The sequence below is a fragment of the Dermochelys coriacea genome, chromosome 2 (assembly GCF_009764565.3).
Source record: "Dermochelys coriacea isolate rDerCor1 chromosome 2, rDerCor1.pri.v4, whole genome shotgun sequence".
Lineage (NCBI taxonomy): Eukaryota > Metazoa > Chordata > Testudines > Dermochelyidae > Dermochelys > Dermochelys coriacea.
Window position 1 is genome coordinate 75,120,944 of NC_050069.1, and position 243,793 is coordinate 75,364,736.

At 42.1% G+C, this 243,793-nt stretch overlaps 3 protein-coding genes, 2 long non-coding RNA genes and 1 other non-coding gene across 13 annotated transcripts; 3 read left to right on the forward strand and 3 right to left on the reverse strand.

Annotated features, from left to right (window-relative positions):
* Positions 1 to 15,468: 15,468 nt before the first annotated feature.
* Positions 15,469 to 35,057, reverse strand: LOC122458480. Its single transcript, XM_043507111.1, has 8 exons — positions 34,932 to 35,057; positions 29,015 to 29,206; positions 26,914 to 27,206; positions 24,355 to 24,440; positions 23,700 to 23,840; positions 22,914 to 22,985; positions 19,358 to 19,478; positions 15,469 to 15,496 (listed from the first exon to the last, which is right to left on the reverse strand). Exons 1-8 carry the CDS (start codon positions 35,055 to 35,057, stop codon positions 15,469 to 15,471), a joined length of 1,059 nt encoding a protein of 352 aa, XP_043363046.1.
* A 4,692-nt stretch (positions 35,058 to 39,749) lies between these two features.
* Positions 39,750 to 39,822, forward strand: TRNAA-AGC. Its single transcript has one exon. It is a non-coding gene; the product is annotated as a tRNA-Ala (tRNA).
* An 18,045-nt stretch (positions 39,823 to 57,867) lies between these two features.
* LOC122458697 lies at positions 57,868 to 67,169 on the forward strand. The gene is made up of 3 exons (XR_006278857.1): positions 57,868 to 58,087; positions 58,770 to 58,890; positions 66,515 to 67,169. It is a non-coding gene; the product is annotated as an uncharacterized LOC122458697 (long non-coding RNA).
* Positions 60,925 to 83,984, reverse strand: LOC119850476 (DNA replication licensing factor mcm4). Of its 3 annotated transcripts, none has more exons than XM_043507892.1 (17): positions 83,765 to 83,984; positions 82,742 to 82,840; positions 81,106 to 81,270; positions 80,431 to 80,594; positions 80,246 to 80,344; positions 77,975 to 78,070; positions 77,794 to 77,889; positions 76,043 to 76,181; positions 75,341 to 75,561; positions 74,541 to 74,661; positions 72,966 to 73,225; positions 68,506 to 68,871; positions 67,918 to 68,045; positions 66,116 to 66,323; positions 64,672 to 64,900; positions 64,140 to 64,273; positions 60,925 to 63,059 (listed from the first exon to the last, which is right to left on the reverse strand). In XM_043507892.1, the coding sequence occupies exons 2-17, from the start codon at positions 82,809 to 82,811 to the stop codon at positions 62,967 to 62,969; spliced, it is 2,589 nt and encodes an 862-aa protein (XP_043363827.1). In that variant the 5' UTR covers positions 82,812 to 82,840; positions 83,765 to 83,984; the 3' UTR covers positions 60,925 to 62,966. The 3 variants fall into 3 exon arrangements, with proteins under 3 accessions (XP_043363827.1, XP_038244449.1, XP_043363826.1); XM_038388521.2 differs by lacking the exon at positions 83,765 to 83,984 and adding an exon at positions 83,559 to 83,693; XM_043507891.1 differs by lacking the exon at positions 83,765 to 83,984 and adding an exon at positions 83,126 to 83,249.
* On the forward strand, positions 83,900 to 243,568 carry PRKDC (protein kinase, DNA-activated, catalytic subunit). Of its 6 annotated transcripts, none has more exons than XM_038388511.2 (86): positions 83,900 to 84,071; positions 94,612 to 94,688; positions 94,806 to 94,898; positions 96,140 to 96,214; positions 97,272 to 97,380; positions 98,751 to 98,863; positions 99,333 to 99,432; positions 100,019 to 100,074; positions 100,171 to 100,201; positions 102,818 to 102,975; positions 103,170 to 103,316; positions 104,371 to 104,535; positions 105,776 to 105,944; positions 107,024 to 107,073; positions 113,414 to 113,551; positions 114,053 to 114,202; positions 114,676 to 114,791; positions 115,747 to 115,906; positions 117,186 to 117,272; positions 119,139 to 119,258; positions 119,689 to 119,848; positions 120,757 to 120,863; positions 121,197 to 121,287; positions 122,520 to 122,683; positions 123,527 to 123,679; positions 125,216 to 125,323; positions 126,936 to 127,162; positions 127,726 to 127,820; positions 140,040 to 140,139; positions 140,483 to 140,616; positions 141,065 to 141,319; positions 142,398 to 142,624; positions 143,570 to 143,778; positions 143,965 to 144,097; positions 146,179 to 146,337; positions 146,814 to 147,017; positions 149,069 to 149,254; positions 152,259 to 152,363; positions 153,888 to 154,055; positions 154,963 to 155,090; positions 157,647 to 157,854; positions 159,584 to 159,762; positions 160,545 to 160,713; positions 161,772 to 161,837; positions 162,414 to 162,486; positions 163,237 to 163,385; positions 164,997 to 165,134; positions 165,496 to 165,615; positions 166,696 to 166,839; positions 172,853 to 173,004; positions 173,712 to 173,843; positions 174,404 to 174,515; positions 175,584 to 175,708; positions 176,124 to 176,273; positions 176,776 to 176,949; positions 182,829 to 182,927; positions 184,958 to 185,168; positions 185,787 to 185,976; positions 187,465 to 187,680; positions 193,434 to 193,546; positions 195,718 to 195,849; positions 197,214 to 197,393; positions 208,615 to 208,823; positions 209,311 to 209,449; positions 210,165 to 210,353; positions 210,980 to 211,204; positions 211,696 to 211,804; positions 213,928 to 214,039; positions 216,313 to 216,502; positions 218,104 to 218,278; positions 218,400 to 218,590; positions 221,225 to 221,405; positions 222,110 to 222,270; positions 225,399 to 225,610; positions 226,889 to 226,976; positions 227,646 to 227,789; positions 229,956 to 230,157; positions 230,757 to 230,824; positions 231,237 to 231,457; positions 231,977 to 232,069; positions 236,693 to 236,782; positions 237,741 to 237,812; positions 237,897 to 238,098; positions 238,619 to 238,807; positions 239,716 to 239,855; positions 241,659 to 243,568. In XM_038388511.2, exons 1-86 carry the CDS (start codon positions 83,900 to 83,902, stop codon positions 241,861 to 241,863), a joined length of 12,438 nt encoding a protein of 4,145 aa, XP_038244439.1. In that variant the 3' UTR covers positions 241,864 to 243,568. The 6 variants fall into 6 exon arrangements, with proteins under 6 accessions (XP_038244439.1, XP_038244440.1, XP_043363818.1 ...); XM_038388512.2 differs by having other exon boundaries at positions 221,225 to 221,396; XM_043507883.1 differs by having other exon boundaries at positions 157,653 to 157,854.
* Positions 209,545 to 231,331, reverse strand: LOC119850478. The gene is made up of 2 exons (XR_005290878.2): positions 231,198 to 231,331; positions 209,545 to 210,769 (listed from the first exon to the last, which is right to left on the reverse strand). It is a non-coding gene; the product is annotated as an uncharacterized LOC119850478 (long non-coding RNA).
* Positions 243,569 to 243,793: the final 225 nt, after the last annotated feature.

The following is a 243,793-nucleotide window of genomic DNA, read 5'->3' on the forward strand; positions in this document are numbered from 1 at the left end:
AGGTAATCAGTAGAGTGTTCTTCTATATTTAATATGTGGAGGAAATAAAGGACAATAAGGCGGGGAATACCAAGGATGGAGGAAATAGAGAGGGGGTGGGGAGGAACCCTCAGGGGTACTGCATAAATCCTCCTTGTAACTCAAAAGATCAGATAGTAATCTATCCATAAGGGCGAGGGTTGAAGATTGTACCTCCATTGGATTGCAAGAGAAGCAGTCCAAGTGTTCATGACAGCATAATACAAGGGTTTAGGGTTCAGAAAAGCAACGTTATCCGAGGGCTGTTTTACATGTTATGTTGGTATTTTATTTATGAAATTAGAGTAAAGGTAATGCAGGAGAGGAGAGAGGATTAATAAAAGAAATAGATATGAAACTTTATGAACAAAAAACATATCATCAAACAGCTGAAGAATCACAATAATTTCAAGTTTTTCAGTACACTAAATAGTTACTCTTACAATGGTTCTTCCTTTTAAAAATGATATCTTTGAATGTCAAAGGGCTAAATAATGTCATTAAAAGACAAAGTCCTGATAGAACTTAAAACAAACCCTCAGATTATTCTACTTCAAGAAACTCCTGTTTAGGAGTGGCAAATAATGGGCAGGAAAGATACTGATTTCAACAGACCTTTTGCTTCAGCTTAAAAATAAAAAAAAAAATATTTGCATACATGGCTGATGAATGCACTGATGCAAATGGGCATCAAGTATTAAGTCATTGTGTACGTTATCTTTATGTCAGTGGTAGGCCAGCAGATGCATTTCTAGATGTCCAAGTTATAGAAGACACATCGGTTGCATCTGTGACAACTCACAACTTGAAGAGTTAAATGCTTGTCAATTGGACCCCAAACAGATGGCTGCTTGTACATTTGATGGAGCTGCAAACTTCTCTGAAAGACATGGTGGAGTACAAGCTTTGCTCAGAGAAAAGTGTAACCCTAATCTCTCCTATTCACACTGCAGAGGCTATCTACTCCAACTAGCGCTAGTTCAAGCTGTATACTCTTCAAAAGACTTTTAAAAAGCTATAAATGTAATGTCTTCATTATATTCTTTTTTCAGCTAGAGTCCAAAAAGACTGAATATCCTGGAAAATATAGAAGGTGCACTGGGACTGAAGTTCAAATTAGTTCAACCTGAGAAAACCCTCTGGCTTTCTCATGCCTTGGCAGTTGTTTTAAAATTACTCCAGCTGTTATTACTGGCTTTGGAAAGTATCTACCAAGATGGGATGGATCTAAGTAGTGAGGCTGGTGGACTACTTTGCCTGCTATGTTCAGAGAAGACTATTGCCATTCTCTCTCTTGTAAGTCTACTGTTGAAACCACTTGGGTCATTAAACAATGCCATCCAGGCATCTGCTATAACTGTAGTAGATCTTTGTCCAGCAATAGAAGCTACATTTGGATCAATCAGAGAGCTATCCATTGAAAAAGTACTGGAAGAAGCAAAGAAGTTGAAGATGACGAATGAAGGCATTTATATTGAATCCTTAAGTGAAGAGGACAAGAAGTGTTTGTTAAGACAACTGAAAAGTATACAGACTTGATTCTCAAAAATCTACAACAGCGACCTCTAGATTCTACTCAACCTCTATGTAGCTTTTACAGATCCCTGTCTTATAAAACACCGACAGTTGAGTAAGTACCAGTAATGGGGCTGCCACGTGCTCAGGACAGAATAGAGAATTTGAACACAGAGTGGAATGTCATACGACGAATGAATGAAGATTTGACTTCAGCTTCTTTTTTTATCATCACTAGTGGCTCGACATGATCTTTGTGCTATGTTTCCTGGGATGAAAGAAGTAGAAATTCATCTCTTGCTTCTCCCAGTCACAACAGCTACAGTTGAGCATTCTTTTTCATCACTGAATATAATTCTGTGTTCTGAAAGAAGTTGACTTCTGCCTAATCATGTGAATGAACTAATGAGCATATCAATTGAAGGACTGGAAGTACCGGACACATGAGAAGCTGTGTGAAAGATGAATGTATTGCATTCAAGAAGTTCATTAACAGAGTTGTGCAAAATTCTAACAAGAAACCAAGAAGGATGGAGATGTAGTGCTTCATAGAAGCCTTGAGTAGCCAACTTTAATTTGTGTGATGATTTTAAAAATGAGTTAAATCTAATAAAATGGTCATGAAACATTTTTCAGTTTTTAATATGGTGCCATACAGTCCACCTTCACTCTCATCCCTCATCAGCCCTGACCACCAGCCCCCCAGTAAATTTGAACACCCCCCTTAATTTCAATTCCTGGGGAAAACAGTGGACAGATCTGATAAAACAGACTAGGGAGATAGGGAAGCAGGTAGGTACATCACTGGCGTTCTCGGTGCCAACAATTCAGTCTCCCAGATTGCTGGAGAGAATTGCACCCAGGGGAAGAGATTACATATTTTATTCACACCTCAGTTATATACTAGAACAGAGTTAATATTAATCTCCAGATCCTTAATGAAGCAGGCAAGAGCTACAGAAATTGGCAGCATTAAGATCATGTACCAGTGGAAATAACATTGGATCACTTGAATGGGTCTCAAAAGGTCACTTTTTTGAAAAATGAACTGCTTGCTTCTCCAAGAAAAAGATCAGGTTGCAGCAACTAAATGGGACAATGTTCAAAATTTTCAAATAAATGACACAGACAATATAAAAAGAGGCCTTCTCTGCGTGGCAGGGAAAGCAGTATTTAGGCCTTCAGTTGATAAGCAGACTCTTTCAATTGAAAGAAAAAAAAAAAAAAGCTCAAGAACAAACAGAACTAGGAGATAAAAATCTTACAAGACATTCTTAAAAACACAGGTTAAAAAAACCATATCAACCATTAACTAATATTAGGGGGAAATTGAACATATTGATAACAAATTCCACTGAAAAAACCCATAAGTATACAAAGCACAACTTTTATGAAAAAGGAAATAAAGAGTAATAGACTATTAGCTGAAAAGCTTAAAGGGTTTCAAGAGCAATTATTCCACCAATTAAAAACAATCAGCAAAAAACAGTTACAAACTAATAAAATATGTGCTACATTTGCTTTTTATTATAAAAATTTCTATACCTCAGTTACTCCAAGCTCTGAACTCATATATTTAAACATATATGGAAGTAGAAGCTTGCCAAAGATAAGCAAAATTGATAAAGAAACTTTAGATAATGAAATAACAGAAGAAGAAATCCTATAGGCAATAGCAAGTATGAAAAATGGTAAAACTCCAGGTCCTGATAGCTTTCTAGATGAATTTCACAAGGTTTAGGAGGTATTAGTCAGTTCCTTGAGAGGTACCTTCAACACTATTCTGTTAGGGGAGGAACTTCCACAACGTATTAAAGAAGCTACTGAGGCTGTTCTCCATAAAAATGGAGAAGACCTCGTATAAGCTCATATCGCTGTTGAACCATTACAAAGATTTTAGCAAAACAATTTGCTCGGCAAATGCAGTCCATGCTCTCAGCTTATATAAATCCAGATCAAACTGGCTTAATTAAGGATAGACAAATGTCAGACAATATGCAGAGAGTACCTGAAATCATCCATAATGCCAGATTAAAAAAAAATGAATATCTTTTGTTATCACTAAGGCTAAGATTTTGTCACAAATATTTTAGTAAAAGTCATGGACAGGTCACGGGCAATAAACAAAAATTCACAGATGCCCCTGACTAGTCCCTGACTTTCATTAAAAATATCCCTGACAAAATGGTGAGGCGGGTCAGCTCAGCACCCACTGCTGCTGGGGCTCCTAGGTCCCCTACCATTGCAGTGAGTGGGAGCTCCGGGGTCCCCACCACAGGGCAGCTGAGCAGCTCTGTAGGGTGAGTGACAGCTGAGCAGCTCTGCAGGGCCCTCGCCACCCACAGCAGCATGGAGCTCGAGGTGATTCCCCACCCGGGGCAAGTGGGAGCTCCAGGATCCCTGCCACCCATGAGTGCCCCCGCCACTGGAGAGTCCTCCCGCTGTTCCCACTCTGCCCCATGGAGAACAGAAAATGTCACAGAGATCAATGGATTCCATGACTTCCATGACATAATTGTAGCTTAATTATCACCAGGCACAGAGAAAGTCTTTGATAGAGTAAAATGGACCTTTCTGTTTAAAACTTCCTTCCCATGGACTTTGGCCCTCAGTTCATTAAATGGATAACTGCTGTTTACTCCAGCTCAAAAGCAGTTATTACACAGACGGACTAGGCAGGCATATCCAATGTTTTCTCTACTGTTTGCACTGGCCATGGAGCCTTTTCTGCAGAGGATAAGAACAACAAATCCATCGTAGGAATAAAATTTGCAGGTACACATCAGAAAAAACAGTATTTTAGTACTGCTTATCTTAGTAACTGTTGTTCTTTGAGATTTGTTGTGCACATATACATTCTACTAACGGTGTATATGCGCCCAGTGCACTCAAGTCAGTACCGCTAGGCAGCACATGTACCCCGCTCTCCTCATGCTCTTACATGAGGATATAAAAGGGGTATGTCCCCAGCCTCTTCCTCTGTTTTCACACCACTGTTCGTAGTATCCAAAGTGGCGGGAAGTGGGGAGGATTGTGGAATGTACATGTGCACAACACATCTCAAAAAACAACAGTTACTGTAAGGTAAGTAACCAGTATTTCTCCTCTGAGTGACTGTGTACATATACGTATTAGGGCTGCACAGCAATTAAAAAAAATTAATCGTGCTTAATTGCGCTGTTAAATAATAATAAAAATACCATTTATTTAAATATTTTTGATGTTTTTACATTTTTCAAATATATTGATTTAAATTACAACACAAAACACAAAGTGTACAGTGCGCACTTAATATTTTTATTACAAATATTTGAAAACAAAAGAAATAGTATTTTTCAATACACCTAATACAAGTACTGTAGTGCAATCTCTATATCATGAAAGTTAAACATATAAATGTAGAATTATGTACAAAAAAATAACAAATAAAAAAATAAAACAATGTAAAACTTTAGAGCCTACATGTCCACTAAGTCCTACTTCTTGTTCAGCCAATCGCTCAGACAAACAAGCTTGGTTTCAATTTGCAGAAGATAATTGTGACATTCTGTACCTCGGGGTAACACCCAGCAGTCCCCCCAGAATCACAAACCAGCTCCAGAATGGACCAAAAGGGAGACACTGGATCTGATTGCTGTATGGGGAGAAGAAACTGTGCAGGCAGAACTCGGATCAAAAAGAAGAAATGCTAATATATATATGCCAAAATCGCACAGGGCATGATGGACAGAAGCTACAACAGGGACACACAGCAGTGCCGCGTGAAAGTCAAGGAGCTCAGGCAAGCCTACCAAAAGACAAAGGAGGCAAATGGTCACTCCGGGTCAGAGCCCCATACATGCCGCTTCTATGATCAGCTGCATGCCATTCTTGGGGGGGACCCCACCACTACCCCACCACTGTCCGTGGACACCTGCAAGGGGGGAGTCTCATGCAACAGGGAGGAGGATTTTGTGGATGAGGAAGAGGAGAATTTGCAGCAGGAAAGCAGTGAATCTGTTCTCCCCGGCAGCCAGGACCTTTTTATTACCCTGGAGCCAATACCCTCCCAAGGCGGGATCCCCGACCCTGAAGCTGGAGAAGGGACCTCTGGTGAGTGCACATTTGTAACTACAGTACAGGGTTTAAAAGCAATAGTGTTTAATGTTTGACTTGTCCTGAAGAATTGGGATGCATTCGCGGCCAGTACAACTACTGGAAAAGTCTGTTAACATATCTGGGGATGGAACGGGAATCCTCCAGGGACATCTCCATGAAGCTCTCCTGGAGGTACTCTGAAAGTCTTTGCAGAAGGTTTCTGGGGAGCGCTGCCTTATTTCGTCCTCCATGGTAGGACACTTTACCATGCCAAGCCAGTACCAAGTAGTCTGGAATCATTGCAGCACAAAGCATGGCAGTAAATGGTCCTGGGTTTTGGTTGCATTCAAGCAACATTTGGTCTTTATTTTTCTGTGTTAGCCTCAGGAGAGTGATATCATTCATGGTCACCTGGTTGAAATGGGGTAATTTTTGTAAGGGAACAGTACAAGGACCCGGTTCATGCTGGGTTGTTTGCGCTTGGCTAAAAGGGATCATCCCAGAGAATAGCCACGCGGAGTGGGAGGGGTGAAGGGATCATCCTAGAGAATAGCCATGCAGTGGGGTGGGGGGAGGTGCGTGTTGCATATCCACCCGAAAACCACAGCCCTTCCTTTTAAATGTGAAACCCAACCGGCATTGCTTGCCGAATTGGAAAGGATGGTGCCGAATGGGAAAGGATGGTGCTGCAGTTTGAAACCATTCCAACATGTTATGAAGGCGGAAGAAGCCAACCCCACGTACCAAAAGGCTTACCATGGCTGCCTGGAAACTGAATTCTGTTGTCCAGCTGTTTGTGATGTGTCACCATACCGGCAGGCACTCAATATAAAGGGCAAAATGCAATCTTGTACCTAAAGCACACATGCTGTCTGCTGTGAATTGCTTGATTCACTGTGAAAGAGTCTCCCTTTTGTTCTCAGAAATGTATCATCTTAAATTTTACCCTCCCTTTTTATCTCCCCCCAGGTGCATATGTTTCTATGCTCCCCCTATCATCTCTGTCCCTGATGTTATCGCAGATTAGGAGGCGAAAAAAAACGTACTCGCAATGACATGTTTTCCGAGCTCATGCAGTCCTCCCACACTGATAGGGCACAGCTTAATGCATGGAGGCATTCAGTGACAGAGGCCAGGAAAGCTTTAAGTGAGCACAAAGAGCGGAGGCAGGAGGCGATGCTGAGGCTAATGGGGGAGCAAACTGACATGATGAAGCATCTGTTGGAGCTGCAGGAAAACCAACAAGAGCACAAACCCCCGCTGCATCCATTGTATAACCGCATGCCCTCCTCCCCACGTTCCATATCCTCCTCACCCAGTCACCCAAGAACGCAGGGTACGGGGAGGCTCCAGGCATCAAGCCACTCTATTCCAGAGGATGGCCCAAGCAACGGAAGGCTGTCATTCAAACAGTTTTGATTTATAGTGTGGCTACAATAAGCAATGTGGCCTTGTCCTTCCCTCCTCCCGCACCCCACCTCACCTGGGCTACCTTGTCAGTTATCTCACTTTTTTATTAATTAATAAAGAAAGAATGCATGGTTTCAAAACACTAGTGACTTTATTTCCTTTGCCAGCTGTGATCAAAGGGGGAAGGGTGGCTGTCTTTCAGGGAATTAAAATCAACGAAGGGGGTGGGTTTGCAGCAAGGAGAAGCAACTGTCACACCATAGCCTGGCCAGTCATGAAACTGGTTTTCAAAGCCTCTCTGATGCACAGCATGCCTAGCTGTGGTCTTCTAATCGCCCTGGTGTCTGGCTGCTAAAAATCGTCCACCAGGCGATTTGCCTCAACCTCCCACCCCACCATAAATATCTCCCCCTTACTCTCACAGATATTATGGAGCACACAGCAAGCAGCAATAACAATGGGAATGTTGGTTGCGCTGAGGTCTAACCGAGTCAGCAAACAGCACCAGCGAGCAAGGGATAGGCTGGGTCCCCAAGGATAACTATTGGCATTTCAACATCCCCAATGGTAATTTTCTGGTCTGGGAAGTAAGTCCCATCTTGCAACTGCTCCAACAGCCCTGAGTTCTAAAGATGTGAGCATCATGCACCTTTCCCGGCCATCCCATGGTGAAACGTCCCTTGTGATCCACCAGTGCTTGCAGCACCATTGAGAAGTACCCCTTGCAGTTAACGTACAGGTAGGCAAGGTGGTCCAGTGCCAAGATAGGGATACGTCTATCACCCCACCACAGTTCGGGAACCCCATTGCAGCAAAGCCATCCAATATGACCTGCACATTTCCCAGAGTCACTACCCTTGATAGCAGAACATCAGTGATTGCATTGGCTACTTGGATCACAGCAGTCCCCACAGTAGACTTGCCCACTCCAAATTGATTCCTGACTGACCGGTAGCACTCAGGTGTTGCAAGCTTCCACAGGACTATCACTTCTCATCTGTCAGGGCAGCTCTCATCTTGGTATTCTTGTGCTTCAGGGCAGGGGAAAGCAACTCACAAAGTTCAAGGAAAGTGGCCTTACGCATGCGAAAGTTTTGCAGCCACTGTGAATCATCCCATACCTGCAACACACATGTCCCACCAGTCTGTGCTTGTTTGCCGGGCCCAGAATCAGTGATCCACTGTATCAACCAGTCCCACTGCTGCCATGATGTCCCAACTGCCACAGTCCATGCTTCCAGGAACGTCTGTGTCCATCTCCTCATCACAATCGTCCTCGTTCTGGCGTCTCTTTAGCCCGGTTCTGCACATACTCCAGGATAATGTGTGAGGTGTTTACAATGCTCACAACAGCAGCAGTGAGCTGAGCGGGCTCCATGCTTGCCGTGGTATGGCATCTGCACAAGTAACCCAGGAAAAAAGGTGTGAAACGATTGCCTGCCGTTGCTTTCTCAGAGGGAGAGAGGGAGGAAAGCCTGATGACATGTACCCAAAACCACCTGCAACAATGTTTTTGCCCCATTAGGCATTGGGAGCTTAACCCAGAATTCCAGTGGGCAGTGGAGACTACGGAAACTGTGGGATAGCTACCCACAGGTCACTGCTCCATAAGTGGATGCTAGTCACGGTATTGAGGACATACTCCACCAACTTAATGCGCTTAGTGCGGACATACGCAATCGACTATATAAAATCAATTTCTAAAAATTGACTTCTATAAAATCAACCTAATTTCGTAGTGTAGGCATATCCTAAATTTGTAAGGGCACTGAAAGTGTTAAGATCATCTTAGAATGCATTTTGCTTTTATTTCATTTGACCAAATCTGACTTGTTATGCTTTGACTTATAATCACTTAAAATCTGTATTTGTAGTTAATAAATCTATTTGTTTATTCTACCTGAAGCAGTGCATTTGGTTTGAAGCGCGTCAGAGACTCCCCTTGGGATAACAAGCCTGGTACATATCTATTTCTTTGATAAATTGACTAACTTCATACAAGCTTGCAGTGATTAAGAAGAAGCAGAAAGCATACAGGGAGTGGAAGATGGGAGGGATCAGCAAGGAAAGCTACCTAATTGAGGTCAGAACATGTAGGGATAAAGTGAGACAGGCTAAAAGTCGAGTAAAGTTGGACCTTGCAAAGGGAATTAAAACCAATAGTAAAAGGTTCTATAGCGATATAAATAAGAAGAAAACTAAGAAAGAAGAAGTGGGGCCGCTTAACACTGAGGATGGAGTGGAGGTTAAAGATAATCTAGGCATGGCCCAATATCTAAACAAATACTTTGCCTCAGTCTTTAATAAGGCTAAAGAGGATCTTAGGGATAATGGTAGCATGACAAATGGGAATGAGGATATGGAGGTAGATATTACCATACCTGAGGTAGAAGCAAAACTGAAACAGCTTAATGGGACTAAATCGGGGGGCCCAGATAATCTTCATCCAAGAATATTAAAGGAATTGGCACCTGAAATTGCAAGCCCATTAGCAAGAATTTTTAATGAATCTGTAAACTCAGGAGTAGTACCGAATGATTGGAGAATTGCTAATACAGTTCCTATTTTTAAGAAAGGAAAAAAAAGTGATCCAGGTAACTACAGGCCAGTTAGTTTGACATCTCTGGTATGCAAGGTCCTGGAAAAAATTTTGAAGGAGAAATTAATTAAGGACATTGAAGTCAATGGTAAATGGGACAAAATACAACATGGTTTTACAAAAGGTAGATCGTGCCAAACCAACCTAATCTCCTTTTTTGAAAAAGTAACAGATTTTTTAGATAAAGGAAATGCAGTGGATCTAATTTACCTAGATTTCAGTAAGGCATTTGATACCGTGCCACATGGGGAATTATTAGTTAAATTGGAGAAGATGGGGATCAATATGAACATCAAAAGGTGGATAAGGAATTGGTTAAAGGGGAGACTGCAATGGGTCCTACTGAAAGGCGAACTGTCAGGTTGGAGGGAGGTTACCAGTGGAGTTCCTCAGGGATCGGTTTTGGGACCAATCTTATTTAATCTTTTTATTACTGACCTTGGCACAAAAAGTGGGAGTGTGCTAAAAAAGTTTGCAGATGATACAAAGTTGGGAGGTATTGCCAATTCGGAGAAGGATCGGGACATTATATAGGAGGATCTGGATGACCTTGTATACTGGAGTAATAGTAATAGGATGAAATTTAATAGTGAGAAGTGTAAGGTTATGCATTTAGGGATTAATAACAAGAATTTTAGTTATAAGTTGGGGACGCATCAATTAGAAGTAACGGAAGAGGAGAAGGACCTTGGAGTATTGGTTGATCATAGGATGACTATGAGCTGCCAATGTGATATGGCTGTGAAAAAAGCTAATGACAGGTTTCAGAGTAGCAGCCGTGTTAGTCTGTATTCGCAAAAAGAAAAGGAGTACTTGTGGCACCTTAGAGACTAACAAATTTATTAGCGCATAAGCTTTCGTGAGCTACAGCTCACTTCCACCAAATGCATCCGATGAAGTGAGCTGTAGCTCACGAAAGCTTATGCTCTAATAAATTTGTTAGTGTCTAAGGTGCCACAAGTACTCCTTTTCTTTTTGAAAAAAGCTAATGTGGTTTTGGGATGCATCAGCAGAGGCATTTCCAGTAGGGATAAGGAGGTTTTAGTACCATTATACAAGGCACTAGTGAGACCTCACCTAGAATACTGTGTGCAGTTCTAGTCTCCCATGTTTAAAAAGGATGAATTCAAACTGGAGCAGGTACAGAGAAGGGCTACTAGGATGATCCGAGGAATGGAAAACTTGTCTTATGAAAGGAGACTTAAGGAGCTTCGCTTGTTTAGCCTAACTAAAAGAAGGTTGAGGGGAGATATGATTGCTCTCTATAAATATATCAGAGGGATAAATACAGGAGAGGGAGAGGAATTATTTAAGCTCAGCACCAATGTGGACACAAGAACAAAAGGGTATAAACTGGCCACCAGGAAGTTTAGACTTGAAATCAGACGAAGGTTTTTAACCATCAGAAGAGTGAAGTTTTGGAATAGCCTTCCAAGGGAAGCAGTGGGGGCAAAAGATCTATCTGGTTTTAAGATTCTACTTGATAAGTTTATGGAGGAGATGGTATGATGGGATAACGGAATTTTGGTAAGTAATTGATCTTTAAATATTCAGGGTAAATAGGACTAATCCCCTGAGATGGGATATTAGATGGATGGGATCTGAGTTACCCAGGAAAGAATTTTCTGTAGTATCTGTCTGGTGAATCTTGCCCATATGCTCAGGGTTTAGCCGATTGCCATATTTGGGGTCAGGAAGGAATTTTCCTCCAGGGCAGATTGGAGAGGCCCTGGAGGTTTTTCGCCTTCCTCTGTAGCATGGGGCATGGTTGACTTGAGGGAGGCTTCTCTCTGCTCTTTGAAGTCTTTAAACCATGATTTAAGGACTTCAATAGCTCAGACATAGGTGAGGTTTTTCATAGGAGTGGGTGGGTGAGATTCTGTGGCCTGCGCTGTGCAGGAGGTCGGACTAGATGATCAGAATGGTCCCTTCTGACCTTAGTATCTATGAATCTATAAGACGGAGGTTCCTAGGGTTGCGTCTGGGATCAGAGATATTGGCTAGTGTCATTCAGTTGAACAATCCAAGGAGCAGCTTACATGCCAGAGGCTGTGCATGAACAGCCCAGGAGTGGGGGCCTTTCAGAGCAAAGCAGGGTCAGGCTGCCTCCCAGAGTCAAGGATTGGAATGACCTAGCAGATCACCAGTCCAGCCAACACCACAGGGGAACATCACAGTGGCGCAGCAAGCAGGGTGTATGTGCAGCTTGTTACTCTAAGTGGAGTTCACACTTTAAGCACTGGTATTTGTGATTTTAAGTGCAGTGGCTAAGAACAGTCGGGAGGAGGTCACAGTTTTGTTATTTTCTCTTTGCTTATTTCGGGAAAGGGAAGTAGGATCAGAAAAACAGGAAAATGAGTGAAAGCAGTGAAGCGAAGTTGGAGCTTTTTAGGCTGCAGGTTCCAGTTAAGGAGAGGGAGCACCAGAGATTACTGCAAATGAAAGAACTGGAGATAAAGGAAAAAGAGGGAGAGAGAGAAGAAAAAGAGGCAGCCAGAGAGGCAGCATACTGAAGAAAAAGAGAGAGAGAGAGAGAGAGAGAGAGTGCGAAAACATCAACTGGACCTGCAAGAGAAGCAGAACCAGAACCCAAACAACTCACATCACTCCAAAAATCCACAAATAGGAACACTTATGTCCTGCATACAGTGAAGAGGATGATATTGCTGAATATTTGACTACCTTCAAAAGGCTGTGTGTAATGCATGAAATCCCTGATAAGAGAGTTCCTACCCTGATTGTGAAATTAACTGGTAAAGCTTGAAATATATTCAATGTAATGCCAATTGAAGATGCTTTAGACTACTGTAAATGTAAAGATATTGTTTTGCAAAGTTTTCAGATTACTCATGAAACGTATAGAGTTAAATTTAGGAATCTTAAGAAGGATATTGGTATGAGTAATGGGGAATATGTAAACAAAATGAAAGATTTGTTGGGAAAATGGGTGAAGGGTAAAGAGGTGGCAAGTTTTGAGGGAATTTTGGATCTTGTTGCTCAAGAGCATTTTTTAAGCATATGTAAGGAGGATGTAAAGCAGTGTCTGTGGGACAAAGATGTAAAGTCTGTGGATGAGATGGCTTTTTTAGCTGATGCCTTCGAACAGAATCAGGCATCTATTGAGGGCAAGCCGCAGAAAGAGGGGTTTAAAACTGGTGGAAAGGGAGGATCCCATTTTGCCCCTGGGAAGAGAAAAGGGGACTGGGAGCCTAAACATTCTCTTACCCAAAAACATTCCTCTAACCCTCATCCCAAATCTCCTGTAAAAGCAGAAGAGCCCAAAAGGTGCTATCAGTGTAATTCCACTGATCACCTGAGGAATAAATGCCCTATGCTAGGAAGAAGCAGGCAACCAATAGCTCATGTCTGCAAAGGAGTCCCGTTTTTGTTCCCACAGCTGACTGTGACTCTGGTGCCAGATGCCTCTACCAAAGGTTGGGGGGGCACATTTTCATGAACTTCAGACTCAATCCTCTGGTCACCTCAGGTTTCCTTCCATATAAATGTGTTAGAACTCAGAGCTATTTCTTGGACCTGTGAGACACACAAGCCCTCAATCAAAAACTAGGTGGTACAAGTTCACATACAACACCATGACCATGTACAATCTGAACAAACAGGTTCACGGTCATCTCCATTGTGCCAAGAAATTGTTTTCCTATGGAATGTATGCCTTCATCACAATGTTTCTTTTCCTGAAAGCTTTTCACCTTGCAGGAGTGAGAAATACCCTAATAGGTTCTCTCAGCAGAGTTTTCACAGACCATCATAAGTGGTCAATCAAGAAAGACAATCTCCACTGGGTTTTCACCTCTGGGAGTATCCAGTAATAAACTTATTTGCAAGCTACTTCAATAACAAATGTCAGAGGTTTTGTTCCAGGTCTGCTCACAGACTGGCTCCATCACAAGCGCTTTGTGGTCTGGTATATCTCCTCTATGCGTTTCCTCCAATTCCTCTCATCCTGGTTGGTCAGGAAATTTCAACAGGAACAGGTACCCCTGATCCTCATTGCAACAACATGGCCACATCAGTATTAATTCACTGATCTTCATTGTCTGTGCACCAATATCCATGCACTGATAACTCTTTGACTAGTTTCAGCTCTTCTGTCTCAGAGTCAAGGCAAGTCTCTGCATCTGAACCTCAAGTCTCTCCACCTGACTGTGTGGATGATCTGTGGTTGAAAACTCCTGAGAAATCATGTTCCCATGAGGTCCAGGCCATCCTGATGAGCAATGGAAAGGTCTCCACTAGAACCACATATGCTGTGTTGCCTCTAGACAGAATCCTTCTAGCTGCATTTGTACTGATAGTGCCAAAATGCTTGTGTTAGGATTAGGATTCCATCCTACTAAGCAGTGTACAAGCTCAAGGCAAAATTCACAGTTTCACTGTTTCCCTTGTACAATTGGTCAGTCAGTCGGCCTGTTTATGTTGGTCATTCACACGGCAACAAGGAAGAGAAATTTTTTTAAAATGTATGAAAATATGATTGTAAAACAATCATTTTCAGAGCAACTCAGAAAAAAAGTTAAACTACTTATAACTCATTTTCTGAAATAGTCTAGATTCCTAATTGTTTGAGAGTTTTGTCATTAAAGTGAAAAAACATGGGTCCCTCAAGTTACGCCTTTAAGTACCTTTTAGGCACTGAAGTCAATGAGACCCAATTGCTCTGAAAATACATCCCCTTATTTAGGGGCTTAAATATAGACTTGGGCAACAAAATTAGGAACCCAAATTTGAAAATTTTGTGCTCACTGAGACTTGTCAAAAAGCCCCAAAAAACACCACCATAAGAAGTCTGTCACCACCAAGAAGAGAAGCCAGACATTCTAACTCCCAGGCTTGCTGGTCTTTAACTACAGTACTATATCTTTTCATTTTGCTGGGGGAATTCTCCGCCAAAAAAATAAACATTCTGCAAAATTGTGCATATTTTGTCAAAATAATGCAATATAATCACACCAGTTTCACTTATTTTGGTAATCTATTTAATCTACCATACAGGGAAAAAAATCACAACTGTTCATCATTTCCTAAACACATGAAAGTTTAGTTACAAATACTTGATAACCAATACCCTGCATTCCAGTTATAGTCCTGGATTTTCATTTAAATTAAATTACAGAACACCAAACACCAAAATAAAAGTAAAGTAGAATATAAATCATATAGTTTTGCTAATCATTGTCCTGCATTTTTTTAATGGGCAAACAAAATAGATCCTGAGCTGTAATCTAACCTCATTGCGATGCTCTGGCACAGGAAAAAAGCAAGAAAGCACATAGATCTTCCTAGAAGGCTCCTTTACACCACTCTGGCAATGTAAAGGAACCTTAAACCTTTTTTTCTTTTTAGGCTCCTATTGACTAAGGATGGGAACAATTAACTGACAATGGGAACATTAGCAGCCTGCCTACTTAGTTGTTATATTTCTGCTCTGCCTCAGGGGACAGAGCCTGCCTCACAAAGCCCTACCCCTCCAAGTGGAAGGGTGGGGGGAGGGGCACTCGCTCTTTTGCACACAAGCATGTGCCCAGCCCCACCTCCTTAACGCCAAGCCCCTCTACCCCTGGGTGATTTAAGTCTCTGCTGGTTGCTCCAGACAGATGTGCCCCAGGCTGCCAGAGGACAGGCTTGTGTTCCTCACAGATTTCTTTGCTCCCGCATTTTTCTTCGGGGGAGAAAAGAAATCTATGGATGGTATAAATTCTAAGCCCCTACCGGGGCACAGAATTCCCCCAGGAGTACTTTTCATAATGACCATTCTGAGAGGAGAAATCTTACTGACTGACAAAGAGTTCATTGTGCGGTGATACTATATGGGGAGTCAGCAACTATTTCTAGATGCAGTGATCAGTCATTTCACACCTGGATCAAAGACAAATACAGTACATGTAAAAGGAATTGGCAATTTTCACTGTCATTAGAAAATGGCCACCACTGACACTATTTAGCTTATTTAGGGAAAATCTATTATACTCCACACAGGTGCCGAATTTCCAAGTGCTGGGGGGTGCTCAACCCCCGGCTCTGCCCCAGACCCCACCCCACTGCACCCCTTCCCCCAAAGCCCCAGCCCGCCCTGCCCTTCCTCTTCCCGCCCCTGCTTCACCCATGCGCACCCTGCCTCTTCCCACCCAGTTCCGCCCCCTCTCCCGAGTTCCCCGCAAACTTGCTCCTCTCCCCTCCCTCCCAGCCTCATACACACCGGAAACAACTGTCCATGGTGGGTGAGAGGCACTGGAAGGGAATGGGAGGTGCTGATCCATGGGGCCCGCTGGTGGGCAGGAGGCACTAGGGGGGTAAGGAGGAGCTGATACGGGGGCACCCTTTTTTTCCCCTGGGTGCTCCAGTCCCAGAGTACCCAGGGAGTCTGAGCCTATGGTACTCCACCTGCAAAGCAGTGTAATAGGCAGTACTCCCAGCCCCACCTATTATTAAGGTTGCCCAACACTTCCCATGGTAAGACCCCGTTTTCAGTTGCTTATAACTTTACCAAACTTCAACTGTTCAGGCTGTTCACAATTTCCATGTTAAGTGTCTCACTACACTGACTCTGGGGAAATTTTCAGCCAAAACAATTCATCTGTTTCAGAGAACAAGGTTAGGGGAAAATATATGATCTCTGAACATAACAAAAAAATCTTGTGACCTGTTCTTTGGAAAGTTCTACTGCTTCCATACTTTGGAGCAGGGACATGAAGTTTGGCAGGGGGTGGCTTTTGTTTCAGGGATGTGCTATTCACCAACCCCATGAAATTCTGTCCAACTTACGTGAAGTTATAAGCCTTTGGAAAAAAAAATCACAGTTCCCCCATGCTCAGTAAAGGCTTGCTAGAGCTTAACAGCTAAAATCATCAGATTCCATCCTCACTGAGCATCCTTAAGCCTCTGACAGTTCTCAGGTCTGACTAGACTGCAAATGTACCATCCCCTCTCACCTCCAACATGTGCCGGGACTGCACATGTGCCATCCCTAGGTACCTAGCTATTCTGGCGCCCGATGCAGCTCCCCCCATGGGGGGGGGAAGAGGCCCAGGCCTCCGCAGGGAGTGGGGGGCTGGCGTGGGGGAAAGGGGGGAACTTCCCTCCAGCTCTCACCAGCAGCGCAGCTGGGGCCAGGTCGCTGCACTTCCCGCTGCCAGTGAGTGCAGGCCCGGCCCTGCTGCAGTCCTAAGGGGCGGGAAGAGGGGGGGCTGGGGTGGAGCAGGGCAGGGGCTTTGGGGAAAGGGTGGAGTGGGGGTAGGGCTGGAGAGGAGCAGGAGTGGGAAGAAGCAGGGCTGGGGTGGGGGCTATGGGGAAGAGGCGGAGCAAGGGCTGAAGCAGAATGCAGCTGCATACGGAACAAGGAAATTTGGTGCCCCTAATTTCCTGGTGCCCTATGCAGCTGCGTACTTTGCGTATGGGTAGGGACGGCCCTGGCCATCCCCATAGAACAACTGATCATGCTTTCCAGCCCTGGGTTATAGGGATGAAGCCAGACTTCCTTGTATTGGCTCCTCCAGGCTGGGATAGGGCCAGACATAGGAAGTGAATGCAGGGAGCTTTTCTGGCACCCTGGCAGCGGGGGAAAAGTAGCCATCTGATTGTAATGCAGAGGGAACAATAGTTGAACCTAGGGCATTGCAGGACACCATGAGGGGAGTAGATTGGGACAAGGAGTCTGAGGGCAGAGCATGGTATTACAGCAGAGGTAGGCAAACTACAGCCCGCGGCACCATCCTGCCTGGCCCCTGAGCTCCTGGCCCGGGAGGCTCGCCCCCGGCTCCTCCCCTGCTGTTCCCCCTCCCACGCAGCCATGCGGGCAGCAACTGAGAGTTCCTGCCGCGCTGAGCAGCATGGTAAGGGGGTGGCGGCGGTGGCAGCGCACATGGCAGTGAAAAATTTGGGTAGGAGGTTCTGGGGGGCAGTCAGGGGACAGGGAGTGGTTGGGGCGGGCGATTCCAGGGGGCAGTCAGGGGACAGGGGGCGGTCAGGGGTCAGGGAATGGGGGGTTGGATAGGGTGTGGGAGTCCCGGGGGCCTGTCAGGGGGCGGGGGTGTGGATAGGTCGGGGCAGTCAGGGGACAGGGGGGGTTAGATAGGGGGTGGGATCCCGGGGGCAGGGGGGGGTTGGATGGGTCGGGAGTTCTGAGGGGGACAGTCAGGGGGCAGGAAGTGGGAGGGGGCAAATAGGGGACAGGGGACAGGCTTTTTTGGGGGCACAGCCTTCTCTACCCAGCCCTCCATACAGTTTTGCACTTCGATGTGGCCCTCGGGCCAAAAAGTTTGCCCACCCCTGGATTAGAGGCTGGCACAGGAGCAGGGATTGGGACTGACTGGGCAAGGAGACTAGATCTGGGAGCGGGGTTGGGGTAAGGGTAGGCTAAGAATGACTGCATAAGGAGACTGGGAGTGTCGGGAGACTAGGACTTGAATGAGGAGCCAGTGGTGGGGTAGAGACAGGAATGGGACAGAGAAGGTTGGAGTGAGGGGGGCAGAAGAGGTCAAGCTTGAAGGGAGAAGGTAGAAGAGTCTATGACGAACAAAGCACACTTGTCTCCAGAGGCTGGAATAGAACCCAAGATCCTTGAGTTTCACCATTCCTCTACTGTCAGCAAATACCTGTGAAAGCCACTGGCTAAGTGTCCCATTCCCATCTAGTGCTGGTCCACACAGAAGATAACAATCTTACTGTCATCAGCTATTCTGTTAATTCACATGGCAGAGGTCTATGCAGTGTATCTAAAAGTTCCAACCCTGCTGGTGACACATGATGGGATTTCTGTTTTTTCAGTTTGCCTTTTTAAAAAACCTGGATGATTACATGCAAAAAGCCACTTTAAAAATTATCATATCTTAATTTAAAAGATTATCAAAGTCGAGAACTCAAAAAGGTAATAAATGCCAAAATTAAGGTTGCCTGTGAAATCCCTCATGCATATGCATGATGATATAGTCTTTATTTACACAATCACATACCAATTTTTCCAACCTTTTGAGAGGATGAAGGTGTTCCCACAATCTTACAATCCCCACCTTATTTGTTTCAGAAGTTGGAAGGTATACAGAGAATCGGGCAGGGGATTGCAGGAAGAGAGAGTACATTTACATGGTTATGATAATTGAATGCCACCCTGGAGAACTGGGTCCCACAGCAACCAGTTAATGGCTCTATGCTACTTAATATTTTTATCAATGATCTGAAAGAAAACAAAATGACACAAAGATTGGGGGAGTGGTAAATAACAAAGAGAACAGATCAGTTAGTAAATTGGACACAAGCAAACGATATGCATTTTAATACAGCCAAATGTAAAGTTATACATGTAAGAACAAAGAATATAGACCACACTTACAGGATGGGAGACTATGAAAAAGACCTAAGGGTTATGATGGATAATCAGCTGAACATGAGCTCCCAGTGCAATGCTGTAGCCAAAAGGCCTAATGCAATCCTTGGAGAACCACCAGAGAAACACAAAATGGACCTAGGATGAACTCTAATCTAAACAGCTACTTTAACAGTATAACCTCAATACTGCACTTCAATTTTAGCACCTCTTGGTTTAAAACCCAAGACCTGGGGCAGAAATGAGCTTGTACTGTTACCAATTGAGTAATCCCAACACTGGTACAAGAAAATGTACAGATGACAGTGTACAGCAAAGGATAATTAGAATGCTTTAAGTTAATACTAACTTTATATTTGTGTACCATTTATTAAGAATGGGTTGGCACTGCCACTCACCTTACAACTTCCCTCTCTGATTTCATCGGCAGAGCTGACGTCTCCACTAGCTTTGTAAGAACTTCAAAGAAGAGAGTCTCTACGCTAGAAGGGTCATGTATTATGCTCTCTTTGGGCCGAACTGAGGAGAAAATACAGAAGATCAGTTTAAAGGGCATTCCACAGACTATCTCCACCGTAAACATTTCACCCAAAGAGGTATATTAAAACAAAATTTAATATTACCCAGCAGTGTAATTAACATAATGTTAATTAACAAAGAATGTTACACTGCCTAGGTGCCAACTGCCAAAGAAGATGCAAATTCTAGAAATTTTCCTGAAAGGAAAAAGAAAAATTACTTTGGCAGTCTGGTTGAATTGCTGGCTTGGAAGTCTTAGACTTGTCTGATGAACTAAAAAACTGTATGTTTACAGTATTTAAGTTTTCCCTTCCAAGGTCTAAACAGAAGGTCATGTCCGGGTGTGACACTGCATCCCATATTCTTCACAGTGATGTGATTATGATAGGATTATGACATAATTATGATGTATTTTATGCAAGGTAAGTCATGTGAGGTGTCATTGGAAAAGTTAATTTGATTAATATGATTATCCTATTTGTATGCATGTATCATTTTTGTATCTGAAGCTATGAATATTGACTATGTACCTGTATTTCAAATGTAGTTACACCTGTAAGCAGGTCCCTAGGGGGGTGCAGGACCAGGGACAACCCACCACCCCCATCCAGCCCAGACCCCACCTCACTCCACCCCTTCCCCAGAGCTCCGCCCTGCCTCTTCCCGCCCCTGCTCCACCCCCAATTCCACCCCTCCCCCAAGCCCTCTCCCTTGAGTGATGCCAGGAGCAAGCAGAGCAGAGTGGGCTGGGCCCCCTGCTGCTGCTGGTGCCAGGCCCCCCGCTAACTCCCCAGGCTGCCCAGGACCCCACTTCCCAAGTTGCAGGGCCTCCCAAAGTGCAGGGCCTGGGACGGTTGCCCGGTCTGTCCTATGGACAGGACAGCTCTGCCTGTAACACCCACTAGACAAGATGCTTACAGTCTAGATAGTGGGTGGGGGAGGGCCTATTCATGGCAATGGGCCATTAGAGAAAAAGAAAAAAAAAGAGGCTTTAGGACGGGGTGGCCAACTTGTGGCTCCGGAGCCACATGAGGCTCTTCAGAAGTTAATATGTAGTTCCTTGTATAGGCACCGACTCTGGGGCTGGAGCTACAGGCACCAACTTTCCAATGTGCCAGAAGTTGCTCACTGCTCAACCCCTGGCTCTGCCACAGGCTCTGCCCCCACCCCACCCCTTCCCAGAGCCTAATATGCCCTTGCTCCTCCCCATCCCCCTCTGAGCCTCCTGCATGCCTCAAAACAGCTGATCAGGAGGTCGCGGGGACAGATGGGGAGGTGCTGATTGGTGGGGCTGCTGGTGGGCAGGAGGCACTGGGAGAGAAGGGGAGCTGATGGGGCTGCTGACGTATCACTGTGGCTCTTTGGCAATGTATATTGGTAAATTCTGGCTCCTTCTCTGGCTCAGGTTGGCCACCCCTGCCTTAGGAGAAGCTTATCTCCCACCTGGAAAGCCTTCCTGAGAACACTACAGACAGCCTCCAAGTAATGGTTGCTATGATGCTACAAGGACATGATGAGAAAAACCCATTTTTGTTATGGAAAAGGTTATTGTTTACAATTCCAAATAATTTATGTGCAGCATTCCTGTATACACACAAGTTCCGTTATAGTAATTTCTCTTTTTGCTGTTATTTCTTGAAGCCTGGTTCAATTTCCCTTTCTTATTGTTGTAAATTTGTATGTAGTCCATTACTAGCATTAGACTCAGTAAATAAATATTATATTTTAATCTGTTTTCTCCTGCCTTGTGAGGGCTTCTTTATTTTAAATAACAGTAAAGATACACAGAGAGGGAAAGAGTACCGCATGACTACCTTTGAAGCATGCTACTCAGTATTCAAAGAGTCATCCAATGAGAATACCATTCTTAGTTAAATTGAACACTTAAAATACATACTAATTTGGTAACAGCAAAATCCTAGGCAATATAGAAGTGGAAAGGAATGCACAAGTATCTCCCCTTAACTTCTTATTTCCATTCTTTTAAGGTTTGGTGGATGAAGTGTATCCTGCCATAATCTTAACGGACACTAAATGTAGTTTTCATCTGATAACCTCCTGGGTTTTTTATATAGTTTTAGTGTTCCTTAAAGCATAGCTTCCCAGTGTCAGGGAGAAGAGCTGTCCCTGCCTGGGAATCAGACAGAAACTACACTGCTGAAGCTGCTCCTTACTATGTTGACTCTTCTGAAGAGTGTGGGAGGCTGTGATATGCCTCAAAATCTTTGTCTACACTGCATTTTATCCTCACTTAAAAAGTTACAGAAAGTACACCAAGAGCTACTCTCCACATTTTGGCAAGTGGTGACAAACTGTCGTCTGGAGGGAACTTCCATGAAGTAGTCTGTAACACCACCCACTTCTCCAAACACTCAGTAGATTCTCATGGACTTCTGGAAATTGGATACAGTCAGGAGCAGGGTGTTTGCCAGCATCACATCAGCGGGTCTGTGTGTTGTGCTCCCCCCTTCTTTCTCATCAGTATGAAGGATGCATCTCAACCTACAACTATGTCAAATGTGGGACATCTGCAAGTGCAACAGACACCATCAGGGTTAATATTGGGGGACCGAAACAGTGACCTCTCAGCTAAAAGACTGAGTCTTTATAGCTTGTGCTAAAGAGTCAGGCTCTCAAGCTGAGAGTTGTCACACACTCACATCCTCTGCAGACTGGGCACAAAAAGGGGACACTTAACACACAATGACAGGTGAATTATACAAACAAGTGGGTGACAAATGACTGAAATGTGAAACTATTTTGGAAATTCACACCAGAATTTTCCAGATCACAATTTTTAAGTACAAAACTTGTTCTAAAAAAAGGTCTTTTCACTGTGGGAATCACATGCAACCGTAACATCTCCCCACACAGGTGAATAACAAGGTATGAATCCCTTGACCTCCTGACATTAGCTGTTCATAGGTTTTCTCCTTGACATGCTAAGGTAGTCTCTCGCTGTATCTCACTCCTCCTTTCAGATTCTTGGGTTGGAGCTATTAGGAACCACTTGGTCTGGCTCCCAAGAACTTGAAACCAAGATGAGCCAGCAGAATAGTTCTCTCTCTCTGTGCAGGGCCCTAGAACTCAACGTTCTGTCAAACTTACCTTACAACAATTAAAAGTTTTCAAGCTATGAACTGTATTCTCTGAATCCTAACCTATATCACTGGATTGTCAAGATGCCAGTTTCCTATTTGACTGCTGACTAAAATTTTATATTCTTTTAAAGACATTTTCCAAAGTTTTTTTATATTACTGACTTATTAGTATTTAGAATATTCTTTATATTACTCTGAAGATTTCCTTTTATATCAATATCAGTTTCTCTAATCCACAATCTCAATTCTTCTCCCATTATCAATGAGAGTTTTGCCAGTAGAAAAAAGGAAGAAGGATCAGATTTTTTCCTTTCTTTCACTGTACAGTTCTTACCCATAGATTGAGCAAAGTGCTGGTCATCTCTCAGAAAGGTTACAAAGTCTGTGAAATTCACCTGCCCATCACCTGCCAGATAAAGAACAGTTCAGCCACGGAGAAAATAAAAGACATGATAGACTATATAAAGTAATAAAACCATCAATTAGAAAATATTATCATCTATATTAATATGGATTTATTTTAGTTTTCTTTCATGGTTACAATGGATTTTAGCATCTTTAATTTGAATAAAAATCAAAGTATTTAACCAGGTGCCTAGTTATAGAGACACAACCAATCTGATATTCCATAAACAGAGAAAATAATATCAGCAGACACTCCAGAAAAAATAGAAAAAAAGATAATGGGGACAGGAAAAATGAAAGCCAAATAGATATAGAATGGGTTCTACTCAGTTTGGGATTAAGTTTAGTATCATATATGCAAATCTGGGGCCTGATCCTTACAAGTGCTCAGCACGTCTCCAGACCAGGCCTATTATTATTATTATTAATTATTTGAATGACTGTAGTGCCTAGAAGTCTTAGTTATGGACCAGGACCCCATTATGCCTTGTACAATCACAGAACAAAAAGACAGTCCCTGCCCCGCAAGGGGCATACAATCTACAATCTCTATTCTCACATGCACAAACCCATGCCATCCCAAGTATCTCGCACTGACACATGCACACATGTATTCACATGCATACAAGCACATGCTCTGCCACGTTGTGCACAATACTAACCATGTACACACATGCTCTACCAATAAATATGTATTGCTATTCTGAAAACATACCATCAATATCAGCACGATTCAGTGCCTCACAGATTTCTTGATGGGTTACATTAATCCCCACACTGTGCAAAATCAGCTTCAGGATACACATCTTAATGCTACCCTCTGTGCTGCTGAAAACCTTGAAGACAACTTTGAATGCTACAAACATATGTAAAGCACAGCAAGTTAGTCAGATTTTTCATGTGTCCACTGCAATGAAACAAGAAGTTTATGTACTGTACTTTTTGAAACAAATGGCTACTATTAACATTGTCTTTATCTACTCTCTTCATCCTATCTAGCACCAGCCACCTGTTTGTCCCTTTCCAAAAATCTATTTAGGGTGCAAGGGTCTTCTCCACTATAGTCATCTGGGCCTGCCCTTCTGCATCTATCTGCATAATTGATTCTCCTTCTCACTTTAAACTAAAACTTCTTTCCTTTCTTGACTATATCTCAATTCCTTTCTTACTCTATTATTTTTTATTTTAAAATATTTTAAAAGCCTTTTATTTTTATTTGTAAAGCAATGTGTAATACACTTGCTCATTTTCATTCCATTACTACTAGTAACAGCCCCTTTAAATCACCAATGCAAAACAATTTTTAAAACTACGAATTTACATGACTGAAGACTGAGTTGAAGAAATGAGTCAAGGAGGTTCTACATTACCTGCTATTTGCTTTTGAGTCAAGGGTTCCTCACGCGCTGCTGGAATATCCAGAAGACTGAAGAGAACAGATAGATTTCTGCTCCTGCTGCAAGGATACACATTTAACAACATGACTACTCCTCGCTGTCTTCCCATCCATGGACAGACTTAGCCCTACCCAGCTTATTAGATCTAATAAGATCACAGTCCAAGATGACAATAATAATTCAGTATGTTAATTAGAATAGTTCTAATTTGGTATCATTATTTTTAAATCTGTCTCTTTGACACAGAGCTTTCAGAACTTCCATAGTGGTGCTAGAGCCATGAAAGAGACATGGAGTCTTAAGGGGGAACCACATATCCTAGCATTAGTCACAATGTATTTGTGTGGCTGCCCACATATACGTAAGCAGAGTCCGAATGAGCTCTCCCCTGATATCTAGCGGTGAGCTATGGAAAAAGATGTCAGAAACTAATCTCAATTGCACGGACACACCCACCCAGCCTAGGTGCTCAGCATGATGGGATTGCTTGCCCAAATGATCACTTGTGGCTGGTGTTGAATCCCCAGTCTCCTTGTTATTGGGGCAGGAGTAATAAAGGGTTGTTATCCTTTTAGTGTGAACTGAGGGTCGCAGAACTGTACCTGGCATACCCCAATGAAGCAATTTAGCCTCAACTGAATGGCACTCACTAGGCAGGGGACATGGGTTCCAAAGCCCAATGAGTTGAGAGCTGGGGGGGGGACAGGTACCTGTTATTGTGGGCCCTGTTTAAGGGTACTAGACACCATTTGATCCTTCCTCTCTCCACAGCATAATAAAAGAGCTAATTTAGACTCATTGGATAGTCTTGTTACACACTGCAGAGCTTAAATCACGGATACCTAGGTCTAAGGCCTTGGCTACACTTGTGAGTTACAGTGCAATAAAGGAGCCCCGGGTGCACTAGCTGACTACCCATCCACACTGGCAAGGCACGTAGAGTGCTCTGACTCTACAGCTACAGCACTGCTGTTACTTCACCTTGGCAAGTGGAATAACGTTTGCTGCGCCCCGCTGGAGGGCCGCAGTGCCAGTGTGAATGAGGTGTTGCATTACTGCACTCTGATTGAACTTCAGAAACATCCCATAATCCCCTTAAGTGGCTAATCTTGTCATTGTTTTGAACTCACTGTAGGAATGCAGATATGCCTTTTCAAAGCTCCGTTTCTGACAGCTGGCTGCTTATCTGCTCCAGGACAAAGGAACCATTACTGAGGAATGCTGCTTGCTTTGAGTGAGTGAGAGAGAGGCGGGGGAGGGGAGGGGGATCTGCTGCCGTCTGAACTTACAAGACAGCATGCTGACACACTCTCAGCCCCCAAAAACCCATTCTCTCTCCCCCCACATACACACAACACGCTCCCTGTCACACTCCACCCCCCCCCGCATTTGAAAAGCATGTTGCAGCCACTTGAATGCTGGGATAGCTATCACAATGCACTGCTCTTTGTGGTGTAGCAAGAGCTGCTAATGTGGCCATGCCAGTGCACTTCCAGCTGAGTGTGTAAACACTTGGCAGCATTTTCCCTGCTGCGGTCTCCGAAGGATGGTTTAACTCCCAGCGCTCTACAACTGCAAGTGTAGCCATGCCCTTGGTATTAGACTTATTTTGGGAGAGTGTCTTTATTGCAAGAGACTGCCCAGTGTGCACCAGCAGTGAGGCTCCCCCACTAACAGCTGAAATCACTGAGAGCTGTGTTAAGTGTGTGTATGGGGGGCCCTGATGACCTCTTGGCGAGTGTCAATTGGGCAGCTGGCGGAGAGGCGTGGCAATCGGCCATTGGAGCAACGACCAAGTGCCCGAGCAGTGCAGCATGTAGGGTGCCTCCTTAATTCCCCACCCTCGCCTTCCACACAGGGTGGGAAATAAACTCTGCAGATAAACCTCTGAACTCTGGGGCTGCACTGGCCAAGGACAGCAACTGTGAGTGGGGTACAGAGAAGGGACAGGCACGTTAAAGGGACTTTTCGGTTGCTGGACTTAAGACCCTGAGGGGAAAAGGACATTGCCCAACTTACTTGGGGGTGGGTCTTTTGCTCATGGTTTGTGTTTCTGAACACAACTTGGGGTGTTTTCCCAAATTAATGCTAAGTTAATTCCCTCCTTTTATTATAAGTTTTCGCTACACTCAGACTCTGTGCTTGCAAGAGGGGAAGTATTGCCTCTTAGAAGCGCCCAGGGGTGGTGTGTAATTGTCCCAGGTCACTGGATGGGGGCTCAAGCCGGTTTTGTGTTGTATTGTTGAAAAGGAACTCCTAGATACTGAACCCGGCCCTTGTTGCTGCTGGCTCCACCTGGCAGAAGGGTTTTATATAAAGGATTGGTCCTAAATAATTTAAAACAGAACAAATAAATGGCTAACAAATGTTTTTCTACATAGCTGGATAAATGGTAAAAGTATGTCACAACTAGAAACATCAAAACTGGCCAGAGATATATTAAACTCTACATATCTGATTAAAAAAAATACAGAGGAAGCTCATCTGCTAAAACAAGAAATCTATATAGCAGGTCAGGCTTTTTCTATTCACTTCTTTGTTGGTACATTCAACCCAGTATCTATCGAGAGTGAAGTTTTCTCTGCATCTCTTATGTTCAGATCTGAGATGTGAACCTCAGTTTCGGTATTCAATAGGGATGGAAGCTTCTGTTCCCCTAGTATTTCAAGATTTGAGGATTGCACTAGTGCCTCAGTTTTTAAGAATGTCAGAGGCTCTTCCACTGATGTTTCAAGATGTGAAGATTGCTCCTGAATCTCAAAATGTAACAGAGACAAAAATACGAGTTCCCCTTCTTCCACCAGTTCCTCCACCTCCTCCTCCTCCTATAGTATGTCAGGATTTGAGCTTTGTAAATGGGCTTCAGTTTTTAATGAGGACAGAGGATCATTCTCCACTGTTAGTATTTCAAGATTTGGGGTTTGCACATGATCCTTAGTATGTACTGGAAATTTAGGATCCTCCACCTCTTGAAGAGACAGCAGAGCAACAGACACTTGAATCTCCACTTACTCCTTTGCTGTTTGTCTGCTTTTTCATAGTGCTGTAATAAAGAACAAAAACTCACCATAATTATGGCCATCTACTCTCCAAAATTAAAATTATACTCCTCAGCCAAGAAAACTGCTGTCTCAACACAGCACCCAGTGTAAACCTTCATCACGAGCCAAGTAACACTCTCCTTAAGCAGACTGCTCACTCAGCTGCTGCTACTTTATGTGGGCAACAGCTTGCCCCTGGCAAGAGTAAGGCCAAGAATATCCCAGAAGCAAAGATGTGGTTATGACCTAACGACACAGGTTGGTGCAGAACATTTGCTGACTAATCTTAATATAACAGACATAGAATGAACCACTTATGGCCCTCCTTACAAAAAGATGCAGAACAATGACAGAAACAGGACTAGATGCAACTAGTATATTTTGTGCATACATTCCACTTGCATACAGTTACTACTGCACATAAGCTGTTCAACTGCACTCCTGCAACACAATCTAAAAGGACATTTGGAAAAATAGTAGTCCTATTGGAGGTCCGAGAGTCATAGCCAAGGCATGATAATATATAGAAATTATACATATATATATAGTTTTAAACTATAAAATTAGACTGTGAAGCATTATTAAATTATGTGACTTGTGCGCATGGTTCTTTTCCACCAACCAAAAAGGGTCTCTGTCCTGAGAAGTTTTACAACAGCCATCACAAATACATCATCAGTATATCTATGATGAATTAAGTACATTAATTCAACTAAAGAGACAGTCACCTAAAAAAAAAATCACATTTGTCTGAATTGTTTTTCAAGTTAACACCAAAGATGAATATCCAATCTAATAAATCCAGGGCAGGGGAAAGCAACTCACAAAGTTCCATGAAAGTGCCCTTATGCATGCGAAAGTTTCGCAGCCACTGGGAATCATCCCAGACCTGCAACAGCTATGCGTCTCACCAGTCTGTGCTTGTTTGCCGGGCCCAGAATCGGCGTTCCACCGCATGAACCTGCCCCATTAGCACCATGATGCCCACATTGCCAGGGCCCGTGCTTTGAGAGAAGTCTGTGTCCATGTCCTGATCACTCTTGTCACCGCGCTGACGTCGCCTACTTGCCGGTTTCACTTTGCCAGGTTCTGGTGCTGCATATACTGCTGGATAAGCGCATGGTGTTTAATGTGCTCCTAATTGCCAAAGTGATCTGAGGGGGCTCCATGCTTGCCAGGGTATGGTGTCTGCACAGAAAAAAAGTGCAGAATGATTGTCTGCCGTTACTCTGACGGCGGGAGGGCGACTGACTACATGGCTGGCTTACAGGGAATTAAAATCAACAAAGCGAGTGGCTTTACATAAAGGAGAAACAAACACAACTAGAAAAGGAGTACTTGTGGCACCTTAGAGACTAACAAATTTATTAGAGCATAAGCTTTCGTGAGCTACAGCTCACTCAGAATGGCCCCCTCAAGGACTGAACTCAAAACCCTGGGTTTAGCAGGCCAATGCGCAACCCACTGCTCAACCCACTGATTAAGCTGCATATCTCTCTCTCTCTCTCTGTGTGTTCCATCAGTGCTCTGTGGCTCTGCAGCACTGTTTTTCTCTCACTTGCTTCTCTGAGGCCAGTCTCTAGCATAGTGACCTGCTCTTCCAAGCCTGCAACTTTCCGCTTTACTGCAAGAAGTTGGGTCATCAGATCATCTCTTATGGCCTTAAACTCAGAGATCATCTCCAGAACATCTGTTTTGGTTGCCATTTGAGTTTCCTCAGCCCTGGCATTTTTGTCTGATCTAGCTGCAAAGTCTTCACGTGGAGTCTGAGAAGTCTCTCCATGCTGTGAGCCAGAAACACTCTTTTCAGTGAAGTGGAGGCAGATTCCTTTGCTATCTCCTCAAAGCTCAGGCTTCAGGCAGCCATGTTATTCTGCTCCTCTGCTGATCTTCTCAACACAGATATTTTTAATACAATCTTTCTATTGTTTTCATACAAAAAACGCCTGAACGGGGGGAGAATTAAGGGGGAAAATATCTGTTCACATTTATTTACCACTACATCTTAGTAACGGTTACAATTCATGATCTATGAGGGTATACAGAAATATTTAAGACTCAGGAAGGGAAAGTTAATTGCTATGAAGTCGTTAACACAAGATCCAGTATTTTATATACATTTGAAAGAAAATTGTGCACCCTGCCTGTGGCAGATCTGGATGTTTCCCATTTATATAGTTGGGTGCCAATAGCCAAAGGAGCCTAAGTGATTTTTAGAAATTAGATTTAGGAGCCCAAGTCATTTTGGCACTTTTGAAAAAATTGCATTTGGTCCATGGTGCTCTGATAGTTTCATCCTCAGGGCATAGTGACTGAGTTTTATTTTCCTACTTATTATGAGATAAAGCAAAGAAACTTCTGGAGGAGCTTTCAGTGGAAGAGTCCCACTGACTACCCAAAGACCTCAACGAATAGAAAGTGCAATGGTCTTACTTATTTTTGCCAGGCTTCTTGGGTAATGGGCTTCCCACCAGCCAACTGTTGAAATCACTACACTGTCTGAGTGATACTGCCATCTGTAAGAACGATTATTTTCTCGCATAATCACTTTAATTTGCTTCTTTCCTTAGCTGAACATGTTGTGATATGAAAAATGAGAACACCTTTCTTCTAGGGGCACAGCTGCAGGGTGTGGAAAAAGTAGGTCAGATTGAGAATGAGGTTTGCTAATGGGAGGAAGGAGTATGGAAGTTGGAAGTTTGGAAGTTGGAGTACTTGTCAGTGCTGGCCACAAGGAAAAGGGGATTTGGAAGTGCTTGGCATTGCAGGAGGATTTGCAGACATGCCATCTCTCATGAATTTATTTGCTCGAGATGTAATTCAGACTCTGAAGTGTGTCAGATTCTCCGGCAACAAGATTCGGAGGGTCCCAAATTCCAGTGCATGGCAGAGTGTAGAAAAATATAATAGAGAGAGGGTTGGGTACGATGTTTCTTACTGTGGATGTGTGACAAGAAAAGGAGAAAGGGATGGATTTGTGTTGTTTAAACTGTGGCCCCTGCTTGTCTCACGAGAAGAGCAATGATTGAGATGGAACTGCACTGGAACAAAGGAGCCCTGATACTGTGAAGCATGTTACAGAGAAACTGGTGAGGAATGGGGTGCTCTTTTTGGAGGGCCAGAAATAAGTATTCAGACTGTCTTGAACCCTCCAATCCCATTGCCACATTAATATCATAAAAATGTAGGACTGGAAGGCACATCTAGTCCAATTCCCTGCACAGAAGCAGAACTATGTATTATCTAGAGTGACCATCCCTGTCAGATGTTTGGCTAACCTGCTCTTAAAAACCTCAAATGACAGGGATTCCACAACCTAGGTAAAAAGAAAAGGAGTACTTGTGGCACCTTAGAGACTAACAAATTTATTTGAGCATAAGCTTTCATGAGCTACAGCTCACTTCATCCGATGCATTTGGTGGAAAATAAAGTGGGGGGAAGAAATAACATGGGGAAATAGTTTTACTTTGTGTAATGACTCATCCATTCCCAGTCTCTATTCAAGCCTAAGTTAATTGTATCCAGTTTGAAAATTAATTCCAATTCAGCAGTGTCTCGTTGGAGTCTGTTTTTGAAGTTTTTTTGTTGAAGGATAGCTACCCTAAGGTCTGTAATCGAGTGACCGGAGAGATTGAAGTGTTCTCCGACTGGTTTTTGAATGTTATAATTCTTGACGTCTGATTTGTGTCCATTTATTCTTTTATGTAGAGACTGTCCAGTTTGACCAATGTACATGGCAGAGGGGCATTGCTGGCACATGATGGCATATATCACATTGGTAGATGCGCAGGTGAACGAGCCTCTGATAACGTGGCTGATGTGATTAGGCCCTATGATGGTGTCCCCTGAATAGATATGTGGACAGAGTTGGCAACGGGCTTTGTTGCAAAGATAGGTTCCTGGGTTAGTGGTTCTGTTGTGTGGTGTGTGGTTGCTGGTGAGTATTTGCTTCAGGTTGGGGGGCTGTCTGTAAGCAAGGACTGGCCTGTCTCCCAAGATCTGTGAGAGCGATGGGTCATCCTTCAGGATAGGTTGTAGATCCTTGATGATGCGTTGGAGGGGTTTTAGTTGGGGGCTGAAGGTGATGGCTAGTGGCATTCTGTTATTTCCTTTGTTGGGCCTGTCCTGTAGTAGGTGACTTCTGGGTACTCTTCTGGCTCTGTCAATCTGTTTCTTCACTTCAGCAGGTGGATATTGTAGTTGTAAGAATTCATGATAGAGATCTTGTAGGTGTTTGTCTCTGTCTGAGGGGTTGGAGCAAATGCGGTTATATCGTAGAGCTTGGCTATAGACAATGGGTCGTGTGGTATGATCCGGATGAAAGCTAGAGGCATGTAGGTAGGAATAACGATCAGTAGGTTTCTGATATAGGGTGGTGTTTATGTGACCATCGCGTATTAACACCGTAGTGTCCAGGAAATGGATCTCTTGTGTGGACTGGTCCAGGCTGAGGTTGATGGTGGGATGGAAATTGTTGAAATCATGGTGGAATTCCTGAAAGGCTTCTTTTCCATGGGTCCAGATGATGAAGATGTCATCAATGTAGCGCAAGTAGAGTAGGGGCATTAGGGGACGAGAGCTGAGGAAGCATTGTTCTAAGTCAGTCATAAAAATGTTGGCATACTGTGGGGCCATGCGGGTACCCATTACAGTGCCGCTGATTTGAAGATATACATTGTCCCCCAAATGTGAAATAGTTATGGGTGAGGACAAAGTCACAAAGTTCAGCCACCAGGTTAGCCGTGACATTATCGGGGATACTGTTCCTGACGGCTTGTAGTCCATCTTTGTGTGGAATGTTGGTGTAGAGGGCTTCTACATCCATAGTGGCTAGGATGGTGTTTTTAGGAAGATCACCAATGGATTGTAGTTTCCTCAGGAAGTCAGTGGTGTCTCGAAGATAGCTGGGAGTGCTGGTAACGTAGGGCCTGAGGAGGGAGTCTACATAGCCAGACAATCCTGCTGTCAGGGTGCCAATGCCTGAGATGATGGGGTGTCCAGGATTTCCAGGTTTATGGATCTTGGGTTGCAGATAGAATACCCCAGGTCGTGGTTCTAGGGGTGTGTCTGTGCGGATTTGTTCTTGTGCTTTTTCAGGGAGTTTCTTGAGCAAATGCTGTAGTTTCTTTTGGTAACCCTCAGTGGGATCAGAGGGTAATGGCTTGTAGAAAGTAGTGTTGGAGAGCTGCCTAGTAGCCTCTTGTTCATATTCCGACCTATTCATGATGACGATAGCACCTCCTTTGTCAGCCTTTTTGATTATGATGTCAGAGTTGTTTCTGAGGCTGTGGATGGCATTGTGTTCTGCACGGCTGAGGTTATGGGGCAAGTGATGCTGCTTTTCCACAATTTCAGCCCGTGCACGTCGGAGGAAGCACTCTATGTAGAAGTCCAGTCTGCTGTTTCAACCTTCAGGAGGAGTCCACCCAGAATCCTTCTTTTTGTAGTGTTGGTAGGAAGGTTTCTGTGGGTTAATATGTTGGTCAGTGGTGTGTTGAAAATATTCCTTGAGTCGGAGACGTCGAAAATAGGATTCTAGGTCACCACAGAACTGTATCATTTTCGTGGGGGTGGAGGGGCAAAAGGAGAGGCCCCGAGATAGGACAGATTCTTCTGCTGGGTTAAGAATACAGTTGGATAGTCATCATACCAAAAGGACTGAAGGTAAAAAATCCATTACAATCTACATACCACACAGACTATGCTGACAGCTTGTGCCACACACTCTCAAAGAAACTGCGGAACCACCTGATCAACATCCTCTGCAGCGAACAGGGAAAGATTAAGAATGAGCTCTCAAAACTGGATACTCTCATAAAGAACCAACCTCCCACACAAACTTCCTTGTGGCTGGACTTTACAAAAACTAGACAAGCCATTTACAACACACACTTCACTTCTCTACAAAAGAAAAAGGACACTAAACTATCTAAACTACTACATGCCACAAGGGGCCACAACAGCGGTTCCCGTAACCCACCCAGCAATATTGTTAATCTATACAACTATACTCTTAACCCAGCAGAAGAATCTGTCCTATCTCGGGGCCTCTCCTTTTGCCCCTCCACCCCCACAAACTCCCCATTGTATTTTCCACCAAATGCATCCGATGAAGTGAGCTGTAGCTCACGAAAGCTTATGCTCAAATAAATTTGTTAGTCTCTAAGGTGCCACAAGTACTCCTTTTCTTTTTGCGAATACAGACTAACACGGTTGCTACTCTGAAACAACCTAGGAAATTTGTTTCAGTGCTTAACTATGCTTAGAGGTTTGAAGTTTTTCGTAATGTCTAACCTAAATTTCTCGCAATGGGACACATGCACCCACATATTACATGTGCATTTCAGATTTCCAGTCAAACCCCCTCTGTCCCTTGCTAATTCCTTTTGTATTTTTTCCCTTTGCTAGTGTGTAATAGCCCTTATGCCACAATACCACTCAAGTTGCAAACCTGCCAGGACAGAAAAGTGAGACTGAAGCCTCAGAGACACAGACCTATGCTGGGGGAAAAGAGCAATAAGGAGTCCAACCCTAATTCTGAGGACAGACAGGTGAGAATAGGGACTTCTTTCTGGGAAAACTACTGTAAAAGTTTGCAGCTGTCTTGGTGGTAAAACTAGGCTGGGTCAAAGCACTGAAGAATATACTGCCGGTAGGGTACAATCCATCAACCTCAATTAGTGCAGGATTAGGTGTTTAATAGGCCTCCATCTTTAACATCTGTTTCTTTGATGATGGCAAAGATCGGAGTTAGTGTGTAAGGCTCCCTCCCCGATATAGAAAAGAGTTAAAATCTACAATGTCATGCCATGAATTCTATGTCTCGTGGGAAGTGGAGGAGTTGAGTTTTATTTAAGTATTTGGTTGTACAGAATCTATTTTAAATCGGTGTCCTAGGGGTAATTTCAGAGTATTACAATAGAACAAAGATTATCCCACTTATAAGGAGAAATATATATTTCTGGGCTCTATCCCAGCTATCCTGCAAAGACTGGAGTTCAGTTAATGTGCTCACTGGTAGTATTCTGAATATTGGAGAGGCAGTGGGAAAAGAGGGGGAATATATGGAATGTCCCTACATGTGAGTGGTCCTTCTGCCATAAAGAATCTCAGTCAAATCAAGAAAGGAAACTGAAACAAGAAGTGTTTTCTTTAGGACATGTAATAAATATAGTCCTAAAGTTCCCCCTCTCCAGGGTCAGAGAAACAGTGGAGTTCATAGATTCCTTTTGTCTCAGGATTAAGCAAAATTCCTTAATTCCCTCTTTCTTCTGGGTCAAAGCAAACAAATAAAATCACCCTAAACTCTTTCCCATATCTGAATTCCTCCTTTATTCGGGACAGAAACAAAATTCCCAAGTTTCCCTTTTTTTGGGGGGGAAGGGTTAAACAAACAAGCTCACAGCTATTTGGCTCTCCAGCTACTTCTTTCTCCTTGTACGTGTTAAGTGAACACACCATAGTTTTTCTATAAATAAGTAATAATAGATACTTTGAATTAGCAAATACCTGTCCAAGTGCTTTAGGTTGAGCCTGGACAATCCCAAATGTGTAAACATAGAGGATAGATGGCACAGAGGAGTAGGTAGAGGAGTGAAGCAGAGAAGGAGCTGGACATTTGATTTTTGTGGACATCGGTGTCACATGTGTCATGCAAAGTAGCCTGGCAAAGTTCCCATTCCCATACAAACTCTGAATGTGAAATAAGTAAAAATCCAGGATCCCATCCCACAATACACACCCCTTCCATCCTTGCTTCATCCCATCACAGCCTCCTTTAGTCTGTTTTAGTGTCCCATTTATCTTGATGGCAAAGAAAGGCTAATGATCTGAGATACATCAGTATGAGATTAGAATCTGAAGTAACAAAATTGATGTAAAGAGTTATTCTTTTTTGCCAATGTGAGAATAGTCATGCCTTATAATTGTAAACAAAACTGACCTCTGACTCTTTTTTTTCAGGGAGCTGGAACACCAAGTCAATGAGCAGAACTGCATGTGCAATCTCACCCAGTTCTGAATGTATAAATTCTTTCTTCATTTTCAATAATGAATACTTAAACTCTAGCCAAAAACTATCCAAGCACAATACTGTACAACAAGAAAGGCATATGTAACAAATTTAATTTTGTCTCATCCACTACTTTATGTTTCAGTATATTTCTATAATGCTTACTTCTGTAGCTGGGCACTGTGGGTGTAGGGTGTATGAGTGTCTGGGCGGAGGGGGGCACAGCTGGACTGTCGGGGGAAGGGTGCAAGTGTCTGGGCCTTGGGGGCACCATGCAGCTGGGCTCTGGGGAGGAAGTGTGAGTGTCTGGGCTGGGGTGCAGGGCGCAGCTGGGCTGCGAGGGGTAGGGGAGAGTGTCTGGACTAGGGGCACCCTGCGGCTTGGCTCTGGGGGGAGGGTTGTGTGCATCTGGCTCTCTGGCTGGGCTCTGCGGGGGAGGGAGCAGAGATACAGGCACTAGGTTGTTGTAGGGGTTTCTTTAACTCTCTTCTGCTGGGGTTTTTTTTTTTTGTCTGTATTGTTACAGATATAGTTACTGACAGGCATTTTGAAATAAATTACCAAAATAATTGAAACTGGTATGATTATGTAGTGTTATTTTGAGAAATAAAATATGCAGAATTTAAAATATGTGCAGAATTTTTAATTTTTTGGTGCAGAATTCCCCCAGGAGTAAACACTGGTAATACTTGATCAGGAATTTCTAATACTAATATATTACCAAATAATATGACAAATTACCATCCTGTTTCCCATATTACCAGCACCCTTCATTGTCCAGCTGAACATATTTAAACTATTTCCCCATGATAATTTCCCCCCCCCCACACACACTGTTACTCTCACCTCCTTGTCAACTGTTGAAAATGGGCCATCCTGATTATCACTACAAAAGGTTTTTTTCTCCTGCTGATAATAGCTCACCTTAATTGATCACTCTCATTATAGTGTGTATGGCAACACCCATTTTTTCATGTTCTCTGTGTAGATATATATATATCTTCTTACTGTATTTTCCACTGCATGCATCCGATGAAGTGGGTTTTAGCCCATGAAAGCTTATGCTCAAATAAATAAGGTGCCACAGTACTTCTCATTCTTTTTACACTTAAACAAGTATCCAGGAGTGCAATATGAAAATGAAATGTTTGCTATATGAGGATTTATCAGTAAATAGGACTACAAAAATCTTTTCAAGATGAATTGCAATTATCTTGGGTTATGCAAGAGAATGATATTTCAGGCTTGGAGAACCTTTCGAATCCTAATTTTAAGAGATTGGTATGTTGATATGACAGAAATTACTTCCAAAGAGCTCAATAATTAGAAGATGAATGATAACACTGATGAATGTAATATATGAGAGGAATTTGTTTCATCTAAAGGAAAACATAGATATACAAGAAGCCACAACATCTCTAAGGGGAATAGATGTGGAACAGTTCAGGATTTAGCTTTTGTAAATCTTTGCTTTTTACTTGCCTGTAGTTTTTGAAATGTTGATGTATAATTTTGTATTGTTTTAAATCCCATGAAGACATAATACAAATAGTTCAGTACATTTATTGTATTTCTAAGTCCAAGCGTAATGTGAACACTTGTCCAAAAATCATTTCACAAATATGAACACCTTTGCTGGCAGACTCAACAGGGAGACTAAGGACTGAATGGGGTTGGGAGACTTAACTACCCTTTTACTCCAGAGGTGGTCTCAAAGCTAGGGCTGAGTCAGATTGGTGGGACAACATGAAGAAGCATGCACTGTCCATGATGTACTAGTTCTTTGGAAAGATAGGGACTTATTCCTCATATGTACTGTTGCATGTTATTGCACCTTACACAATTGTTATAGTGAAATAAGTTATTTGTTACACCCATTTTTCACTGCTGGCCGGGATGATATATTTGGAAAGTGTGTATTGAAGTGACTAATAATTTAACTACTTCCCTTGTTTGTTAAATAGCCATAATTCCTTTTCTTTCTGCATTGCATGGAGTATTTTTAATTTAAAAATTAATAAAGTTTTTTTAAAAAGGGGACCATGAAAAAGTACAGAAAAATAGGAGCAGAGGTTAATGGGAATATAGTCTTGAGATTCTCCAATAACCAGTGGCCTCAATTTTTGGGTCCAGGCAAGCCTTGAGAAGTGCAGGAGCCAAGGGAAAAACGAAGGTACCTTTTGCAGCTCCCAGTTTTGGGACTGGCTGGGAGCCGATTTTACCCCTTGTATAATTTATACCTGACTGCCCACAGCCCCAAAGGGTCACTGAAGTGGGCAGGAAATCTTCAGGAACAGTACAGCCCTGCCTGTTTTTCCCAGCCACACCTACGATATTGGTGGCTGTGGAGGGTATTATAGTGATTTGCTGGCTGGTTGCTACCCAGGGATTACTGTTATGCTGGGGAAAATTTCTGTGTAGCCTGTTAATAACTTGTCATTCAAATCTGTTGAGATAATTATATAGGTTTTTTTAAGAGCAACATGATACAGCTTAAGTGTCATAACTGTTCAGTTGTGCAGATGAGTCTACAACTTGCTTGGCTACGCAGACCTCTTTGAAAAAGCGTGTGATCCAGTAACTGCTCAGCTGGATAATTTGTAAACAGTCAGATGCTGAGATCTTGACTCATATTTTACACAAGCAAAACTCAGATGAACAAAATCCAAAGCAGTTTGTTTTTGCTTGCTTGTAAAGATCTCAGGACTTGTCCTAAAATAAACAATTTCTGCAGTCTCAGGAAGAATATGGGTTTTAGTCCCACTACCAATCAGATAGCAATTTGAGCTATGTATTCCTTTACTCTTGGCTGCAAAGCAGGATGTTTCATTCTGAAATAACTTGTGCTGGAAACTCAGGATTTATAGGTTTCAGAGTAGCAGCCATGTTAGTCTGTATTCGCAAAAAGAAAAGGAGTACTTGTGGCACCTTAGAGACTAACAAATTTATTAGAGCATAAGCTTTCGTGAGCTACAGCTCACTTCATCGGATGCATTTGGTGGAAAAAACAGAGGAGAGATTTATATACACACACACACAGAGAACATGAAACAATGGGTTTATCATACACACACTGTAAGGAGAGTGATCACTTAAGATAAGCCATCACCAGCAGCAGGGGGGGGAAAGGAGGAAAACCTTTCATGGTGACAAGCAAGGTAGGCTAATTCCAGCAGTTAACAAGAATATCAGAAAAAAGAAAGGAGTACTTGTGGCACCTTAGAGACTAACAAATTTATTAGAGCATAAGCTTTCGTGAGCTACAGCTCACTTCATCGGATGCATTTGGTGGAAAAAACAGAGGAGAGATTTATATACACACACACACACATGTTCTGTGTGTGTGTGTGTGTATATAAATCTCTCCTCTGTTTTTCCACCAAATGCATCCGATGAAGTGAGCTGTAGCTCACGAAAGCTTATGCTCTAATAAATTTGTTAGTCTCTAAGGTGCCACAAGTACTCCTTTTCTTTTTGCGAATACAGACTAACACGGCTGCTACTCTGAAACCTAAGAATATCAGAGGAACAGTGGGGGGTGGGGTGGGAGGGAGAAATACCATGGGGAAATAGTTTTACTTTGTGTAATGACTCATCCATTCCCAGTCTCTATTCAAGCCTAAGTCTCTACGTAAAAGAATGAATGGACACAAATCAGACGTCAAGAATTATAACATTCAAAAACCAGTTGGAGAACATTTCAATCTCTCTGGTCACCCGATCACAGACCTAAGAGTGGCTATCCTTCAACAAAAAAGCTTCAAAAACAGACTCCAACGAGAGACTGCTGAATTGGAATTGCAAACTGGATACAATTAACTTAGGCTTGAATAGAGACTGGGAATGGATGAGTCATTACACAAAGTAAAACTATTTCCCCATGGTATTTCTCCCTCCCACCCCACCCCCCACTGTTCCTCTGATATTCTTGTTAACTGCTAGAATTAGCCTACCTTGCTTGTCACCATGAAAGGTTTTCCTCCTTTCCCCCCCCTGCTGCTGGTGATGGCTTATCTTAAGTGATCACTCTCCTTACAGTGTGTGTATGATAAACCCATTGTTTCATGTTCTCTGTGTGTGTGTGTATATAAATCTCTCCTCTGTTTTTTCCACCAAATGCATCCGATGAAGTGAGCTGTAGCTCACGAAAGCTTATGCTCTAATAAATTTGTTAGTCTCTAAGGTGCCACAAGTACTCCTTTTCTTTCAGGATTTATAGTCTCTGACAAAATCACAGTGTCATTTCCACTGTCAGTCTGGCAAAGCAGAGCTAGAAAACAATGACCCACATCTGGCTAGACTATTTTCTATGCACAGGGGAATTAGCTCAAATGGTAGAGCGCTCGCTTAGCATGCGAGAGGTAGCGGGATCGATGCCCGCATTCTCCAGGGGAGTGTTTTATCTAAACCAGAGAACATTTGTTTCAAAATGACCCGTTTTCTCAATTCTGCAGAATATGCGTATTTTAAGTTACTTCGTGAGGCTTTTCAATTTTAGAAAGTGATTTTTGGGGGGTTTAGTTTCCTGGGAAGGTCGGTTTGTGATCTGTTTTCTTGAAGGTTATCACAGCTGCATGCATAGAAGAGAAAGGTAATTGTTGACAGCTGAAAAAATGAAACAAAAGGGCTGCAAGAGTTTCCACTTGTTGCTTGTGATTTTTGTCTTTGATATTTCACCCCTCTAAACACTTGTCCTTATTTTTTTTGTAAATTCTAGATGCATCCTGCTCTTAACAGTTTTGTAAGGGATCAAAATAAGTGTACATATTAAATTAATCCACCACATTTGAAGAAAGGGATGTTCACAATATGCTTGAATTATATTTTTAACTGGTTATGGAAGATAAACATAATTTTGACAGTACACATTATTTTCTTTCGTAGGTATTGAAAGAATGTGCAGAATGCAAAGGATAAAGCAATTCAGCAGAGGTTGAGTTATAGTAGGTATAAATATTATTTTTGTAAAAGCTAAGTCAGGGATGATTTTTTAATCAGGTCATCCCATTTGCAAATATGGTTAGAGCAGAGGGTTGTATCATATTTCTGTTTTTATAGCATGGAAAAAGCAAGGTGACCAGGAGGCAAGTGGCAATTCCAAGAGAAATTGTCCATAAAAACAAATTTAACATTATATTAAAGAGGCAAAATGAGTGAGGTAATCTCTTATTGTGCTTTCTTCTTTTGGTGAAAGAGAGACAAGCTTTTGATCTTACATAGAGCTGTTCTTCAGATCTGGGAAAGGTACTCAATGTTACAGCTAACTACGAGGTGGAACAGATTAGCATTACTTTACTCTTCTATAAACTGTGTTCAATTGTCCTGGAATGTGAGCATTTTTATATCTAATACTGAGCTCTCATGTTCAGCTGATTATCCACCACAATCTCTAATCCTTTTCAGAGTCTCTGCTTTCCAGGATAGAGTCTCCCATCCTGTAAGCATGGCCTACCTTCTTTGTTCCTCGAAGAATACATTTACATTTAGCTGTATTAAAATGTATATTTTTTGCCCCCAATTTAGAAAATCAGCGCATATTGCTCACAACGCATTGACCTGTCCTTTTCATTATTAACCACGCCCCCAGTTTTTGTCTCATCTGCAAACTTTGGGTGATGATTTTGTTTTCTTCCAGGTCATTGATAAAATTTTAAATAGTGTAGATCCAAGAACTGATCCCTACTGGAAACATACCTGCTCAATTAAGATCTCATTTACAATTACATTTAGCCAATACATTAACTGTGTGCTCATAGTAATCTCTATCTTAAATATATAGAATGTCTTGCAGACTGGCATGTCTTTTTAAAAATAGAAGAAACTTTTCTTGTGCAACCACTGTAATTGAGATGTTTCAGAGTAGCAGTGCATCCGATGAAGTGAGCTGTAGCTCATGAAAGCTTATGCTCAAATAAATTTGTTAGTCTCAAGTACTCCTTTTCATTTTGTAATTGAGTTGTTAATTACCAAAAAGAGACCCCTCCTGTGGTCTTGTGATAGGCGTGGCTGGGGAGACTGACTGAGAGTGGTTGCAGATTTTGCTGCTATTGATCAAAGAATATTAAGCCAGTGACACTAACTGTTACATTGTGTTTTATTCTGAGAATAAGATGCATGTTGGTAAACCTCAGTGGTCAAGAGACAAGTGAAAGCAATGCTGTGAAGATTTCTAGGGTCAAAATATAGCCTGCAATGAGAGTAATCAGATGTGCTTGCTTTTAAAGAAGAGAACACTTACTTTTGAATGTGGAAAAACGAATTGAACAGACAAAAGGATGAGAGCAGGTGAAGATGACAGTTGGTGATCTTGATGACAGCCTCTCAGAGGTGACAGAAACATTGTAGTCTTTGAAAGCCTTGTAGTTCCTGAGTAGGCTGAGCAACTATCTGAGAGTCCTTGGTAGTGCTAAATGGTGAATCATCAGACACCATTTTATTCTCTGATTGAAGAGCTTGCAGTGTTTGAGGACAACTGCTCGAAAAAGTTTTGTGAACAACCTACTCTGTGGAACATCCAGGGGGGAATTAGCTCAAATGGTAGAGCGCTCGCTTAGCATGTGAGAGGTAGCGGGATCGATGCCTGTATTCTCCATGAAATTTTTTTTTGGCTGTGTCAGGGAAGGGGGCAAATAGCAATTAATTGCAAAACGTTTTTTCTTTACTCTTCCATATTCTTGTATGTGATGTTTTTTGTTTTAATTTGCATTTCTTATTTCTCAAAACTTGTCTGTGCAACAAACAGAAGAAAATGCAATTAACATTTATTTATCTGAAGAAGACTCATACACAAACAAAGCTATTAAAACACAATTGATTACTTGATTTTTGTTACTGAAAAATCAGTTAATACAAAATGATTTGTCCCATTGATTATTTAATAAAAATAACTCTAAAACTTAATCAGAACTCTTTAAATGATTACACATATCCCAAAAACCTTTTATTCTGATGTTCTCATCTTTCCCCCATGGCTTAATTCCAAAATGAAATACTAAACATTGCAGTTGTAAAGAAATAAGTGAATAATATTTGTGGTAAACTCAGGATAAACAGCTACAAAAAGGGGGGTTGTAATTAGTCCCAGGGGATTAAAAGGCCCTCCCATCCACTGAGGAGAAAGAACCAGGGGTCAATAAGGTTCAGCTGGAAAAGGGGTTGCTAGGGAACCAATTAGGTTCAGCTGACTCAACTACTTGGGACCTTTTTAAACCCTCCCCTGAGTGGTAGGAGGAGGAGAGTGAGGGAGTGAGAGGAGCAGGGAAGTTGCCAGTAGACTGTTTGCAGCAAGACACCAGACCTTCCCAGTAGGGAGGCTGCACTCGCTCCCCAGAAGGGAAGGAAAACAAGCACAAGGGACAGAGAGGAGTAGCAGAATCCTGTGCCACCTATAAGGATTCGCCTTGCCCAAAACCTGAGTCTCCAAGGCTAAAAAGGACTGAGCCTACTGAGGCGAACAAGGTATTTGCCACACGTGGTGTCAGATGTGGGATGTAGTGAGTGAGTAAGGCTCTGTGGCAAGCCATCTCAGGGCAGGGTAAATCACACACACACACACACACACACACACACACACACACAAAATGGAGGATGTAGTGAAGGCATTGGTACAGGCCACTGTGGCCCAACAAGAGGCTACCAGGGTGCAGATGCTTGCCCAGCAAGAGTCAGTACGCGTCCAACAGGAGACGAACCAATTACTGATGAACCAGGCGGTCCAAGATTAGGCCACCCTGAATGAAGTAGTGAACCAGTTAAAAGCCCTGATCATGCTGACACACGGGCCCCAGGGCATCCGGCCGCTGTGGGCAAGCAACTATTTACAGAAGATGACTACGGATGACGATATAAAGGCATATCTCCTCACCTTCGAGAGGACGCCACTGTGGGAGGCCTGGCCCCAAGACCAGTGGGCAGATATCCTGGCTCCCTTTCTGTGTGGGGAGCTCCAGAAGGCCTATTTCGACATGACCACAGAGACGGCTATGGATTACCCCCAACTGAAGGCGGAAATCCTGGCAAGGTCAGGTGTGACGTCAGCCATATGGGCCCAGCGCTTCCATGAGTGGAAATACCGGGACAGCAAACCGCCGAGGTCCCAGCTATTTAATTTAATCCACTTTGCCCAGAAGTGGCTCCGCCCCGAGACCCAGGGGCCAGAGAAGATAGTGGAAATCCTCGTGTTGGACAGGTACATGACGGGGTTGCCGCTGGACATATGGGGGTGGGTCCACCAAAACGATCCCTTCTCCTATGATGAACTAGTTGTCCTCGTAGAGAGACACCTAGCAGCCCAAGAACTTTTAGAAGTTAGACGCTAGAATTGGAGACTAGTCTCTGCACCAAGGCCCCGGTTTGCCCTAGCAACAGGCCGGACTATGCAGGGGAGGAAGGAGGCCGAAGAACAGCCAGAGGTCCCGGAGACACTTGAGGACGGGGGGAGAAAAGCTCAGGGGATAAAGCCCAGTAGCCTGAAAAATCGGGGGCTGCCCTGAGCAGGGTACCGATGTTATGCATGTGGCCAATTGGGGCATATAGCTGCCCAATGCCCAAATCTAGACGAGCCCATGCAATGCGAACTGGGAGATATAGGGGGATGTGATCTAATAAGTCTAGTAGGGGTTGTGATGGTCCCTCAGAGATACACTAGACCTGTTAAGATGAATGGTATAGAGATCACCGCTTTAGTAGACTCGGGAAGTGCAATCATGCTGGTCTCGGGAAAGCTGGTCGGGCAGGACCAACTATCCCGGGCCAAACGCTCAGGAATATCCTGTGTGCATGGGGATGTCAGTTACTACCCGACCATCCCCGTAAAAATAGAAGTTCTCGGAAACCCCACTAAGGTGACGGTGGGAGTAGTTCCGAAACTCCCCTACCCAGTCCTCATCGGACGAGACTTTCCGGGGTTTGATAGCCTACTCCCTGGGGAGAAGGTGGAAGAAAATAATGAACCCGGGACCCAGGGGGTTGCCCAGATAGATAACTCCCCCCGACTTTCCACGAATTTGGCCAGGATTTGTTCTCCCCACCGGGAAAGCCCCGGAAGACTCGGAGGGAACAGAGGGCAGATAAAAGGAGGGGAAAGAGGATCTTGACCCACTACCAGAAATCTACGCTTATAGGGGAAAGAGGTGGCTCAACAGACAGCGGGGCGGGGCGGGAGATCAATGACCCAATAGCCGGACCTTGTTCCCCGGGCGTCTTCCCCGAGGGGGAAATAGCGGTAGATCCCCCTGAGTTTGGACAAATGGGGACCTCACTCGGAAATTTTGGTCAGGATCAGGCCAATGATCCAATATACAGCAATATTCATAAAGAAGTAGTTGAGGTAAATGGGGTCCCCGTGGAGGGGAGAGTCAAGGGCCCAGGGCCATATTATGTGATTAAAGGTGATCTGCTATACAGAGTAGTCCAGGTCCAAGAGCAAGTCGTAGAACAACTCTTGGTCCCACAGAAGCATCAGAGGGGCGTGATGGATCTGGCTCACAGCCATCTGTTTGGGGGCCATCTAGGGGTAGATAAGACCCTTGATCAGATTCTGCAGAGGTTTTTTTGGCTCGGCATTTATGCGGCTGTCTGGCGATATTGTACCTCCTGTCCAGAATGTCAGTTACATGGGCCCCAACCACACCAAAGGGCCCCTTTGGTACCTCTACCAATTATTGAAATCCCATTCGAGCGAATAGCTATGGATCTAGTAGGACCACTGGAGAAGTCAGCCCAGGGTCATCAGTACATTCTGGTAGTACTAGATTATGTCATCCGATATCCTGCGGCCATACCCCTATGGAACACCATGTCCAAGACCATAGCCAAAGAATTAGTCCGGATTTTTTCCAGAGTAGGGATACCTAAAGAGATCCTGATGGACCAAGGGACCGCCTTTGTGTCTAAGTTAATGAAGGACCTATGTACAATGCTCCATATACAGACCCTCAGGACATCAGTCTATCATCCCCAGACTGATGGTCTTGTCGAACGCTTCAATAGAATATTGAAGAACAAGCTACAGAAAGTGGTTAGTCACGACGGGAAGGACTGGGATGCCCTGCTGCCTTACTTGCTGTTTGCTGTATGGGAGGTTCCCCAAGCTTCCACTGGATTCTCCCCATTCAAGCTGTTATATGGTTGCCACCCCAGGGGCATATTGGACCTGGCCAAAGAGGGCTGGGAAGAACAGCTGAACACGGGGAGAAACATCGTTGAACATGTATTGCAAATGAAAGGATAGCCCAAGTCACCCCCCCTTGTGTGCAAACACCTGGAGAAGGCCCAAGGGGCCCAACGGACATACTACAATCGCCAAGCAATGACGCGGAAGTTCCAGGTGGGAGACCGAGTAATGGTGCTCATACCCACAGCAGAGAGCAAGTTCCTGGCCAGGTGGCAGGGGCCATATGAGATAATAGAAGCCATAGGAGAAGTTGACTATAAGGTGTGACAGCTGGGTCGCCGGAAGCTGGAGCAGATCTACCATATAACCTGCTGAAACCATGGCAGGATAGAGAAGCGCATGTGGTTGCGCTAGGGGCACCATCCCCTAAAATTCCGACCAAGTGGGAATATCCCCGGAGTTGACTCCGGAGCAATGATCTGAAGTGATCAGCCTGATAAAATGTAACCAGGATGTGTTCTCAGAAAAGCCAGGCAGGACTACTGAGATTCACTATCACATCCTTACAGACCCTGGAGTGAAGGTGAACGTCAAGCCATACCGGATCCCGGAGGCCAAAAGAGAGGAGATCAGGACAGAGGTCAGGAAAATGTTGGTCTTAGGAGTCATTGAAGAATCTCATAGCCAATGGTCAAGTCCAGTGGTTTTAGTGCCTAAGCCGGATGGCAGCGTGAGGTTCTGCAACGATTTCCGAAAGCTGAATAAGGTGTCCTAGTTTGATGCGTACCCTATACCCCAGATAAATGAGCTAATTGACAGATTGGTAAAAGCACGGTTTATGTCTACCCTTGACCTGACCAAGGGCTATTGGCATATCCCCCTGGCCAAAGCCGACAAAAAGAAGACAGCCTTTGCAACTCCAGAGGGACTATATCAGTACACTGTCCTCCCCTTTGGGTTGCATGGGGCACCCGCTACATTCCAAAGGCTCATGGACAAACTTTTGCGACCACATGGCAAGTACGCAGCAGCCTATCTCGACGACGTTATCATATATAGCCCCGACTGGGAGACACATTTTGAGAAGGTGGAGGCAATGCTGGATACCCTGAGGAAAGTGGGGCTGACAGCAAACCCTTCCAAGTGTTCGTTCGGGCTAGCTGAAACCAAATATCTTGGGTATATAGTGGGGAGGGGCGTGGGGAGGCCCCAACTCAACAAGTTAGAAGCTATACACAAGTGGCCCCGACCACTCCGAAAAAAACAGGTCAGGGCATTCCTGGGACTAGTGGGGTACTATAGACGGTTCATTCCCCACTTTGCCACCAGGGCATGCCCATTAACGGACCTAACGAAAGCTTGGAGGGCCCAGACTTAGTAAGATGGACGACTGCGGCTGAAGATGCTTTTTCAGATCTACAGACGGCCGTCTGCACTGACCCTGTACTCGTGGCCCCAGACTGGGGGAAGGAGTTTATCCTACAAACCGACGCCTCTGATGTAGGGTTGGGGGCGGTACTTTCACAAATGGTCGGGAACGATGAACACCCGGTCCTCTTCCTCAGTAGGAAGCTCCTGCCTAGGAAATGGAAATACGCCATTGTCGAAAAAGAATGCCTGGCGGTAAAATGAGCCGTAGAAAGCCTCCGCTACTATCTACTGGGACAGAGATTTACCCTTGTCACAGTCCATGCCCCTCTGCCATGGATGTACCAAAATAAAGACAAAAATGCCAGAGTGACGAGATGGTTCCTGTCGCTTCAACCCTTCCACTTCAGAGTACAACATAGGTCTGGAATCCAATATGGCAATGCGGATGGCCTGTCAAGAGTGCACTGTTTGCCAACCCAAGTAGCCCAACCCCGTAGTGTTGAGCGGGGGGTGGGGGGGAATGTGGTAAACCCAGGACAAACAGCTACAAAAGGGGGGGGTAGTAATTAGTCCGGGGGGGGGATAGTAATTAGTCCCTATCCACTGAGGAGAGAGAACCACAGGGCAATAAGGTTCAGCTGGAAAAGGGATTGCTAGGGAGCCAGTTAGGTTTAGCTGACTCCAACTACCACACAGACTATGCTGACAGCTTGTGCCACAAGAAAAGGAGTACTTGTGGCACCTTAGAGACTAACAAATGTACTCCTTTTCTTTTTGCGAATACAGACTAACACGGCTGCTACTCTGAAGCTTGTGCCACACACTCTCAATGAAACTGCGGAACCACCTGATCAACATCCTCTACAGCAAACAGGGAAAGATTAAGAATGAGCTCTCAAAACTGGATACTCTCATAAAGAACCAACCTTCCACACAAACTTCCTCGTGGCTGGACTTTACAAAAACTAGACAAGCCATCTACAACACACACTTTGCTTCTCTACAAAAGAAAAAGGACACTAAACTCTTGAAACTACTACATGCCACAAGGGACCACAATAGTGGTTCCCTTAACCTACCCAGCAATATTATTAATATGTCCAACTATACTCTTAGCCCACCAGAAGAATCTGTCCTATGTTGGGGCCTCTCCTTTTGTCCCTCCACCCCCACGAACATGATACAGTTTGTGGTGACCTAGAATCCTATTTTTGACGTCTCCGACTCAAGAAATATTTGCAACACATCTCTAACCAACGTATTAACCCACAGGGACCTTCCTACCAACACTACAAAAAGAAAGATTCTGGGTGGACCCCTCCTGAAGGTCGAAATAACAGACTGGACTTCTACATAGAGTGCTTCCGCCCATGTGCACAGCCTGAAATTGTGGAAAAGTAGCATCACTTGCCCCATAACCTCAGCCATGCAGAACACAATGCCATCCACAGCCTCAGAAACAACTCAGACATCATAATCAAAAAGGCTGACAAAGGAGGTGCTGTCGTCATCATGAATAGGTCGGAGTATGAACAAGAGGCTACTAGGCAGCTCTCCAACATCACTTTCTACAAGCCATTACCCTCTGATCCCACTGAGGGTTACCAAAAGAAACTGCATTTGCTCAAGAAACTCCCTGAAAAAGCACAAAAACGAATCCGCACAGACACACCCCTGGAACCCCGACCTGGGGTATTCTATCTGCTACCCAAGATCCATAAACCGGGAAATCCTGGACGCCCCATCATCTCAGGCAGTGGCACCCTGACAGCAGGATTGTCTGGCTATGTAGACTGCCTCCTCAGGCCCTTCGCTACCAGCACTCCCAGCTATCTTTGAGACACCACTGACTTCCTGAGGAAACTACAATCCATCGGTGATCTTCCTAAAAACACCATCCTAGCCACTATGGATGTAGAAGCTCTCTACACCAACATTCCACACAAAGATGGAACATCAGGAACAGTATCCCCGATAATGTCACGGCTAACCTGGTGGCTGAACTTTGTGACTTTGTCCTCACCCATAACCATTTCACATTTGGGGACAATGTATACCTTCAAATCAGCGACACTGCGATGTGTACCCGCATGGCCCCACAGTATGCCAACATTTTTATGGCTGACTTAGGACAACGCTTCCTCAGCTCTCGTCCCCTAATGCCCCTACTCTACTTGCACTACATTGATGACATCTTCATCATCTGGACCCATGGAAAAGACGCCCTTGAGGAATTCCACCATGTTTTCAACAATTTCCATCCCACCATCAACCTCAGCCTGGACCAGTCCACACAAGAGATCCACTTCCTGGACACTACGGTGCTAATAAGCGATGGTCACATAAACACCACCCTATATCGGAAACCTACTGACCGCTATTCCTACCTACATGCCTCTAGCTTTCATCCAGATCACACCACACGATCCATTGTCTACAGCCAAGCTCTACGATATAACCTCATTTGCTCCAACCCCTCAGACACAGACAAACACCTACAAGATCTCTTATCATGCATTCTTACAACTACAATACCCACCTACTGAAGTGAAGAAACAGATTGACAGAGCCAGAAGAGTACCCAGAAGTCACCTACTACAGGACAGGCCCAACAAAAAAAAATAACAGAACGCCACTAGCCATCCCCTTCAGCCCCCAACTAAAACCTCTCCAACGCATCATCAAGGATCTACAACCTAGCCTGAAGGACGACCCATCACTCTCACAGATCTTGGGAGACAGGCCAGTCCTTGCTTAAAGACTGCCCCCCAACCTGAAGCAAATACTCACCAACAACCACACACCACACGACAGAACCACTAACCCAGGAACCTATCCTTGCAACAAAGCCCGTTGCCAATTCTGTCCACATATCTATTCAGGTGACACCATCATAGCGCCTAATCATGTCAGCCACACTATCAGAGGCTCGTTCACCTGCGCATCTACCAATGTGATATATGCCATCATGTGCCAGCAATGCCCCTCTGCCATGTACATTGGTCAAACTGGATAGTCTCTACGTAAAAGAATAAATGGACACAAATCAGACGTCAAGAATTATAACATTCAAATACCAGTCGGAAAACACAAATACCAGTCAGAAACCAGGCTCTCCTGTCACTCGATTACAGACCTGAGAGTGGCTATCCTTCAACAAAAAAACTTCAAAAACAGACTCCAACAAGAGACTGCTGAATTGGAATTAATTTGCAAATAGGATACAATTAACTTAGGCTTGAATAGAGACTGGGAGTGGATGGGTCATTACATAAAGTAAAACTATTTCCCCATGGTATTTCTCCCCCCACTGTTCCTCAGATGTTCTTGTTAACTGCTGGCCCACCTTGATTATCACCACAAAAGGTTTTCCTCCTTCCCCCCCCTCCTTCCTGCTGGTAATAGCTCATCTTAAGAGATCACTCTCCTTACAGTGTGTATGATAAAACCCATTGTTTCATGTTCTCTGTGTGTGTGTGTGTGTGTGTGTGTGTGTGTGTGTGTGTATATAAATCTCCCCACTGTATTTTCCACTGAATGCATCCGATGAAGTGAGCTGTAGCTCACGAAAACTTATGCTCAAATAAATTTGTTAGTCCCTAACGTGCCACAAGTACTCCGCTTCCTTTTTTCCAACTACTTGGGACCTTTTTAAACCCTTCCCTGTGGGAGGGGGAGAGTGAGAGGAGCAGGAAAGTTGCCAGTAGGCTGTTTGCAGCAAGACACCAAACCTTCCCAGTAGGGAGGCTGCACTCCTCCCCAGAAAGGAAGGAAAACAAGCACAAGGGACAGACTGAGGAGAGGAGTAGCAGGATCCTGTGCCACCTATAAGGATTTGCCTTGCCCAAAACCTGAGTCTCCAAGGCTAAAAAGCTGAGCCTACTGAGGCGAACAAGGTATTTTGCCACATATTAAAAACCTTTACTGTCTACTGTTGGAAGCTAGATAAAAGGTACATTTTTTTCTGTTTTGAGTAGAAAGACTAACACAACAGCAATAACACTGAAGTTATGTACAGCTGAAATATGAACTGTTAGAGTAGAATATCATACACTGGATTAGCACACAGTTTTCTGTTACAAACTGATTTGGAATACTTCTGAGAAAAGGGGAATTAGCTCATAGGGTAGCATGTTTTCTTAGCATGTTTGCTGAGGAAGTGGGATTGATGCTCATGTTCTCCAGTATGCATTTTGACTAGATTATTTATTCTAAAACCGAAAATCAGAAACACTATAAACACATTTAATATTAGCTTTATTCAAAGCTAAAACTTTCTTTTTTGATAATGACATAGTCATATGCAACAAGCAGAATTTCTATATTTCTTCCAGGAACAAATACGTATCTTTGATATCTTTGATCAGGAACAGTCAGCATGGATTCACCAAGGGAAGGTCATGCCTGACTAATCTAATCGCCTTTTATGATGAGATTACTGGTTCTGTGGATGAAGGGAAAGCAGTGGATGTATTGTTTCTTGACTTTAGCAAAGCTTTTGACACGGTCTCCCACAGCATTCTTGTCAGCAAGTTAAGGAAGTATGGGCTGGATGAATGCACTATAAGGTGGGTAGAAAGCTGGCTAGATTGTCGGGCTCAACGGGTAGTGATCAATGGCTCCATGTCTAGTTGGCAGCCGGTGTCAAGTGGAGTGCCCCAGGGGTCGGTCCTGGGGCCCGTTTTGTTCAATATCTTCATAAATGATCTGGAGGATGGTGTGGATTCCACTCTCAGCAAATTTGCGGATGATACTAAACTGGGAGGAGTGGTAGATACGCTGGAGGGGAGGGATAGGATACAGAAGGACCTAGACAAATTGGAAGATTGGGCCAAAAGAAATCTAATGAGGTTCAATAAGGATAAGTGCAGGGTCCTGCACTTAGGATGGAAGAATCCAATGCACCGCTACAGACTAGGGACCGAATGGCTCGGCAGCAGTTCTGCGGAAAAGGACCTAGGGGTGACAGTGGACGAGAAGCTGGATATGAGTCAGCAGTGTGCCCTTGTTGCCAAGAAGGCCAATGGCATTTTGGGATGTATAAGTAGGGGCATAGCGAGCAGATCGAGGGACGTGATCATTCCCCTCTATTCGACACTGGTGAGGCCTCATCTGGAGTACTGTGTCCAGTTTTGGGCCCCACACTACAAGAAGGATGTGGATAAATTGGAAAGAGTACAGCGAAGGGCAACAAAAATGATTAGGGGTCTAGAGCACATGACTTATGAGGAGAGGCTGAGGGAGCTGGGATTGTTTAGTCTGCAGAAGAGAAGAATGAGGGGGGATTTGATAGCTGCTTTCAACTACCTGAAAGGGGGTTTCAAAGAGGATGGCTCTAGACTGTTCTCAATGGTAGCAGATGACAGAACGAGGAGTAATGGTCTCAAGTTGCAATGGGGGAGGTTTAGATTGGATATTAGGAAAAACTTTTTCACTAAGAGGGTGGTGAAACACTGGAATGCGTTACCTAGGGAGGTGGTAGAATCTCCTTCCTTAGAGGTTTTTAAGGTCAGGCTTGACAAAGCCCTGGCTAGGATGATTTAACTGGGACTTGGTCCTGCTTTGAGCAGGGGGTTGGACTAGATGACCTTCTGGGGTCCCTTCCAACCCTGATATTCTATGATTCTATGATATATACCCTAAATTAAGACTAAATCATTAACAGGAACAAAGAAGCTGTTTGAATTTTTTTCAGTCCAGATGTGAAGGATTTGTATCTACACTGTACTCTGATTTCTCTTTGACTGTCTGATTTTTATATGTCATAACATGCTCCTGTAAAATTATTCGAGTGCCAGCTCAAAAAATAATTTATGCATATAGACACTATCACTAATATTGTGATAGATTAGACCATTTAAATTAAATTCTGCTAAACTAAATAGTTAGCTTTTGAGTTTTTATTTGGCCTATAAACTCCACAGTTTCATCAAACAACTTGGGAATGTTAACCCCCTACAACTTTAGTCCTGCTAATCTGCTCCTGTTTAAATGTACTTCACAGTATCCTAATTCTCAGCACTTTCAATTTTGGGAAAGTGACCATTTCAGGAATGGTAACTTCATTTACATGCTTGTTTTATCCCTCACTGTATAAAACTACAGAGAATTTTTGTTAAGATTTTATATTCTAAGGCTGTCTACATTACAAAATTAAGTCAACTTAAGTCACATCAATGTACAGCCGCTACTGTAATTAAACTGCTGTTGCATGTCCACACTATGCTTCTTGTGTCAGCGAAGCGCATCCACAGTACACAAAACTGTATAGTGTAGACATGGTCTAAGATTCACTTACAGCCAGAGACTTTTCAGTATTAGTTTACCCCCCCAAATCCAACAATAATGGAAGATCAGAGAGTGATAAAGACAGTCATACCTGATCTCTTTTTGAATGAAGCATCTGTCTTTACTTGCCTCACTAAGACCATGTCTACATAAGGCAGTGTATATTGACCTAACTATAGAGATGAACACATTGCAATGCTCGTCCCGCCATTTTAATTCGCTTTCTGTGCTGACATAATAAAACCGCCTCGATGAGAGGCGTGGAGCTTAGGTTGATGTAGTTCGAGCGAACACAGTGTCAGTGTAAACACTGCGTTGCTTACGTTGCCCTAAGTGGCCTCCACGAGGTATCCCAGAGTTCCCACCATGGCCATTCTGGTTACCGTTTTGCACTCTGCTGCCCTGAATCCAGATAGACAGGTGAAAACCTCTCCCGTGTTAAAGCCCCAGTTTTGAACTTGCTTTTCCTGTCTGCTTCCTCCCATAGCAACTGCCCAAATGAGCAGGCCGGCTCCACACAGCAAACTCGCTCCTACCTGGAGTACACAAGAGGTTGTGGAACTGTGAGGAGAGGAGACCGCAGTAATGGCTCCACTCCAGCCACAGGAACTTGCTTGGGTATGGAGAAGAAGGGCTACGATAGGGACATGCATCTGTGCCATGTAAAAAAGAGCTGCAACAGTAATAGCAGAAGGTAAGGGAGGCAAATAGTTGCCTTTGGTGCGGAGCTACAGACGTGCTGCTTCTACAAGGACAAGGGGTGTCAGGGTAGTAGTGAATAGCCTCCACGTTGAGCTCCTCTTGTAGCCTTATGTTAATAATGCACAGCCCAAGACTGAAGTGGGTTGGAGTAGATGATCTCCTGAGGTCCCTTCCAACCCTGAGATTCTATGATTCTATGAAGAGCAGTGCAGGAACCATACTTTCTGACACAGATCGCTGGCTAGCAGATTACCAGGGCAGTTGAAAAGCGGCTAGTAGGATGCCCATGGAATGATGGGATTAAGAAATGTGCATCATGATGCTGAACCTGCCCCCATGAGGCACTGCAAACCCTTCCCAAAAAACCCTGCGGCCAGTTACACAATGGTATAGCTATCTACGGCGCACTGCTCGTTGTCAATGGAAGAGCTGCTACTGTGGGTGCACTCTGCCGACACACGGAGCATAGCATGGACATGCAACAGCAGTTTAATTACAGTCATGACTGTATGTCAATGTAACTTAAATTGACTTGACTTAACAGCCTAAAACAAAGTCCAATACTACCTCCAATCCTACCCAAGGACAGATAGTCCCCACAGGATACTCTGTCACAAGCAGGATAGACTCTAGAATGCACTAGAGGAGGGAGAAAGAGGAGGTGGCATAGAAGTCCTGTTTTCCTCCAACTTCAGATGCAGAAGCCATTCCATTCCACCTCAGAAACAAAAATGGTTGACTATGTCCATATAATCTATGAGGTGACAGACAAGTGAAACTAACGATTCTTGCTTGTATACAGACCTCTAGATGGAAACCCTGTCAACTTCATGGAGGAACTTAGAGCTACTGCCCATTGTGGCACTACAATTCCACAGCTTCCTAGTCCTCTGTGACCTCATGCTTCAAATAGGTAATGCAAATGATACAATAGTATTTCATCTCATGGTCAATGGGGACATCAGGGGGTTCTCACAGTTAATCTAGACTCATGAATGCAGCTGGACATATTGGATCCTATCTTAGGTCTAGGAGTGGATATTGGAGACCGCTAACATATTGCTCTCCTGATCTGAATACAACCTTCTCCAGACAAAGATCAGAGCCTTCTCAAAATCCCTACACTTTCAGCTTGCCCAAGGAGAATGAGCCACCCAGATACAAGACCGAACTGTCAGTCGTTTGATGTCCATAACCATCAGTGTTTTTGCCACAAGTTGCTCACTCCTCCCACACCGATCAAGGTGATCACCAGAGTTAGCAGATGAATTACGACAGATGAATCAAAGAGGGTTAAAGCTAGAATGCCAATGTCACCGACCCCCCCCCACCGCAAAAAAACACCCCATACTGAATTCACTCATCAATCTTCTAAAGGAGATCAGGCAAAATCCAGAGACTGACCATATTTAGGAATGCTGCATAGTAAACAAAAACACCTTACAAAATCTCAAAAACAAACAAAAATAGGAAATTAACAAAATCTAAATAATCATACAAAAACTTCAGCCCAAAGTTTTTATCCTGAAAAGGAACATGTGCCAGAGACTCCATTAAGTCCTATTGGATGAAAAAGAAGTTCCACTTCCATTTAGACTTTAACAGTTTCTTTTAGCCTTTATGTTGTACATTTTAAGAAAATGCTGTTACTACGTATGAATTATATATACATGGTGAGAAAGACAATTGATCAAGTTACCTCTTCTGGGTGATTTTTTTCAAATTTCTTGTCTCTGAGTTTGGCCCATGTCTTTTCGACTCTCTTGTTGTCAATCACCTATTTTTTATCTCCTATTCCATTACTTTGCAGACTGAGTTTATTAAATTACCTCATCTGTGTACCTATCTATTCTAATCCCTTAATTAAAACTTTTCACGTATAAATCACAATAACTAACATAAACTAATACATTTTTGTTTATCCTGCTAAAACTTACCTTTGTCTATTTGTGACATCTAGTCTGTGCTGTCAACCACACTGGCTCCATTGTGTTTTTTTTTCTTACTAGTCTGTTTTTGTGGCCTTGGGTTTTATTTATTAGCTTGTCTTGATAGGAGGGATGTGAACAGCTGGAGCTTACAGTTCCCTTATGAAACTCTGCTTCACCCTACTGTTTGCACAGACCAAGGAATGTATAGATAAGACACACAAGTGAGGTTTCATGATTTACACAACTGTGAAACTGTTTCAGCTACGTTCTGAAATGCTGCATCAGTAGAGAGACCTACAAAAATAAAAAATTCCTTTATATTTTCTTATAAAACTATATATAATATTCATTTCTCCAACATTGTTTAGTATATATATTTGACTAACACCATTTATTACACAGTTTTCTAACAGTCCCTAAGGGTCTTTGCTATGGGTCTTTATGTGGATGGCACTTAGATACTATGGTGGTGGGTAGCAGGATAAAACTCTAAGAAAGAAAATCACAAGAATGATGCATTTTATTTGTTAACAGACCTTCCTTTGAGGCTTCTGACAATAGCTTCTGAGCTTCTCAAATGTGTATCCTTATAGCACTCCAAATAGGTAGAGAAATGTATTCCCAAGTAATTTCCAATTAAGGTGGATATGTCTGATATGTAACTCAATATGATAATCAATTCCATTTTCTTTGGAAGTCTGGCTACTTGCTACCTACCCCAGGAATGCTGGGGCATCTAAGTTATGAGAGAGTGTGAGGGGGTGGACTAGGCCCTGAGGCCTCCTGCTGGAGGCCTCACAGCCCTGCCATATTCTGCCCCGGAAAAGGGCAGTGGAGAGGTCCTACAAGCGGCCTAGAGTGGCTGTGTGGGATGCAACCAATCAGCAAAGAGGCTGCAGGGAGAAGCCAATCAGGGCCCATCAGACTGGTATAAAAGAGCTGCAGGCCTAGAGTGAATTCAGTTTGCTGCTGGCAGTAGTACTTTCATAGAATATCAGGGTTGGAAGGGACCTCAGGAGGTCATCTAGTCCAACCCTCTGCTCAAAGCAGGACCAATCCCCAATTTTTACCCCAGATCCCTAAATGGCCCTGTCAAAGATTGAACTCACAACCCTGGGTTTAGCAGACCAATGCTCAAACCACTGAGTGGGGGAAACTAGAGCAGCTGGCTGGCTGGCTGTGGGGAAGCCTGAGCATGGCTCCTGGCTGGCTACTGGGACTAAGCATGTAGTTACTGGCAGGGACCAGGGAAGTGAGGAAGGACCTTCTGGATGGTTGCTGGATTCAACTAAGACAGGCTATGGGGAAGTGGCCCAGGGAAATGTAGAGCAGCAATTGGTAAAGGGATGCAGCTCAAGGCTGCTGTACTTAAAGAGTAACTGGGTTGGGACCTGGAGCAGTGAGCAGGATTGGGTCCCCCACCAGCCCCTGGGTGGAAGTGGCTATGGTTTTAGGAAGGGAATTAGGAGTGTGGCACCCCAGGGAAAGGAGTTGCACTACCAGGACTGAGTCAGTGGGGAGCTATGGTCAGCGAACTGAGTTCAAGAGGAGTGGTTCAGCTGAGGTCACTGAGGACTCAAATGAAGGCAAAGAGTCTCCAGGGAGGAGGCCTTGGGGGCGCTGCTCCACTCAGAGCAGGAACCTTTGCAGGACTGAGCCCAGGAAAGGCTACAGAGAAGGACACGCCCAACTGAGGGTGCTATGATGGGCTATTTTAGAAGACTGAGCCAAGCGAGGGCTGCAGAACTTTCTGGATTGCGTACCCTGGACGGGGGGTTTTATTTTGCACATGGACAGAGAATGACTTGGCCGAAGGGCTGAGTGATCAGAGACCAACCTGACAAGTACAGTGGCCAATAGGGGGGTACTGTGAGTAGAGGAAAAACTGCAGGCATGCACACAGTCAACCAGGGTGCTTGCAAGAGATGAATGCACCCATTACAGAGATTAGATGTTTATATAAACAAGAATATCCAGGTTATAATAGTTACAAAACAAAGAGTTTAGAAAGGATGTAAACCCTCATGCCTCAGTGCTAGCTGGTATCAACAGGAGGGTTAGCAGAAACTTTTCCTGTGAACAGGTTAACTCTCTACTGCAGGTTTTCTTGCACCACATATGAAGCATCTGGTGCTGGCCATGAGTGGTAACAGGATTCTTGATAAGATGGCCCATTGTTTTTGATCAAGGATGGTAATTCCTGTGAGTAAACTGTACAGCGTATCTGTGTTCAGGAGCTTGCACTGAGGTAGTTACGCTGATGTAAATTGCACTAGTAGTTTCATTGACCTTAGTTCTGTTACGCACTGATGATTCAAGGAATTTACTCTAAAGATGTGACATTCTTCACAAAGCAGGTTACAAATGTATTAAGATATCTACAAGTGTGACCCTCCCTGACAGCAAAGCTTTAAAATGGTTGTAAAATTCCCCAATGCCTTATATTAGGAAAGTTTCTCTGTATTATACAGCATGTATTTTTTCCTTTGGACATTTCTCAACCATCTGTTACTTGGGAATAACCATGGGCAGTTTGTGAGATGTGACTGGATCACAACTATTGATGTGGCACATCTCAGAGCCATGTGAATCATAGTTGATTCTAGTGGATTAGCATCTGTGGAAATATAGTCTGGCCAGAGACAGTATTTTTTAGAACAATATTAGCACAGCATCATTAAATAAAGGGGATCCTGTCACAGATTTTTAGTACTGGCCTAACTTTTCCTGAAACACTGTGCATTGTGCCAGAAATAACCCCCTACTATTGATTTTTGTCATAGGAGAGCTCAGAGACCCCAAACAGCATAAGGGACTATATTGTACTGGCCATACAAACATCTACTGAAGGAAATGCAGGGGCTGATAAAGCAATCTTACAATCTGTGTGTATTTAACCATTCCTTTTGTGTGTTGTTGTTGTGTGTGAGATGAATCAAAGTTAGCAACAGGCTTGGTATAAGTTGTATCTTACACCATACATTCTGTAAAGTAATAATCCTTAATGAGAGCTGGTGAGCACCTCCATATTTACAGCAGTTTGTACTATAGGTGAATACATTATTTCTTTAATCATAAGTAAACCACTTACAATGTGTTATGAACTAGTTCTATTTTAGGATGACTTATCTATGTGGTCTTTACTCTTGCAAAGTCAGAAACATCTGCAAAATGGTTTTTTAATCCATGCTGCTGTATACAGGTGGCAAACCCCTTGAATTACCGGCCACCATGGCAGCTGTGGGATTATGAAAACACCTGTTTTGACTGACTACATGACAAGATAAGAAAGCAAAAATACTGTGGAATGTATGGTCAAATCTCCCTGCACAGCTAATTTGTATGCAGTGCCTCTTTTCAGCACTAACCTTAAGTGTCACAAGGCCTTCTGAGAAGTTAATGTGGAATCCCACATGATTTCCACAGCCATGCATCTGGGGGCTTTGTGAAGATGGTTTGCCTGGGACCTTAATCTTTATATTAGTTTTGTTATGGGGGATATGGGGAGTAAGGCACTTGGCTCTCACTTAAGATCTAGTCCTATTACTAGTGAAGTCAGTAACAAAACTACCATTGACTTCAGTAGTGCAGGAGCAAGTCGGTGCCTATTGTAGATCTAATATAGTTGTACAGTGGAACAAATACTACAGGCATCAAAATTAGAAACTAGCAATGAACTGAAGTCATTTTTTTTCACCTAAACTACTTTGTTGTTCCATCCCTCCTGACTTTTCTGATCTTATGATACAATGCTTATTTGCATTAGTTCCCCATTTATCCCCTTTTGTGAAAGCATTACATTCCAGGAGAGTGGAAATTTGTGCTGTCCCATTCCACTTTAACTGCAGCTTTTCTCCCTTTAGTACTAAGGCAATGTAACTGCCAATCCTACGTCCTCTAATGGACATGTGGAAAGTATCTTTAACATTTGTCTTCTATCCTTACTACTTTATACATAAAGGAGCCTGAATAAGGGTTTCTTGCTTATTATTGATATTAGGAATGTCAGATCTTGGACACAAAGAGACTGCTCTCATTGCTGTGCATTGCATTCCATTCCCCATTTACAGATAGGTTTAATCACGCACATGGAAGGGTAGCATAAAGACATCTTAATAAATTGGAGTGAACATTGGATTAATTGAAAACATAAACACTATTCCTTTATGGAGACTTCACATGAACAGGTTTCAGAATGGTAGCCGTGTTAGTCTGTATTAGCAAAAACAACAAGGAGTCTTTGTGGCACCTAATTCCCAAATAAATTTGTTAGGCTCCAAGGTGCCACAACAACTCCATGTTGTTTTCACATGAACAGAAATTCTCAATCTGTTTGAGCAAGCATTTGTGAAGATATTTATGCCTTTCTCTTCCCAGTTTTTCCCTTTCTACTGTATATTTTAAGATTGATGTTTGTGATGGGAAAGTATTAATTCATATAGGGAAGGATCTAATCCTATAATCAGAACCTTCAGTTATGAACAGATTTCAAATACAATTCTAAAATGTTTCCATAATTGACCTAGTTACTACTGTGGGATTTGGGAGATGCTCACCCATCTGTTTGTGTTCACATTCGAATAAATCTGGTACTTATGTGTATGACCACGTAGAAACTGTAAGAACCACCTCATAGTAGCATGCAGTGATCTGGAAATTTATTGCCCCACTCAAGAGAATTTTCAATTTGCTTCCTTCACAGAACAGTCACTTGAGCAAAAGCGTAAGAGTCAAATGAGCGGGAAGCTGCTACCTCTAAAGATATTCTCTGCAACAGTAAGGCTTAGAGAGGAATTATTTTTAGGATAATACATTGATTCTGAATGTTGTGAAGATGAAAGCATAGGCTGAAGATCTAGAAAAGGTTTCTGACAGCTGGATTAGGCTCCAGCTTAATTTCCCAAAGGAAGTACTATAAGCTTTACTTGTTACTTTTGTCCCGTTTCAAAAATATCAGAAAATAGAGAGTGGGGAAATGCTGCTGAAGTGAAAGGGAGCTGAAGTCTAAGAGCAGGAAAACACCACATGATTAACTGGTGTTTTGTATTTATTTCAGGGAAAGAAACTTGCCTGGCAGAGTGTTTTAGAGGCAAGTTTCAACATGCATTTTAAATTTGCTGTAGGTAAAAAGTAGCTTTAGATTGTAAGCAGATGGAGCCTGTTATTTCTGTATAATTCTTTCTGTCCTTGAAGACTGATCTTTACTTTAGGGATTTCTCCTCCTATAGCAGTAACTGGGTGTGTTCTGTTTTAATTCAAGTTTTATACAAAACAGCTTTTCATTATTCCTCCTTCCTGGAGAAACCTTATAGAGGAATTGCCATTGGACCAGTCATCAATTTAGTTCTACATCCTCTCTGATCAAGACCAGTACCAGCTGCTTAAAGGAAAAGAGCAAGAAAACACGTTGTGGACAACGTGAAATAAACATAGAAGTTTCTTCTCAACACTTATGAATCACAGGTTGGTTTGTGGTCTGAAGAATAAAGTTTAACATCTTTATGCCCCCACCCCTTTTTAAAATTTTTTTTATGCATATTACTATCTTATCTTAGTAAGCTCTTGGCCTCTGCCCTCATAAAATATTCGACAAGTTAGTAACACCCATTTCTGAATCCTCTCTATGCTGTATTGTTTGAGAGGGTGAACCAGAACTGAACTCAGTATTCCAAATATGGTGTACGATGACTTCAATGAGTTGACATTTTTGGTAGTATTTTCTATTCTATTTCTTATGCAGCCTATCCCCTTGTTCAGTTTGACTGCTGCTCCACAGAAACCAGAATTTTTTCATTGAACTAGCCCTAAAGATGCCCACAGTTTTCTTCAGTGGTTAATTTAGAACCCAGCTGCCTGCATAAATTTCACATTATTCCTTCTAACACATTCCCAGGCATATGTCAGCATTAGTTTGTGTGTGCCTGGCTTAAGTGTTACTGCTGACTAACAGTTGTCCTTTACAAGTTCTGTCCTCCTTGCTATTTACCCCCTTTTCAATAACTTAGTACTGCAGAACACTAGAATACCCTGCTTAAATTTTTTTACTGTACTGAATGTTGACAAATTCAGTACAGTAGGATTAAATGATCAGTTTCTAAAGTATTGAACTTTATTCATATTTAGCTTGTTTTCAGTTTTCTAGAGAAACTTTCGTGTTCAAATACTCCTGATCTCATTTACATGTAGGGAAGCTGTGCATAATCTGAAACAGTGAGAACTGACCTTGTGCTCTGAGAGTAAATGAGGAGCATAATTAAATAGCTAAAGGCTTTCTACATCTATAAAATGTCTGTAGTAATAGCGTTATGCCTACATGCTGCATCCTCTGATTTACATTCCCACCGCAATAGAAGAGAGAAAATGACCCAGAAGACAGTCTGAGTTGTCCTATGAATTATAAATCTTACAGTAATATAGGTTTACTATAGGAAAATGACCTAATGTGAAGCTTGGATTTCATTGTAGCTTGTTATGATAAAAGTTTAAGTTCCAAGCAGAAAGACATCTTCGAACAGCAATTACAAACATTGATAGGAGGAAGAGAGAGAGCAGTAATCTGAGGGAAAAGGAAAAATGGTTACTTTGTTCTTTTAAACTGCAAGAAAATAAAATGAAGTCTGTTTGCAGTTGCTGAACACTGGGTTGAAGCGTTCACCAAGATTTAGCTTCACTTTTTGTAATGCATAGAAAGGAAATAAATTATAATGCCAATGGATTTTAATTTCCAAAAGTCACAAGCACTAATCTCTCTGTAGTAAAAATACTAAAGCATAATATGCACTGATTTAAGCTGCATTTATGTCAAAAAGCAGTGGTTCAAGATGAATTTTGACATTTGGGCTTTAAAATGCATAAAATTTGTTAGCTTGTTCTACCAAGCACTTTATTGAAAATACACATCACACTGAAATGTTAGTAACCCATTTTGTTCAAACAAATATTGCTGTTCAATTGCAGCTTTTTGCAGTCCTTCAGAATCTAGTTATTTACAGTGCTGACAGTGGTGTTCATCAACAGGTCACCATCATGAGTTTTGCCACAGTGAACAATATTCTTAAACATGATGCAGATCTCAAGGGACGTACTTGGAAAAAACAGTAAAACTCTGCTGTTAAGCTAGCATTTCATTAAAGCAATCTAACAGTCTTTCCAGTAACAGTCAAGAAGTCATCATCAGCCAAGGCACGAAGTGCTTCTTCAAACATTTCTTTAGTGACAGCCTTAAAGAAAAGAGAAAAGCTTGAGAACATATACAAAAGGCTACGTTACAAAGCCCCTAAACAAAAAATCATGGGATTCTGCTAGTCTCACCAAACTTCCATGTCAAGTTTGCCAGGTTTTAGGTAAAAGTTGTCTTTTTAAGCTGTGAAATTCATCCTAGAATGCAACATTTAAAGTGGGTTCTTTCTGGCTTGTGCATCCTCAATGGTAATAAGAGATTCTGCGATCATGGCTTATGATTTTGTTGAGGTGCAAACCAGAATAGACACCTACAGCTGACAAGAATCATCAGCTTATTTTTGTCAGCAAGACAAGCATGTAAGTAATCAAGATCTCTTCTATTCCACAGGTGGCACTTATAGCTATGAAAGAAACAACTGAAACCAGAATTAAGCTAATTAAGCTAGTTAATCAGTAACACCTGATGACCAACTGACTAACAGGCTAATCTTATGCCTACTGATATATCAAGTGGACAGCAAGTAAATAGATTCATAGATTCCAAGGCCAGAAGGATCCACTGTAAACACTGATTACCTGTATAACAAATGGCATACATACAATTTCTAGAGTGTATCTTTTAGAAAAACATCCAACCTTGATTTAAAAATTGTTCAGCTTCCATTAGATCGTATTATAGCTTTCTCTGCTAGATTGAAGAGCCCATACTTAGTATTTATTCCCCATGTAGATACTTAGACTACAATTAACTTACCCCTTAGCCTTTTCTTTGTTAAGCTTAATAGACTGAAGTCCAAGTATCACTTTAAGGCGTGTTTTCTAATCCTTTAATCATTCTCAGGGGTCTTCTCTGAACCCTCTTTAATTTATCAACATCCTTCTTGAACTGTGGGCACCAGAACTGGACAAGTATTCCAGCAGCAGTTGCACCAGTGCCAAATACAGAGATAAAATAACCTCTCCACTGTTACTCGAGATTTCCATTTAGTTTTCCTATTCAACTGAGATTACAACTATAATCGGTTCTGAGGACCCTGCTGAGTACACAGAAGATCCCCCAGGAGATGGAAAAGTTTTTTTTAAAATCAAAGTAGTATACATAGAAAGCAGAAACTTACTGCATCAGACTGTGCACGGAGATCATCAAAAAGCTGTTGGTATTTTAGAGCTGGTGTTTTACCCTTTGCCTGGATAAGCTTCTTCAAGGCTTGAGCCAGCTCCTCCTTACGTTTACGGGCTGTGGCACTTATCCCTTGGAAAAAAAATACAGAAAAGTTACAAAAGGATATAATATTGACTGTGATTTCTGCTTTAAATATGAGAATGTCAACATTAGAAACTAAATTTCTTTGTAGCCGAAAGAGGGCTAACAATATAGGCTGCTGTATCAACTGTTCACTTTAGGTATTAGCCATGTTTGGGGAAAGTTTTGCAGATTTCAAACATAGTTTCAATTCAAAATCAGATTGCATTGTAAAATGAATATACTAACTTTGAAACTACATCCAGGTTTGACATTACTCAATATCCAATATGAAGCATTTACAAATCCACAAACCAATCACTGAAGATATCACCAAATTGAAATAGCATACAGTTTGCTCAAGCCAGACCCATTAGATACTAATTTATCCTTATGTGAACACAAACCTGTAGTGAGAATGGATATGTCCACAATGCCAGTTCTTGGATCAGTAGCAGACTGTTTCAGAGCTTCCCGATGGAGTCGTTTTGCTTCTTCAACATCAATTGTTTCAACCTTGTTGGAAAAACGTACTTTAGCATGAGCTTCTGCCAGACGGATCAAAGACTCAAGCTGTCTGGGATATGCAGAAACCATTCCTCTACCACTGCCAATCTTTCTCATGTCCACATAAGCCTGAAGGAGAAGGAAGAGGGGAATGTTTTATTTATGAATAATTCACAGATGTATTATGTAGGAAGTATCCAGACTCCTCCTTTCAGAGGATTATCAGCCTGGGGGGAAAAAAAATCCCAATAGCGTGTAGCCCCTTAAATATAAATGCCATATACATCTTCACTATTTCCCTTGCCATGACTGACATCCACCACAGCTAGTAGGTCTCTCCTTGTGCTTGATCCTGTAACAAAGCCATAATAAATTGGCCAGATTATTCCTGCAACCTTACACAGTATCTTTGGGTATCACTGTATTAAATTCATGAATGTTAAACTCTTCCAGAGAAGTTTCACTCCCAGTGGTGATTTACATAGATTGAGTCAGGCTCTGTTATCCAGAAAACAAAGAAAGGGCTTTGGTATAAAAGGATGAGCACGACTCATGACCTTCGTTTTGATTCAGCAAATGGACATAACTAGCTGCCCAAGGGAGGCCCCACCGCTTTGTGGAAAGGTGGAAAGGAGGTGGGCCCCATCAGCCTCCTCATTTGGAAAATTAGTGACCTTTAGTGGCGATTTAAATCTGTTCATTGTTTCTGTTTTCTCTATAATGCTTTTGCCCTGTGGATAAATGTTTGCTTGGAAGAGCTGTGGGATGACTGGTAAAAATCACTATTATTGTCCTCAGAGAAAGCAATGCACATGGGCTGGCCTTTAAGTAGATTGGCTTGCTGGGGATATCACAGTGGATGGCAGGGAGCTGTGCAGCCTTAATATCCCTTGTCAGAAGGGTCCCTATACAGAGACAGGTGATGGCTGGAGACTTGACTGGGCATTTCCAGAGTGAATCATGGAGGGGGGAAATACAGGTGCAGTTGCCATGAAACGGAGTTATTAATGTTAAATCTGGTCTCAAACCACAAAAGAATATGTGGAATGCTAAAGCCTATCACTACTATCTATACAGGTATATCTACACAAAAGCATGAAAAAGTTCTACTGAAATTATGGGATGGCCCTGTAAAAGTATGGGAAACCTGCTCAGGGACAGACTGGTTAGCACAGGATGACCTCTATGCAGGATTAAAAGGAAGGAGAGTAGTCAATACAGAATATAGATTTTAAAAAGATTTCAAGAGCTAATAAAGGAAATGGTGTACACAGTTCTGGTACATCTTATCCCCCCCTTCTTTTTAAATCACGTACTTTAAATTTCACATCCACAACTTTTTACCTCAATAAGGGCCTGACTTGCTTCTTCACTTAGTCTAGGATTAACATAGCTACGAGCATATGCAATGTAATCCCTCAATACTGCCATGTCCATGTACTCTTCTTCCACCTGCTCTTCACTTTGGTAGTACAGCGCAACCAAGTGGTGAGCAAGACGTCTGTCGTAGGCTTCATCTCGCGGGTCCAACATTAGAAAGATCAGATCAAATCTGCAAGGAATAAAGATTCAATATTTAGTGCATAAACTTTTTCCACTATTTACATTACTTGGTTTCATAATTTTGATCAACCAAGTGGAAGCTGTGTGAAATCTAAAATCTGACATTTTATTAGTTACATCACGAGTACCGGATACTCTCAGGATGTAAAAAAGGAGGAAAAAAAATGATTTAGCTTTCAGTCTATAGAGTTGAGTATTTGAAGGCAGAATGTTTTCAGAGGGCTTCCAACCAGGGAATTTTCTCCCATCATTCGCCTAAGAATGTCTGAAGGCTGGGACCTACAAGGCATAGCGTAAACTTCATTTATACAAGCTTCTGCCTGATGAGGTGATAGAGTCTACATACGCTTCCAGTTTGATCTTGAGGGGGAATGTATTTACATGTATTACATGAAGTTTGTCTACTTATTGTATTGAATAATTCCTGGGTGCAACTGTATTCTGAGGAGGATGCGATGGGCATATTTTTAGTCAGATTTCAAAAGACGACAACTACCTGTAATTTATTAAATTAATGGAATTAGACACTCAATCATCCATAGTTACTTATTTTCTACACTGCCTAAGAGAGTTCTAGGTGCCTCATGGTATGAGGTATGGTACATATTTTGAGAGGTTAAAAATCTTAATTTATCATCAATAGGCTCAGGCCTATAAAAGACAGAAAACAGGGTGACACTTGACATAAGAATACAAACCATACACTTGTATACCATTACATTTGGCTTCCTGATTTGTAAAGCATGCAATGGCTGAAAGGCTAATATTTATACTCTTCTGAAGTTGTGATCCCTCTATCATTGTTCATTAAACACTTACTCCAGCTACTAATACAGCTTGATAGGAAGAAAAGGCAAGTCAGGATATGTCTACACTGGAGCTGAGGTGTAACCTCCAACTTGGGTAGACATACCTAGGTTAGCTCCGAGTTAGTGCTATAAAAAAAGGCAGTGTTGCTGCCTTGGCAGAACTGGCTAGCTGCCCGAGTATGCACTTAAGAGTTTCAGATGGGATCATGCTTGGAGCACCTATCCTGTTCCACTGATGTGGCTACACTTCTATTTTTAGCATTGTGGCTTGATGACCATTACAGCAGGTGTATCTACTTGAGTTCGAAATTACACTACACCTCCAGAGTAGACATGTCCTTTGAACTAAATGTAAAATACTCGAGATTTGAAAATCCCAGTGCCTGTGCAGTGACAGAATCTTGAAGCAAGCAAAACAATGGACACAACAAAACCTTAGAGACACTGCCGAATCCCATTATTCAATACCAAGCAATATACGCTAGAAACGGTCAGCCATTTACAGTCCTCTGCTACAGTATTAGTGAAGAACATTACTTTTAAAGTAAATTTAGAAAAAAACCTTTCGCTTTCTACATTGCAAATGTCACCCCCAATCAACATGTTCCTGCACATGCATGCACGCGCACACACAAACACTCTCTCTCTCTATACACCCCCCCCATACCATATACATACATACACACACACACACACACACACACACACAGGGGTAGAAAGTTGTTTTGTAAAAACTAAGCATGCAGCATGAAAACATAAGTCTAATTGTAATACCTGGATAACAATGTATGAGGAAGTTGGATGTTTTCAATAGTAGTTTTCTTTGGATTCCACTGCGACTCTATAGGGTTAGCAGCTGCTAGGACAGAGGTGCGAGCATTCAGTTGGCAAATAATTCCAGCCTGTCAAAAGGAAACACATTTGAGAGCAAACAATCTTTCCTAGTGGAAGGAAGATTCCAGCAGCTATGTTAAGAGTCCAAAAACTTGCTTATTCTAACAAGAAAGCCTTTAAAGAATTAACTCTTGCTGGGTTCACCAAAAATGCTTTATAAAAAGGGTTCTCTAGATCAAGAGAAACCACCTCATTACAAAAGCTTGGGTACAAAATAGAACAAGGTTATCTGGAAGGAGTATTACATGCAGTGTGCAGCCATATATGCTGAGTCTGCAACACGTTGAATGTTGTCACTGAAATACAGCTCCAACATCTATACTGTCATTCAACTCTGAGGTTTTAAGTGACCCAGTTCTGTGAATAGTCTTATCTCCAATTTCTATGTTACCTGTTCAATTATCTCATTTAATCATCTAACAGATATTAACCTGGGTAGCATGGTACAATGCTGAGCTAGGGTCTTACCTTGGCAATAGAAAGAGTCTGTTGTTCCATTACTTCATGCAGTACTGATCTTGTGCTTTCATTCATTTTATCAAATTCATCAATGCAGCAAATGCCATTATCACTGAGAACCAGAGCACCTGTCTGCAGAACCAGCTGCCTTGTCTCTGGGTCTTTCATTACATATGCAGTGAGGCCAACTGCACTAGAGCCCTTCCCAGATGTGTACTGGCCTCTAGGAACCAGGTTGTAGACATATTGAAGCAGCTGTGATTTACTAGTGCCAGGATCACCACATAGAAGAATGTTGATCTCAGCACGAAAATTGCCTCTTCCGGTATGACTGAAATCTTTTCTTGATCCCCCAAACAGCTGAAGCAGAATGCCCTATAAAAATAAGAATTTTTCCAAATCAGACACCAAAGATCTTGATAATTACATGAGCCAATCTCTGATCGAATGAACTGAAATGTCAAATGAAAATGTGTTCTGTTAATAATTTCAGATAATGTAAAGCTGGAGTACTGGTTTCTGTCAAGTATCACTAGAAAGGGTCAGGAGTTCTAGCTTTATCACTACAATGATTTCCAGGTCGTATCTGCTTAATTAAATTAAAATTTTTAAATTCAACTCTGCGAAGTCAATTTTGAATTTAAACATTGAGCTAGGTTCTTTCTGGATCTCTTATCATCAAAGACCCTACTGTTGGTGTGATGCTGTGTAAAAGAAAGGTGACCAAGTTTACACTAAGGTACTGTCACTGATGTATCACACCTGTTGCACAATTGTGATAAATCTTGTACATACGTCATGGTAAGGTATCATTGGAAAAGTTATAGTCTGCTAACTAGGATTATCCTGTGTATATGCATGTATCATCATTGTATATGAAGTTATGAAACTTAACTGTGTGTTTCAGAGTAGCAGCCGTGTTAGTCTGTATTCGCAAAAAGAAAAGGAGTACTTGTGGCACCTTAGAGACTAACAAATTTATTAGAGCATAAGCTTTCGTGAGCTACAGCTCACTTCATCGGATGCATTTGGTGGAAAAAACAGAGGAGAGATTTATATACACACACACAGAGAACATGAAACAATGGGTTTATCATACACACTGTAAGGAGAGTGATCACTTAAGATAAGCCATCACCAACAGCGGGGGGGGGGGGGGGGGGAGAGTTTGTATCTCAGACCTGTTGTGTTTCTGGGTAACACCCCCTAGACAGATTTACATCAAGGCTAGCCAGCCTGCTTGATGGCCCATTAAGGAGAATCAGCTCTGCAGCACCTAGGCAATGAATGCCTCATGACTCAGCAAGGCACATGTGACCCAGGACTCCCTGTTTGTACTAGTAACATTCCATGCACATGTAGAGTTACCATATTTAAAGTTCCCAAAAAGAGGACAGGGGGAGAGAAGAGCTGGAGGTACTCATGGGGGGGGAGGGAGGGAGATGTTACTCCCTGTCATGGTGGCTGGCACTAGCGCAGGACTAAAGGACAGCCATCAGTCATGACCTCCCTGAGGGACTCCCTTCCCAGTGCCAGGGCCTGGGTGGGTGGGATCCAGCAGCTATGGCTGCAAGGAGATGGACCAATCAATCAGGAAGCAGACCAATCGGGGCTCTTTCTGAGCTACAGCATCTGCTCTGCAAAAATCCAGGACATATAGTAATCCTATTTGTGACCCAGGGCTCCACATCTGTGCCAGTAACTTTCCATGCACGTGTGCTGTGGGTATAAATTGCAGACTGTGACATCAATCTTGGTCTTCATTCCTGCTCCACATATCTGGGCTATGATTTCTAAGAAAGGGAAGCTTTGAATAAGAGGACTGATGACCCTCAATCCTTTTGGGTGATCTAGAGAGACTTACTGCAAAACTAACAGATTTAACATCACTGCTAATATCTTGATCTACAAACTCTGAAATCAACTGTAATGTATAACAGTAGTTTTCAACCAGGAGTCCAGGGCCCCCATAAGGGGCCTCGAGCAGGTTTCAGGAGGGCCTCCAAGCAGGGCCAGTATTAGACTCGCTGGGAACCAGGGCAGAACACCTTAGCCCCACTGCATGGGATTGAAGCCTAGGGTCCTGAGTCCCGTCAGCCGGGATGAAGCCTGTGTAATGTTGCTTCATGGGAACCTCTGTGGCATGGGCCCCAGGCAGTTGCCCTGCTTGCTACTCACTAACGCCAGCCCTGGCTTTTATATGCAGAAGACCAGTTATTGTGACACAAGTGGGCCATGGAGTTTTTATAGCATGTTGGGGGGGGGGGGGCGCCTCGGAAAGAAAAAGGTTGAGAACCCCTGATGTACAAGATTCATTTTAACCGTTTAATAACTCTTCCTTTTTTATATTAATAAACCTTTAGTTTTTAGTTACTAAAGGATTGGCTACAAGCATAGTTTTGGGATAAGATCTGAACTATATATTGACCTGGGGTGTGTGGCTGGTTCTTTGGAACAGGGAAAACTTTAAATGTGGTGGTTTTGGTTTAATAACCTTTCATCCCTAAGTCCAATTGTAGTAACCAGGGGCTGGAGGGCCTAGGGGACTGTTGTGTGGCTCTCTGTGAACTAGTGTAGTGATACAAGAGCTCACTTTTGTTACTGGCTTGGTGATCTCTAATCATAGAATAAACCACCAGTTTTGGGTTATGTCTACCCTGAATTTGGCACACTTAGCTGTGACTCAAACTAGGTAGTTGAACAGTTGGAACTTAATTTGGTTGATGATGCACAAGTCAAAATAAAATACCATGCACTCCCTCTCCCACTAACAGAACAACAATGATTTTCATACAGCTACAGCTTCCGTCTTATTTCAAGTTTACCATTATATGTTATCAAGTATATAAAATATTACACTGATTCCCATTGTGACCCCAGCCATCGAGCAAAAGGCAGGTTGACAGCACTAATGTGCACAAAATGCTAAATTCCATGGGGAAGGATTTGAATTTATTTCCATTTTGTTGAAAGTGCAAATCTGGTTACTTTAAACCACCATGACATTATGTTACTCTGAGTGTCATTCACCAACATGTTTAAGAAAATAGTTGCTCTGACAAGTGTAAACTTTCTGTAACCAGAGATGCTAAAACTTTGAGTGCTATAAACTTTGAACTATTTCTAAACTTGTCCTTGGTACCATTCAACAGCTGATCTCAGGAGCAGTCCCTGCTGTTTCATGACGGTCAGAGCCTTAGATTCACCTTAGCTTTACATCAAAAAAAGTTGCACAAATCTGGAAAAAACAAAAAGTTACAGCCTGCTTATTTTAGGCGGGCCTGTATATCACAAAGCTTTTGACCAAATGTCCCTAAATTTCCACTACAAACTCTAACCTCAGTCCCTCTTATAGCATTTCCATGCACTTGGGTTTTAGACTAATTGAAAAATTAAAAATCAACTCCTTACTAGAGGGCTGTATCCAAGGAATCCCTAGATCAAATGACTCCAAACTTGCACTACTAACTGTGCCTCTGGTCCCGATGACATTAATTTTCAGCACAACTGGACCATGCATATGGATTTTAGAGCACTTTGAGATGGTGGCTCAAACTAGCAGCTTTGCCCTGAGAGCAAGCCTTCCAAAAAGGAGCTCCTTCAGAATGCGAGAATAATTAAAGTGAAAAACACATGTTCTCAAAAAGCTACTGAGGGCAGGAATTGAATGCATAGTAGTACCGGGGCACTGCTCGGGTTCAGTGGCCACAGCATGTCACCTGAGCCATCCAATTACTCTGACATCAGGGTAGCTGCAGAACACTCTAGCTTGTAACAGCTCCATTCTCGCTACATATACACAAATGACTTTTCTCTGGCTTGCCAGCATGGGCTCAAGCCACATTATAGATCCAATTTGTATCCTGAATAGTTTAAAATACTATTTCCCCAAAGGGGCAATGTGTGCCAGACCCTAGCTGAGATCAATGCCAAATGTGTTATATTCAATAGCAAAAACACCAAACTTAATTTTAGAAGTAACTTCCAAGAGGAGGATGCTTAGAGCTAAGAACTGGAAACATAAGTCCACCCAAAGCAAACTGAATAGCTTTCCATGCAAGTGCCTGTGTAGAATATTCAAAGTAAAATGAAGAAATCCTTGAATGAGCACAATTATCTATAACAATACAAATAGTACTGAAGAACAGATAGACTTATTTGGGATAGCTGATAAAAGGCTACTTACACGAGCATTTTTTTGGCTACCTGTTTACCTGAACCCCTGTCCCATTATCTAAAGATTTTTGATTTCCGAGACCCTCTGATAACTGAAACTTACTGTAAATAAAACTCAAAGTTTATTAGGGATGTACCAAACCCAATTTCAAATACACAAAGGCCTCTTATTTTTCTATATTTGAAAGACTCAATATAGAGTATCATTTCCAAAAGAACGCGTATATTTTAAATGGAGATGTGCATTTATACTATCTAGTCATGTTCCGGTAGACTTGTAAAATTTTGTTTACCTTTTTGATATCTTCATGTTCATAAATGCTTGGAGCCAGAGCCAAAGAAAGTCTTTCATAAATATCTGGTTTTCTGGAGAGCTCTTTCAGCATTTCCACACGTTCCTCTGCAAACATTTTCTGCTCAGTTTCTTCATCAACACCATGCAAACGTTTTGAATCGGTTTTACGGTAATGAATGACGTCAATGTGGGTTTTATAGACCGATTTTACATTGCTCACTCTTGGATTAACTCGAATAGGAACTGCTCTGTAGATACCTAAAAAACCCCCCCATAGAATTACAATGCAGATATAAAATCAAAAATAAGCTCAGCCCAAACGCTGGAAGTTGAAAGGACTTATCTACATTTTTACTTTTCACTTCAATTTTCAGATTGGTTCTACAGAATTAGCCACATCATGGAGCAGCAATTCTCTAGAAAGCTTTCCAAAAGTTGAAATGCTTTGACCAAGCTATGCTCCTCCTGATATCAATGTTACTTGTGCCCCTAACATTGAGGCCCTGATCCTGCAAATGCTTAAGCATGTGTTTACCTTTACTACCATGTCCAATGATTTCAGATGGGCTACTCATGGTAGTAAAGTTATGGCCTTAAGTGTTTGCAGGATCATGACCTAAAGTGCATTAGAAAATCCTAAAAGAGCCTAACTTTAGCTAGCTCTTGTAAAAAAAATAAAAATAAAAAAAATGTTGACCTGCACATATAAAACGTTGACAATTTTGTTTGTACACTGAAGGTCTAAATAACTTTTCAGTATTAAAATTGAAGCAATCTTGTTCTGAAGCAGCAATTATGCTAGTAAGAGAAAGTTTTTAATAAACTATTTTAATCTGACACTGCGAACAAGCACATGTAAATTTAAACATGAGTAGTACTATTTAAGTCTATGGGACTGTCCACATGAGCAAAGTTAGGTACCTGGTTAGGTGACTGCAGTATCAGGATCATAATTTTCCGTGTTTGGTCTATAGCAGTTTTGTAAAATTTAAATTAGACTAGTGACATTAAAGAAAGCACTTTTAGTTAATTCATTATAAATTCTAACCTAATGTTTCAAAAGTACAATTTTTAAATTAGTTTCAAAAAGCCTCAACCTAATTTAAATTGAGTTAATTTAAATCATTTCAACATGCTTCCTCATCTGTTCAAGAAATCAAAACCTGTCAGTACATGTAAGCTTTTGAAAAGCTGTTTCATGATAAAAATGCTTCTTTCCCTTTGAAGTATAGGTTAAGAGCTGTAATCATTAATTTTTAGAAATTTTATCATACAAACATATGGCAAAAAACACATGCACCCTTCTGTCTACACAGATAGTACCTATTGGCAGCTGTAGTTACACTATTGCTGATCTAAGAAAGGGGGAAATATTCAGAACTCTAACGGTATTTTACACCAAAACTAAGATATCACTATATAAATCAGATGGTGATTGAAAACTGTAGTGGGAATACTAATTATGATGTACTCAATTAATATTCAACAGACTCTATTCCAGACTGGACCACTTGGTTCAATGAAAAGAAGGGCACATATATTAGCCAGATGAAGTTAAGAAACTGCATTTTACCTGTAACATTAACTCTGTCGCCTGGCTGAACCTTATCAACAAGGTCGTTGTGAGCAAACAGCACCACAGTATGAGGTGTCTGACCAGCCGGCATATCTTCAGGAGACTCCTGTAGTTTGATCTGACAAAACAGATATTAAGGTTACTATTTCTAAACAGCAGAAACTTAATAAATTTAACTCATTTGTAAGAAAAGATTTTACAACTAAAGAAGTTGGGTATCTTCAAATGGATACTGTTACATATTAGAGTACACTAAAACACAAAACTTTTGAAGATTTCACAACATGGTGGAAAACCACTACTAATTTAGAATTCCCCAGTTAGAATACGCAATCAGAATTATGTAATCTAGTTGTAGAAATGAGAGAGTGCATCTAGTGATTATTATCTCACATTGGCTGAAGTATAACAAGCAAGATTTACAGACAGGGCTAACCTATCCCATATATGTCATATGACATTAGAACAGTCTCTGTATGGCAACCTTTATTCGGTAAGTGAACAAAAAACACTAATTGGCTTGATTAGCTTTTGGCACAAAAAACCACTCAACTCCCCTTCCAAATGGAGGATGGATAATCCTTCAATTTCTTTTCCCCCCCGAAATATTAAGTATTATTGCAAGCCTGTATTGCTTCATATGCTTACTTAAAGAGCTGTGAATTGTTTTGAAGTTCAATATAGTAAGTCCTAAGAAACAGACATTTTAATATGGTTAAGTTACTTTTTAAAGAAAAAGGCAACTATTAAGCAAGCAAAACTTTTCTATTTTACAACACCAAAACGAAGCAACATACCATCTGTTTGTCTGAAAACATGGACCGATTGTGAATTAGTGCCATACTGTGTGTTGTGTTACAGTTCTTGCATGTTGACGGTTCAGCAATCCGGCCGCGGTCAATTTCTACTCTTGTGGTGAAGGCACAAACCTGGCACTTGAAGAATGCTTCTTGCATCTCAGGAATCAACTGGGAGCTTCTGATCACCATACCACTGATGGTGATAAGTTGGTCAATGTCTACAGCATAGAAAGGGATACATGTGATTGGGTCATGCTTTTCATTTGCCATGTCTCAAAAGTTCACCCTAGACTTTAGTTTTTACAACTAAATGGAGATTTACAGTGCCCACACATGAGGTAGAGAATATTTTGTCTGAGACACAAAGAAAATAAAATTATATGAATAAAAATAAGCCATAGTTACATCAGAATTTTGACACAAGGGATATTATAAACCCTTACATTTCCAGGTACAAGACAGTCATTTACCAATAGAAGTTTGGAAAAAACCTACTTTGTGGGCAGGTTATTCAACGGTTGTCCATTACAGTGTTTTTTTGCACTTTCTTCTGCAACACATGTAGTGACTATGAGACTGAAAATACTGGCATAGATGGACCCGAAGTCTGATCTTTTTTAATCTGTGTTTTCCTAGTTGTTGAACAAATTTCATGCATCCTCAAGTTTCTTTTTACACATGGCAATCAAAATATCTTACCTTCAGGGTTCAGACTCCTCATATTCCTGGTCTTCAATGCATTATATGGTCTGACTTGAATCTGGTGTTCTAATATTGAGTCAGGGTAACGATCAAAAAAGATCTCATTAGCAGCCATGTCAAATGTTGGGATAACTTCCTGTTTAAAAGGAACAGATGCATGTATAAGAAAGCCTGGCATTAAGTAGTTAACACTTTTTACTCCCAAAATATTCAACTTTCTGACCCCCTTTGGTGCTAAGAGATAGGAATGACCACAGTTCTGTGGGCATTCCCCTACAGAGAGGGAATTGCCAGTTGGCTGTTTAAACCAGCTTTTTGTCCCCTTTGTACTGAAGGAGCAGTGCACACCTGATCTGGCCTTTGGATTCTTAGCTGTAGTGCAATTGCCCTACCTTTTTGGGTTTAGATAGAATTTTAATGATACCCTACATTACTTTGAAAGGCGTAACATATATGCATAAAAGGACAGCAAAAAAGGGGCCACGAAGAGTATGCCAAATATACATACATATGAACCATATGTATTGCATTACCATGTGACAATTTCACTAAATACAGCCTGTGACTTTTAGTCATCTTCCTTAATATTTAGGATTAATACACAATGCACACAGTAGGCTAAAAACCCCCACTAGCCTTTGGAGAGTAAGGTTTCTTATTTAATAAAGATTAGAATCTAAGCTTTCCTCTAAAGAAGTAGGTTGCTAACTCTTATGGTTGCAAAGACAAGGATACGGTGAAATGTCTGAATGTGCAGAAAGCTCCGTTGTTCTGCTGCTCAGAGTAGTAACTTTCTCAACCTACAACAGAGTGAAAACTGGCAGCAAACTTCTCTTCAGAATCCTGTGGGCACCAGTAAACCTGAGACGTAGTTTCATTCTATTGCTACGTAGGAAAGCTGTGAGCAGCAGCAGAATCAGACTCTGGAGCTATTCGCAGGCAGAGGAGGGACTCAAAAGAAAGGCAAGGAAAAGAATTGCAAAGGCAGCCCCATGGTTGCAGCTGTAGCTAGGTATATAACAGATTTAAGACAGGCACAGAAAGACTGATGAAGATCCAGTGACCATTACTTTGTCATTCTGGGATTCAGCCTTGAACTTATTGTCTTTTGAAGCTGCCTGCTCGCTCCACACACCTACATGGCAAAGAGAAATAAGCTGGAGCACTGAGCAGGATCCATGGACTACAAACTGGGAGGAATTCCAGCAAAATCCCCTTTGTCAACAAATTTGGAGAGTGGAATGGGTAAGCGTTCTGAGCTTCTCATGGGAATTTGCTTTGGACAGCACTCTCCCTGAGCTCTCTGGTATCCGTATGTGGTTCTGAAATGTCTGGTAAATATTTTAAGACCTTTATGTAATAAAATATATTTTATGCAGAAGTTTGTATACACAAATGTAATATTTCAGAGGAGCAGCCGTGTTAGTCTGTATTGGCAAAAAGAAAAGGAGTACTTGTGGCACCTTAGAGACTAACACATTTATTAGAGCATAAGCTTTCGTGAGCTACAGCTCACTTCATCGGATGCATTCAATGCATCCGTACTCCTTTTCTTTTTACAAATGTTATATTATCTTTCTAAATATTTATATAAGTGCTTGAGCACTGGGGTATGTAGCTATAAATACTGCTCCCTCATCGAGCGATAATCTAAAACAGTTACATACTAATTTATGCTTAAATAATGCAATTTAAAAAAAAACCAGAACTCAACTAGAAGAAAGCCTTTAAAAAAGGCCTGATGTTACCTGTGGATAGCAGATCAGCTGTCTGTATAGATTCGTGTCAAAAGATCTCAGGTGGTCACAGTTTACATTTAGAAATGGTTCCCCAACCATATTGATCTGCAAGATGTTTAAAAATGCCACATTAAATCACCAGCATTTAAGTCTGAAAAACAAGTTAGTTTTAGCTGTATTACAGTAGTACCTCCTCAAGTCGCTGCATATAGAGTGGTTCATTAAGATCCAAGCCAACGTTCTCTTCCTCTTTAGCCAATGGATCAATAAAACGCTGAAGAAATCTCTGAATATTGAGAATAAAATAAAATTTAAAAAAAAAAGTTATATTTAAGAGTGCCCAAAGGGACAAAGCTGTGATTTCACTGCTACACCATTCCTACACTGGATGACATTTTCCTGGCTCAAATCACCTTCAAAAATACTCTCTATATTGCAGGTATTCAAAAACTCCCAAAGGGTAGGGATACCCCTGATGCATCCCCCTACAGGATATTTCTCTCATGCACACTACAAGTTTCTTAATTCCAACAGTATATTTCAAATTTCACACAGTAAAGCATACCAATTACTTTGAAAAAGCCTTATTAGGCTATTATCCCTTTTTATCGAACTATTTTTTTATAAGTTAAAAGAACACTTTTGGGAACAGGATAACATGCTAAACATATTACTACTAAAAAAGTATATGACATTTTACTGAGGATTTTAACCTCTATTACATCCTAATGCCTACAAACCTTACTCCTGGACCAAAATCCCAACACTATATAGAGATTACTAACAGAATAAAAAGAGCTTTCCCAAAAAGTTTACAATCCAAGTAGAAGACAAGAGATAACAGATGGATACAGACGGACATAAAAAGAAACAGAGTACAGTACTGGCAAGCATGACAGGCAGTGGCCTTAGCACACTAGCAACCTAGCTGTTGTAAAGGTTTTTGTAGGCATCACAGAAAAGGAGAGCCTTAAGAGCTTTAGAGAAGGATAATAAGGTAGCTTTATAGATATTTACAGGGAACTCCTCCTAAGTGTAAAGGGCAGCATGGGAAAAAGCACAAAGATACTTATTTGAAAATTTAACAAATGGACGACAGAAGCGATCCAACTGGAAAAGAAAGTAGACTTTCTCAATAGTTAATAAGAGTTGATGAGTAAGGTGGGGATAAGCCATGACAGACCTTGAAAGTGAAGACCAAGTAGCTTATGCTCAATGCAGCAGAGAAGGGGGAGCCAGTGAAGACACGGAAAGAGAGGGGTGATCTGCTCAAAACAACATACTAGGAAAATATTTGTGGCAACATTCTGAACTGGCAGGGCAAGGTTTCATTTGTTAAGGCCAGAGAAAAGGCTGTTGCAGTAATCAAGACACAACAGGAGAGTTTTAGGCCAGGTCTACACTACAGACCTATACTGGTACAACTGCATTGCTCAGGAGTGTGAAAAATTCATGCCCGAGCAAGTTATTCCAGTCTAATCCCCTGTGTAGACAATGCTATGTCAACAGGAGATCTTCTCCCATCCATGTAGCTATTGCCTCTCAGGGAGGTGGATTAACCATGCTGACAGGAGAAGCTCTCCCGTTGGTATAGGAGCACCCCTACAGTATTTTAAGTGTAGACCTGTCCTTAGACGGATGGACAGAGAAGGCTGTATCTTAGAGAGGTTATGCAGGTTATGTTTTCTACATGAAAAAGAAACAAGGTAGCTGGGAGAATTTGAGGGGAAGATTAAGAGCTCTGTTTTAAATATGTTGATTTTGAACTCACAGCTAGACATCTACAAGGAGATGTCAGAGATATGAGCTGCAATTTTAGTTTCAACACAAAGACAAGTCTGAAGTAGAGAGAGGTACAGCTGAGTTTTCTACATAGAAGGGAGAGCTGAATTTGTGTTTGCAGATGAGATTACCCAGAGATAAGGTGGAGAGGGAGAAGAGAAGGGAACTCAGCACAGAACCATTTGGAACTCCTACAGAATGTTGGAGGGAGGATGAGGAGGATCATCTAAAGGACATGCTGAGGAAGCGATTAAAGAGGTAGAATGAGAATAGGCAAAGGACAGAAGCCAAAGGAGGATGAGACTTCAATAAGAGCATGGCTGACTGTGCTGAAGGCAGCTAACAGGTCAAGGAAAATGAGGATAGAGTATTAGTTCTGAGCTTTAGCTAGTAAATGGTCATTAGAGACTCTGGGAAAAGCAGTTTCATTGGAGCCAAGGGATGGAATCCAGACTGATGAGCTCTATGATGGAAATTAGAGGAAAGAAACTCCAGACAACAATTTTACTTTTTCTCCTCTTAAGAACACTATAAGAAAACATCAGTGTTCTTCAAACACCCTCAGATTGATCCTAAACATAACTCAATTCTGATATTTGCTAGAATCAAATACCGCACATAGAGAAAACAAATAAGCTTTTAATGAAAGAAACAGAGGTATCCACACTTGTTCACCTACCTGGAACTTTTCTTTGCATGAAGCTACATTAACATCTGTTCCCCATATCACAAGTTTTTGTCCAAGAGATTGTTCACTTGCCAATGCATCCTCTGCTGGCTGTGGGAAGGAAAAAGCCATCAATATGGATAATATGAATACATTTTAGAAAAAAATTACCAGCAAAATCTGAAACATCTACCTACCGCATCAGAATGCAAGTCCACCTGTCTGGCTTTGCGGGCAGATCCAAGATCTGGCCTCTGCCTGACTGGAGTTCCTCGCACACCACTCCTTGGAGTACCCTCCACTCTAGAGCTGGGAGTGCCATAGGTCAGAGGTGAACTAATATCAAAATCAAGTGGAATTGCTACAAAGAAAATGTTTAAATTATACTTCAAAATATTAATGAATACACTTTGCCCTAATCAAGTAAACAAGTTAGTGTTTGTCATCTGTCAGTGTGATGGCAGACTAGCAAAGTTTGTAAATCTTGTTAATTTTATAACTGTATTTTACAAGGCTGTACTAGCTATAGAATGTACTGTATGGATTAAAATGTATATTTCTCCAAGGCTGAAGGAGCACACTTTGCTAAAATAGCTTATTTTAAACACCAACAGTATTTTAAAATACTGTAGAGCTTAACAACAAGCTCACACTAAGGCCTACTGGGTGTATGTTTTATGCGCTAAAATCAATTAACTAACTTAAAAGCAAGCCACCAACTAACCTGTAATTGAAAACAATTCTGTTCATTCATTTTTTGTTTTTAAATTGACAGCTATGTAAAAGCCTACATTAAATCTTTCAGGATAGGCCATTTAATAGCCAACAGTACACAGATATCAGCTTTTTGCTCCTACTACTGACACCAATACCTGATTCCCGAAACTGAGGTGGGCTGGAAAACAGAACATCTTGAGCATTTGGGCTTTGCATGTCAACTGCTGGGGAAGTTGGCATTGGCTGTAGATCTCCTGTAGATGTGGAGTCATCCGTTCGACGTTTTTGTGAAGGAGGAGACTGAGCATCTTCAGTGCGTGCTGCAAGAAGATGAAAGCTGGTAAGTAGCTATTTCAGATATTAGCTGCAATGTTCTACACAGATTAATGCTGAAAGACCAAATCACAAAATAGATCATATGATAGAATAGCAGAGAACTTAGCTGATATAAAATTAAAAAGCAAAGTGCAATATTTTGTTGAAATTAAAATGAAGAGTATTTGTGAGATTCCAAAAGTGGAAAATAGCTTAAGACGGTTTAAAATAATGAATACTGTAATTCTAAATGCCTAAAAAATCAAAACTGCTATTACTAGTGCTATGAAAATCTAGCTCATATAGCGCTTTTTATGAGTAGACTCCTTTTTAAAGTGCTTTGAGAGCAATATTATTCCCATTTTCCAGCTGGGGAAACTGAGGCACAGAGCGGCAGAAGCTACCGATGAGAATCAACACTTTTCAAGTGCAGTGATAAGTTTCACGGATCACACCTGTAACACTTGTAAACTTGCCTCCGTTTCACTTTTACAAAGCAGCCTCTTGCACCAATGCATTGTTGAAGACTAAAGGCAGGTCCATATGACAAAGTTTTGTCAACATAGTTATGGCAGTGACAGATGTGAAAAAACATACCTCTACCTGACACAGCTATGCCAGCAAAAACCCACAGTTGTAGCAACAGCTTTGCTAACAGAAGAGTGTCACTGAAATGGGAAAGAATGCCCCACAATGAGCTGAGCTTACTACTGTACTGACATTACCTATGCTGATAGCACACTTCTTCCCACATACCTGTGCTGGAAAAGCCTTTGCAGTGCAGACAAGGCCATACAGAAAAAAAAAAGATTAGCCCAGAGACTAACAAAGTTAGTTTGCTTAAGTTATCATGCTCCTCTGAAAAGGATCTAAACCAATAATTTATTGCTTCCTGCACATCCAGATTTTTAAATTCATGCTTTAATAACAAAAAGCTGCTTTTACTGTTGTTCTTAAGGCATTAGCCCTGCAGAGCAAACACAGGTGAGAGTGAGCTAGACTCCATCTGTTCTTGGGCATCAGTTTAGGCCTAGACTACACTTAAAATGTAAGTGAACCTAGTCACTGCAGTCAGGGATGTGAAAAAGCCACACTCCTGAGTATACCTAGGAAGACCCAACCCTGGGTGTAGATGCTGGTAGGTGGGCAGCTCCTGTCACTTGGGGAAGTGGAGTTCCGACTGCCCCAGAAAACCGCTAACTCTCTCAGGGTAGGCTGTGCTCATGCTACGGGGTTACAGCAGCAGTAGCTACACCAGTACTGCATAGTCTCCGCACTGCGCACATACCCTTGCTAAGCGCCAAACAGAGAGCGGGGGGCTGCCCACATCCCCCACGCCGGGCATTGCTTGGCCTGCCCAGGCCTTCCCGGCCGGACGCTCATCTCCTAGTGGAGTTCGCAGGGCTGCGGCCGCAGTCAGCTGCCCCCCGCCCAATCCCGACGCACCTACGCCCGGCAGGGAAAAACTGCACTTACGAGTCGGCGGGTTGCTGCCCCGCCCGCGCTTGCTGCCGCGGCGGCTCGGCGTGGAGGCCGGCGAGGACATGACGCTGCTTTACCGGCTGCGGCTGCTCCCTGCGCGGGGGAGAGAGAAACTGAGGCAGCGCGACCCCCCGCCGGCCCGGAGCCCGCACCGAGCCCCCTCGCCCGCGCCCTGCACCGGGAGCAGGCAGCCCCGCTCTGCGCCGCCCCCCCGGCACCCGCTGCGAGCCGGGCCCTGAGACCACCGCGTTACCGCGAAGTAACGGCACAACACGGAGCCGCCCTCTTCAGCGCCGCGAGCCCCCTGCCGCCCGCCCCTCGATCCCCTTCGCGCGCAGATATCCGCGGGGGGACATGGCGGCGTCTCGCGCTCTTACCCCCACTTCTCTTCCGCAAGCACCTTCGGCCAGCCCGCGAACCCCGAGAAAATTCCGCGCCAGACCGGTCACGTGAGCGAGCTCGCGCGGGTTTTCCCGCCAATAGCCGCACGGCCGAGCCTAACTCGGCCCAGAAAGGGGGTCGGAACCTCCCATCTCGGTTCCGGGTACGGACGATCGCGCCTTAAAGGTTCTGTGAGCCTCTCTGCAGGGACAGAGCAGACTCTGACAGGAGCCCGATTCTCCCACAATACCGGGAATTCACCCACGTAGAGCCTACATCAGATTCGCACACAGGGTTCCCCCTCTCTCTCTGGTGAGACATGGTATCGCCCGAGTTTCGCGGCTCCGCTATTGAAAGCCTCTCGAGGCTGGTTGGGAGACTAGAGCGGTCCATTCTCATCGCGGGGGTGAGGGATTGTGCTAATAGCTACCTGATTTACACAAGACGGAGTTTTACAACCGCGGCAGTAACATCGAATGAAACCAGCCTCCTCGTTAGTGTTCCTGTGTCTCCGACCGGAGGCGGAGTAACGGACACCCCCGCGGCCGCAATGGTTTAGTCCAACCTTTCCTGTCCTCCTCCGCTCCCTCCTGTGCTGGGCCGGGTACTTGGCTCCGCCTGGGCAAGTGCAGTCACCCAGGCGCGTGCGTCTGTGCGATTGGTTCCGCCCAACAAAACGCCTATCTGGGGAAGGTCCTATCTCGCCGGCGGGATTGGTCTTGTCCTGGAAGGCCCTGTCGGGAGTTGGTTGCGCCCGGCGCCGCGGGCGCTATGGCTGCGGCTCTGCCCGTGTTCGGCGGCGGCGGCGGCATTCAGGGCTTCCTGCACCAGCTGTCCTGCGCGCTGCTGGACCCGGATCCCGGCACTGCCGCCCTGCGCGGCTACCACCTCATCCGCTGCGTGGGGGAGGCGTGCGTGACCAGCACCGGGGACGGCGCCCGCGGTGCGTGTGACCTGGGCGGCGGTAACGAGCGGGCCCGTGGGCGGTGCAGCCCCGCTGCCCGGGCCCTGGGCATGTTTGGGTGGGGCGCGCTCAGCCCTTCCCAGCCTGGGAAGGGCTGGCAGGCGCCCGGCCGGCGGGGACAGGGGAACCCCGCCCACGGCTGGCCCCCCTTGGGGAAGGGGGGGTTATGGCAGTGAGCCCCACTCGTTCCTTGGTCACTGTGCCCGTGGCTGGCGTGGCCTGTGCCCGTCCTAACGCAGCAGGACCCTGCAAAGGGGTTTTGGGGTGCCCTGTGGACCGGAGAAATGGGTCCCGGCCTGTGCATGGGGGCAGGGAACCCCCTCCTCGGTCCTAGTCGTCCTCGCCCAGTTAGCCTGCGAAACGCTCTCCAGAGCGCCGGCCCCCCCTGCCGCCCCAAACCTGACCCTCCGCTCTCAGTAGCCCCAGGGGAGCCCTGCCCCGGGGAGCTTCCTGTCTTTAAACCTGGAAAGACTAGGTGGGTGAGGAGTGGTAATTGTTGGAGGGGGGAGAGACGAGCTTTTCGGGCCTGACTTGCACAGTGCTGCACGCTCTGCACCCGGCTGTTCCGCCGGCAGCAGCTCACGCTTGTGAGGGAGGGACGCGGAATGCGAGCGAGCTGCTGCGCTGTGGGTACCAGGAACTCCCCCATCGCCAGGCCAGCTGGTGAGGGTTTTGGGTTACCATGCGGCGCCAGCTGAGCAGGTTCAGGTGCGGTTGGTTTGCTGTGCCAAGGCTGACCATGCCTGGGGCATCCGTTGCAGCTCACTATGCATTCGGTGCTGTGGAGCATGCTTCGCGGTTGTTCTTTGCCAGCTGAACACGGACCACTCAGAAGTCATTGATTAGCTCTGTGATTTTTCTTGTTTTATAAAACTTGCTGTCCTTGTCATGACAATATGCTATATAAGACTGTTTAAAACTATTCTGTGCAGCCCTGCCAGCCACAGTACTAACCCTAGTCCGGGAGGGAAGCCCTACCCCGTGGAATGCTAACCATAGCCTGGAGAGCCCCCCCTTACGGGTCAGGGGCTCCTATCCTGTTGAACCCTAGCCCCAGGAGCTCTATGCTCTTTAATCCTAGATCAAGGAGCTCTGTCTTTTTGAATAGTAATCTTAGCCTGGAGACCCTGTACCCTATTGAACTCTAGCCGTTTTTTGGGGGATGCTTGCAGCCCTATCCTAATGACCCTTAACTCTAGTGCTGGGAGCCCTAACCTTTTAAACACTAGCTCAGGGAGCCCTAGCCTATTGAAACCTATCTTTATCCCAGGAAGCTCTATCCTTTTGAACCCCAACTGTATCCTGGGCAGCCCTTGCAATCCCAGCCCTAGCCCTATCTTGGGAAGTCCTTGCCTATTGAATCTTAACTCTAACCTAGGGAACCCTAGTCTACTGAACCTTAACCCTAGCCTGGAGAGCCCTGTGCTATTGAACCCTAATCCTATAACCTGAGGAACTCTACCCTATTGAACCCTAACTGGGAGAGCTGTAGCCTATTGAGCTCTAACACGATCTCTGGGATCTCTACCCTATTAAACAGTAATTCTAGTCCAGGAAGCGTACTCTGCTGAAGCCTAACCCCGGCCCCAGGAGCTCTAGGTATTGAATTCTAGATTGAACCCTAGTCTAGCTTTGGGATCGCTGCTCTATTGAACCCTAATCCCTAGAGTTGTACTCTGTTGAACCCTAACCCTAGCCTGGGGTGCCCTAGTCTGTTGAGCCCTAACTCTAAACAGGGAGCCTTTGCAGCTCCAGCCCTTTCCCTAGCTGGGGTGCCTTAACCTTAATAGTAGCCTAGGGATCCATAGTCCTTTGAACCCAAATGTGATCTTGGGTATCTCTGCTTTATTAAACTCTAACCCTACTTCCGGGAGGCATACTCTAATGAGCTATACTAGCCTAAAGATCGAAATCTTATCCTGGGGACACCCATCCTTTGTAATCTTATCCCTAGTCCAGGGAAGTCACTGGTCCAAGGTCTATTCCTAGCCTGGGGATGCCTACCCTTACTAATGCAAAGTGTACGTGGCGAGTACTAATGTCTCCAGGCCTAACCTGATCCCTGAGAGCCCTGTCTTTGGTAACTGTAGCCTGCTGAGTTTTCCAGCCTCAGGCCTAACCCTAGCCTGGCGAGCCCTACCATCCCCATGAATAACTTGACAGTATAGCCCTGTACTTGGGAACCCTAACCTGAAGAGCCTTTCAAGATCCAGGAATGCCTACTGACCCCAGGCCTAAACCTAGCTCAGATGAGCATATCCTTAGTAACCCTATCCTTAGCTCAAGGAGCCCTACCGGCCACAGGCCAAAACGTAGCCCAGAGAAGCCTATCCATATGAACGCTCACCCCAGTCTGGGAAGCCCTACCCTTAGTAACTATGACGCTAGCCTAGGGAGGCCTTAATCCAACAATGTCTGGCCTTACTAACGCAAACTCTAGCTGGGACATTCTACCATCCCTAGGGCCTACTTGACCACAGGGAGGCATATCCTTGGTACCCCTAATCCTACTGGGTTAACCCTCACCCGAAGAGCCTGACCCTTAGAAACTCTACTCCTAATATGAGGAGTCTAAACCTATCTTGGTGAGCACTACCCTTAGTTACTCTTTCTCTTCCCACAGAGACCCAGGCCAAACCCTAGCCCTTGGAGCCCTATGCTTTGTAAACCTAGTCCTAGTTTGGGGAGCCCAGCAGTCCCAGGCCTAACCCTCACCGGGGGACCTCTCCCAGTAGCAACCTGAACCCTAGATGGGGGAGCCTTACCCTTAGCAACTCTAATCTTAGCTTAAGAGCTCTACAAGGTGCAGGCCTAACCCTAACCTGGGATAACTCTTACCCTAGCTCAGGGAGCTATACTGATCCCAGGTCTAAAGCTAGCCTAAGGAGCCCTACTGACTCCAGGCCTAAAGCTAGCCCAGAAGATGCCTACTCTTTGAAACCCTAGTCCCGGGGAGGCCTACCGACCCCAAAGCCTAACCCTAGCCCCAGGGATGGCTATCCTTAGTAACCCTGATACTAATCTGGGGAATCCTAATAACTGCAGGCCTAACCCTAATCTGATGAATCCTACTGTTACTAACACAAACCCTACCTGGGGGAGTCCTACTGTACTCAGGTCTATCTGACCACAGGGAGCCATGTCCTTGGTACCAGGGAGTTCTACTGGCTCCAACCCTAACCTGGCCCCAAGAAGCCCTATCCTTGGTAATCTAACTCTAACTCGGCTGGCCCTACTGGCCCCAGGCCTGACCTTAGCCTGAGGAGCCTTGCAAGATCCAGGACTACCCTTACTGCAGAGAGCCCTACCAGTATCAAATCAAACCCTAGTCCAGGGAGCCCTATCTGTAGTAAATGTAACCCTAACCTGGGGATCCCTACCAGCCACAGGCCTAACCCTAGGCCAGAGGGGCCTAACCCTACCTGGGGAGTCATACGTTACCCAGGCCTTCCTGACTACAGGGAGCCATATTCTTGGCAACTCCAACCTAGGGACTCCTACTGGCCCCAGACCTAACTGGCTCCCAGGAAGTTCTGCCCTTGGAAAACCTAACCGTAGTCCAGGAAGTCCTACCGGCTGAAGGCCTACCCCTAGTCTGTGGAATCCTGCCAGCCTACCTCTAGTTCGGGGAGGTCTATGGGCCACAGGCCTAGGCCTAACCCAGGGAGCCCTACCAATCAAAGGCATAAAACTAGCCTGGAGAGGTCTATCCTTAGAAACCTTAATCTTAGTCTGGGGAATCCTGCCTGTAGTATGCCTGATGTTAGCCCTGGGAGCCCTACCCTAGCCCTCAGTGCCATATCCTTACTAACCCTGATTTAGGTTGGGGAGCCCTACCAGCCATATGTCTAACCTGATGCCAGGAAGCCCTAGCCTGGGGATCCCTACTGACACCAGGCCTACCTCTCGCATGGAGAGCCCTACTGTTAGTAACCCTAATCCTAGTTTGGAGAGACCCTACCCTTTGTAACCTTCACCCTAGCAAAGGTAGCTCTACCTGCCCCAGGCCTAGTCCTACCCCAGGGAGCCCTGTGGGCCCCAGGCCTAACCTTCACACAGGGAGCCCTACTATCCCTGAGCCTAACCCTAGCAACTGGTGCCATACTGGCCCCTAGCCCTTAATGTAGCATGGGGACCACTACCGTTGGTAACCCTCACCTGAACCTGAAGATGCCTACACTTACTAAACCTAACCCTACTCTGGTTGTCCTACTGTTCCGAGGGCTATCTGACCATAGGGAGACATATCTTTGATAACCCTAATCCTAGTGCACTCTTACTGGTTCCTGGAATAACCTGACCCCATGGTGCCCTACCAGTCTCAGGCCTAACCCAGACATGGGGATCCCTACCAGTCCCAGGCCCAATTCTAGTGCACATAGCCTGAGGGACTCTTGGCTGTGAAGTACTACTGTCCAAAGGCCTAAAATTAGCCCAGTGAGGTCTACTCTTACCCATGGTAACCATAACCTTAGCTCAGGGAGCTCTAGTCTACTGAACCCTAACTCTAGCTCTGGCCTATTGAACCCTAACCCTAGTTTGGGGATCTCCAGCCCAGTGGTGCTCAACCTTTCCAGACTACTGTACCCCTTTCAGGACTCTGATTTGTGTACCCCCAAATTACCCCTCACTTTAAAAACTACTTGCTTACAAAACCAGACATAAAAATATTACTGAAATTGCTTACTTTCTCATTTTCACCATATAATTATAAAATCAATTGGAGTATAAATATTGTACTTACATTTCAGTGTATAGTGTACATAGAGCAGTATAAGCAAGTTATTATATGAAATTTTAGTTTGTACTGATTTTGCTAGTGCTTTTTATGTAGCCTGTTGTAAAACTAGGCAAATATCTAGATGAGTTGATGTACCCCCTGGAAGACCTCTGCATACCCCAGGGGGTACATGCAGAATCACTGCTCTAGCTCATTGAACCCTAACCCTAGTCCCAGGAGTTTTAGCCTACTGAACATTAACCCTACTTTGTGGAGCTCTACCCTATTGAACCCTAGCCTAGGGACCTCTGTCCTATTAAACCCTAAATCTGGTCCAGGAAACCGTAGCTTATTGTATGCTAACCATAGCCTGTGATTCCCTACCCTGTTGAACCCTAACACCATATCAGAGATCTCTACCCAAGTGAACCCTAATTCTAATATGAAAAGACCTCTTTTACTGAATCATAACAATATCTCATGGACCATAACCCTAACCTTGAGAGCCCTACCGTATTGAGCCCCAGTCCTAGCTCTGGGAGATGCATTTTGTACATGAAGGGGAGCTAGAGAGGAAGAAATGTTCATAGTGAGGGTGGGAGAGTATAAATCTTGGATGAAACTTATAGCTGTGTGGGCAGGAGGTAAAGACTATAAGATGTTATGAAAGAATAAATAGCAGGATTTGGTCATAGTCTGGTATTTGGAACAAGATAAAGGGAGGAGTTAAAGGTGATACCCGGGTTACAAGTCTGAGTGACATGGAGGATAGTGATGTTAACAGTGAGTGCGAGTGGAGAGACTTGGGTAGGAAAGATAAACTCAATGTGAATGAAACTCCTGAAGTTGATGGTGTGCCCTGGAGCGGTAAGAGAGACAGCATGAAACATGGGATTGGGTAAAAGAAGACAGGATTGGAGAGAGAGGCTAGCAAATCATCAGGAAAGATGGCAGTGAAAGCTGTTTCAGAGTAGCAGCCGTGTTAGTCTGTATTCGCAAAAAGAAAAGGAGTACTTGTGGCACCTTAGAGACTAACAAATTTATTAGAGCATAAGCTTTCGTGAGCTACAGCTCACTTCATCGGATGCATTTGGTGGAAAAAACAGAGGAGAGATTTATATACACACACAGAGAACATGAAACAATGGGTTTATCATACACACTGTAAGGAGAGTGATCACTTAAGATAAGCCATCACCAGCAGCGGGTGGGGGGGGGGGGAGGAAAACCTTTCATGGTGACAAGCAAGGTAGGCTAATTCCAGCAGTTAACAAGAATATCAGAGGAACAGTGGGGGTGGGGGGGGGGAGAAATACCATGGGGAAATAGTTTTACTTTGTGTAATGACTCATCCATTCCCAGTCTCTATTCAAGCCTAAGTTAATTGGAATTAATTTGCAAACTGGATACAATTCAGCAGTCTCTCGTTGGAGTCTTTTTGAAGCTTTTTTGTTGAAGGATAGCCACTCTTAGGTCTGTAATCGAGTGACCAGAGAGATTGAAGTGTTCTCCAACTGGTTTTTGAATGTTATAATTCTTGACGTCCTTCAGGATAGGTTGTAGATCCTTGATGATGCGTTGGAGAGGTTTTAGTTGGGGGCTGAAGGTGATGGCTAGTGGCTGAAGGACGACCCATCACTCTCACAGATCTTGGGAGACAGGCCAGTCCTTGCTTACAGACAGCCCCCCAATCTGAAGCAAATACTCACCAGCAACCACACAACAGAACCACTAACCCAGGAACCTATCCTTGCAACAAAGCCCGTTGCCAACTCTGCCCACATATCTATTCAGGGGATACCATCATAGGGCCTAATCACATCAGCCACACTATCAGAGGCTCGTTCACCTGCGCATCTACCAATGTGATATATGCCATCATGTGCCAGCAATGCCCCTCTGCCATGTACATTGGCCAAACTGGACAGTCTCTACGTAAAAGAATGAATGGACACAAATCAGACGTCAAGAATTATAACATTCAAAAACCAGTTGGAGAACACTTCAATCTCTCTGGTCACTCGATTACAGACCTAAGAGTGGCTATCCTTCAACAAAAAAGCTTCAAAAAGACTCCAATGAGAGACTGCTGAATTGTATCCAGTTTGCAAATTAATTCCAATTAACTTAGGCTTGAATAGAGACTGGGAATGGATGAGTCATTACACAAAGTAAAACTATTTCCCCATGGTATTTCTCCCCCCCCCCCACCCCACCCCCCACTGTTCCTCTGATATTCTTGTTAACTGCTGGAATTAGCCTACCTTGCTTGTCACCATGAAAGGTTTGGCTCCTTCTTCCCCCCCCCCCCCCCCCCCCGCTGCTGCTGGTGATGGCTTATCTTAAGTGATCACTCTCCTTACAGTGTGTATGATAAACCCATTGTTTCATGTTCTCTGTGTGTGTGTATATAAATCTCTCCTCTGTTTTTTCCACCAAATGCATCCGATGAAGTGAGCTGTAGCTCACGAAAGCTTATGCTCTAATAAATTTGTTAGTTTCTAAGGTGCCACAAGTACTCCTTTTCTTTTAGTGAAAGCTGTGTAAGTGGATGATTTCATCTACAGTAAAGGTTTAGATCACAGATGTTAGATAGAATCTAGCCCGCATGATATATTTATGTGGCTTGCATCATACATTTAGAGTCTCCAAACTCTCTAAAATTCATTTTTAAAAAGTAAGTTTCTAATTCTTATGGCTAGAGTGGAAACCTTCCAAAAGTAAGCCAAGTGTAATCAAAGCGGTGATGTCTGCCTGAGTATGCAGACAGCTTGAAACTGACTCAAAGGGATGAACACCGTTCATTTGCTTGGAATATCAACTTTAAACTGATAACTGATTGATTGGTTCAGACGAGGGAAATGCGGTAGACCTAATCTATCTAGGCTTCAGTAAAGCGTTTGACATGATACAACATGGGAAATTATTAGTGAAGTTGGAGAAAATGGTGATTAGTACAGGAACTGTACAATGCATAAGGAGTGGCTAAAGGAGAAACAGCAGCTTGTTGTGTTGAAAGGAGAACTATGGGATAGAGGAAGGTTACTAGTGGCATTCCTCAAGTGTCTGTCTTAGGACTGATTTTATTTAATATTTTCATTAATGACCATGGCACAAAAAGTAGTAGTGTACAAATAAAATTTGCTGATGACAAGTCAGCAGGCGTTGTCAATACAAAGGAGAATTGGAATATTATATGAGAAGAATAGGGTAGCCTGGAGGGCAGGAATTTTTTCTCTAACTTGGGGGCTCATCAGTTGGAAATGACAGAGGAGGAGAAAGACCTGGGTGTGTAAGTTGATCATGGGATGACTAATGTAATATGGCTGTGAAAAAGGCTATTTGGATCCTGAGATATATCAGGTGAGGCATTTCCAGTAGAGCTGGAGAACTATTAATACCATCAAACAAGGCACTGTAAGACCTCATCTGGAATATCATGTACAATTCTGGTCACCCATGTTCAATGAAGATGAATTTAAACTGGAACAGGTGTAGAAATGAGCTACTAGTTGGGTTAGGTAAATGGAGAACTGGTTTAGGAGAGGCGACAAACAAGCCAAGTTCTCTCAAGCCTAGCAAAACAAAGCCTAAGTGGGAATTTGCTTGCTCTCCACAAATACAATGGGTAGGGGTTAGTTAACACAAGGGTGGGAGAAGAGCTACCTAAGCTAAAGGACAGTGTGTGCATAACAACAAATGGGGATACACTGGCTATGAATAAGTTTAGGGTGGAAGTTAGAAGAAGGTTTCTAACCATTAGAGGAGTAAGGTTTTGGAATGGCCTACCAATAAGAACGGCGAGGGCAAACAACTTAACTAGTTGAAGATGGAGCTTGCTATGTTTGTGAATGTGATTATATGAAGGGGTTGCCTGCAAAAGCAGACGACTGGACTCAGTGACCCAGGAGGTCCCTTGTAGTCCTGTGTACTATGTTCCTGTGTTTAAAGTTCTGCAATGACACTTCGGTGGAGCCTGATTTTCCAGTGTTTTGCACCTTGTGTAGTCATTTATATTGGTGCAAAATGAGTATAGAATGCTGCCATTCTGAGTTCATAACATTTCATCCTTCACTTTGAACTTTCTTTGCACAGATGTAAATGAATACACAAGGTGTAAAACAGTGGAAATCAGGATAGTGGTTCCTGACATTTTCCATTCAACTGTGAGCATGCTGCCACTATCTGCAGCTGCATTCCCTACAGCATGGCTTTGGTCTGGAGCAGTGGAATAAAAGGCAGGCAGCATCAGTGCACCTGGGACCAGAAAAATGCCTTATTAAGACAGGGATTAGGAGTGTAGATCACAAAAGTATCAGATCTGTTACATATAAGTTGTGTTGAGACTCATTTAAAAAGGCAAACTCCTGTCACTCTTACATTGTGGAATATCCTATGTGGCAGTTTGGATTCACTGACAGTACCCATGGAGAAAAGTATTACTCATGAGTTAGGATGGCAGAATCTGGCCCTAAAATTGTGCCCCAACTGCCACATCTACAACTGGCAGTGTTGCTGTAGGTGTTGGAAACTTACAGCTTCACTTCCTCTGCTGTGTATTCGTGCTTCTCAGTTCACCTTACTCTTAACTGAGGATCATATTTGTTACCTCCTGAACTGTTAAGAGGAAGTGTTAAGCAGTCTGATTTATCTAATTGCTGTTTTTTTTAAATAACAGCTGTTAGTTTTAGAAGTGAAACAAATTAATTAGTTGTTTGCAGTGTTGTAGTCATATACGAGACACATTGTTGTAGCCAGAATACGATACGCAGAAAGTGGGGGAGGTAATGGCTTTTATTGGATCGACTTCTGTTGGTGCAAGAGACAAACTTTTGAACTATAAGAAGTTCTTCAAGAGATTAATTAGCGGCAGGTGTATTTAGAAGAAATGAAAGGAAATACTATTTCACGCAGCATGTAGCTCGTGCATGGAATTCACTGCCACAAGGGACTATGGGATTAAATTCTGTATCTGGATTTTTAAAAGGACAGAATAATTTTAGGATTAGTAACACTTGACTGTGGAAGAGGTTTAATGTTTTTCTGAAGCAATGGGTGTTGTCTACCATTAGAAGTGGGATAGTGGATTTTGATGGACCACTGGTTTGATCTGACATGTAAAATGCTATGTTCCTGTCTAGACTCCTCATAGTTTTACTAGATGATAAGACTTGTTGACATGACCTTTTTGGTCCTGTCTACTCTGGTGTTTGAAATCAGGTTAGCACCTTTTTGGCAAGAAGTTTATTTAAACATCTCTCCGGATAAGAGTTAACACGGCTTCAAATGTTAGTATAGATAATGTCTTAGTCCAGGATGACCACTCCTCATACTCATTGATTAAAACATAATTGACAGGTTACCTTTTGGGGTATTGCAGACCTGATGTTGCTGTACTGGTTTTGGCCCCAGGATTGGAAGGTACAAAGGTGGCGTAAAGCCACCTTTCTCTCATCCCTGGTTCTGTACCAAGCAGAGTTGGACTGAACATGAGGTTTGAGCATATGTGAACTGAACATTTTACAAACAGAATTTACGGTTCAATCTTGCAGCCCTAATTCATGTGACTGGCCTTTTGGCTTCAGTGGGAATACTTATGTGAGTAAGGACTGCAAAATCATGTCCTTATTTAGCACTGAAAATAATTAATTGCATTTTGGCACAAGGACGTTCTTTAAAAGTGAACATCCTGAATATTGCCCAATATTGTATAAATAATCAGGTTCTAGGAGCCACTTGTTTGGAAATAGTGTAAATAACAAAGCAAATAGTTTGATGCTTTTGTTGTTCTTCCTACAGCATTGCAGACTTCACTGGTATTTTCCAAAGATAATGGATTACTTGTGTTTGTCCGCAAGTCTCTCGGCATTGAGGAAGTAAGTTGATAAACTTAGTTGTGATTTTTTTTTTTTAAAAGAACTGTTGCAATATTTTTCATTGCTAAGTGAGAGTATACAGGCTTTAATTTCTAAAAAGGAACTTCATATTTTCAGTTTCGAGAGTGCAGGGAAGAAGCTTTAAAATTTCTCTGTGCCTTTCTGGAAAAGATTGGTCAGCACATTCATCCTTATGCTCATGATATTAAGGTAAGTGAAGGAAAACTTGTTTTTAAAAATCTATCAAATACTTTTAACAGTTCTTCAGTGTTTTTAATGTAAACATGAAAGCTTGAAAGATATATAAAAATATGACTAATACCAGGTTCATGGCTTTTCTTTATGCAATTCATACCTCCTCCCCCCCAACGTTTCTAATAGAGCTAAAACAGAAGAGCAATTTTGGTTTACATATTAATGCACTGGTGTCATTAAAAATGTCAGTATACTTTGGTAGTATTTGTTCAAGTATCTTGGAGCCAGCAGGGTTAGCATATATTTTTCTCTCTCTCAAAAAATGGTAGTTGTTGGGTTTGGGTTTTTTTTTTGTTTTTTTTTTTGTTTTTTTTTTTTGTAATGTTGTACCAGTGAAATATTTGATTTAAATATTTTTAATCCTTCTGCTCCAGTTTGTAAACTTTTTTACTTTTCCTTTTTTTAGGAGTTTTGTACCTGGGTACTATGGGTGCTCATTATTTCTGAAAATGTCTCTTAGAATATGTCTACAGTGCAGTTAAAAACCCATGGCTGGTCCATGCTAGCTGACTTGGGCTTGTGGGCCTCAGACTAAGCGCTGTTTAATAGCAGTGTAGACCTTTAGGACCCTGTGAGGTGGAAGGACCCCAGGGCTTGGGCTGCAGCCCGAGCCGGAATGTCTACAACACAATTAAACAGCACCTTAGCCTGAGTCCTGTGAGCCCAAGTCAACTGGCACAGGCCAGCTACGGATGTCTAATTGCAGTGTAGACTACTCTAAGAGTCTGAAATGCTCAGTAGTATCAATTTAACTGGAGATGTTTGTGCCACTGTACTTTTTGAGATCGTGTTAATAGCTCCCTGCTTAAAAGGAAAGGGGTCTAGTGGCAGATTTGCCACATGGGGTCCTTTTTATTCTAGAACTTGCTTCAGTCTAGATTTACTGAAACTTGGATTTGCTCATTTTTAGGACACACTGCAAAACCAATCTTTTCTTTTGGGTTTGGTTGAGGGATATAAAGTAGTCATGTAATGGGTTAGTGTTGCTATTTTCTGGGTGAATATTTATTCTAGTCTGCACTGGCTTTGTATGAGAAGCTGTGTTTTTATTCTTGGGTTTTGTACATTTTAAAAGTTGTAAAATACCTAAAATCATTGGGGAAAGGTATTTTAAAGAAATATCTTAAATTATTTAAATATTTTTAAATTTTCCATCCTGTTAATGATTATTATGGTCTCTTTTTTTTCCAACCTAGCTAACTTGTATTAGCGTTTACACAAAAGAAAAGGCTGCAAAATGTAAAATCCCAGCCCTGGAACTTCTCATTAAGGTAAAACATACTTTATAGTTCTTCATTATTTCTATGCCTAGAGACTTTTGAGTTATACCATGGCCGCTGTTGAATGCGACAAACTCAAAAATCTACCATTACAAGGGAGGTTTGGTGGTTTAATTCTGTAGGAGGGGTATTAAAAAGGTATTTCTCTGCCCACAAATCAGTCCTAATCTCCTTTGACCAAATTGCTTAATTAAAGGTGCCATCCCTTAATTTGTGTTGGAAGACATCTTGGATTTTGAGGGTGATCACAGAGTGCATCTTTGTTCCCAATTTAAGAGCTGTTCCTTAAAGCAACACTGTCCAATTTAAAAATCACACTTCTGTTTGAAAATATTAATCTATTACAGATAACTAGGATAATACAACTGAAAGATATTTGAGGGGCAAACTTGTTTTATATATTTTTTTTTTTTAGTTTTCTCAGTGCATATGATAGCATTTTGTATATAATAATTTTTACTGTTTTCCCTGTGTAGTGCATTATGCCCTGATTCCGCAAACACTTATGCGTGTGCTTAACTTTACATATAGGAGTAGTCCTTTTGAAGTTAATTCTTCTGTGGTTTGAGTGGGCCTTACAGCACCGGGGAGAGAGACACTTTAAAACTGGGTAAACACGCTTATGAAACTGCAGACATTAACAGGCGTCATATCCTAAAACTAATTATAACTCATTTTGTAAACTGATTACATTTTAAATTGGACCTAAAATTACAGCCAAAAGATGTACAAGGAACATAGGAAATAGAAAAATAGGTGAACTACATATACAATAGGATGAGCACGTGATTTGCATGAGGAAAACGCAACAAAACCAATGTTTATTGTATAGAAATGGTAGCTTGTCTTTACCTACATCTTATACGATCAGAATACGTATCAATCATCTTTAACTTAACGCGCTAAACCAGTGGGACTACTTGTGCTTAAAGTTAGGTATGTACTTAAGTATCTTTCTGACTTGGGAGCCTTATTTACCTGAGTCCAAGTGGAAAATAATAAAATAATTGTTTTTCCTTATTTGTGGCTATCTTGCATATACTTCCAGTTGCTTCAAAATTTACAGTCTTCCTTTCTGATGGAAGAATTGAAAGTTGGAGAGATCTTTAACAAATTTTATGGGGAACTGGCTGCAAGAAGTAAAGTGCCTGACACAGGTGAGCCTTAGCTTTTCTAGCAACATTATTACTTATTTTATTTATTATCTTTTAGTATAGTAGAACCTCAGAGTTATGACCACCAGAGTTACAAACTGATTGGTCAACTGCCCATGTCATTTGGAACCCGAAGTACACAATCGGGCAACAGTAGAGACCCCCTACCCCAAAAGCAAATATGGTAAAGTACTGTATTAAACGTAAACTATTTTAAAAAAAAAAAAGTAAAGGGAAAGTTTAAATTTTTTTTGACAAAGTAAGGAAACCATTTCTGTGCTTTTTTCCTTTAAATTCAGATGGTTAAGAGCAGAAATTTTCTTCTGCATAGTAGAGTTTCAAAGCTGTATTAAGTCAATGTTCAGTTGTAAACTTTTGAAAGAACAGCCATAACGTTTTGTTCAGAGTTACAACCAACTTCCATTCCCAAGGTGTTCATAACTAAGGTTCTACTGTATTAATATCTTGATGGATTTTTTTTCCAACAGTAATGTGGGTAAGATAGGAGAAGCTAGGACTTAAAATAAAAATAAAACTTCAAAAATAGTCTTTAATGAATAAATGTAAGTTACATACTAGTAGTAAGACTGCTTGGTTGGGAAATTATGTATAAATGCATTTGACATTAGTGAATAGGGAAATCATGAAATGTTACTATTTAGTATACTGGCTCTAAATAGTGGTCAGCTGTCAATATGCTTTTGTAAGACCAATAAAAGAATATCATCATCATCATCATCATCTCTAGAATAAGTAAGCATCCTCAGAAATATTGACGGTCACATATGGTAGAGCTAGGTATGGGTTTTCTACTTCCTTAGGCCCTGATCCTGCAATGAGCTCTGACCTTGTATGGTCCAGCGCCATGTTAGCAACATTCCATGGACATCAGTGAGGATGTGCCCACACAGACCTCATGACAGGAGTCTTGGGCTATATTTATATTAATGTTGCATTGTTTTTAAACTTTCACTGCTGAATTCAACTCCTTGATTAGGGACTTAAAATGTCAAGGTGCTGAGCACCCTGTTTTCTCAATCCCATTGATTTCAGTCTGAGTTGAGTGTGTGGCACCTCATAGGATTGAGTCCTATAATTTAGTATTTAAAATTAGTGGTTTGAATAACTTTAATAAATTAATATTCACTGTATGAGCTGGTGATTAATTTCAAATCCAAGCATGGAAAAACATGTATGTATTAAAGCATTGTTTCTCTTTCGTTTGCCAGTCATCATGCCAAGATACTATTAGTCTTAACTACCTAAATAGGTGGGTGGACAAACACACTGACTTTATAATAATGGTATCTAACTACTGTATCATATGCCACAGAGATCTCAAAGTAAATGATGCATATATTGATATTTTTTAGTACTGGAAAAATTATATGAGCTCCTTGGAGTATTGGGAGAAGTCCAACCTGGTGACATGGTTGACAATTCTGAGAAATTATTCCGAGCTTTCTTGGGTGAGCTCAAAACACAGGTATGATTGGAACCTCTTGTAGGACTCTGTCAATCAGTTTTTCTCTGGTGGGTGTTGTGGGTGTTGAATTACCATTCATCCCAAGATTGTTAGATACTTCATTTAACCAGATAATTATAAAACATAGTTTAAACAATTTTATTGTTAATAGCTGTCAAGTTTTGTTTTCTCTGGTTACAGGGTTTTGGGTAGGTTACAGGTGGAGAGGAGACCTAGTGGCCATTAGCTGAGTAATGTGGGGAGGGGAGAGGGAAGAGCATGATCATCATCAGCCATAGTGTCCAAGATAGAGGATGTGATTTCCATTAGAGACCAGTTTCTTATTTGGACTCTATTAAGCTGCAGAACTTCATTGCAGTTTGTTTCAGAAGGTTGACATCACAGCTATGCCTTACCAAGGTCCTTAATTGTTTGTTTCTATCTTACTCTTCTAATTTAAGCATAATATTTTCTTTAAAACTTTTTTCAGATGACCTCAGCAACAAGAGAGCCCAAACTACCAGTAGTAGCAGGGTGTCTGAAAGGACTGACTGCGCTTATGTATAACTTTACTAAATCTATGGATGAAGGTGCAGTACTTTTTTTTTTTTTTTTTTTTTTAATATATATAGACATTTTGACTGTTGTACACCTGGAGCATCTGTTCATCTGGTTTCAAGATTCACTCTTTTATAGATAAGAATGAATGCAAGCAGTTGTGCATTCTGAGTGAAATTCCCCCTATTGGCAGAAGGCCAGCTCATGCAAGGCCTTCATTCCCCAGAATCCCTGGGGTGCCCCAGTACGTAGGAGAGTGTGGTCAGAGTGGTTGCATACGGTGGGAAGCTGAAGTGCTGTTTATCCAGGAGGGACTGGGCAGCTGTACAACCCCAGGTGAAAGTTTGAATGTTCTTATTCATAATTGTATACAGGCACATTTACACTAGCATACCCATGTTGTTTTAAAGAGTAGTTTTTCAGAAAGTCAAAGAGAAGTATATTTAAAATTTTTTTTAACATCTTCAGGGAGAGTTTTCCTTCCTTTAAGAGTGTGACATTTTGAAGACCTTTAAATATTGTCTCTTCCCATCCACAACAAGATAAAATTATATTGCCATTTTGACTCTCTCACAGGTGCCCGTAGTTAAATGTTTCATTATTGTTGTTATCCTACAGATCCCCACACTTCAAAGGAGATTTTTGATTTTGTAGTGAAGGCGATCAATCCACAGGTAGAATGTTTGATGAATATCTTCTGAGTGTGCATTCTTCTACATTCATTAGTGCTGAAGAGTAAGTCATTTATGGTGAACCTTTTGTTTTTACAGGTTGACCTAAAGCGATATTCAGTACCTCTAGGTAAGATTTTATCTTATAACTGCAGTTCTATGGATACCAAGCATATCTTGGAGGAGACCTGTTTCCTCCTCTGCTTATTCCCTTCAAAGAATACAGCATATTTTGCATTCTAGGCTAGAAGAGTGGAGTGAGAGAGCGTGCTTTTGTGATCTAAGGAGTTAAAAACGGAGTAGTTGGCTGAACAAAGCAAATTCTAATATTCCTCAACAACACTTAATGGCATTTCTCTTTCTGTAATGTGACAACTTTTGAATGCCATATCCAATGTGTTCCAAAATTTCAGGGAATGTTCTAGGCATCTGTGCATACCCAGGATAAAATCCAGATTAATGAGTAGCTATGCCATGCCTGCCCTCTAACCTGGGGTGGTGTTTACAATGCTTTACTGGTATAGCCACCCGTTTGGATTGCTCACAAACAGCCTCCAGATAACTTGCCACCCCAAATGAAGTTTTCCCAGACACTTCAATTAAAACACACTGGATTAGATTAAACAATAAAACAAGTTTATTAACTACAGAGAGAGAGAGATTTTAAGTGAGGTACAAGTAATGAGGTATAAAAATCAGAAATATTTACAAGAAAATAAAATTAAAACACAAGTGCCTAACTTAACCAACTGTATGAGATTCAAGCAATATTTCTCTCACCACACACACTCAGCAGTTTTACTGACCAAACTTCTTAGGCCAGGACCTCTTCTCCAGTTCAGTGCTGCTTCCTTTGTTCCTTTTGGTGTAGTGAATTGATGAACAGAGAGAGGAGGAGTGCTTTGGGCTGTCTGTCCCTCATTTTTATAGTATCCATCCTCCTCTTGGAGAACATTTCCACCTGAGATTCAGGGAATAGAGAGTATGTGTAGGACAGACTGTTCACTGCTGCCTTTCCTCATTTGTCTGAGGTTTCTTTGTCCACTCTTCCTGCTTGATGACTCTGTTTATTGCTTAAATGCAAATGAAGCAGAGCACGCGTTCCTTTGTTTGATACAGACCTGTTTGCCAGCTTCTGCTTTGGTTTGGAACGTGTGTTAATACCGTTATACAGGGGAAAATGCAACACATTTTGTCAGGATACTGTTGAGCAAATTATGAGTTTGCAGATGATACCTCACAAGGCATACTTTGTACAAAGATTATTACAATAATGTATAAATTGTGGACACTGGACATATATATTTCTGGGGGAAAGTCTAGGACTGGCGGTGTGTTGGGGTCACCCTGCAATATAACCAAGGCTCGTAAGTGAATTGCATGCTGGAGGTGTTTGTCAGCAGTCCAGACTGGCAGCTACAGCAACAAAGCAGTGTAGAGGATACCCCAAGTTAGAGGGCAGGGGTGACACAGCTACTCATTAGTCTGGATTGTACCCTGGGTATGTCACAGCATCAGTGGGCAGAACTCTATTGATTTTGGTGAAAATCCGAAAAACTGAAAGGGGAAAATGGGGACATATAGTCTGAGCATCAGGTTAGCTAAGCCTTCCGTATAACAATATTCTCATCTCAGCTCTGCCTATCCTTCCAATACAGTTTTTAAAATGCTGTGGAGAAGGGGACAGTGGGGGGCACACAGAGCCCCTGGCATGGGAAAAAGTGGGAAATGAGGAGCAGATAGAGCCCCTGGCATGAGGGGTGTATGGAAATGGGTTATGAAGATCCCCTGCCATGGTGGAGAAAGGGAGGAAGTGGGGAATTGAGGGATGTCATAGAATTCCCAGTGTATGGGGGAGAATGGGAGAGCCTGGCATGGATGGCATGGGGACGAATGGGAGATCCTGGTATAGGGGAAAAGGAAGAGCATGGGGGGAAAGGAAGGAATGAGGGGGCGCACACAATTCTGGGCAGGGAGAGAATAGCGGACCAGGGTATGCGGGTGAGGGGGGGAATATGGGGCCCCTGGCCTGGAGGAGATTGGGTGAAACTGATATGGAGTAAAGGGAGGAGGTGGGGAGGTTTGCAGGGAGTCTCTGAAATAGAGGGGGATGGAAGGTAGCATACAGGCAGCTATGGGGGAATGGAAGGATCTAGAGAACCTTTGGTGTGTGCAATGGTACAGAAGCAAAAAAGTGTGTGACCCCCTAGTAAAGGTGGTATAGGTTGACTAGATCGTGGGTTCTCAGTCTGAGGTCTGCAACTCCTCACTGGGCGGGGGATATGACCACCCTGTATTTCCTATGTTGCTAAATGTAAGGTGCAGGGTCAGGGGGTGGCATTGTTCCTGCCTACATCCCAGCTAAATGGAAGAGGGGACTCTGGCATGTCTCCTGGCATGGAAAAGGCTGAGACTCACTGGCCTAGATGAAGTAAAGTTCTCATTCATAATATCTGGAGCCCCTCCCTCCACCAGCAGTATCATACAGACCACTGAAAGGGGCTGCTGCTTCCCATAGCTGTATCTATACTAGGATAAAAGCGGGAAGATTGTTTTGAGTTGTGAGCTCATATGTAGAGTTAAACAAATGTGTAAATATAGATGTTTTAATAATCAGAAATACAATTTAGTCAGCAGATACCTGAGACTTCCTGTTGGCCTAATGTAAACTTCTAGATCATGGTAAGTTGTCAGAAACTGGAACACAAATCTGAGTTTTACTGATAATTGTGGTTTTGAATTACAGTTGGATTACACTTGTTCAGTGTGCATGCTGCTCAGTTTGGCACCTGCCTTCTGGACAACTATATCTCACTGTTTGAAGTTCTGTCGAAGTGGTGTGGCCATACAAATGCAGAGCTGAAGAAAGGTGGTCATTCAGCCTTAGATTCGTTCCTTAGACAGGTACTGCTAATTTACATAAGAACTCCAAGACTTCATCAAGGAGTTAGATTTCTCAAAACACAAGTGGAGTGTGGGGACTTGTATAGATATGGTGGTATAGATTTTCTTAAGGTTGTCTTTTTTACTTTAATTTCACTTTGGTTATTTTGTAGTTTCTGGAAATCCATAATTGTTTGTTTTGTGTAAATCTGCAGATTTCTCTAATGGTGGCTAAAGATGCAGAAATGCACAAGAGCAAGCTGCAGTTCTTCATGGAGCAGTTCTATGATATCATCAAAAAAATGGATTCGAGCAATAAGGAGTTGTCCATTGCCATTCGTGGATATGGGCTTTTTGCTGCGGTATGGCAAGCTTACTCTGACAAAACAGCATATTGGATGGGTTTTATGTTATGATTTGGAAGCCATTCATCTTATATGTTTGGTTTGACTGGCAGAGTCTGTTATACAGGGAATGCCTCCCCCCAACCCCAGTTGTTTCTGAATTGAGTTTTAGAAAAGAAATCAACTAGTCAGACTTCTGCATTTTGACTTACAGTAATCACTAAAAGCTCCGTGAACTACCACTAAATTCACTTGGAAGACTTGCAGGATTGGGCTCTAGAGCATTATAGCTTTTTCTCCTTAATACGTGACTTTAGAAGTTAGAAACACCCTTTCCGCTGTCAGAATTTTGGCCACATTAATTCAACTTAGACTTAACTTGTTGTGCTTGGATATGAAATCTACAGCCTTGGCAATTATTAAAAGTTGGAGGAGTTGCATCTATGGGCTGAAAATAAAACCTTTTTCCCACTATATAATTATCCTTTTTCCTTCCTCTCTCTTAACTGAGAGTGCTGGACAGGGTTTACTATGGAGTCTCAACAGTGCTTCTCCTGATTGGCCAGTGTGGGTTGCTATGAGTAACATGTTGCTACCATGTTCCCCCGTGGAGCTAAGAGCCATTGTCTCTACAACATTCTCAGCCTGTCAGAGCTCTGGGAGTAATAGCTGTAGTCCTCTTTAATGTCCCCAACTTATCCTTTTAAGGTAGCTGGATTGAAAAGTTGCAAGAAGAGGATATATTGTGGCCATATTTCCATTCCTAAAAGACCACCTAAATTCTTAGCTTCTCAAGTTGGGTTGGAAAAGTTTTGTAACTGAAAGCTCAAAATCAGATTATAAATATAGTTGCAATAAATTATAAAGCAAGGTCACTTTGTTTACTAGCACTTAACTGTTGAACAACATGAAAAAAGTATTCAAATGTATCAGGTTCCTGTAAAGTTTCAAAAAACAGTTTTTATTTGAACCCAGCTGGTTGGTTGGTTGTTTTTTTTCTAGTATTGCCGCATTCTTGTGCTTAAAGTTAATACTAATTATTGAAGTGATACTTTATTTTCTCTCATTAAAGCCTTGTAAAGCTATAAATTCTAAGGATGTTGACTTCATGTACGTTGAGCTCCTTCAGCGCTGTAAACAAATGTATCTCACTGAGGCGGAGACAGCAGATGAACATGTGTATCAGCTACCCAGTTTCCTTCAGTCCATTGCAAGTGTTATATTCCACATAGATACAGTAAGTGGAATATTTAAAGCATCAGTCAATTATTTTGTACCTTTAGAGCCATATATGGATCTGTTAAGGGTGCACTGAACTACAATGGAAGAGACTCCAATTTGGGAGTGCATGGTGACTCTTGCTGCTCAGCACGTACACGCTGACTTTTTGCTCCTAGAAGGTGGGATGAGTAGTGCTATATCAAGAAAATCTTAATGAGAGGTCTGTTGAATAAAGGGAAGGATAACACACAGACTAGGTAAAACAGTAAATACTATGGCAATTGGTGCATTATAGGACAAGCAAAGTAGACAGGAGTGAAATTAAAAAAAACAAACAAACAGTCTCTGGATGTGGCACACCCTCCCTTATTAGGTCACTTGTATTGAAATGGCAGGCATGGTGATGTCTGGGTTAGAGGGACATAATCAACTTAATAGCCATACTTCTACATTTCTTTTAAAACTAAGGTTATTTTGTCTGGGGGTTTTTTCAGTTTGTTTTTGTGCATACAACAGCACTTTATATACAGTCAGTTTCCCCTATGTACCCCTTTTCCCCCATATACCCAATCATTTTCTTGTTTCAATCCGTCTTTCACACAACAATGGAAAGAAATGTTTCTCCGCAATACAGCACAGCTTTGTATCAGCTGTGTTTGTATAAGCCTACTGTCTTTATCTGCTTCCACACTGATAAGTCTGATACTTAAAGTGCCACGCTGAGACGGGCAAGTGAGTCTACATGGATTTCTTTGTGTATCTGGAGCGTGTGTTTTGAATGAGGGCTTCCTGATCATTGGCCATAGGTTGGGAGTAAGATGAGCTGTACTTGAATGCCCTGGCTTCAGATGCATAAAAACAGATTAGGCTTCTGGTTTGTGGTTGCTTTTGTGTGAATAAAGCTCTCATTTTAAATTCATAATAATAAGAAATGAATATGATTGTTTCTGCTAACGCTTGCCTTCATTCAGAAACTGCCTTTCTGTTCCCTGGGACCTAATGTGGCCCCAGGAAGCCTTCACTAACTCCTGTCTTTCTTGATGTTTTAAACTCTGTCCACATACAGTGGCTTGCTAAGTCTTTCTTTTACCAGTAGATGAACCATAGTAGATAATTGTATAACATTTCTCTCCTTTTACCTTTTGTTCGGAGTTGCCTCTTATTTGAGAAGATTTGCATAATTTCCTGAGTGTTTAATGAAGTTATAATCATTACTTTTACGGGACACTTTTTTTCCCTGCTCTTATTTTGTCTAGATTCCTGAAGTGTACACTCCAGTTCTTGAACGTCTAATTGTGGTGCAGATAGATAGTTTTCCACAGTACAGTGTAAAAATGCAGTCTGCTTGTTGCAAATCCATAGTAAAGGTTTTCCTAGCCCTGGCAGGAAAGGGACCAGTTCTCTGGAGTTTCATCAGCACAGTGGGTGAGTATGTGTTGCTGACTCCTGATTTTTCCATCTACAATGATAAACCAGTTGTAAGATAAGTTTGTGGAGTATTTATCTGAGATGGTCTCATTGATAATGGCCATTTTGGGAGCAATCTGAGGACTCCCACTCTCCAGGCCAGTAGAGGAGGGTATGGGGTGCAGATTACATTACACTTGAACATCCTCTACCAGTTCCCTCTACAGGTGAGTAGCAACCTTGTATGAGAATGTGATGATGATTTACACAAAAGGGTAAATGAAACAATAGAACCTTAAAAAAACAGAGGTAGCTGTTGCTGCTCTTGTTCAGATTGGGTTGAGGGGGACTCTACCAACAAAAATAAAAAGTCCCTGGTTCCCATTTGCAAAATTCTTAAACTTTTATATTAAAAAAAAAAAAAAGTGTACATCTGTTTAGGCCTGGGAGTACTCTTGTGGTTGATGTTATTGTAGACTCTATCAGAAATACATGATGATGAACTCTTTGCTTTATGGAATATATTAATGGTATAAAATAATTCTAAATTTGTGATGCTGAGATACAATCCTGTGAACAGAACAGTGTCTCTCAATGTTTATAAAATTTCCAAGATTTCCCAGCATGCCTTGCAATTAATATGAAATTAGGGGGGTTTCTTATTACATTAGGATTTATTAATTTTCTGTTTAGTAACTGATCCTGTGATGTATTGAGCACCCACCATATCATACTTTAACACAAGTCCTGACTCCATGCTCAGTGAAGTCCATTGGGATTTTTCTCATTTACTGCAATGGGCATTAGATCGGGTGCTCAATTCTGAGTACAACCAGCATCAGACTTGGAGAAGGGGTGAGACGGTGCTGACAAAATGTGATGTGGATGCAGTTCAAAAAAGTTTTCCTGTGGGAGATCCTGAAATTTAGAGTCCACTTCTTGTTGTGCTTGCCAATTGATAAACTTCCTCTCCCCTCTATTTTTAAAACCCAAATTCTATCAGAATGCCAGAAATAAAGTTATGCATCTTTCTTTTAGTGAATCATTTGGATGATGTGCCTTTGAAATCCGTTCAGATAATTTTTTTTTTATTTCAGTGCATCAAGGGTTAGTCAGAGTCTGCTCCAAGCCAATCACCTTCTCAAGGGTAAGTTAATTGTCGAGACTCTTCACTGGAAGTGTTTTTGATTTAAATAATGCAAAAGGCAGAGACTACTGTATATAGTTATCGGATCTGTAAAGTACGAATAACCTTTTGGGAGTCAGCTGATGGTTCTTTAGCCATCTATGATATTTGTTACCAAAAAGATGCAAATAAACTGGTAGCTTTAAAAACAAATAAACAATCTTGTGTGATAGTTTTGCATACTACTTAATAAATGAAAAGCCCTGTAAGCTGCTGCTGTTCTTAGAGTGCTTGTTCATGTCTATCCCAGTCAGGATATGCATCCGATGAAGTGAGCTGTAGCTCACGAAAGCTTATGCTCTAATAAATTTGTTAGTCTCTAAGGTGCCACCGGTACTCCTTTTCTTTTTGCGAATACAGACTAACACGGCTGCTACTCTGAAACCAGTCAGGTGTGTGTGCATTCATGGTAGCTGGAGGAGTTTTCCTATAGCAGTCTCTGTTGGGTTGGCCTGGGAGCCCTCTGGAGTTGCGTCTTCATGGCGCTCAACAGAGACCTCTGCCGACCCGCCACCCCCTCAGTTCCTTCTTATTGCCAGTGACTGTTAGCTTGAACATCCCATAGCCCTTGCTTAGCAAGTGCCTTTATCTCTGTTTTTCTATATAGTTCTCGCCCTCTAGGACATGAGGCGCTGGCTGGCACCGCCATAGCCCCGGCACTTGAAGACATTTGGGTGTTGCAGCAATTGCTACACCAGGTTGCTCAGGGTTTGGGCATCAAGGTAGAGGGGGTAGTAGAGGACTCTGATCCCATCGTGGATATCCTTGCACCCTCTGGACCTTCCCGTATTGCCCTACTGCTCATAAAAACTATTGGGGACACCACCAAAATCCTGTGACAGAACCCAGCCTCACTGCCACCTACTGCTACTACCAGCAATATTTTTGTGCTGGTTATGAACATCTTTATTCCCACCTGCAACCTGATTCCCTTGTTGTCGCTCGCACTGATTAGCAGCATCCACAAGGTTTTCAAGGCCCCTTCCCCCCCCCCCCCCAAAAACAGGGAAGCTAAAAAACTCTACTTTTTTGGGAGGAAGGTCTATTCCACGGATGGATTGCAGCTCTGCCTTTCCAATCAATAGGTCACTGTCAGCCAGTACTCTTTTAATACCTCTATGGCAATGGAAACATTTTCAGAGTTGCTCTCCTAGAGCCTCGTGCTGAGTTTTCAGCCTTGTTTTGAGGAGGGCAAGCTAATCTCCCGAGCTTCCGTCCAGGCTCCAGTGGACAGTTCTGATGCAGCCACGAGAGTCATGGCTATGGGGTGGCCATGAGAAGGGGCTCCAGGTCTCTGGTCTCCCATACAAGGTCCAGCAGACCATACAGGACCTCCCCTTTGAGGATGTAACTCTGTTTTCGGAGAAGACCGATAAAAGGCTACACAGCCTAAAAGACTGTAGAGCCATGCTCAAATCCTTGGGGCTACACACTCCTGCCATGCAGCAGAAGCATTTCAGGCCCCAACCTCCTCCGCAGTTCTACCAATAGAACCGACAGGACAGCTCCTGGAAGAGGAATAGGAATGGCAGAAAAAGGCCTCGCCCATCCTCAGGCCAGGGCTCTGGCCAACGCTAACCACCTTCCAGCCCCAAACTAGTCTTTTGAAGGTGTGGTCAAGGATGGCACACCAGAACAAAAACTGGACCTATGCTGCCTTACCTTTTCCTCCTGACTGTCCCCTTTCTGCTCTGCATGGTCCTGTATCGCTTTGGACTGCTGAGTGCTCCGCATGGTAGAGGGGGATACGCCATCCAATTCTGTGCCCTCCCATCCTTCCACTCTCCCTTCCCTGTCCCTCTTCAGGGACCCCTCTCACAAGCAACTCCTTATACAGTAGGTGCACTTAGTCCTTTCGCTAGGGGCAGGGGAAGAGGTTCCTCGGGAGCAGAAGAGCAAGGGTTTCTATTCTTGGTATTTCCTAATACTGAAAGCCACGGGCGGGCTCAGGCCCATACTAGACCTGTGAGAATTCAACAAATTCATAAAGAAGCTCAAGTTCTGCATGGTCTCTTTGGTTTCCATCATCCCTTCATTGGATCCAGGAGATTGGTATGCCGCCCTCGACTTGAAGGACGTGTACTTCCACATAACAATAACTGTGTCCCACAGAAAATACCTTAGGTTTGTGGTGAACAGGAGCCACTATCAGTTCACAGTCCTCCCGTTCGGCCTATCAGTGGCGCCTCATGTTTTTATCAAGTGCACGGCAGTCGTGGCTGCATTCCTGTGCAGACGGCAGGTACGGGTGTTCCCGTACCTCGATGACTGGTTCATCAAGGGCTGCTCCAGGTCTCAAGTGGAGGCACAAGTCAACTTCATAAGAGCGACGTTTGACTAACTGGGCCGTCTTCTGAACGAGGGAAAATCAACGCTGTCCCCGGTTCAGAGGGTAGAGTTTATAGGAGCAGTACTGGACTCAATACAAGCCAGGGCATACCTCCTGGAAGCAAGGTTTCAGTCCCCCGGCAACATCATACAAGGTCTCAGATAGTTCCCCACCACCACAGAAAGGAATTGCCTGAAACTCTTGGGACACATGGTGGGCTTGTACGTATGTAGTACAGCATGCCAGACTGAGACTTCGACCTCTTCAGTTATGGCTAGCTTTAGTGTGTCGGCCAGTCCGGGACAGCTTGGACAGGATTGTAACCCGGCCTCACCTGGCACTCGACTCCCCTTGGTGGTGGCTCGACCCACGGATAGTATGTGCAGGGGTCCCCTTCACCAGCCCTCAGCCATCCCTCTCACTAGTGATGGATGTGTCAGCTCTGGGCTGGGGGTCACATTTGGGAGAACTCAGAACACAAGGCCTCTGGTATCGGGTGGAACTCGCTCTCCACATCCATGACAGAGAGCAGTACGCTTGGCGTGCCAGACTTTCCGAGCCCACTTGATAGGGAGATGTGTCTCAGTTATGACAGACAACACCACCGTGATGTTCTATATCAACAAACAGGAGTGCATGTTCCTCTCCCCTGTGCCAGGAAGCCCTCCTGTTGTGGGACTTCTATGATGAGCACTCAATACATCTGCAAGCATCGTACCTCCCCAGATTACAGAATGGGTTGGCAGACTATCTCAGCAGGTCGTTCTGTGACCATGAGTGGTCCCTTCGCTCAGATGTGACACACTCAATCTTCCATCAATGGGGCTTTCCCCAGATAGACCTGTTCGCCACGCGACACAACAGTAAGTGCCAGCAGTTTTGCTTCTTTCTGAATCACAGTCCGGGTTCCATCGCGGATGCATTCCTACTCCCATGGGGAGACCATCTCCTATGCACGTTTCTGCCCATTCCGCTCGTTCACAAGGTACTCCTCAAGATTCGGAGGGAATGAACTTCAGTGATATTGATAGCTCCAGCACTGGCACACATCATTCCTGCAAATGTCCATGGAAGCTTCAGTCACCTTGCTGCTCTTCCCGGACTTAGTAACTCAGGATCACGGTCGTCTTCAACACCTGAACCTCTAATTACTGCACCTCACGGCATGGAAGCTCCATGGCTGAACCTAATGGAGCTTTCTTGCTCAGATCCCAGTTAGACAAATCCTTCTTGGCAGTAGGAAGCCTTCCACCTTGCCAAGTGGAAGAGATTTTTCAGTCTGGTTGGCGCAGCACTGTTCGTCCCCGACACTTGCCTCCGTGCCACTTATATTGGACTATTTCCTCCATCTCAAGCAGCAGGGGCTGTCCATGTCGTCAAGAAGGGTTTGTTTGGCTGCCATCTCTGCCTTTCACCCAGGAGCAGAGGGCCACTAGGACTATGCTAACCCTTTGGTTAGTAGCTTCCTTAAAGGTCTTGACAGACTATACCCGCAGGTCTGACAGCCGGTGCGAGCTTTGGACCTCAATCATCTGGTCCTTTTGCAGACTCCTGGGTCCAACCTTTGAACCTTTGGTGACATTCATTTTCTTTCTCTCTCTCTCTTTTTTTTTTTTGTGTGTGCGTGTGCGCGCGCGCGCACACAGAGCATTTCTGGTAGCAATAACCTCCACCAGAAGGGTGTCTGAGCTCAAGGCCCTGTCATCAGATCCCCCTTACGCTGTGTTCTCTAAGGACAAGGTTCAGCTCAGACCCCTCCCAGTTTTCCTCCCGAAGGTTGTCTCACAGTTTCACATCAACCAGGACATCTTCCTCCCAGTATTCCATCTTAAGCTTCACTCGAGCGGCAGGGAGCAAAGGCGTCACTCATTGGATGTCCGCAGAGTGCTAGCCTTCTACGTTGGGAGAACAAAGCCGTTCTGAAAGTTGGTCCAGTTATTCGTGGTAGTGGCAGACAGGGTGAAAGGTCTTCCTGTCTCTTCTCAGCGAATATCATCATGGATCACATCCTGCATTCATGAGGGCTACAACCTGGCGAAGGTGCCCACTCTTCCAATCACTGCATACTCCACCAGGGCTCAGGCCTTTTCAATGGTGTTCCTGGCACAGGTTCCCACCCAGGAAATCTGCAGAGCAATGACATGGTCCTCCATACACACTTTCACCATGTAGTATGCAATCACCCAGCAGGCCAGAGATGATGCGACCTTTGAAAGAGCAGTGCTCCAATCAGTGGACAACTCTGACCCCACCCACCTTCTGAACTTGGCCTTGTGAGTCACCTGATTGGAATGGACATGAACAAGCAGTCAAGGAGGAAAAAATGGTTACTCACCTTCTCCTAACTGTTCTTTGAGATGTGGTGTTTATGTCCATTCCAATACCCACCCTCCTCCTCCTCTGTAGGAGTAGCCAGGAAGAAGGAACTGAAGGGGTGGCAGGGCTCTGTAATAAGCGTCATGAAGACGCAATTCCAGAGGGCCCCCAGGCCGACCCAGTGGAGGCTGCTATGGGAAAAATTTTCTGGCTACCATGCACATGCGTGCATGCACATGATTTGGAATGGACATGAACAACAGTTACGAGAAGGTGAGTAACTTCATTTTTTTTCATATAATGATAGCACTTCAAAAGATAGCAAGAAAGGGTGCCCTGTACCTCTTAAACTCTTTGTTGCTTAGATTGGTCATCTCAAACTAGATCGTAACTAATCAGTCAGACTTTGGAGTTTCTGTGATGTTTACTAACATGGACTAAAGGATAAATCTAACTGAGCATGTAATAGGGGCCAACCACTTTTCAGGCACCCATTTGTGGCTTGGGTGGCTCTATTGTGACCTGCCTCAGTTTCCCCTTCTGCTATGTAGCCCTTAAAGTCTACACAATCCAAATATTCAATGCATTCCCCTTTTGGAGTCCAGTTTATTAGAACCTGCACAGTGTGTTGCAAAACCAAACTCAAACAAACCACAGAGAACTTGTCTATATGAACGTTTAGTTGGTGCCAAGCTGTTGCATACTCACCTGCTGTGTACTAACTGTCTGCTCCTGTTTCAAAATGGGGTGTAGACTAACGTGTTCTAGGGCACTTTTAGTGTGTGGCAGTAGGGTCTACACAGAGAGGTAGTCAGTGGAAGGCTAATGCAAGGTAGATTTACACCCCAGCTTGTGGCGAACTAAGTGTTTTGTGTAGACAAGGCCAGTCTTTGCCCCAGTCCCAAGCTGGGCACAGGCCCTCCTTCCGAGGGTCTGTCTTCGCTTCAGAGTTCTAATACTCTTTTCTTTCCTTGCGTCAGGACCTCCCAGAACTGGATTGTAATCGAATAGAGCCTTTTTTACTGCCTGCAGCACTCTCCTACAGCTGCTCTCTCAGGCCAGCTGCAATGTCCCAGACTTCTGTTGTGCCTGGTGCTTCTAGTCTAGGCCTAGCTGGAGTGTTATGTTCCCGCTTGAGCTCCTCCAAGGACTACCACCAGGAGTCTGTACTTTCCTTCCTTCTCCTTATCACATGACCTCATGATCTCACTCATTATTACCCACCTGGGGAGGTGAGCTGATCTTCTCACAGGTGAGGCTCGGGCCCCATTTCCTCTTAAAGAGGCGGGCCAGCCACCCTGTGATAGAACACTTGCCTTGTGAAGGAATTTTAAAATGTAACAGTTAATCTCTTGCACTGCATTGAATTAGAATCTCTTTTAAACTAACAGATTACCTGAAGAAAAAATGAAATGGAGGTCCCAGCACATATGCAGGAGAATTTTATAAGATGCTAGTTGAACTCTTTCTCCAGCATGGTAAAACCAGGAAGCTGTCTGTTTTCTGAGCTAAAAGTGACTTCCAGTATCTTATTTTAACCTTTATTGAGACTTTTTCTAAGGAAAATATGTAGCAAGGCTGTTGTAGGTAGTTTCACATACAGTGTATTGTACAGTTATTTAAAAAATATTAACATATTGATTTATTGCACTGTAGGAGATTTTTGGAAAAGAAGTTTCTACATTGGAAGAGCCCACAGCAGCTGGAGAGGTCAGAACTGGGAAATGGAAAGTACCTATGTATAAGGACTATCTGGATCTTTTTAGAAGCCTATTGACTTGTGACACAATGAAGGTAAAAGCCCACTTAACGCTGAGACCCAACAAGAAAAAGTTGAACTCCTTGATATTTTTGTTACATTTATTCAATTAATCCAAGATTATTATTTGAATAAAGTTTATTGCTCTTGAAAGCAAATAACTAACATCGCTGGCTAACACTTGGCCTCGTACAGCCGTATATTATGCAGGCTGCCTTGCTTGGTTCTGCCAAAGAATCCTAATCCTGTCCTGTTCTTATCCCTGCTATGCCAACCCTAGATTTCTTCCAGGCAGGCAGCCAATCTTGCTGCAGTATAGTGATTTAATGATATGAACTCTGAATGTGGGCTGAGGGTGCGACGATCACATTAATTTAACAAAGATGAATTTGGCCTCCCGGGATGAAAGGCTTCTGCACTAACCCACTGCACCACAATCCCCCAAAACTTTACAGGTTTAAAAATGAAGAAGAATATAAATTTCAGAGTAGCTCTTACCATTGTTTTGAAGTTTATCCCTTTTTTCTCCCACAAAGGATTCCATTTTGGCAGATGAAACCTTTCTGATCGCAAATTCACCACTGCTTTCTCTGAACCGTTTGTTGTATGATGAACTTATAAAATCAATATTGAAGATTATTGAGAAGTTGGACCTGACAGTTCAGAAACTGAATGTTAGTGAACAGGTGAGGCCTGATATTTTTCAATAATTATTGTGATGAAAACCCAAAATCCCAGTCTTTTTTGCCTTTCTTTCCATACAGTGTAGCCCATGAAGTCTCCTTGAGTTAAAATTCATAATAGTCAAAATGTATTAAATTTTATTTCTGGAAGCTATTTCTAAACTGCCATGATGGTTGTCTTCAAGACAGACAAAATTCCCTCCTTGACATCCTATGATCTCATTATTTTTGTTTTTCTTAGTGAGTATTTTCAGTTATATGTAATTCATTGGACTTGTAATGTCTGTTTTTAAAAAGACAGATGAACTTGTAGCAAACTAGTGAGTATATTCTTTTTCCTGCCCTGCTGCTGACTGATAACAGTGGGTAAGTATTGTCCCAATCTGTAATGCCCTCTTTGTTGAAGCATATAAGCACATATTACCTTTTTTTTTTTTCTTCTCTTCTTCCTCCTCCTCCTCTCCCCCCCCCGCCAGGATGAAAATGAAGCTGGCATTGCTTTGGTGGTTCCTACTTCTGATCCAGCTTCAAACCTTCAGCCAACTAAGCCTAAAGATTTTATAGCATTTGTTAACCTAGTAGAATTCTGCAGGTACTGCATGTTCTATAATTTGGGAATTATGGAGTAGGTGCTGGGATAGTAAGATGCTATAGAAATGTGAACTATTAGTATTGAGTGTGATCATTTCCTGGTTTCACATCCTTGGGCCTGCATACTCCCGCCATGCAGCGGGAGTGTGTAGGTTTCTGGCCATATTTGAGGTCTGTTTAAAATGCACAATGTCCAGAACACTAGTTGGAAGCCAGTAAGCACATTTTGAACATTTAGGTTGTGGGTGAAAATATTAGTGTACACTGAAACTGTATAGAAGATTTGCAGCAAATTCCAAGATACATGATGCCCTTAAAATTGAGTGAGGAATTAACTGTGTGACTGCTACACTTTAATGCTATGTCATCCATATATTCTAAGTGCTTTAGCTTCAGATTCTTAAATTTCAGAAACTTACAATTCAATATTAGAGGTTTTTGTCACCATTCTAGCATTCTTATAAGATGCTTGATAAATAAGTCATTCACCTTCATTTTATTCTCAGACATTCTTGCCTATAATAAAATACAATATATAATTACACTAGCTATTGTAGGATATAATAATTATTAGGACTTTCAGCTCTCATGCTTTAGGTCATAAGATCTCCTTTTAAAATATACTACGCTATTTTACTGTGAAGGCCCCAAACTCTACAATAGCATTATTGTAATCTGTAAGTGTTTAGGATCAGTATTGTAATATATTCTTTATAAGGGTGAGCACTGGAGGGGTCAGGAAGAAATTCTCTTTATGCCCTATATAATGTGTAATTAAGGGCAGTCTGGGAATTTTACTCCTTCCTCTTTAGTATCCTGTAACTGATTTCTTTTCAATATTGATAGTTGGTCTGTTGCATTATGGCAGTTCTCATGTTTTTCACTTTCAGGATGGTATAAGAAAAACTCATTTCAATTTATTTTGTTTGAATGTTCCCTGGGCATTTATTTTACAGAGAAATTCTGCCAGAGAAGCATGTTGAATTTTTTGAACCATGGATGTATTCCTTTGGTTATGAGCTTATTACACAGTCAACACGGTTACCTCTTATTAGTGGATTCTACAAATTGCTCTCTGTTGCAATGAAAATTGCCAAGAAAATAAAATATTTTGAGGTGAGTACTCTCACTTGGAGCATCTCATTTTGTATTTTAATGACTATGTAAGTTGAGGTACACTTTTGCACAACTGAAAATATTTTAGTTATTCCTTATTTTATTTAAAAATTTGGGTGCAAATTATGCCTTTTTGCAAAAAACCTATTGGAAAGCTGAAATTAGGCTGAAAACTCAGCTTTTTAAAATATATCATCCATGCGGGTTTCCTTTCTGCTGGATCTTAGCTTCTTAGTGTGACATTAATAGAACTCACCTAGCACTTAAGGTGTTTGCCGTTTAAGGTGACTGGCCAGATTCTCAGCTGATGTAAATTGTCATAGATCCATTGGCTCCAATGGAAGGAGGCTGATTTATACAAGCTAGGAAAATGGTCCGATTAAATTCAGAGAAGCAGAATTACCAAGTAAATTACTCTTTCATTCTCTGAGTTTGTATCCTGTTGTGGGAGGAGGATTCAGGTGGAAGAAGCTTTTGGGCAAAGGAGGTCCTTCAATTCAATGGATGTCCTTAGAGCTGTGAGGGAGGGAAAATCACAGATCTTGAACCACCTTCTGCTGTCCTTCTGCACTGCATACCTTCTCCCACCAAATATAGGAGCATGGTTCCTACAAAGAGCCTGGCTGTGCCTGCCTCTCCAAGAGCTGTAGAAGGGAAGCACCAATTTTTCCACAAAGGTTCAAACTAAGAAGGTTGCCATTGATTTCCACAGAAATTGTATAGACATGTATGTATGCAGGTTAGCGTGAGGGGATGATGCTATGGTGAGCTGCTGCCTTTTCCTACCCTACTCTCTTTCTAGCCACACCTTTATAAACCTGCAGAGCCATATATGCACACTGTTCATGGAGAGAATCTTGCTTGTTTTCTCTTTTGGCCTGGGGTGAGGGTCAGGGAGAGGAAGTGATGCTGCTGCTTAAACTCCTCCATCCACATGCATGTTGATCGCTTTGGCTAGTATTTGCATATATTTAGTTGCTTCTGTACCTCAAAACAGAGAGGATGACTGTCTTCAGTGCTTTTTGGTAGTATGTAATGGTGACTTTTGCTGAGAAAAGGGAATGAACATACATTTCAAGCTTTCACTTTAGCAGATCTGTTGGTATTCAGGCAATAATACATTCTTATCGTAGCTTTTTGTTTTGAGCCTAACTTGCGGAACAAGACTTGATGTCTGTCAGAACACGTACCTTTCGTGTATTTTTTTAAATTATTATTATTATTATTTATTTATTAATTAATTAATTCAAGGCACTGATGATGGTTTCTGTTTTGGCAGGGTATAAGTCCAAAGAGTTACCAAAAATGCCCTGATGACCCTGAGAAGAGCTCTTGCTTTGCACTATTTGCAAAATTTGGAAAAGAGGTAAACCATTTTCTTTGTTAGGCTTTTATTACTATATCAATATAAACAGTGTTATTTCCAGTACAGCATTTTTTTAACAATAGTATCTTTTTGATTTTTGTCTCCATCATAACACAGCATTATCCCAGCATTTAGGGTTATAAGAGATACTTACTTTAAATAAATATGACCATGCGCAGGTGCCTTTCCCTGCCTGCTTGCAAGCACAGTCCAAATACTCTGTACTCCAAACTTGCTGCATTTCTAAGGTTGGTTTCATTAACGTAGAAACAAACAAACAATAAGATCAAATTCAGCTCAAGCTTTCTCCTGACTTGGCTGCTCAGCCGACACCCTAAATCTCTTGTATTTGGATGGAGAAATAAACCCTGCATAAGGGCTAGTCTACACTGGCAATCCTAGCGCACTCGGGTGTGTTTTCACACCCCTGAGCGAGAAAGTTGCAGCGCTGTTAAATACCAGTGTAGACAAGTCCTTAGTCACCAAAAACACTTTGAGTCTCAGGTAGGATCAACACCTGCTCCCTGGCTGGTATGTTTCAGATCGAAAAAGGTTATTTCCAGTAAGCTGAAGTAATTGTGTCAGATAACCCAATAGCACAGTATAAAACTATACGATATGCTCCTTTCTTTCTTTAAGTAAAGTTCTAAAATGACTAGAAGTGATTCTGACTTGGGAGAAAGACATATACATCCCTTACTCAAATGTAAAGTTGATTCATTAAACAAATATAACTATTATCATGCCTTTTAGTCCATCCCCCCCATAGTAAATGATTAGTTCCAAGAATTACCTTGAGGGAAGGAAATGCTGCTTAGTATAAAATAAATAGCAGCACATATCTTCCATTGTTAAATGAAAATAATCAATTCAAGGGGAACAATTGTCATTTCTCTTTTTAAATATGGATGGCAAGTTCTACCATACTGCAGTGCAATCATCTCGGCGAATCAAAGGATGTGCAATTCCTGATCTACAACTATACAGTTACTTCTCAGTTGTGCATTTATATATTGCATGATGAGTTATTCTCTGTGGCATTCAGATCCCATACCCAGATTTATTGATTCAGTTTATAGAATGGATCTGCCGCAAACTATATTTAAAAATGCATATTACAAAACAAATGTAAGCTGACATGTCAGTTAAAATATACTTTGGTGCTCAAAAATGACTCAGTGCTCTGCCTGAGAGAAAACAATGTGAATACATGGGCTTTGTAGTATGCTTACGTATGCAGTAAGTTAGGCTTTGTTGGATCAATGGAGGAAGCAAATTCCATAGTTTAAAATCTAATCTTTGGCCCTAGAGTTTTGTTCAGGAGACAAGCTTAACAATATTAAGAGCAAGTGCTGTCCTTAAACTGATTGTAGTCAGGAGATAAGTTCAAGTTCAGCAGCAGACAAATCCTCCTTTTACTGTTGTTATGATATGATGATGACTTTTTGTAATATGGGATGTGAGTGAAGTATTTAAAAAGAAAAAACACTTTAAACATGTGATGTCAGTACAGCCCCTCATTAGAACTAGATTCTTAATTTACTCTTTGAACTGAAATCATACCAAAACCATGAAACCTCACAAAACCCTCTCTTCCAGTGGGGTTTAAAGGTTTTGGTTGATTCTGCAGTACCTAAAATACCAGCTCTTAAGTACAACTTTTACCCTCAAGATATTTTCTGAGCTGCTATGAATTTCTGTTATCCTACCCTTTATGTTCTAGTCACTAAACAAGATTCCTGTGGTATATGAATTGTATAGCAACATATAGTGATCAAGCCAACACTTTCAAGATCCTTTAAAGTTTTATTTATCAACTAAACAAATGATCTGTTCAATTATTATTGTTACATTTCTGAATTTTAGGTAACAGCAAAAATGAAACAGTACAAAGATGAGTTGTTAGCATCATGTCTGACCTTTGTACTCTCCTTACCACATGACATCATCCTGCTTGATATCAAAGCATACATTCCTGCATTGCAGGTGGGTCAGTGTGATGTACAGTTAACATTCTTTGTTGGCTTTTGTTTTTAAAATCACTCTTGCAAAATTTTGTAGTTGTATATGATTTTTTTTTTTTTTTGGACAGGTAAGAAATCTTTCACTTTTGCACTAGCATCACCGTTGATAAAAAGTTGGGTCATTGACCCTTTTGTGTGAGCTGGTAAATTTGTATGGCTACAAAGTGATGTTTGCAGCTCCACCTGAAGGTCGTGATCATGCAAAGGAGTTCCAGTGTTTTAATGTAGTAAAATAAATGTTTGGTACATTAGCATGTCAGCTCTTAGGGAACTAAAGATATAAAAGGACATTATAATTTATTGTGTTATAATTTACTCATAAAGGTATTTTTTCTTTAAATCTTGGTATTGATTCCCAAAATATTTAATAGCTTTGTTGGTTTAATATGTAGAGTGCATTTAAGCTGGGTCTCAGCTATACCCCAATGGCTGATGAGGGGCTGGATGCCCTGGAAGACTGGTCAGCTCGCATTCCCAAACATATAATGCAGCCTTACTACAAGGATGTCCTGCCTCTCTTCGATGGCTATTTGAAAACCACTGGATTGGCAGGTATGTAGTAGAAAACATTGATAGTATAGAAATATAGAATTGGGGGCATTTTCAAGCTTTAATATATTCAAGTATAATATAATAAAAAATTCAGTAGAGTGTGAGGGTGCAGATGTAGGATACTTGCAGCTTATTGTAGAAACTCTTGCATGTGGAATATTAGGAGATTCTTCTACAAACAAGAATTTTGCTGCTTTTTTTTTTTTTTTTAAACTTGAGATCAGTGACTGCTGCAAGTAGAATCCCAACAATAGCAAATGGTATCAATTTATTTGCGCCATCCTTCGTATTGTTTTCAGCAGTAGCTAACAGGACAATAACTATTGTATTACCCCTAGTTTATTGTGGTGAGTTTTGTGATGTTAGTGGGAGTTCTGTGTACCCGTGAGTGGGCAATAACCCCAGTTATTGGTCTTCACTTCCAGCTATAATAACTGGCTTTTTCAGTGCTCATAGCCCAAGTAAAAGGCCCATATTGGATAGTGAAATTCTACCTCTACTGACACCCCAATTAGCTGTTGTGTAATAATAATTTCTGAAAAATTAGCAGAGCCTCTTCATGGCTAATCTTGTGCCACCCTGTAAATTGCTTGGCGGGGGGGAAGATTTCTGTTAGAGAGTGGCCATTGCCCTTCTCTCTGCACCTCACAAGTTCAAGCAAATCCTGTCTTCAGTTCACCCATGCTCCCAGTGGTTGATGACAATAGTCCTCTTCTCTCTTTTCTGGTGTTAAGTTTCCTTTGAGTCAGCTTAAAGTCGGTTCCATAACATGAAAAGTTTTTTCCATGTCTGATATCTAAAAAGGAACTTAATTTTTGCAAAATCACTTCTAAGAGAATAAATTCAGTGGATTTGAGCATGGGTGAGTACAGTATATGGGCATTAATAAGCTGCTTCTTTTTGATCAGATGAATCCCAGAATAATTGGGAAGTGAGGAAGCTTTCTCGTGCAGCCCAGAAAGGATTTAACAAAGTTGTGATACAACGTCTGAAAAGAGCAAAGATCCTTTCATTGGTAAATCCTTCTCTTTCTCTATTGAAACTGACAGGTTTCAGAGTAGCAGCTGTGTTAGTCTGTATTCGCAAAAAGAAAAGGAGTTAGCGACTAACATTTATTTGAGCATAAGCTTTCGTGAGCTACAGCTCACTTGCATCCGATGTTTTCCAGTGCTTCTGTCTCTTACTGAGGCAAGAATTCCTCTCCCCCGCCCCCAACTGTTTTAACTTTGTGGACAGGAATTTACTAATTAAGACCCTAATCCTGTATCCACTTACATTTGTAAAGTTACACACATGCATATGTAGCCCCACTGTTTTCACTTTTCTAATTATGTTCTGAATTATCAAGGAAGATGATCTGTCCTTGGAAGCTGTAAGAACTAGAGTGGTACGGCTTCTTGGATCTTTGGGAGGGCAGATCAATCGAAATTTAGTTACAGGTGAGTGTCCAAAAATATTAAACACTTTTATGCTCTCTCTCGTTTACAACTGACTTTTTAAGTACAGGTTCATAAATGTTATCCTTTTATGAAATAAGGTGACCTTACCAAATAAAACACTATTTTAGTAGGCTGGTTCTATTTTGTTAAGCTTTCCAGTTCACAAGAACAAAGTAAAACCGATTATGGAATGATAAGTGTGTGTCTGCACTGCAGCTTGGAGAATCATTCCCAGCTTGAGTAGACATACATGCACTATCTCTGCTCAAGCTAGCATGCTAAAAACAGCAGCGTGGTTGTGGCAGTACAGGTGGTGGCTTGGGCTAGCCACCTGAGTATGTATCTAGGACCTCAGTCAGGGTTGTACTTGGAGCTAGCTCAAGCCACCATGGCCATGTTGCTATTTTTAATACATTAGCTTAAGCAGAGCTAGTGTATTTGTTTATTTGAGCTGGGAATTACACCTCTCAGCTTGCAGTGTAGATTTACCCCAAAAGACCACTTAGTCCCCAATCATGCAAAGCCTTACACATATACTTCACTTTGTACATGGGATTGGTCCCTTTGATGACTATTAATGGAAAAGTTTGAAACTGACTGTACAAAGTGAAGTCGGACTCAGTTTTTACTGCCTCCCATTTATCCCTTCCGCTCCCCAGGTTAACTATCATTTTCTCTTTTTAGTTGTAGACATCTTAGGGTCATATCTTGTAACTGGATCCACTTGTTTAGACCCTATACTCACATTAAGTCCTGTTTGAAATTAGTGAGTTTCTGTGCATTTCCAAGGGTCTTCCTGCCTGGATCCAATTTGTAGAATCCCACTTCTAAGTGTTGCTTGTAACAGTTGCAGACCAAAAAAATCCATATTGGACTTTTGAGAGAAGTGTTCTGAAACAATATGTTCCAAATTTATAAACTACTCTGAAATTACTTCTGTTGGAGTTGGATAGTAATTCTGTCTTGTGACAAGTTGACAGCAATTACTCTTTCTCCAAGTGACAGTGAAGCTGCTTTTCTATAAAAGTGAGACCACCATTATTCTGACAAGTACCTTGATTAGCTAGGTACTCTGATGCACCGCTTGTTTGAAGTTGGCGGGGTTAGTCAAATAACTCTGTCAAAATGCCTGAAAATCTCAGTGCTTTATGACTTGTGTTTTGATTTTTATTATCTGGCTAGTTGCATAGCATAAAGCTTATTTTTGTTTTGCTCTCTTCCTAATGTACTAGCTGCTTCTGCAGAAGAGATGATGAAGAAATTTGTGTCCTGGGACACTGAGAAGCGCCTGAGCTTTGCTGTACCCTTTGCAGACATGAAGCCAGTCATCTACCTGGATTTGTTCTTGCCTCGTGTGACTGAATTAGCTCTATCTGCTAGTGACAGGCAAACTAAAGTATTGCCATTTTTGTGTTTGTTTTCATTATTAAATAATTGTCAGCTAATGCTTGTAAAAGATATACTTCCTTTCTGAAGACTGTTCTGCTTTTGACTAAATCCTAGACTGTAACATGGTTCCTTGATGCAGCTCTATAATCATGTTGCTTTCCATGCTATAAACTAAAAAGTTATAGAACATGGATCCTTTGAACTGTACTGTACAGCCATGTGCTTCCATGGTTAGACGTGTAGTGAAAATGAGGGTTTAGAGATGGCGCTTTTTGTGTGTTGTGGCCTCCTTCCCTGGCATAGTAAGCAAGCTTGTATTTTCCTTATCCATTGGCCCTACTGCAGGAAAGTAATTAAGGACATACTTAAGTTCTTTGCTGGGTTGAGATCATGGTTTCCAAAGAAAGATGAGGCCAGTAGTGGTCTAGCAATGAAAAGCTATGAATGGTTTTCAATAATGTGTTTTCTCCAGGTCATAGATTCCACGGCCAGAAGGGACCATTGTGACAATTTAGCCTGAACTGCTGTATTACACACAGGCCACAGAACTTCCCCAAAATAATTCCTAGAGTGTATCTTTTACAAAAACATAAACAAAAACCCCAATGGTGCACAATGAAATGGGAGGCAATAACTTGCTATGAAAAACTGTATTAGTATCTGAATTACTTTGTGAGCACAGTATTTGAAGTACCTCTTAGTGCAATATTTGTTGCTAGGATGAGAATGCAGTATAGATCAAAACCAGTTCATTAACATTCATTAGTGATAAGAATTTCCCCGCCCCCATTCTTTTCTTGTATAAGTAACTGGTACGTAACGAAAAAGGCTGATCAAACTTTTATTGCAGGTTGCAGCATGTGAGCTCTTGCATAGCATAGTTATGTACATGTTGGGGAAAGCATCTCAAATGCCAGATGGACATCCAGGTTCCCCACCCATGTATCAGCTGTATAAACGAATATTTCCTGTACTGCTTCGGCTTGCCTGTGATGTAGACCAGGTAAATACATTTATTTGTTTGTGCCTCCTACTGAAACTCACACTTTGTACTGTTATATCTTAGAAAATTCCTTTTTAGCTTGGTTAAAAGAATCTAAATTTTGAAATACATTTATTACTTGATATAAAATATTATGGCACATGCTGCTGCCTTTTTTTTTTTCTTTTTAAATAAATACTTTTGTGTACTGAGATCCTTACCCCCAAGCTTCCAAAGTGGAAGACAAAAGCCTCCTAGAAAAGTCCGGTGATGGACTTCAATCCAGGTTAATTCAGAAGAGTATCATTAAAGGAACAGTCTTCTCTGATTCATTCCAAGAGTTTTCCAAAGTATGAATTCTTGATTTCTATAGCAAAATAAGTTAATTTTGGGAGGGGAGAATTAATCATTCCAAATACACAGTTAATGTACAGCTGCCAGGCTCCAGAGAAAAAATACATGAGGCACAATTTGTGATATTTGGTATCTGGAGATGATGATGTATTTAATTCTGTGTGCTTCTATAACACCTTCCAGCCAAAGATCTCAAAGCATATTAACTCTCCCATCCCTTGTAGAAAGGTATTATCATCCTCATTTTACAGATGGGAAGCTGAGTCTCACACAGTTTAAAATAACTGAACATATAAGGTTTTTCAGATTCTAAAATGTTTCATCCTATAAAGGAATTATGTCTTAAGACCCAGCAGCTGAGTTTCTCTTCCAGTGCACCAAAATAAAAAAATTTAGATATCAAGTCTGTCTAATTGCTGGTGTAAGTGTGGGTACAGCTCCACTGAAGTCAGTGGTGATGTGCCCAATTATAGCAGTGCAAGTCTGAAGTTAGTGTGCATGGGGCCCATATGGTGCCCTCAATCTGTGTGACGTTTCCTCTATTTTGAGATCAAATAGACTTTGGGTTTTGAAAAATATGTAGGAAATGACTAAACCAATTGAAGTAAAACCTTCTTTGCAGACATTGGGCTAAATTCAACCTTGAAGGAAATGCATTAATTACATCGAAGTTGAATTTGGCACATTTAAGTTCTTTAAATGCTCTTTTCTGTCAAGATGTCAATATGTGGTGGTAATTTACCTTCAAGTAAGCGTGTTAAAATCCAACAACATGTTAAATAGTGAGGGTAAAAAGATGCTAAAAAAAACCCCAAACTGAGTATGGTTTAAAAACCAAATATACTGCTCTACCTACCTGCCTTCCTTTCAAAGTCTGGTTGTATGCACCAGTGTCAACCAAAAGGTTGCGGTGTGTGATACACTATGTGAGTGAGACTGAGCTTGGTGAGCTCTTGGCTTTGAGGACCTGAAAAGGGAAAACAGAGTCTAGATGATTCCAAGTCAAATGCTGCTTTTAATCCTTGCAGTTGGATATGTGGACCTATAATTATGAAGTTAATGGCTTTTCACTCATTCACTTTACGGACTCCTCCTTTTAAAAAAAAAAAAATAAAACAAAAATAAATTTCATTGTCAGATGAAAACAAGCTAGAATATAAATATATATTTTAACCTATTGGGTGGTGGTTTTCATCTCTTCAGGTAACAAGGCAGTTATATGAGCTTCTAGTCATTGAATTGATTCACTGGTTCACCAACAACAAAAAATTTGAAAGTCAGGACACAGTAGCGTTGCTGGAAGCTATTCTGGTAGGAAGTTGGATTCTCTTTTTTTCATTATTATTGTTTTGTTTATTATTCTTGTGTGACATCTTTTAAAAAGTAAAGTATAATCTGCTAAAGGAACTCTAACAACAAATATACACATTTTACAGACCTTCGTCTCATGTAAAGAAGAAATCCAATTTATTACTTTCCTCCACAGGCCATCTTTATTCATTATTACTTACTTTTATGTTGGGCTTTATACTCCTGTGAATCCTTTTTCATCTTTTTTTTTTTTTTCACTTGACAATCTCTAAATAAGTCAAGTATCTTAAAAATTAGCAAGCATATTGTTGTTCTTGGAAAGATCCTAGCTATCCTTTTTTTGATCAGTGTGTGCAAAAAAGTACTAAAATACCATTTTGTATCGCCTGTTTGAAAGTTTTCTGCAGCTGTTGTTCAGGCAAAAGTTTAACTACTTTTTGCATCATACTGATCAATTAAAGTTATCACAGTGGTCAGGTGAATGGAATTTTTAACCAAAAGAACTTTCTCCCATTTGTTTGGTATTGAGCTGAAATAGATATTAAACAAAAAATACTACCCAGAAATAGTCTGGTTAAATATCCTTTTTCCACTTGGCTCTTAAGAAATGCTTCATTAATGCTGTGATGTCATTTTTCTAGTTCTCCAGTTGTTCATAAACTTCCAAGGGGAAAATGAGTAGACAAGACTCTGAATTTCAAATAGAAACTACAAGCAGAAAAAAAACTTAGTTATTTTTGCCCCCAAACAAACAAAATTCCAGCTGCCTTTATGTATTGTAAAGATAAAAAAAAGGGGACCAATGTCTCTTCCCTTTGTAGATGATTTGTGAAGTACTGTCTTACTGCAGAAAGTCAGTTTTTTAGACTGAGCAAAGGGTATTGTGTCTACATGACTTCAGGAAGGAATTTTACTTTTAATCTAAAAGATTACTCACATGCATGAATTTCCTCCCTCCCCCCCACACACACGCAAACTTTTTTTTAAGCCATTTATACTGTAAATTTTTTCTTTATGCTTATTCTTATATTTATGTCCACTGGAATAATACATGATATTTAGCACTTATAGCTGAGGTTCTCAAAGCCCTTCACAAACATTAATTGAATAGAACTCACCTCCCCTATGAGACTGCTATGATAAATATTGTCCTCTTATAGATGGGAAGACTGAGGCTTGGAAGTTAACTTGCCCAAAGTCATAGAGCAAGCCTCTGACAGTACCAAGTTTTAGAACCTAGTTCTGACTCTCTAATCTAATTTTTCTAGGTTCTTATCAGATTCCTGTTACCTTAGTATCTGAGCACTTCTTAATAAATAAATAAACCTTAATATAAGACAGTCTAACAAATGGTATAGATTTTTCCCTCTACCCTGGAACATTGTTGGAGTTTTTTCCCCAGACATTTATTCTGTCCAGTTCTTCGCTTTATATATTACATTATTCTGTTTCACATATTGCAGGTGTTGACTCCTTTCATCTGAGCACTAAAGTGAAAGTAGGCCTGTAATGGGGAGGGAGAAACCTGCTTTTGTATGAAGTAGAAAACCACAACAATGCTAGCCTTGAAACTTGTACTTCTTGTAATGAAACAGTCTGCCCTTAATTTCAGGATGGGATAGTGGATCCTGTTGACAGCTCTTTGAGAGACTTCTGTGGTCAGTGTGTTAGAGAATTTATGAAATGGTCCATTAAGCAGACAACGCCGCAACAGCAGGAGAAAAGTCCAGTGAACACCAAGTCACTCTTCAAGCGACTGTACAGCCTTGCTCTTCACCCTAATGCCTTGAAGAGGCTGGGAGCTGCGCTTGCTTTTAACAACATCTATAGAGAATTTAGGTGAGCTGAAAACTTGAACGGTAGGTAAGCTAGACTAAAATAAGCAATCTTAATATACTAGAGGAGAGAGACATTTTGAAAAGAGAATCCATGTTTTTATCCACTTACACTGATGTTGGTTGATGCTGACCATTAATATGTAAAGAAGCTGTATCAATAGACCTCTTAAGACTATATACTGTGAGTGAAATTCACTTCACCCACAGCGAGCCTAAATATTTGGGTTCTATGTGGGGTGGAGAGCAGTGAGGCTGAGGTGGCAAATTTCCATCCCAAAGCCAGATAAGAATAAGTTGTTACGGTTTTTTTGTTAGTTTGTTTGTTTTAAATAAAGTATCACTTTTAATGATGGCTAGGTAATTTTCTTTTTTGCTGATGATAATGGTCTAAAATATTTTTGCAGTCTGTGTTAAGAAGCATAGGATATTCCTTTGTTAATTTGAAATGTGGCACTATCTTGTTTAACTTATTTCTAAATTTCATATTTGAGTTTCATATTCACTTGCCTATTGCTACTCCTATTCATGCTTTTTAGCATATTTATTCTATTCCTCATTTTATAGGGAAGAAAATTCTCTCGTAGAGCAATTTGTGTTTGAAGCATTGGTTGTGTATTTGGAAAGTCTGGCCTTGACCCATACAGATGAGAAGTCACTAGGTGAGTTGAAACTGATTTATTGTGAAATGGAATGAACAAACCATCCTGTCTCTCATCCTTTTAGATGGCTAATGAAACAATCTTAAGTAAGCCAAACCATGACATTGAAGTTGTAGGTAAACTACAGTGCAGTTCCCTTCTTACCAGAGGATCAATTATTTTCCATTCTCAGGGCTTCTCTTTAAATTGGGTTTCTGATTTACTGGCATTTCTGTGCCAATTTCTTAAATGTGTGGGATTTTTATATCTGTATGTAAAATAAATCAGAGTTTTACAGATGTTTTACAGCAAAACTTCAAAAAACTGAGTGATGCTTCTGACCTATGTATCCTGGTCCCACAGTTACACAAAGTAAAAATGGAGCCCAGTGGTTTTTAGAGTTTAAAGGCTATTTTGTAATAAATATGGGGCTCAAAAAACGTTAATTTTTCTGCATTGATGGAGAGGGCTCCATCTACTTAGCATTACCCTCAGCCACTAACCCTTTTATGCTCCCCCATTTGGTTCTGGGAATGAGAGTTGTGTGAAGAATTCATGACTTCTTCCCCAATATTAAATAATAACCTATATTATTATATTTACTTGTCTTTTTTCCAATAGCCCTTTGTCAACTAATGGTTAAAATGTAAAACCAAAACCTTGTTTACAAATCTTTCTTTATTTCTTTCAAAGACAAATATTTTGGATGTGATATTTTAGTGGGAGTGGCCACGGGAGCATTCATATGGAAAAGAATGAGCTCCTTCTCTGTGTGAGTTAGTCATATATGCCAAAGAAATTATCTCTAAATGATATATACAGGGGGTAGGAAAGATGATTTTGTGGCAGAGGCCTGGGAGTTAGGATATGTAGTGACTAGGGGTTTTATAGTAGATGTAATATATCTCGACTTCAGTAAGGCTTTTGACACTGTCCTATATGACATTCTCATATGTAAACTAAGGAAATGTGGCCTAGATGAAACAACTGTAAGGGGGTTACACAACTGGTTGAGAGAACATACCAATAGTAGTTATCGATGGTTTGCTGTCACACTGGAAGGACCTATCAAGTGGAATCCTGTAGTGTTATGTCTTGGGTCTGGTACTATTCAACACTGTCATTAGCGACTTGGATGATGGAGTATAGAATACGCTTATAAAATTTATGGATGACACTAAGTTGGGAAGGGTTGCAAGCACTTTGGAGGACAGGATTGAAATTCAAACCAAACTTGACAAATTGGAGAATTGGTCTGAAATCAGTAAAATGAAATTTAATTAAAAAAAAAAAAAAGTACAAAGTACTAAACTTAGGGAGGAAATATAAAATATACAAATATAAAATGGGAAATAACAAGCTAGGTGGCAGTACTGCAGAAAATGATCTGGTGGTTATAGTTAAGGCTACGTTTTAACCGCAGGTATTTTTAGTAAGTCACGGACAGATGACAAAATTTCACGGCCCGTCACCTATCCATGACTTTTACTAAAAATACCAGTGAATAAAACTTTGGGGGGGACTGCTCGGGGGCCCCATGGGTGCTGGGGAGGGCGGCCCGGCCGCTTGGGGGAGTGCAGATGGCAGCACACAGCTCAGGATTCCTGCTGGTGCTGGGGGGTTGTGGGCGGCGGCAGGAGGCACAGGACTCACGCTGGTGCTGGGTGGGCATGGGTGGCAGCCCAGGACCCCCCTTGGTGCTGGGAGGGGCGGGGGAGCAGTTTGGTGGGGCCGGCAGGCTCCCTACCTGGCTCCGCACCTCCCTCCCAGCAGCAGCAGAGATTTTGGATGTGGGAGGGGGTTGTGGTACAGGACGGGGTGAGGCTGGCCCTGGGCGATGCTTATTCGGGGGGGCTCCCCGGAAGCAGCGACATCCTCCTCGTTCAGCTGCTAGGTGGAGATGATGTCGGCCCCACGCTCCAGGGGCAAGCCGCCACTGGGATCACCGCAGTCGCCACCGGCCCAGTACCGGTCTTGGTCGAGGGAACATTCCCGACACCGCTCACTGCCCAGTGACCGTTCAGGGCTCAGTCCCTGTGGATCGCCCTCGATGCTGGCCAGACTGTCCGGATGGGTGCCATCTGACTGGGACTCCCAGGACTGCTTGTCCTCGCGAAGCGAATATTGATGAGACCATAGTGGACATTGCCAATGGTCCTCGTCTTGCAGGAGATACCGCAGTCGGTCATGGCACGATCGTTGACACCGTTCTCACTCAGACTCCCATTCCAAGTCTCTGCCAAGGCTCCGGGCGTCTATCACCGGCGTCTCGCTGAGGCAGGTCCGCCCGTCGAGGCTGTTCATGGAGCAGCTACTACCGTTGGTGCCGCTCCTCCATGTCGAGATTGCGGTCCCATGGCCAGCATAGATCTCTGTACCACTGATACTCCCCGTCCAGAGGCAGCAGTGGATCATATGCCAGCCCAGCCTCCCCTCACAACCGCCTGTCTACAGGCCCTGCTGGTGCCTCAGCAAGCGCAAAGGCACGAAGGGTCATAGCCGGCCCAGTGGTACCAGTGGGCACCATTGCCTCCAGCGCAGCCCCTGCTGGGGGCTCGCTCGGTGGCTGGGGCTTCGGAAGCACTGTTGGCGTCCATCTTTAAACCGCCAGAAAAAAGGTCGGTGGGACCTGTGTCCTTGGTATTGTGCCTGGAGTCCGACCAGGTAGTGGATCCTCTGGTGCTGGATGACACCCAAAGCACCGCACCGGCCTTGCCCCGTCCCGGCGCCCAACTCCTTGGTGGTAGAGTCGGGTAACCAGCCCCGATCCCCAAGAACAAAGGCTCTCGGAGACTGGATACTTTTGGGAGAAAAGTTTGTCATCAAGCTTTCAGCTACGAGTAGCAAACCATCAGGATCTGGGAATCCCTCCAAGTTTGAGGACTCCCTCTGGGAGCGCGATAAGGAGTTTAAGGGGCTCATGGAGGAAGGGCGGCGGCCGCAAGGGCATCCCTGCAGGCTGCTTCGGATGCAGCGGCCGCGGCCGCACGGTCCATGGCCTCAGCGGTGTCCATGAGATGGGTGTCATGGCTTCTGCTCTCTGAGCTCTCTAGTGAAGTGCAGTCATCGATGCAGGATCTCCCTTTCGACTAGAAGGTTCTGTTTGCTGAGGAAACAGACATAAGGCTTCATGGCATGAAAGACTCCCGCCTGACCCTCCAGACCTTGGGCCTCTATGTCCCTCCTCCAGCAAAACCCAAGTTCAAGCTGCAGCAGGCTCCCGCCCAGGCTGTCCTCCTGAAGTATGAGGCCGCCCACAAAAAGCAGCAGGACTATAGAAAGTGCCTGCAACGACAGTCCCAGCCTGCCCCCCCAGCCTGGGTCTTCTAAGGTCAAGCAGGCGGGCAGAAGTCTTTTTTGATGGGACGCTCTGGATACTCTGCCAGTTCTCAGCAGGGACCTACCCCCAGTAAAGCTCCCTTTCTCCAATCGGTTGTGTGCTTTCCTCCTGGAATGGTCACGGCTCACCTTAGACCAGTGGTCCTCAACACCATCTCCCGGGGTTACAACCTTCAGTTTACCTCCTCCCCGCCCAACCGCCCTCCGCCCCCGTCCCTCCTGGGGGACCCCTCTCACGAGGCTCTGCTCAAGCAGGAGGTGTGGGGTGGCCCCGGACCAAGGAGCTATAGAGACGGTGCCCAAGGAGTTCCTGGGCAAGAGGTATTACTCCTGGTATTTCCTTATCCCGAAGGCCAAAAGGGGCTCGGGCTCAGGCCCATCATGGACCTGCGAGGCCTGAACCGCTACATGGTGAAATTCAAGTTCCGCATGATTTCCCTGGCCTCCATCATCCCCTTCCTCGATCCTGGGGACTGGTACACTGCCCTCAATCTACAGGACGCGTACTTCCACATCCACATATTCGAGGGGCACAGACACTTCCTCCGTTTCGTGGTGGGACAGGGTCACTACCAATTCACGGTCCTACTGTTTGGTCTGTCCACTGCCCCCAGGGTCTTTACAAAGTGTGTGGCGGTGGTAGCGGCCTACCTCAGATGCCAGGGGGTCCAAATATTCCCATATCTGGATGACTGGCTAGTCAAAGGCACCTTCCAATCACAGGTGATGGATCATGTGGTGCTCCTGTCCACATGTACTGCCCTGGACCTGTTGATAAACAACGGCAAGTCCGTGTTAGTCCCGGTCCAACGCATAGAGTTTATTGGGATGCTACTGGACGCAGTGTCGGCCAGGGCCTTTCTCTCACCAGACAGGTTTGAGACCCTGAAAGGGCTCATCGACTCGGTCACAAGGTTCCTGGTGATGATAGCCAGGGCTTGATGATAGCCTGTAACTGCTAGGTCACGTGTCTGCGCACACATATGCGGTCCGTCACGCCAGGCTCAGAATGAGGCCCCTCCAGCTCTGGCTGGCATCGTAGTTCTCCCAGGCCATGGACAGAATGGACAAAGTCCTCACCATGCCGAACTCGGTGATCACCTTCCTGCGGTGGTGGACCACCCCAAACAACATGCTCCAAGGAGTCCTGTTCAGGGGCAAGACCCTGTTGTTGGAGCTGGTGTCTGACGCGTCGGACCTGGGTTGGGGGGCCCATGTGGGGAACTTTCAGACCCAAGGCTTGTGATCTCTACAAGACCTACTCCTTCATGTAAACATCAAGGAACTCAGGGTGGTGCAACTGGCATGTATGGCCTTCCGCTCGCACTTGGAGGGCAAGGTAGTGAGGGTCTTTACGGACAACACAGCCTCGATGTTCTATATCAACAGGCAAGGTGGGGCCCGATTTGCTGCCATGAATCCCTCAGGTTGTGGAACTTCTGTGTAGCCCACGACATCTACCTAAAAGCCTTCCACCTGCTGGGCGCTTGAACAGGGATTTTTCCTTTCAGCATGAGTGGTCTCCACACCCAGAAGTGGCTCACCAGCTCTTCCAAAGGTGGGGTACTCCCCAGGTGGACCTATTTGCTACCTGGCAGAACTGACAATGCCCCCAGTTCTGCTCTGAGGGGGCCTAAGGAGGAGCGCTATCTCTGATGCCTTTACTCTGTACTGATCAGGCCAGCTCCTCTACGCCTTTGCCTCGTTCCCTCTGATCAGCAGGACCCTGGAGAAAATAAAGACGGACAAAGCTAGGATCCTCCTCGTTGCCCTGGCGTGGCCCAGGCAGCACTGGTACGGGACCCTCTCGGGGATGGCGGTAGCTCCGTCATGGCAGTTGCTGCTCCACCCAGACCTGCTCTCTCCGGACAAGGGCCGCCTCCTCCATCCCAACCTAGTAACGCTTCACCTCACAGTGTGGCTGCTCAGTGGCTAGGTGCGAGGAAAGGACATGCTCGCAACAGATTCAGCGCATCCTCCTCGAAAGTAGATGGCCCTCCGCTCATCGCTCCTATGTGGCAAAGTGGTCTTGGTTTTTGAGGTGGGCGGCAGGCCAGGGTGTTTCCCCAGTGGCCGCCCCGATCCAGTTTATCCTTGATTACGTCCTCCACCTGATGGCCCAGGGACTGGCACCCTCGTCAATCAGGGTACGCTTGGCGGCCGTATCCGCCTTTCATTCCCCAGTGCAAGGGCACATGGTGTTTTCCCATGCTATGACCAGCCAGTTCCTATGGGTTGGTCTGTCTCTAGCCATATTGGACTGTCTCTAGCCATATTCCAAGCCCCTGATTCCAGTGGGACCCAAACCTCGTGCTGGCTTGTTTCACGGGGGCCCCGTTTGAACCACTTGCCACCTGTTCCTGGTCTCGCCTCTCATGGAAGGTGACCTTCCTGGTAGCTATCGTGTCGGCCAGGTGGGTCTTAGAGCTCGGGGTCCGAACCGCCGTATAAGGTTTTTCATAAGGACAAGTGTCATAACCATACAGCTAAGGGTAGCCTAGAATTCTTCCTTACCTGAAAGGAGTTAAGCTCAAATAACCTGGTTGGCACCTGACCAAAGGGACCAATGGGGAAAGAAGATGCTTTCAAATCTGGGGGGTGAGGGAAGGCTTTGTTTATGCTCTTTGTGTGTGTGTTCTCTGGGAAAGCAGAGAAGCATCAGGTCAGAAAACTCCATCTAAAATCATCCTAAAATGAGTCTCAATATTGCATAAAGAGTAAGTAAATAAAGCAAGGCGCGTTAGATTATCTTTTGTTTTTAGCTTGTGAATTTTCCCTTTGCTAGAGGGAGGTTTATTCGTGTTTTTTGTAACTTTGAAACTAAGCCTAGAGGGAGTTCCTCTGTGTTTGTGAATATTCTGTTACCCTGTAAAGTTATCTTCCATCCTGATTTTACAGAGGTGATTCTTTCACCTTTTCTTTAAATAAAATTCTTCTTTTAAGAACCTGTTTGTTTTTTTTTTTCAGTGTCCTAGGGATTGGGTCTGTGCTCACTTTGTAACCAATTGGCTAAGATATTATTCTCAAGCCTTCCCAGGAAAGGGGTGTAAGGGTTTGGGAGTATATTTTGGGGCAGGCTCCAAGTGGCCCTCCCTGAATGTTTGTTTAAATCACTTGGTGGTGGCAGCATACTGTCCAAGGACAAAAGGAATTTGTGCCTTGGTGAAGTTTTTAACCTAAGCTAGTGGAAATAAGCTTGGGGGGGGGGGTCTTTCATGCGGGTCCCCACATCTGTACCCTAGAGTTCAGAGTGGGGAGGGAACCCTGACAACAAGGTTCAGCTCTGCCCACATGCCACGTTCCTCCTGAAGGTGGTCTCCACCTACCACATGGGTCAGGACATTTTTCTGCCAGTCCTCTGCCTCAAGCCTCACACGACTAGTGAGGAACACAGTCTCCACACGCTCGACGTGAGGCGAGCTTTGGCTTTCTGCCTTGAGCGGACCAAGCCATTCAGAAAGTTTTCGCAACTGTTCATCGCCTTGGCTGAGTGCGTGAAGGGTCAGCCGATTTCCACTCAGTGGCTTTCTAACCAGATCACTTTGTGCATATGTTCCTGTTATGAGCCGGAGTGGGTTCCCCCGCCGCCCTTTGTAAGGGCACATTTGACTCGGGTGCAAGCCTCGTCGGCTGTCTTTGTGGCCCACGTCCCCATCAAGGACATTGGTAGGAGGGCTGCCATGTGGTCTTCGGTTCACGCGTTCACCTCGCACTATGCGATCGTCTCCCAGGCCAGGGATGATGCCGGGTTTGGCAGGGTAGTACTCCCTTCCGGGAACTTGTGAACTCCTACCCACCTCCAACATATGTAGCTTGGAATCCCCTATTGTGGAATACGCCTGAGCAGTCACTTGAAGAAGAAGAAAAGACATTTACCTTTTCCGTAACTGGCGTTCTTCGAGATGTGTTGCTCATGTCTATTCCACATCCCACTCTTCTTCCCCTCTGTTGGAGTGGTCTGGCAAGAAGAAACTGAGGGTGGGCAGGGGGGGAGTGCAGCCCCTTATACTGCGCCAGGCAGGCGCCGCTACAGGGGTCGTGGGGGGGGAGCGCTCCCCCCCCATGGGTACTGCTGGGGAAAAACTTTCGGCACTGGCGCACATGGCGAGTACGCATACCTATTGTGGAATAGACATGAGCAACACATCTTGAAGAACACCAGTTACGAAAAAGGTAACTGTCTTTTCCCAGCACGCCCTGAAGTAAGCAGGTGGCATGCAGGAAACTCTGTACAAGCCCAGGAACCAGTATTAGGCTGTTTCTCCCTTTGCATCCTTGGGCTTTGGGAGGGAAGGGGGTGCGAATGTCTGGGCTTGCGGGGGGGCCCTGTGGTTGGGCGCTGGGAGTGTGGGTGTGTGGGCTGGTTGGAGGGAGGCACAGCTGAGGTCTGGAGGGAGAGGGTATAGGTGTCTGGCCCTGAAGCTCGGGGGGTATGTGTGCAGGTGGCTGGGGTCTGGGAGGGCAGGGGACAGAAACAGCAACTGGGTTGTCGTAGGGGTTTCTTTAACTCTCTACTCCTGGGGTAATCGTTTTTGTTGTCTGTATTGTTACATGCACATTGTTGCTGACGGGTATTTTGAAATAAATTACCAGAATAATTGAAACTGATGTGATTATATTATGTTATTTTGACAAATAAAATATAAAAAATTTTGCAGAATTTTAAAATATTGTGCACAGAATTCCTCCTGAGGGTAATGTTTAATCTAGAGCAGAGAAGGGTGGGGGGCATAAGTCTTCACATATGTATACTTCTTGTCCTACTTATAACAAATGTGATCAGCTTAGTTTGCAGCAAGGGAGATTTAAGTTGGATATTAGGGGAGACTTTCAACTGTGAGGATAGTTGAGCACTGGAGCAGGTTACCTCAGGAGGTTGTGGAATCTCCATTCTTTGAGGTTTTTAAAAACAGATTAGATAAACAGCTGTCAGGAATGGCCTAGGTATACTTAATCCTGTGATTGTGTGTGTGTGGACTAGATGACCTCTTGAGATCACTTCCAGTCCTACGTTTCTATGATTTCTGTGACTACCAGCTGTTTCACAGGCTTGCTCTGTGACCTTGAGCAAATTATCATAGAAATGCAAAGCCTGATTATTAGTAGGCATGATCCTTCATGTAATCCTCATGGAAATCCCATGATAGAAATACACATTTCTGCAGCCTAGAGTCTCCCACAATTCTGTTATGTTTGGGCTGCTTTCCTTCACTCTGCAGTTTCTATAGGTGGTTTGAACTCTCAGCATTGCTCATGCTGGCCGTGTCCCTTTCTCCTGCTTACTGTCAGATCTTCTGCCTCTGCAGCAGCAGTCAAGTGGTGGTTCATTTTACCCTGTCCTTTCAGTTTATTATTTATTCAGCCATTTTGGGCAGTGACTAGCGGTTTTCTCTTCTTCCAAGCCTTCTCTCCTCCTTTTTGGTTCAGGGTCTGAGCAGCGTGATAGTCACAGCCACCTGAAGCCTCCACTGGAGTGTCTCCAGGCTGAGCTCCTCTGTCCCATTTTAGACCACATGCTCACACGGTTGCTCTGCCTAAGTCCAGAACGATCCAGTGTAAGGCAGCTTTCCCAGGCTCAGCTGAAGGTGAATATTCCAATTATCACAAGATCTCTCTTCTTTGGAGAAAAGTTAGGTAAGATAGCAGCAGAAAATGCTGTAAAATCTAAGTAGTCTCTTCTCCTTCCACTGGGTGCTCTCAGAAGGGATACAAACCTGCTTTCAGGCAGACACGCTCCTTTTGTTCCTGCTCTTCTCAGAAATATCAGAGGAAGGTGTGATGGGTGTCGGGGGCAGTTCAGACCAGTGAGTGGTTGCCCTATAATTCTGGATTGCCTCATATTGCTTTCCTGCTGTAGCTCCCAGCTTGGGATGCTCACAACAAGCCTACCAGCATGCAGGTCACAACCTGAATGTCTGTGTACTAGACAGCCCTGGTTCAGCAGCTCTGACCTCAGCAGACTGTCTACAGCCCCACTGTGGTTTCCACCAACCTGGGTTACAACCAGCAAGGTGACGCCAACATACTCCCAGTCCCAGATTGGACACTTCAGAGAAATGTTAGGGTCTGTTCCTCTAAAGACTCAAAAGCACATCATAGCTTATTAACTTAACTGACGTGAGTACACCCTTCCTTTTAAACACAGCATTGAATTGGTTTAGAGTAAAAATAAGACCTATTTATTAACAATAGGACATAGGTTAAGTGATGCTAGGTAAGAGGAATAAAGTTAGAATGGGTTACAAGAAAATAAATATGAAAACATGCACGTAAAGGTTTGAAATGTAGTGTAATAAAGTACATTTGTTACCTAAGGAGGTTTTTCCCCTATATTCAGTTTCCAGAGACTACTAGGAGAGTGCAAAAGGCCAGTTATAGCTCAGTGTCTTCAGCTACCTGTCTTCTTGGTCTCATGCACAGGGATCACTCCAAGGGCAAGATCATACATCCAGATTCTCCAGGTCTTCCTCATGAAAGTGTGCACTCCCTGGGGTGCATGACCGATCGGGTGCTTTGTTTCCTAACATAATGGACAGCCTAAGGGAGTGTCTGTGAAGGCCCTCCCCCACGTGCCTTCCATACCCTCTGATTCTTGCAACCAATATCAATCTGAAGGGTTGGGAAACACATTTGGGACCCAAAACCACACAAGGAATCTGGAGCCCAGGGGAAAGTGACCACTGCATCAGTCTCCTGGAGCTCAGACTGATCAAACTAGCCCTACAAAGGTTCCAGAGCCCCCTAGAGGGGATTCACTTTCTGGTTCAATCACAGAACACTACCACAATCACATACAGAAACAACCTAAGAAGGACAAGGAGCCCACTGCTACACACACAAGTGATGGAAGTAATGAGACGAGCAGAATGCTTTCTCCCTTCCTAAAAGCGATCCATGTGAAAGGAGAGATGAACTAGAAGGCAGGCTGGCTCAGTAGACACAAAGCCAACAACTTGGATTAGTGCCTGAACCAGGAAGTCTTCAACTTGATGTCTCAGATGTTTGGTCTCCCTTCAGTCAACTTGTTTGCAAACCACAGGAATACAAAGCAATCAAAATACTTCACCAGTGAAACAGACCCCAAGTCCATGGGAATAGGTACCCTGTCGCACAGATGGCCACAAGATTTGCTATATGCATTCCCACCCTTCCAACTCTTAGGGAAAGTGATCTGAACGATAAAGCTGGAGCCAGCAAAGGTAGTAATGCTTATTCCTGAATGGCCAAAGGGGCCGTCGTTTTCCAATCTGATAGAGGTGAGACTGGAACCACCGTGACAGCTACTGCTGTGATAAGACATCTTTTTCTAAGATCATTTTCTCCATCCAGATCAGCTACAACTAACAATTGAAAGAGGACCATTAACAACACTCGATCTATCCTCCGAAGTCATCAAGACATTGCTATTATCTAGGAGAGTCTGTGTTAAAGGCTTATTCCTGTATCTAGACCAAGTTCAGCATTCGATGCCTGGAGCACAGTGTTAGCCAGAATCCCTGGATATCTTGGGTCTATTTTGGACTTCCTCCGAGAGGGGGTGGTTAAAGTGTCTTCTACCCAGTACCATAGCACACCAGGTATCACCCATTTGTTGTGTTCTATACTCGGAGCCTTTGGGCTCCTTGGCAGAGAACCCCCACATATCCAGGTTTCTCAGAGCAATCAAACTGATCAGGACAGTTGTCAGTCCAGTCTTCCCTTAGCTTTTGAAACATTTGAATCTCTGACTTCAATATCAGCTTTCTACCGCTCAATCAAAACCTGTTTTCTGGTCGCCATTACATCTACTTGGTGAGTGTCAGAGCTGCTAGCTCTATCTATGCAAGAACCTTACTGCGTGTTCCATGATGACAGAGTAGTAATGAGAACTCTGGAATCATTTCTCCCCAAGTTGAACTCTTTTCCATGCTTCAGAGTAGATTATTAATCACTCATTCTGTTGAAGGCCACAGCACCCTCCGGAGAAACTGTGGCACACCGTAGACGTCGGAAGAGCATTGAAGATTTACCTTGTGTGTACAGAAGCCACCTGAAGTGGCCAAGGACTCTGAGTTTCCAAGCTATATATTGCCAGATGGATCAGACTGTGCATTGTTGAAGCCTACAAGTCATCTGGCATCCCTGTTCTGGAAAAAATCAAGGCATGCTTCACGAGATCCAGGGAAGCCTTGTGGTCCAAATGGGCAAGGGCTTCCACTTCAGAGATATGGAGTGCGGCTATCTGGTCTTTTGGCCAACTCCTTATCAGACACTATATAAAGTGGACTTTCTTTTGTCTGCAGAAGCTAGCTGCTTCCTGGATGAAAGTGCAGCAGGTGGTGGCCCAATAATAGTATTGCCTGTTGGGCATCTTTCAATAAGGGGGATTCCCTTCCTATCTCATTCTGTTTATCTTTTTCCTCCCTACTTCTGCTCACTGCTTCCCAGACGTAACAGAATTGTGGGAGAAGCTGGGCTGCAGAATGGACAATTTCTTATACAGTAATTTTGTTTCGACTAGCAGCATCTTCCACAGTTCTACCCACCCTGGATGGCTTCACTGTTGAGGGTAAGCTTTTCATTTAGATCATTAGCACGTAGGCTGTTTGTCTGCTATAAATAGTTATTGAGTTGGCATTGAGGTTATTATGGTTAATTGCTTTCCATAAATTTTATGCAGCTTTGAAATGACTTATCTGGCAGCAAGTGGGAGAAGGGAGCATGTCCAGCATGAGACGTGCTGTTACTTTTAAACCATCTCCAGAAACTCCAGAGTGGAGGGAAGCATGCCAGACATAATAGAATTTTGAGAGACTCACCTAGAAAGGAAATTATTGGGTCAGGAATTCTTTCCATTCTTTAACTGGGCCCAACTATTGGCATTTATTCATAGATGAGCACTTCCCTTCTCTTTGATAACAGGTACAGTTCAACAATGTTGTGATGCCATTGATCATCTAAAGCGCATAATTAAGCACAAAGCATCTTCTCTAAATAAGGCAGAAAAACGGCGGATACCAAGGTTAGTTGTTTGAGATTTTGCCTTTCCAAATACTACATCTTAGTTTGTTACATATGGCTCTTGTAAAAAAAATTTAGGGTGGTGGGTGTGGACTTGCATTAATGCGTAACTGCATCCCCACCTGTGCTGAAAACTTTCTCCTGAAATGCCCCTTGGCTCAGGTTGGCCACCCCTGAGATAATGGAAAGAGCATCCAAAATTCTTCATTTGATAATTAGATTTGCAAATAGAGCAGTATGGCTTCATTAACATGATGCTGTTGTGGCTTTTCCTTGAAACAAAGAAAAGCCTTTGGGCAAATATCAGTAAAGATTGTTGATTTGTATTCATTATTTTTGTGCAGAGGATTTCCAAATGCTAAGTCAGTGTGTCTGTTGGACCTTGTCATGTGGCTCTTGGTGCAATGTGGGCGACCCCAGACAGAGTGCCGGCATAAATCCATGGAGCTCTTCTATGAGTTTGTTCCTTTATTACAAGGTACCGTGGTCACACATACCTCTAATCTTCTGCTTCACATAATTGTGTATTTCTGCTCTCATTTTCTGTGCAAGTAGCTGCAAGTATTTCATTCAGTATAAAAACTGCATTTTTTTTTACCATGCAAGCTTCCTCCAGCCAGTGTGCCTCAACTCTGACCTGGAGAGACCACCTTTTGGTGCAGGAAAACTATTGTAGCCAGCTGTGAGGGGATCCTCCGCTCATGCAGAGCCAGAGGAGTGATTCCTAATCCACCCTCTTCCTTGAAGTTGACATATGCAGCATGGCCAAGGGAATTTAACTGTTGTATTGGCTGTCTCCTCTTCCAGAAAATAAGAGCAACTAATGGAATAGGTTTTTGAGTGTTGGTCCATGTCCATAATATCTTGCTGAATGCCAGCTGTGTATTTACCTAAAGAATATTGATTTCTGTATGCTTCTTTATCAGGAAACCAGTCCCCATCTTTGTGGCTAGGTGATGTTCTAAAAAAACAAGGAATTTCTTTCCTCATCAACAAATTTGAAGGGGGCGGTAATGATGGTGACAATCTCTCTGGAATCCTTTCTCAGCCAACACTGTGTGACGTGCAGGAGCCCTTTAGTTTGCGAGCAGTTGTGCAATGGATGGATATGTTTTTAGCAGCTCTGGACTGCTACAATACATTCATTGAGCAGGGAATGATCAAACCAAACGAAATACTAGGTAGGTAAATCCTGGCAGCAGCTGGGTCAGTATTATCCATGTTATAAACTCACTCTGAGGGGTTTCTAGCTTGGGCTTAACGTTTGTTTCGAGAATAGATTTGATTTACAGGTTCACAATCAGTTTCGGCAACAATTGCCTTGCCAAGTGGATTTTTTTTGTAATAGTGAGCTAGTATAATACCTTATTTACTTTGTGTTTATAGAAATGTTTCATTGCAATGATAAAAACACTAATTTAAATTTCTTTCCCTCATGGATTTATTTTCCCCTCACGTTGTTTAACTGTGTCCCACCTTCAAAGGCCCTGCAGTGCAGCAACCCTATCTCCAATGAGAAGATCTGTGCATGATTCCTTCTAAAGCCCGTCACTATTCTCCTTCACTTACTTAAAGAAGATTGCCAATTATCAAAGTGAGGTGCTTCCTTCCCTCTCCACTGCTAGCCCAGTCATTTGTTTGTTGCTTTTCTCATGCTTCAGCCCCACCCAACCAAGGGAGCTCACTACTTGTATTCTGATGATACCAACGCCTTGTGTAGCTGTTAGGCCATTGGGTCCGCATCTAATAAAAGTTATTTTTTTTTTAAATTTATTCATACATTTCTAAATAGCATGTTTCCATAGTAGTAAAATGCAATGGTGGAATTAGATACCCATTTGCAAAATACTGTTCTGTGTGTGTGTCAGGGCAAGATACCTAGCTTCATTAAAATGTACAATAAGATTCTTACTAAATGCAGATGTTAGAGGGCCAGATTTTCAAAGATGTGGACTTAAATTTACATACATGTAATTGACATGTGTGCAGATACCTAATACACACATCCATTAAGAATGCATAGTTGTCTGAAAATCTATCCCTCATGTCCAAAACTTAATACTAACAATGTAATTGAAATATGGTTTGAAGAAAAAAATCTCGTTCTTTCACTGGTGGGGAAAGATTTTGACTTTTCTCCCCCCCCCGTATTTTCATTGTCATTGCATTAAGTTAGTCTTTCTCTTTGTGCTGAGCATAAAATATATTTTTAGATTTATGGGGTCACTATATATTTAAATTTGGTGTAATTCCTTCTAGGTACAAAGATGAGGTCTTCATTCCTGAGAGCTGTGGAGTTCTTCCTTGAAACTATTGTCTTGCATGATGTATCTGCAGCAGAGCGGTGCTTTGACATTGGGTCAAAAGGCAATATGTTCAGCCCACAAGAAAGAGAAGAGTATAATTACAGCAAATGCACGATCGTAGTTCGAATCATGGCGTTTGTCAGCATGATCCTGGAGACCTGCCAACAGGATTTCTGGAAGGTAGGTGTTGAACCGATTGGTCTGTAGAAGGTGACCTCTGCAGTTATTGCAATTGTTATTTAAAGTTGTTGTTTACGCATTGTTGATTTGAGGGAGAGTCAAGGACTCATGACTAGCTAGGAGAAGTGGATCATCCTTTGCAATACCTTGGGCCATTAATCTTAGCTGGTTATTAAGCCCCAGGAAGTGTCCTGCTCTTTGGACATTACTGCTTCAGTAAGGTGAAGGAAACCCTCACTTCATGGATTATTTTGCAATGAGTAATGCAGTTCTAATTAGAAGAAATTAATACCATGTATATTTGCCAGTCAGGTTGCTTGAATCACCATCAGCATGGGTATCTTATGTTCTTGAATTTGGGAATTTTTCTAAGTGATCATAGTACAGATACTGAGAGAGACAATGGCTATAGAAATGACTGTGCTCTGCTTTTTTCCTGTTAAATTCCTTTTTGAAGAATGAACGTGCAAATCTCTGTCTCTTTCTGTATTTAACACAATATAAATGGAAGTTTTAATATCTACAGTTTTGTATGAATTTTAAAAAGGGCACTGCTAAATTAATTTCTGGGACTACAGGTGCATAACTGTCAGTTGCATAATTTGTTCAGATGCATAACTAGCAGTCTTCATGTGTGTAGAAGTCTGTAGTATTGGCACGTTATTTGAACACTAAAATGAGCACATGTATGTGGAAATAAGGTGTGATGTTGTGCACCAGCACCTTTAAAAATGGCCGTTTAATTTCTGTAAATCAGAGTAATTAACAGTATTGAAAATGAGCCATTTTGGGGGGGGGGGAGAGAGAGATTAAGATTAACAATTGAATAGCCATATTTTGCTTATTTCAGACACAGGAAAAATCATGGAAAGCAGAATAGCTCAACAAATGGGATTAAGAATAAAATATGTCTCCAGCTTCATTTTAATCTTTTATTCTTTCTAGTTACTTGAGAAAGAATTGCTTAATGCAAATCTGATAGAACTTCTTGTGAGAATAGTGTGTGAGCCAGCAAACATAGGCTTTAATACAGCTGATGTACAAGTCATGAAAAATCTCCCAGATGTTTCTGTGAGGCTCATAAAAGCTTTGATGAAATCTCCCTATAAAGAATCCTTGGAGCTAAGCATAAAGAAAAGAATAACATCACAAAGGTAAGAGCTCTCTGATAGCCATAAATGGCTAATTTAAAATCAGAACAAATGCAGTACATAGTGAGAGATGCAAAGTGAATGAAGCTTCCACTGCAGTTATAGGATGGTGTCTTTTTCTCATATTATATTGATACATCCACAGACAATCAATGTTTTTATTTATTTATTTTTCCTTTCCTTTGTCAGCATCGAGGAGCTTTGCTCTGTTGAGCTGTATAATCCAGATGCTCGTTTTGATCATGTTAGACTTAGTTCCATCTTGTCTGCATGCAGGCAGCTCCATAAGGCTGGCCTGCTTCATTCCACGCTTCAATCACAGGTAAACATTGATTCAGAAAATAACAGTTAAGATTTTTCATATTCAAGAGCTTTTCTAATATGAAAACCATGAAGTCATGGGGAGTTGCTTGTGAAATAACCAATGGTAGAATAGGCCTTAGCTAATTCTCACAATTTTCCAGCGAAGTAGATCAATAAATATCCTTTTATAGATGAGAATACTCTGGCAGAGAGATTAAGTAACTTGTCCAAGGTAACACTAGAGAGTTGGTGTTGAAACTAGGATCTGAATTCTGGAATTGCTGGTGCTCAGACTATACTACCCCTAAATAAATGCTTTACATTGCACTCAATAAATACCAAACACTGGGGCACAAAAACAATAGAAGAGAGTCGTGAAAAATCTCTTTATCTATGATTCTGTACAATTGGGTGGTAAATTTGGTAGTGTAGCTAAAAATCCGGCCACATGTGTGTACCTTTAATGTGCAAAATGGAGGTTTTCAAGAAAATATCTGCACTTCAAATGGAGTGGTAGACATTTAATTCCAAAGAGAAGAATAGATTGCAGACAGTAATGGTGGGGGGAAAAAAGAAGGGGAGGATGTGCTTAATTTTTGACAAAAGTAAAAAAACAACTTGATTTATCTTTAAAAGAAGTCCAGGGGAAAGAGTGATTTTTTTTTTTTTTTTTTTTGTGGTTTTGACAATGCAAACAAACTTCTTGCATTTTGAAAACTAGCATGTAAACTTACAAAATGTCAGCTAAGAATATATCATGGGTTATGATTCAGTTGTGAAGTAGTCGGTAGAAGAAGGAAAAGGGTTAAAATGCTATCAGAATGAGACAGAAAAGCATCAGCCCCTTCGATGGAGCACAGTGTTCAGAAGAGAAATATACAATTGGATTATTGTCTGAGAAAAATATTATGACAAATGGGAAAAGTTATCAGAGAAGCACTTATAAGTGTGATATAGGAGATACGTTATTTGGATGTATTGATATTAAAATGAAGATTTTGGACATAGTTGCAAATAAAGATTGGTTTCCTTAATCCATGAGTGTTGGCAGGCCTGGCCTTTAAAGAGCAAATCCTTTGTCAAAAAAATAATCAATATAGGTCATCCTATTAGTACTACATATGTTGTTTTGCAAGAGACCAGAGTTCAAATTGTGAAGAGCTGGGTTATTCAGCTTCTGGAATAGAAGGAGAGCCTCTTTTCTTCCAGTAGGATGCTCCATTGGCCGAACAGAAGTAGCCTGAGGGGCCTTGTTTAGACTTTTGAGTCACAGGAAAGTAGGATAGAGGGAAGTTGTACAGATCAAACTTAGATCTTTATGGAGCCTCCTAGGTATTCCTTGGGCTCCCTGTTACCAAGGTTCTGGAATTCATGTCTTAGCCAGTCTCTACGTCACTGTAGGTAAAGGAAGAAAGAAGCAAGATAGGTAGCAGGCCATTCAGGATTAACAAAGACTCTGCTATTTGGTGAAGGATGCCACATTTATAATGTAACAATGTAAATGTTAAACTTTATGGAATTTTTGCCATTAACTTCTCCAAGGCCAAGATTTTGCCCTATATGTCCAGATAAAAACCTGCAATAGCAGGACAGCATGTTGACTGGTGTCAGTGGTACCCATGGATTATATGGTGCCCCCTTCAGGGCATCTACATTCTCATAAGATTTTCTGAATGTCCATACTAGTATTGCTTGTCAACTGTTCAGAATCCCTTAAAGTCCCTCAAAATCCCTTAAAGGAAGAGGGTCAGCATCCCTTAAAGTCTTGAGTCCAAATTTTGGGTTAGTGAGTAATGATCCTCAAATGGGTATCAGCTTATTCTGAAACCAAATGTTTGTTCAAGTGTGGTTTCCAGGAACATGAATAGGACTGTCTATGTGCAGGGACAATTGTCAGGTCAACAAGCTTGAAAAAACGGAGATCTTTTCCCAGAACCCCTGTGGTGCTCCTGTCACAGAACAGTTTTATGGAGGTTTTAATTTATTTATTTTTGGCAGCTAGGCAGAGCAATTTAATGTTTAAATTGTATTTTTCTCCTGCATTTTTGAAGACTTACAGTAGAAGTCGTCCCTCCCCACCCCCTTCTCTACATCCTCTAGGGTTCGGGGCTCCATTTCAGAGTTGGCTCTAAGCTTCTTTCAGTTGTTTATAAAAGCATTGCACCAGGAGATGAGAGGAAATCTCTTCCATCATTGGACATCGGCAGCAAGCGACTGGCTGATGGACTCCTGCAGCTGGCCTTTGCTTTTGGTGGCCAGGTAGGAGGATCACCTCTTCTGATGTACTGTCTCCAAGTCCATTTCTGTAGTTCTGGGTTCTGGCATGTTTCCTGGGTTCTGTGCTGTCTTCAGCAACATGGTAGAAGAAACTGGTCCATTTTTCTGTAACATGTATTTTTTGGGATAGAAAATTATGTATGTATACAGCATGCTGTATTTATAAAGTTCCCTCAACACTTCAAATCCAGAAGTCAGAGTTTGGCCATTGTTGAGTGCCAGCGTCAAAGGCAAATCATGGATTCTTTAGTAGGGGGAATATTCTGATACTGTTCGGGGGGGGGTGTTGTGCTTTTTTCCTTAAGTTTTAATATTTGTTTTTGTGTTATAAGTAGACATACAACTATTTTTGAGAAGGTAGCTTTAAAAGAGCGTCTCTTGATTTTGTAGAAGACTAGTAACACTTAGTGATTTCAGTACCTCTGGACTGACCTCTCTTCTTGTGCCAATTTCCACAGTGTGAGGAGCTGGTAAGTCTCCTGTTGAACACAATGATCCTGTCTGTGCCACTATCAGGAACATCACAGAGGAGTCTGATCAGCTTCTCCCATGGAGAGTATTTCTACAGTTTGTTCTCAGAAACCATTAATCGGGAACTGCTGAAAGACCTGGATGTGGCCATACTTCAACTTATGAAATCATCTGTGGACAGCCCCAAAATGGTACTGGACCTTTTCTTCAAAAGGACACAGTCAGTTGAAAATGTCATACCCTCTCTAGTTACAAGCAACACCTACAATAACTGTAAATGAAAGATTAGGGGGTGGTAGTGGGGGGGGAGAGGGTTGTTAAATGTTTTTTTTTCAGTGTTTCACTTTGTTGTGGAGGTTTGGTTGGTTGGTTGGTTGGTTGGTTGTGTTGATACTCATTGGTACTGCCTACCTCATGCACCATAGCAAGATGGCATAATTCCCATGCACTGCACTCTCACATGCTTGCTCTTCCCCAGGCCCCGTTAAAGGATGTTTGCCAATTTAAAGAGGGTTTACTGGTAACACAGCAGCCGAGCTGATGTTTCTAAGATTGGGCTCAAGATGCCTGGTAAGGGCTAGGGACAGCAGAAGCCCATGGGAGGTGGGGATCTGTCTTATTGGCCCAGGTAGGGGTCCAGGGAATGCAGTGTCTGAAAACTGAGGAGCTGCGGCCTCTGCCTGAGATGAAGGGGACAGGTGATTCTTCTTTTTTGGGACTCCTCTATAGGTCCCTGGGAAGAATTTAGAAGTTGGGAGGTCTTATTTCAACATTGATGCTAAAGAGCCCAGCAGAGAGGTGTCAGAGCAGAGGGGTCAAGCATGTTTGCTAGTGTTACTTTTGAGCCCACACTCACTCTCTCGCAGAAAAATTCAGCAAGGAAGAAGACACCCCACTTAAAAACTAATCAAAGGAATTTTAGAAAATAATCTGGAAATGCCATTTAAAATATTTTATCTCAGACAATTTTAAAAATAATCAAGCTGGTGGTATCACTTTAAATAGTTTCCACTGTCATTAAAGCTGATGTAAGCAGCAAAGAAGTGATTTTTTTTTTTTTTTTTTTTAAAAGGCTGGCACTGGCATATTGATGATGCTTCAATGTGCTGTGTGTGCAGAGCCATAACAGCTGTTAATCTGAAAACTGGATCTCTCATATCTAGTAGATTCCTAAATATTCATATTCACATAGTTGTAGCTGGCAGTGGATGTTCTCTGTAACACCTGCTTTTTAAATTCTCCACTTCTTATATTTTTGAAAACTTCTTGTGGCTTGTTCATGCACTACAGGTCAGGGAGGTATGGTCAATTATTTTCCAAAACCACATTCCCTCCTCCTTTATTAGAACTTGGAGATTTCTTTTTCAAGTTAGTGAGATTTTTCTTTTACAGTCTTTTGTCCTTGCTTTTGAAGATTTGGGAAGAAAAATATCCATAGTTTAACTATAATATTCTAAATCTGGTGGAATCCAAATATGATGATTATGTAGTCAAAAGTGCAAGTAATCCTTGCAGCGTAGGATGCGAAGTTCAAGTATAGTACTTAGTGATTTTGTTTTATACTCTGATCACATAATTTAGAAGAATTCTCTGTTTATGAAAATTGTGATCTCATCCTGTTACACTTTCTGTCTTGGATTGCAAAACTGAGAGGGAATAGCAAAAAAAATGCTTGATTGTTACCATGTATGATGCACCTTTATTCTTGGCTTCTCTGTGTACATGCCAACCGAAATGTGTTTTGATTTTATTTTTAAATGTTACTTCATTTGTATCTTAGGTCCATTCTAGATACTATTTTAAAATAAGAATTGGAGTTTATTAGGTTACTGTATTGTCTCACTCAAATATACTCCCTTTTTCATGTTCACACAAACTTTAATAAACAGAACTGCTGCACCATACATGGAATAAAACAGGAATGAATATGAGAGCAATCTGAAGTGTTTGCTTTTGATCGTTAATGCTAGTATGTCCTTATGGAAAATTAATGTTAGCACTACTGCTTAATGCATGAAACTAATTCTCACTTGATTAATATTTTAGGCTTGGATTTTCAAAATCACTTAGAATTTGGACCCAGTTCCCATTAAAAATAGTGCAAATTGGCTGTCAGTCTCCTAAACTAGTGAGGCTTATTGTTTGTAATCATCTATCCCAAAGACCAAATATCATGATTACATTGAATTAAATGTTGTTACCATATGGAATACATGGAATTTTTATTTTGTCTTCATTTCAGGTGGGTACCATCCTGAATGGTATGTTAGATCAAAGCTTTAGAGAGCGTGCTGTACGCAAGCAGCAGGGAATGAAGTTGGTGACTGCAGTACTGAGAAACTGGATGAGACTTGACAGCTGGTGGGCCAAAGATTCTGCTCCAGAGAGCAAAATGGCTGTTTTGACACTGTTGGCTAAAGTTCTGCAGGTATATATTCAGAGGGGTAGCCATGTTAGTCTGGATCTGTAAGAGCGGCAGAGTGTCCTGTGGCACCTTATAGACTAACAGACATATTGGCGCATGAGCTTTTGTGGGTCAGTACCAATTTCGTCGGATGCATGTAGTGGAAATTTCCAGAGGCAGGTATAAATATGCAAGCAAGAAACAGGCTAGGGATAACGAGGTTAGTTCAATCGGGGGGATGAGGCCCTCTTCTAGCAGTTGAGGTGTGAACACCAAGGGAGGAGAAACTGCTTTTGTAGTTGGCTAGACTTTCATAGTCTTTGTTTAATGCTGAGCTGATAGTGTCAAATTTGCAAATGAACTGAAGCTCAGCAGTTTCTCTTTGAAGTCTGGTCCTGAAGTTTTTTTGCTGCAGGATGGCTACCTTTAAATCTGCTATTGTGTGTCCAGGGAGATTGAAGTGTTTTTCTACAGGTTTTTGTATATTGCCATTCCTAATATCTGATTTGTGTCCATTTATCCTTTTATGTAGGGACTGTCCAGTTTGGCCGATGTACATCGCAGAGGGGCATTGCTGGCACATAATGGTGTATATTACATTGGCAGACGTGCAGGTGAATGAACTGGTGATGGTGTGGCTGATCTGGTTAGGACCTGTGATGATGGTGGTGGTGTAGATATGTGGAAAGAGTTGGCATCGAGGTTTGTTGCATGGATTGGTTCCCGAGTTAGAGTTACTATGGTGCGGTGTGTAGTTGCTGGTGAGAATATGCTTCAGGTTGGCAGGTTGTCTGTGGGCAAGGATTGGCCTGCCTCCCAAGGCCTGTGAAAGTGAGGGACTTTTGTCCAGGATGGGTTGTAGATCACTGATGATGCGTTGGAGAGGTTTTAGCTGAGGACTGTATGTGATGGCCAGTGGAGTTATGTTGGTTTCTTTCTTGGGCTTGTCTTGCACCAGGACGCTTCTGGGTACACGTCTGGCTCTGTTGATCTGTTTCCTTATTTCCTCATGTGAGTATCGTAGTTTTGAGAAAGCTTGGTGAAGATCTTGTAGGTGTTGGTCCCTGTCTGAGGGGTTGGAGCAAATGCGGTTGTACCTTAGCGTTTGGCTGTAGACAATGGATAGTGCTGTGTGTCTGGGGTGGATGCTGGAGGCATGAAGGTAGGCATAGCGGTCGCTGGGGTTTCGATATAGTGGTGTTAACGTGACCATCACTTATTTGCACCGTGGTGTCTAGGAAGTGGACCTCCCGTGTAGAGGAAGTGTTGTTCCAGGTCAGACATGAAAATATTGGCATATTGTGTGGCCATGCGGGTGCCCATAGAACTAATCAACATACTCTTAGAGCCCCGACTGGGGTTATTCTATCTACTATCCAAGATCCACAAACCCGGAATCCATGCAACAAACCTCAATGCCAACTCTGCCCACATATCTACACCACCAACATCATCATAGGTCCTAACCAGATCAGCCACACCATCACCGGTTCATTCACCTGCACGTCCACCAAAGTAATATACACTATCATGTGCCAGCAATGCCCCTCTGTGATGTACATCGGCCAAACTGGACAGTCCCTACGTAAAAGGATAAATGGACACAAATCAGATATTAGGAATGGCAATATACAAAACCTGTAGAAAAACACTTCAATCTCCCTGGACACACAATAGCAGATTTAAAGGTAGCCATCCTGCAGCAAAAAAACTTCAGGACCAGACTTCAAAGAGGAACTGCTGAGCTTCAGTTCATTTGCAAATTTGACACTATCAGCTCAGCATTAAACAAAGACTATGAACATCTAGCCAACTACAAAAGCAGTTTCTCCTCCCTTGGTGTTCATACCTCAACTGCTAGAAGAGGGCCTCATCCCCCCTGATTGAACTAACCTCGTTATTCCCTAACCTTTTTCTTGCTTGCGTATTTATACCTGCCTCTGGAAATTTCCAGTACATGCATCCGACGAAGTGGATATTGACCCACGAAAGTTCATTCTCCAATACGTCTGTTAGTCTATAAGGTGCCACAGGACACTCTGCTGCTTTTACAGGTATATATTGTGTTTGGTAAAATTAAAGCCACTTATAACAGCAATCTGTAAGAGCATGCTGCATCTTGGAAAAGTGACAGTATTAGTTTTTGAAGGTTTATTTTAGTGTTTTTTTTTTTTTGTTTTGTTTTGACTTTTATTGCTAGTTGGAGAATTTCAGTGTTCTCTGAATAATGAATACTAAGTATTCTTTTTAAAAAAAGTTTTGGCAGACAGAACTCTTGATTTCACCTACCCATTTTTATTCCTGTGTCTGATGTTTTAGCTCCTCTTCTCCTTCATAACAAGAGTTGCCAATGGAAGGAGTAATCTTTGGGAAGCAAGCAGCCCCTTACGAGGTACTGCCTGTCTCATTGGCAGCCAGACAGTTCTTTTTAGAGTGGTTTTCCCCAGACCAAATTATTTTAGAAAACTATTCTGTTTGGAAGAACTTCAACTTCTTTGCCTCTCCATTCTCTCACTTATTTGCGACACTCTTCCTCAGCTCACATCTTGAAGACAGAGCTTTTTTGACAACTTGTAAACCCATGCAAAATATCTAGGAAAAGAATCAGGATGACCTCCCCTATTCATCTTCTTTTTATTTTTATTTTTCTTTCATTCTATGGTTTGAGGTTTATTACTGGAAGGTGTGTTTGAAAATAAATGAAGTGGATTATCCTAATGGCTTAGCTGTTAATAGTGCAATGATCATAGGAGACCTAGCTTTGGGAAGGGGCTTAATACTGTTTTTTCATTGGCCAGAAAAGGTCACAACATGTGATTCCCAGCATTGTGATGGGTAGGAACTTTTGGATCCATGCTAAGAACTCATGTAAAACCTAAACCCTTATCATATGCATGTCTGCTGAAATAAACTCCAGAAATGATTTTAAAGAAACTCTGAACAAAAATCATGGAAACTGTGTTTAACACAGAGATTATTTTTATATATTAAATGTTTTTATGTTTTTAATTATTTTTTCTCTCTCCAGATTGACTCCTCAGTGTCTTTTAATACAAATCATGAGGCTTTCTCTGCTGTTTTTAGTACATATACCAGCCTACTTACTGATCGCAATTTAGGTCTAAATCTAAAGGTAAGTTGTGTTTTGTTTTCTCCCAAGTTTGAATGCTAACACTACTCATGGATTAAAAACCAGTTTTAATTGGGTTATGTCACTAAAGGTACCTTTATCTTGCTTTTCATAATAACATAACAAATTTCCTTTTCTTCCTTACCCTCCCATAGATCAGCAAGCTAAAAATCACAATTTAATGTCATAACTTTTTATTTTTTTATTTTTACATTTTTCTCAATCTTCCTTCTTTTTCCTTCTTTTTGATCATGTAGTTTTAGGAAAAGTCAATAATATGGAGATATAGACGTAGTTATAAACTCACTTAAAAATGTAAGAGGAATATAGCTTGATCAGGGGTGCCATTTCACTTTTGAGCACTATCTGTAGGGATTGAACCTGGGACCTTTGTGTATAGAAGCATTAGCTTCCTATTGCTTGAGCTAAATACCAAACTCATAAACTTCTATATGTAGTCTAGACACTAGAGCAGAGAAAGAACCACACTATGTTAGTATGGGGGTACAAAAGATGCTGGACTGAGAGCCCTGACAACTGAAGTTCTCTGCCTACAGAAGAAGCACAGCATGGCTACTGCCAATGTTCCCTCTAAATTTTTTACATCCATGCGCGGAATGAATTTTGTTATGTGCACCAATATGGAGGTGATGTGTGGTGGGGCTGAGGAGTTAGGAGTGTGGGAGGGGGCTCAGGGCTGAGGCAGAAGGTTGCGGTGTGGGGGTGAGGGCTCTGGAGTGGGGCCAGGGATGAGAAGTTTGGGGTGCAGGAAGCAGCTCAGGGTTGGGGTGTGGGGGTGAGGGCTCTGGGGTCGGGCTGAGAGGTTCGGGGTGCAGGAGGGGGCTCAGGGCTGGAGCAGAAGTTGGGGTGCAGGGGGTGAGGGCTCCAGCTTGGGGAGTGGGCCGGGGATGAGGGATTTGGGGTGCAGGTTGCCCCGGAGCTGCAGTGGGGAAAGAGGAGTTCCCCCAGTCCTCCCTCCTTGCCGGCAGCAGCTCCGGGGGAAAGGCACCTTTCCCCGCCAGCACCTCTGAACGCCCCAACTTTCTCCTCTCCAGGCCCCTGTAGCTGCACACCTGCCAACCGCGCAACTTAGAAGGAACTTAGCTTACTGCCCTGCTAATGTGAGTCTGCCCTGAATTAGGCAGACTATTCTGGTGGTTGCTTATATGTTCATATTCAATTGAACTTGGACTTCTTGCTGTAGCTACCAAGAAGGGTATCAGTGCATTAGTAATGGTGTTTTTCTGTGCTAGTAGACGCTTGTTCACTAGAAAATGGACTGAGACTTATTTGTTGTGTACATCATCCATGAAATATCTACTGGAGGATAATTTTTGGTCATCTCTGACCAGGGCTTGATTTTGGACCAGCAGCTTAAAAGATGGAAGGCTACATATTAACTAACCACCTGAGCTCTGCACTCATCTAACTCTGCTACTGAGGAGTAACTTGTAGTTTTTTCAATCTGATACATAGCTGGAGGATGAAAAAGGTTTTCTAATTTGAAATAACCTCTATTTACTTCAGAGTCAAGCAGTGATTATTCTTCCATTCTTCACTAATCTGACTGGAGAAAGGATTAGTGAGCTTAAGGATGCTCTTGACCAACTTGTGGCTTTCAATTTCCCCATGAAGTCTGATGAGTTTCCCAAGGGAACCTTGAGGTACAATAACTATGTGGACTGCACTAAAAAGGTCAGTACTTGAGTATGTTTAAAGTGTATAATTAAAAACATAAGTGAATTTGTATGCAGAAACCATGTAATTTATCAGTATGTTTGTCATCTTTGAGATGACAGGATTGTTTCCTCTAAATCCTAATGTAGTTCACCAGTTTATCTTAATTTATTTCTGGTAGTTGATTCCAAACATCAGAAATTAGGAATATAAATACAAGGTCCAGTTCTGCAGACCTTTACCCTTGTGAACAATCCTTATTCATACAAGTGGTCCTATTGACTTCTGTGGGATGACTCTCAACAGTAAGGTTTAAATTTAAGGGATAGGGCCCATGGTAATTCAATCTGAAGAAAAGTCATATTTAAGATAATACAGTTATCAGATTACTTTCTTTAAGAATACGTTGTGTCTGTGTTAGGGCAGAGCTAAATTGTCCATGGTCTAGACTGTGATTATTGAACCACATCCCTTTATAGGGGAGGTGCAGTGCAGAAGGGATCGATGGAGAGGCACGGTCTCTTCTCAGGCTTCTTCCACATATGGTAGTGAGCATTTTGTCCATCCATCCATAAAGTGGAGCAAATTGCTGTCCCCAATATAGTAGTTCCATTCATGGCCCAACCCCCAAAGTGCAGGAAACAGACAGAATTCTCTTGAATTAAGAGGGCTTTCTAACAACAGCCACATCCCCTACTCCTCAAAGGAAGAGGCTTTCTTTATATCTGGTGATTTTTTTATTATTTTTTTTTTTTTTGTGTGTGTGTGGAAGATTCTCTTTCCTGACAAGTGAAAGTATATGAAATACTCTCTTGAGCATGGTCTAGCAGCATCTGTTGCTGACCATTGTTAGAGATAGGATACCAGATCCGATAGACCATTGGTTTGAACCCGTATGGGCAACTCTTGTATTCTTTTTTTCCAGTTTCTAGATGCACTAGAATTGTCTCAGAGTCCAATGTTGTTACAATTGATGACAGAAATCCTCTGTAGGGACCACAGACACTTTATGGAGCACTTGTTTCAAACCAGTTTCAAAAGAATTTCCAGAAGGTGAGCTTGGGCTGTCATTTTTTGTTTTTTCTGTGAAGCTTTACCTTGCCAATAGGTGCTGGATAGTAATCAAGTCCTGTTATGCAGATCATTATGGTAAAGAGCATTATATTTCCAGCTGTACTTTTGAAGAAACTTGTCAGTTTCTTCATGATCTCTCTTGAGCAATACCATCTCCTCCTGAAATTCTCCCAAAACATTTTGACCAATATTTCCCATAAACAACAAGTAAATGTGGTTCTGATTTCCAGATGACACGTCATGTATCTGGAAAAGTTTGCAAAGCCTTCACAGCTTAGTCTCTTCCAAAAAAAAAAAAAAAATTCAAATCAAGACGATAATCTTGGAAAACATGCACCTGGGGATGTTCAGTTGATCTTCCAATTGTATATTTAATGGAGTTAACATTTTCCATAAGTAACTATCATGAAGACAACTAATAATTACTTTGTGCAAATTTATGGGGAATGAATATTACCAGGACAGTAAGACAGAATCATTTACAAAAAAAAAAGGTATTCAGAGAAGTGTATTTTAAGATTATATCCTCATTGAGAGTGTTAAGGTTTCCTGACTTGAAGTCTTCATTTATGTCCAGATTTCAGTTTTGTATGTTTAGTTTTATGTAATTATCCAGGATAACAGCCAATATGTGGCAAAACTACATCACTGACAAGCCAAAATTTACCATGCCAATAGGTGCTGGGCAGTAATCAAGTCCTTCTCTTTTGCTTCCTCTTTGGAGACCAAGTATGTCTCTTCAGTTGTCCAGAAAGCAAGAGACTGAACAAAGCATGGCTACAACCCAGCTGACTCTTGAAAAGCTGTCCTTTTAAAAGAGTTCTAGTTTTCTGTCTTTGTGAATGATTTGGTGGGTGTCTGAATGGCCTTTATTTTATTTATGTGCTATTTGCTTATTACTACATTTCTAGGTGATGTTCTGTACACATTATTAAAGGTATAATTGAGTTTTTAATATACCCAGAGGACCAGATTCTAAACGCCTAGATGTTCAATACTGATAGCTATGCGTATCTTGAAAAATCTGATACTGTGCTTTTGCATAGTTAGGTCACCAAAGTATGTTTGCGCAGCTAACCCTCATTCCCAGGGATCAGACTCCAGTATTTTAGCCCTCTTTACATTTGTGATTGATGCTAATGCCATTGCTTACTTGCAGGCTGCTTGTGAAAATTAAGCAGGACAGGAGAATATAAATCTTGTTAAATATTTCTAAGAATTGTATATGGTGGTGAAATCTCCATCCCTAGAGGTTTTTTAGGCCCGGCTTGACAAAGCCCTGTCTGGGATGAGTTAGTTGGGGTTGGTCTTGCTTTGAGCAGGGGGTTGGACTAGATGACGTCCTGAGGTCTCTTTCAACCCCAATCTTCTATGTTTCTATATACCAAGCTTCCTGTATCTAGGCTATTGGGTATTGGTTCCCTAGATATAGGGTTTTAATGGTTTGGTGTTTCAAGTGCTCAAGTGTGCAAGTACTATTTTGAATTTATTTAATGGTCTTTGTTCTGAATGTTCTGAAAGCTCCCAAAACACATATGAAAAATTACATATGGACACGAATTGTCACCTACCACTGAAATGCAGCCGTCTTTGGGTTGAAACATGGCCTCCATTTAACAGCACACAGCAGCACTGCGCTATTGTTTGATAGGAAGTGAAGAAAAGCATGGCATACATTGACCGTACAGCGGGGGAGATCATGTAGACAGAATGTAATTATCCAATCTTGGAATTGAGCTAAGATGCGGGGCCTAGTACTGTTCTGTAGAGTGCTGTGGAATCTTTCATGACCACAACTGGTCTAGATTTGGACCTCTCATTTACAAACCATCAGATAGCGCCTCCACTAACCCAGTGGCATGCTGTCTTGCTGGATTAACAAAGACTCAAAAAGTACACCTACGCTCCACACTTCTTACGGTGTCATGTAGAGTACATGCACAGCTCCCCTTCCTCCCCCTCACGTAGCGTGGGTACAAATAGCGGTGTAGATAGTGAGGCACTGCTTGGGCAATTAAAGACAGGCTTGGATGTACCTGGGTATATACTCTGTGACTCTACAGCCAAAGCAGAGCTTCCCCAATCTGCAGTGCTATTTTTCCAGCCTTTCTCCACCATAGGGAGAGATTCCGGGCAGGGTGAGGCAAGGGGAAGGTGCTGAAGTCTTTTCCTGTTGTCTCACCCTGCCAGAGCCTTTCATTGACACACATAACTACATACTGCAGTGTTAACACAGCCTTTTTAATGAGGAATATAGCTACATGTACCCTACATGCTGCCAACAGTGATGTGCAGTGTAGATGCAGCCAAAGAGAAGAATGCCACTTACCAAATGACAAAAACTGATTCCTGCAACACCTGGGTATCGTAGGTATCCTATCCCAGTGCTGATGACCTTGCTTACCATGTGAGATCCGCTGAGATAACCCAAATTGATATGACTGCTGAAGAGAATCAAAAAGTAAATGTGGAGTTGAAAATTTAAATGGAAATTTGGTAAAGGAGTGGTTCACCTAAAATTCTCATCCTGCTTAGGAGTAGCTGTGAAAAACAAGTGGTGCTATTAGACACCGTGCACAAAATGTTCCAGAGCGAAGCCCTTCTTTCAAATGCCACTCGACAAGCCTTTGTGGATCGCTCTTTCCTCACCCTCTTGTTGCACTGCAGCTTGGATGCACTGAAAGAATTCTTTAGCAAGATTGTATTAGAAGCCATGGATACACTGAAAACCAGATTTACAAAGGTGAGCTTCATTTTTCTTTAAGGTTGTAACAAAGCCTCTAAAATGCCAGTATTGTTCTATGATATGTTAGATTATTTTTTCTTAACTATAAATACAACATTCAAGTAAAGATAATTTTTTCCAGTTTTGAGTACATTATGGAGCACAAATTAACATGTTAGTCACTGGGAGTCTTTCCATTAACTTGAATGTGTGTTGGATCTGGTCTGAACATGTTGTTACTGTGAAGTTAATATACAGTAACTTACGTTGCTTAAGAAAAGAGAAGAAATGTCATCTGTGTATATCCAGAGAGGCTTACGGTCCTGTCAAAGGCAAAATCCTGCCCTATCCTTAACTGGGGTGTGTGCGTCTGTCTATAAGATATATTGTCTTACTGTACTCTTAAATTATATAAACTTGCACATTAACATGAAATGATGGTGATGGCGTCAAGTCTTATTTTGACTATTAGAAAAATGTTAGTACTTCCTGTGGTCAGTAATCTATATATTTTGTTACAATTAAAAATCCTTATTGTTTTTATTTCAAAATATCAAAGTGCTGACCTTCCTTTGGTGAAACTCCCATTGACTTCTTCGCAGACAGGATTTCACCTCTGGCTTCTATTTTATATTATCCTATCACGGTCCTATTTTAAAAAATTTAAATTCATAAATATGAAGGATCATTGCAATATGAAAAAATAGAGTTCTAAGCCTGTATTTCTATAAGAACATAAGAATGGCCATACTGGGTCAAACCAAAGGTCCATCCAGCCCAATATCCTGTCTACCGACAGTGGCCAATACCAGGTGCCCCAGAGGGAGTGAACCTAACAGGTAATGATCTAGTGATGTCTCTCCTGCCATCCATCTCCACCCTCTGACAAACAGAGGCTAGGGATACCATTCCTTACCCATCCTGGCTAATAATCATTAATGGACTTAGCCTCAATGAATTTATCCAGTTCTCTTTTAAACCCTGTTATAATCCTAGCCTATGGGCTGTCTTCTCTCTGATATAAAAAGTTACAAATGCAGGTTATAGTTCAGGCTTTTCTTTTTGCTGCAGTGAGGGATTGCCATAAAATCTAAAGCTGTGGATTTTTGAGCACTAATGATTAATGTCCTAGACATACTGTCTGATAAATATTTTTAATAATGTTTGTACTTACATAATCTCAACCAAAGATCTAAGTGCTTTAAAAATCTTTAAGTAAGACTCCCAACACCCCTATGAGGTAACGAATTACTATTCTCCCCATTTTACAGATGGGGATAGAGGCACGGAGGTTGTGACTTGTCCAGGGTTGTATGAGATATCTGTGGTACAAATGAAATGGAACCTAGTTCTTCTGTTTCCTAATCTTCTATTTCTGCATTTTTGTTCCTTCACTACTGTGTACTGGTACTGCATTTTTTCAAAACCTTAGTTATATTTTTGGATGATAATTGTTGACTATTGCATGTACTCTATAAATATGGTTATGGAATCTTCAAAGAAATATTTAAGATTTACTCAAAATGTCAGTTTTTAAATTTACAATTTTATTTTATTCTCATGAAAAGTAGTTAGTGGCTGGATGTTTATTTTTACCATGATACAGTGAGACTTTTGATATGGAATTTTAGTTTTAGGATATGGAAAGAAATCGAGTTTACTCTAGTTTCTACTGAGTAGCTTTTGGAGATGCATTGCAAGGACAAAGGCTAAGTGATCTTTTCCTCTGTACATGTTTTGGTTTTAGTCAAATGAATCTGCTTTTGATACACAAGTCACCAAGAAAATGGGGTATTATAAGATTCTGGAAGTGATGTACTCCCGTCTCTCAAAAGAGGATATTTACTCCAAGGACTCTAGAATTAACCAGGCTTACCAGGGATCCACAAATGTAGAAGGAAATGAACTTACCAAGACACTAATAAAGTAAGGCTTTCTCATTGTTCCATAAACTTGTTTGCTACCGATTTGTCTGAGTGCCAGATATTTTTTATAAATATGCAGTTTAAACCAAAAGTTCATATCCAAGGAAAAATTTAATTTGAAAACTGAGTTTTGGGTTAAATCACAGTGTAAGGTGTTGAATTGAATTTATGCCTGGATGTGAGGATGTCCAAATATAGAAACTGGAGTACTTTTCTGTCAGAGTAGGTACCACTTTTTTCATGGGTGTGTTTGTGAAGCTTGGGGATTTTGTTTGGTTTGTTTTTTAATGAAAAGTGTGAAACTCCGCATCTTTTAAAATGACTCAGTGGATTTCCTTATCTTTTACTGTTGCTTATCACTTCTAGATTCTAGATCTTTTGTATAATTTTGCCGATTTATAATGTAGCCAGCTTGGCCTGTTTGCACATAATTTCCTAGATCAGAAGAAAGTCTCCTATATGGGTTGAGAGCTTGTCTCTAAAATGTTCTGCCTGATTTCAACTTGTCAAAGTATTATATCCCTAGCACTGCGATCACTGTGGAAATACCAACAAATGTTTGGCTTCAATAATGCTGCTGATTCAATTTTAATAAAATATTTCTATGAGAAGACTTAAAGGCAAATTAATATTTGACATGGTGCATTGAGATGATGCATCTGTAGGCTGTGCTATGACACAGATGCAAAGTCTTTCTGTTTATTTCATTGGCCTGTGGATTGGATTCTATGTGGCCTTCTAAAAAAAATTTGATGCTATTTTCTGGTCTGTTCTTATTTTAAGGTCATGCTATGATGCATTTACAGAAAACATGGCTGGTGAGAGTCAGCTGTTGGAAAAGAGGAGACAATACCATTGTGCTGCATATAACTGTGCCATTGCTGTGATCAGTTGTGTCTTCACCGAAAGTAAATTCTACCAAGGTTTTCTTTTCATAGAAAAACCAGAAAAGGTGAGATTTAATGAGGAGGCTACTGTCATGTCAAAGGTCTGCAGGGTCCATGCAGCCTATTTTGGACACTAGCTGAAAGCTTGCACTTTGACCCGAGAATTGAACCTATATAACACAAATTGTTATGTAAGAAACTGATGAGAGAGGAAACAAGCAGTGATGTAATTCTTTTGCTCCACTCCGCGCTGATTAGGCCTCAACTGGAATATTATGTCCAGTTCTGGGAGCCATATTTTGGGAAAGATGTGGATAAATTGGAGAAAGTCCAGAGAAGAGTAAATAAAAATGATTAAAGGTCTAGAAAACATGACCTATGAGGGAAGATTGAAAAAATTGGGTTTGTTTAGTTTGGAAAAGAGAAGACTGAGGGAGGGGACAGTATCATTTTTCAGGTACATAAAAGGTTGTTACAAGGAGGAGGGTGAAAAATAGTTTTTGTTACTCTGAGGATCGGACAAGAAGCAATGGGCTTAAATTTCAGCAAGGGAACTTTAGGTTGGACATTAGGGATGATGTGGAATCTCCATCACTGGAGGTTTTTAAGAGGAAGTTAGACAAACACCTAGATAATACTTAGTCCTGCCTTGAGTGCAGGAGATTGGACTAAGATCTTGTGAGGTCCCCTCCAGTCCTATGATTCTATGTTGGTGGCTTCCTTTGATCCTGCATGGCAATTGAATCACTGATGGAGGTTTTTCATATGGTTGAGTGGGGGTGCAGTAAAAGTACATTCAACCTCTCTACTCTATCTCAATCTCTATTTAGTTATGGAAAGTGCTTAAATATTACAAAAGCCCTCCAACTTTTTGAAATATTTATTGAATAAGAGAATGTTACAGGGCTTTGTGTGCTCTTGTAAAGTAACTAGTCACTTAACTTGTACTTAGATGTCTGCATAATGGTAATTTCTCATAAATGAGTGTTTGGAATGGATTGTACCTTATTTTGTATGGTAATTTGAAATAGACTGTTGTCTTTTGAATAAAATATTGCTAGTGCCCCAGCTATTGTTTACAGTAAGGCAATTTTTAAATTTCCAAATATGCTTTGGTTCACAGAACTTGTTTATTTTTGAAAACTTGATGGATCTGGAGCACCAATATTTGTTTCCTGTTGAAGTTGAGGTGAGTCATAGTTCTATGTTTTTATTGTAATACAGTGAAAATGTTCATTGCTTTTAATTCTACATGGTCGTTGCATAGTGCACGCTATGTGTGTGTTACATAATTATACATAGAAAGAAATGATGCTGTTTGAAACCATGACAAATACAAGTGGAGACCTATGACCCTTTTGAATGTTATGTAGTTTGCATAGTAAAATCCCAAATCCAAGGAATGAAAAGCACAACTGGGATGTACACATTTAATATAATGTTTTGGCAGATTTATTCCGAAGATAAATCATTACTAGTGTCATTAGTTCAGCTGATGTGATATGTTCTATAACACTGATTATTAGCATTTGTAAGTTGGAACTCCTGTTCATTTTAAATAGCTGAAATACTTTTTTTCCCTGCATTGGTTAAAAAGCTATGTTATAAATAAAAGTTCTATAGCGTTTGCTAGGTAATAAATATAATTCTCTAAATCTTTTTGTAAAAGATATTCAAAATAGAACTCTTTATTTTTATCAACTAGTTATTTTTTTAAAAGCAAATTTAACTAATTTTAAAGCTCATATTTTTGTTGGTGTTCTAGGTGCCTATGGAAAGGAAGAAAAGGTATATTACTATTAGGAAGGAAGCCAGGGATACAGTAAATAGGGACTCAGGTATGACATACATTTATAATGATTACAAATTTTTAACTCCCCCCAACTTAAATATACAATGCACCATTGCACTTGTATAGAATGTGCTGATTTTAGTAGAGATGCATCTAGAAAAGCTGATAACTATGTCTAAATCGCAGCTGATTCTGCAAGTGGCAGTGCCTGTGCAACTTCTGACTGCATGACCCCCTGAAGCTATTTTTTCACGAACTAGAATGGGACCATATAAAGTATAATTTCCTTCCTCTTTCTCAACAGCCCCAAGCAAACAGAGAGCCGTATAAAAATTGCTAACTGAGACTGCATTTTTGCATTTTTACATGTTTGCTAAATGGCTTCAGAACATTTTCCCCTGCCAGTGTGTTCATTTTTCTGGGAAAGTGATCCATTCCATGCCTTTCTAATGACATTGAGGTGCAAGGAATTGAATTGCTAATAGATATAAATGCATAGAAAATTTGTTATATTGGTGGAGGAATTATGCAAAGAAAGAGACCAATTCGTCATATTTGTTAACAGGCCTGTGCCTTACAGTGATACCTGGACTAGAGACCGCCTTTATAAAAGTACTACTGATGTGCTCAATACTGTTCCAGATGCAAATAAAGACAGATACTGTACTTGGTCTAACTTTCATTAGAATACTTCCTTGGTTAAGCGACCAAATTTTATTTTTCTTGAGTAGTCAGTGAAGACAGCTTTCACTCAAATTAGTGTTGTGATTAACAATACATTATTTTTCTTGTTTAGATGAGCCTCAGTATTTGCCTTCTGCATCGTATATGGTAGACAGCAGTCTGAGTGAGGAAATGAGCCAATTTGATTTCTCAACTGGAATCCAAAGTTTTTCTTATAACTCACAAGACCCTACAGCTACCAATATGCACTTCAGGAGAAAGGTGATTACCGATGTATACTATGTGGAGGAACAAGAGTTTCAGTATTCTAAAACTCTCAGTAAACTTGTACATTAATTCAAAGAGCAAGTTTCACGTACATGTCCTGGGAAAGGTAAAAGGTTCAATGGGAGTAAATACTGGATACGGGTTATCTCTATATGTAAGTCTGTCTTTAATATGAGGCTTGAGGCATCAGAGCAAGTGTTTTTTGCCATCAGTTTGGGTCCCTCTACTCTGTTTTTGAACTTACTTAACCTTCCTTTAATTTGAAGGTAGAGATTTGCTCATGAAGGCAGAGGCTTTGCATTGTTGAAGGGAGCTATAGTACAGAGTTTCTAAATCATTGAATCTAATTACAAAGAAAAATCTGTCACTAAAATATTTTTAGAAGTATCTTAGATATAATGTAGGTTAAAGGGCCACTGTCTTCTGTACTTTTCTGAATTTGACTAGATTTAAAGTGGTTGTATAATTTACATCTGTGTCTGAGTTCCCCTGCCATTTTTTTGTTTAATAGTCAAGTCTCCTATTTCCCATCTCCTGCTTTACTATTACTATGTGAAAGATCCACAGAAACGACACATGAACATGAATTAACAACTATGTAGGGAAAACCCTGAAACTGGTCAGTTGGTATCAAATGTACTCAAAGTGAACAACAGAAAGAGAGAACAGTATTATTTTTAATCTACTTTCTTGTGGGTTTTATAGTGTCTTGTGTTGCTTGTGGCAGTATGTTCTGACATAAGCCTGACTTGAAGTTGACAGTGGCCCTTTAACATTTAGTCACGCAAGAGTTTGCCATATTGAAAGTAAGATTGAAAGAATTACCTTCACCATTTTAAAAACATTGGTCATCCAGGTATCATAGATGTTTAAAGAAAGATCTATCAAAATAATTACAATGTTATCTAACATCAGATAACCACCTCTTTTCATATTTTGTAGTGAGGAGGATATTTTAAGTTGACTTGACTTAAATTAACCAAAATTTTATTGTAATTATAGAACATGTCCATAAGCAATTTCAAAGAATTCTGATTTCCTCCTCTTTGTAGTGGTGAAACCATTTTTTTATTTGTTCTTTACTGTCAAATAAGGTCTCTTCTGGGAAGGAGAGAATGGCTGTGGCTGCCCCCACTGGAAAACAGCCTCTGAATTCATCAGAGATTAATTATGTTACAAATAGCTTGACTTGGAGTAAAATTTAAGGAAAATGCATGAAGTCTTAAGGAAGATGTATGGTGGTGGCACTCTCAGGTGTGAAATGGAATTATAGCTTCTATGGAGGCCAATTAATGTTTACATTTCTGATTATTGCCTCCATACTCTTTTTTTACATATCCGAGTCAGAGTAACATGCAGCTGGCACCCTTAAACACAGAGATTTGGAGCTGTGCAAAATTAGTTCCTGTGTTTGGGGGAGATTTTGGTTTGAATAACATATTTGACCTATTGCTTGTTTAAATACTGTTGAATAAAATGTTGTTGTTGTAATACAGTTTGTATAGATGTGATGAGAAAATCAGCATAACAAACAGTATAATTATGACTTTTAAAAAATGGTGCATAGAGCCCCTTGTGATTAACTCGGTCTCCTTATATTGACAGGAACCCACAGAATCCATGGATCCAGATGATCTGATGGAACTGGAGATGGATGAGCTCAATCAGCATGAATGTATGGCTCCTATGACGACCCTGATTAAACATATGCAGAGAAATCAGATTACACCCAAAGTAGATGAGGTCAGTATTGGTTCATGGTTTAGCACCTCTCTAGTTTTAAGAGGATAGTTAAGTATTTGAATAGGTTGCTGATTGAGGTTGTGAAATCCCTGTGGAAGTTTTTAACAGATTAGACAAATATCTGTCAGGCATGGTCTAGGTGCCCTTGGTCATGACTCAACGCAGGGGGATGGAGTAGATGACCTCCCAAAGTCCCTTCTAGTCCTGTATTTCCATGACTTTTTAAACTCAAGAAAGAGGATTATAATGGAAATCTTGTTTTGTAACCGTTGTTGCTATCAGTCCCTAGTGTAATAGAATAAAACCTGTGGTAATCTTGAGTTATATGCATTTCAAGTGACGTATTTAATTTTGATTTCAGGGAATAGTTCCACCAGACCTTCCTCCATGGATGAAGTTTATACATGGCAAATTGGGGAATCCATCTGTGCCACTAAATATTCGCCTCTTCTTAGCAAAACTTATTGTTAATACTGAGGAAGTAAGTGATTTTTTCAAAAAAATTGTATTGTTCTCTCTCTCTCTCTCTCTCTCTCTCTAGTAAAATATTATCTTAAATTGATTACAACTTCAGCTGTGTAACCCTTTCAGAACAAAACCCCACACCAGTTAAATCTCTCCTAGATTCAACTTTGGTTACTTGACCTATTGAAGGGAGGGTATACCTGGCTTATGCTTCAGGTGAAAACCATATGATATTAGTTGGCTCAAATGAATTTTACCAACTCCTGTGAACCAAAACTCCTGAGTTTAGTATAGCTCTAATTGCAACAGAATATAAAGCCGTATGGTCACTGTATGAGGTCTGTAGTGACTCTGTGGAAATGTTCTTCCTTCCTCTATTTCAGGTGTATAATGTTTCAAACTTACTTCAGCCAGTCTCTTTAAAACAAAGTATTATGGACCAAATGAATCCTGCTGTCCCATTACATTGTATATAAGATCCTAAATGTTGAAATTGCTGCAGTTCAGTGAATTGTCAGTCAGTACTGTCCTCAAAATAGTTTAGTGCTAGTTTGGTGATAGAGTAGCAGCTTTTGACATTAAAAGCTAAATGAGAAATGTGTGCATGTGCACATGCACTTGCTTGCTTGTTCATTCTGGATGGGTGAGTTACTATTCTGACTTCCGTGGGTCAGACTTAGTGTATGGAAAGCTGGTAGATGGGCTCCAGATACTCCAAATGGAGTATGTAACTAATTTATCAATGGGGAAATTTTCTTTAGGAGCTTTTGAAATTACTATCATGAGGGCTTTGTACAATGCTAGGCAAAAACTATACAGAAAAGGCTGATTCTAAATATCTGACAGACAGAAGTTGGACCTTGACTACAGGGGATGGATCACTTGATGATTATCCTGTTCTGTTCATTCTCTCTGAAGCAATGAGCACTGGCCATTGTTAGAAGACAGAATGGTGGGTCAGATGGACTGTTGGTCTGACCCAGTATAGCCATTTTTATGTTTTTATGTAAAAAATAACTATACCTGTAACAATGTGATGCATAAATGCTTCTTGCATAGTAGGTTTGTATCGATAACTGTTCTTTATTTCTCCTAGGTTTTCCGACCTTATGCAAGGCAATGGCTTGGTCCTTTACTGCAGCTTGTTGTTTCTAGGGATAATGGAGGAGAAGGAATTCATTACATGGTGGTGGAGATAGTAGTTACTCTGCTTTCCTGGACTAGTATAGCTGCTCCCAAAGTAAGGAAATGTGGAACACGTTTAATTACAGTAGACTTCACTTGCAACCCATCGGTTGCCAGTAAAAAGTTGCTATTATCCAGCAGTTGCTACTAAGCAGAAGCAGGTTTGTGGGGCAGGAGCCAGGGAAGGAAGAGCTGGGACATGCCTTCCTTGGCTATAGCCTTGCAACCTGCCTGTGGGTAGGGCAGCAGTGAGGAAAGGGCTTTTCTCCCCAATGCTGGGGTTTTCTGTGGGGAGAAGTGGTGCTGGGAGCCCAGAGGGCTGCACTGCACCTCTTTCTCCATTCTCTGGGAATCAGGATTCAGCGTGTGCTAGCGCTTTCTTCTCTGCATGAAATCCTGAAGCAGGGAGCAGCCTGGGGAGCATAGGAAGAGATACTGTGAAGCTCCAGGTTGCAAGTTTCAGCCTTCCCTTCCCTCCCAGCCTGCAGTCCCTTACCTCCTGTATGGTCCCTATGCATGGGCAGGTTTCTGGTGCTGCAGCCCCAGAAGGAAGTCCTAGAATGGGTTGAGCACTGGCCAGAGGCAGGTTTTCAGGTCTGCAGCTAGGCAAGGCACATCCCTGCACTTTTTTCCCTGGTTGCAGCCCCACAAACCTGCCTGCAGGTGGTACCTCTTCCAAAAAATGTTTAATAATCGGCATGCCATTGCCAGTATCTGAATCCCTTTAACATTAAAGTCAATGGAATGGAATTGATTCCCAGCAAAATGTTGCTACTAACTGGAAGTTGTTGATATCTGGTGGCTATTAAGCAGAATCTACTGTACTCTTTTGTAATGAGTTTTTAAAATGATGTTCATATCACAGAATCCTAGAGTTATAGGACTGGAAGGGATCTTGAGAGCTCATCTAGTCCAGTCCCCTGCCCTCAAGGCAGGACTAAGTATTATCTAGACTAGACCATCCCTGAAAGGTGTTCATCTAACCTCTTAAAAATCTCCAGTGATGGAGATTCCTCAGCCTCAATAGGCAATTTATTTCAGTGCTTACCTAGCTTGAAAGTTAGGAAGTTTTTCCTAATGTCCAACCTAAATCACCCTTGCTGCAATTTAAGCCCATTGCTTCTTATCCTATCCTCAGAGGTTAGAGAGAGCAATTTTTCTTCCTCCTGCTTAAAACAACCTTTTATATACTTGAAAACGGTTATTGTGTCCACCCTCAGTTTTCTCTTCTTGAGACTATGCAAACCCATTTTTTTTTTTCAATCTCCTCTCATAGGTCATGTTTTCTAGACCTTTAATAATTTTTGTTGCTCTTCTCTGGACTCTTTCCATTTCATCCACATCTTTCCCAAAATATCGTCCAGAACCGGACACATACTCCAGTTGAGGCCTAATCAGCACAGAATAGAGCAAAAGAATTACTTCTCATGTCTTGCTTACAACATTCCTGCTAATACATTCCAGAATGATGTTTGCTTTTTTGCAACAGTTGTTTTTGCAACTTTTTTTTGTTACACTTTTGACACTTATTTAGCTTGTGATCCACTGTGATCCTCATATCCCTGTCCTCAGTACTCCTCATCAGGCAGTCATTTCCCGTTTTGTATGTGTGCAACTGATTGTTCCTTCCTAAGTGGAGTACTTTGCATTTGTCCTTACTGAATGTCATATTTACTTCAGACAGTTTCTCCAGTTTGTCCAGATCATTTTGAATTTTAATCCTATGCTTCAAAGCTCTTCCCTCCCAGCTTGGTATCATTTGGAAAGTTTATAAGTATACTCTCTCTGCCATTATCAAAATAGTTAATGAAGATATTGAACAGAACTGGACGCTGCGGGACCCCACTTGATATGCCCTTCCAGCTTGACTGTGAACCACTGATAACTACTCTCTGGGAATGGTTTTCCAACTGGTTTTATGCACCCATCTTATAGTAGCTCAATTTAGGTTGTATTTCCCTAGTTTGTTTATGAGAAGGTCATGCGAGACAGTATCAAAAGCCTTACTAAAGTTAAGATATACTACATCTACTGCTTCCCCCCATCCTCAAGGCTTGTTACCCTTTCAAAGAAAGCTATTAGTTTGGTTTGATGTGATTTGTTCTTGACAAATCCATGCTGACAGTTACTTATCACCTTATTATCTTCTAGGTGTTTGCAAATTGATTGCTTAATTATTTGCTCCATTATCTTTCCGGATACTGAAGTTAGGATGACTGGTCTGTAATTCCCCAGGTTGTCCTTATTCCCCTTTTTATAGATTGGCACTATATTTGCCCTTTTCCAGTCCTCTGGAATCTCTCCCATCTTCCATGACTTTTTGAAGATAATTGCTAGTGGCTCAGATATTTCCTCAGTCAGCTCCTTGCGTATTCTAGGATGCATTTCATCAGACCCTGGTGACTTGAAGACATCTAGCTTGTCTTAAAAAAAAAAAAAAAAAAAAAAAAAAAAAAAAAAGGAGTACTTGTGGCACCTTAGAGACTAACAAATTTATTTGAGCATAAGCTTTTGTGAGCTACAGCTCACTTCATCAGATGCATTTGGTGGAAAATACAGGGGGGAGATTTATATACACACACAGAGAACATGAAACAATGGGTTTTATCATACACACTGTAAGGAGAGTGATCACTTAAGATGAGCCATCACCAGCAGCGGGGCGGGGGGGAAAGGAGGAAAACCTTTCATGGTGACAAGCAAGGTAGGCTATTTCCAGCAGTTAACAAGAACATCTGAGGAACAGTGGGGGGTAAGGTGAGGGGGGAGAAATAACATGAGGAAATAGTTTTACTTTGTGTAATGACTCATCCATTCCCAGTCTCTATTCAAGCCTAAGTTAATTGTACCAGTTTGCGAATTAATTCCAATTCAGCAGTCTCTTGTTGGAGTCTGTTTTTGAAGTTTTTTTTGTTGAAGGATAGCCACCCTCAGGTCTGTAATCGAGTGTCCGGAGAGATTGAAGTGTTCAGCATTTGCTCAAGAAACTCCCTGAAAAAGCACAAGAACAAATCCGCACAGACACACCCCTAGAACCCTGACCTGGGGTATTCTATCTGCTACCCAAGATCCATAAACCTGGAAATCCTGGACGCCCCATCATCTCAGGCATTGGCACCCTGACAACAGAATTGTCTGGCTATGTAGACTCCCTCCTCAGGCCCTACGTTACCAGCACTCCCAGCTATCTTCGAGACACCACTGACTTCCTGAGGAAACTACAGTCCATTGGTGATCTTCCTAAAAACACCATCCTAGCCACTATGGATGTAGAAGCCCTCTACACCAACATTCCACACAAAGATGGACTACAAGCCGTCAGGAACAGTATCCCCGATAATGTCACAGCTAACCTGGTGGCTGAACTTTGTGACTTTGTCCTCACCCATAACTATTTCACATTTGGGGACAATGTATACCTTCAAATCAGCGGCACTGCGATGGGTACCCGCATGGCCCCACAGTATGCCAACATATTTATGGCTGACTTAGAACAACGCTTCCTCAGCTCTCATCCCCTAATGCCCCTACTCTACTTGCGCTACATTGATGACATCTTCATCATCTGGACCCATGGAAAAGAAGCCCTTGAGGAATTCCACCATGATTTCAACAATTTCCATCCCACCATCAACCTCAGCCTGGACTAGTCCACGCAAGAGATTCATTTCCTGGACACTATGGTGCTAATACGTGATGGTCACATAAACACCACCCTATATCGGAAACCTACTGACCACTATTCCTACCTACATGCCTCTAGCTTTCATCCAGATCGTACCACACGATCTATTGTCTACAGCCAAGCTCTACGATACAACCACATTTGCTCCAACCCCTCAGACAGACAAACACCTACAAGATCTCTGTCATGCATTCTTACAACTACAATACCCACCTGCTGAAGTGAAGAAACAGATTGACAGAGCCAGAAGAGTACCCAGAAGTCACCTACTACAGGACAGGCCCAACAAAGAAAATAACAGAACGCCACTAGCCATCCCCCTCAGCCCCCAACTAAAACCTCTCCAGCGCATCATCAAGGATCTACAACCTATCCTGAAGGACGACCCATCACTCTCACAGATCTTGGGAGACAGGCCAGTCCTTGCTTACAGACAGCCCCCCAACCTGAAGCAAATACTCACCAGCAACCACACACCACATGACAGAACCACTAACCCAGGAACCTATTCTTGAAAAAAGCCCGTTGTCAACTCTGTCCACATATCTCTTCAGGAGACACCATCATAGGGCCTAATCACATCAGCCACACTATCAGAGGCTCGTTCACCTGCGCATCTACCAATGTGATATATGCCATCATGTGCCAGCAATACCCCTCTGCCATGTACGTTGGTCAACCTGGACAGTCTCTACGTAAAAGGATAAATGGACAAAAATCAGACGTCAAGAATTATAACATTCAAAAACCAGTTGGAGAGCACTTCAGTCTCTCCTGTCACTCGATTACAGACCTGAGGGTGGCTATCCTTCAACAAAAAAGCTTCAAAAACAGACTCCAACGAGAGACTGCTGAATTGGAATTAATTGTATCCAGTTTGCAAATTAACTTAGGCTTGAATAGAGACTGGGAATGGATGAGTCATTACACAAAGTAAAACTATTTCCCCATGGTATTTCTCCCCCCCACCCCACCCCCCACTGTTCCTCAGATGTTCCTGTTAACTGCTGGAAATAGCCTACCTTGCTTGTCACCATGAAAGGTTTTCCTCCTTTCCCCCCAGCCCCGCTGCTGGTGATGGCTAATCTTAAGTGATCACTCTCCTTACAGTGTGTATGATAAAACCCATTGTTTCATGTTCTCTGTGTGTGTGTGTGTGTGTATCAATCTCCCCCCTGTATTTTCCACCAAATGCATCCGATGAAGTGAGCTGTAGCTCACGAAAGCTTATGCTCAAATAAATTTTAGTCTCTAAGGTGCCACAAGTACTCCTTTTTCTTTTTGCGAATACAGACTAACACAGCTGTTACTCTGTAGCTTGTCTAAGTAATTTTTAATTTGAGTTTTCCCTATTTTAATGGGATGATATTATTTTATCAATCTTTCCTCAGTGCTGCTTTAATCATTAACCACTGTAAATAACTAGATCAGCTTAATAAGAAGCAAGTTTAGTTCATTAATTAAATCAATCTCTCTGGCAACGTTGTAAGTAACTTACGGAGCCTGGGATCCTCCAGGTTCTTTCTTATTGGTCCACAAATGGACCCCTCAAGTGTAGAATTGACAAGTTCACAACATACCTGAGAAATATATTAATGGACTCAAAAATCTACACTATCATGTCGTCTTGTAATATTTTTTTAGACCGATGGTAGAAGTTAGTGCTACCTTCATACTTCCCTTCCCCAAAAGACTTATCCTTACTGGTATAACTTACTAGTGCCTTTTGGACGCTCAGTTTGCTAACTGTAATAAGATGCCAGGATAGTTACTCTGTATCACTGTGAAGGCTAGAATGTCTTTTGAGTCAGTGTGAAGCAATGGAAACAGTCACCAGCATGGTTCAGAGCACTTTTTATTAAGAATATCACCACATTCAATCATCATTGGGATTCAGGGGTCTGTTACACTGAGAATTTAAAAATTGGATGATATCTTTTCCATGCCAGTAGTTCTAGACCATTGTGATATCATGCATCACCACCATTACTCTACAGCTAATTTGCATGGAACAGTTTCATTGGTTGTATGAGGGATACTGCACTGATGGTGGATTAGTTGACCCAACTGCTATAGTTCAAAGTATGGACTTTCACCTGTTTTCATAAAAAGTTGGCAGGGCTCTCCTACGTAAAGCTAACAAAGTTCTGGTGAATTCTGAGCTTGTCTTCCCTTCAAACTTATATTGCTGAACATGCCTTTTCCTTCTGTACACTTATTGCAAACTCGTAGTCAACATTGTGTTAGCTAACTGGAGAATTCAGACTTATATTTTAAACATTAAACCAGTGGAGAATGCAAACTTCTTAATCTGAACGCATAGAACAAAAATATTGTTTTATATAGAATTACCTATGTTGCTTTTTATTCTCTTTCATGTTAGGGGAATATTAGAGATGAGATACTGGCTAACAGATTGCTTGAATTCTTGATGAAGAATGTATTTCACCAGAAAAGAGCAGTGTTCCGACACAACTTGGAAATTATAAAGACAGTTGTGGAGTGCTGGAAGGATTGTCTCTCCATACCGTACAGGTAGTATTTCTAAGTATAAAAAGAATGTAGGGAAAATGAGAACTGAGCTCTACAGAGGTGAAAGGGTTAGCCCGGTGGTTTTCAAACTGTAACAAACAACTTGCAGGTGGTCTGAAGATCTGGTCCTTTCACAGGCAGTAGTGAGGCATCTGAAAGTCTTCAAGTGGTTATGCTTCCTGCTAACAGTCGCTCAATCCAGAATTGTACATGGATTTTAGTGGGTTTTTGACCAACTAACCGTTTTTTAAAAACAAATCATCTTATTGCTCTAGCCAACTGCTCTCTGTCTCTTTGTGGTAAATTCACCTACATTTCCATCTGTTGTCGACACCAAAATTGCAGAGGCAGCAATACACACAACTCATGCTGCTAAGAATCCTGGATAGATAAGAATTACAATGGGCTGTATGCAGTGAGAGCAGAAGGCAGGAGAAACTACTGAGAGGATTTTTTGTCTGTTTTTGCATCATTGAGTTAGCAGCTGGTGATGTTTAGTCATTGTGAGTAGAACACAGAAATCAAAGGATGAAAGTTTTGTGGGGGTGGGAATTTGCAAATATTTTATACAATATGCATTCCCAATAAAGTATTGTTCATGTAGCCACAGTCACTTTCATCAGATTTGTACTGTCTTTAGCATGTGCTCTGTCGTGTGTGTGTCTCTCTCTCTCTCTTTATTTATTTTATTTTACATCCTTGTGCTGCAGGTTAATATTTGAACAATTTTCTGGTGGAGATCCTAATACAAAGGACAACTCAGTGGGAATTCAGTTGTTGGGTATTGTTCTTGCTAATAACTTGTCTCCCTATGACCCAAAGTGTGAAATAGATAGCGTAAGGTGAGAAGCATGTCTATTTGGGGTGTTAATTTTTTATTATAAACCTTAGAATAAGCTGACCAAGAAGGATGTTGGCAGCATGGAGGGTGGGATTTGGAATGCTCACCTCTTGGACCTTCTTGTGTCTCTGGCCCCACCAACACCCCTAAACTCCTATGTCGAGCAGGTTGCTACGGTTAATTCCGAAGCTGTTCCTTACTTTAGGAGGTGAACTGGCAGGAGTGTAGATATATCTGCAATGGGCACTATTGTGACTCCTGCTTTTACAGTTGTTGAGCTCTTTGGCACCCAGTGGAGTCAAGAGTGGCGAAACAGGTATTTGTGGCACTCCAGATCCCATTGTACCCAAAAATTCAAAAGGGAAGTGTTGTTACGCTCTGAAACCTTCATGGATATGGGGTGTTAGTGTAATAGCACCACAAAGACTGCAGTTAAGACTATGAATGTGATGCATGAAATGGAGAGGGGCAAAGAATATTTTTAGAATTTCTTAGTCTAATTTTCATGGAACATCAAATACTAGGGTGAATGAACCACAGCTGATTTCCTTTATATGTTAGGTACTTTCAGGCTTTGGCCAATAACATGTCCTTAATAAGATATAAGGAAGTTTATGCAGCTGCAGCAGAAGTGCTGGGACTTATTCTTCGATACATGGCTGAGAAGGAAAATGTGAGTGTGTTACATTGTGTCTTTTATCATTATTGTGTTAAAGACTGTTTTATCTACAAGTCTAAACTGAATACCCAATTCTAGCTTCAAAATGAGAGAATATTAAATTTAAGGAGGCCTCCCCAGAAATTAGGCAATAGCAGAAGATGCTGTCACAGGAGAATCAAAATTCAAGACGAGATCAGCACAGGCTGGGCACACTTTTTGTCTCAATTCTTATGAGCCTTTTGTCTTGACCGTGGCAGTGAATGGATCTAGGGGAGCTGTGTTCACCTCTTTTCTGCCAGTGGGACTGACAAATAGAAAGAAATTTTTCAAATATGAGGGAAATGAATAAAATGTTAAAGTTTAAGAATTCTCAGGGCTCTATTTGATAGAAGATTTCTAGGAACCTGAAAATAGGGACTTAGAATGAAAATAGTTCCTCAGCTCTTGGACTGTAATTGTGGCACTCCTGTAAAGCAGGTATGTAGCTGTCTTCCCTGTCCAGTGCATTCCATTTTGTTCATCCTTTCTCATTCTCTAGGGTGCATGATGAATATTGTTGAACCCTTGCCCTCTTCTCATTTTCAGTCTTATCCATACCTCCTTTCCTAAAAAAAAAAAAAAAATCTGTCATTTTGAATGAGTAAGCAGATGTGGTGATGGTTAATATTCTGTGTGTACTTTGTATTTGCAAATAACGTTAATTTAATAGAAAATGGCTTTTTATAGTATTATTGTATAGTATTTTACTGGAAACCTGCCACACACCATCAGGAATTACTTAGTGTTTGAAATAGGAATATCGTGATTTTTTTTCTTTCTGTATTTAAGCTGTTTGGTCTCTGCACAGTTAATGGAAACTTATAAATTGTTAGACAGGAGCTCTGTTAAAGCAGACAAGCTGTATTTCATCCAGGCATGTTGTACTACTGCTGTGAATTGTCATAAATGTCAAGATTAAGCCAGTGAAGTTTCACAGTAACTAAAAATATCCCCGGGGAATAGTACTGTTACATAATTTGAGTGTTCCTGAGTTTCTGGTGTTGGCATTTGTTTAATGATAAAATGTTTCTGATCTTTTAGATATTTGAGGGTCCAGTTTATGACTGTGTCATAAAACAGTTAAAACAACATCAAAGCACCAAAGAAGACAAGTTTATTGTGTGCTTAAATAAAGTGGCAAAGAACTTTCCTCTTCTTGCTGACAGGTATAGTGAGATATGATACCCTGTATATAGAAAAATCATTATCTAATAGAACAGTGGTCCCTAAACTGTGGGGCACACCCCCCTAGAGGGGTACAGAAGAATGTTCAGGGCAGGGCCTGCACCAGACTCCATGGAGGGCAGGGAAAGACCATCGCCCAGACCAGCTCTGCTCCCAGCTACAACTCCACTCCAGCTGCAGCTCTGCCCTCATTCGCTTTCCTCCCCCATACTCAGTTCAGTCCCCAGCTCCACCTTCAGCCCAAGCTCCTCTGCTGAGCCAAGTGTGCAGTAATGGAGAGGTGTGCGGAAAGATTCAATTACTTGTAATGGGGGACACAACAGGAAAAGTTTGGGCGCCACTGTAATAGAATATAACTTCTTATTTTTTGCTTTGTGGACTCCTTATCATATAAAGGTTTATGAATGCAGTATTCTTCTTGATACCAAAACTTCATGGTGTTCTGAAAACATACTGTCTGGAGGTGGTGATGTACCGTGCAGAGGAAATAACTGATCTCTACTTACAATTAAAGAGTAAAGATTTCATCCAAGTCATGAGTCACAGGTAAATGGGCACATGACCAGTGCATGATCATCTTGGCAACCTGGGAACGTAGTCTGAATTTTGCATCGTTGTCTTTTTCTAGTAGCGATGCAAGTTTTACATTCCCCGTGCGTTTACATTTCCAGTTTTTTTTCTTGAGAGCCCAGTTCTCTTCTTTGAGCAAATGTAGATTAGAAAATCTGGCAGGTTTTTTCTGCTTCTCCTATTTAAGTTGAAAAGTATGCTTGCTGTAGCTTTTTTCCTTAGCCATATGGTGAAATCCTGGCCCTACTGAGACCAGTGGCAAAACAACCATTAACTTCAGTGGGGCCAGGATTTCACCCTTAATGTGTATTCAGTTTGGTTTGACTGATTTTTTTTTTTCCCCAGGTAAACACAGAAATAGTAACTAAAAACATTTTTATGCAATATGAAATGGCTAAATATTACTTTCATGTTCAGCTGTATGTGTAACTGTAAATAGAAAAATGAAACCAATGCAGTTGCTTTTTATCTCCTTTAGAGATGATGAAAGGCAGAGGGTGTGTTTGGATATCGTATACAAAATGTTGCCTAAGCTGAAACCACTAGAACTAAGAGAACTTCTTCCTGGAGTAACAGGGTTCATCTCTCACCCTTCTCCAGTATGTCGGGAGCGCATGTATGACATCCTGATGTGGATTTATGATAACTACAGGTATGGATTCAGTTTCAAGTAGTGTCTTCCAACTGAGTAAGAGCAATTATATAAAAGTGATCTGAATAGTTACTTTCCCTATGTAAAAAGTGAAGTGATGGTGTTATCACAGCACTGGGAGCAGAAACCTTTGAGTTCTACTTCCCTTCCTGAGGCTTGGAAAACTCACTTAAACCTTTCTATCTTCATTTCCCTGTCTGTTAAATGGGGATGATGATTGTGTACTACTTCTAATGGTGGTCCCTATTGTATTCCGTTGTGGGTTTACCCATGCACCCGGCGCCAGAGAATTTGAAAGTAGCATCCATTGGTCTGTGCATGCACCCTGGCTCACCTCCGGCCTCTGATGGAGGGGATAAAGGACAGGGAACCATCTCTCTAGTTCCTTCTCACCTGTGCCTGATCTGGGTTGGAACCTCCAGCGTCCATAGTTTTGGTTTCGTCCTACAAGATAAGATTTAGATTTAGTGTTGTAAATGGTTTTAATAGCTTGTACAGTTTAGTGTTTAGATTTAGTCTCTTTGGAGGAACTCTTCCCTGTTCAAGTACTGGACTATGCCCAGGTCTCCAAGCTTCATATTCTGCACTTGCTGCCCGCAATCCTTTTTGATCAGCAATGACTATCTGTATGCCTTGGGGAAGCCTGCATCGCGGTGAGTTGCAGTATCTGCCGATCATTCCTCAGCTTTACCCAAGAAGGGTGGGAACTTCATCTCTAGAAACACCTCAGTCGGACTCAGGTCAGGGAACCATCCCCGAACATTGGCCTGATTCAGGAAGCGGTGTGTCTCCTGGTGCGAAGTCCAACTCTGGTGTAGGAGCGTCTAGCCACACAGATGCCCCAGTGGGATCTTGTCAGGAATTGAGGAAGCCCCTACCAAATTCACTGTCCATTTTGGTCAATTTCACGGTGATAGGATTTTTAACATAATACATATCATGCTTTTAGCTATTTAAATCTGAAATTTCACAATGTTATAATTGAAGGGGCCCTGACCCATGAAGGAGTTATAGGGTGAGGGGTTGCAAAGTTATTGTGGCGGGTGGGGGTTGCAGTACTTCTAACCTTACTTCTGCACTGCCTTCAGAGGTGGGAAGCTGGAAGAGTGGTGGCTGCTGGCTGAGAGCCCAGCTCTGAAGCCAGAGCTGCTGCCAGCAGCAGTGCAGAAGTTAGTATGATATTGCCACCCTTACTTCTGAGCTGCTGCCTGCAGAGCTGGGCCCTCAGTCAGCAGTTGCTACTCTCTGGCTGTCCAGCTCTGAAGGCAGCAGTGCAGAAGTTAGAATGGCATAGTATGGTATTGCCACCCTTACTTCTGCGCTGCTGCTGGCGGGTGCTGCTTTCAGAGCTGGTGCCTGGCTAACAGCCGCCGCTCTCCAGCTGCCCAGATCTGAAAGCAGCGCAGAAGTAAAGGTGGCAATCCTGCAACCCCCCCGAAAAGAACCTTGTGACCCATCTCCACCCGCAGCTCCCTTTTGGGTCAGGACCCCATTTGAGAAATGCTGGTCTCCCCTGTGAAATCCTGTATAGTATAGGGTAAAAACACAAAAGACCAGGTTTCACTCAGGAGGGGGAGACCAGATTTCATGGTCCATGACGTGTTTTTCAGGACCATGAATTTGGTAGGGCCCTACTCATAAGCATGAGATTAAGTCTTTCTTTCTCTAAATCCACTTCAGGGAAGTTAGATTCAACTCTGAGCAAACCCATCAGTTTGGCCTATGAGGGCTTAGTGTGTCCTTAGTCCCCGAGGCATGACAAGAAAGCCCATAAGCATAGGGCTACATTATCCTTGGCACCCCCCAAACCCTGAGATCGCTGGCACTGACGAAGACCGATCATCAGCTTTGCTTGTCCACAGCACCAGCTTCATCAGCAGTTACACAATCTTCTCTGGCTCCAGCAGCTTGGACAAGTAGAACCCCTCTCACATCAGGGAGATCTGATCCATTGCTGTTCCACAAGACATTTTTGCTCTCCTGGATCTGGAATTCTCTGCTCCAGCACGTCCCTCCAATTCCCAAAAGATAATATCACAAATGAGGGAGTTGACCACTGAATGGAGTTTGTCACCTGTCCCATATGCAGAATAAAACTATCCTCCAACAGCCATTTCAACTATCCCTGCTACATATCCCTGCTGTTGTGGTATGTAATCAGGTATGTATGCGCTTCTCTTTTCTCCCTTCCTCACCAGACAGGACCATTATTACAGATGCATTCTTGTTCGGTTGGGGAGACCACATGAACAGCCACAAAGCGCAAGCTACCTGGACATCTTGAGAGCCCAGGAGTTCCAAGCCGTCAGGAAGGGATACGCGTCCTTTCTTCTGTTCATCCATGCTCACCATGTCCTTATAATTTGAGACGTTACAATTGTCTTCTATGTCAACAAGCAGGGAAGAGTGAGAGCTGTCCCCCTGTGTGCAGAAGTAGTTAGCCTGTGGAACTGGTGTCAGCAGTCAAATCGCCCTATGAGCAGCTTACCTTCTGGGGAAGCAAAATGTGCTTGCAGACTCCCTCAGCAGACATTTTGCGGTCAACCATGAATAGGAACTCTACAACTTGGTACTGTGTAATATTTTGCTCAGTGAGGCACCCCAACCAGGGATCTGTTTGCCTCTCAGATGAACAGGAAATACATCACATATTGCTCCAGAGGAGCCCTAAGTATCTCTCCCTCGGCAACGCTCTACTTCCTCGGTCAGGCCAGCTCAGCTATGCCTGCCCTCCGCTATCACTCCTTCCACAAGTTCTACACAGAATCCAGCAGGACAGGACATGGGTCATCTTGATCACCCCCTGCTGGCCCAGACAGTTTTGGTTTCCCATCTACATATGCATGTCATCTGTACTACCAATCATTCTTCAGTGTTTCCCAAGCTCCTGACTCAGTGGAATGGCAAGATCAAGCACTCGATCTGTGTCCATTACACCTCAAGGCTTGGTATTTGGATGGGCATCATCCTTACAATGTTCATGCTTTGCAGCCATGCAAGACATCCCTTCTAATAGTAGAAAGGACCCCACTCAAAGGTGTTACTTAGCTAAATAGAGGTGCTTTTCTTTTTGGGCACATCAAAGGACCATTCTCCCAGAAACAGCAGATGTTCCTCATCTTGGAGTGTATATCCTTTTTCTGAAGACATCAGGCCTGTCCATCAGCTCCTTGCGAGTCCACTTGTTAGCAGTTAGTGCATACCGTTCAACTTCTCAAGGCTAATCAGTCTTCTCACACCCACTAATCACCAGATTCTGGAAAGGCCTAATCACAGCTTTTCCATCTATTCAGAAGCCTACTCCCAGTGGGACCTGAGCCTTGTTCTCTCAGCACTCACAAAGCCCTCCCTTTGCTTTTTGCTCCATGTCTCTCCTTTCCATGAGGGTCACTTTCCTTGTAGCCATCTCCTCAGCTAGAAGGGTTGGTGAGCCTGGGAAATATTCCATAAGGATTAGGTTTCTTTGCATCTGCACCCCAAATTCACTCTGAACAGTTTTAGCATTTTACCTTAACCAATCAATTCACTCATGTGCGTTCTTTCCAAAGCCACATGCATCTGCAGAGGAATGAAGATTCCACTCCGTCAGTGTTCAGTGGGGCTTGGCCTTTTACCTGCAAATAACAAAACGTATCAGGAAGTCCTGCAACTGTTTGTTGCTGTAGCAGAAAGAATTGAGGGGCACGCCATCTCCACCCTGAGACTCTCCAAATGGATCTCTGGCTGTATTCTACTCTGCTGTCAGCTGTCAAACCTTCTTCCCTGCCATGGGATAAGAAGTCATTTCACAAGAGCATAAGCAATGACTATGGCATCACTTCCGGAGGCGCCCCTCCTTGATATCTGTAAAGAGTCCATATGGGTCTCTGTTTACGTATTTGTGAGATATCATGCCCTGGTGCAGGACTCTTCTGCTGATACTTCCTTTGGGATGGCAGTCCTCCCCTCAGTTCTGCTGTCTATATACTTCAAGTACTTCTTGTCAGTCACTACAGTTGATTAAAATGGACCTTCACTCAAAGAAGAAAAAGAAGAAGTTGTTACTGACTTGTAACTGGAAGTTCCTGGAGGAAAGTGGTCCCTATTTATATTTCACTACCCACCTTCCTCCTCTGTTTTGGATCTTCTCTTATTTACGGTAAAGAAGAAAGTGGAGTGAGGGTCTGTCTGCTCTGCCCTTTATCCCTTTGGTCGGAGGCATGAAGTGAGCCAGGGCACATACCTGAACCAATGGACACTTTCAAATTCTGCGGCTCTAGAGGCATGGTGCACATGCGTAAACCCACAGTGGAATACATCACAAAGAACCTCCATTTACAGGTCAGTAACTTTCTCTTACCTATCATGGATTTGTGAACTATTTAATATTAGTAAAGCACTTTGAGGATAAGTGCTAAATTTGATTTATTACAGAAAATTGGTCTTATTTCACCATATTATTGAATTCTTGTGTGTTGCTTTTCTACCTTTTTCAAGTTCTGTTACATTTTCACAGGGTAAACAAAAGAAGGGTTTGCATTCTGTTGGGGGAAAAAAAAAATCACCCTAAATCAAACAGCCCCAACAGTCAAGTAGTTCTTGGTGCAAACAATCCATTCTGGCAAGACACTGTATTGGGAGTTGTGAATATCTCGCACCTTGCAGGACTGGACACAAAAAATGCTGTTTTGGCCAGAATTTGCACATCTCCTCTGAAACTTCCAATAGTGTTGTTTCCCAAATTGACCAGCAGAAACTTCTGAGTAGCAGCATTATTTAGTTTCTTTCTACCTCTTCTTTCAGAAATAAAGTATCTGAAATATAACCTGCCGAGATAACTGTTCTCCACTAGTCTTGGGATCACACATCTGCTGGCCACTTACTAAGCTCTGTTGTTGTGTGGCTGTGTCTTCACTGCAGTGTAGCTAGGCAAAGTCAATGCTATACCTCCCACTTGTGTTTGATCCCTCCTAGCTACGTTGCAATAAAAGCTATAGAGCAGGGGTCCCCAAACTATTTCAGTCGTGACCCCCTTCCCTCTGGGGGAGCAGGGGTGGGGCAGGATGGGGGAGGAGAAGCTGCGTTTTGGGGTGGGACAGGGAGCCACTGGTATCTATACGGTTGCCAACTTTCTGACTGCAGAAAAACGAACACCCTTGCCATGCCCCCTGCCACACCCCTTCTGCGGCCATGCCCCTTTTGAGGTTCCACACCTGCTCACTTCATTCACCCCCACTCTGTTGCTCGCTCTCCCCCAATCTTGCTCATTTTCCTTGCCAGGGCAGGAGATTGGGGTGTGGGGGCAGGCTCTGGGGTTGGGGACGGGCTCAGGGCTAGGGCAGAGAGGTTTGGAGTGCGGGAGAGGGTGCTGGCTCTGGGAGGGAGTTTAGGTGTAGGCTCTGGCCAGGCAGCGCTCACCTCGGATGGCTCCCCAGAAGCAACCAGCATGTCTCCGTGGCTCCTAGGTGGAGAGACCTGGGGGCTCTGCACGGCGGTTCCCGGTCAATGAGTGCTTGGGGCGGGGGAAACAGAGCCCCCTGGACATCCCTGCGCGTAGGAGCCACAGGGACAAGTATGGAGCCTGCCTTAGCCCTGGTGCGCTGCCGACTGGACTTTTAACGGCCCAGTCAACAATGCTGATGTGTCTCCCGGAAGGGGTGCCCGACAGTTTGGGGACCATTGGTATAGAGCCATGTCTCTGCGAGGGTTTGCATGAGGTTACTTAACATGCTTCATTTATCTCTCTTTAAAACAAACAGCAAACCACCATCATTTTTGGGCAGGGAAGACATAGCGTATATGAGCCAAGTGCACTGCCATTATGTTTATTTTCCCCGTGTTTGTTCCTTTTGTTGCATGAGAGAGAAATCAATAAGACTTTCTTTTTCACTATATATCAGGGACCCAGAAAGCCAAGCAGAGGAGGAATCTCAAGAAGTGTTCAAACTAGCAAAAGAAATGCTTCTTCAGGGACTGATGGATGAAAGCTCCGGACTGCAGTGAGTGGGCACACCGCGTGTGGCGATGGCTCCGCCGAGATGCTTCAGTCGTGAATGGGTTTTTTGTTTTTGTACAACAGATTTTTTTTTTTTTTTTAGGGGTTTTTAGGCTATTAAGATATGTTAATTAGTAAATGTAATCGTGACACCGTGCTCAAAAATTTCATGTTTGTTTCTGGAGATAGTTATCTTGTTTTTCCTTCTTAATTGGAAGACGTAGCTTTCCCTATTTCAAAGTTTCTAGTTACATTTCATGAAGAGGCTAGGGCAATATTACTATTAATCATGCTTATTATGGTAGTGCCTAAGGGCCAATCAAGCATAGGCCGCCATTATGCAAACTGTACAAAGACAAAGTAGGAGATGGTCCCTGCCCTGAAGAGCTTACAGTCTAAATAGACAAGAGAGAGACAAGGTGGGGGAAGGGGTAGAACACATGATGGTGGCAAAAGTTGTGTGTGTTCCATAATTATTTTTGGGGAGTGTGGAGTTGGCTAGGAGGGGATACTCTTAATGGAAAGAAAAGGAAAGGGAGGTGAGGGGGACAGGGCAGGGGAGATGAGAGTAAGATGGACAGGTATGGAGTGAAGCTGAGGTGAAGAGGCTGTGAGGATGGAGGGGCACGGAAAGGACTTGAACTAATCAGTACACGGCAGAGAAAGTTTGAGAACATTCTACAGTTTTGACTAGAATGTCCAGAAGTCTCCTGGCTCCTGGCTGCTTCTGCTCCTGCCAGGTGGAGCCTCTGGCTGGCTTCTCTCTGCAGTTCTCTCCCAAAGCCACATGGTGGAAAAGCAGAGAGGCACCATCTGGGTTCTAGTGCCCCCAGACTGGGCAGGGGCTCCACTGCACATTTCTGAGACCAGGACATGCTGGGGGAGAGATGGCTCTGCCTGGGCTACATTTTATCCCAACCTCAGTGCAGCAGTCCTAGCTTTGGCTGCTTCTGGTCCTACCTGCTGATGCAATGTCACTAACAATGATCAATTTGGCAAGTAAAGACAATATTATAAACTTTTTAAAGTACAGTAGAACCCTGTTTGTTTGTCCGGTTTAATTGGGATTGGGGCTAGATTAGATAATCAAAACGCTGAATAAACTGGACAATGGGAAAATACGATGCTGCAACACCATCTAGTGGCCCCAGGAGAGATCACCTACTTCTGGCCCTGGAGTCCTGGTTGGTAGGTAAATGCAGAGAGCTGGTTAGGGAGGGTTGGATAAATGGGGTTCTACTGTATAAAATTAACAGAAGATTAACATTTTAAGAAGTGTATGTATCCTATTCTCTTGCACTACATTTAGTTGAAATAGTGAGAATTTGAAAAAATGTTAAGGGCTTGGTCCAAAGCCTATTAAGTCAATGGGAGCCCTAAATCAGTAAAAAGAAAAGGAGTACTGGTGGCACCAGAGACTTTAGTCTCTAAGGTGCCACCAGTACTCCTTTTCTTTTTGCGAATACAGACTAACACGGCTGCTACTCTGAAACCTAAATCAGTAAGTCTCTTTAGTTTATATTAGACTTAATCCTATGTTAGTATAACACAGTCCGTATGCCAGCACCTAAACTTTTGATCTATAAACCAGACGTAAGAAATTAGGTCCAGTTTTGGAAGATAGTTTCATCATTAACTTTTATAATGAAGCACAATAGGAAAAATGGTGTGTTTGTATATCTGTGCTCGCAATTTCTTTTGTTTGCATGGACGTGCTTTCATAATCATAAGTAAAATTCAAATTTATGAAGTATAAAAATCCTTGTGACCTGACTAAAGTTTTTAATACCATTCAGATGAAATACAGATTGGGGATGGAGAGTGGGAAATGAGATGATTGACATACACCAGTGTGGAATTGTTGGGGTAAAGAAATTAGTGGGGTAATATAGTCCTAATCCTAATCCTCCTTATATATTTTTTGCTATTCACTAGTTTAAAAAAAAAAAAATGGAAGTTTTTTGAGTCAAGCGTTGCGTAAAGCTATAGTGTCCCATTTGTAGGTGTCCAAGTATGTTTTTACTCTCTTTACAGATTGATTGTTAGAAATTTTTGGAGTGATGAAACTAGGTTACCTACAAATACCCTCGATCGTATGTTGGCTTTGTTAAATTCCTTTTACTCTACCAAGATAGAAACCCAATATTTGAGTTTAGCGACGAATTTTCTGCTTGAAATGACCAGCAAGAGCCCAGATTATTCCAGAAAAATGTTTGAGCATCCACTTTCTGAATGCAGATTTCAGGTGAATTGTAATATTTTTGTAATGCTATAGAACTATGCAGCAGTGTCCAATTATCAATTACCTTAGTAGGAGTTAAATAGAGCTGAAGTAATGAAGGAGACTGTTGAACGTGTGCTGCATTCTACATAAGTAACAGCTGAGGCAGTCATGGGTTATTCAAGATTTTAGGAGTTTGATATGTATTTTGGGAGGATAACTTCATATTTTTAACGTGAACTTTTATTTTAAAAAAGTGAAGGTAAGAACTTATAACTCAAGTGGTAATTATATATGATGTATGCTAATTGTCAGAGATCCTTTTGTTAGATTGTGTTGTGTGCTAATTAAATAAATAAAAAGGGCACTTATAGCTTGGAAAGATAACTGAATAAATAATCAAATTGGGGGTTCTAGTGTTACAGCAGAATAGCAGAATTGATACTAAATGACTGCTTTGTATTTGAACCAGGATCATGCAATGTTACTGAAATATGACCAGTTGTCATATGGTTCTGTATGTTAAGGAGACCAGTCAATACTGAATTTAAAGTGATCTATTACATACTAGCCATTTTATCTCAATGATGGAAAAAAGTTTCAATTCCCTGTGCTCTTATTAAAATCTTTTTGCATGTATAGGACTTCACTATTGATTCTAACTGGCGTTACCGAAGTACTGTTCTCACACCAATGTTTGTGGAGACTCAATCTTCCCAAAGTGCCAAGAGGAATCGGTCACAAGAAGGATCCCTTTCAACTCCGGGGTCACTAGGTGGTCAAGTGAGGGCTACCCAACAGCAGTATGAATTCACACCTACACAGAATGTCAGTAAGTATAGATCAGCGTGTTCTGGAGCTCTCCTGTTCCCCAAAGCAACAATTCTACTTTCCTTATTCCTTTTGTGTATGCTTTTTTTAAAAAGCAAAGGTGTAAGTAAATGTAATACTTTGTGTATCATTTTTATGAAAACATCTAAACCCTCTGGTCAGCTGTAAATTTAAGTACTGTATATACTCGATCATAAGCCGGTTCGTTTATATGCCGACCCCCGCCCCAAGATGGATAAGTAAAAATGGAAAAAATGTTATGACCCATTCATAAGCCAACCCTATAATTCAGGGGGAAGCAAACTTTGGCTCCCGGACCATCAGGATAAGCCACTGGCAGGTTGAGATGGTTTGTTTACCTCGAGTGTCCGCAGGCACCGAGGAAAACCTAAGTAAACAAAAAGAAAAGGAGTACTAGTGGCATCTTAGAGACTAACAAAATAAATTTGTTAGTCTCTAAGGTGCCACAAGTACTCCTTTTCTTTTTGCGAATACAGACTAACATGTCTGCTACTCTGAAAGCTGTCATTAAGTAAACAAAGTGTCCCAGTGCGCCAGCTGCTTACCCAGATGAGCCGGGACAGCAACTGGTGGGGAAATTTTTTGTCGGGGAGAAACTGGGTGTCGGGGAATAACCCCTGTGACCATCGCCCCATGTGACCCCCACCCCTAGCCTGGGACCCCCACACTCTCCACATCCCATCCCTTCCCACCTTATCTGGGGAGGGCCAGACTGGGCTGCGCAGCCGCAGCATGTTCCAGTGAGCTGGGCCAGGCGGCACGGCCACAGTGTGCTCCGGCGGACCAGGTGGCACGGCCACAGCCTGCTCTGATTGGCTACAGCTGCTTTGGAGGCTAGGGGGAGAGTAGCGTGGCCAGAAGTGGAGAGACTCTGGCCCCACCTCTTCCCTTCTGGCTCTGCTGGCTCAGTTGGCTGTGCTGCCTCTCCTTGCTCCCTTTGTTGGGGGAGGGGCTGTGTCCCACCTCTCTCTCTCTATACCCGTTCATAAGCTGACCCCCTTCTCTGGTGCTTCCCTTTTTTACTAAAAATATTTGGCTTATGAATGAGTATATGCAGTATGTTACTAATTTGTTCCTATTCCAAAATAGTAAGCATACACACTTAGTTTGCATTGATCTTATTTTTTTAAGCCTCATGTCCAATTAAAAAGATTGGCCTCCCAGATGAACATTTTACTTCCTATTCTGTTTAGGTGCAAAAATGCAGCATTCATTAGATAACTGGACTCTTCTTCTTTGCTTATGAGTAACGTGCCTCAAGTGGCAAGTGACCAGGATTCATCACTGAATTTGGTCCACTGGTTGGATCATTAGCTTGCCCGGGCTGGGTACTGATGGGGACCAAGATGTGAATGCTGATTTCCCCCCATAATTGGGCTATAAATATGGGAACTGTGCCCTTTTTGGAAGGAAATTTTGTGCATGTTTTGACTTAAATACTGATACTTCATTTTTCTGCTTTTTACAGGTGGGAGAAACTCTTTTAACTGGCTAACAGGAAGCAGCATTGACACATTGGCAGAGTATACAGTCCCTTCATCATCCGAATCATTGTCCTCATCCATGCTGTTTGCTAGCAAGCGGAGTGAGAAATCACAGCGGGCAACCTTAAAACCATTGGGACCCAATTTTGGGAAGAAAAGGTTGGGTTTGCCAGGAGATGAGGTGGACAGCAAAGCTAAAGGTATTGATACCTTATTGATGCAATGCCAATGTAATATATATAATTTTTTTGTTAAAGAAAAACTGATTCTGTGTGCTAGTGAAGTAGGTGGCAGGACATCATCTTTGGGATGTTGTAATGAAGGGACAATCTGGAAATTTTGCTTCCTGTCATATCTGATGTAAGGAGCATGTCAGATGTGAGTCCTTCAGTTTGAGTGGGCTACTGTACCTGACTTAAATATATATAATTAAGTATATCAAATGTGGCTGTTCATAATATAGATGGTGGCTGAGTAGTGGAATTATTTAGGTGTCTACAAAATGGAATGTTGTTGGCTAAAATGATACGGTGGGTAACACCTCCATTGTCTAACACCAGCATTCCTTATTTATGTTCCTTGTTCTCTCCATGGTGACCAGAAAGCAAATGTCAGGGAAATCTATATTTTCTTGTATCTTCTAGATTTGTCTGATTTGTCTCCATAAATAAACCTAACAAGTAATAAATATTGAAACAATTACACCAGACCCTCTCTAGAATGCGGGATTTGGGATCCATGCGCAGTACCGCGTTATAACGGGGACCGCATTAAAATGAATTGCAATTAAAGTAATTAAATTTGGGATCCATGGCCGTGACCGTGTTATATGTGAATTTGCGCTATATAGACATGCATTCTAGCGAGGGTCCGGTGTATTTCTTTTTCAAATAATTTGAGTAGTGCCTCAGACATTTTTCAAATGGATTCCAATTTGGCTGCAGAATTAATCACTGTTCTTATAAATCAGTCTCTGAAAAAGAGCTATCACTTATCCACTCCATGTCTGAAAAACACTAGCATCGTTCTGGAATTGCTTAGAGGTTTTTTGTATAGTTAGTTAAAAATAGTGTGAGGCAGACAGCTCTGGAGTTTGACCCCTTCAACATGGACAATGTACCTCATGCTGCCAGGTCAAGGTACTTCAACCCTGTTTTGAAAGGAATATACTCAAAGTAAGGCCATGTCTACACTATGAAAGTACTCCAATTTTACAGAAGTCGATTTTTGGGAACAGATCGTAAAAAGTCGAGTGCATGCATCCACACTAAGCACATTAATTTGGCGGTGTGCGTCCACAGTACTGTGGCAAGTGTCGACATTCCGAACGGGGTGCACTGTGGGTAGCTATCCCACAGTTCCTGCAGTCCCTGCTGCCCATTGGAATTCTGGGCTGAACTTCCAATGCCTGATGGGGCCAAAAATTTGTTGTGGGTGGTTATGGGTAAATGTCGTCAGTCAACCTTCCCTCCCTCCCTCTGTGAAAGCAACGGCAGACAATTATTTCGCACCGTTTTCCCTGGATTGCCTGAGCAGATGCCATAGCATGGCAAGCATGGAGCCCATTCAGCTCACCGTAGCAGTTACGACCATTGTAAAAACCTCACGCATTATCATGCAGTTTATGCAGAACCAGCACCTGAAAAACCAGGCGAGGAGGCAATGGCAGTGCAGTGATGAGGACATAAACACAGATTTCTCTAAAACTGCAGTCCCCAGCAATTTGGTGATCATGGTGTTACTGGGGCAGGCTCGTGCCATGGAACGCCAATTCTGGGCCCAGGAAACAAGCCCAGAGTGGTGGGACCGCATAGTGTTGCAGGTTTGGGGTGATTCCCAGTGGCTCCGAAACTTTCGCATGCGTAAGGGCACTTTCATGGAACTTTATGACTTGCTTTCCCTGGCCCTGAAGCACAAGAATACCAAGATGAGAGCAACCCTTACAGTTCACAAGCAAGTGGCAATAGCCCTGTGGAAGCTTGCAGTGCCAGACAGCTACCGGTCAATTGGGAATCAATTTGGAGTGGGCAAATCTACTGTGGTGGTTGCTGTGATGCAAGTATTCAACACAATCATTGAGCTGCTGCTATCAAAGTTAGTGACTCTTTGGGAAATGTGCAGGCCATACTAGATGGCTTTGCTGCAATGGGATTCCTTAACTGTGGTGGGGCTATAGATGGAATGCATATCTCTATCTTGGGACCGGACCACCAGGGCAGCCAGTACATAAACTGCAAGGGGTACTTTTCAGTGGTGCTGCAAGCACTGGTGGATCACAAGGGACGTTTCACCAACATCAACGTGGGATAGCCGGGAAAGGTTCATGACGCTCGTGTCTTCAGGAACTCTGGTCTGTTTAAATGGCTGCAGGAAGGGATTTACTTCCCAGACCAGAAAATAACTGTTGGGGAAGTTGAAGTTATCCTTGGGGATACAGCCTACACCTTAATGCCCTGGCTCATGAAGCTGTACACGGGCACCCTGGACAGTAGTCAGGAGCTGTTCAACTATAGGCTGAGCAAGTGCAGAATGGTGGTAGAGTGTGCATATGGATATTTAAAGGGTCGCTGGTGCAGTTTACTGACTCGCTCAGACCTCAGCGAAACCAATATTCCCATTATTATTGCTGCTTGCTGTGTGTTCCACAATCTCTGTGAGAGTAAGGGGGAGACGTTTATGGCGGGGTGGGAGGTTGAGGCAAATCGCCTGGCCGCTGAATGCAAGCAGAGCGGTTAGAAGATCATAGCAGGAAGCGCTGCGCATCGGAGAAGCTTTGAAAATCAGTTTTATGACTGGCCAGGGTACTGTGTGACGCTTCTGTTTGTTTCTCCTTGATGAAAACCCGCCCCCTTGGTTGCCTCTAAATTCCCTGTAAGCCACCCGCCCTCCCCCCTTCGATCACAGCTTGCTTGCAAAGGAAATAGTCACTATAGTTTAAAAAACATGCATTCTTTATTAATTGATTATAAAAATAGGGAGATAACTCACAAGGTAGCCCGGGTGGGGTGTGGGAGAAGGGTAGGAGGGAAGGAAAAGGCCACTTTGAAACGTGTTGAATGACAGTCTTCTATTGCTTGGACTGTCCACTGGGGTGGAGTGGTTGGGTGCCCGGAGCCTTCCCCCCCCCCCACGTTCTTGGGCATCTGGGTGAGGAGGCTATGGAACTTGCGGAGAAGGGAGGGCGGTTAAACAGGGGCTGCAGCAGCAGTCTGTGATCCTGCTGCCGTTCGTGAACCTCCACCGGACGCCAGAGCATGTCCTTTTGATCCCACAGTAGTCCCAGTGATGCATTATGCCTCCTCCAATCTTCGTGCCGCCACCTCTCCTCATGTTCATCAGCCGCTTTCCTGTACTCTGCTATTGTGTCCCTCCACACATTCTGCTGAGCTCTGTCTGTACCGGACGACTGCATGAGCTTAGAGAACATTTCATCGCGCATGCATTTTTTTTTTTTTTTTTTTTGCTGCCTTATCTGAGAGAGCCTTTGGGACAGAGGAGGGAGGCTTGAAATGTTTGCAGCTGCTGGAGGGGAAAAAAGGGAGTGAAGTATTTTAAAAAGATATGTTTTTACAGAACAATGGCTATACTTTTTCACGGTGAACAACACTATTCACATTACATAGCACATGTGATTTTGGTACAAGGTCGCGTTTTGCATCTTTATATTGAGTGCCTGCAGCTTTGATGTTAGAGATCACACACGCAGGGCCGGTCAACAGAATTCGGCTTGCAGGCAGCCATGGTAAGCCATAGTCTTTCGGCTTCTGCAACCTTCATAACAGCAGCGCTCTCCTCTCCCATACCAAGCAAAGCACGTTGAGTTGGCCATTTAGTAGTGCAGTTTTCCTGTTAACGTGCCACAGCAGAAACCAAACTAAACCCCCCGCCCCATCTCCCCGAATCCAATTCTCTGGGATGATCGCTTTACCCTTCTCCCCACTGCGTGGCTGGTATCAGGGAAGATCCCTGCTAGCCAAACATGAACAGCTCAGTGCCAGTGCCCTCCCCCCACCCTCCCCACTGCGTGGCTAACTGCGGGGAGAATTTCTTTTCAGCCACAGGCAAACAGCCACTTCTGAATGTCCCCTTAATTAAATTCCCCTCTTTCAACCAGGTTACCATGAACAATATCACTCTCCTGAGGATAACACAGAGAGATAAAGAATGGATGTTGCTTGAATGCCAGCAAACACCGGGACCATACACTGCCAGGCTTTGTCATGCAGTGATACTCGATTACTTGCTACTAGCATGGCATGGTAAAGTGTCCTACCATGGAGGACAGAATAAGGTTGCTTTCCCCAGAAACCTTCTGCAAAGGCTTTTAGAGGACCTCCAGGAGAGCTTCATGGAGATGTCCCTGGAGGATTTCCGCTCCATCCCCAGACACATTAACAGACTTTTCCAGTAGCTGTACTGGCCACGAATGCATCCCAAGTCCTCAGGGCTACATAATCATTAAAAAACTCTTGCTTCTATAACATGTATTATATTTAAAAAGGTACAGTCACCAGAGGTCCCTTCTCCAGCTTGGTTGGGTTGGAAGGGTATTTCAGTCAGGGTGATAAAAAGATCTTGGCTGTCGGGGAGAACGGTGTGCTGTGTGCTCTCCTCAAGCTTGTCGTTGTCCTCCTCATCTTCCCCTTCCGCAAAATCCTCAGCCATGGCGGAGAGTACCCCATCATCGAAGTCCATGGACGGGGTGGGGTAGTGGCAGTGGCCCCCTCCTAGAACTGCATGCAGCTTAGCATAGAAGCGGCATGTCTGGGGCTCTGTCCCGGAGCGTCCATTTGATTCTTTGGTTTTCTGGTACGCTTGTCTGAGCTCGGCAAGTTTCTCGCGGCCCTGTGTTGTGTCCCTGCTGTAGCCTCTGTCCTTCATGGCCTTGGAGATTTTTTGAAATGTTTGGCATTTCGTCTTTTGGAACGTAGTTCTGATACACGGATTCGTCTCCCCATACAGTGATCAGATCCAGTACCTCCCGTTCGGTCCATGCTGGAGCCGCTTTTGATTCTGGGACTGCACGGTCACCTATGCTGATGAGCTCGCCTGGCCAAACAGGAAATGAGATTCTAAAGTTCCCAGGGCTTTTCCTGTACATCTGGCCAGTGCATCAGAGTTCAGAGTGCTGTCCAGAGCGGTCACAATGGTGCACTGTGGGATAGCTCCAGGAGGCCAATACCTTTGAATTGCGTCCACATGAACCCTAATTCGAAACGACGATGTCAATTTCAGCGCTAATCCCTGCGCTGAGGAGGAGTACAGAAATCGGTTTTAAGAGCCCTTTATGTCAGGGGGAAAAAATGGCTTCATTGTGTGGACGGGTGCAGGGTTAATTTGATTTAACGCTGCTAAATCTGACATAAACTCGTGGTGTAGACCAGGCCTAAGAAGAGGTAGTTCAGTTTCCATGCCAATCAATCCATAGTCTTCCTGTTGAGACTGCTAGCCGGGTGTCTGTTGTGATGGTGTAAGTTGTTTATGGGCACCTGTTTACTAAGATTTGAACTGAGATCACAGATTGATTTTCATATAGGGTCCCACTGAACAGCCATTGGAATGATTCTTGTCCATTACTGTCCTGCATTGGATTTGTACCACTGAGGCTTGAGATGGAAAACCGTATAATCTATTACCAACTCTCTTAATCTGTCCAACTCTGTTGTTTACAGAAACTGCAAACATGCTGAATGCTTTTCAGAACTTGGCTAAAATACAATACTTGGCCTGAGGCGCTTACACTCTATTTATTACATAGACAATAGTGACAATAGTACAATTCACTCACAGATTTTTACATACTTACAGGTCAGACATAGAATGTACATGAGGAAGTGCTGATGAAAATTGATTGAAATAAGTTAAGTTAAGGTTGTTTTTAAAGGGGATAGCTATAAGGGTGGATACTCAAAACGTGTGTGTAAATTGTTGGTGCTTACTCATTATTTATTAGGTATAGATGAACGGGCAGAAATTCTAAGGTTGCGCAGGCGTTTCTTAAAGGACCAAGAAAAACTCAGCTTGATTTATGCAAGGAAAGGTGTTGCTGAACAGAAACGAGAAAAGGTTTGTTTGCTTCTTAATAGTTAGTGGTTAAAATCTTTGACTGACGGGATGTGTTAGCTGTTTTTGAGAAGTCTGATATTTTACCTATAGAAGCATCATGTCATTGGAAAATTATGGAGTTGGGTACCATTGTAACAGAACCTATCTAGGTTCTTCCAGAGATGGTATCTGCAATTATGTATTGCAAGTTTTATAATATATTTGTGTGTGTAAAGCTGAGTGTGACTTAAACTTCTCCAGCAGGGAAAGTGCTGGGGGTATTTACTCCAAACTCCCATATTGTGTGGGGGTATTGGACTATATGTGATTTTGTGCACCATTTGTATCACGATGGTGCAAGTTAAAAATGAAGGGCTATTTTTAACTCTAAATTCCTCAACTGTTGTGGTATACTGTGAAACTCTAAAATTACTTAAATGTTTCTTGTTTACAGAGGGCATAGTTTTCCAATGTAGATGTCTTATTTAGGTGTGTAACTTTAATATGTCCTATGAATCTGGGTGATAACCATCCACAAGTTCCAGTATCTTCGGTGAGAATTGAGGGTATTCATCACCTCTGAAAATCACCCACCCCCCCTTTTAGATGCCTAAATATGGATTTAAAGTGACTATTTTTAGATACCTACATTGGAAAACTGGCCAGTTTCTGTACTCTACTCAAGATCTGCAGATACATGCAAACCTGATAACATGTCCAGTGAGCCCTGTTCTATAATGCATCTCTGACAGCGTTCACCCTCAGGTACAGAATATGAAATGGCTGATGGAGTAACCTGAAATGTCACAAACACAATGTCACAAATGTCACAAACACATAGTATGTGTTTTGTACAGCATGTAGCACAATGGGGTCCTGATCTATGATGAGCTCCTAGTAACTATGAATAATAATATTTTAGCCTGTGTAAAATGTGATACTGGATTTCCTTCAGGGTTTATAGATTGCAGATTACCGTGTGTCAAGTCTTAACAAAATTATCTAAAATAATTTGTAGTAGCTATTTATTTAACCCATTAATGTTAGATGTGTAATATTCACCTTTCTCACATTTTTGAAGACTCTTGTAGGTTTAATGAGGGTCATGTTACTAAAAATTGCAAGCACTGTTGCCTAGGAACTGATGGAACTGGATGGGAAAGTACACATGGACAAAGCCTCGCATCAATATTATGTCTGATGGGGCAGCAGGAGTGAATAGATACCAGCCAAAAAACATTTCTAGTGCTCTGGGAGTTTCACCAAAGCTCTTGTTCCCCCATGACATATCTCTTGTATTCTTTTGAAAGAGTGATCCATTTAGGAGGAAGGCGAGGCATAGAGCTGTGGAGATAAAAAAGCCCAAAAGAGCAGGAGGAGGAAGAGGAAGGATTTGAGCAGAAGAAAAGAAATTGCAGTCTCGTCCCCTTACTAGCGTGCACGCTCTTCCAAGATGTAGAAATGCAATTCCAGGTGGTCTGGATAGCAGTAGCAACATACATGTAATTTTTTTGCAGGGAATAGGGAGGAAGCAAACCCCAAGCCCTTTTTACTGTTAATCCACCCTCCTGTCCCCTTGCCAAAGCCCATCAATAGTTTCACTTGTATAAAAGCAAAAAGGCAGAGGAATCTGGAGAGGAAAGTAAATGTTTGTGTACATGACAGAGTTGCATCTGTTTACTTTAAGATGTAATTAAAAACTGATTTAGTTAAACTGGTGCAAAAGGCTGTTTGGATAGTCCTATTTCATTTTAAAGCAGGTTTATTTCTGTTTAGCTTAAATTAATTAGGAATAAGTTTAAGCCAAAATGAAACAATCCATTCTTAAAACAGATTTATGCACTGGTTTAGGCAAATTGGTTAAAAAATTGACTTAAGGTAAACTAATGCCACTTCTGTAGACAAGGCCTAAGATACAGTGGTACTAAGGAAGGGTGAAAGTAGCTTTAGAAAGAGGCTTTGTTTTTACAGAACAAGATCATTTTGGTGTTTGGTTTTAACTCCTTATTATGATTTCTGTAACTCTTTTTAGCCATTAACACTTATGAGAGTTTTTAAAGGAATTGTTAATAAATGTGATCAAGTTTATATCTCCTCCATTAAACCAGAAACAGATTTCACTGAGTAGGTATTATGTGATCTTTTGTCTCTATATGTAATCAAGGCTGCTTTTTTGCTGGCAATTGTTGCAGGAGATAAAATCTGTGCTGAAGATGAAGCATGATGCTCAGGTCACGCTGTACAGGAGTTACCGACAAGGAGACCTTCCTGATATCCAGATTGAATACGGCAGCTTAATCACTCCTCTGCAGGGTGTGGCACAGGTCTGTCTTCTGTTCACAAGTCATTAGCCAAATGTTCCCAAACTGTTCTTTGCCAGACAAATTGAGTTTGAAAAAAGCTTGGTTGTTACATGAATCACATTAGTGATTCGGGGTGCCTGAGTTGTAGGGTAACCAGCTTGAAGCACCTTAAAGGAGCCAGGTTTTCAGATGGGGGGTGTTCAGTACTTTCTGAAAATCAGGCTCCTTTAAAGTGTCTTAATCTGGGGAACCAAAAATGAAGAAAAGGGTATAGCTGGCCTTTTACTCTGTTTCCCAGTTGGGAATAGCTACAGTTGTAGACTGGACTCCTCATCACTTTTGATGGTCAGGCTCTCACAGCATCTTTGGCCATCCTAACCCTCACCCGCTCTATCACAGTAGCATAGCTAGGAATAAGGGTACATAAGTCAGGCTTCATGAATAGTTTGCCTAAACTCCAGTCCCACTAAAGATCAGGGTGGGTTTAGGCTCTGTTACCCTTGCAAATATCTACCCCAGTTCAATAATGTGTGTGAATTTGGGCTGATACTGTTCATCTCTATCTCTTTGCTCCATCCTCACACATTGATGACGTCCTATTCTGTCTTTTGAGCCAGCTGATTTCTTGTCCTGTCTCATGTCTTTGGGAGGGTATTGGCTCTCTGCTCCCAAGCAGCAAGGTTTTCAGGGGAGATTGGGAAGGACACCTGGAAGTAATTACTACCTCTCCTAGTCCTTTCAAATGGCATGGCTGGGTGGGATGTGAAGAATAGGATACATTCTGAGCCCTCAGTCCCTTCTATAGACAATGGTATACACACTCACTGAACAGGTTTCATAGAAAACTCCTTATTTCATACAGTAAAAGTACAGGTTTCAGAGTAGCAGCCGTGTTAGTCTGTATTCGCAAAAAGAAAAGGAGTACTTGTGGCACCTTAGAGACTAACAAATTTATTAGAGCATAAGCTTTCGTGAGCTACAGCTCACTTCATCAAATGCATCCGATGAAGTGAGCTGTAGCTCACGAAAGCTTATGCTCTAATAAATTTGTTAGTCTCTAAGGTGCCACAAGTACTCCTTTTCTTTTTAGTAAAAGTACAGGGTCACATTTCACATATGTTTTGAGTGAGTCATTTAAAAGATGCTGTATTAAGTAGATCTTCCTCAAAATATCTAATATAGGTGAAGAAAACTAGTGGTCCCCTCCCACTGCCCTCCCCTCCCCCCCAAATCCTTTCAAAAGACTCGACACTTCAAATTTGGGCCACTTAGTCTGGAATACACCATACTTGGCATGCAATGAGGACCTTCTTTCTAGCATTCTGAGCTGAAATCAGTTACATTGTCTTAGTCACTTGTACTATGGCGTTATTGGTAATTTACAGAGAGATCCAGCGTTGGCCAAGCAGCTCTTCAGCTGTTTGTTTACTGGAATTTTGAAAGAAATGAACAAATTTAAGAATCCTTCTGAGAAAAACTGCATCACCGAGGAGCTGCTGCAAAACTTCAACCGCTTCCTGAGCACAACTGTGTCTTACTTCCCACCATTCATAGCCTGCATCCAGGTAAAACTTTTTGTGTGGTGTGTCATCTCTGTCTACCCTAATGCTGATGAATTATGGTGTCACAACTAATTCCAGGAAGTACATTTTAATCCTATTAGAGGGTTAAGCCAAAGAAAAAGATGGAATATAAATGGAGGCAAAGAGTGAATGAAGATGACAAATAACTGTTCTGTAAAAGTGAGAATGATGTGACATAGCAAATCCTTCCTACAGTTTTGTGTTCCATGTGTACTAAATAATAGATACCAGATATGTGACTTAGACCAGAATGTTGAAAGCTAAGTCTCCATTCAGGAAGATGAAACCAGTTGCTCTATAGCACCACCACATGTTAGTTAAAGACCTGTCCATTTTAATGTAAACATTTTCTTCACCCTGCCTGGCTAGTTTCTCACATGTACGCCAGAGGGGACATATTGGGAAGTGCTGGTATAGATCTTCATAATGCTATACTTCCTTTCCTTTCTTACATAATTTGATGAGCAGCTGAAAATAATAGTGATGGCATTAAAGTATCATCACTTGGCAATTTGAAGTAGCACCCACTGAGGTAAATAGGGTGGATCACACCTCAGAGCTACTGTTTCAGGCTCTCTGCAAATTCAGGCATGCATTACTACATCTGGTACATTGAAGTCACATTTTGAAGGTGTTTTTTCTGCAACCACAACAGAGATACTTGTTTTTAAATAAAAGTTCAGAGAATAATTGAGAAGTCTGGGCATCCCAGCTAATCCTTCAGACTCAGTCAGGGGCATGAACTTCACATTTTTGGAAATGCTGCATTAAGAAATACTTTGAGGTGTAAGGCTCACAAACATTGATAGCATTTGTTTTTTTTTCCAGCAACTCTTATTCATTGCTTGGCAATGTCTTCAGTTTATTCCCTTACAATAATTACCAATGTACTTTCACTAGTGATGCAGACAGCTTCCTGCTGAAGGGAAAGTTGTTCCCATTGACACTGATCCTCGAGCCTTTCTCCTTTGTATCCTCTTTGATGTGTTTCCGTATCACCAACACACAATTTTTAATAGCGTGTCAACTCCAATTTTACGTTAATTTTCTAAGATTCTAGTAAAATTTATGGTTATCCAAGTAATCACAGTAATAATTAAAAACTTCTCCTATATAAACCTCGCTATAGTTAACATCTCTTCTCATTTGGGTTAATTTTGATCAGTCCATTTGTAGCTTATGAAACTCTGAAGTCACCTCAAAAATAACATGCCTTTAGAAAGGCAACTAGTTTAGCTTCAACTCTCTAGCACACAAATTTGAAAAACCTAATCTGTGGCAGCAGGTGTCATTCTTACTACGGTGAAACGCTGCTGTTCTGCAAATCATGTCTAGTGTCAAGCCAGTTTTCTAAACTGTGATAACCTCACTTCCTAGCACTTAATATTTGCACGTATGAAAAATTACAGCTTTCTATTTACTTTCCTCTCTGCAGCTGCACATAAAGCTGAATGCTTTGGGAATTATTCTGAGCTTTCCAGGCCAGCATCTCACTATGGCTTTCTATTCATCACGTATTCCCTATTGACTCTCTCTTTTTTTTTTTTTTTTTTTTTTTTTTGCTGGTTCCCAAGCTCAGTATTTTGTTACTTGCATTGAACTGTGCTCCCTGCCTGTTCTCCTCTATCAATATCATTGTTGTATTTTGGCAGCTCGCTGTATGAAATTTCAGAAAATTATGGAAAAATAAAAGTAAGATGAAGATACACAGCAACTAAATTGTGAGATTCTGCTTCTGCTGTTACTTTTCACCTTTAAACTTAATAAAAAGCACAGGAATGGAGCTCAGAGAAGTGACCTGGTATTTTCACCAGCTGCTGCATAAATGTGGGGTTGGAAGTGAAAACAATTTAAAATTATTCATGAGAATGGCTTAATTTTTTTTAGATGTCTGGTTTGAAATATTTAGGTTTCAGAGTAGCAGCCATGTTTGTATGTATTCGCAAAAGGAACAGGGGGCACCTCAGAGACTAACAAATTTATTTGAGTATAACCTTTTGTGAGCTACAGCTCACTTCATCGGATGCATTTAGTGGAATAGTTATGTTTCTGAACATTCTAAGCCTGGACTTGGCTTTATCTCTCATCTCAAGGCCTTCTTGCCAAAAATTAGGTAGGAGACGTGATATTCTTTTTCGAGAATGTGGGTGCTCCACTTTAGGTGTCTTGATGCCCTGCACTTGTAATGAGAGATTTGTGGTAGCCGCCTTGTGCCGCTCCGAGTGGTTACATAGCGGTGCGCGGCCAACGGTCCCCCAGTTCCTTCTCTACCACCTTTGGCTTGAGATGGAGCGATTAGCAGCACCCTCTCCTAATTCAGAAAAAAAATATAGTAGATAATTCATAGGGTAATATTAGCTTAGTTGTAGTTAGCTTCCTTTTCCCCTTGCCCTACTCTAATTTCTTTAATTTAATCAAAAAAATATTTTTTTTTCCCTTCTACCTCTCCTGTCTCTGACAAGCATATAGCCTTAGCCTCAAACAGGGTTTACCCTTGTTTTTCCTCTGAGACCGACTCAGGAGTGCCAGGCTCACCTGGTTTTAAATGCCGCCTAACTTGTACGCTCTTCATACCGGTCTCTGACGGCCACGCTCAGTGTGTCCGCTGCCTCGGTGAGACACACGTTATTCAAAAGTGTCCGCATTGCAGAAAACTGGTGGCCAGGACAAGAAAAGCCAGGCATCTCCAACTGAATCTCCTGATGATGGAGAAATCCCTCAGGCCAGCCTTCAACCCCACGTCCAGGTTGCACCCTGGTCAACGATCGCCAGCGTCAGCCTGTGATAGGAGCTCTGCTCCAACAGCAGCTGTCAAAGAGCCTGTTCTTAGACAGGTTGCAAAAAACAGTCGCAGACATTCCTGCATTGAGAGTCGACCAAAAGAAAGCAATTTCCTGATGAAGGATCTGCCCCGGGACCGACGGCACCGCGAGTTCCTGACGAGCTAAAGACCCTATGCGGGCAAGCTCTAATGGAGTTTCACGTACTAAAGTGAAACCTTCCAACTCGGCACCCATAGAACTGAAGATGATCTTGGCACCGAGCGGTACAATGGTGCCACCTGCCATGACTAGCATCATTTGAGGCCTGAGGAAGTACCTGACCACTACAGCAAGGGGTTGTCATACCCCCCTACTTCAGGCTATGTTACCTCTTATTCTGGAGTACCTCCTGCACCTGAAACAGCAAGGCCTGGCAGTGTCGTCCATAAAGATACATCTAGTGGATATCTCAGCTTTCCATCCCGGAATCTCGGGACACTCAGTTTTCGCCAACCCCATGGTTGGCCATTTTCTCAAGTGCCTGGACCAGCTACATCCCCAGATTAGACAGCCTGTTCCTGCATGGGACCTTAATTTGGTCCTCTCCAAATTAATGGGGCCCCTATTAGAGCCATTGGTGACTTGCTCCTTCCTCTACCTGTTGTGGAAGGTAGCCTTCCTAGTGCCTATTACATCAGCAAGAAGAGTGTCTGAATTGAAGACCCTTACCTCAGACCCACCTTATACGGTTTTCCACAAAGACATGGTGCAGCTGAGACCTCACCCGACTTTTCTACCTAAAGTGGTGTTTCATTTCCATACCAGCAAAGACACATTCCTGCCTGTTTTTTTTTTTTTTTTTTTTTTAATCCAAAACTGCATACCAGCAGCGTGAGCATAGGCTGCACTTCTTGCATTACTGGTCTCATCTCAAATAATATCTTCCTGGATCACGTCCTATATCTGTGTTGCGAGCTGGCCAACACGCCAGCTCCAGCATTTACGGCACACTCCACAAGGGCATAGGCCTCATCGGTGGCATCCCTGGCCCAGGTCCCAGTGCAAAAAATTTTCATGGCAGCAACTTTGTCCTCCGTGCATATGTTCACCTCTCGTTACACCATCGTCCAGCATGCCACAGATGATGCAGTCTTCAGCAGAACAGTGCTTCAATCCGAGATTCCGTAACTCTGACCCCACTGCCTTTGTAAGACTTGAGTCATCTAATTGAATCGATATGAGTAATCACTCGAAGAAAAAAAAATGGGTACTCCCCTTCTCATAACGATTGTTCTTTGAGATGTGTTGCTCATATCCTATCTGCCTTCCCCTCTGTTGGAGTATCCGGCAAGAAGGAACTGAGGTGGTGCTGGGTTGGCAAGGTCATATATTGGGCACCATGAAGGCACCACTCCAGGGGGCTCCACAGCCAACCCGACAGGTGCTGCTAGGGGAAAAACTTTCTGATGACTGTGCCTGCGGCGCACGCATACCTAATTGGAATCGATATCAGCAACACATCTCGAGGAATGACAAAGAGCCTGCCCCGGTCCCGTTATGAGAAGGTGAGTAACTGTTTTTTACTGAACAGTCGGAGACTAAGGACAAGAAAGACCTGTATCCATAAGTGGAAATGATTCTGCACCTGGTGCAGCACAAGAAAAACAGATCGTACCACAGTCATTCCCCCACCTTGTTATCCTTCCAACTTGTTCTTTGTTGCCCTTATCCATGAAGGTAGCCTTCCTCATTGCCATCACGTCTGCAAGACGAGTGGGAGAATTAGGTGCCCTAATGGCACACCCACCTTATACAACATTCTTTAACAATAAAGTAATCCTGCGACCACATCCAGAGTTCGTACGCAAGGTCGCCTCCTCCTTTCATTTAAATCAATCCATTTACTTACCTGTATTTTTTCCAAAGCCACGTGCAGACGGAAGGGAGACCTCACTCCACATGCTGGATGTTTGCAGAACATTAGCTTTCTACATTTGAAAGAACAAAAACGTTTAGAAAATCACCTAGACTATTGGTTTCCATAACAGGATGCTCAATGGGTCAAACCATTTCAAAACAGAGATTATCCAAATGGATATCTGGATGTATCCATTTGTGTTACCAAAACAACCAACAACTTACAACCTCCAATGGGAGTTCGCACACACCCCACCAGGCACTGGTAGCATCTGTAGCCTATCACTGACATTTTCAAAGCAGCTACCTGGGCATCAGTCCATACTTTCACTAAACACTCTGCTTTAGTACAACAGTTAGCATCAGATGCTCACTTTGGACTTACAGTGTTATCTGCCGTCAAAAGACCAACCCCAAAGTCCCTCCCCTCCACTGAGGGACACTGCTCAACAGTCATCTAAAGTGGAGCACCCCCAGGGGCATTCCTCAAAGAAGAAGACAAGGTTACTCATCTTGAGCGGTAACTGAGGTTTTTCAAGATGGGTGTCCCTGTGCGTGCTCCACTACCCTTCCCCCTCCCCTCTACTTCGGAGTTTGAGGCCAATTCTCTAAGGCAGAGAAAGAACAGGAGGATGGTTGGCTGCGCACTGCTATGTAAACGCTTGATGCGGCGCGAGATAGCTACAGTGCGTGCGCAGCCTAACCACACTGCCACCACAAACCTCCAATTAAAAGCGCAGGGTGTCAAGACACCTAAAGTGGAGTACCCACAGGGACAACCATCTCGAAGAACCTCAGATGCTGCACAAAGTGAGTAACCTCTTTGCTTCTCTAGAGAGGATGAATGTAATTGACATGTGACACTGAACAGCATTCTATGGTCAATCCATTAACCTGAAATCATATTATACAACCTCTAGATGGCTGCCATAAAGAATCACATTAGTTGCCTTCATAAGTAAATTTTTTGGCCACAGTTTCCAATAGTGTATTTTGTTTAGAAGTTTGAGAGTTTTCAGTGTTTCATGAATAAAGCATTAATCACCACTTTAAATTCCAGTAAAAAGAAAAGGCGTACTTGTGGCACCTTAGAGACTAACAAATTTATTTGAGCATAAGCTTTCGTGAGCTACAGCTCACTTCATTGGATGTTAGTCTCTAAGGTGCCACAAGTACGCCTTTTCTTTTTACTGGAATTTAAAGTGGTGATTAATGCTTTATTCATGAAACACTGAAAACTCTCAAACTTCTAAACAAAATACACTATCCGATGAAGTGAACTGTAGCTCACGAAAGCTTATGCTCAAATAAATTTGTTAGTCTCTAAGGCGCCACAAGTCCTCCTTTCCTTTTTGCGAATACAGACTAACATGCTGCTACTCTGAAACCTTAAATTACAGTGCTGCTTTCCCTGGTGGCCATAACTGGAAAATCCGTGTTCGTAAGATAGTTTTTTGTATAGTTGTTGAAGTTTGGTTAAGGCTTTTTTTTTTTTTTTTTTTTTAATTTTGAGCTAAAAATGCCTTTTAGACTTCTCTGGTTTTAGTTTTATTTTTTAATGTGCATTTGGACTAAAAAAAACTTGAATATTGTGTTTCAGCTAGATGTAATTTGATGCAGTCAATAATGCTATGCCCTGAAAAATCAGGGTTTGTACTGCTGTGGATTAAGGTTAAATGGGAACAAAGATCCATCAAAATTGTATCACTCTGCTAAAAAGCAAGCAGAGCTGGACAAGCACAGATAAATGTGCTTAGCTTCAGGTTCTGGTCTGCTAAAGCTGGACAGGACTTGGACTGTTCTGGTACAGGCCATGAGCCTAAGTCTTCATGGTTAATCCAGCCCTGGGCTTGTAATAGAAATGCACCATTTAATAGATCCTTAACCTATTGTTGTTTAAGGAGTGCATGAACATTAAATTAATAGTAGGAAGGATGTGCTGTAAACAAGATGGAAGCTATCATAATATCTGTAGTCACTCTGTCTGCCTTATGAAGAGAACGTTGGTTATCAGTGTAGTTCCGGCCACTTATCTCTCTATCATTTCTGTTGTATTTTTATATAATGTCCAAGATCCAAGTGGCAGGCCAGGTGCCTCAGCTGAAATATGTACATGGAGTAGTGACCTATTTCTGTTGCACAGCTTCTCTCCTCATTGGATAATGCCTCTCACTGGTGGAATTTGGAGGTGGATTATTGTTGCTGGAGACTCCAGGACTAAGCTCCAGTGTTCAGCTCAGGCCTCCAGATTTTCTGCCTCTGGAACAATTTGGTAGTTCAGATTCTCCTGATCTATCCTGCAAATACCTGGCTTAAATCTAAGTGATGTTCCCTATGTGAGACATCACGTATGGGCTCTACAGAAGATGAATTATGCCCTGCCTGTGACCAACCCTTGCACTGCTAGGGCACAGAGTTCAGAGTCTCACCAGCATGTGGGTCCCCATCCTACCCCAAGGAGCCATGACTCCAGTGTAGAAAAGCCTGATCATGACCTTCTGAGGTTTTGGAGAGAGAGCCTAATGAGGAAGCTCTCTGGACAGCTCATGGGGTAGGTCCCACAATAAACAGGCACTGAAGGGGAAAATACCCAGAGAAGATCCAGAGTCCCCATACCTAGATGCGAGTTCCCTCCTCTCTGGGGGGGAAAAGGCAGAGCTCCTACACAGCTCCCCTCGTGAATCAGAGGATTTTCATTATAGTCATGGGTAAGTTCTGCAAAACCCAGTGACTTCCAAAAAAGCAAAAGTACAAGTTATGTCGTCTTAAGGCAGTAATTAATATTATGAACAAGTGAGTTTGAAAATCAGGGGTTAAACCCTTTCTCTTTTGTCTTCTCCCCCTGAGGGAGTGTTTGCTGGGGTTTCTCTCCTTCATAGAGGTTCTCTCGTAGCAGTGCTCTGTATCATGATTACTGCCCCTCTCTCATCTCACACGGTGTCTGCGCACCTACAGAGAAGCCCGTTCCTCCTGTGCAGCCATGCTTCAGGCTGTAGCCTAGTGCAAATTATGGTTGTCTGGCTTTTAGCCCAAGGACCCTTGCTCTGTCAGGGAAAGGGGCTCAGACTGTGAAAGGTGGGAAGGGTCTTGCTCTCCACCCCTCCCCGCTCCACAAGCTGGCTCCACACTGAAGTCTTAGGAGCACTTGAGGCAGTTGATGACCCAAATGGAGGCACATGAGTGTTCCACTCCCCACAAAGATGCACCTTCGTGGGATTACCAAAGGGTAAATCCCTTCTCATGTTCACAATTACTGATTTACTGAGTAAAGCCCTGAGTGGCACTAGGTTACTCCTACAGTAATTACTTGGGTGCCAGCCTTCAGGCTCCCAGGAACTTTTAGCAGGCTACTTCCACAATTGAGGTATGTGTACCAGTAGCCCTCCTCAGTTGTGGGGTTCCCATGCCGGGATAAATAGTGTTCTGTCTTTCTGCTGTATACAGCCAGGGGAAGAAATACCACACATGCAGCATAAAACAAAACAAAAATAAACCTCTACAGCACCTTATCAAGAGAAACAGACCCAATCATAAATTAACAGCTGCTGGAAAGGATTCGTAGCCACCAGTCTTTTATAATGAAGGGGAACTTTGGATCCAAATGCAGAATTCCTACCCAGAGATCAAAATAGATATGACTTTGGCTGTAATTTTGCCATATGGTAAAGATTTGCAGGAATCCAAAACTTTCATGGCATCAGTCATTTCCTAAGAGGTCATCAGTAACCAGCTATTTCCAATGGCTAGGGTTGCTGATGCAATGCACCACTTTCATCCACTTTGTGTGGGTTTCTCAAAATGCACCTGCTGAAATTCCTTCTGAGGACATAGAAGCATGCACTTGATGCAATGCAAAGTTAGGTGTCATTCTCAGATCAAATCCAAATGACCCTTTGGGGATGCTTAGTGCAAACATCATGCTGAAAGCAAACCTAGCTTTCACTCTAGACCCTTGCATACTAACTATGGAAGCAAGCATACTAGGAAGACAAATATGCAGAATCTCATTTATATACAATATACAGAACAACATTTCAGTTCATTTTGACATCTCTATTAAGGTGTGTCTTTTTTTAAAAAATGAAAAAGCAAAACCTGCAAATACGGACCCTAGGGGAGTCATCCAGTTGTCCATGCAATCCAATATCCTTTTTATGATGATGGCCAATACCAACTGCATCAGAGGAAGATGCAAGAAACCATTTAGTAGGAAATTGTGGTACTTGCAGAGAAAGTATCCTGCTAACTCCTGTTAGAGGTTGGCTTATGATTGAGGTATGAGTGTTTATATCCCTTCCATAACTAGGGAGTAACCAGAGTGAAAGCTTCTCCTTGGCAATGGAAATAATGTTCTGGATAGAGTAGAATCTGCTGACTTTCAAGACAGTTCACATAAAGGATACAGAAAAGAAGAAAAAAGGAGAGTTGTGGTCCTCTTGCTAGTTCTCCACTGGCCCAGAAGGCACGTTGGACTTGCTAGATAACCAAGGACCTCACCTTGTACATGCAGAAAACACCCAATCCCTTGAAACCGGGACTCCTACAGGAATACCTACAGTTAACAGCCTGGGTGTTGGAAGAGAAGTTTAGTTTTCATCATGGATTCCAGAGTTCTGTCTGGAAACCAAACTGTAACAATCAGAATATTTCATTCACTGGTCTGGACAGATTTACATTTCTGGTGCTCTTTGGGGCAGGGACTGCTTCTTCGTTTGCGCAGTACCCAGCTTAAAGGAGTCTGATCTCTAGATACAAATATTAATCCCAAAATTCTGGTAATCTCAGATACATTAGAGTTTCTCCAGGACTCTACAACCAAACACCTTTAGAAAAGTGGCAGCAGCCACTTTAGAAAAGCCACAGCAGCATTTTATAGATGGGCACATTGGTTCCTCTGTTTGAGTATCTCTGCCAAATTTAATCAGAATGATGGATTAGACAAGCCTGTGGCTGGCATTTTTAGTCACCATTACCTCCAAAAGGCAGATTTTGGAATTAGTTCCCATATCCATACAAGAACCACGCTGCCTTTGTCATAAGGAAAAGGTTATTCTTAGAGCTCCAGAAACCTTTCTGTCCAAGGTAAATTTCTCTTTCCACAGTTCCTGGGAAATAGTTCTCCCATTGTTTTGTTCTAATCCTTGGAAGATTGTGGCATAAATGGGCATTCCTAGAGCTCTAAAGTTATGTCTCAAGCACATGGCATACATACACCAATTGTAGCCTGTTCATTTCATTCTGTCCAAAATGCCAAGGTCTCAAAGTTGCTTGCAGGCAACATGTAAAATTCCTGCATCAGCTGGCATGCTGTGGGGGGGAAGGAACCTCATCTGAGGAAGATTTGCAAAGGAAATTTCCATTTCTCTTTTGGTTGGAGGTTGCTACTTAGTTTATAAAGTTCTTGCTTTATATATGGAAGAATTTCTATTCCTGTCTATTAGTCTACTGTAATAATTAAACTGCTTATTGTTTCCCTTCCTCCTTCTGGGATTCACTACTTGCTACTTTCCATGAATAGCGAAAGAGGAGAGAAACTGTGCAACAGAATGAGAAATTCCTTATCTGATAAAAGAAAAAGGAGTACTTGTGGCACCTTAGAGACTAACAAATTTATTTGAGCATAAGCTTTCGTGAGCTACAGCTCACTTCATCGGATGCATTTGGTGGAAAATGTTTGGTATTTTCCACCAAATGCATCCGATGAAGTGAGCTGTAGCTCACGAAAGCTTAGGCTTAAATAAATTTGTTAGTTTCTAAGGTGCCACAAGTACTCCTTTTTCTTTTTGCGAATACAGACTAACACGGCTGCTATTCTGAATCCTTATCTGATGATTTTCTTTCTGTTAGCGGCTTCTCTCTGAATTCAACCCACACTGGGAGTCTGGAAAATGAGATTGTCTTAATGCTAATAATTGGTTGCTAGAGTGTTTCTACAGCTGTGGAAGAACTGCTCTGGTGGCCTGAGCTAAAGGGCAGAGCTTAGTCCTGGACCCTCGAGCAACAACAATGGACCGCCTCTGAATTCTTCAGGTAGGGCGTGTTGGTCCATGAATAATGGACTCAGAAAGAAATTGCTTATGTAAAGAAAATTATCATATAAGAAATTTCTCATTCTCCATTCATTTCCAATTTGTTTTCATGCTGCAGAGTTTAATCAGTCTGATGGTCCATGAGTGGGAGAAAAGTGAATTTAGGGTGACCAGATAGCAAGTGTAAAAAATCGGGACAGGGCTGGGGGTAATAGGTGCCTATATTAAAAAAAAAAAAAATAAAAATCCCCCAAAATCGGGACTGTCCCTATAAAATCGGGACATCTGGTCACCCTAAGTGGATTGGTTACTCATGTCAGCCAAACTGATGCTACTTAAGGAAAACTGCACTACAGCTGGGAACTCTCTTCATGATGCAATGGCCTCCGTCCCAGCTTCCTTTCACTTGAGGAAAATAAAACCAAAAGATGTTCTCTATAAAGCCTATTTCCAATACTTATAGGCCCATTAACAGCCCATGTCTTTGTTTTACAGGAAATGAGTTACCAGCACAGAGAGCTGCTAGACCTCGACTCGGCCACTGTAAGCACTAGCTGCTTAGCCAGTTTACAGCAACCCATGGGCATCCTACTTCTTGAACAGGCTCTAACTCGTCTTTCTTCTGCAGAAGAACCACTGTCTAAACGAATGCGTGGAAGGGCAGAGCTCTCTCCAGATGTAATCAGATGGATTGAACTTGCTAAGTAAGTGCTTTGGGCAGAAATTAAATCAGCCAAGAGTCCTAGTCATATATAAGTCTTGATTTTCCTAGGAGATATATTTTTAATACTTCTGAGCTAATTATTGACCTTTCAGTCAGAGCTATTTCCATGTCATAAATCTGTTCCAACATATTCTCTGGTACAGATTCAACAGCTTGGTTTCCAGTCCAGTTAAATGCTGTACTCTTGCAGGTGATTTCGGAGTAGTGTGTGCAGCATTGTTTAAGCATTTTTCGACCAGAGTAGAGTTTACACAATCCAGTATAAATTCATAATCTGATAGAAGAATAATATCCATGTGTCAGTGATGCATTCTATGCAGCCAGGCAGTTATGGAGCAGTCAGTTTGCATAGACTATCTAACATGTATCAGCTGTAATACTGAGGTACTTTGTACCTGGATACTTTGCACTTGAATAGAAAGCTGTTCTTTTTCAGATAATATTTTTTTGTCTTTTAACTTTACTAGGCTTTATCGATCTGTTGGAGATTATGATGTTCTTCGTGGTATTTTCAGTGGAAAGATTGGAACTAAGGAAATTACCCAGAATGCACTGTTAGCAGAGGCAAAAAGTGATTATGCTGAAGCAGCTAAACAATATGATGAGGTAAAAAAAATCTGAGAGGAAATAAACTGTCATGTAGTTTTTTTACAAGACCCCTTTTTTTACTTCCATCAAAATAATAATTCTGAGACAGCGTGTTGCTTTAAACGTTCTTTTATTTAGTTCACTTTTTTATATAATTCAAGAACCATAAAAGATACTTGGTCAAATGCAATATAAATAACAGTTCATAATAGACAGTGCTTATTGAGCCAAATTTTCAAGTATCTCCATTAGTGTCACACAACTTCACAGGCATAAATCAATATAATTTCAATACATACAAAAGAGCATTAGAGAGTGCAAATTAAGTGCCTATGGTCTGCACATGTAAGTTCTATTTGTGTTCACAAGTTGATGATCGATAAAAAATGTGTGTAGAAGTGATTTAGCTACAGAATGTTTGTGTCTAAATGAAAGGTGGAAAAATGCAGCTCTTTACAAATGCAGGTTGACTGAAGCTCCCATCTGAACTGAGTTTTATATATTAAAGGTGTGACTGGCTTAAATTTTGAAGAATTCTTTGGAACATTTTCTTTGGTCCTATTTGTTGATTAAACACAAGTGCTGATAAAGGAATAAAAAAATATTGTCATGCAACAGTGAAAACATTATATATAGGTTTTCCTGAAGGTGTTCAGCTAGAGTAGTAAAAAGATCGTAATATTGCAGCTAAGAACCTACTTGTTTTTTTTTTCATCTGACATTCCTTTTCTAGGCTCTCTCTAAACAAGACTGGTCGGATGGTGAGCCTACTGAAGCAGAAAAGGATTTCTGGGAACTTGCATCTCTTGAGTGCTACAACCATCTGACAGAGTGGAAGTCACTGGAGTATTGTTCCACTGTTAATATTGATAGCGGACAACCTCCAGACCTAAACAAAACGTGGAGTGATCCATTTTATCAGGTTTGTGAAATCATTGCTAGATTAGATTTGATATCACACTGATTGCATTTGTGCAGGGGCCATTACTGCGGTGCCTTGATTAGGGATAGAGGTAAAGTGACTTGATCACAAAGGTATTTTGTACAACTTAGATGAGTTTTCTTATAAAAAAGTACAATCAACAATAATTAAAGTAAATATTTTTTGCTATTCTGTAGTCTCAAGTTGCCCTTTAGTCCCATGACTGAGAAAATGGCTCCAGCCTTGTCACATTGTTCTCTTCATGCTCTGTCATTTATTTTTCTCCTCCTCCTGTATTTGGAGGGTCACGCAGAATTTATCTTGAAGCTGATAAATGCAAAGCACCAGTACCTGTACAACTGCATGAGCCCACCAGAAGAGGGTGCTATATGACTTGTTGGTTGATGGGAGTCAGTCTGAAAAAGGTTAAGAAACACTGAAAAGTATAATTACATTTGGTGAAATATGTTACTTTTCCTAAATTGAAAATCTTTAGGCCTGTAGCAGATGGAACAAGGCCCCTATATGTCTTGCATATGGTTCTACATCACCAGCAACAGATTGCAGAAGTGATTATACAATATCCTGCCCTAGGAGTAAAGAGACTTTACTTTTTTCCTCTGTAGGAAACCTATCTGCCATATATAATACGGAGTAAGTTGAAGTTACTGCTCCGTGGGGGCAATGACCAGTCCTTGCTGACCTTCATTGATGAGGCTATGAAGATAGAACAGAGGAAAGCCCTTATAGAAATGTATTACAGCCAAGAGCTGAGTCTTCTCTACATCTTGCAGGATGACTTTGACAGAGCCAGATATTACATCAGCAGTGGCATGCAGGCCTTCATGCAGGTAACAAAGCTGCTGACATGTCTGCTGTGATTCTCTGTAGGAAGTCATGTCAAGTGCAGCTGCTACTGGAACATTCCTTCAAGATAAAAATATAAAGGATGGAATCTTGACCCCCTTGAAGTGAATGGCAAAACTTTCGTTGACTTCCCTAGGGTCAGGATTTCACCTCAGGAACTAAAGAAATGGAAACAGCCATCCAATGCAACATGCCTGTCCTATTTTGGGGGTGTCTTGCTCCTTTCTTTCAGTTCATTCACTCCGTCCCCTACTCTTCTCCAGTATATCACACTGAGTTTATTCAGCCTAGTTCACTGATGTGTCATTTTGAAAACCTCTAACTAGTGTAAACTGATACTGGTTGGTTTTATGCAGGATGATATGAATCACAATCTAGTTGAGTATAGCACATAGAAGGATCGGTTATTTATCTGCTCTACAGTGCTTTAAATAAAAACATAAGAAATCACTTAAAACCATTTTCCCTCTCCTAGAACTATTCCAGTATTGATACTCTGTTACACCAAAGTCGACTAACAAAGCTGCAGTCTGTCCAAGCTTTAACAGAAATACAGGAATTCATCAGTTTTATAAGCAAACCAAGTAAGATATTTTTCCCCTCAGTATTTTTCTCTTATTTTGTGTATATACATTGTGGCATTGAGCTTTTTATTTTTGGAAAGAGTGAGTGTAGTTATTTTCACATGTCAAAAGACTTTGAATCTGTGTCTGATACAGTGAAGATACTTTTAAAAAGGGTCATCAGCTATGTTATGTTTTAATCTTTCTAGTCCTTGCCATAAAATCCTTGCATGATTTAAAATACCAATTATTTCTTTAAAATTACATATGATTAGTTTTAGACTAGTTTGATCATAGAATCGTAGAATATCAGGGTTGGAAGGGACCTCAGGAGGTCATCTAGTCCAACCCCCTGCTCAAAGCAGGACCAATCCCCAACTAAATCATCCCAGCCAGGGCTTTGTCAAGCCTGTCCTTAAAAACCTCAAAGGAAGAAGATTCCACCGCTTCCCCAGGTAATGTATTCCAGTGATTCACCACCCTCCTAGTGAATTTTTTTTTCCTAATATCCAATCTAAACCTCCCCCACTGCAACTTGAGACCATTACTCCTTGTTCTGTCATCTGGTACCACTCTGAACAGTCTAGATCCATCCTCTTTGGAACCCCCTTTCAGGTAGTTGAAAGCAGCTATCAAATCCCCCCTCATTCTTCTCTTCTGCAGACTAAACAATCCCAGTTCTCTCAGCCTCTCCTCATAAGTCATGTGTTCCAGTCCCCTAATCACTTTTGTTGCCCTCTGCTGGACGCTTTCCAGTTTTTCCACATTCTTGTAGCTTGGGGCCCAAAACTGAACACAGTACTCCAGATGAGGCCTCACCTTTGTCGAATAGAGGGGAACAATCACGTCCCTTGATTTGCTGGCAGTGCCCCTATTTATACAGCCCAGAACACCGTTAGCCTTCTTGGCAACAAGGGCACACTCGTATCCAGCTTCTTGTCCACTGTAACCTCTAGGTTCTTTTCTGCAGAACTGCTGCCTAGCCATTTGGTCCCTAGTCTGTAGCGGTGCATGGGATTCTTCCGTCCTAAGTGCAGGACTCTGCATTTGTCCTTGTTGAACCTTATCAGATTTCTTTTGGCCCAATCTTCTAATTTGCTTAGGTCCCTCTGTTTCCTATCCCTATCCTTCAGTGTATCTACCATTCCTCCGAGTTTAGTGTCATCTGCAAACTTACTGAGGGTGCAATCCACGCCATCCTCCAGATCATTAATGAAGATATTGAACAAAACCGGCCCCAGGACCGACCCTTGGAGCACTCCGCTTGATACTGGCTGCCAGCTAGACATGGAGCCATTGATCACTACCAGTTGAGCCCAACAAACTAGCCAGCTTTCTATCCATCTTATAGTCCATTCATCCAGCCCATACTACTTTATCAAAACTTTTGATACAGTCTCCCACAGTGTTCTTGCCAGCAAGTTAAAGTCAAGGAACAACATGTCCACTGCTTTTCCCTCATCCACAGAGCCAGTTATCTCATCACTTTCCTCTCCTCTAAGTGCTTCAGAATTGATTCCTTGAGGACCTTCTCCATGATTTTTCCAGGGACTGAGGTGAGGCTGACTGACCTGTAGTTCTCCAGATCTTCCTCCTTCCCTTTTTAAAAGATGGGCACTACATTAGCCTTTTTCCAGTCATCTGGAACCTCCCCCGGTTGCCATGAGTTTTCAAAGATAATGGCCAATGGTTCTGCAATTACATCCGCCAGATAGTAGTGAACAGCATAGATGGATCATGTGTTCCATTAATATCTGCCATTTTAGGCATAAAATATAAAGTTACTTGCATCTTATCAGCTTAGTACAAAACTCTAGTTAACAATTGTACCTTTGTATTCCACTATACTCCTATGAGGAATACTGGTAATAACTGTCATTCTTTTCCAGTGATGATAATTGCCCCTTTTAGTTTCTTTACTCTGTAGTAGTTGAGATACAGCAATATCTAGAAAATAGTATAATGAACACCAGACGATGCATTTAATAGGAGTCGGGAAATTTGAGTGACACAGCAGCAGCCCGCAGTTACTATAATGAAACTCAATCTGTGCTTTTCTCATTCTAAACATTATGGTTTGACCCCCTACGTTTTCACATTACCTCCATGCAGCCTTTTCTTAAAGTATTTTTAATTGATTTTAGGCAGTTTAGCTTCTCAGGCTTCCCTTAAGAGACTTCTCAGAATTTGGACAAGCAGATATCCAGATGATAAAATGGACCCCATGAACATCTGGGATGACATTATTACAAACCGGTAAGATGAGCTATTTGTCTGTTAACTATGATTCTACATGTTAGTTAAGCTTGCTGTATTTCTCATGTTGCTTGTAGAAATTTTTGGTTGGAATCCAGCACTTGGTGATTTCTAAGTACTATTGTGTCTTGCCTTTCAGATGGAACAAATTGTTTTCATATTACTAAGATATGGAGAGGAGCAAAGGGCAGACGGGGTGCATAGGTGGATAAGAGGATGTTTTCATATAAATAGTGTAGTTAGCAGATTAGACCAATAGCCTAAAGTTTAAAATTGCTTGTCATCCCATCAATAGCTAGGTACGCTATAAGGATTATAAATTAAGATTTTGCCATCTATCCATCCTTGGCCCAATTCTTCAATCCTTGCATATGTTGAGGAGTACATGGGTGAATAGTCACATTTATCATATTGGGGCTACTCACTAAGTGCCCCTCAACATGAGTAAAAGTCACAATAATGGACTCTCAATTACCGGATGTCTTTAAACAGCTAGAAGTTTTAACAAGGTTTTATACAAAGAACCCAACCCCAGTCATCACCATGTTCTTCAGGTATTTATGTGACTGTCTTTAACTATTACTATAACCAAAACTTCTACTGTGCAACAGTTACCTGAAATGGCTGACCCTTGAGAGACTTTATTTAGACAAGCTCTCAAGAGGCTCAGATGCTTTCTCTAACCTTTTAATTTCTTTCTCCTCCCCATAATATTGCTCCACATCCTCTCCTTTCTCTCAGTGCAACTTCAGATCACTCTCCTTTCCTCAGCTTCATCATTAGCTCTCTCTGAGCCAAATAAGCTCCTTAAAATTTGCTGATTATGGAGTCTCAGCAGTGTTCGTTCAGCCAGGAGCCAAAACCTCATGTGCAGAGGAGCTTACTCTAGGTTAGAGGTGAACCAAAACACATTTCATGCTTTATCCTTTGGGAAAGCCCCAAAACTTACAAGCTTTGGAGAGTTGACAAACTGCTGAAAGCTTGCTGTGGGCTTTTAAGATACTCACTTGTGTCTTCTCTTAAATTAGATTATAAGGTTCCTTGGGACAGGGACTGTATTTCTATGGTGTTTACACAGCACCTAGCACAGAACTAGACTGTGATACCCAGACTCCCATTGAATAACAGTTTACATGGTAAGCAGTCCCATTGAAGTTGATGGGCCTACTTATGGAGTAAGGTAATAGTCACTGTGAATAAGGATATCTCAGTGGGTCCCTTGATAGTGACTGGAGTTTCAGGGCACTACTGTAATACCAATCTCAAAGGGCACTTGTGCAAACCTAAATAAGGTTTGCAGTTGGGTCAAAGTTTGACATGAAATATAGGCTAGTGCTAGAGCTGGTAAGGATTTTTCCAGTGAAATGGAGTTTCATTGGGAAATGCTGATTTATTGAACCTGAAGTGTGTTACAGAAGCATCTCTGGTTCGATAAACTTCAATTGAATCACAGGCAGGTTTCCGAGGGAACTCTGCTTGGTTTCATGGCAGGCTTGGTTTTATGCTGGGGAACCTGGGCTTCTAGGGTCCCTGGCGTTGGGCAGCCCCACCATGCAGACTGCTCCCATGTCAACAGGCTCCCAGGACCCACCCACTTGAAAGACTTGGAGCCAGCAGGCCTACATGTCTGGAAGCTCTGCGGCCCCCAGTGTCAGGACTGTGAACATAGTGGGGCTGCCCTGGACCCTGGGAATCTTGGCAGCTGCTGATTGAAATTGGCATGATTCTTGTCAGCTTCACCACTGCTCTTTGAAATACTGAAATTTTCCATGAACTGGAAATCCCAAGTTTCAGTCAGCTCTAGCTGGCATTTATATTTTATAAGCCAGTATACATGTTCCTTACAGTTATGCTAACATTAGAGCAAGGGCTTTGTCTTGGTACATTTGGGGTAGTATTCTAGAAAAATGTAATAATGGACATTTTCTAGCACCTAAACTCTGTAGTCTCCAATAAAAATCTAACCCCACAGCCAGGATTAAAAAATGAAATATTTGTAAGGGACACCATTTCAAGACAGAGGGCTATTCATTACATCAATCCACCCTAGTTGTGACTATTAATTCTATTAATTGAATATGCCTACTCCTTACTGAAGAGGATCACGATCACAAATAATAGTGACATCAGTCAGTGACTGAAGCTGTTTAGCCATATTTACCAGTGGGAAATATGGTAGCATTGAATATAGATCAAGGAGAGGAAGGATTAAAATCACCTGTGTGCTTCTCACTGTATGTTAATGTCTTATGTTTCCTTTCACCATTGTGCAGGTGTTTCTTTCTTGGAAAAATTCAGGAGAAAATGCCTAACATCCAGGCTGATGATAGTATGGAGGTGGATGGAAGGGGAGATGTTGGTGACAAAATGGAAGTAGATATGCAGGAAGAAGACATTCATTCAATGATTAGAAGCTGCAAATTTAACATGAAAATGAAGATGATAGAGAGTGCCAGGAAACAGGTGACTCTGCACTGTCTGATAGCACTTAATTCATCAGACAATCATAGCTATTAGAACAGGAGGAAATAGATTAGGTTGTCCAGGTTATGCTGCTGCCAATGCAGGGATTTCCCCCCACAGTATGTTCTTGAATGCCTGAGGAAGCCTGGTTCTTTTTCTACAGAATTGTAGATGACGGCTGTTAATTAACAACTTTTCTGAAATGTGCAATTTCAGGAAATGTGCCCAAAGGCTCTTTTCGTTCACCAGATGTTCCTGATATTTTCCAGAACAAATAAACAAAGCATTAGAAATGTTATAGTTGTGGGCCTGTGGGGGGCGTATGTAAGTAGCATAATGTATCACATTTTAAAGTTTTTTAATTTCATGTATTTATATTTCTATTTTTATCTTATGCTCTAGTAAGGGATCTGAACAGGGATCTGCCACCACCAGCAGGCAAGTGCCCTAACCATTGGGCTATGGGATATTGTTATGTGGGACTCTGTCTTTCCTTTGGAAGCTTTTCCTCTCTGGAAAAATAATTAGTCATTAGAGCAGGGATCCTGGGCCTCCCACATCCTGGGTGAGTTTTCAAACCACCAGGCTCTCTTTTGCTCTGGACTAACGACTCTTCAATTATTTATCCACAATGGAATTGCTTCTACAGGAGAGACTGAGGGAGGGCCACATCAGAATATTCCGTATCTAGTGATTGGGGCCCTCACTTGCTGATCCCTTGAACTGGGATTTTCCATGTTCCACATGAGTATCATAAGGACTGAGCTAAATCCCATTGTCTGTTTTGTGTGAGCTTACCTGTGGGGCCAAATCCAACAGGCAAGCTTACCTGCTTACCAGCTCAGGCCCAGTGTGCAAGTCAGGTGGAGGAACAGCTGTGTTTTCCCGGGTTGTGCATCACATTGGGACTTAGGTGTCCAGATGTCTAGAATGGAGCAGAGGCTCCCATACAGAGCAGAAACATAGGTGCCTAGGTAACTTGTACTGCAAAAAATTACACACCAAGTGAGTTAAACATCTACAGGATTCAGCTGAGCTGTGGGAGTTTTAATGCTAGTGGTGTCTGATCTTGGGATTTAGGCACCAAAAGTGGAAGTTAGGCACCTAAATCCCTTTCTGAATCTAACCCTAAGTGACCTGTCCCTTGGAGGTGCTGAATACCCGAAGTCTCCATTGAGATCAGTGGGAGTTATGGGTACTCAGTACCCCTGAAAGTCAAACCACTTATTAATGGGTCTAAAGATAGATGTAGAGACCTAATGTAGAGACCAGACTATCAAGGTGGAAAAAGTTGACATGTTGACCTCTGTATTTTAAGTAGGATTTGAGTTACAAATGACTGAAGCTAGATTTTTTGTATTTTTTTTATTTTTATCAAATATTTCCATTAGTGCAAGCCTGTTTTTCACACCCAGCCCAATGGGCAGTGGTGCCCCTCACACTTTGCTGGAATTCCCAGGACCTTTCCTGTTATACTTTGTGAATCCTGTAATGGCTCTTGCAAAATCCCTGGATCTCTTCATTTGCTGCAAACGGTAGCTTTTTATTTCCCCTTCTTCTAATGCATTATTGAAAATTCCCATTTTGATCTGTTAATGTAGAACAGCTTCTCAGTTGCCATGAAGCTTCTGAAGGATCTGCACAGAGAGTCTAAAACCAGAGAAGACTGGCTCTTGAGATGGAATCACAGCTATTGCCGCTTTAGCCATAGTCGCAGTCAGAGCCAGAATAGTCCTGAACAAATGCTTACTGTGTTGAAAACCATCTCTTTACTGGGTAATAATGTTATCTATTCAGACTCCATTGATGCAGAACCTATGCTATGGATTCTCTTCCTGTTTGTAATGGGAATCCATTTTACTGTCAAATTACCAACTTTATTTCTGATTTCCAACAGATGAGAGCAAAACTGACTACCTGAGTAAGAACATAGTGGCCTTCCGCAACCAAAATCTTCTGTTGGGTACCACTTACCATATTTTGGCCAGTGCCCTTAGCAAAGATCCAAGATGTCTTGAAAAAATGGAGGAAGAAAAAGCTAGGAAAGTCGTGATGCTTTCGGGAGAGAGCCCTGAAAACTCTGAGAAGGTAAATGAGAAGGGAAAGGAGCTTCTTACATATTATTATTGATGGCTAATTTTGTTATGTACTTCATTAACTCAATTATATTAAGCCCATGTTACTATAGTAAACCCATGCTAGTACTCTCTGCTGATAGCACTGATTCCTCCTATGAGCTGCAGCTGTGAGAGTAGTGCTGCAGCTGCTTAGTCAGTCATGGGCTTGTGCCCCTGGACAGTCCCCACCCATTCATTGCTGGAGAGGAGGTTCCATGCCCCAAACTCCCACCAAGATGGTAAAGAAAAACTTGTGGAAGCAGGTTTTGAATCTGCTCTGTCCAGAGCCTCCATGATTGTGCTAGTGTTTGTCCCTACTGACATCTTGTATAGAGGAAGGAAGTCTGTCCAAGAGCATGTGCATACACAAGGGCAAGAAGGGTGTGGGAGCAGAGACCAGCCTCATAGTTGGATGCGTGGTGCTCTTTGATATCCATGCTAACATCAGGCAGGGCTGGTCACATGAACCTCCCATGAAGATAGTCAATTCCTAATATTAATATAGCTAATTTTCTATTTATTTTAATGATTGTTTAGTTATTTTAATGATCAACCATAGCGAGGAGTAGAAAAAAGTAAAAATTGTCCCATTGTCCTTTGCCTTAATTGAGCAGGAGTACAGTATAAAAAGCACGCAATTGGAGATCCTACCAGATCTTCAAATGTATGTATTGAGAATTGTTCAGGATGCCCTGGAACTGAACTTATGTCTTTCAAAGGAAGCCAAATGGAGAGTTAAACTGCATATATCAATTTATATCTGTTGAGCTTGATAGCTGCTCTCTATTAAGAGCCTTAGGAGTAACTACAGTCAGAATGAACAAACAGTCTTATTTGTCTCTCCAGGAGCAAGTACAATCTGTAAATGAACAGTGTCAGTACAACAAGGACAAAAATTAGTATAAATATTTCATAAATAAAGTTAAAAATTATTGTGCTAGTTACTCTAACAGAATAAATGACAACGTTCTTTATAATGAGCAGTTGAAAAGTGAGCATGAAATCTCTTCCGTACCACCTTGTGCTGTGATCCTTAAAAACTCAGGAAGATCATACTTATTTGAGAGACCTCCAGAAAGATACTGCAGTAAGTAGTGTTCATAATTTTGTGGATGATTCTGTTCCCCCTGAGTCCGTATTTAATCAGTGTCCCAGCATGGTACTAGAGAGCAGTATACTACCTTCTGGATGAGACATCAAACTGAGATAACATGGTACCTTCTGCAAGACCTCAGGGTGTTAACACTTGTCTCCTGACCAAATTCCAAGTCCAATAATTTCCCTTTGCCTACATAAACTTCACAATGTAGGTTTTTTTGTTTATATTTTGATTCCCTCCCTCCCCTGAAACAAATAAGGGAAGAATAGAAAAGATGAAAGAACGAAAAGGGAGGGAAAGGAAAGAAAGGAAGTTGGGGGTAGGGAGGAGAAAGAAGAATGACATTTCTGTTTCCATCCACTAGGGATTAATCAAACATTTTAAAAAAGTTAGACCAAGTCTTTTCAAATTTGCCTGAAGTCCCTGTTCTCCAAAATGTTACCTGCTCTGAGATGCCTGGTCAGTCAAGTTGCTGAGCCAAGCATCTGTCCCTGGATGCATTCTGGTCTTTTATCTAAGTAATATGAATCATTTTGCTACAAGCACAGCTCTGGAGAACCAAGCTTTCCATGAGTTGTTGCGTTTCCAAGACAATGGGATATATCACAAAATACAGTTCTAGGAAGTGATTTTTAAGGAGATGCCCTTTTATCATATTAATCCTCCTGCCTGCTTCTAGCCAAAAGGACTATATCCTGGGACTGTCCCAAAAAAATTCACAGTGTAGTTTATATTGGATACAGTATTTTTCACTTGCTGTTCCCAAACTGTTGGATGGTTTTGCTGAATATTGCTAAACAGCTGGCACATTTCTGCCAAGTAGCTGGTAGCATTGGTAAACGATGGAATCTGTATACAGAGTTTAGGTAAGTTTGTTTGTAAAATGCTTTGTAAATGATTTCTTCCATTCAATACATTGTAGTAGAGAAATCAGGGATGATCACATTGTGCCTCAGTTCTCATAACAGGAAAAAACACAATTTGTATATAAATAAAGGTTAAAACTAGATCTGGGCAAAGAGCTTTTTAACAAAACAAACAAAAATCCCCCACATATTCTCATGAACATTCATTCAAACTAAAAAAAAAAAATAATTTTCTTCAATTGTGCTTGTCTCTTTCACGTTAACTGTTTGCGAGTAGTCTATTCAATGAGTTTACTGGCTTGGAAATGCCAAATTGTAGAGAATGTTCATAGAAAGTGAATTTTAAACTAGTAAATGTGACTTGCATTGGAAGCCCCAATCTAAGATTTATGCCTATCCAGACAGGGAACAGAACTAATACCATATGATCTGTGTATCCAATACAGTTCAAATTTCAAATATTGAATACCTGCAACCAAGAATCATCTACAGATCAAGAACTATTCACATAAAGTATTTGACAAATACGTGCTCAGTCTTCATTTGCAAATAGAAAAAGAGTCTAAATATGTTGAATATTCACCATGACCTATTTGCTGAACTCTTCTTGTTGTGGTTTCCACTTATGGTTGAATTTCAGGTGATAGCAGGTCTGAACAAGAGGGCTTTCCAGTACTTCAGCACTGCAGTGAGGAAGGCTGAAGAAGAGGTGCAGTCTCACTCTATGGAGCACATAGACCTTACAGGAGTCATAAATGCTTACATGACTTTGGTTGATTTCTGTGACAAGCATCTCCGTAAAGAGGAAGAAGGTTCGTCTAGTGAGTCAGAAATTAAAATATTTGTCAGGACTTCTCATCCTACTGTTATGCAAATTTCAGATGGGAAAGTGCCAATAGAGAGCAGTCAAATGCAGGGGCTAGAGGTGGGCCATTTAAAAAGAAAATATTCTTGTACATGGAAGAATTTATAACAAGTGGTGTTTAATACCAAGGGAGTAACTCCTGTTGTGGAGGTTTTACCTAAAATACATCAGGCTTCACTCTGCTCCTGAAATCCCAGAAAGTTATATGGCTTGAATTTAAATGTAAATAGATTGTCCTCAACTTGGATGTTGTTTACATCCTTTTTATTCTTTCTGACAGCTGCTTCTGGTTTCACCATTAGTGAGTCATGAGGTCTCCATCTTACTGGTGGGATATGCATCCTATCCAGCAGATGCTCCTCTTGTTCATTCCCAGATCACGATAATGCTGTGTATAAAATAGGCAAGATACTAGTGATGATGCACCCTCCTGATAAAAGCTAATGCTTACAGTCCAACAATACACATACTAGTGGTGTGTGCAGTTCAAAAAAGTCTTCAAATGGGAAACAGAACAAAGTAACAAACAAAGTTAAAATTCCCTACAGATCATCAATAAAGTAGATAATACAATTAAAAGTAAAGATGATGTTTTAGATGATCAAAGGGATGAAAAAAAGATGGTGTTTCTGATAATTTTTGTTTAATGTTTCTTGGCAGATGTCAGTGCTCTGGATCTGCAGACATTCCCAGCCATTGTAGTGGAGAAAATGATAAAAGCTTTAAAGCTGAATTCCAGAGATGCCAGGCTAAAATTTCCTAGGCTGCTGCAAATAATAGAAAGGTATCCAGCAGAGACACTGGGCCTAATGGCACGAGAGGTTAGTTACTTCCATTCCCGGGACAGCAGAGTTGATTGTGAACGGAATCCCTTTATTTCAAATTGAATTTTGGATTATTGTGTAAATCCTGTATGTTAGTTTAATGGGATGTTTGGAACTTGTTGCATTGCACTTTTTGCTGAGTCAACTACTGAGTTGGTTAATGAAGAAGTAAGACTTGAGCAATGGTTCTCAATTCATGGCCCGTGGGCCACCTGTGGCCCAATTAGCATACAGTTGCGGCCCAGCACCGCAGCTGTGTGCTAAGAATAATTAAGTTTGTTGCTCCGGTCAGGCAGGGGCTGGGGCCAGAGCTGGGTGAGGGGGAGCCTGCTCTCACAGCCCTGCTGGAGTGCTCCTGCCAGCAGGAAAGGCCAAGCAGTCCCCTGTGACCTGCTGCTTCTGCTCCCTCCTGTCTCTGTCTCCCCACGCTGCAGGAACACACTGTCAGGTATTGGTTAACACTGGTGACCAAGCACTAAAAATCCAGAGACCACGGGAACCCGTATCAGCTGTGGGTGTAGCTTGAGCAGACATTGCCCCTCCCCGCTCCCCCGATTTCTCCGCAGCTCTGCTTAGCTGTCAGGCAGGGAAGAGGCTCCCTCTGTCCCTCTCCTCAGCGGAGGCTGGCAGGCAGCTTCAGGACGCTACCTCCTGTGTCATAGTGCCCATCACTGTCATCTTCTATATGTGCTGTGTCCCATTTCTGGACAGCTGGTGAGTGCCTGTGGGGGGGGGGGGGCAAGAGGGTGGCGGGGGGAAAGAAGAGGGATGACATAGGATGGGGGAAGAGATGGGAATGGGGGAATGGGGCAGGGGACAGTCTGGGGAAGAAAGGGGGTGGGGTGGGGAGAGGAAAGGGGAGGGAATGGGATAGGGGAAGCAAAGGGGATGACTGAGAATGCTGTTGCTGGGGAACTTCTGTCTCCTTGCTTCTGGGTGTCAGTCTAGAGAAATGGGGGGGGCACGTCCCTCCCCACTAGACACTTCTATGTGTCGCCTCCGGCAGGGATGAGCATGGTTCAGGCTGTGACCGCCTGCCCATCCCCTATGGCCATTTCCAGACCCTTTATTTCAGCTGTTCTCAACCTCAAGCTCAGCTGTTTGCTAAAGGCCACCGGCTCCCAGCTGCCCTGCCATGGGGCGGGCTCCGGGCACCCCAGCCGGGCAGCTGGCTGCTGCCTGGCCCTGCACAATGGGGTCCCGGCGGGCTCTGGGGTTGGGGTCCTGGCTTCTGCCTGACCCCCTACAGTGGGGTCCAGGCACCTGGCCCTGCACAGTGGGGTGTAGGGTCCGGGTCCTGGCTGCCCACCCTGTCCCGCACAGCAGGGTCTCGGGTCGGGGTCCCTGCCCCCACACCCAGCTCTCCGCTTCTGGCCCCACTCTGTGAGGGGTCTCTGGATGGAGGGTGTTGAGCTTAGGGGTTTGTGTGGTTGGGGTGGGCCCTATGGTTCTCAAGCTGCAGCCCAGCTAACACTTTGGGGGCCGCAAATGTGGACCACAATGATAGAAGTTGAGAACCACTGGACTAGAGGACTGCACACTTTACTTCTGTCAGCTAAGTGCTTTGCATACACCAGGGGCTCCTTGCATCCCTTCATTTTCCCCCACAGGCTTTCCATCCCCTCTTTCAAGGACTCCATGTAACCCTTTTCCTCCATGCCAGGGGCTCGGTATGCCAGGCCACTGTGTGACACCCCCCTCCCCGTGACTGCTCCTGTCTTAGGCTTGGTCTACACTGAAAAGTTCTCTCACACACCCCTGATGTACATAGCTGTGCTGATCTACCGCCCCAGTGCAGACGCAGCTGTGTTTGATGGAAGAATGCTTCCATTGACAGAACTAAACCTTTTTTCAGGAAGGTGGTGCTCGTACTCCACTGGGAAAAACCTCTTCCATCGGTGCAGGCTGTGTCTGCATTATAGGTTTATGCTGGCATAGCTATGGCGGTATAGTTTCTGCATTGTTAGCATAGGCTTGTTTCAAAACTGCTTTTTTAACGGAATTTATATGCTAGTGCTTACAGACTGGGGGGCAGTGCATTGGTATAGGGCCATACTGAGAAGGTGTCATGGGAACAGAATCGCAGCTTGGCTGTCCCCATTGAGCTGAGAATGTATCTGGGAAGCCAAGACAGGAAGACTATGACCTGGTCTACATCTAAAACTTAGCTCAACCTAGCTGCATCGCTTAAAGCTATGAAAAATTGTGCACCTTGTGCAACGTAGTTAGCTCAACCTAACCCTACTATAGACTCAAGCATGTTGATGGAAAAATTCTTCCATTGACTTAGCTACCACCTCTCATGGATTAACTACACTGACAGAAAATACCCTTCTGTCTATGTAGGAAGCATCTACACTACAGTGGCTATCACGGCACAACTGCAGCACCATAGGTGTCCTGCTGTAGCCACTTGACATAGACACACCCTAAGAACTGTGAGAATAATGAATTCCCCATTAGAGCATTATGGATGAAGTCTGTCCTAGCTAACAGATGCCACAAAAACAATAGCTGCTCATCAGGAGTCCTTTATTATTTTTCTTTTCTCTTTGGATAAGTCATTTAGGGTGTCAACATTTTAAATTCCATTGACGCAAAGGGTAGAGCTAAGATGGGGTATGTTGTGATGCAGGAAGGTGTTATGGCTGCCATCAAACACAGAGCTGGTTAAAGCTGCTGTGTTGAACCCTACTGATTTTGGGCTAATCTGGTACCAGGAGCTCTGTGTCCCCCATTTTTTTCCTCCTCGTTTTCCAGGTTTCCCCAAAATCAGTAGGGTTCTGTCTATTGATGCCTAGAACATTGCTTGAAAGTTTGGAATTGATCAGATGCATCATGCAAATGTTGTTACATCCAACCAGACACAGAAATGCCATCAAGTTGAGTGTAGGGCCTCACTTGTGTCAGCCAATGAGACATAAATGTTTGCAGATGAAAACCTATTGAGAACTGAAAATGATTGCTTCAGCAGGAGACATTCTGTGCAATCTAATTAACGTTGTGTATTTTTCCACGTGTTTCTGCCTGCTAACTTGGAATGCAGAGTAGTTTTGTTTGCTTTTGTTTATAGTCTGAATTTTTAAAGATGTATAGAAGGTGAAAACACTGTCTGTGTTTTGCAGATTTCATCAGTTCCCTGCTGGCAGTTCATTGGTTGGATTAGCCAGTTGATGGCAGTGCTTGACAAAGAGGAAGCCGTAGCTGTGCAGCATACTGTGGAAGAGATTGCAAATAACTACCCACAGGCAATCGTCTATCCTTTCTTGATCAGCAGTGAAAACTATTCCTTCAAAGACACTGCAACTGGCCACAAGAACAAGGAGTTTGTAGCAAGGTGGTGTTAGAAATGTTGCTTACAAATCTATAAGATTTTAATAAGAAGTCTGTGAAAAGCATAGAAAATAGTAGCTAGATATTGGTATCTCCTGTGTTTGGTTCGAAGGCATAAAAAACGGGTACTTAGGCCAACTTTTCTAATGTGGGTGCCTAAAATTAGGCACCTACATCCATAGTTAGGAACTTAAATAAATGGCTAGATTATTTTTAGAGGTGCTGAGCATCCACAATCCTTGTTTATGCTTAGCCTCCCACAGCCCTATAAAAATGAACTACAAACAACATAAAAAAAAAAGTTTTGCCTTTTCCTGGTCTTTTGAAGTATGAAGTTTCAGGTGCAAAATCAGAGTGAGGATCCTTCCTTTTGAGGGAAATCCACAACTCACTCTCCAATTACATCACTATTTATGTCTGCTAATATTTTCTAAGATCGTTTAGCAAAGAGAGGAAAGTGAGGCCCTGACATCTTTAATCTTTCAGATGTAACAAACCGAGCAAAAACACTTGTTAATTAAAAAATAATTTAACTAATTAATTAATTAAACAAACTATCCTTGTACATCAAAAAGAGCAGTGAGGTGAGTGCCCAGGCTTTCCTTTTGTAAGGCTGCTCTTATTGCATAAAACACTCTGCTCCCTTATTCTAGGGTCCTGAGCAATCATGGTCTCCCTAGCATTGCTTTTCACCACCATCTGTTGGTGGGGCAAGAGCTGTTTTAGTTGACTACAATATCATGTAATGCCTAACTTTCTCATATGGGTTATCACACAGCCCTTGTAAAGTTACTATTATTGTATGTGTCCCTTTGTCTTTTCTCATGATTTTTGCATTATATCTTAGTTTGAGACAAGAATGCAAAGGTCTACACTTCTTGTGCTACTCAGAATAAATAACCCACACGCCGCTTCACTGGCATGTGTTGGATGTATACAGTCTTGTTAATGCTGATTGCTGTACCAACCAGAGAGCTGCCGGTTCAAAATGTTGCTATTTTCACAGCAGACTCTTAGCAAATACCAAAAAATAACAAGTTGGAGAGAGAGAGAGAGACGGACAGATTTAAGTTCATTAGAGGCCAATAAGTGGCTCTGCTGCTGTACCTCTGCAGCCGGAGAGAGAGAGAGAATTCTCATCCTCGAGTCCCTCTTCTCCCTGAACCCCATAGAATTTTATTTGTTCAGGTTTTACACATAGAAAGTATTTGTGTGACGACCGGAGAAGAATATGCTGATGGCAGCTTTTGTTGCCCAATTCTGATGGTCTGTTCTTTCACAGGATAAAGAGTAAATTAGACAGAGGAGGAGTGATTCAAGACTTTGTTCATGCCCTGGAACAGCTTTCTAATCCAGTGATGCTCTTTAAGGTACAGTAGAAACCCCTCGGCCATCTGGCCTTTGAGAGAGACTATGCAGAGAGGAGCCAGCCAGACTGATGCTGGAGAACAGTTGCAGGGATTGATGGCCACAGATGATGTCATCAGAGTGCTTTCTGCAATTTTCACTCTGAACATTCCTATCCCTGTTCTGATCTGCTGTTAGCCCTTCCCTCACTAACTCTAACCCTTCTTGCTCCTTCCCTTTAGCACTTCACCTATCTAATCTCCTTCTAATATAACCTCACTGAAAGGATTTAAATAACAAAACAAAAGCAGAAGATATGGTAGAACTAACATAATGTTTGCAATCATTGCATTGTTCCTTCTGCTTGTATGATATACTCCTTAACCCTACTTATGTCTGTCTTGTATATTTAGAGTTTACACTCTTTAAGTTAGGGACTATCTTATTCTGTCTTTGTACAGTGCCTAGCACAATGGGGCTCTGCACTCAGTTGGCCTCCTGGCACTACTGTAAGAAACAGCATTTTACATAGCATTCCTGTAACTTTCAGCTTGCTCCAAAATGATTATAGCAGACTTTTAAATTCTAAGTCACATAATCAGTAGATCTAATACCATCTGACTGGGTTACAAAAGAGGGAGTGTGTAAATTTATTTTCTTCAGTCCTCAGCCCCTTCTCTCTGAATTCACAGGATTGGGTTGAGGATGTCAAAAATGAGTTGGGAAAAACTCAGAGAAATAAAAATAACCTTAAGGAAATGTATGAACGAATGTACAGAAACTTGGGAGATTTACAGGCTCCAGGTCTTGGGTTGTTCAGAAGGAGATTTATTCAGGTATGTATGAAATCCCTTGCAATGATGTTGAATGCTGTTGGTGTGTAATGGGATGAGAAGGGTATACTGGAAAGTTAAAAAGGACAGTATCAATCAAATTGGAGGTTCTCGCCCAATCCTGCTGCCCTCATTCATATGAATGACTGAGTTACGACTGGGGCCTTTAATACTTATTAATCAATAACTGTGGTGCTTTAGTTTTATTACAGTTCAGCTGACACATCCTGACTGCTCTGCCATACAGAATGTTCCCACCTGAGGCATTAGTTTACACTTGTTTAGCCATTCCCCTCTGCTTACATGCCAGTGCATTTGCCTCTGTCCCTACCCAAAGCTTTCTGCCTATGTACTTGTGTGGTACTCTGGCCTCTTATTCCTATCATAATGATTTAGAGGCACCAGATGGACAGTTCAGTTGGGGTCTTGTTGATGGCTGTGGCTCTGCAGAGAATCCTGAAATATCTGAGCAGTTAGTGAGAAAGAAATGGAGAAGGAAGAGTTTGTGTGTGTGTAGCATGTGCTTTTTTTAATGTTAAACATACTGATGATTTCCAGCACTGCCTTTTTAGAGAAGCAGTTTCATTCTAATGGGATTAATGGATTTGGGTTTGGAATCTCTGGACATTGCAATTAATTATTAGGTCAAGTCCTCTCTACCTTAATTAATTTTGATGAAAATTAAAAATATGCTGATCTATTTCAAGACCACACAAAAGAAAGGAGGCTTTTTAATGTGCAGCACGACACACATACTACACTGATCTTGTCTTCAGTGGAACTTGTTTTACTTTTGTGCAGCCCAGCCTACTTTTACCAAGTGACTGTGATACAATAAACATATCTGTGTTCAAATCTTTAAATGGGCCACTCCTCATATAGTATCTTCTATTTGGTGTAGCCTTGTGAGAGAGGGAGACATCTAAATGACCTGGAAGAACATATGAAACCATCACTTGATAAAGTTTGCAGATGAAACAAAAAATGGGGGAGTGGTAAATAATGAAGAGGACAGGTCACCAATTCAGAGTAATAGAGATCACTTAGTTAACCAAAAAGCATTTAATATGGCTAAATGTAAGTGTATACATCTGGGAACAAAGAATGTAGGCCATACTTACAGGATGGGGGACTCTGACACTGAAATAAGATTTGGGGTGGATAATTATCTGAACTTGAGCGCTCTGTGTGAATGTGGCCAAAAGAGCTAATGTGACCCTGTGATACATAAGCAGAAATAGGAGCAGAGAGGTGGTTACCTCTGTATTTGGCACAGGTGTGACTGCTGCTGGAATACTGTGTCCAGTTGTGGTGCCCACAATTCAAGAAGGATGTTATATCAATACGCTCAGGGAGTTCAATCTGTTTAGCTTAACAAAGAGACGGTTAAAGGGTGACTTGATTGCAATGAGGAACAAATATTTAATAATGGGCTCTTCAGACTAGCAGAGAAAGATATAATACGTTCCAATGGCTGGAAGTTGAAGCTAGACGTTTAGATGGGAAATAGGGTGTAAATTTTTAACAGTGAGAGTAATTAATCACTTGAATAATTTACCCAGGATTGTGGTGGCTTCTCTATCACTGACCATTTTTAAATCAAGGTTGGATGTTTTTCTACAAGATCTGCTCTGGGAATTATTTTAAGGAAGTTCTATGGCTTGTGCTATACAGGAGGTCAGACTGGATGACCAGAGTGGTCCCTTCTGGCCTTAGAATCTATGAATCTAGTAACCAAACAAGAAAGAAAACTAGACTCAAAGTCAAAAAAAACCTTTCAACTGAAACATAAATGATAGAAAAAATACTCTAACAGTTGTCTGAGCCTCCTTAGAATATTACTCAGATCCTCCATAGTGGGGAATTTTTTGTGCTAATCCTCGTTTCACAGTGTCCATGGGAGTCAGAATGCAATGCCCTTGATATTTTATTTCTTTATTATTACAGGGTGATAGATGTTCATAATGCTTTATAGACAAATAAAATGATAAATTTAAGTTAGAGGACTTGTCTTAATAATTACTGTGTCCAGGGATTCCAAAAATAAATCCCCACTAGAATGAAACTGATTCTCTAAAAATGCAGTGTTGTGCCTCTGAGGCACAGAGTGATCTTGCTATGTATGAAGTGAACTTTAATTCCTTTATTGTAAATTAATTTCAACCTCAGACCTTTGGGAAGGATTTTAACAATCATTTTGGAAAAGGCGGCTCAAAGCTGTTAGATATGAAGGCTGATGACTTCAGTAGAATTGCACACTCTCTCCTTTCAAAAATGAAAGACCTGAAAGAACCTGGAAATCTGAAAGAATGCTCACCTTGGATGAGTGACTTCAAAGTTGAATCCATGAGGAACGAACTGGAGATCCCTGGTATGCTACCATTTCAATACGGATAGTGAACTCTTACAAGAATAGTAGTTACCCTTAAGTTCCAGTATTCTTTAGCTAAGAACAAGAGCCCTCTCAGTTTGATACCTTGTGCGTCCTCTCTGTGGCCCTGTATCCTGCCATTGCAGGGGGATGCACTTGGTAATCAGAGGGATCTTTCCTGTCTTAAACTACCAGGATTCTCCTCTTCTTAAGACTAGATTTAGCTATATTTACTGCTGTGGTATTTTAAAATGTCTTTGCTTTTAAAAAAATATCATTGAACTTTTATGTTGCTTCTAACCCCTGGATCCCAGCAGGTTTTAAACTAAGATCTAATGGATTTGCATTCTAGTTTGAAAAAAGTCTGCCCTCTGAAAGCAATAAGAGTTCCAAAATCTAATGGCATGGGTGAAAAAATTATACATGTCACTGAATGACAAAATGAAATACAGTGCAAGTTTAAATATACATTTTTAAAATCTTAGTTTTCTGCTAGTTTAATAAGATGCAATATTAGGCTGAATATGCATGCCATCATTAACTAACATTTTAATATTTAAATGAAGACTGTATGCCTCTTTATTTTATTTTTTCTTCAGGTCAGTATGATGGTAAAGGTAAACCATTGCCAGAATACCATGCAAAAATCTCTGGATTTGATGAACGGGTATGCTAACAACTTTAAAGATAATATCCCTTTTGGCTTCTAATGTAAAAACATGGCTCAATATAGTGTTTTTTGGGGGGAGGGAAGCAGTGCATGAGCAGATATCTTAACAGTACACAAAAGATTAATCTTATTAATTAGATGGCCATTATAATATCATCATTAAATACACATTGATATTAGTTTGCAGTGTGTTCCATATGGATAATTGGATATTTTCTGCAGAGGCAATGGATTTATCTACATTTTTCTAAATTAGCAAAAAATAAAGCAGTCTAGTGGTGCAAGAACAACACGATCACAGTACACAAGAATGCAAGAGGCCCAGGAGTTTAAGTGATAGTCCTGATGCTACGGCATTGCATCCTCTTACCTGTGCCAAACATGTTTTGCTTTTTTCCCTCCCTCCAAGATCAAAGTAATGGCGTCTATCAGGAAACCAAAACGTATAAACATCCGAGGCAGTGACGAGCGGGAACATCCCTTTCTTGTCAAAGGTGGTGAAGATCTCCGGCAGGACCAGCGCATTGAGCAGCTCTTTGATGTCATGAATATTATCCTTTCCCAAGATGCTGCCTGCAGCCAAAGGAACATGCAGATAAAAACTTACAAAGTCATACCCATGACAACTAGGTAGGGACTTTGTGGTCTTGTCATTCAGGGATAAAAATCCTCAGATCAAAAGTCACAAAGCTTCTTTGTGCTGGGAGGTGGGATTTCTTTGTGCCAAATGCTGGTGCAAAAATTTTTGGCACTTGGCTCTGGGAATTTTTATATGATATGAAATTTTTTTAGACCATTTACATGATATTTTTAGATCTTTGTTGAAAGTGCTGGGTCTGGCAATTATTTTTCTGAATATATTTGGGTTTATAATTATAACTTAGCAGTTTATATAAAACTTCCTGCATTTAGACTTCCCAGCATGTCCCAGAGTTGGGTAAATCCTATTATCCTGTTTTAAGGATAAGGAAACTGAGGCACAAGGAAATTTTAGACTTGCCCAAGACAATGATCTTTACCAGAGTCATGAACAAAACCTATAGCCTTGTGACCTATCAAGAGGACCATGCTGCTTTCTGTTTATATTGCTCCTCTTCTTCAGTTAAACTCTGAGGGTTTTGTTCCCATCCATGATTTCTTTTGTTTCAGATTAGGGCTGATTGAGTGGTTGGAAAATACCTGTACCTTAAAGAATTTCCTCATGGAAAGCATGTCTGAAGAGGAAAAAGACTACTATCACAGGTGATGCTGGTTTTAACTGTCCATGTGAATAGAAATAACTATTTACTGGGCTCTTTCTGACATTCTGTTTGTCAGAACAGAACCTAGATTTAATGGTGTAAAATAAATAAATAAAGTATTTGTAAGCCAGAAGTCTCTTTAGTACTTCCTGACCCAAATTAGTAATTGGCAGCTATATAATGAGTACCACTGAACCTGTCATCCATATCCTCTGCCCAACTGCTGTAAACATGGAGTTTGTAATCATCTATGATATTATCATCACTACTTCCTTATCAACAGATTATGATTTTATAAGCGAAGGATTTTGACTCTTGCTTTGAACAAGCAGGAAGTGAACTTAGGTCAGGAAGGGGAGAGCGCTACTTAGAAAACTGTGTGTTCAGCAATGAGTCAAAGTAATTGAGGATATTGCCTATAACCACATGAAATACAAGTCTATCTGAGTTTAAAAGAAATGTTGCCTTTGCATGAAGAGTGGATTTTAGAAATTCTAGTTTTCGGTCTCCTGGCTGTTGGCTTTCAAAGGATGAATGTTTGTAGAATCAGACGAATTCTAATTTTTCAATCTCTATTATCTTTGTGAGCTTTAGGAATAACTTTCACTAGCCTGCTTTGTTCCCATTACACAGTTTTGTTTAGATTTGTCTAAATATTGGCATGATTCATTTGCAAGCTCTCTTGTTTTTGAGCCAGTGTGTGGAATCAAGTCCAACACCAAGGCTCACATCCAGGTTGACACATGAGTTGCATTACTGGTTGTGTCCTTCAATTGAGACATTTAACTATGCTCCTTTCTGCCTGTCTTCTGTTTGTACAAATCCAAGTTAACAATCCTTTGGCAAAAAGAAAAGGAGTACTCGTGGCACCTTAGAGACTAACAAATTTATTAGAGCATAAGCTTTCGTGAGCTACAGCTCACTTCATCGGAGGCATCCGATGAAGTGAGCTGTAGCTCACGAAAGCTTATGCTCTAATAAATTTGTTAGTCTCTAAGGTGCCACGAGTACTCCTTTTCTTTTTGCGAATACAGACTAACACGGCTGCTACTCTGAAACCAATCCTTTGGCAGTTTTCCAGTAGAAATGAGAGCTGTGAAAAGATTTTCTCCATTTTCCAACTGGGTGGTAGAGTAATCACTGAGCATGTGAGAACTACTGTATTTGCCTACAAAGTCTCTGCATTACCAGCACCTAGCTTATTGCTTTCTGATGGGCTTGTACCTTGAGTGAGAAAGGGGTTATGTAGATCCCATTCTGGGTGGTGGGAAAGTTGAGGAGGAGGGACCACGATGTGCAAAAAAAAGAGAGAATTCTAATATGTAGGGTAAGTACGTAGAAATGTATGTTTGTGTCTTTGTGAAAACTGTTTCATAATTTAAAACATAAACCTATTTTATTGTTGTAAATACAGTTTATTAATTATTTCCACACTTGGCTGAGGGAACAGCAGCATTCCCAAAGGAAATACTGATGAGAATTCCCACTGGCTAAACTTCAGTTTAAGGGAGAGGGGAAAAAACCTAAAATAATGATACAAGGATTTAGAATTTATTTGCTTTGCGTTCTGCAAAGCAGAGACACCAGGCAGCCTGGATACTAATCTTCTTCTACCCGTAGTCCCATCTATATGTGTCAGCTCTTTGAGTCTGGCTTTTCCATTCCAGTTTATCTTGAAACAGTTGCTTGGAAACTCCACAACTAATCAAATCCTCTTGTATTACATCCATTCAACTACTTTTGGGTCTTCCAACCCTTCTCTTACCCTCGATTTCTAAATTTAACACCAAGTTTCCTATATATTCTTCTGATCGTCTTTTCACACACCCAAACCATACAAGCTTGGATTTCCTCAGCTATTCTATAATTGGTACTACCTTCACACTTCCCCTACTTCATTCATTCCAAACATGGTCCATCCTTGCGTCTTCAAACATCCATCTTAACAGTTTCATTTCCACTATATTCCAGATCTGCTTCTGTCTCTTCCTCAGTGCCCAGTGTTTGGAGCCATACAAAAGGGCAGTCCTAATTACCGTCTTACAAATCTTGCATTATTTTTCAATTTGATAGGCGTTCTCCTATTACAGATCATTCTGCTCACTTCTTTCGATTTAGTCCATCCCTTTCCAGTGTTGCTTGTAAGTTTGTCATTGAGTTTACCTTCATCCTGTACTATTGAATCTAAGTGCTTGAACTTCTGTACCTTTGGTAGTGGCCTTCCCCCCTTCCCCCATACTTACTCATTGCCTTCCTGCAAATATACATCAAATGTACAGGCCATATTTCTGCTGATTTTTTTCATGCCATTTCTTTTAAGTACACACAATTCTCTCTCTCTCTCAATCTTTTTTGCTCTCTCCCATGAACACTACATCATCTGCACAAAGCATGCACCAGGATGCCACTCTGAATGTTTTCTGTAAGTCCATCAAGCACCAACATGAACAAAAAGGGGCTGAGCCTTGATGTATTCCAACTTTTACTAGAATCTGTTCAGTTTCTCCACAGGGACTTTTAATTGGTAACAGCACCCTTGTACACATCCTGGACAAGTCTGATGTAGTCTTCAGGTATCCGTTTCAATCTCCTACAGATCTGAGAGCTGACTTCTCTCAGAACATTGTCTTAAGTCTTCTCAAGATTGATGAATACTATCTGCAGAGTTTTTTTCTTTTCTCTATATTTTTCCACAGGCAGCCTTAATGCAAAGGTAGCATCCATTGTTGACTTGCCTGGCATGACTCCAACCTGATAGTCACTGACCTTTATTTCTCTTCATAGTCTCTTATCCTAACTTTTCCCCAGATCTTCATTGTGTGCATCATAAGTTTAATGCTGTCATAGTTGCCACAGTCTTTTATGTCTCTCTTTCTCTTAAATATTGGTACTAGTGTGCTCTTTCTCTAGGCATCAGGCAGCTTCAGTCCTCATGATGAAATTAAACAGTTGTATCAGTATGTTCATGTCTGCTTGCCCCAGGTGCTTCCGTACTTCTGCTGGTATGCGGTTGGGGCTGAGAGCTTTCTTTTTCATGTTCCTCAATACTTCTGCAACTTCTTCTAGGACTGATGCCACTAGGCCCTGGGTTGGTTTTATATATGGCTTAGTTACTTTGGATTCTTTTCATTCATGAGCCTTGCAAAGTAATTTCTTCACTGTTCCTTAATCTAGTTCTCATTGATTAACATATTTCCACTTCCATCTTTTAATGACTTTGAAATGAAGGAGGGTGAGAGAGAAATATATAGACTGGCGAAGACTCACAATAAGAGAACTAAAGACATTGTTGAGATCAGTCTAGATACTAATACTTTACTAGAAGATTCCATCTGAGAATAACAAAGACCCCCAAACCATTAATTAACCTCAGAATATCCTCTGTATCCTAGGAAAAGAAGGGGGGTTGTGTACACATCACTTCACCCTCTACTAAAAAGCATTCAGACCTTTGGTGGAACACACAGCTGTTTAACAGCACACAGCAACATTATACCTGATATTACAGGAAGAAAAAAAAAAAAAAGAAACTGCAGGAGCAATTTAAGCAGGCACAATGGAATTATGTGAGTAGGAAATTGGCCAGGGCAGTGAAGGTTTTCTCCCTTATAGAAAAATATGATGGGACCTGCATTAAGCTACGAGAGGTCAGGACCTCAGCTTTACATATTTTTTCCAAAGACAGAACCTTCAACTGCACACAGTGCCTCTTAGGGGCCAGTGTAGATAATAGGTTTAGTAACAGTGATAACTATGCCTCATACCAACTTCCATCTGAGGGTCTCCAGGCTGTTACAAACAGTACATTAGGCATCTAAACACCCTTATGATAATGGAAAGTATTAATCTCAACCCCTTTTTTTATAGATGGCGGGGGGGGAACTGATGCACAGAAGTGACCTAACTTGCACAAGGTCAGACAGGAAGCCCTTTGGTAGGCCTTTGACCAGTCTCCTCTTTCTCCCAGTACTGAGAAAGTGCCACCTACTGAACCACAGCACAATTTCCTACAGCAATTAAGCCTTTATTTAAAGGACTCTTACTCAGATATTGATGTGTCCTGACCCTCCTTATCTTGTTACTATCTATGAGAAGCACAGAGCAGCACAGCTGCAGATCGTAGACAATTGTTTTAAGGATAGGAAGGAATGGAAAATTTGAATCTTTCCACTATATGCTTTCTCTTTACTGTAGTGTAGATTCAGACACTGTATGCTCTGTTTAGAACAACCTGGCAAAATTCCCCTTGCTGCAGGTGAATTAAAATACCATTCAGGTTTTTCTCTATCATCAATTAGCATGGTAAAAAGTGGTCAAATAGATTTTTGCATGAGTTACTAAATTTTCAAGACATTTCTTTTCAAGGCTGCTTTAGGATCAGTGTATGCTCTCACACTTCCTTCTCAAGGCCTTTGCTGTTCCTACAGAGAAAAACAGTTCAACAAAATGCACCAAGTCAAAGAGTCCTGTGGCTGGTGAAGGCCAGTCTCTAATATTTGTTTTGTATGAGCTTTATTGCAAAATATTTGCACTTCTCTCTGGTTTACTGTATTTTGTTGCTTTCTTTTGCATTTTGTGCACACACAAATGTAGATAAATCACCCATCCTTTTGTTTGTCTGCAGCCGAAAAGGACCTTGTATCATGTACGGTGACTGGCTGTCCAAGATGGCTGGGAAGGAGAAAGGCATTGCACGCTATATGACTATGTACAGGTAAGTCTCATAGTTACGTACTTTTCAGGAAAACGGTAAGAAACATCTACAAAATGTGTTTGGTAGAATTTGCTGAATCATCTAAACCAAAATGTTCCAGAGACCGTGTTGATTTTGATGAAATTTTGCCAGAAACCAGGTAAGGTTCCAACAAAATCCTGCCTTGTGTCCTGCCAGCTTTTCCATTCATGTCCTTGACAGCCCATCTAATAGGCTGACACGGAGGAGAGAGCCTGAAAGCCCAGGATTACCAACACCAGCGCACCCCACCAGGTTGTGTGCCCCCAAGCCAAGGTTTACAGCGCAGCTGGGTGGCAAATGGTAACTCTGCTTCACCAAGAACTTCAAAATATTGGACTTTTGTTCCAAACTGGAGCTAAACCAATTCTTTTAAATCTCAAAATCCTCCACAAAATGAAATAGACTATTCTCTGGCCTGCTCTAATACTGATCCTTGTAAGCAATGAAAGTTAGGTTCTGAGTTACTGATTATGAACAGTTGAAATTGGCATGCTCCTTGAATCTTTCCCTCCATCTATTGCTTTTTAATGGGTATTTTTGATCTATTTTGTGTGTCTGCCTGCTGAGGGATTTAAATTGCAGAGACACTAATGAGACCTACAGAGGGGATTGTCCAATCGGATTTTTAAGTTTCTGATTGTATTTCTGCATTAACATTGAAGCTTATCCCATTTATTTTATTTTCTCCCTGATTTCCACTGTATTGAATTGATAAATTAGGAGATTTCACCCTGGGAATGGCTGCCTTTTCTTCTTCCGAGGAACAAACAACATTTTGTCATCTTTTCTCCTCTGAATTTGAGGAAACACTCCTTGTGATTTGTACAGAGTTAAACAAAATGTTAGTGCTTTGATGTTAGGACCCAGATTTTCTTAAGTATTCTATCTTCTCATTGTACAGTTTCAGTAACTAGTGCATTCTGTTGTTGACTTGCAGTAGAGCTAATCGTACAGAAACAGTCATGTCTTTCAGAAACAGGGAAACCAGTATTCCAGGAGACCTTTTAAGGTGAGTACACTGTCATTTACTGTGTTGTTTACAAAAGTTATATTAATGTTTGTTTCACAATATCTGACTTCGGTTTTTGTTAAGGAGAGCATTTGTTAAGATGAGTACAGCTCCTGAGGCCTTTCTATCTCTGCGATCCCATTTTGCCAGCTCTCATGCACTGATGTGCATCAGCCATTGGATTCTTGGTATTGGAGACAGACATCTGTCCAACTTTATGATCAATATGGAGACAGGTGGCATGGTGGGAATAGACTTTGGACATGCATTTGGTTCAGCGACGCAGGTATTTTTCCTCTGATCCTTTTCTGTTGATTACTCTATTGGGTGTCTTGGGGTCTGGCAGTCAAACAATTACTTTATATTTTATATTGAATTTAATTTAAAAGTATTTTATTTCTGCTGAATTTGATGATTACTCATACTTGACACCATAAATTAAGCAAATGATTCTAGTTAACACTAGAACAGAATCTTTTCCCAAATAACTTGTCTGATGCTAACAGGTTGATAAATTCTACAGTTTTATGTGGAGAGCAAAGTATTTTTTTAATATGGGTATCAGTATTTGATGCTTTTTGAAAATGAGAAGGCCTTGCTCATCCATGCTTTCAAACAGTAGTTATTGACAAATATTCATAGCCATAACTTTTACCCAAGAGCAATCTGGTTTCAGTGGGCTCCAAGTTATTTTCAGTTCAGTAGCCAGCAATGTTTTAAGGTTCACACAGAAGACTTCTTTTGTAATTCTTCAGTTTTAAGGTTTCTTAATTCATGGGTTTCACTTTTTTCTTGTTCTTGTGTAGTTTCTGCAAGTGCCAGAGTTGATGCCTTTTCGTCTAACTCGCCAGTTCACTAATCTGATGTTGCCAATGAAAGAATCAGGTCTCATTTATAGTGTGATGGTACATTCCCTAAGAGCCTATCGCGCAGACCCAGACCTCCTGATCAGCACTATGGACGTGTTTGTAAAAGAACCTTCCTTAGACTGGCAGGTAGATTTTTTTTTCTTTCCTTTTTGCCTTTCTATTCATGTACAAAGCCTAAAGTTGATTAGTTTTGTCTTTGTTTGATCATTTTTCGTGATAGAACAAGGAAGTCTTTCCTAATAGTCAGATTACATTTCCCTTGTATCTTTATCAGCAGCTTTATTAAGCTAGGGAATAATCTTTCAGAGGTACTGGCCAAGTTCTTGCAACATGTAAAATAAGACACCGATCTCTTATAGGAGTGAGAGATGGACTGGATAGAGTGATAGCTTTTATCCATTTCTAATTTGTGGTGTTTAGTTTAATTTTTGTATTGAATGAGTGATCTTGAGATCTTCAGATCTTTATGGTGATTCATGCTATCACCCTATGTAGTATAAATACAGTATTTTCAATTTGTCAAACAGAGCAACTCTTAGTTTCGTTTACAACATGCATTTCATACAATGTGCCGTTCATGAAAATACTTCAGAAACCAGTTATTGAATTAAAAGTTTGAGTATATATATTTTCAGATTACCTATAACCGTACAGAATTTGCTAAATTGATGTAATTATGTGCAATAAATTATTCCTTAATTTTAGAGGCAGCAGAATTTTGAGATTTCACTCAAGCAGGTCAAAGTAGAGCTTAAAAAGATGTGTTTTCCTATGTTCAGGTTAGCATTGTTCATCCACTGTACTTAATCTGCAGAAATACAAATGTTTGTCATATTTTCAGTTGCAAAGTAACTTAAGTCACAGGCACAAGTAAATTTCCTCTAAATATCCTGCCCTCCACTTTCTTTGCAATACAGGTTATTTGCTGACTTGTTCCTGAAGATGTGGGTGGCTGTGAGAATGTAGGAGAGATTTACGAGTATGGTTATCTGTCTAATTTAAGATAAATGAAGAAAAATATTTTCTCTCATTAGAATTTTGAATTGAAGCAGTTGAAAAAAGGCGGCACGTGGTCTAAGGAAGTAAACACAGCTGAAATAAACTGGTATCCCTTGCAGAAAGTGAACTATGCCAGAAGAAAGCTGGCAGGTTCCAATCCAGCAATACTCACCTGGTAAGACAGTCTCTCCCTTGGATTTCCAAGACCTTTAATAAGAACCTTTGCAGCTGAAAGAGTCAGGGACTTGTTACCTTCAGACTTAATGGGAGAAAAGGAAGACAAGGGGGCAATTTAATCATTTTGCTTCTTGGCAGAGTGAATTGTTTTGGTGTACAAAAGCTGTCTGAATCATCGTACTAGCCAAACTACCCCGTATATATCTCCGGAGTGTCCTTGTTCCTGCTCTGTTTTCCTTTGTACTCCTGAGCATTTATTTTTCTTGGCAGCATGTGTGGCCACACCATGTAAGCCTAGTTATTTCCCACCCCTCACAACCTGTTACTCTTCATAAAGCTTTTCAGGTAGAGGTGGAATTTGAATGGACTCCGTACAAAAAAAAACCAAAAAAACAAAAAACAGTAATCTAGCAGGAATGTTGAGGCAACTGTAAGGGAGGCATATAAGTAAATTAACTAGTTTAAAATCCCTAGAAATGTGATGGGCTACTGAGATTTTAATCAGCTCAGTCAAGATTGGCTCAAGCTAGAAATCACAATATTTTAGTCTCTTTAAAATTCAATTAACCCCTTCCTTTTAAATTCATTTTGGGTTGGTGCAATGAATGAAAAGCTTGTTTAAAATTATACAGATACTTTAAAAATGGCTGAATAGGAAGGTGCAATTGGTATCACTCAGGAGAGCTATGACAGCAACAGGTTTGATTGCCTTTAGGTTGCTGAGTGTGACAGAATGAGTGAGCTGTTTTCTGCTCTGGCCTCCATAGGTGAGGCAGACTTTGCAGAAAGCAACTGGCTGCCTTTTTTCAGATGAGCACTTGGCAAGTGAGGGAGGGGAGAAACAGTCCAATACAAGTAGCAGTTTGATTGAGAGGCTTATAGAAATTCTGTACATGTCTATATTGTATCTAGGAACAAGCCTCCCAGACTGAGCCCACATACTTGTGGCGTGCTAAAGTAGCTATGCAGATAGTGCTTTAATGGTGTGGCTCAGAAGCCGGGGCAGTTTCAGAGCCCAAGCTGCTATGTCAAAGCACTGTCTACACAGCTCCTTTTAGCACACTAGTGCAAGCCCCATTGACACAAGTCTGTGGACCCAGTCTGGGAAGCTCGCTCCCAGATGCAGTGTCGACATACGCTGTGAAATTTTCAAAGACTTGTGCTCAAGCTGAAGATGTTCATAGTAAATGATCACAGATGAGGGAAGAACCTGAGATCACTCATTTAAGGACCTGATCTTGACTTGCTAAGCACTCTAAACACCTATTGAGTCAAGAATGCTCACTGTGCCAGGTTCAGTCCCAGAGACCCCCTTGGGCCTGTCACCTGATGTGCAGGCCGACGCCTTTGTTTACATTAGTTTGAACGTTTCCCAGGAAAGCTCAGATGTGGATTGGTGTCTCCTAAAGTCCACTGTCAGTTAAGTGTTCTTTGATAGGACTATTCTCAGTAAGTGCCCATTCTCAAAAAGCTGACCAAATACTTCACTGAGGCTACTTAGAATCAAACTCATTGAGATACAAGTACATAGCCAATATTCATAACTTCAAATACAAAAATGATACACACATACAGGCAGCATAATCATAACCAGCAAATTACAACCTTTCTATAGACACCTTACCTTGACCTCCTTTGTACAAGATTTAGTCCAACTGTAGGATCTGGTTTGCCACAATGATCTATACGTCAATAATGGCACACTCTCACTACCTCATAGGATTAGGCCTTAAAGCTCTCATTTAAAAATAAAAAAAACAAGGTCTGGATTTTCAGAGTTTTTTCTTTTTTTTTCTTCCAGTGATGAATTACGACTGGGCCATGAGAAATCACCTGCCTACAAGGAATATGTAGCTGTAGCTCAAGGAAGCAGAGATCACAACATCCGAGCCAAAGAACCAGAGGATGGACTTTTGGAAGAAATCCAAGTGAAATGCCTTATAGATCAAGCAACAGACCCCAATCTCCTTGGCAGAGTTTGGGAAGGCTGGGAGCCCTGGATGTGAAAGAAAGGATACAAGGAAATAATCAAATGGAGTGTTCTCTAAACCAAACCACTACTGTCAAGTTACTGTGTAGTGGGGGAGGAGCATGGATAGAAAAACAATTAATTTGTGTTTTCCACAGTGGTAAGTCTGAACTGATTAAGGGTTGTGATACTGTGGTAGAACTTACTCAAAGATGACAATTATGAACCAATGTCTCTGTACTAGGAACCTGAAAGGAATATGGTAATTGCGCTGAAGGCTAAGGCCCATGATATTAAGCTACTGTATTTAACAGAAGAAACCACAAACAAAATAACCACACAAGCTTTGAATAGATGTTTACATGCTGTATTGTTTTATCTAATCACCCTTTGTGTGGATTAAAGTCAACATATACAGCCTACAGAATGATACACACAGAAATCTCTCAATCAGTTGCTATAATACCAATTATGAGTACAAAACAACCTGTTTTAACAATTATAGGAGATGTTTAGCAAGTTGTGACTGTATATTATAAAGACGTTTAAATTAATGCAAAACAATAAAACTGCAAAGTTTTAAGAATCCTATTTAACAAAAGAGTTGAATCCATACCTGAAAGCAGGCATTGCTGGCGCCTCTACCATTTTCTGCTGTGAATGAGCTGGCAGCACAGGACAATGTAGTCTATTGTCTTCCAATACTTGCTTATGAGGAGATTTAAGGTGGGAAAGTCTGACTTTAGCCACAGCAAGAGCACGAGGCTCTATTGTAAAGCAGTTTTTTTTAGAGGTAACTTCTGTGCCAAACAAAGTGCAGCAGGTATTAATGGGGATGAATTACTGTCTTTCAAAATATTATGACTAGTTATTAATATGAATTAATTTAAGACATTTCCCATTGACATTTTAATAATTCGTGATTATCATGGAGCAGTGAACAAGTATAGAATAACTTTAAAAAATGAAAAACAAGCATCTTTGACTTCTCTGCAGCTGTAGGCTCTTCTTTGCACCTGTTGTTTATAAGTCATTTCAGCCCTATTCAGGGCTGCTTCTACACTGACTTCCTTTCCCTGGCATCAGTTTCAACCTGAAAGCAGACGGACCATCAGTCTGTCTGCTGGATAAGAACCTATAAGACAAATACATGCAGGTAAATGTATAAAATGAAGCTAATGAGCATAAAGAGAATTGTTTAGCGTTGGAAACTGAGTGGCACAAAGAAGCAACAATTAAAATTTCTGGAAGGTTTTTTTCACCCATCTAAAAATGTTTGACATTTTAACATTCTTTCTAAACTATAAATGCTAAGTTTTTCTTTGTTCACTTTGACTCAGTTCTAGCACTGTAAATCAATATCTCCGAATTCTTGGTCAACAGCATTTTGAATGAGGTCAACTGAGTCTGGGGCCATACTTGATCTTTATTGGGAAAACCATTGGCACAAAAACTCTTGCGTGCTGTACAGGTTTGTCTATTAAAAAATAAAAACATAAGCTGTAAATAAGTAATAGCTCCATTTCTAAATTAGTAGTTTTAGGACACTTACTAAAGAAGCTACACTGCTCTTTTCCACTTTTAAATTGCAGGGCACTATATATGCAAAGTTGTTTGTTTTTTTGTCCGCTGCAACATGTGCAATGTAGTAATGTTTTATATACTCACCTTTTTATGATTCTTCTGAATGCATTTTGCTCATTTTTATCTTTGATATTAATAAAGGAGATGACATGACTTAAGACGGTTTGTTTGTGTGGAAGAACTGTGTGTCTTGCCAAGTAATAAAGCACAGTTGTCATAACCATACAGCTAAGGGTAGCCTGTAAAGGGTTAAGAAGCTCAGATAACCTGGTTGACACCTGACCAAAAGGACCACTGGGGAAAGAAGATGCTTTCAAATCTTGGGGGGGGGGGGGGGTGAAGGCTTTGTTTGTGCTCTGTGTGTGTGTGTTCTCTGGGAAAGT

Coding starts and splice junctions, on each gene's coding strand:
- LOC122458480 (XM_043507111.1), bottom strand. CDS start 35,057: ATGTCCACAAAAATCAAATGTCCAGCTCCTTCTCTGCTTCACTCCTCT. Junction 23,841..24,354: donor GACTCAAAAGCAAATAGCAG/GTAATGTAGAAC, acceptor ATATGTTTGTAG/CATTCAAAGTTGTCTTCAAG. Junction 22,986..23,699: donor GAATCGTGCTGATATTGATG/GTATGTTTTCAG, acceptor TTTATCTGGCAG/GTGATGGGCAGGTGAATTTC.
- LOC119850476 (XM_043507892.1), bottom strand. CDS start 82,811: ATGTCCTCGCCGGCCTCCACGCCGAGCCGCCGCGGCAGCAAGCGCGGG. Junction 76,182..77,793: donor AGCTGATCTGCTATCCACAG/GTAACATCAGGC, acceptor CCTTTTAAACAG/GAAGTTATCCCAACATTTGA. Junction 66,324..67,917: donor CCTCATACATTGTTATCCAG/GTATTACAATTA, acceptor TATTCCTTGCAG/ATTTGATCTGATCTTTCTAA.
- PRKDC (XM_038388511.2), top strand. CDS start 83,900: ATGGCTGCGGCTCTGCCCGTGTTCGGCGGCGGCGGCGGCATTCAGGGC. Junction 115,907..117,185: donor AGAAAATAAAATATTTTGAG/GTGAGTACTCTC, acceptor CTGTTTTGGCAG/GGTATAAGTCCAAAGAGTTA. Junction 173,005..173,711: donor TGTCTCTCCATACCGTACAG/GTAGTATTTCTA, acceptor CTTGTGCTGCAG/GTTAATATTTGAACAATTTT.